Genomic DNA, 244,731 nt, shown 5'->3' with positions numbered 1-244,731 from the left:
CCTCTTAGCCAAAAAAATCCCAACTCTCAGTCTAGTTTAGGGAGGAGTGGGTGTGGTGCAGCTGTCACACTGCTTGACAATTTGGGTTTTTATTTTGTGGGGAGGGTATGTTTCAGTTTAGCAATCTACTTTTCCCTCTAGGCCTTTCCAGATGTTTATTTCCGATAATTCTTGCTTTAGGCAGAAATAACTGCTGAATCCTAAGCCTTGTAGCCTTAGGATGAAGCCATGAGTTCACCACAGTGGTGTCTGGAGTGGTTTTGGGATTTCAGTGCCCCTGGTCATTTGTTGCAGTCCCTGACCCTTTCCCAAGCCCTGCTGTGGAAGCCTGTGCAAGGTGAACTCTACTGGTACCTGTCTGACACTGGTATTATTGTGCCTGGTGGTGGTTAAATGCCTTAAATTCCCTGTTTGCTGTTTGTGCTGCTGGAAAGGTTCTTAGGGTCGGTGTATGTGGGATCAGTTTATTTTAATGGAGGAATTGGATTCCTCTTCAGCTGGCTGCCCTAACATCACCACCATCAATCCAGTCTTGCCCAAAGAGTGAACCTGATTGGGATGTAAGTGGCTTCACTTCTCAGGGGGAAGAGAGTGCTCTGACCCCTGGACCCAGGGGATGAGAACAACATGGTGTGGTGAAGAATGACCTGCAGCACTACTGGAGTCACTCAAGAAATCTGAGCCAAGGTCCCAGAGTTCAGGGGTGTCTGCAAACCTTCACTGTGGCTGCTTGGTCCATCCCAGACCCTCCTGGGGATTTTCTGCAGGCAGTGGTTCCCCACTTGGCAGTGCTGGGTCACAGGGGCTGCCTGGCTCTGGGCTGGCTCTGCCCTGTGGGATGTGGGGGGGATTGGGTGGATGATGCAGGCAGGAGGGGCTGGGAAGGGAAGAGGCTCCCTGGACAGTGGGAATAAATGGAAGGAGCAGGAAGCAATGGCTCTGGGAAGTGTGGGAGGCCCCATGTGAGACTCTGTGACTGGTGGAAGCGGCCTGTGGTTTTGGAGGGTGCTGGGTGGCCAAAGGGGTCACTGCAGCACACAGAGGGGACAACAGTGATGTTAAGTGATGTCCCTAACCCTGTGTGGGGGTCACTGCTGCCCTACTGAGCTAGAGCAGTCTCTTGGAGTGGGTTCCCTGGGGCAGTCACCAAGCATGGAGAATGTGCTGGTGCTGAAGCCCTTGTCCCACTGCTGAAACAGCCTTGCAGGAACTTGGCATCTAATCCATGTAAGTGAGCGTTAATTTTAGTTATTTCAAGTTTTGTGCTGAAGTAAATATTATTTGTGACTTTGCTTTCCACAGTGGTGGGACATCAGTGACACTCAGAGCCCGTGGGACCAGTGCTTGGGAGAACATGGCATGGAGTGAGCACAGATCTGCTGGTGCTGAAGGGATCTCTAAAGGAAGGGCTTTTTGGGGGAATGCCAGTGTTTCCTGCAATCAGGCCCCAGGGCAGCCAAGGGGCAGGTCCCTTATGGATACCCTGGCCAGCTGTGCACACATCTGGGCCTAGCATCTCTAGCAGGGATAAGGATTGCCTGGGCTCTGCCTTCCCAAAGAGACCATGGCAAGGTTTAATTTTGAAAATGCTTTAATAAGGAAGTGTTGACAACACTGTTTTGCAAAATGTAAAGGTAACTATACAAATTCTTAATACAAAAAGAATAAATTAAAAGCAGATCTTTTTTAATTCTGCAACTTTTTCTACAACATACATTTTTTTTTTTCCTTGATTACAGTTGAACAGAATCCAGTAAAATCATTTTCCATGCTCTAAAGTCAATTTCAGGAGAGACCTAATTTTTTTCTTCTTTTTTTTTTTCCATTTTTTTTAAACTAGAGAGTCCATTTTACACAACTTGTAATAAAACTATTGACATTAATATATATGTAAAACTTTACATCTAGTTAACTAAGCAGTAACTGGTCATCTGATAGCACCTGAATGGGGATCGGCTATGCCTGAAACTAAAACTAATACAGAGTGAAAACAAACTGGACTGTTTCAACATTTTCAACACTCGACTGCATTTAATATCATTTAAAAATAAACCCTGCCTCCCAGCACAGCCCCGTGCAGGGACCGTCCCCTGGCTCCTGCCCACACAGAGGGAGTGTCAGACACACAGACTGAACGTGGTTGTGGCTTCATGGCAGATGGAGCCTTGAAAAATAAAAAAGTAAAGGAGGGGTTAAGTTGGTAGTCAAGTGCTTGTCTATAATAGCTATGTATATACCCCTCCGTGTTATACTTAAATATGTTAATCTCATATGATTAACATTTTATGTACATTTGTGTTTAATTGAATTGAGCTAAACAGTAAAACCTGTTTTACTTAATCTGTCTTTACTACCAGACTGGCTGCTCACATGTGCCTTGATTGCAAACCAGAAAAGCAGAACAAAGCAAAACTCAATCCGTTTCTAGAAGCTTTTTCCCCACTCCAGCCTGTTTGCAATTCAGGCTAAATATTTCCCCCCCCACTCCTAATTTCAGGGCTGCCACCTTTTAACCTTTGCTGCAAAACTGCAGAGCTGGTCTTGGAGGAATTAATGTTTCTTCCTGTAGTGCCCAGAGGCCTCATAGTGCCGCTGTTGTTGAATTCTTTTTAATTAAAAGAAGGTACACAGAAAAAGAAAACCAAACCCAAACCACTTACTAGGGAAATTAAAAAGAAAACAGACAGTTGCTCAGAGCCCCTAAAAATCCTTGGGCTAAATTATTTGCTGTAGCTTAATTTGGTCCTTATTTAATCCTTTCACTTTAGCTACCAAATCTTATCAGTAAAATGTCATTAATCAGTGCTATCTCTTATCCAGCTAAAAATCCAATTAGGAGCTTGAAATAATTCCTATGTTAAAGACCCCAAAGCACAAAGAGATGGTGAAAACAGCATTTTGTGTGTCCAGATAAAGGCTGCAATCTCACTACTAGCTGTTCTTCCAGAATTGAAAGTAAGGTTTCAGTTACTGTCACAATGTGTTGTACTCCGGGGTGATGCTTCAGGGAGGCCCAGAAGCACAAGGTTTGTGTGCTCACCTTTGTCAACCCTTTGACAGTGTTTTTGTGGTTTTCTTCAGAGAGATAATTCATTTATACTTCAGGTGTGAACATGAAAGGGTTTCCTTATCATAGAATTACCAAAGGGTTTGTGTTGGAAGTGACATCATCTGGTTCCAACCCCTGCCATGGGGGCAGGGATACCTTCCACTAGACCAGGCTGCTCAGAGCCCCATCCAGCCTGGCTTCTTGCCCCCTCCAATCCTGGCTCTGCCACAGGTTTCCCTGGACAAATAACAGCCTTTCTGCCTCATCTCTGCAAGGCCTCCTCCCCACCTCACCAGTGATGCGCGGCAGCAGTGCACGGAACCAAAGCAAACACTTCTGGTGTGAGTTGCAGAAAGGAATTGGAAGGAGCTGCTTGATTAATGTTTAGAAACCCCATTGTTTTTCAAAGCCTAATTACACAGAACCCATTCTCTTTTAAAGCCTGGAATGCAGTTTTCCAGCAATCTTAATACCAAAAGGTGTGGCAGCCCCCCAAGTCGTGGTGTTTAATTTGAAACGTTTCGCTCTACTTTGTCTGGTAGATGCTGTTGTTATTCTTGGAACACACGCACACACACACTCACACTTTTTTTTTTCTCCTTTTTCCTTAAACTAAAGCTGACTTCAGTTTCTGCTTTTCACAAAGTAACCCCCTCCAGCCGTTTCTTTTAATGCCTTTCCCATAGGAAATCATCGTTTGCACGCACCGACGGGGGAAGGCCGGGCGCCCCCCCATCGAGTGGCAATAAAAACAGCATAGCACCGCAGTGAAGACTAAGACGTGCCAGCTTCAACATCCACCTAGATTGTGCACTTGTTCGTTACAAAAGTGTCTTTGAGGCCTTTGAAAGTTCCATGGCTTGACATGTATAAAGCATTGCTCTAAAGAATGTGTAAACTTGCAGCTCTTCCAGTGCTGCTCCGGTTGGTGTCCGCAGGCAGCTCCCGCTCGTGCCCGACACCTCGCTCGGTCGCTTCTCTCTCTCTCTCTCTGGCAAGGGGAGGATTTGCTGGTTGTCCAACCCTGTTCCAGGAGCCTTCCTGCTTCCCCACAGACTGGTTCTCCCACGGCAGCACACGGGTGACGAGCCCTTTGCTACACTGGTGCTAAGGAAGGGAAGAGGAGTGGAACCGATATGTGAACGCAGCTTGGCCGTGTCAGGTCAGGTCGATCACAATGTGCTTTCCCTTGGATTTCATGTTAATGCTTTGTGCAGAAATAGATTCCAATTTATTGGCTGTATCTGTTAGTGGAAAGGTTTTTTGGCAATTTTTATCTGTATCAAAACAACCAATACAATCCCAACCTCTCCATGTATTGGTGGCACTCTGTGCCAGCCACAGAGATGCTGTGAGTGCAGTACTTGCCTCTGTTTTAGGTAATGCCTTTGTAAACCTTGTCTGTCCAGTTCAATGGTGGCTTACAGACAGCGATGCTGTGATACCAGCCCAGACCTCGGGTGTGTCTGCAGCACAGGGGGTTGTTTTCTTGCGTGCAGGTGGACTCCAAATGAAGAAGGAAATGCCATTTTGCAGGGGGTGGTCATGTCTGCCATCAAGTTAAAGAAGGGAGATGTTCTTGTAGCTAGAACGTGCTGAGCAACTCATCCTGCCAACAGTGGTGTGGAGATCTTTGGCAGTGCTGACCTGGTTGTGAGACTGACACATCTCTGAAGTGATGGGATTTACTGTTTCAGAACAGATGCACTTTCAGGAATATGGTCTGCATTTCTCAGCCTCTGTCCTATTCCCACCACCTTAAAACTAGTGCTGTTGGCTTCAGCCCGCAGGTCATGGAACTCTTACTGCTGTTAGTGCTGTGGAATGCTAATCTTTGATACGAGCCTTGAAAGGCTTCCATTGTTTCACAGGAAAACCAATTTTGGAACTGACTCTTGAGATGGCTGCTCCTCTCCCCCTGCCCGTGGAGGGCCGGGCGATCCCAGCGATGGGATGTGCTGCGCTGCCGTGCTGGGGGTCTCAGGGCCAGAGTTCCATTAGTGTGGTCTTGAATTGCATCGTGGAAAAAGTGCTTAGAGTTGAAGCTGGTGCTGGGTGACAGTGCATCTGGGTAAGGCAAATGAGAGGCAGTGAGGTGATCTCAGAATGGCATTGATGTGATTAACTTGAGGTCAGGGGTTCACACTAGAGTTCCAGGCTTGGCTTTTTCCTGCCCATACCACTGGACATCTGCTAATTCTGGATAGAGGGGAGAATCCAGGAAACAGCTATCATTGTAGTTCCTGTAGGAGAAAAGAAACTTTGTTAGGACAGTGAGTGCTCCTGGGAAATTCAAACCATGAGCATAAAACGTTGTGTTATGGGTGGAGAGGAATGCAGGGTATTCACAGACCACACTGCACTCTGCCTTCTTCCCCCCAGCCCTGGGTACAGCAGCAGTGCTGTGCCTCTGCCCTGCCTGAGGGCTCTGCCTGCTGTCCTGCTCAGCAGTGAGTTGGGATAGAGATTTTTCTATAGGATGCTCTCCAAGAAGCAAGTCCTCAGAGCAGCTCACTCAGACATGGGCTGTATGACCCAGTGGGAATGGTGAAGGAGGAGGGTGGTGGCACTTTCTGTAGCACTTCTGCTCTGGGCAGAGGCATCATTGAGCAGTCCCAGAGTTATGTGGCTTTCCAGGGATGAACCAGGAAGGGACTAGTGAGAGCATGCCAGGTCTGATGTGGAAAGGACCATGTTCTGTTGCAGTAACCTAGTCCTCATTTCGGGCTATGTTTCCTGACAAGCTAGTGCTTCTTTTGCTGCCTGGCTTTTTCTTTGCCTGTACTGAGCAGATGAGACAATTCATAAGAGTTTTCTTTGCTATTAATGTTAAGAGCTCTAACCAGCATCAGCTCCTGGCTTAGGCTGTGGAGCTCTTTCCCAGAGGAAAACAGGTGAACATCTGGACCTTTTGAAAAGTGACTGCTATATCTGTGCAGTCATATCCAGAACTGATGTCCCTCCCTCACACTTTGATCTGAACCGACTTCCAAACTAGAGATTGTTTTGAGGCCAAAAGCAGCAGGTGCATATTTTTGCTATTTAGTGAGGGATTCTCACTCCTTTCCTGCATTCCCTCCCCACCTCACAGGACCAATCTCACATCTGGTGCAGGTTCTGCTTCCTCTGCCCTGTTTTCCACCTGGTTTCCCCGGGATTGGTGTCTGAGAGGAACCTGAGCAAGGGCATCGACATTTGCATGTTAAAGAGCCTTTTGTTTCCCAGCTCTGTGTGGATTACAGAGCTTTATGGGATAACTCTAGAAAGCTGGGCTTGAAATACTTGACAGATGCCAGCTGTGAATGGTTGTAGATTCAAATGAGAGTGTTGGACAGCAATGGCAGTTTAATTAAAATAGAAATACTCTGAGGGTTTTTTGTTCCCTCCACCCTTCCCCCTCTGTCTTCCCACAGGAATGGGGCCAGGGTTGCTCCTTGTTCCATAAAACCTCTCTGCTGGTGCTGCTGCTGCAAACAGGCTCAGCTCTGCAGCAGGGAGGGAGGAAGAAGGGGTGATGGAGCTGTGGCTGGAGCCATGCTGGGAGCTCTGGCCAGGTCGTCTGAGCTTATCCCAGCTCGTGTCCCCACCATGCTGCTCCCAGACTGTTCCCACAGCACTCTGCCCACGCTGCTCTCAATTGTCTGGAGCCACAGATTCGTTTCCCCCACTCCCCGTTTCTGTGCCCGTTCAGCCTCTGCAGGGACACGGAGGGAGCTGGCCCCAAGTCCCTTTCACAGGGGGAAGTGCCACAGGCACAGATCCGTGCTGGAAAGGCACAGAGGGGGCTGAGAACGCTCCCAGGCACTGCAGGAAGCCTTGCTGCAGACAGACACAGCTGAAGGGCAGCTCTGGTGGCACAGCAGGAGCTGGGCACTCACATTGCGTTCACCGACTGAGGGGCGGGAGGAGCAAAGAACAAAACGTTCCCTTACTATACCTCTATTCATCAGTACTTTGGTGGGTTGGAGACTGAGACTCATCCATAGTGGGTGAGTGGTCTGTTGCTTCTCTGAACAAAGGAGAGCAAAAAGGAGGAAAGAGGAGAGAGGAAATGTTAAAGAAAAGAAGTGACACAGACATTGTTACGAGCTTATTAATCCAGTGGAGAAACAAGTTGATGAATCATCTTTGGAAAAGGTTAGTGACACAAAAACATGTTGGAGAGAACTGTCAATCTGTTCAGTCACGCTGGGTGGGCACAGCCCCTCCTGCACTGGAGGAATCTGTGTTGTGCATCTAATGGCAGATTCTATCCACTCCTGTATTTATACATACATATACATTATACATACACCTTGGGTGCTATGCTCTGCAAAACAAGTGCTGATTTGTCTCCAGTTCTTTTTGCAATGGTTGTTGGTGCAGGGCCTAAACTATAAATCCAGGTAACTTCACTTTTACCAGCTGAGAATTTGGCTTGATGTATTTTTGCTGTGAGAGGCAAGGTGCAGGACTTAGCTTGAATGGAAAAATAAGAAAAGCTGGGATTATCCAAATAGATGTCTCAGCTGGCTGCTCACCAGCTGATCATCATCAAGATATTTAGAAGAATTAGGACTGGGATGGAGACTAAGATTTGATTTTAGACTCAAACCCTTAATAGTGAAAATTGCAGTGTATGGTAAAGGTAGGTTTGCCTGTCTTGCTATCCCTTGACTTTTTGTGAAATGGGACCAAGAACATTCTCCTGTTCTAAAGCTGGAAGCAAATGCAAAGACCATATGAGGCTGGATGTCAAATATGTGAATTTAAAATCCAGGTAAGCCTAAGGGGTTGTGGTTATGGTTCTCTTCATCTCCAATTTAAAGTGCAGTCACAAGCAGTGCTGGACTAAAACCAGAGGTCAAACCTGGTCATAGGTGACAAAGGTAATTAAAGAACAGGAGATTTTCTAGTGGCTGCACAGTGAAATGTTTTCAAAGTTAGTCCAAATTCCTGACTCAGGGTATCAGATCTGTTTTCCTGTTCAAAGGACTAGGGTATTTTGAGGACTGTGGTGTCAGATCTAGCTGATCTCACCAAAATCTCATCCCACAATCTGGGATGTGCTGAGTTAGATGGGATCTGGAAATGACCTTTATTTCACATGGCAGGACAGAATTGCTGGACAGAGAATGCTAGAGAACACCCATGGGAGCTTGCAAAAGGCTGTTTATTTACTCTTGGAACTCCCTGCCTTGTAAAGAGGTGCCAAAGAACCCAATTACTGTATTTACATTAGTAATGGCTATGGGTGTGTAATGCTTCCCTCACACTCTGGTGAAGCACCTTCATGTTAGTGGTAGCTGAAAAAAGATGCCCTTAAAAGTCATGCAGACACATTGCTGGGGAAAACTGAGCAGAAAAGTGAGGTTGCTGTACACACAGGTATGGCAGGCACTGAACCCTGCCTTTTCAACAAGGTCTTGGTGTGGACAAACACAGCAGATATTTCAACACACGAAGAAGACTGGAGGAAGGAGACTGTCCAAGCAGGAGGAACCTGCAAGGCTCCTTTCCTTGTGGATTTGACACTGCTTGGAGCAGTGCTGGGTGTGGATGACTCAGCCATGTCTTGGTCAACCTAAACCAGAGCTCCACCACCACAGGAGCACAGGTGGGAGACTGGAAATGCTCCACGTAGATGCAGGCTATGGAGCACATGGGAAACATTCCCCATAGCTGTGCTTGTGTGTGGGGAGCTTTTTCTCATTAGCACTGAGTGAGGTGGATTCTCTAACCTGAGCCCACAGGCACTCACCCAGTTTGCCAGGTGAGAATGTGGTGGGGACTGCCCGGCGGCGTGGCTGCGAGCTCGCTCGACGGCGTGGAACTCCTCTGGCTGTGAGGTAAGGCAGCTGGAAAACAACCAAGGGTGGAGAAAAACCACTGGTGAGGTGAGAACACAAAGGTCAGGGTGGTTCAGAAGCATCAGCTGCTCAGACCAGCAGAAACATGTCTGGCTGTGAGTAAACACAGCCTGGGACAGACCTCGCCCTGCTCCAGGGTGACTGTGCCCGAACATGGCACAAGAGCACAGCCTCTGCTGACACTGCTGCACATCACAGGCTGGATCTGGCCTCAGCTCTGCAGGAACACTCAGTCTCCAGCTGAATACAGCCATCCAGACTCTCCTGATCCTGCCTGGGACACACCACACTTCTCCCAGCACAGAAATTTGGTTGCTGCTCCTGGACTATGGGTCCTGAACTGGAGGAGCACAGACTGCCAGGCTCAGCCTCCTGCTTCCAGAGGTGGTGGGAGATGCTCTGTGTCCTTAGGAGCCAGGGCTGGCAGTGGTGAGAGCCTGGACAAGTACACTGTTCATGTGCTAAGGAGGAAGACAGCTCTGAAGATTTCCAAAGCTACAACTTCCCCTTTCTCAGTGGATTTGTAAAAAATGCCTGGCTTTGTTGACAGTCCTATTAGGGACCTATGAAAGGCTTAGCTTACTTGAACGAAGACAGAAGCAAGCTGGACTATAAATGGGCAGTGGTTCTTGGGGGAATTCCCCTGGTGAGGGTCCAGCAAATAAATCCACATGACTAATCTTTCTTCCTCCTCAAGTCTCTACAGTGTTGACCCTCTGAATTTAATACAAACCTAGAATTTAATGCATGCCTAGAAGCCTGATCCTCTTTGAAGGACAGTGTGCAGCGCAGCTGACCTATCAGCAAGGACTGAGCAGCTGAAATTATGAAGGCTTTTACCTGGCATCCCTCTCTCTGCTGTTAAAATTCTTTAGCTGCTGCCAAATTATACTTAAAGGGAAAAACAAATTTTAATCTTCTTCTCAGAGCTGACAGCTCCTGAGGTCAGTATCCTCCCATGGCTGTGATTTGGAACACTCTGAACACAAAACCAATCTATGCTGCCAACTGGTCAGGCCATGCTGTGATTACTGAACACACTTGAGCTACACAGATATCACATTTAGGTTTAAAGACCCATCTGAGTGGGGGAATGGATGGATCAACAGAGATTTTTATCTTCTCACCTCAACTCCACCATTTTCCTGAACTGGTACCACCATGGGGTACCATTTCCAAGGCTAACCAAAAGCTTTCCAGTGTTCAAGCATTTTATCTTGCTGCATGGAACAGAAATGCCCACCAACCAAAGCGAGGAAGACAGATTTTCATAGGGAGACACAGGATTGTTCTAGCAGCCACTCAGTTGTGTCCTGGTCCACCCCTGGTACTCCCATGAGTGTTGGCATCACACATCAATCAGCCTCTTCTTGGGCAGCTGTTGGTGGCCCACGAGGAGCCTCTGACTCCACACTGGAGTTGACAGTGAGTGCAGGGCCCCACTGGTGCCAGCATGGTGGCCACCATGGACTGGACACCATGCTGGGATGGCAGAAGGCCAGCAGCCAGCATAGGTGGACAATGCACTGCCCTGCCTGGGAGGCAGTGCAAGTGCAGCCGAGCAATGGTGTCTCCCATGCTGAGGCTGAGGCATGTGGCTCAGGTTTTTAGCAAGTCCTTGATCTGTCCACACTGGCTGGACAAGGAGTGACTGATGGCCAGTAAATATTTAACCTTGGACTGTTTCACAGCACATTGGAGCCTCCTCAGTGTAATGAATCTGACTGTTTTCTTACCATTTAATATTAACAGCACAGAGGTGTGCAACGCTCCGTACATAACACAGAGGCAAAATACTGCACAAACTTCAGCACTCTGAATTTCAGAGTATTATAAGCAGAGTTATTTGAGTTGCATGGGAAAACCAAGTCTCAGCAGTGCACAAAGATGTCATTGGTCAAATATTTTCATGGGGAGCGGTGGGGCTGGGGTGCTTTAACCTTTCTCATGCTTTTGGTGTTTCACTGAGGACATACATTCTCCTAGTCTGTGCTGAACCCCTGCTTGCTTCATTGTTCCCCTCGCTGTGATTATGAATAATGATTATCCCTGTAGCTTTGTCACCTTCAGCCTCTAGTGCCATCATCCAAAATCCAACTGCACTAAGGAAAGACCTGGCCGTAACCAGGCTTTGATCCCTCTCTGTCTTTTGAGCCGATCATTGAGAAGTGATGATTTCCATGGAAAAACATTCCCATTGATGAATGTCTTGGACAAGGCTTGCCCCACAGTGCTACACCTCCAGGCCTGGTGAGCAGTGTGTGCAGGGCAGATAACGTGCTGTGCTCTGGCACTGCTCTCCAGCTGCTGTGTAACACTTGGCACGGATCTCTGGGCTGAATGAGGCTCCCATCCCTCCCGCCCCCCCGCCGGGCCTGGCTCTCACCTGATGTTGCTTTACACATCTGAGGCATTCTCGTGACCCGGCTGTGCGCCACAAAGGTGCTTTGAGAAGATGTGCTGTACTGGGAGCTGCTGTCCGAGGAGGTGGAGCTGGTGTGCGAGAGGCGGCTGTGCTCCTTGTGCGAGGCCGTGGAGCGCTGGTACCAGAGCCGCAGCTCGTCCGACACCGCCGTCCTCCCCGAGCCCTTCTCGTGGCCCTCCCTGCCCAGAGATGGAGTCCTTATGATCTGGGAGCGGGACGGGGTCAGCCTGACCGAGTCCACTTCATCCCCGTGCCAGTTCTCCTTGAACATTCCCCCCGCCGTGTAGGAGTTGGAGGTTTTGAATTGTGCTTTCACGCTGTAGTGTCCCTCCTGGTCGTTCTCCAGGCTCCTCACCACCACGGGCGTGGAGCTGCCCTCGATGTACAGGGGATATTCTTTGATCCTGTACTGGGAGGAGGGCTGGCTCTGGCTGTGCAGGTAGACACGGTGGTGTCCCGTCCCGTTCCTCGCGGCCAGGTTGGGCATGCTCCCTGAACTGGAAGAGACCAGGTTGCCTGCTGATTTGTGCCTCTGCCTCTGCCGTTCTCTGGCTTTCGACGGGGAATCCTCTGCCAGGGTGGAGTAGTTTGGGTTCATCTGAGCAGGGTAGTAGTGCTCTGAGCTGGAATGGCTGGTGCAGGAAGAGCAGTCGTCCATGGGGTCAGAGCCGTTACTGCTACGAGTCCTTGGGGTGTAGAAATCAGGGCTCCCTGTCTCATTTTCTGAGCCGAGGAGCTTTCCTTGTGACTCCAAACTGGAGCTCCGGTGTCTAAAGTGCTGAGCTAAGCTGTGCAGTCTGGTTGGGCTGATATCTACTGACCTGCAGGTACCAGGAACAAAACCAGGCTGTAAGTCAACAGGTTGAATCACTCCCCATCCCTGTTTGTACACACAGCCACCAAAGGAATCTGAGGGCACTGAAAACCTGAACCCTTCCAGCACTGCTTGGGGCTGCTGCCTGCAATGCAATCTGTTTCCCTGCTGCTGGGCTTGAGGTGATTAGGCCCTGTTCCTGTTCCTCTCCAGTTCCTTGGTGGTGACCTTCACTCTGCAGCACCATGAGGGACATAAACGCCTGCCCAAGCCAGTTCTTCTGTGTTATGCCACCTTGGGAAAAGCCCAGTCTGAAGGGTAAAGCTTGGGAACCTCAAGCCTTGGTTTTGCTGGTTAATCTCTCTCATAGCAGAGCTGTTTGGATCAGCACCATCCCTTTGCTACCAGGTTCACCACCCTGCAAATCCCAAAACCACACAGGCCAAAAAGGTGGGTAAGATTCCCTTGCAAGTGGCCCATGAAAGTCCTGCACAAGCACAATCCACCTGATGAGAGAAAGACAGACAGATAGACTGCCCATACTTAGCCCTGAACATTGTGATTTCTGCACTGGTCATTGAAAAAGCCCCCCCTTGTCAAGCAGCTTGGTGCTACTGGGGCCCAGCCATGGGTAGCACGTGCAGACTCTCACTGGTGACAGCCTTCAGGCAACCACCCCAAATCACAGCTTACAGGGCTTGATTCATGGCCAAGTCTGGGAGGTCTCTATTCACCCCAACTGTTTGAAGAGCTCCACCCATCCATTCAAGGAGCAGAAACACATCTACATGATGGATGGCTAAGGTCAGGGCATGCAGCTCATGAATGAGATCCAGACTGAGCAATGGATGTTTCAAACACCCAAATGGCCCCTACCCTGTCAAGGACACTTTTCAAGCCCTGTGCCAGGCTCATTTCTCATACAGCTTGGCTCCAGTGTTAACAGACATGGCACCACTGAAAGGTACCCCCAGCCAAAAGTTTGTAAAAACGTAACACAGGGCTTTAATGCCTTGTATCATCTCTGCCTAAGGCTGATGTGTTAGCATGACTCTTGATTTATTCTGAGCTAAATGATGATAGCACTTCCCCTTAGGGCAGGACATCGACCAGCACACAGCTCTGTCTCAGCTCTGCTCCCTGCAGTGTCCATGGAGTTTGCCACAAAAGCAAAAGAGCAATGAAGCTGAACAGTTTGTAAAAATTCTGCTGAAAATCGCAGTCAAGTTTGGCCTCACACATCAAATCATCTCCCTTACTTCAGCTCTTTCTTCTGTCAACCCTGGGCTAAATTTCACTGCCACCTGGGTCCCCAGCTGGATTGCTTTATACAGGCTCTTGATCTCCACGTAACATCACACACGTGCAAACATTTTATCCATGAAGGAAATTAACATTATTCAACATTTTGTATCAGACAGGAAGCAACATGTTCTCTCCAGCTGGATCCATGGAGGAATTTACTGCAGAACTTAGCAGTAGCACCACAAGCATTTTAAAAGTGGCTTGTAGAACCTATAAACAGTCTGAAATGAAAGGTCCCAGCAGAAAAAAAAGCTTGATCATTTCAGGCAGAATCATGTTTATCTGAAGGGATTTAAGGATGTCAGTAAAGGAGAGGTTCTCTACTGGCATGAGCACATGAGCCTCTTATGTGAACAGGACTGGTTTGTGTCCTTCCCTGAACTGGGAATGAATTCATACCCCGAGGGAAGGATAAAGGAAGGTAAACTGGAGTCAGGGTAGGCAGGTGAGGCTGGAGCAGGCAGACTTACCGCGTGGAGTGCACGTAGTGCGGGCTGCGCACGCGCAGGTCCGGCGTGGACGGCATGCTGCACTGGGAGTTCCAGTGGGGAAGGCTCCGGATGGGGCTGTTCTGCAGAGAGCTGCTCCCTCCCGCCTCCGCACAGCTCCCGCTGCTGGGGAACCGCTTGTGACTGCTGCAGAGGAAACACCCTGCTCCAGTCTCCCTCAGGAATCTGGGGAACTGGCTCCCACGCATCCTTCCAGAGCTCAGGCACATGCCTGGGATCCAGCAGGGGTGAGTGGGAGCTGGGTCAGCTGCTGCTCTGAGCTTGTGTCCCAGTGCTTCTACACTGCCAGAGGTAAAGGCCAAGTTCTGTCAAAGCCCTCAGATGACCCACCATCCTACCCTTCTAAATGTTTTGTAGCATAACACTGAGGCACCAAACAGCAATCACGTCGCTGTAGCCTGTTTGACCTGCCTATTGGCCAAAACACTTAAAAGTCTCCTTTTTGTAAATTTTGAAAGGGCTCCCACCTGTTCCCCCGAAAGCAGGGAATATCTCTGTGATGGAGCTTGGAGAGAGCTGGCTCACCTGGAATGGCTGTGCGAGGAGCGCTTCTTGACCTTCTCGTAGGGCTCATCCAGGGATGACTCGCTCCACATCTTGGGTTTGATGGGGGACTTGTCGTAGTCGCTGCGGTGGAAATGCATCTGGCGCAGCCCCTCCAGCGACTGCGGCGGCGGCGGCCGGCTGTGCAGCGGCGGCCGGGGCGGGAGGCCTTTGTGGGGGGACTGCAGGGGGGAGATTGTGCTGGTCACCTGAGAGTCCTCTGTGAAGAGAAGGGAGAGAGGCCATGGCTGTGTGACACCTCTGATGGCAGCACAGCCCCGAGAGATGCCACCACACCTCCAGAGCCTTCTTCCTTACCCTGCCTCCCCTGGTTGTGTTCAGGGCCCTCCTCAAGACCTGACTTTCAGAAGGGTACTGGCTGACACTCCCATTTTGGGAGAGAAAGGCCAGCAAGAGTGTGTGATGCATTAAAACAACTGAAACTTAAGGTAAAATAAGAGGGCATTCTAGGACTGTCTTTTGAAATAACTCAGAGCAGTAACCACTGTTCCAGGCCTGATGTCTGACTACAAGATAGAATCAGGGGAAACCAAGCTTTTTTGCCCCTGGAATCTATCAGTGGACTATAACACAGAACAGTAATTCCATTTTGAGTGTCAATCAGGAGTTCACACATCCCTTTGTGCTCTCCAGAACATACAGCAGCCAACATACCATCCTCGAGAACAAGAGCATCTGAGAGGGAGCTGTCTTCACTGGCAATGTTTCCTTCTGAAGAGAAGAAAATACAAAGATGGTCAGATGGTCCAAAGAATTGCAGTGATTGAGTGCTGAACTGCATCATGATCTTTGTCCACTGAGTCTTAGCCTTAAGCAGTCACCCACGCCTTCCTCCTCCCAGAGCAAGAAGCAAAATTCCTATGAATGGATGACTCAGCCCACTCTCAGCCTGGGAGGGCAGAGCTGCAGGTCAGGTCTCTCAATAGCAGGCTGCCTTTCAAGGAGCTGCTAACTCTTTTCAATAACTGGGGATTAAGACTGAGTCACAACAGAGTGCTGAGATCCCCAGAGGATGCAAACTGGCACAGTGTCATTAGCAAGATTTACATCTTGGCCCTTAAGGACTCTGGGTTTGATCCATCTTTTTTAAAATTATCATCCTGCTGCTAACTAAGGGCTCACACTAAGTACCAGTTCTGTGGAACTCAAGGAAATGTTTTCAGAGCATCCTCTGCAGCAGCAGAAAAAGTTCTCAGGTCCTTGGCGTACAGATATTTGAGCTGTCTCCCCCAGCCTGTGTCCTCTTGGCTGTCTGTTATCTCTGACTGAGGTGCAATTTGGTACCCAGGTCACAAATACAGCAGCTCTAATCTCAGTTCCTGCCACAAAGGCACAGAGAAAAGCTCTGCAAGTCAAAGAGAAAGGGGAAAATCCACAAGGGAGAAAGAACCAGGCAGAAAGTTAATGGATTTCATGAAAAACCAATCAACAACCCAGTAAACCATAAAGTGCCCTGAGAATTACATTGTTAAAAAAAAAAAAAAAAAAGAAAAAGAAAAGAAATATTTGAACATGGCAATGACACTGCTCCCACTTTGATTTTACAGATGCCTTTGAGCTAGAGAGCTCACCCCAATCTGCTAACATTAATTACATTCGTACTGCACTGCTCTGGAGGAGACATCACAAGAGTGATTTCACAGGTGAACAAAGGAGTCACAGCCTGCTCTGCTGACACCTCAATCATCCACGACACAGCACAGCTTTGCTGCTGTGACCCAGCACATCCCTAATGCACAGCACCCTCTGACAGCACCCCTGGGGTCTTACAGGCAGCACAGAGAAGAGGAGGGAGGGGAATTAGGTAAAAATTTTGCTCCCTGCCTCCAGAGAGGCACAGTGACACTGTGGGCACCAAGCCCCACTTACCATCTATGATCAGGGAGGCTCTCTGGGTTGGCTTCTTCCCAGATTTGATGCGATACTCGTTGATGGCGTTCTCAATCTCCTGCAGTTTCTTCAGGGCATTCAGGTAGGATGTCTTCCTCTGCTTCTTCAGCTTCTTGCTGACGTTGGGGTCGCTCGCCAGGCGCCGCGCAGCCTCTGTGATCTGGGACTGAATGGCAAATTCCCTCTCCAGGCGCTCCAGCTCTGCCTCCTGGCCAAAGGCAAGTGCATTCTGGTTACCACCAAACTCTCACACCTATGTGGAAGCTCTCCAGTGGCCTCCAACAAAGGCTCTCCATCAGCAAAGAATCCACAATCATGCTGCTGCTCTCAGGGCCTCCCTGAGCACACCCATCTTGCCTTCACCTGCTCTCAAAAGTGCCTGGAAGCCCAGCTGGTGGAAGGGATGACCCATACAAGGAGGACATGTGTGCTCCAGCCCTCACTCTGATGTGCTGTTTGACTTTTCATGCAGTTCAATATGGCCAAGTGCAGTGGTGCTCCACTGCTCTACTACACATTCATCCTTTTACACCCATCTGTGGGTCACTCCTGCCTCCCACCTGCTCCTTCTCCCTATTCTCCATCTCCTTATTTATGCCCCATTTGATTTCACTGCTATGTATTGATGCAAAGCCACAGCTTTAATCTCCTTGACAGGTTTGCTTAGCACCCACTAAACACTTTGGGGTAAAATAGTGCAAAGATGGGTCAAGTCCTCCCCAGTGTATGGCTGTCAAAATCCAGGGGCAAGTACGAGCTGAAGTAATTATGAGCTGCTGCAACTGATGGCACCAGAAAATTGTCTCCTTGAGTTACGAGCCAGGAGGGTGATCTCAGAGCCAGCAGTGTAACAGCAAGCTCTCTGTATGCCAAAAAGAACCAGTGCCCCCAGCATTAGCCCTTGCAGGGCCTCAGCTGAGCTTTTAAATTCAATCAGGTGTACCCTGGAAGCTACCTATCCCTTTTTGGTTATCCTCCAAAGTCAAGGGACTTAGAACAATTTATGCCAAAGCATAAGCTGATATAGAGCTTCCCAGTCTGCAGCAGGACCCCAAGCTGTGAGCTTCAAAGGGCCTTGCTAATCTGCAATGGATCTGGCTACCTCCCCCAGCTCAATGGAATTAGTCTGCTAGAAAGAGGAGCCCAGTACATTGCTAATTTAAAAAAAAAAAAAAGACAAGTTTTTCTACTTTTAGTGAATGGTGAGACAGTCATATATTAATGGAGATCCCCATTACGCAAGTTCAAATCCTCTCTTTGTTCAGCATGGTGTAAAAGCTGATGCTGTAGGATTTAATCAGACTGAAGGCGTTCTCTGACGTTTTTATTCTGGGCTTCTGGCTTAAAAAATATACCTTTGCTATCAGTGGTGAGTCAGCATTGCCTTAAAACTATAATTATCATTTCCCTCACTTCACTGAAGACTGAAGCCATCTTCTGTCTTTTTAGCAGATCCCTTTTTGCTTTGAAAACTTTACAAACTCTATTAGTGCCAGACTTATTAAAAGTGAACTTGACACAATGAGGTTTTAAAGCCTGGAACCTGATTCATCATCTTCTGGTAAAAGCCTTCCCAGAGTCAGGAATTACAGACCAGGTAAAGGTGATTACCAAGAAAAAAACCAAGACCCTTCCCTGGAAGTCTTGCTCTGACAGAAGTCTTGCTAAAGGTATGGTGAATTTGATGTGAGAGCTGTCATTTCAGACCTTCAGAGATTCAGCTCTAATCATTCAGTAGGAAAAACATATAATTTTCCTCCTGTCCATAACTGTCCATCTTCCTCCAGTGAGGCCCCTATAAATAAAGCCCTAGGAAATGAGAGCTATCATCTGCCTTCAGATAGAAGTGCCTTGCTTCAGGTCCTTGTCACAGCTAGCAACTTCAGTCCTGGATTTATGTGATTGAGGGAATATTTTACCTTTTGTTTTAAATTGATTTTCCAGTGCTTGCACTTGCTGAAAAGTGCAGGAAAACCATTGCTAGCCTCCCCATATGCTTTCAAGCTGGCAGGCAAACACAGCTCAACATCATTCTTCGAGAACAGAAATTTATGGTTTTCAACACAGCCTTAACATTTGACAAAGAGAGAGGTAGAGAGAAGCTGAGTCAGCAGGTTTGGATTGCTGGTACTAAAAGGCAGAGTGCCTGAACTGGGGAGGAGCTGCTTTAGGTAAAGCTCTCCCCACCTAACCTTGCCACTGGAGTAAGGAGATTCCTCACCCTCTGGCCCCAAAAGCTGCCCTGTAGCAATAGGAGCTGGGGAAGCTGGAGATCAGGTTATAACTGAGCAGCCAATAGACTGCAGGGGTTTTAGTAATTCAGCTAAGACATGCTTCCCTTTGAAAAGCTTAATTAAATGTGCTAGTTCATGAATATTTGACTGTGGTGGAATTCCTCTCCCAGGCTCCATTGAGAACAAAACTAAAGAGATCCAGCTGTTTATTTTTTCAGCAGAAGGAAAATGCCAACAAAACGACAAACAGTTAATTCCCTGGCTGAACTGAGCCTCAAACCACACAGTCGCACCAGCTTCAGTCTCTCCTCCTACAAAAATAAAAAGGAAACCCAAGACTGGAATATACACAAGTGTCTTGAGACAAATGTGCCTCCACAGACAATAGTTGTTCTGTGAATCTGGTCCTGCCTTACAGCTGCTGCAGGCCTGTTTTCACAGCCACGGTTCAGGGCACTGACCCAGCACATTGTGGGAGCAAGGAAGGGAACAAACACTCCCTGGCAAACTTAGAAAAATGTAACTCCAGCTCCCCATAGGTAGGGATGAAGGCTCTTTTGTTTAAGGATTGGGATGCAAAATGCTTTTATCTTGCTGAGGCAGGGCTGAGATGGATAATGGTGATGCTTTTCTCCTGATTAGAGGGGGCCTGAATTTGGATTGCTACTGGAGTGGAAAGCAAGCAGCTGTTTGCAAAAACAACACCAGCAGAAGCAGGGCTCAGATGGCTTAGGGGGCTCCTGGTATGCTCCCTGCTCACACAAATCACTGCACCTTGTCACCAGAGCACTTGCACTACCATAGCCCAGTTGGTCACCCAGGCTATTTCTGCTACCTCAAGCAAAGCAGGGCTGAACCTCAAACATTTCACCTTCACTCCTGAAGGTGAGTCTGAAGTAAAGTCCCCAGCTCTCAACCTGTTCCCCATTCTGATGGGTATAAAAAAACCCAAACGGGTACTGTGACCAATTACAGCAATTTAAAATAAAAATGAGCATGGGATTGATGGCTCCTGTGTGATGCTCAGGGGACATCATAGAGACCTGAGGTGGGGACATGGGTCTGGAAGGGAAGGGCACAGCCTCACCTCTCCCTTAGGCAGGATTTTCTGCTCATCCAGTTTAAAGGCAGTTCCTATTCTTCTCCTTACAATAGGTGGCTCCTCCCCAGGATCCAGGGGGTATTCTCGTGGCAGCTTTCCTGTGAGCTCCTGTAAGCAGAAAATGCTGTTAGTGTTCTGGGAAATCCTGCAGCAGAGCAAAGCACACCATTACTTTTTTGTGACCCTAAAATGACAGGCATTCATTAACACATATCCAGTTCAGCCAGCTGATAAACACACAGGAGAGAGCACCCAACCCTGCAAAGTCAAAACCTGAAGCTGAGGGTGGAGACCTCTTCTCTAACCTGTGCATGAACACAGATGTTTGTGGCCTGCCCTGGGCAGGTCTGTAAGTGGTGCTCATCCCTAGGGCGTCGGGGCCTGAGGCTGAGCAGGCTTGCAGCACACAAGTTTTCATCTCTGCTGCAGGGTGAGCAGGAACCAAGAGCTCCTATCTGCTGAGCTGCATGTGAGAGGGGAGAGCAGACCCAAGAGCCTTCCTGCAGGATGCAGGTCTGCTGAGTCAGAAAGCTGCAGTGGTAACAGCCGTGCAGGTTATGACCTGCACAGAAAAACATTCCCACCTGATTCATGATGTGTCTGAGAGGAATGCAGTGGAAATGGTCACTAAAAGCAGTGCCTGGTACCTCATTACCTGTCTGATAACACTTCATGTATTAGAGTGCCTTCCAAACCCCAATGATGTAATGAGCAGCTTTGGAGCAATTATTAGCTGATATTCTGTCAGACTGATAGGGTTATTTGCAAAGATATGTTCAAAATTTGAAGCAAACCTCTCAGAATTTCAGAATATGTGGAGCACAGGACGCAGCACCACTATTGATGTTAATGCTGTGGGGTTGCTCCCCCAGACTGCACAATACAGGCACACATATTTGAACTGAAGGCATTGACTGCCTACAGAAAAAGGCAGGAGCCTGACTACCAGCACAGCCCCCATTCCTTGTACTCAAAAGCCTCCCCATGAAGGACAAAAGGCTTTTGTGCTCCTCAGCATCACTCTTGAGAGGATCCAGCTGGCAGAGTAACCTAAATCATCTGAATCCCAAAGAACAGCAGCTGACCTTAATGCAAGTGTGGGTGTACAGACCAGTCCCTGCCTATCCTGGTCTCTCCCCGACTCCCTAATGGGGTTTTTCTTTCTCCTCTTTTCAGATCACTAGAAAACAAGGACCTGGCCTTTTCAAATCTTCCCTTTAAGCAATTCCCAGCAAAATGGGTTTGCAGCAGAGCTCTGTACAAGAGGCATGGCTGCAATGTCTCAAGAGTCTCACTCTGCACTGCCTCTCCAGCCCTCTGGGGTTACTTCAGTTTTTCTTTCAAAATGTGTTCCTTGTACTGAGATGTGGCTCTAAGCACTGCACCGAGACACAGGTTCCTGTATCCTGAGGGCAACAGGGATATTTTCTTTCTAGCTCCTAATGTGATACAAAGCAGGGCAGAGGGTAAAGAGTTAATCTTCTGTAAAATCTGTAAAGATCAGAGCAGAGCAAAATGAATGTGGGCTACCATGCTGTCTCCACAAGCTGAAAAGTATTCAAAGGCACGATCATGAAATGTAACCTGAATTAATAAGTAACTGGAGTAGAGATGGCCCAAAGTAACCTGATGCCAGCGTTATGAACAGTTCTGGCCATGCTTTCTTACTTGTGCCCCCACTTTTAACTCTTTTTTTATCTCCTGGTCTGCCACCTTCTTCTTCTGCTTTGGGCATCCCCATGCCAAAGCAGAAAGGACAAAGGGCAGCCTGAGAGGAAGCTTTCAACTACCAGCTGCTGATGGATTAGCTGTAGGGTAGCAAGATGGGGTCAGATTCCAAGTGTCCATTAACTGCCTCTCTCAAATCACCTATGGAAAGCAGGAACACTTTCTAGCAGCTCTTAATGTGCTGACAGATGGGCTCTGGCCAGCCTTGCCACAGCACATTAAGGAGTTATTGCTCCTCATCCCCAGCTCCCTGCCCCAGTGGGAGCTTTTGCCTGCATCCTGGTTGCTCTTGAAGTGCCTGAGGCTGCACCAAAACCAGGGCTGGGGTTAAAGGGAAGGCACTGGGCTGTGAGCTCCTGCAGCTGTGGCACAGACACATCTTCCTCTGCATCCGGTGCTGCTGCAAGGATTAGTCATCAGCAGTCAGGCAGGGTTAGCTCAGGGTAGTAAATTCCTCTGAGCCAAGTAGAGCCTCCAGACCTTGACTGTCAGCCCCTGAAGAGCTGTGATTTTTTTCCTGTGGATGATCTCAGCTCAATGGATTTAGAGATTGGATCTGGTCCTGTGACGTTTCTCACAGCACAAGTTGTTTGCTGAAATCAACCAGGACTTTTGAGGCGAGAAGGGATTGCTCCCATGGAGTAAAGAGTGGGAACAGGGGCAGCAGAGATTTCTGCTGATGTTCTTTGTTGAGAGGTATTTTCCCCAACTTGCTCTTTTTGGCATTAAAACTATACATTAATTGAAACAAAGTGCAATGAGACCTGAATCAGTGACCCATTTCTCCCATTTTTTGTCAAAAGACAGATACACATCAAATATTAAGCAAGAACTGGGATATCTCTGTGCCACTGTCTGCAGCCAGCTTCCTATTGTGTTACACATCACAATTTGTTTTTAAAATCAGATACACAGGCCCTGTAAACATGGGAGGATTGCTGAATGACCTGAGTACACTGCTGCTAATCTCCACACACACTTGCAGCAGAGTTGTGATTTCCCCAAACATTAAACTGATCACTAAATGGCCTCCTATGTACTCCAAAATGAGCTGGCAGGTGAGTGGGAAGGTTATGAGTTCCTGAGCTGTCCTGCATGACCTGGGATGACCACAGTGCTTCCTCTTTGCAAGGTCTGCACCACTGGCATTCCTTTCCAGCAGTGCCAGAGCTGACTGGATGAAGGCAATCTACATGGAGCAGATGAAACCTTGTGTGCTGTATGGCAGAGCATGCTCAGAGAAGAAAACATGTAAAGCTGGGTCTGCTCCAAGAAGAAAGTGTTCCAGGCTCGGGTTTTCGTGGCTAATGGAGTCAAAAGTCTCTGAGAAGTGATGACCAGCACATACAACAGCCTGCTAGCAGAATATTCTTATCAAAGTTAATAAGAAGCCTGGCTGAATGCAATTTATTCACAATTTCAAAGCACAGATGTGGATGCTGAGCACCCTCCTTGCCCCAAGCCAGCTGGGTACCCAGCTGATGTGTCCCCTTCTCTGGGGGAAAGACTTTGCAATCTGGAGTTGAAACAGCTGGATCTCCCTGAGGTCGTTGTACAATGGGTTTGTAAGAGGTGACTGTGGAAGGAATCTCATCTCCTGACCCTACCCCACCTGCAAGCAAGGAGCATGCTGTAACAAAGTGAGAAAGGAAGTGTTCCAGGTTATAAAATATCCACTGCCTACCGCCTCCCGCAGGCACAGCTTCTTCAGCTCTTCCAAGCGCTGGCGCAGTGTCTCTTCCAAAGCTTCTTGCCTGGACTTCAGAGCAGCCAGCATGTCCTTCTTGGCAGACTGAGAACTGTCTGACTCCTGGGAACCTGTCAATAAACAATGATTTCACTAGGCCAGCTGACAGCAGCATACACATCTGGAGTGCTTGTAATTTTACCAAAGCCTGGATGCAATCCTTCCAAAAAGAAATTGGACTATGACATGAAACAGGTGTTACCCAGTCACGTTTGTTTACAGCAAATCCTTAATGTTTAAGCTAGCAGTCAGAGAGTCGACAGTGGAACACATAAAGACATTTGTAATCATTATCTGGAAAAATAAATTATTCATCTAAAGATCTTAGAGGAAACCCACATACAATTCCCATGAAAACTCCCAATGGCAAAGCACAGTTTACAAAACCCTGGAGATGTATTTTTTTGGAAATTAAGTCTAGGAGAAACCATTTGACAATGCAGCCAACTTCTTAAGAACTGCAATTATCCTAGTAGCACACATGTAATTCAATCCACTTACAGGGCCTGTTCTATGAAAAACTGTAATGGAACAAAATTACCTAGCAAGAGTCCTGTAAAATACACCAAAAAACCCCAACCATAGCTCCTTCTGGGGTAGCAGCTGTTTCTTGTGAAGATGTAGGTCGAGATACTTAACTGCATGTCCAAGTGGTAATTACCAGCAACTCCACTGAAATAGGTCTGTGAATTAAGTCAGACTCTGTGGCTTAGATGTCATGACAACATTTGTAATTTCAACTCTTCAGGGGAACTTCTTGACGAAGTAACCTCATCCTTTGTCACCATGTTTCACCCACATACAATAAAGGATGGATATTCTCCTTATCTCTCCCTTTGCTGCTGGTGTATCAATAGAAACATTTTTTTTACAGCAGTGCCCTGCTCCCTGCCTCTCTCAAGCAAGGGCACAGAGAAAGCAGACCTTTAGGATCTGCAGCAGTCAGATACAACAGGATGCTACCTGGAATTTTCTGTGCACCTGTCATCAGATGGGGGTTAGAGGGGGCTCCTAGATACGTTTGGCCTCCAATCATTCAATGAAAACACAACTAAGGAGGTTGAAAAGATGTTATTTCACAGAGCTTTGGAAGGAATCTGGGAACAATTCTTTATTTTGGCAGCAAAACAGTGAAATTTGTGCTTTCAGCTTCATCTTTCATTGCTACTATTCCAGCAGACCATTAAAGCTAAACTGAAAGGGGATTGAGGCAAAAACTGCCACAAAAGAGGTCTGCATTAGCTCAGGGGGAGGAGAGAATCACACAGATCTTTTCCACCACTATTTTCTGCAGTTCTCATGAAGGAAGATAGCTGGCACTTATTCAATGAAACACCACTCTGCTTCCTTAAACCTTTTACTAGGCTGTCCTGAAGTGGGGGTGGTGGAAGAGATGTCTCTAAAGGTCAACCAGGCTGAGCATTATCAGATAAAGAAGGAGAGTCTCACAGTGAGATGCTTGTGTAATTGCTGTAGTCATCCTCATTTTATTTGTGTTTGCCCTCGTAAAGCAACAAAATTCAACTCTGCAGGCACGTCTGTGCTGGAAGAACTTGATGGGACCTTCTAGAGGAGCCCTGCATTTGCACTGGCAGGGAAACTCCTCTCCAGCACTTAATAATTCTTAATAGCAACCTGGTGAGCAGTTACTAGCAAAACTGAGCTGCTGAATTTCTTCACAGACTTGTCAACAAACTGCTGAGTCCCAGTAAAAAGCTGCTCATGAATCCAGCAGATGTTTTGAACCTTTTTTATGACAACTTTAATGACCTATGTTTTCCTTTCAACTGCTCTTCCCCTTTCCTTCCTCTGTCTGCTCCATATCTCCACGCCAGCCTTGGATTTATTTTTAACAGCTATTTTTCTTTGCTGTGTGGGTTGCCACAGCAGCTACACAGAAACATTTACAAGCACATGAACAGCCTGCCCAGACCCCTCTGCTGATCTGGGGTATGCCCACAAGAAGGAAACAAGAGGCTTCTGGCTTAGCTGGTAGGGACCCAAATCAAGCCTAGGCAGCATCTGCTCCAGCTGTGCTTTCCCTGTGTGAGAACCATACTGGTCTCAACTCTGATGCAGCTGGTTCATATTTTGTCCATTGAGTGCCTATTTTGTCATCTTTTTCACTGTTCCCAAAAAGCAAAGGAGCTGGAGAGGATCTGGAAGTGCACTGGCTGTCACATTCTGAGTGAAGCAATGGGATTACTGCTGAAACCAAAGTCATGCACTCACTGGTGCTAATGTTTGGTCTTGAATTTTTATTTAAAAGCTGAATTAGTTTGCAGTGTATTATTAGATTTTTATCAGCTGGATGCTTTGCTTGTTTTCATGGGTAAAAAGCAAATGGAAAGTTGATCAGTTAAGAGAGCCATACCTGTATGAGATGACTGTAAATGAGCAGAGAACAATGCTTTGTGTTGCCGGGTGCCTATGACTTCTACTAGAGGCTCTTTATTTATGAATATGTATCAATCCTACCTTGAATAAGGCTGTACTCAGAGATCCACTTCTAAACCCAGTGGCAATTGACCCAAAAATGTCAGGATAAATCAAAATACCATAAAAACAACCGAGAAATAATCAAAGACCAGCACAAACCAAACCAATCAAGCACATACTACCTTAAATCAGCCTTATTAGACATGGTCACTGAGTCATGGCTGCCCAGTGCCTTCCAAAGGGGATCACCAACCAAGAAAAATCAGTCCTGAGAGATCAGTCCTAACACAAGAGGCTCCTGCTGTAACAGAAATGGCTGACTGGGAGGCTTTCTCGGGTGTTTTATCTCCCACAATTAGGGTTAATTCCTAATGCAGTAAATGGAAGAAATGTTCCTGAAAGATATAATTTTCCTATACAGCATTTGAACCCTTTTGTGGGTTCAATAATTTGTGAAAATTGTTTTTCAGCCTCCTTCCCATTTGCAGTGCAAGGATTTACCAAACTCTATTTTAACACACACTTCTGCAGAACCATTTGATGTCCCCAAAACAAAAAGGGTTGTGAAAATACACCAGGGAGCAGGCACAGGGCCTTCTCTCTGGTGAGCACAAGGAAGCTGAACTAGGGGCTGTATTTATGTGTATGTGCCCTTTCTTTCTTAGCAGACAGGATGGGAGACAGGTCTTGGTGACCTACACGTCCACTTAATGCCCTGCTAATTTGTGGAGACAGTACTCATCTTCTGATACCCACACAGCCTCTCTGGGTGATTTCTTCATCCACTGAAACTCAGGAGGACATGAGCTGAGAAATGGAGGTGGAACATGGTCCTCCCTGTCCAACTCCTTCACCAGCAGAACTCATGGCTGAACTTCACCAGTGCTAACAGGCTGGGTTCTGCTCACCTCTGTACTGGTGAGATCAGGACAGTCTTGGTGATGTTGAAGGGGACATGCAGCACACAGGTAACAACACTGAAGGATCTGGTCAAGTGTTATGCAGGTAGAGGTCTGCTGGGGTCCAAGACAAGCTTTGCTTTAAAGCCTGCTAAAGGGGTGAGACCAGACACCACTTTGGAGAGAAAAGTCCTACCAGTGACTCACTGTCCCTATTTCCTCCACCTATTGTAGCAGAATGGAGTCAGCTTGGAAAAGGCATAAATTAGAAGGATGAAAACAAGCAGGGAGGACAGAAGGGATGCTGAAGAGCAGAGAGAGCCTAGTCTTGGTAACACAAACTGTGAGGGGAGAGGAGATGCAACAAGGTGGCTGAGCAGAAGCAGCAAGGCAAAATAACTCAGGCATCTCTTCCCTTTCTCATTCTCCAAGTCTCCAGCTCTAGGAAAAACACATCTAAATATGGCAAACCCTTCACTCTACATCCGGCTGCTGGCTGCAGCTCACTGGCATTTGGCTGAGGTCCCTGTGGAAGCCTGGCTGTCCCCTGAGCAGGGAGGGAAGTTTCCCCCACGCTCGCCCCGTGCCAGAGCCTGGTTGACTCTGCACCAGGATGTCAGCACACAGCAGCCAGCAGCCCCAGACAGCCCCTATCTCTGCTCTCTGCCCAGCACAGAGGATTTCCTCAGAGCTGCTCCACACAGGATGTGCTCAGAGCTCAGATATCCTGTGGGTGACTCTGCAGCAGCCCCAGCTCGTGGCCACGCTGATGCTCTCCAACACCCACCGGGGCACTGCAGCTGGGACACAGCCCTGCAGCAGGGCCTGGGCACTGCCTGCCTGCACTCTGCTGGGCTCTTTTCAAATGTAAACAGGCCCCTGCACAGGAAACCTCCACTGCTGCAGAAGGAATGGGGTTTGGGGGCTGGAGGCTCCTTGAATGCACCCTCAGAGATAAAGCTGGGATGCTCCTCTGGGGTGTTTCCTCTGCCCAGAGATGAAGAAGGAAGTCTGGGGCTCAGTGCAACCCTAACCCAGAGATTACAGGGCTCCTCCTAGCCTGGAGACCTGCAGAGTTCTTATGGCACAGACTCCAAAGGAAAAATCTACCTTAGAACTAACTCAGTTTTGTTCTGCTGGCTTTGATTTGGCTCCTGCCTGTGTGAAAGCAGAGCTTTAATTCACAGGCAAATCTTTCCCCAGATGTCCAGGGATGGCCCACAGATCCTGAGCAGAAGATCCCTGAGCCAAATCACAGCAGCACACTGTCCTAGGAAGGCCCCTTCAGATCCAAAATGAGGACAAAATTAGACTCAGCTTGTCAGAAATGGACTTGGGCAGAAAAAATCTGCAGTGAACAGCCTGAGACCAAGAGCGTGGGAAAAATGGAGGAGCTGAGGCTTTGGTCTTGAATTGCTGTGATCATGAGGAAGCCACTTCCCAGTGCAAGACTCCATCTTTCCTCTGCTGTCTCTAGAGACTGCAAGTGGTGTGGGGCAGTGTCTGTCTTGTACTGCACAGCAGGATCTTCTCCAGACAGTGTGACAGCTGCAAGCAACAACAAACTTTTCCTTGCAGACTTGCTGCAAGCCCAGGGGAGACATGCCAGTTTTGGCATGCTCCTCATGGAGCTGACAGCCCCTCCAGTGAGGAGGAGAGAGATGGAGGGAGGAAATGACCACAAGTAATATTCAAGAAAAAAAATGACTGAGAATAGTAGGGAAGTGGGGGTAAACACAGATTCAGTCCTGACCTTGTGATTTCGAGTCACTTGAGGTATTTATAGCCTGGAAGTCTACTGTGGCCACTTAATCATTAGCACTTATTCTCTCCAGCGTGCAGGCTGTACTGCGATAACCCATCATTGTTGTGGCTGTGGGCCGATAATCTTTGGCACAATGGGAGGAAACACAAAGCCTGGGACAGAGCCAGTGGCTGTGCCCAGTGGGACAGACAATGAATGCCCCCTCCCATCCACTGGGACAGGGATGGGCCACCTCCACCAGCCAGGCTTGAGGGAAGGGGGTCTTGGAGCAGAGGGCTCTGAGTGTGGAAGCAATCCAGGGTTTCCAGTTCCCTGGTACCTGACCTCTGCCAAACATCTTCTCTCAATACTTTTTTGTAGCTACTCATAGCTGCTAGAAGGCACACAGCAGCAGCAAACTCTGCAGCTCTCCTCAACACTTTGGATGTAAGAGGCAGCTCTGAAGAAAGGAACAGGGAGGGAGCTGTGCTCTCCTGGCCCACCAGCAGCACCTTGACAGAAACAGAGGTTCACAAAGTCCTATGAAGGAACACAGGTAGGAAATCCACCTGCCCAGGACTGAAGAAATGACTCACCTGGTCAATGAACTCTGGGTGGCTCTAGCCACTAGTGAAATTCTGATGAGTCTATGCTGTGCTCAGCCAGAAAGGTGCAGGGAGCACAAAAGTACAGAAATAAGAGCATGGGCAGCTCTCTGTTTGGAATTTCCATACACTTAACTCTGATAGATGCTGGGCCTACACCAGCTTTTCTGGCCCTGATTTTTTGCCAGCTTTCACATGCTACTGCTCTTTCCAGGTGTAAGAGTAGAAGCAAACCCCAGTGTTTTTTTTTCCAGGAACACAAAAAGTCCATGTATTAATGTGTAAACAGAATTACTACCAAGTACCTCTCACAAACTTAGGAATGGTGCCCAGGAGGCTGAGATCTTGGAAAGACCTTAAGAACTTACTTGGGGTACTTAATGTTATTTACCTTTCAGCTGGAGAGCTGGAAAAAATGCCAAACAAAGACTTCCAACAACCTGACACCAATCTGGGATCTGCTGAGCTACTGCAATTCCCCAAGCAATGGGAGGCACAGACAGTGGATTGTATACTTTGTCAGGAAGACCTCAGGAGCAGAAAGGCAACTCTGTTCACAGGCAAGGCAAGGACTTGCACAGCAAGCAGCTCTGGAAACTCTGCCCATTTTAACCCCTTGCTGAAAATTTTATAAGCAGGGTTTTAAGACATGAAGGATACAGTGATGAAAAACTAATCAACTACATCAATGTGGGTTCAGTTTTAAAGCATTTGCATTCTTAGATGGGTTCTTCCTTTGTCCAAACCTGAGAAGGTTATTCTCTGCTGTTACCCATCTCAACACATTTGGTTTTGGAAACTTGATGTGATACTTAACAGAAGGTATTTAATTGTCTGAAACTATTAATTACAGTGATACCAGAAACCTTGCCCTCCTGAAGAGCTCACCCAGCAGCTTCAAGCTCTTTGCTAAATATCACCCCCTGCTTGAAGCCTGTAGTGACATTTATCATTGTTTTACACACAGCTTACCTGGTTCAGACTGACAGAAGAGTATCAAAAACTTACAACCTCCTGACCCCCTTCTCCAGTCCTTCTCTCCTCCTGCTCTAGCTCTCCTCTGCATCACCTTCCCTTGGGTTTCTCTCACACATGACATGTTCCTCACACAGGAAAGTGCTCTGAGCCACAACAAGAAACCTTCAGGACCCTGGCATTAGTTTGGTAGAGTGCTAGGGAATAGTTCTGTTGAGCCTGGGATAGCAGACAAATCCCAGCAATAGAGAGCCAAAGCATATGTACACTTGGGGAAGAAGACACCCTGTCTCAACAATCTGAGGGACATCACCAGTTCCCAGCCTCAGTTCCAGTTCCCAGCCTGTTTCCCTTGTGAGCTGCACTGGGTGACTGCTTCCCTACTGCTGGCTGGGCACTCCTCCACAAACCCATCTGCCTCAGGATAAGCTGGATACCAAGGGATGGTTAGGGTAGAAATTGTGAAGAGAGACAAGGTTTCAGCTGGAAATTGAGAGGTTGGAGATGAATCCTGGAGTCAAGGAGGAAATGAGTGGTGGTAAAGAGAGAGGGGGAGGCTGCTGCCTCTGCTGTTTGTGGAGCAACGTGCTGAGCGATGGACTGTCACCTGGACAGACAGAAAGGCTAAAGGGAAGTGACTTTCATTTCTGCAATCCAGCTTCTGGCTGCTTCCCATTATACCATGGCATGGCCCTTCCCACCATACTCCCTCCAGTTACAGGACAAAGGACCTACCTGATGACAGAAGACTCCCGCTGCTTCCACTGATAATTTTGCCTTTACTCCCCATGTTGGCCAGCTTTGAGGTCTTGAGGGTTCCAGTTTCAGTCAGGTCAATGGCAATCTCACTCAAGCTTCTTGCAGCATGAATCTTGGACTGGAGGTGGACACAGGAGTTAGTAATGCCTCTTGACAGCTCACAGAAGAAAAAAGACCTTTTGCTGTGGCAGGAAACAGGCCTCCACAGCAAACTTGGATTATTTTACAAGAATAGAAGCAATCTGGCACAGTATTCACACAGTATTCACTGCTGCACTTTTTACATTCTTAAATGGGTACAATTCTGGCATCGCTTCCTGTTGTTTGGGTTTTTCTCTGCTTTGCCATGCACATTTTTCTCTCTTAAACAAAGGATGTATGGAGTCACTGTTTTACCACATACAATAAGAAACCTTCAGAAATGCCATCATAATAGCCTGCTGAAAAGCTCAAATGCTAAAGACCATCTCTGACATCTAAAGGAAGCCAGAAGGGGCCTTCACAAATCAGCAGAAAGCTTTGGAACAAGACATGGTGAGGACATGCATTAAATGGGCTGTCATGAGAAGCTGGAAGAATACACTGACAGCAAAACACATTCAGGTTATTGTCCAGATTAACAAGCTGCATGCAATGCCCCTACTGTGAAGGACCTCTTCAAAGCATCAACATTACTCTAGTAGGAAACAACAGCCAGCCCAGCTCAGTAACTGGCCACATTAGGGCATGGCCATTGTTCCACACCAAACGTCAACAAGATTGTTGCAATTTGTAATTACAAGAAAGTAAATAATGCATAGTACATAAACCTAGAGAATAGAATAGAATAGAATAGAATAGAATAGAATAGAATAGAATAGAATAGAATAGAATAGAATAGAATAGAATAGAATAGAATAGAATAGAATAGAATAGAATAGAAAAGAAATTTCAGCTGGAATGGACATCCAACAGTCATCTCAGCCCATTGCTCAAATCTTACAAGCCCTGTGCTTCTGAGATTCAATTAATCTGTCCTTGCAGGGCCACTGACCTGCAATTTTAATTTCTCAGAACACATAATGCTGTTGGCACATTTTGCCAACACTCTCCAACTCCAACAGTTTTATCCAAAAGGGTGTGAAGCCCTAGTTCAAGATCACTTGAGCATTCACCTCTGCACCTTCTCAAGGCCAGAAGAGACTCAGCCCTGGCCATACAGCCCAGGGGATGGACACATCATTACTGTGCTGACAAGTCAAAGCTGATTGATGTCCATATACCAGACATGATGGGGTGGGATATTATACCAGGGATGACTTCATGATGGGATAGTCAGTGTTATTTCACATCCTCAGAAAGAAGAAACCATTCCAACAAGAACTAAGCCTGAATTGATGACTGAATGCTCACCACTGAGCTTCTTAGTTCTATTACTGATGTGCTATGGGGCTTTGGGTAAGACACTTAAGGTTAAGTTCTTAGTGATCTCTGCCTCTGTTTGCATATCAGTGAAATAATAAGGGAAGGAAAATGTCTCCCTATAGCACACTCTATATTTAAGATTAATTTAAGACTGCAAATGAAGACAGCACTGGGAGAGCCTTACACTGAAAACACCCTCAGAAGTATTATCATAATTTAATATTCCTGGGTATTTATGGGCTCTGTCATTACCATTCTGAGGTATCCAAATGCCTCACAAGCTTATTTACACAACAACCCCAATAACAGGGCGTGTGTTCTCCCTTGTTTGCAAGAGTGAACAGTGCAGTCCTTTAGAGTGCAGAGGCTGAACTACCTGACAAGATATCAGATCAGTCAACCACTACTGGGCCTCTGCAACTAATGTTGCAACCAGTTAGACACTGCTCATTTCCAGCAGCTCCTCCCTAAAATCAGCCCCAGGGGAAGGACAGCACTCTTCAGCCTCTTGGATCAGACATTTCTGGTCAGAAACAAGGCCTGTGAAACATCTTCTTCAAATAGTTCTGGAAGGTCAGTTCCAGGTGAAGAGGAAAATCACTGCTTTTATCTAATGAGATTTCCTTCTACTGAAGTCTTGATAAGGAGCCTAAGCATGAACAGTTGTCTTGCTGCAATGCCACATCTTTGGAGGCAACAAGCCTTTCAACTGCCTTTGTCCTGTATAAATAAAGGGATAAATCCCCTGCAGGTGTGTATGTTGTATAACCCTGTGTATATGTAGGGTTATGTGTACTTTGTATAACCCCAGGAACAGCTACATTGATCAAAGCCAGTGTCTGCCTGACCCAACACACTGAGTCCTGGCAGTGGATGCCTCAGAAAAGCACAAACCCCAAGTCTGCATGGACAGATCCATCCCTACTGCTCCATGAAGCAGTGGTTTTCCTTTTTTGTAGGATAGTTACAGCAAGCAGCCCTGTAGTTTATTTCCACTCACTTTCAGAATGCAAATTAGGACACACTCTGGCCCTACCTGTCTGACTAGACACCAACCAAAGTGCTGAGTGAAGGCAATGTGACTGCTGGGTGCTGTTGTGGTCCTGGCCAAGCCAGCCGTGGCTGGAAGTGTACCCTATACAGGGCAAAAGAAAAGGTGATATAAGACCAAAGCCTGGCATCCCTGGAGGCAGGAGAGAGGAAAAACAAAGGAGCAGATAGGATTAGCAGGGCAGGGTGAGCTTGCTCTGCAAAGGGTACAATTCAAACCCGCTGAAACCATAGGAGAAGATTTTAGATTCAATAACAGTTGTGCTAATGCTGCCCTGCACTGAACAGTGCAGATGAAACATCTCCTGAAATGAATGGGGTTAATTTTCCTGCTCAGTCCCTGCTGCCTCTGTGCCTACAGCAATGCCAGTCAGTCGGGTGGTCTCGTGCATTGGACAGGCTCTCAGCAGCAGTAGCAATCAGAGCAGCAGCTCATTTCACACAGGCCACTGAGCAGCAGCAGCAGGAGGCCCGTGCAGGCTGTGGGCTGCAGCACAGCACTGCAAAGCTGGGCTACACCCCATTAGTGCTCCCCTGAGCCCCGCGCTCCCTCCAGGCTCAGAAATTGTAAAGCACTTAGAGCAGACCTGCCAAGTCTCATTTACATGGAGGAAGACTGGCTCATTCATGAGTCATTGCAAAGCATGGGGCCAAACTGATCCCCAGTGCTGTTCTGAAAGGGTCAGAGGGTGAGGAAAAATCCATCAGTGAAATGAGGAAGAAGATGGACACCAGGGATGAATTTATCCCTCCTGCTACAGTGATGGGGCTTTGCTGGAGGTGATTTTTTGAAACCCTTGGCCTTCTTCCTACCAGTTCATTCAGCCAAAAAGCCTTGCACTTGGAGGAACGTGGTGTTGAAAATTCCCACGAAATGGGACTTCTCAAGGTTTCTAGGCCAAATGTTTGATTGACTCAGTGCAGTCAACAGAGAAAGACATGCCTTCAAGTCCTGCTGCATCTGTCTCTCGAAAAAAAAGGGAAGCTGACAGGAGTTCTGCATGCTGACAAGCTGACTTGGGAAGCTGGGGATCTTTTCAGTGTCCCCGTTACGCTTCGATTGCAGGGAGAGAGAGATCAGCAGGGAGCGAGAGGCTGGCAGGAGTTCAGCACGGAGAGAGGCTGCAGCAAGGCTGGGATCTCACTTGCAAAACGGTCAGAATCCAGCCAAAGCGGATTTTATTTCTTTTTAAAATCAAGTGAAGGCTTTTCTTTCCAGTGGAGCTGTTGGTCCAGATCCAACTGGTGCCCAGTTATGTGAGGAGCACAGAGTTCAAGCTTTCTTTATCACTATGTCACATCTCCCGCCATCTAATCTACATCACTGGAGCAAAGGCTCAGCTGTGCTGTGAGCTCCAGCAGGCTTTTTCCTCTAAGTTTGTTTTTATTTTTCTTTCTTTTGTCAAAATGATATGAAATGCCAAGTTTGGACATGAAAGGAAGGAATATCTAAGTGTTGCTTTGAAGTCGAAGATTCAATTGAAGTGGGGCCTGAGATTTAAGGAGCTGCAAACCCATGCGACCTGAAACTCAATAAATGTTTGTCTAGGCCCCTGAGAGCTGAACTAAAGACATTTCACATCACCCTACTCTGGGATATGATTTACTAGTTTTCCAAAGCGAACCTCATATGAGCACTGTGTCCTTGAAGTGACCAGCAGGATGAACTGATAAATTAAAATTGATGGATCTATCAGTATTGACAGTGCCATGTCAAAGATGAGAACAACAGATGAAAATATCAGTTTCCATAAGACAAAGGGACAAAAATATTTGTATGCTTTAACTTCAAAGCCTCAGCATGACCACTGGGATTATTGTGACAAAGCAAGCTGACATGGTCACAGACGTGACAGGTTGACAAATGAGGGCTGGTGGGTGGTGCTGCCTGTAGGAGTGTGAGAGAGGGGAGATAAAACTGAAACACAATCTGCCAACAACAAAAGGAGTCACCGAAGGGAAGACCTGGGTGTTTCAGAGACCCAGTTTCTTACCAAAGAAATGGGAGGAGAAGGGAATCTCCTTTTGTTTGTTCATTGCTTGTGACCTAAATACCTTGCAGGAAGATCAGCAAATCCATCTGGCTGAAGCTAAGTAAAAATCAACTTCTATTTGTTTGAAATTTATCTCTGAGTTGACAGAGAGGACTATACACTGCCCTGATGGTCCTGAGCAGAGAAGGGGGACAGAAAACCTTCCCTTGGTATCAGTGAGTATGCAACTTTGTCCATATTTACAGCTGGCACTTAGGCAGGGTTGGGAAGTTGGCCACAATCCTAAATTCAATACAGCTTATGGCAACTAAGGTGAAACATGTATTTTTGCATTAGATGAGACGTGGCCAGAAGTCCAACTCACTTTACAATAAAGTCACAGAGCTTATGATGGGGAAAGTAATGTCAGAAGGGCTTAGAATAAGTGGGACTACCAGCACACTCATAATTCCCTCCACATAATTCCAGAAAGCAAACTAAATTCATTTAACTGGCAGAAAAAAATAATGCAATAAAGAAAAGCAGAAAAAAAAATAATTTCTCCAGTTTAGTGGGCTGAACTGGCTCCTGAAAAGACCTGATAGGGCCAGGGCCTGAGCAAGGAAGGGAGCAGTCCCAGCCTGAAAATGCATGCAGTGCTTTCAACAATAACAAGATACGAAGATAGTTTCAGGCATTTGGAGCATCATCACCTGCACATTCTGCCATTTCACCAGAGATGAGGACCAATGCAGGTACCCACTCAATACAGGCTCTGTCTTCTCTTGTGGAGCTTTACACCAGTATGCTCATTTGGAGAGGGAAGTCTGCCTGAGCATCTTTTCTCTGTATCAAAGTAATCTCAAAGTGATCAAAGCCATCTCCTATTTCTCTGGGTATGCCTAAAATTGCTGATGAAAGGATTTAAGAGGGAGAACACACACTCCTCTGGTTTCAAGGTGGGTTCTTTTGTGTATTGCATGGCCCTTTGTGCAGCACCAGTTTGCAATAGCTCCTTGTACAGCCAGGCTGTCAAGCCTACTTCCCCCTGCTAAAATAATAGCCCTACCCCTCATTTATCAGGAAATACATCAGTAAAAAGCAAGGGACAGCAAGAAGAATCCAGAAACAGTTGTAGGTTGTGAAGGTACTTTGAACTCAGTTATTGGAAGCTGCCCTAACTTTACGAGAGCTCAAGACGCGGAAACCATCCAGACAGGGACGTGCCCCTAACTGCTTGCTAACTTTGGCTCCTTCCATTTGGCCACAGTTCAATACAACCTTTTCCTCAATCCTTACTCCCATAGGCATGAATTCAATACAAATTTTCTCAGTTTGGTCAAGACTAGAAAATATCTTGAGTCAGTTGCCTTTTTTTTTGATCTTGAGTAGAAAGGAAAGAAGCCACCATCTGGACTTGACGTGGCCAGGACTGTGGTGAGTGAGGACTCACCCACCACAATGTGCACTTCCCATGCTTACCTTGCTTTGCTTCCTGTCCAGGTAGAACTGATGTTGACTAATGGCCATAGCCCAGATAGACTTTATCAGTGCTGGACAGGCGTACCACGTATGCACAGCAATGCCACTATGCCCAAAAGTTCTCCTGGTCACAGATGCCCTGGAGAGGAGAAAAGAATGAACTGGGATTACACAAAGGTTTCACCAGATTGCTTTCTGTGGCAGAGCAGATCTCATAGTAAAAGCTGCTGTCTTTAGCATGTACACCCTTGTGTTAATGGGAAAAAATGCTTAGAAACCAGCAATAAATATCTAATCCAGCCAGGAGAGCATTTACTTTAAATATGTCCTCAAGACAGCAAGCTCCAGAGGACTAACAGTAAGAGATCATCCAGTCTGTCCAGCTCAGCTGTACCCCTGGATTTGGCTGATGCTGACCTGCTGCATAACCCAGGGCAGCCACCAAGGCCAAAGCCTGTGTGAATCCTCTGTGTCTCATCACCATGCAGAGACATCTGAGGCCAAGGCCTCACACCCTCCACTGCCTCTGGCTTTGGACAGTGGATCCCAAATATTAGGACCCAGGTAACAAGTAAAGATCCACAGGATCAATGGCTGCTTTAGGGAGTGTGACAAAAACTCTTCAGGAACCTTGGTTTCCCCACTTGTAAACAGATGTAAAAGGATTTGGCACACAGCATGGGGGCGGGGAGCTGTGGGGCTCAGAGGGGGCTGCCTAGTGCCCTGGAGAGAAGAATGGGACTCAGTGATTAGCTGAGTGAATTTAAAAACAGGAAAAATAAGGGCTAAATATTTCCTCTCTGGGACTCCCAATTGTTCTCAAACATCAGCAAAAAAACAGAGGTTAGGTTTCCCCATGCTTTCACAGCTGTACAAACCTGCTTGATTATTCCTCCTTATCCCTCAAAAGCAACCCCGCCAGCAGAGCCCCTGACACCAGCACAGCACACATTTAGGCTCTCAGCATCCTGGTCTGTGGAACTCCTCCCACTGCAGGGATGGAGCTCTGGCTGGAATAAACCACACCACTGCCTACAGAGCCCCAAATAAATAAGGGCCTCCTGTCCAGTCTGTTAAGATGGGTCTTGTGGTAGAGCAGGATTATGAAATGATGTGACATGGGTACAGAGGCTTGCTCAGTAATGTGACATTTTTAGGGACATGGGTGGTGAAGAGGTGCAAGAGACAGCCTGGGGAGCAGGTGTGTTACAGAGAGGCTGCCAGAGTCCACACTCAGCAGGGACTCTGAGCCATGCAGGTATGGAAGTGACACTGTAGGACAGCCTAGGGGCTCTACTCTGCCATGCAATGGGGAGTCAACATTTTTACCAGCACTCACAAATCCTCAAGCCTGCTAAGGTTCCCCTCCTGCAGCTGTATTTGCACTGGACACCTCTCTTCAGGTGCTTTTGGGCCACTGCCTTGTCCAAAGTTGGAGGTGAACAAGGAGGGGTGAACAGTTGAAGAAAGTTGTGATAGAGCCAAAAATGAAAGAAAACCAAAACTCTGCAGCAAAATGAGAACTGCTGGCAATGTTCAGTCTGGGAGAGGGCTGACAGCCATTGCATCAGGGCTTTTTCAGTGCTTCAAAATGTGTTAAAGTCAAATTATGGAGCTACAAATCAGAGTGAAATTTCTGAGAAAACAGCCTTGGCCAATGCAAACAAGGTCTGAGACAACTGGGTTCTCATGTTTCAGTGTTTCCCTGTGCTGAGTCCTTTCCTTGTGAATGCTGCTAGAGACCTTGTGCTATGACAAGTATTGTTCTTGTGAGAAAAGTCTCTGTGGATGCAACACAACAGCAGCTGATGGTGCTGGGCTGCCTCATTCCTGTCACTGGACAGGGAATGAAGGCTGTGCTGGGAGGAGTTCTTTAAGTTGAGACTGGAGAGCGGATCCAGCTCTGGATGCTTTATATTGGTCTAAGGAGACAAACTACTGCAGCACATTGGCACATAAAGCTATAAGGAAATTAAGGTACTCAAACATGGACTGAAGCCTTAATTCTAGTGTCATCCTATTCAATTCAAACACAGTTACTCCTGAATTCTTAGAAACACACTCTGCAAATCATTCGTCTTCTCACTGTAAAAGCAGTGATTTCTAATTTTTTTTTTCCTTTTTGGAATCTGTACGTGTTTCCCATCAAAACAGCAGACTCCATTAGAAAGTCTGCAGACTGCTGGTCAGAGCTGTGGACTTGCTTTTCACAGCTGTGTCTGAAGATCTGAGAGATACAGCCCACAGGTGTTTTTTCCATGACTTCCCTCCATGCATGCTACCTGCACTATGGAATTAACACTGTTGATAGCCCCTAAAATGTATAATTTTCCTTCTTTATGGGATAAATAACTGCAATGAAAGGAGGTTAAATGGCTTGTCAGGGACAGGAAGCCATGGGCAGAGGCAGGGCTTAAAAACATACATTGTGCTGCCCCAGCTCTGGCCACAAGTACAGAGCTGCGCTCGCTCTCCTGACTGTGGCTTCGCTGACTCAGGCTCTGGTTTGGCTACGAGCAGAGGAATGTGGAGAGAGCACTGTGTTGGCTACTCCTCCCCTCCACACGCTGAACAACCACTCACAGGAGTCCATCCCACTTGGCTGGGAGACTACAACCCCAGCTAAAGCGTCTTTCCACCACGCCACTGCAACGTGCTGCGCTGCATTACAGCCTGAGGACCAGTTCCACCTGGATGGTGCCATTCTGGATACAAAAAAACAATCAAAATGGTACAAAATCCAACCAAACTAATTCCTTTGTAGCAAGAAAGTACCAGGCTGACAACCCGGGACAGGGCTTTGTCCTCCTGGTGTTGAGTCAGAGAAACAAAGCAATGGAATAAAGAACGGAAGCTCTTCTGTGTCACTAATTCCTATAATCTAAATACAAATGAGAGAGAAGAGGCTGCTCTGTGTGGTCACATTTCATGCACGACATCGAGTTGCATATGTTACCATGATTTTTAGGTCCCAGAGCTATTTCCTTTCTTTTTTTTTGCAACTGCTCCTTCCAGGAAACAGCCAGAACTTAGGGCATTTAGGGGCTCCTGGCTGCTGGTTGCTCACAGCAAGTGTTTCTGATGCCTCTGATTGCTGGAGCCTCGGTGGGGGAAATAGTACCCTACCCCAGCTCCTGCTGCTGGAATATCTCCCAGCGTATTTTTGACTATGGGAATTTGCTCTGCTAGATTTCATGGGACTGTTTACATGCTTAATATTAAGCAGATGCTTTGAGGTTCTGCACAATGACATGAGCTGCTTTACTTGGTGTTTAACAAATGCACCTATGCAGACAGGCACCGTTGTACTGGTAAGACTGTGCTAATCAGGGTAAGTAAGGATAGAAACTGCATGCAAAATTCCTCTAATAAAAGTACTTATATTAATACACAGGCACGGGAAACAGGTGAAACTGGATCACAGCTGAGTGATCAGTGCAACACACTACTACCAGCAACACATCAAATCAGTCTGGGCAGAGAGATGGTTTCCATCAGTGGTATCATACTTACAGTGCAAACGAGACAATTCTTTTAGTCAGAACCACACACTCACTGTGTGCAGTAACCATCCAGTAACGCGCACACACCGGGAGTGCTGAACGCACTGATGGGATACAGCACAGTCCCTTGAACTCTCACATTAGGATTCCAAAGTAAGAAAAAAAGGCTCCTGTGCCAAAAAGACTGATGGGCTTTCATCCAGGCTGCCGGTGGTAAACCTCTGGTTCTGTGCCATTCCTTTCAGTTGCACTATTGAATATTTATTTACAAAGAAGCATGTGAGTACAAAATCTGGCGCTCATTTCTGGACTCTGAGTGAAACACGGGGACAAGGCAAACCCCCCTTTAACACACGAGGGCTGCCAGCACTGCAGCTGAGGCACCGCAGCCGCACAATCCGGGGGGTCACAAGGTGCCAGAACAGAGGGAAGGGGAAAAAAAAACCTCTAGGAGCCGAGGGGAAACACATCCTCAAAACCCCGAAATGTCCCGCTGAAAGGAAGCAGCAGCCCCGGCTTGGTACTCGCTACCTCTCTCTTACGTGTTCCCCAGCTGCCAAGAGCAGCGAGCCCCGCACAGCAGCGGGGGCAGCGCGGCCTCGGCAGGACCCGGCTCAGCCCGGTACAGGCGGCTCGGGTCAGCCCGGCTCGGCACTGCACAGCCCAGCTCAGCCCGGTACAGCCCGGCTCGACTCAGCACAGCCCAGCTCAGCCCGGTACAGCCCGGCTCGACTCAGCACAGCCCGGCTCAGCCCGGCCCGTCTCGTAGCTCACCTGCGCGGATCGTGCACCTCTACCGAGAACTTCTTCTCGCGGAAATAGAGGTTCTCCAGCTGCCTCCATTGGAAGATCTGCAAGGAAAGAAGGGGATGAGGCTCTCGGCGCCCGCCCGCCCAGCGCTGCCCGGCGCTCCGCCCGGCGCTGCGGCGGGAATGACCCGCTGCGCCGCGCCCCGCCCCGGGTCCGCCCGCGCCCCCCGCCGCACCCGCGGGCAGCCCCGGGGCGGGGGCGGCCTCTGTCCGTCCCTCCCTCCGTCCGTCCGTCCGTCCCGCCGGGCGCCCCCCGCTGCCCGCGGCGGGTTCGGTCCTGGGGGCAGGCGGGGAAGGGCGCCGGCTTCACTCCGCGGGGCCAAATGTGTTGAAAACACTTATAAACTCCGAGCAAACCGGGATTCGACTACATTTTACTTGGAGGGCTGGCACCTGGGGTGGTGCATCGGTGTCTGGCACAGCAGACTTTTCCCGGGGTGAAGGAGATGAGACCCCCGCTCCACCCAAGTGCTGATACCCAGCACTGCTTTTATCCCGCAATCCGCGTAAAACTGGCAGGAGCAGGATCCGAGCGGAGTCAGTTTATCTGCCCCAGGTGCTGTCAGACCCGTGGTGGCGATGCCCAAGGCTCCGGGGCACTCCCGGCGGCACAAAGCACGGCAATCAGCAGGTCATATCTCAGCCCCTGTTTTATAGGCTGCCCTGCCGGGACATCTCAGAGCAGCACTGGACAAAGACAACACTACCACCAAGGGGGAAACTGAGGCATGAAGCTTTTCATGGGAGAGAAATGCGGCGTGTCCTCGGCCCTGAGTCAGCCTGGGCCAGCCCTGGAGGGCTCCGCGTGCTCCTGGGCAGTGGGATGCGCTTACACGGCCCCTGTGCCCGCACTTCTGTGAAATAAAGCCCATCTCCCAGGCAGGAGGGCGGACCGACCTCAGCAGCAGCGCGAAGGACGCGGTGACAGCGAAATAGTGCCAGCTCCGCAAGCTAGCACACCGTCACCACTGCGGGCAGGTCCACCACTGCCTCTTCCTTACAAATGAGTAAGAGGAAGTCCAAACCCTGGCTTCCAGGCTGCTAATCCACAGGGAGGACGCAGCCTCCACGCCCCTGGGCATCTCGGACTTCGTAACCCCTCTGCTGGGGAGCACAGGCAGCAGAGCATTCCCTGATTTACACTCCTTCTCCCACTCCAAGCAGCTTCTGTTGAGTTCCTGTCCTACCCACGAGGAAGGCGCTGGCTCCTGAGATAAGTCTCGGCTGCCAGTGTCAGAGCTCTGGAGATAAGTAAACAGGAGGCGTAATTTGATTTGCACTGATATAGCTGCTGGTGGAGCTGAAATCTAGAGAATAAAACAAACCACAGAGAGGACCCAACATTTTCTCCTTGCTGGTATTTCAGGGGCAGCAAAACTGAAAATATTTGTTAAAGTTTCCAAGCAAAATTGGAGGGTTTTTTTCTCTATTTTTTTTTCCTTCCTGTAACAGGGTGCTTCTTGGAAGGAAGGGTAGGGGTTAAGAAGGGCACTGAACTGCCCCATATTCTAGGGCTGTTCACACTGATGAGGGGGTAGGGGAAGAAGGGAGCCAGGAGGGATAAGTCAGAAAGGCTGAGTTATGTTGTCCTTGGGGCATTATTTTATTCCTCCACTGGAAATATTAAATGCTGCATAAAACTTGTAAACACCTAACGAAGCACAGAAACATACACCCACTATTTTACCCACCAAGGGAGGACAGACACAGGGTGAAAGGGTTAAGCCAGGAGCTGAAGCCTGATTCCTCTTTAAGTTCCTGGCTTCAAAGGCATGAAAAGGAAGTTTGAGGCCTAAACTCCCACAGACAACAACTGGGGTCAAGCTGAAAACATCTCTCCGCGCTTCCAGATGCCCGAATGCAAGGCGGGGAGGACAGCGCGGCTGTGCTATACGGCATGTGCAGAGGACGTGTTTGGGAGGCGCTCAGACATGTGGAACACATAAGAGTCTAAAAAGCCAGCAGATCACACCCTTCAGAAAATATCCCTCTGTCCCCAGGTCCCCCGTTGTCATTTATGACTAAATTTCGGCGTGGCACAGAAGGAATTTGAAACTTTCCTGAGCTGCTGGCAGCTGCTCTGTTTGGATGCTCTCCTGCCCACCCTCCCCCTCTGACTGCTGGACTGTCCCCTGTGCTCGGATCCTTTCCTATGTTACCCTCTCTGCTACCAAATCTCATAGTGCTGTTTGCTAAGGGAAGCTCTGTTTCTCGTTTCTCTTCGATGATTAGCTCCAACTGTCCAAACACACAGGGCTCTGGGGAAGCTGTTCAGATGCCCAAATGTAGGCATGGAGTGCCCTTTTCCATGCCCCAGGGTTCCCTGCCTGACCCCTGCGTGGGAGGGAGCCTGACATAGGTCTGGTGCTGTATCTGCCAGCCCCACACAGATTTCTTGGATCACCAGCAGTGCCTAAAACAGCATTAGACACCTACGTTTTGGGCACTGGAGCAGCTCCCCAGATTGCTGCGTTTTTATATTTAGTTTTGTTGTTTTCTTTGGCAGAAGGAGGCAAATCCAGACTCTTGGGAGGGAGGGGGTGAAAGTTACCCCACAACCTAAGTTTGTCTTTTTTTCCATATCTCTGCTCTCCCAAACGTACACGTGCATTTTACCGTTGCTGTAATTGTGCTCCATTTGCTTCCCAAGTATTCTACAATGTCCCACTCCTTTTCCCCACATTGATCTGAGAGGCCTCCCCCTTCCTATACAAAAGGAATCCAATCTGCAAAAATGTAAATACCCACAAGAAAGTATCCACTTTCCTGTTAGCTGATCACAATCCCCCCAGAGAAACAAAGCCAAAGGTGCCCCTTCAGCCAGACCTCCTAATGTAAGCAAGCTGTTCCCTTCACCAGTTGTCTGCCTTATGTACAGTCTCAAATTGATGTTGTTAATGCAGTGACAGATGCAGAAGGTGCCATTAGTAGGTCTTCCTAAATGGAAGCATAATTTTTACCCATCAAGATTCTTTTACCACGCTGGTGCTTGCAGCTTCACTGGGGAATAGAGCCCCAGCAGGGAGCTGGTCATAATTTCAACAGGATCTTGTGGAAGTGCAGTGACAACAGATGCATGCTGGTTTTGGGGCTGGTTTGAGTCAAAGCATCCATGCAGGTTTGCCTCCCCCTGCACTGAGGTTGGGTCTGGTTTTGGGTTATGATTGTCTTTGGTTAATTTTCAGGGTCAAATACAATGTCTGCACATGTCGGTGGGACAATTTGTATTGGTTTTACTGGGATTGTATCAGAGGTGCAGTGACTCATACAAAGAGTACCTCAGCAGGGACTGAGACAGCATCTCAAACACACTGGAAATGGGGCTTAGGAGAAAGTCAATCTTAACACAAGCTTACAGCACAGTTCCCCTGCCCTTGAGTATCTGCCTTCAGTGAGTGCCCACAGACAAGGGGACAATTAGTGGTGCTGCAGAGGGCCAAGCCTGTGATGTGGTGGTTTGCCTGCTGAGTTCTCTTCTGAGGTCAGCAGCTCGTTTTGGATCATGCAGTGCTGGGCAGCTTTCAGATGGGAGCAATTTTTGGTAGTGGCCATCATTGCAGGCTGCACATGAGATGATTTAATCTTCAGCAGATACTTAAGGAAGTGTCCATGAGACTGGGTTTTGAGCACAGCTGCACACTCACACGTGCATTTGAAAGGGGCTAGTGGAAGAGGAGAAAAGAATTACCCTTATTCCCTCCTCCTCCAAGGGGCCTGTCCCCACTGTGATCTCTGTTTCATCATGCCAATAAAACTGGAACTGACATTATCACTTGAATTTGAAAAACTGCTTATCAACTTGTGAGCATTCAAGGGACTAACTGTTCCCCATCAGACCACATGCACTGTTAAAAATGTGTTGGGGTGGGTGAGGAGGCATGATGGGGAAAACAGTGCCAGAAATGGCTTGTATGAAGCTGGCAGCTTAGAAGAGGAGCCAGGAGAGAGATCTGAGTGCTGCATGGTGTGCTGCAGAGAATTCAGGTGCAAGCTCCATGAATTTTCTCACTGGAAACCCCTTCCAAGAGGCTGGCAAGCTTGCCAGGCACCAGATGTTTGTGACTAGTTACAAAGAGCAGCAGTCAAAACCCTTCAGATGTAAGTTTCTTTTGTGAGCACACTTGTGGTTTGCTGGCTGCTCCTTAATTAAGCTGAGCCTGGAGGAGAGGAGGCCCAGGGATCTGCATCCATTTCAGCCATGTGAGTCTGAAGGATTTTTTACCATTTTTATTGACCATGAGGCTGTTACTGTGGAGTTTGCACATGCCAGGAGGTAGGGTAAGCATCAGAATATTTGAAAAAATGCTAGAGGTTCCTCATAAAGAAGAGAATGTCTTTTGTGAATGAAATATCAGGGATTGCTTCTGGCCTGGTCACTCATGGCCTGGGTGATCTGGACTTTTGGAGAGGTGTGGGGACCTGAGTTAGGCACTGGGCTGTGTTCTGTCCCTTTGTGGTCAGGGAGCCTTGCTTGAGTATTCAGTGGAAGTACTGTGCCATTTATTTGGGAACCCCTGGCAGTAATGAGGTTTGCTCCTGTGCTGCCCTTTAGCTCAGGTACAGGACAGAGGGTTTGCTGAAGGCAAGCCTGGAGGTTGTAGCACAGTGCTGTCTGGACTATGGTACCTAGAGAAACATGTCCAAATGGTACTTTTTGGAATAATTCCAAATTCTGAGGTTGGAGTATGGGGTCCCTGATACTGTTTTCTGCCTGCTGTGCCCAGAAGAGCCAGACTCAGCACTGAACTGGGGCATGTGAGCTACGGCTGGTCACGCTGTGGGAATACAGTGTGAACCATTTTGCATTTGGTCTCTTAAGAACCAAGTACAAATGTCCAGAGTCTCATTTTCTTTCTCTTTTCTGTGTGCTGAATCACCTGAGATGAGGCACAGGCTGAATGCACACACTCTCAAGGGTTCCAGATAGCATGCTTGGTGGCTGTTCAGAATCAAACCACCTGCAGAAATCTACAGAGGATCTACCTGCTGTTTACTCTGTTTTATGACCCAAAGGAAATTTACAAAGAAGATGGAGACAGACTTTGCTCAGAGGTCGCAGTGAAAGTATAAGAGGCAACAGACACAGGCTGCAGGGTTGCAACAAGGGAAGTTATTAGAAGATACATAAATTAAAACCCCAAGTCCCAAAACAATCAGTGCAGGTGGTCAAAAACTGGGCCATGAGTAACCAGATCAAACTGTGAAGGTGGCCCAACTTTTAGCAGGAGTTTGGACTACAGACCTCCAGAGGCCTTTATGACCCATATTTTTCTTTGGTTCTTAAGATCTAATAAATGACCAACTGTAATTGCTGTTGGACTTGCTGACCTATATGGCATCTCCCAGTCCTTCAAGTCTTGCTGCTTCCTAGATGATTAATGCCTTGTTAAATCACACTATGCAGAAGGAACAATCATCCTTCCAAATGCATGGACTGTCACCAGGACTAAATGCTCTGAATGGCTTCTAGGAAAGGCAGAGAAATAATGTGGAACATTTCTAACAGCCCCAATGCAACCCCTTCCCTTGCCTATGCTGTGGGCAAGAGCCAGCACTGGATGACATCCCAATACTAAAACTAGTACTAAAGAATGAACTAAAACAATGACAGTATTTTCACACAGCTTGCATGACTGAAGCTACAAACTCCCAAGTCTTTTGTCCTGCAGTTTAAAGACAAAACAAACATAACAAAAAAAAATTCCTCCTTGGAAATGTAATTTCCTCCACTGAACAAACCAGCAAGCAAAATTCTAAAAGCTGAGTTATGCAGGAGGTCAGGGTGGAGGTTGTGAGCGGTCCCTTTTTGGCCTTAAACACTATGGAAATCACAGCTCCAGAGCAGTCAATGGCAGTTTTGTCCCAGTGATTTCAGTGGGACCATGGTTTCCGGGCATGGATTTGTGTTCTGCCTCAAGCCAACCCTGTTCCCATCAATCATACCTCTGTCAAACTAGTTAGAGTGAAGGAGGAAGGACTTGGTTCAGGCAGAACAGCACCATGTTAACTCAAACAAATGGGCTCTTGTTTCAGGGGCAGATTTACCAAGAGATTTCTGTGGGCTGTCACCTGTGAATTAGTGTGACCCACTGCTGAGGGTGCCCCTGGGTCATGAAATGGGGATGCTGCTGTGCCGTAACTTAGTCCTCCATCCTGCCACACTTCCATTCATTCCCTCATTTGTATTAGTTTGGGGTATTTCATTTTCTTTCTCTTCTCAAAACAAGAAAAAAAAAAAAAAAAAAAAAAAAAAAAAAAAAAAAAAAAAGTCTCTAGTGTGATATGATGTGGGTAAAGCCCTACCAATGATTTTCCCAGAGGCTTGCCGTCCTCCCTTCCCTCGTGGAATGAGAAAATGGCTTGGCTAAGTAGAACTTTCAGTGGTCTGTCAGCAATCCCAGCTCACTATCTAATTACTTCTTCGCCTCAGGCTTCAGGCCTCTTTTTTTTTGCCAAACAGACAAACAATTTCTGGTCCAATTTGAGATCCCTTTTGCTGTGTGCTGTTCTTGTGGGACCACACCACCCCAGCAAACATTTCTGGCTAGAGCAAACACAAATTGTCTCTAGATCTATGTAATAACCACTCTGCATTCATTCATTTCCATTATGGAAACACAATTCTCTATTAAATTTCAAAGTGGTTTATTGGCTCAGAGATACAGCAGAGCATCAGATCACAGAGGGAAGAGCTGCTATTTGGACAAAGCATTATTTGTCTAAATAATGCCACTTGATATTTGTGTCTGTAACTATACACAGACTGGGAGATCAGACTTGACTTTCAATACAACCAAATCCACTTTCACTGCACATATATATCTGGTAGCTGCTGTTAGATTGTGCATTGCTGTCATTATGCTGTGTGTGTCTAAATCAATAGGTCTACAAAGAACCTTTTTTCCTGAATGGTTTAAGTTAAACTTTCTCCCTTTTATTCTCTGAAAAGATATCAAAGTGACTGGATCTTTCTGCATGGAAGAGCTCTCCTTTCTGGCACAAGATACCATGTATTAGATAAAGGATGCCCATTCTGAGACAGCATCTGAGCAGGGTGGGGTGTGAAGGAGCCTGAGCCTGCTACTACTTCAGAGCCAAGCCTAAGTGCTCAAGGAGGTTTCAATCTCTCTCCAGATCTCCACCCTAACTCCAGGGCTCTGAGGTCCAATTTGTTTCACTTTGTGCTGGCAGAGTGATTTGTCTTTGCATCTTGTTGAAGTTCCTGCTGTGTGCTGCAGAATCATTTAAGACTTGGCTGCTGCTTTTACACAGAATTACTCTTTAAGACCTGAATACGACAAAGGACTTAGAGAAGGGAGTTTTATTTTGATGGGACTACTCCCATATTTAATGGTAGCCATGGGCTTGACTTGGCAAGATGGGATGGGACATCATGCTCTAGCCTTTCTGAATTCTCACAGAAAATTCTCACAGAAAACCCTGGGAACTGTATGTCTAATGGTATCACCACAGCACACTAAACACCAGAATAGTGCTGGCTTCTTTATAGAGCAGCAGTGCCTTAGACTGTGTATTAATGTTTGCAAGCATTGTAGTTGATAAAACGACTTATTTACCTACATAATGGAAACTCAGCATGACTAATTGTATGATTCTAAAAAGTTCATTTACCTAGATAATCTACTCACCTGTCTGAAATCTGCCCTCTTTGGGAGATTGAAGCAAATTATTACCAGCTTTTATGTGGAGGAAAAAGTGGTGATGATGACCTTATACCTAACTGTTAATTCATCCTGGTTCAACCATGACAAATTCCATGCAGTTGAACTCCTTCCAACTTGTTCTGAGCTGTGAAGCTCTTGTCTCGCTCCACGAAGTTACTGTATAGGTTAATGACTGTTTCTTTCTCTGGCTGCAGTGATTTATGTAGACTGTATCCATATCTAGCTCCTACAGCTTTGCTGTAGGATTCTGATTGTGGGTCAGATGGTGAATGGGATTGGGAACTGATCGAGGTTAAGAGTGACCACTTTTTATGGCTGGGTGGTGCTGAGCCAGTCTGATCCCTTCCCTGGAGCAGTTTCCTTCCCAACTGGACAACTATACCAGGATGGCTGAGGAAGGGGCCCAGGGGAGGAAGTGAGCAGTGGGGGCAGGATTGTGATGGGGGAGGAGAGCGCTAAGGCCACTTCAGCTGATACTGCTGCCAAAAGAAATGTTCACTGAATCACAGCCCATTGGCATGTCCAGCCAAATCCTGTGGAAGTTCTCGGTGTCAGGGGCATAATCCTGCTTTCCATCCCAGTGTGCTTTGATGTAATTTATTCAGCTCCCAGTGTATTTGGCAGCTCTTTGGCACAGTGGCAAGGCAGGGAGTAGTGCGTGCTGAAAGGAGAAGTGCCTGGTGCTGGATGGTAGCAACCCCAAACCAAGGGCAAATGGCAGAAAAAAAGGTGCTGGTGAGAACATGGTCTCCTGTCTAACAGGGATGGAATAGGGCATTTCAGCAGGGGAAGGTTTTAAACTGTGTCTGCTCTTCAGTGGTTGCAGGTCAGGGTTTTATGTTTTAAGGACAGAAACTGGGTGAGTAACATCTCTCTATGAGAAGAAACAGTGTGGTAAGGAACCTCACTTTGTATGTCTTCCTCCTTCCATGCTCCTCATTTCCAAATACTAAACCAAGACTGAATTTCTGCACTATAAATTGAGTTGAACCCACTGTGACCTGAAGACTGGTTCAGTTTACAGCCAAGTCCATAACCCAAGAAGCACGAAGGATCAGCAACGGGAAGAGAAATGAAAACGCAGAGCAGAAGGAGTCAGCAGGTAGTCCTTAACAGCCTGCTAATCACAGTGAATAATTTATTACAGCAATGCCACAGAGACTCCCTGAGCTTTTAACCACTATTTCCTGGAAATGGTTTCTGCTCGTTTTTTATCATTTGTAAGTTTGAAATCTTCTATCCCTGTCTGCAATGCAAAGGTGTTTGCAAAGATCCTAGGAAATGATGAGAAGCCCAATGAAGCATGAGTCCAATACATTTTCTGACCTCACTTGATTCTGGATGCCCTAAAGAAAGTCCAGCCCTGAATACACCCTGTGGCTTAGCAGCATGCCAGTGAGAGGAGTGAGACATGCTTCATACCTCTGACAACAGAAACCAGCCTGGTGTCAAATCAAACACCCTCCCTGAACATGAGGATTTATAACCCCTCCCAAAATCCTCTGAAAATAGCCAACTCAATGTTAAAACCCTGGATGGAAGGTCACACTTTCAGAGCTATCTTCAATCCTTCTGAACTCTCGGCCTCTATTGTATCATGTGGCAAGCTTTGCGAGTGAATTGGGTTCCCTGTAACTAATTTGAATTTCATGTTTCTTTTGCCTTTTTGACTCTCCTGGTGTTAGGACAGAGAGCAATTTGTCAGCTTCCTTCTCCCCATCATTCACTACTTTCTGTACATTTCACATCAATCCTTACCTTATGTTTTTTTAAGTTACTGGTCTGTCATTCCTTCACCACAGGAAGCACAAGTTTAACCACTCCATCAATGCAATTACTGACTTGACAACGCTTCATTATGCCCTAAAGCAGAGAGGATCTATTTGTTCTGCAATAAAGCAGCTCTTAATTAGGCTATTGCTCCTCCTGTGTAAATATCTCATTTTGCCTCTGGAATTGGGAAAGTTCACTCTATCTCTTGTTGTTTGGGAAAGACCAAGTGGAACTGGACAGCAATCTTTCACTTTCTGGACACAATTAACGTGCTGATTACTTTGCTCATGCTTTTGACAAGCAGGTGATTTTTCTCTGATCAGACACTTAAAGCTACTGAATTTACTTGTGCTCTGCATTGCTTGGTAGGATGGATCCAACTCGCCTCTTATTTTTGTATGTTTAAACAGGAAGGCAATCTGTTACTTTTGCTTTGGATTCATGACGACACTGCAAACCAAAAATTAAATTCTTTGTCATGAGAACCCAAAGACTGCTGTGGAGACTTTATGACAACTGACAGAACATTCTCAGAGCATGCTTCATTTACTCTCAGAGAAAGGATAATGCTGAGAAAAATTGGCTGAAACTGGTGGCTGTCACAAGGAAATTTTTAGTCAAGTTACATTTATGGCTGAATTTTGTGATGCCTGGCATTTTATCTTATTTCTAAAAACCTTTATTCCCTTTGGGTTCTCTTCAGTAACCAGATAATGTAAGCAGAGATAATGTTTATGAGTCTGAGAAAAAAGGCACACTTTAGGTCTCATTACCACTAGCTTTCTATTGAAGAAAATGAGATAACACTATATAGATGTATCTCTTACAAAGCAACTAAACATTATTAGACTCTCCTTTAAGGTAATTTTATTTTTGGTGATAAGTTAGGCATTTTCTCTGTCTTTTTTATCTGCCATATGGAAGTCCTTTGGCTGACTTTGTTAATCATTCACTCTTCAGCTCGGAGTTAATTGTTTACTAACTATTAAACTGTGTGCACTAAAAAAATGCCTTTGGGCTCTTAGATCAGTGGGAATATCTCACTAGAACAACAAAGATATGCCTAGTGCTACTACTTGGGTGTGCAGATCACACAGCTCCAGGCTACACCGTGGCTCTGTGTGTACAGGTCTCTGGGGATGGAGTGGAGTCACATCCCTGTGTGCTGGTCAAAATGGACACACGCAACTCACAGACAAATGCTCACATGGGGCTGCTGCAGTGCTTTGGCTTTCTTTCCAGTTGCTCTGAAATTCAAGCAGAAAACCCTCTAATGACCCTTCCCTGAAAATTATGGGTTTGGTCTTTTCACAAGAAAGCGTTTGCAAAAGCTAAGTTTAACATAGAGGAAATGGATTCTGTCCACCCTGGAAGCTGTGAGCTGCCTCTACACAAATGACACTGGTTCTGAAAACTTCCAGAATGCCTCAATATATGGTTGGCAGGACAGCAGCCATCTTTCCACACTTGATACTCCCTCTTCTTGTTCAGCTGGAGTGTTGGATTTTGTGTAGTATACCAAAACTTTTTGCAATTATTTCATACCCAAAAATGAACAGCTAGCTCATAGGGACCAAATTTGCACTAGAACAGGCAACATTCAAGAGGAAGCCTTTGACAGGGCTCGCTGAGTCTGAGAGCTATCCCTCAACAGACAAAAGAAAAAGGATGACCCTCAAAATGATGGCTTTGGGTAGATTCAGGGCTTCCACAAAATTCAGGCACAGGCAGGAAGGAACATAAAAATAGAAATACAGAGACACATTAGTCTCTGCTGTCTAGGTACAACTGCATTCCAGTTTAATAGCCCTGCATTCCCACCTGAACCACCCAGGACTAGGTGCCAGATACCCATCCCAGCTGCATCCCCAGTAATGCTGGAGAACTTGATGCCTGAGTGAGAGAACAGTGCAAGCAGGATGAGGTTCTGGCCCTGCGTCAGCCTCAATTCTTCTCTCCAGTCTCAGCTAACTTGCTGACAAACCTGGTTAGTTTTCTAGAGCCACATGGCTGATTTACTCCAGCAATTTAATGAAATCATGGTTTTGAGTGACTGCTAATGGGATCACCCGAGATAGGTTCAGCTGCTCAGTGTGTGTTACAGTTTTACTCACAAGCACAAGAAACATGGAAATCTAACTAGGATGACATATAGGAAAACATTGCAATCTCCCTCACACGACAAGCAAGGTTTTTATATGTGCTTAATATTAATGTCTTGATTTCAACTGCTTGTGTTTTTTTCCAGGAAGATTTATTTTACCATTGTAAGTTTTCAATTTGTTTTTGGCATCGGCAGAGTGCAGGAACAAAATATTAAAGATCAGAAACACCACAATCTCTTTCCCCCTCCCCCACTAATTTTACCTTGCAGAAAGTTCAGTAAGGTTTACCTACCCCTCCCATTTGCACAGCTAGGACTTGAAACAGTGCATGCTGGAGCAGTGAAATGAATCAGATACTGTGGCAGGCTGCTTCCAGATACCAAGGTTATTGAGTGCAATTTTACAATCTAATTAGCAAGAGGATTAAACACTACGCCTTGCTGAGGCAGTTGATCTGCTTTTGCCAGAGGGGTTTTACCACCTGTGTAGGGTAAGAAGTCTTTTTACTTGCTCCACAGAAGGTAAAATCACTCCATGGAGAAATAATGAAGACTCAGCCACTCTGTCCATGTCCCATCCCTGATTCAGGCTGCTCATTTTGGAACAGTTCTGCCAACAGATGGGGTTTGCAAGCATCATGTAGCAGAGAAATGCTCATCTAGGCTGGCTTTTTACTGTTGTGGTCTCTGGATTGTGGCAATGGACAGATCCAAGCCCGGAAATTCCTGCTGTCCCTTCCCACCCAACCTTCTCTCACAGATAAATGACCACTTCTGCCACAGCTCTTAGTGGTTTATACATAAAGCAGCACCATTGTTTTGGGTCTGCTGGATTTCACACATGATTTGCTGAGACCAAAAAAACTAATTCCCAATAAAGAGAAAATCAGCACCTTATTTTTTTAGGGTTACACTTGCAGAAAAAGGATCAGAGGTGCCTAAAGCCCCTGATTTGAGGTGCAGTGTGAGTGCTAGAGGTAGACTAGTGGGGACACAGAGAGGCTGGCAAAGATTTTATCAAGCTCCAGAAACAAAGCTACAGAATAGATCACCCTGAACAGCTGAGAGGAGAAAGTAGAGAAGCTGAGAAAAGAGGCTTGACCCTTCTGGTGGAAATGTGTCTCCTTTAATGCAGTCAGAGCACCTCATCTCTCCTCTCCTTCCTTCTGATGCTCTCTACCGACCCTCTCATCCCAAGAGGGCTGACAGTAACTGCTATAATGTGTGAAAGGCTGAGTCCTGTCATGGCAGGGCACTAATTTCTTCCAAAGAAATGTCTGTGTTCCTAAGACTGACTTCTGAAGGCATCTTTTAAGTACATGTCTTCCCTGGGGGGTTGGCACTACTGGAGATATGTGGGTGCAAACACCTAGCCTAGGCATGTTTTAAACTACCATGTGTGGGGATGGCTTGCCCTGCAGGCAATGATTGATCCCAAATAGATGTGTCTTTTAGTCTTTTTGAAGACCTCCTTACTCTCCTCGTCCTTTCTTTTAATGAATAAAAGTGCCATTAATAGCCTTCAGTGAATAAAAGGCTAATTGATGAACCTATTGTCTCTTGCTGCCTTCTTAGCAGTTCAGTTTTCCACCAAAACCTTAATTCTAGTCCATTTTAATAGAAGATGCTCTCTGTGAGTACCAAGCAGTGTCCAACTTGAATGTGACCAGAGAAGGTGAAAGAAGAATTGGTATAGAGACAATGCAAAGAGAAATACAGTACATTAATTCACTGTGGAAGCTTTTGCATCCACAGAAGAGCTGCCCAATTGATCCAAATCATGCAGTTCTGCAGCCTGAAGCCAGCCTGAGCCTTGCCTCCCGATGTTTCCACAGGTTTGCAGTGCAACACTGTTGCTAACCGGCTGTACATTCCCACCTGCAGGGCATCTGCTCAGGGATGAGGTTTTTTATATTAGATGGCTCCCTAGGTGGGAAAATCCAAACACACCGGTCCCCCTCATAGGCTGAGCTCAAGAATCAAAACTTACCATGCCTCTTTTTTAGGCATGTGTTGAAAGTCAATTTTCCCTGCTACCTTGACATTAACTCTTCAGTTAGGAAAATTGTTACTTATCAAATGTAATGCTGGTCCTTAGAAAATAATGCAATTTTCTTTTTGTAATAAATGGAAGCAGTTTTCCTGTCTCTTCAACCCTTTTTCTCTCAGATAATTTATGGCTTGACAATACAGTATCAAGGGTTGGCTGAGCACCCCCAATCCACCACTGCCAGTGAATGGAAGGTCTCCAACACCTAAGAGGATCAGTCCTTGAGTTCCCATCTACATCTTATGAATCACACAAAAAAGAAATGTAAAGTGCAAGATTAAGTGACGCTTATTTCCTCCAAACCCCACAACTTTTAATAAATTATGAGCTACTTTAGTCCATTAATTCTTTGCAGACATTGAGACAAGTTTGGGAGAAAATGAACATCCTTCAAAAATCACATGAATCAATGCCAGCATTTGGTGTATATCACACCCTTGACTCAAGCTATGACAAGCTTGTGTGGCAAGCCCAGACCTTGGTAGAAAGGTATACACTTACCTTTCTTGGTTTCACTTTGTCATGGTAGTCATATTGAAAAATCCCCTTGTAGCTAAGTCCTAACCACCATGGAATTCCCTGCTTGTCCTGAAAGAGAAAACAGAGGGAGTCATACTGAATATGATCGGGAAATGCTGGAGATTTCCTGTGTTGTTGCTCAAGATGAAGATTTGTTTCTAAGTAGTATCTTTGAATGGGTGTTGTTAAATTTCCCCCTGCCAAGTTCCCACAAGTCACAAAGCTCCATAATGTTTAGAAGAGATCTGTTTCACTTTTGGCTATGACATATAGAACAATTTAAAATACATCACATGTGATCAAGTTACTCAAAATGCTCTTGGGGACGTGAGGAGGTTTGACATGGGTCCCTTGTTCAGTGGTGCACCCTCTTTCTCTTCCCTGTAAATTATTCAGTCTGAACACTCAGATACTGGAGAGGAAGGAAAGTGAATCACCCAGCTGACTTGAATTATGTGGAGGGATTTTAGCATTAGTCTTGAAAATGCAGCAGTAATGGGATCTGAGAGCTACCAAGTGATAAGGTCTGACAGGCTTGGACCCAACTGCTTTGTGTCTGAGTGTGCCATAAAATGTCCTTATGGAGTAATGGCTGATATCTGATCCCAGTCTCTGCAATTTACTGAGCTGAAGTCCTCAATGAAATTACATCTGTTCTGTTAATGTGATAGAGAATGGCAAGGTAAAACACAGCAAAACCAAAACCCCCATATCAGGCAGAAGCAAACCCTATTATGTGCAATATTTGCTGCCTCATTGCTGCTCACTGCTGCTTATTGACCATGGGGAGCTCACTGGAATAGCTCTCAAGTCTTTGCAGGACTGAATCCACTAGATTTTTCTTGCTCCAGAGTAGTCCAAGAGATCTGGATGCAAAGGGTGCTGGAGAGATCCTGCCCTCTGAGAAAAGATGAGGCTAATGCTCTTTGCAAAATAATAATAACAACTTTATTATTACATCCTCTTAGCAGGAATAGACTAGAAATGCATCTCCTGAGACAGGTACAGTCAGATACTTGAGTTTTTATAGTACCCCATGTGTGCAAGACATTACAGATGTATGAAAAACCATATGATCTGTGCAGAGAGATAATGATGACACATCAAAACTTCAGGGGTGATAAATGAGGAAATATGCTCTGGGGAATGTGGTTCTAGCTTTCTTTCTATGTTTATTGATTTCTCTACTTAAAAAAAGTAACAAATCTATGCAGCTGGTCAGGCAGGGAAGTAATAATAATAATAATAATAATAATAATAATAATAATCTGGAAATTTTGGTGATAAATCTTTAGACAAAAGAAATGAGGGACTTCATGAATAGCTGCATGAAGTCCATATAGAAGTGGAGAGATGTTTGGGGATGAAAATGTGTTACCTATCTCTAGAGTACAAGATATTTCTGGCATTGAAAAGATGTACAATCTCTATCCATCTACATATCTCATGTCAGGGGAGCTGCAGTGTGCAGGTCATGGCTGGCCCTAGATGCACGTTCATGGATCTGCCATCTGGGAAAGATCTGACCTCCTGGAGCTACAAAAAGGATTGTCTGCCAGAGATGTGTCTGGCTTGTCCCTTTGGTGGTGGTTCACTGGCATTGCCATGCTGCTGACTGAGCTGAACACTCCAGCACAATAGGACTGCAAGAGTTTTATCTCCAAGAACAGGATTTTCCTCTTTGGAACTGTATTTACTAAACATGCACACACAGCTGAAATAAGTTTATCCTACCTCAGGAAGTGAAATGAGACTTTAGCAGCAGTGTATTGTATTCTGAGAGCAGGATGGCTGTTTGTGCCTCTCTCCCTCCCTCTCCAACAAGAGTTTAATTCAGTGAAGGACCCTTCTTGTAGCACGTACCTTTACTGCGTAATAATGCACTCCATATGTTGGGAGGGATTCTACAATGCTCATGTAACTGCAAAACAACACAGAAGAGAATAACACGCCTGAGAAGCTGAGAGGATGATCTGAAAAAAACTCTGATAAATAAATTATTGTGCCAAGAAATACTTAAAATGAAGCATTGCATGAGATGGGAAGCATAGTTACATATTATATTTACAGTGCTGTAGAAATACTTCCTAATAAAACAAAGGTCACAAAGAAATCATTCTGATTTTACTTACTTCACAATCGCTTGACCTCTTGTCTGACCATTTAATTTCTTGTAATGTTCAATGACTCGATCCTCACTGGAAAGAAAAAAAAATTGAATATTTTATATAATGGCATTGTCATGACTAAAAATCTTGTCAAAAGCTGAAGAGATACTTCTGTTAACACAGCTACTGACTGACGGAATCAAAAGGTGCCAAACAAAACCATTAGATGAGGGGATTTGGTGCAGACCAGGGCAAACTAAGGAGGAGTCACAGACTGAGAATAAAAATGGTTTTCTATGAGTTGGGTCAGTGGAAGAACCCTTTTCCCTCACAAACATAGTATCTACTTGTACAGACTTTTCCCTTTCTGCATTCCTTTCCTTATCTACAAATGATGCCCACAATACTACACTGAGGGCAAACACATTTCTGTTGGAGCTGCTCAAGATCTGCTTTGTCCTAACTGCTGTAACTTCTTTTTAAGCCCATCATGTCCTCTGAAAGATGGGCAGAACTGTCAGAAATTAGTGGCCAGTCATAGCCCTGAGACTGACAGATTCCTCCTCACTGCCACTGCATAAGTGCAGGTGCACTATTGGAAGTACTCTGGAGCAATCTCTCTCAGCAGAGAGCTGAATTCTTTAGTGTACACAGAAGCAACAATAACAACAGTGACAGGGGTTATTTCCAGGGCACTCAAATTTGAGTTTCTTTACTCTTAAAGTACTCATGTGTGTTTGCTTACTTTTGAGTTATACTAACTTGCATTCCCCCAGGCAACTCCTGGCTATGCACTGGGAGCTGGCATGAGCTGGGGCCCATTTCCAACAGCTCTTTGGAGACTAAGATAATTTTATGTTTTAGGAAGACAAGAACTATGTAATCATGGGTTCCAAGGTGAACCATGGAGGCTGTTCCACACTAGTGGGCTTCTGTGTCAGGCAACAATTCTGAGTGTGTACCAATGAGCAGTAGAGATGGAGCATCCAAGAGAGATTAGCATGACCCAAATGACAGATTGAGAGACACATGTAAGTTCACTTTTAAAGCATTTCACTCATTCTTCTCCAGTGAATGGGCAGCAGATCTATTTGATGCATACAATCAGCAGTGCTAGCAAGGTCACAGCATGGCAAGGGGTAAGCCAAGGATCCAGGGCAATGCACACAGGACATGCTCTGCTACACTAGCATGACAGAACATCAAAGTCCTCAGGTTTCAAACCAGTTTCTTGCTCCTTATTTTGTATTTTATTTTTGATTCCCAATGACAGGGAATCTGTTGAGTCCCCTGGAGATATTGTACAGAATTTGTTAGACAAAGAGGAAGGAAACCTAAACTACCTTCATGCCCCCTTAGGGTCCTCCGCACCTGGCTTTGCATGAGCTTCCATCTGTGTCGCATTTCTATCCCATGCTATCATGCTGCATGTGGTTTAGGGCATTGTGAACTGGCATTCCTCCCTCTCTGCATTTTCTGGATCCAGCAGGATCTCCTAATGGGGCTTTCAGTTGTCCACCATGTGGTAATCCTTCCCCAGGCAGAACTGAAGCCAGTTGTATTGCTACAATACCCAGCAGTGTGGGATGATGTGGTAGATGACCTCACCACAACAGCTCAGAGATGCCCACGGAGGCTTTTGTGGAGGACTGCAAAGTGTTTCACCAGCTTGGCTTAACATAACTGCATCTTCTCATTGCTGCCTTCCCCACTGCACCCCTGTGCCAGAGAGGACAGAACCTCTTTTAGAAAGACAGCCAGAATCTTTGGAGCTGAAACATCTTTTAGAAAGAAGAGGCACAAGGAAGCTGACGATTGTGCAGCCCTAATAATGAAGAGAGAAAGGAGAACCAGAAACATCAGTGAAGGCAGCAAAGAGCAATTCAGAGACAGACTGTCGGACTGTCAGCAGGGCCAGCTTTTCCCTCACAAGCCTGTTGTTTATCTGAGAGTAACTGCTTTCCTTACTTACTCACCAAGTGGCTTCCCCCATTCATCCTACAAAAATAAAAGAGCCCTTTTCAGGGCTGTCCCATCAGCAGGAAAAGGGTGCTGACTGAGCCAGTGACACATTTATTACATGGGTAAAAGGATGGTCCAGCTCTCCCGTCAAATCCCTCCAAATCATTTTAATGCTTAGAAAATGATCTGTAAGCTCTAAATTCTACAGCTATGAAACCATATTCAGCACACTGATCCAAGCAAGTACCACAGATGTTATGGGTGTGCACATGAAGGCAGAGCCCGGGTCTCCTGCTATGATTATCATAAACAGGATTACTTTTGGAGCAATAACTGAATTACATGAGTGTTCAGTATTGGAAGATCTCCAAAAAACATCATTCTTAATAAAAAAGATAGACAGAGAGGGCTTACAGCCCTTTGAAATTACCTCTTAAAACCATGATTACATGTGGATGCAATTCCTGTCTCAGACAGGAACAAACCAGGAGTGACTTCTCAGAAAATGATGGAGTTTCTTCAGTGGAAAACACTCCTAGCTTTATTTTCCACTCTGTGCAGTTTATTGCACAGATCAAGTGCTCATATTGCTGCCATTCAAGGAAAGGGTAGATGTACTTGGACATGCTGATTATTTAATGTGATTCCGGGTGTGCTTTGTTTTCTTACAAATTATTTTCATAAAATAATTGATATGTTCCTAGACCATACTCCTTGGGTAGGGAAGCCAACTGATGGCCCATTTCCTTCAAAAGGACAGATCAGATGTCAGGGAGTCTTCTTGAACAGCAGGACAAAGAGTTGTGCTTTTAATCCACACTAGAAATGTGGGATAGTCCAGACTTTACCCAGTTCTTCTAAACAAATGCAGGCAATGCTATACCTCTATTGCTCTGTTAGGGTACTGATGATTTTTCTCAGTAAAATATTTTGTGGTCTACAGATGTTAAGAGCCAGGTAAGTATAATCTTTGTTTCTTCTTTCCTTTGGACAAAAAATAAAAAGCCTGCATTATAAATGAAGCCATATTTAAGAGTGGGATCTGAGGCCTTTCACCTTCCTGCAGCAATGGCCTTGTCACTGGGGAAAGAAACATGTACTCCAGAGCATAATTCATCCAATCTATTTTGGATAGATTCCTTGGGAGAAGGTTACTGCTGCTTCTGTTGCTGACAGCAAAGGGAGCTGAGGGCACCTAGCTCAGATAGCAATGTCCACACTGGAGAAACATTCATGGTCAGAACAATCTGTTTGACAGTCCCTCCTCTAACAATTCTCTGAACTTCCTTTTCCTCCCCACTGCCCTGTGCCAGCAGGATCATCCGGCACAGAGGTTGCTTTCTGCCTCCAGCTCTGGGTTGGAGGGTTAAGCTCAGCACATGCCAGGGAAAACAAGCAAAATCATTCACAGGTCAGAAGGAGCATTAGCAGAGCCTATAAAAATGCTGCCCTATCATTTCAGCTGTTCATCTCAAGGCAGCTGCCATGCTGCTATTGACAGCTGGGAGAGTGCTGGGACACTGCTGGGACCACCAGCTGACGTCTCCTCTCCCCCCTGCTCTGCCTTATTGCTGTGTTGGTGACACAGAAACTCATTCACAGTGCAGGGCTGGCAGAGGATGCTTAACTAATGTGGAGACAGAGACACAGAGGCTGCCGAAGTGCTGCCGTCTGTTTGCCAGCTCATAAAACATTCCCCCCAAACTGCAGAAATTAATACATGGATGATATCCTGCAGCAGAAAACCCTGATAAAGATCTTTAGAAGTAACAAGAAATCCCTCATGTCCCAGCAGCTTATAGAACTGGACAGCAGACAACTTGCAAGCAAATGCAGGCCTTGAGTTTCTCATCATCAGATCCAGATTTTCGAAGTTACTTGCTCCCTCCCTCTCTTCCCAGCACACTGAGCTGTTTCAAATAGCTGTCCAGTCATCGCTGTTCCTTAGTGTTATTCTGTTTCTAACCTGACTTTTCAATTTTGATTATATTATTGAACAAATAATGTCTTTATTTGCAGTCATATGCTGTCCTTCTGAAGCCACCAGCACCTCTTAGGCCAAGGGACCAAGAGCTGGACCAGGGCCACAGTTCTGTGTTGAACCAAAGAATATCACTAAATAGTGGTTTTCAGCTGACATTTTCAGAGGTGGGTTTTTTGGCAACACTGATGCTTTGGGCTGCTAGAAACAAGCATTCAAAGTTTGTGGAAAGATGGGAGAAGTCTATCGTCCCCCAGTCTGTTGAAAATCCCATTCTAGCATCCACTTTTGTGTTGCTGCACCTCATATTGGCCTTATTAATGACAACTGAATACTGTTAGGCTTGTCAGGGAGGATCTGAAATGAGATAAAATGCAATGATAAGTGTCTGCAAAGGAGCACTGTGAGTTAACATATTTCTAAAGGTTCTCTCCAGTCTCTGTGATTGGTTTCATGCCTGTTTCCATGCATGGCCAAGAGAAATCAAAACTCAGGGCCTCAACTCTCTCCTGGACTGTGTGGGAGGACCAGTTCAACTTTCATTTAAAAGAAAAAGAAATACAAACAAACCCACCAAAAAGCCCCTTCTTTCTTCACCAGTAATCAGAGATGCCAAAAGATGCTTGAGAATAAGATGTGCAAGTGATTATTCTGAACCTGGAGAAAGCTGCAAGGGATTACAGTGCAGGAAAAGGCCTACACCAAAGGTGTGGAACCAGGAGACTCCATGAAGGTGAAATCAGAGGCACAAACTGTGCTGATTTAAGAATCCAGGACTCTTCCCACAGGTCTTACTACATTTGGCAGGTTTAACAGCTGATGCTTTTTAATGGTCTATGATGGAGATGTTTTTTTTTTACAGCATCTTGCCCAAGGTACCACAGTATTTACTTGATTATCCATTTTATTATCTCTGAATCCATTTCTGGATTAAGATTGGAGCTGATAAAAATAAAGTTCTTTTGTTTGTCTGTTTTAAACTAACTAGAGCCATTACCCTTCCCACCTTTAATGTTTTAAACATTTCTTTCCAGGGATGGATATTCACTTGTGACTGCTCGTGCTAATGCTGAAGAACTGCAGAATAAAACTGATTGCTCACAGTAAGGTTTGGATGAAATCTGCATCCAGTACATAATCTGCATGTGATGTGAAGAACTGTCAGAGAACACAGTTTTAAAAATCTGCTCTCTTAGATCACTGAAGTTTGATCTGCACTTTTGAGGCTTTTTGTCTGATTCACCAACAGACGCTTCCTGAGAGCATTAAGTGTTTCAGAGGGAAAAAGGAAAACAAGCCATCATTAAAAAATAATGAACTACTAATGTTAAAGAGGTCTCTGAGACCTGGTTACTGACATGAAATCACAAGGGAGTCACAGGACTGTAGCCTCTGATTTTATTACTCCATTGGCAACACCACCTTCCCAACCTGTGACCTGTTCTCAGTCACATGAGACCCCCCCACTAAATTAAGTACAGCTGCAGTGCTGTACCTTGTTTATAAATGCAAATACTCATATTCTGAGCACGAGGATTTTACATGGCTCTTCTCACTATGTGGCACTTTATTAAGACCTTAGGCCATGTTGTTGCTGAAGGGTTGGATTTGCCTTCCCTGTCAATGCCTACTTGTTCCCAGCACTGCTCCTCAGATGGCTTTCAGCTTGAGCTCCCAGTCTGTCAGTCAGCCAGGCCACCTGGAAATGTACTGCTTTTGAGCTTGAGGAGTAGTTTTTGGAAAAAGAGATGCTCCTAAGAGGAAGACTATTCTTCTTCAATGAAATGGCAGCCTACATTTATCATTTTTCATGAAGATTTGATTTGGCTCTTAGAGAGAAACATCAGGAGATTGTGATGATCCACAGTTATTGTGTTAGTGATCCTATTTCAGCTGGGGGCTCTGAATCTCTCCCTATATTCTCAGGAAGACCTCACAATGAGCTTGCCTATGACTTGACATTAGGTACAGTTCATTCTACTGTTGTAGCCATGCTAGGAGAAGATGATAACCTTTTTGGCAAAGAGAAGAACCGAGATCATAGCCTACAAGCTGATTTGCTTCCTCCTGCTACCCTCAGAGGACCAAAATGCAAAAGTTAAAAGAGTAGCAGATAAAGAAGTTCAATCCAACCCCCAGGCTTACAGCCTAATGCTTTAAAGGCAAACATGAAAGAGCAACAAGCAGAAAATGGAGTGAAAGTATCTCTCCTATAATGAACAGCCTTTCCTCAAATTCTTTCCTATCTGCACAGATAAAAAGCATATGCAGGGTGGCACAAAGAATCTATGTGTGTGGCATATAAAATCTAAATGTGACCCTACTCTATCCTGGGCTTACTTTTCAGTGCAATAAAGACAGAGAAAACAAGCATCCAAACACTGAGTTCATGTAAAAGAAGATAAGTTCAGCTGTGCCATCAGAGAGGACTGGCAAGATGGAACTGAATCACTCAACACAGGGCAGTGCAAAACATTGACATTTCCAACTGGGAAAACTCTTTCACAAATGCAGAGTGATGTGAAAGTAAATGGCACATTAGGCCTCTTGACTTCATCAGGACACCTGCACACTTACAGTGGATTTTTGGCCAGGCATTTGGCAGATGGGGGAACTGAGGCCCAGGATGGTAGCTCTACTTGTGTTAAGTCATGCAATGAGTCAGTGACAGACCCAGAGCCAGAAGGCAGGAGTCTCTGCATCCCAGTTCCACTCTGAGACCACACTGCCAGAGCCAGGTCCTGCACGAGACACTGCAGAGACTGATACATTACCAGTAAGCGAGGGAAGGATGCTCCTTCAGCGCTGGTGTTGGAAGGGCTGGCAGCTTCTTTAATTCATTCCTTACAACTTCATTGCTGAAAGAGAGTTCAAAAGGAGGATCAGGCTACAAGAAAACAACCACAATATTTGATATGACTTGACCTAGCTGGCAGGCTGCTACAGCTCTACATCTGTTCCTTCTTAACAAAAGGCACTGGGGTTTCCTTTTTCTCCTCTCTTTATTTGTTTTATGGCAGCCCAGTTAACTTTTCCCTCTATTATCAAAATTGGAGAGGAGCTCTCCCAGATGGTTATGTTGAAGCACTTCCTACCAGTGACTGGACACAAAAGCCACCATGTCACATGTCACTGAGCAGGGTGTCACGGACATGTTCATATAGTGAAAAAAAAAACAAAGAGCAAGAAAAAGTGATGCTTTCAGCTGCAATTTTACACATTTATTTAATGCCTTACAAACTGCTACAAAAAGTAATAATTTGCTTTCTTAGCATCACAGGTTGTTCTTAACCTCTTGCCCAGTGACCTGTCCTTTGCATAACATCTTCACTGATAAGACTCCACTCTGAATTTGGGTCCTGCCACACAAAACCTTCCTACACAACCACCTCACTAACATTCTTCTCCCTCCAACCTCCAGTGGTCACAATGGCCAGCTGGAGGAGCATCACTGTGCAGCAGAGAGCAGGGAGAGCTCAAGAAATGAGAGGCAGATTCTCACAGATGAAATGAAACCATGGGATTTTCTCCTACAAAACCCAAATGCCTCCCTTCCCACTTTTAAACACACATGGAATTGTGTGCACATAGAAAAAAAAAAAAAAAAAAAGCCTCAAAGGCTTGGGGAGGAAGGCAGTGCTGCTATTAATTTTTAAAATTGTAGAAATACACAGCCAAGAGGGCCAGACAGGACACGGAGGAGTGCCAAAGAATTCATGTTTATTGGCTTACTTCTTACCAGCAAGTTTTTCTCTCTTCTTGTACCCTTCCCTTTATCCTACCCAAAAGTATGGCTGTCCTGGAGCTGCAGAGAGAGAGATACCTCTTCCAGAGCTCCAGATTTCCCAGTCCACCAGCTTCTCCCATGGGGCTGGCAAACAAGCAGACAGGTAGTCTTGACCTCTCTGGCTGTAGACCAGAGATCCTGACATCTGCTAAAGACTCAAGGAGCCCTTGGACATCCCAGATCACCCTGGTTTCATCCTTGTCTCTGGGACAGTCTGTATGTTGACTTGTAGAGAGGTGATACTGCTTCAGTTATAAAAATCTTCCCACAGCATTTCTCCATTTGCAGCAGGCTCTGCCTGAGACCTAGGTGGGTTTGTCTGTATTGGAGTCTGCAGGTTAATTGCTAGGTTGGGCCATAGGGTAAACTAACATAAATCCTGGAGCAGGCATTTTGGGCATGTCTACAGACATTTATTATTTATTATTATAGTAGTTCCTTGACAATCAATTAAGTAGTTTTAAAACAGGACCAAACTTCTAGTCAGGACAAATCTGTGAGAGATGCCCAAGTCTCAATTAGGCTCAAATTTTGCAGAGTGAAGATGTGCTGAATAGCACACAAGAACTGAGGGGACCACTGCCATGGAAAACCACTCTGTAACACCTCCTATGCCAAGCCAAAAGGCTCTAGACAAACAGTGTTTAAACACCCACTCCTGCCCAAATCCCCTGGCCATTTGGCCATCAGAGAGCTCTTCTCTTCTAAGTGCAAATGCTCAAAAACTATTCACAATTATTCTTCCATGGAAGGTAAATATCTGCACAAGTCTGAACATGAAGCTACTCTGCTCTGTGTTATCTCCTGATCTGAGTGCTCTGTTCTGTGACTGACAGCCTAAAAAACAAGTTGTTGCTTTTTAGAATCTCCTCCACAGCATGTGCATACTCAGCTCTTACTGAGGTTTTTGACATTTTGAAAGAAACTGGGAAAAAAGGATAGAACCTGGGACAATGAGAGCACAAGCAGCAGTCACTGCCTTCAAATGAAGGTTTTTTGAGGCTGGCTGCTCAGAGAAGGAAGTTGAGAGATTTCCAAAACTTTTCTGGGAAAGCACAGACTGAGTTCCAAACAGGGACTTTCTGAGCCCAGAAAGCTATCAAAGAGGGCAAGATTAGTGGTGACTAACGATCCCTGAGAATCTGGGAAAACTCTGAGTCAGTAATGGCTCCTATAAAAGAAGGGGATAACATCAGTCAGCTTTGTTTTATCTCACAGTGAATTACAAAGTTTGCTTGTGCTGTGATAAGGTCTTTTAAGAATCAGAGAGAAAGACACTCTCAGTGATGTTGGGCAGGATTAAAATTTCTGCTCAGCACCCTAGAAAATATCATAAGGATAGTGCCTCACAGCCTCAAAGCACCAAATATATGTCAGGTAATCACTTCCAGGAACAAAAAGGTATTTCATTCTGTGGTCCATGCATTCACTAAGCCTTCTGGCAAGACTTATCTCAAGACAAATTAATTTAAACTTCCAAAGAGGTGTCAAATTAAAAAAAAAAAAAATAAAAAAATATCAGGTTGAATTTGAACTAGTGGCCATGAAGTCACTTTCCTCTTGGCTCCTTTTAAAACACTGAACCCCTCAATTTTTAAAATGTTTCCAGCAGGATTACAAGTGGTTTTGTACTTACTACCTTTCATGCTCTTTCTAGTGAAATATCTCAGTGTGTTTATTTTATTACTGTATTTTGAAAGTGTTGGTTTAATCCGGTCACTTGTGCTGCATTTATTTTATATTTAGAAGTGTCCAGCCTCCAGGGCTGATATATACAAAAGGGTGTTTAGGATACAGATTTATTAATATGCAGGGGAAAGTCTCCAAAACCACTTTCTATGTGCCCCCTAGACAACTTTATTCCTTTTTTTTCCTATGGTGGAAATGGTAATATTTAAAGGACTGAATAACAATATGAAAATGGAACTGGAAAAGCCATCTGCATGGGGTCCTGAAAGCTGGTTAGAAAGCCAGAAGTAAGGTTGACTAACAATGGACCTAGAAAACAGAACTTCTTTTTCTTGGGTTTGTTCTGGTACTACCTGTTTAATAAGTCTTGTCCAAATAAATTAATCACCACCTCTTAGTATCTTTATCTACACATGGGGGCAAAAGGCCTGCCTAGAACTTCATAAACATTTTGTGAAAAGCAAGTTTTTTGTGTAAGGTCTGCAATAATTTTGAGCATGATTACATATGCAGTTGTCACAGGAAAGCCATGCATTTTCCAGCATGTGTAATAACAATGATCAGTAACAAAACAAAACTACAGGTTAAAGTTACCAACTCTTCTCAGCACAGTAATTCATTCTGTAGAATGCAAGAGGAAATGCAAAGTCTGAGATTCTCAGATTAGATGGTACTATTCAAAATACAGTGTTTAGTATCTTTACCATTAGGCTGCAAGAATGCAGCCCAGGTTTTCTAACCCTTTAATACATTCTAATTGGTTAAATGTCACTTGGTTACACAGAAAGAAAAGTAAGCCTGAAACTATGTTAGATTACCATCTGCCCAAAAGTTGAAATTATTGTGAAATTCTGCCTAGCAGGAAACTGGCTGTTAGCTTTCCTCCCTTGTTATTCTTTCATATATTGCTGGGAGATACTTGGAGTTCACTTGAAATATCTCATATTATTTAACTGGAAGAAATCTAGCAATGAGGAACTAGCTCCAGTGGCTCAGGATTTTGTTATACTCAGAAGTTTTTCTTTCCCGTCCCCAAACTGAGGGACAAATGATCAGTATATGAATTTCTTGCTGCTTTGACATACAAGCTGTTTAAGGTTGAAGGACTGGATTATGAACATTTAAAAACAAAGCTGGTATGGGTTTGCCAGAGACTTTGGGAGTGGACTCTCAATCTGACAGGATTAAATTAGGGGGAAAAAAATCTCAATTATTTTAACAATATGCTGTATTCCCCCACAAATTAGCTAGGGCAGCCTTGGTAATTCCTGTGTAGACCTAAAGAGAGTCACACCAGTAGGATTTGTGTCTACCTAAGGAACTGAAATTTGTTCTGCCCATGCTCTGCCAACCAAGCGTGACTCAGCTCCCAACTAGAAACAGGATTAGTTGGAGCTAATAAACTTTAGATCCATCTGTAGGGTACTAGTTTAGGAGCTTCATACATGCAATTCTGTGCCATTGAAGTTAAAATGTTTGCAGCTAATATTGAAAGATTCAATCTCAAGTGTTTGGTTCCACCTAAAAATCAGCTCAACAGGGATACTTGATAGTCTGAAATTCAATGGTATGTTCCAGACTAAAAGCAAACATATTTATGTCTTGTCAGCTGAAGTATGTGGGCATTTGTTTTCAGTAATGTGAAAATGCTCTTCTTTAGTGCAGAGGACTAGGAACTTCTTAAGAAGAAAAGCTTTTTATTTTAAACCTGATTCTGCCTACATCTTTTTCAACTAAGAGATGGAGGAGGCCACTCAGAGCAAACATTAAGAAATACTTCATTGATCTAAACAGATTCAGGAGCTCAGGGTTTCTGATGATCTTTTTTTTTAAATGAAACACACATTAGAAATTGAAAAAGACTTAAAATAATTGCTCACTATAGCTGCTAAACTCATCTGTCAGGGCTGTTGTGGCATTTTAATTCAAGACAGGTGAGGGTGAGCTGGACTGTATTCCCCAGGCTTAGCAAAGCCTGAGAATCACTGTGATGCCCAAGGTGACAAGAAGCAGTGATAACAGACTCATGCATGATAATGCCCTACCAAAAGATTGTGTTTGAAATGACACATGAGCTGCTTGGAAAAGGAAAAAGGAGTACTCTGAGCACAGTGATTATTCTGAGGTATGGGATGATTTCCTCAAAAGCAGCAGTGGGAGCTGCTGTCACTGAAGATATATCAGTTCACAGAGATAGAAAGCTGACTGTTAGTTTGTAAGATTGATTCTGTTTTTTGAGTTCCCACGAGGCCCAAAGAGCAGACTTGCAATTGCTTCCAGGAGTCCTGAAGCAGCTGCAGATGCTCCTCCTGGCTGCAGTGGGGTTTGGAGGTAATCCTGCTCCAGCCACCACGGGCAGGTGCCAACACGCAGCTGGAGCTGTGACAGCTCGGCTCTGACTGTCCCAGCACCTGAGGTGATGGCAGTGACTCACAGGAAGGCTCCCATAGGCAACAGCAATTCTCCCATCACTGCAAATGAGCCAGTGCTTATGCACTTTTCTGGATGGGGGCCAGAGAGAAACTTGTACTCTCACAGGCTGTAAATCTGATGTGGCAGTAGACAGGACAGGTGTGGGAAAGCTGCAGTCTACATTCCAAGCATGCAGCCCTTTAGAATTAAACTATTTCTTCAAAAACAAAGGAGTTCAAGAGTTCAGCCTTCATCTAACATATAATCTTTAAATTCTCAGCAGCAAGACAATCACAACTGCAAAGCTTCTCTGTTTCAAAGAGTAGCCACTTCTACTTTAAACAATACTTCAACATCAACCAATTTCAGACACTGAAGCTAACTAGATCCTTAAGAGAAGTCAGAACACTTACCTTCATCTGCAGTTCCTCTGGCTGGCCTAAGGCTTGATTTGCCTATCAGATTTTACCCTGCTGATACGATAACCACAAATCTCAGCAGGCAAAAATCTTGACCACAACAACCTCATGTTGACTTCAGTAGCACCTGGATCTCAACCAGCACATAAACCTGTGTCAGTGTACATTAGATAGGAGCTGCTGGACAGACATACCTGGGAGATACCAAGTCTTCTAGACCATAGAGGATCAGGGCAGCATTCTTCTCCAAGAACAGGCTTCAAACTGCAGATTGATTTGTCCCCAAAGTCCATTTATAAATTAAGATCCCTGACAGTGGCCTCAAATTGTTATTATGACACCCCTTCTCTGCCTGATTTGGATGTAAGGAATCCCCCTTCCACTTCAAACCACTGTGATCCACAAGTGAAAGAACTCTGAACTGTTTTAATGGACCTGGTGATTGACAGCCACAGTTAACATCATGGCTTGAGGTATCTTCTGTGCCCCCAGAGAAGATTCCTCATTTCTCTGTGGCCTAGAGAAACACATTGTGATAAACTCAATAATTCCTTTTACAAGGGATATCACACAACTTTAAGCAAGTGAACTTTCCACCAGCTGTTTCCATTTCTGGTCTGGAAACAGGTACTTGAAGATAAAATGCTTTCAGTTCTATCACTCTCTGATTCCTTTCTGTTCTGTGTTTCATAGTCTGAACATACACTTTCTGAGTGTGTTTTCACCATAACCAAGACATACTGGGAAACAAATACCACTCTTCTTAGCAAAAACAGTGGTTTATCACAGGTTGGAATGGCAAAATTTTGCTTGGCACAACTGTTCTGAACTGAGTACTTGGTAGTGCATTGAAAACCAGACTGAAAAGTCAGAGCCACATGCACTCCAGTACCACTTGCTGATAGCCAAGTTATTCCAAATCAGGCAGAACTGAAAAATGAAATAAGACTAGGTTTGTGTTTCTGTGGTCAGATGCATGTCAGGATTTTGCAAGTTCATTAAGGTCTTGAGAAATGGTAAGGCAGAGCTTAAACTTCCTTTTAGCAAGGGCTACCTTATGTCATCCCAGATTCCATAATGGGCAGGAGATATCTACAGTGCAGTTCCTTTCACTCATTTGTCACCAATTTAGCTGTCTAGAAGTTCCAATCCACCAGAAAGTGGAACCTGCCTGTTCTTCACAGACTCCTATCATTACAGTCATGTTTCAGTGTATGGCAATGCTGACAAAATTAAGATAAATCTTTAGTCTCACCTGACAATTCAACCCCACTGTCCATTTTTTTTCTTCTCTGAAATTAACTTTAATGGATATTGTGGTCCTTAAGCTGAACTCACATTCAGGTCAGCAAAAGTAAAATATGGACTATATGAAATATTTAGCATTGTCAGCTCTCCTGAGCATCACACTAAGAACTTTCATGTCTCTCAGGAGACACCAAACAACCACCTGACCTTTGGTTGCTACCAACACGTAAATCACAGACACAGTCGACTTAGAGGAAAATTCTTGGGCATTTCATTAACAGTGAAACTGAAATATCAATTAATGATGGAATTTTAATGTTGCCTCTGGCAGGATCTGTGATATAACAGTGATTTTAAAGTCATTTCCTTAGCAATTTCCTTCCGAAGACTAGTCTATTTCCTGAACTTCATGATCACATAATGAGATTTGTCAACAAAATCACAAGAAATGTTTGCAAGAATGCTCTGGTCAAAGGTTGTGTTTGGTGAAGAAATTATGTCAGGAAACATGATGTCTATGTTAGCCATGCACACATAGATTGCACAGGCAATCCTGTTAGCAGCTACAATTGAGTTACACATCTCACACAGGAATTTTACCAGATTTACTCCCACATCACACACTAGCAAAAATTTCTTAAGTTCACCTACCTTGAAAAATCTCCCTTTGCCTCCTGTAAAACAAGGAAGATAAATTTAAAAAATATAATTAAAAACAGCGGGGAAAAAAAAGAAGAAAAGGCTGTTCAAGATTTTCCATTTGAAAAATTCATTTAGCAGCAATTTCCTGTTGTAATTGATTCCTCATGCATTTTTTGGAACTGGTATCTAATATCAAGTGATACAGTGAGTTGGGCAGATTAACAAATGAAAGAGCTAATACAGGGCCAGATGATTCCTCATTCTGCTGTGGATACCTAAGATGCTATAGGAGATGCTACAGGAGATAATGCCAATAAATAAGAAATTTTGGATACTACATTACTAGAAAATCTCTGAAGTCTCAGTGGCTTTGTGGCCATTTTCTAGCACCTAGACTTTCAAAAAGCTTGCTCACTGTCAGATTTCAAGGAGATGCAAGACACAGGTTTCTCTAACTCATTGCTGGGTGTTTGGGGGAATATTTAGCTCCCTTACTTGTACATCCAGATACTTGTATTTATTACCATCCCAGCCTGATGCTAAAGGATTGGATAATGCTCCATTACAGTAGTTAGATTAGTCTTACTGCACACCTGGAGAATCCGCAAAATCTGGTGAGTGCCCTCTGCAATAGATTTAGCACACATTTTGCATTTTCCATTTACCACAGACAATATGCCTTTCATATGATTCATGCTAAAGCACCTCATTTGCCACCAGCTACACAGAAAGCACAGTGCAAGAATGTAATTTGTGCAGTGAGGGAGTTTCCAGTGCCAAAAGAACTGGGCTTTGTATTCAGGTCTTTTGTCTTTACACCCATTCATCAACCTGCAAAACCTGCCAGCCCACGTCCAGTGGTGTTTCAATCCTGAGGCTGGGGTAAAGTTCAGAGCTCTGGTGGTACTTTAATTTGTTCTGGTAATAAAACAATTTGAAATTGGGCTGAAGACTAAATCACCTGAGTTCTGACAGACCTTTACTTTCCATTTCCCTCTGAGTGAAATGAAGGGCAGGCAAGCACTTCTCTGGTTCATAGGAAGGAGTCTTTGAGCATGTCATGATTACAGTTTAACACAGAACAAAGCCCAAAGGGTCTGCTCTGGCCTGCATGGGTGTGAGCATACTGAATTTAAAAAACAATTTTGTAGGGTATATTCTTCACAATTCAGTGCTTTGACCTAAATGCTACAGGAAGAAGTAGAGCAAAATGCAGTATGATTCCTTTTGTTTTGCTTGGATCCTGTGATAAACACGGGTTGTAGTAGTTTCTGGTTACAGGCAGCAAAGGTGTGGCTTGTTTTGACTGTTTTCATTAAGTTACACATCGAACTACTACAGGAATAAGCGTAACATCCTGTGTTTGTGGCAAGAAACAATCCCAGCAACAAGGGTTAGTTACAGTGGCAGCTCTGGGTCTGGCTGTACAATTACTAAGCACTAAGTTATTCACTAGGATGAGCAGACAATAGATTCATAACCCCACTGCTGCTCCTCACAATGAGCCCTTTGTTTGATGTGTATTCCCCCAACAGCCAATATGTGATTTCTATAATGTGCTGCTAATTGAGTCCTCCATCCTGACTCTCTCACTCCATTCTTGTTACATAAAATGATTTTAATGAAGGTTCAAATCCCTACACATTAATTGCTTCTTTAACATGGCAAGTGCTCTAAAAGTGCAGAGCATCATTATTTATTAGTGCAGTCTGAGGAGCTGGTTTGTCTGCTCACATGGCTCCTCATAGCTTCATGGCTGCTGGGAAAAAAAATTAAAACTACAGACTGCAAGAGAGGGGAAACAAGGATCATCTGACAATTATGACTGATCTGCTCCCACAGTCATGCTTTTAAAAATAGAACTTTCACAAAACCCACCTCCACCACCCTGAAAAAGTTCCCTTCTGGGAACCAGACATTTACCAAATGCTGCTTGGTCATTTACTCTCTGACCGTTTTCCCTCTTCTTCCAGAGCAGAACTTTGAAAGACAGTATTTTGAAAGGTTTTGAAACCATTCTGCCCACGTTGGAGAATACAGACATTGCATATTTAGAAGCTTATGTAGCTCATCAGAGGACCAAGCCCCATTGGGAAAACAAATGCAAGTAAAGTCACTAGAGGAAAAACCCATTGCATATGGATTTCACCTAGGAATTTGCATTAATCACTGAGATTTTCTCTGGCTGTACATCAGACCCCAGAATCTTGGATGTCTGTGCTGGTGCAAACATAACACATTTCTGTATGCAAAACGTTGAGCAGCAGTACCTGCTCCCTGAGTGAGGAGGTCTAGTTTGAGAGCCTTCTGTACCCATTTTGGCAGAAATAATGAAAACTGTGCAAAGACATCTTTTTCCTGCAACTGGGGGGAACCCCTACACTTCCACAAGCCATTGTGGATTTGGTAAATCAAAAGATTTAATGCAGCATGAGGAAGCACCAAATGAGAGAAGGAGGGTGCTTACCTGCAAGATGTATGCAGCCAGTTCAAACACCACTTCACTGTCAACCTCAATGAGTTCCTTGAAAGAAAACAAGAAAGAAAAAGAGAGTTGAGCTACTGTAAGAAAGACATACATCTCCCTCTGACTACTGCATGGTGAAGCATGCAGTGCCAGTTTTCTCCCTTGGCTAGGCTTCAAAGTATTCCCTATGCTCCTGGAGACAAAAGGGAGGGAGAACCTGCCCACTCAGATATGGAAAAAGCCAAATATTCAGTGTAATGCGTTGGTTAATGAAGCATAACTGGATGTGGCATGAAGGGATTCCTGGGGGAGGAGTGAGGAAAAGACAGGTGGAAGGGGTAAGATCAGGGTACATTTTATTTTCTTGTGTGATTTAGTGAAAAGCAGTCTAGGATATAGATTTTTTTGCCCCCATATGTGACCATGCTTCAGATGTGACACAGCTTTGTCCCTGGCTCAGAGAAGTAAGGAATGAGAATTTGTGGCACACTGAGATGGTATCAAATCCCCCACTGGACTTCTCTGGCCCTTACAAAGGGTAAACTCACAGGACAATGAACCATATTTGCTCTTGCAGGATTTGAGCCCTGGTTTTGGTCTTTTCACCCTCAAAACCACTGAGGCTGGGGGTGATTTGAGAATGAGCTGTGACAGAAAGTCTTTTGGTAGATCTTCCTTGCTCCATTTTATAGGATCCTGCCATCGATGAAAGTGATCTTGGAGGGTTTTACTTGGACACCATGGTCACATGAAGAACACCGATGGTCCCAACAGATCTTCTCAGGATTCCTCTGCTGTGCCTGAGACAGCAGCTACAGAACCAAGGGCTCTAGGCACTGCTCTGGAATGTGCATAATGCAGTCCAAGCATCAAAGATGCTTGAGATGGGAGGCACAAGTATTACTCTGGAGGCCAAGCATGCTATTGCTGAATCTCTGACCCCTGCCTTTGGGAAGCTAGTGGGCTTTTACTGAGATAATGTTTAGGTCTCTATTCTGCAACTACATTGTCTCCAATGGATATGGCCCAGTAAACTGGGTCACTGTTCAGCTCATTCCTGTAGTGGTTTTACTGTTGTATTTATTTAAGCTGCTGTTTTTAATATTTTACTTCATCTGGCAAGAAATGAGTGATCTAAATATAGATCACTGCTGTGATCCATGCTCCAGCCAAGTCATGGCCACACCTCATTTACAAGCCACAATTGCTGCATTGGCTTGTCTCTGGCAAAATCAAAAACAAAGGGAACAAAACACAGGATCAGATCCAGGTGTCCTTGGCTTTCACCAGTGCCAGCTTTTTAAAATAAGTTCACCTCTTTCATAACAACTCCTTGGGGAGTGAAGAGCAGCTCTGCTACGGGCGATAAACACGTCTTTGCCCTCTCAGCTGAGCTGCCTGAGTCACGCAGGCACCTGCACCAGGGATGAGCCTGTGCCAAGGGAAGTGGCTGGAGCAAGAGGTTGATTCAGCTGCAGGCAGGGCTGGGCTGGGGCTATCAGGCACATCCCATAGCAAGGGGCAATGCACAGTAGAACCAGAGCACCTGACTGGAAGCATCAGGCATGGCATGGGCAAACCAGCCCGTGCAACCATGTGTCCATGCTATGGCAAGTCTGTACTGGCAGGTGAAACAGGCCAGAGCCCAGTCCAGCCCCAAGGGCACAAGGGGTGCAGTACAGCTCATGGTTAAACACTCACTCTCTCTCCCCCAGTCCCAGACGGGGTTTCCACCACTGTGTTGCCTATTTGGAACAGGTGTGCATCCTTGATCAGCGCTGAAGCAACGCCTGGGGCAGAGCTGGTTGGCACAGGCCAAAACCCACGCCAGAGCGTGCGAGTAATTAAACAGCCCGTCTGATCAAGGGACGGTGCCTGATGCCAAGCCCTGTCTGCTTTGGTAGTACAAATGTGGCTTGGCCTTTCTGGGCAAAAGCAGCTTGCTGGTCCTGTGCAAGGGTTTGGGTGTGTGGGTTCACAAATGTCTCACTACTCAACAGGGTTGGTGAGTGGGGGTGATGAGCACAGCCAGAGGAGCACTGCACTCAACACAGGGTCAGCTGGCAGCCCAGTGACCAGCAGCCCCAAACTAGGCCTCAGTTTTATTCTTTCCCACCCTGAGCAAGCAGATGTTTGAGGATGTGTGTCTGGAGAATCAACAAGGGAAGGTCTGAGGCACTAGCACAGTGTTAGGAACCACATTTATTTCATACACATTGGTCTTTCTGGGCTGCAGGGGAGCCAGGGGTAGAGGCATCCGTGGGAAATCCAACAAGGAAACTTTTGGTGCAACAAGGAAGCTCTCAAGATTTGGCAGCATGCGACATCATCTGCTAGCTGCAGGAATGACAAGCACTGGCTGTGCTTAGACACCAAGTTCCCCACAACACAACATTCATTATAAGGAATCTGCCAGGCTGGGGTGCTTGCCCTGAATCTTAGCAGACACTTTGCACCCAACTTTCAAATTCAGTGACTTTTTCAATAGCACAGCTTGGCTTACTGTGACTAGAAGTCAAATGGAGAAGGATCTGGATAGAAGGTTGGGACTTCAGCAGGGCTATTTTTAGATAGAGGCACTCAGATCTAATATGCAAAGTAATGGTTTCAGGAGAGGTCAGACTAAAATAGATCAACCTAGATCTGTAAGCACTTTGTTTTCTTTATTTTGTTCTTCTTCTTATTAAGCTTTCTCCAAAAAAAGAACAACAGTGTAAGCTCTTCCTGGCAACACTTCAAAAAGGAACTTTCCCCAGAAACCAAAACGTGATGCTCACTGAGCTTGTTGCTGGAGAGGGCTGACTCAGCACATCTAATTGCAGCCTTGCCGGAGAGCAAAGCACTGCACAGCTCAGCTCAGCAGCCCTGCCTAGCTCCTGGGCACTGAAAAAAAGGAATTGTCTGGCTTCTGCCCTGAGTTTTAGAAAATACAAAGTTACTCCCTGCATTTTAAAACATATAAATGTCAAGTGAGGCTTCAGGTTTGGTGTAACTACTCTGCTTAGCAGGTCACAAACGTGCTGAGGGTTGTGGGATGGTGGAATAATCTCTCCCTGACTACATCTGTCTTTTCCTACCACTTCCTCTCTGGCAGATGGAGGTGAGTCACAGGCATGACTCTGCCAGCACAGAGGGAGGTAGGAGGGATCCTCCCAGGGAATCCCAGCTGCTGACAAACCTCTCCCAGTCTCAGACATCCAGCCCACCTGGCTGAGCCTGCACACTGCCAATCTCCACCTCAGCGTGGTCTGGGGCTGCTTGGTTTTCCAAACCTTGCCATGTCCAGCTGGCTTGTCAGCTCCATGGCTCTGCTGTGGGCAGCCCTACAAGCTGAGGATGTGCCAGGATGCCTATTGCTATCTCTGCACAGAAAGTACCTTGCAAGGGGCTGCTCTGAGCTGCAGGGCCAGGGACAGCAGCCTGGCCTTTCAGGAGGGCAATTACTCACATAAAAACATTTCTCAGTGCATGGCTTGATCCTCTACAAGGTGATCTTTGGTGCATAGCCACAGACACCCTTACCCCACTCCCACAGAAACCCACAAACTCCTCCTGTCCCTCAAATCTGAGGTCACTTGGCTTGGAAGGGAAACCTCATGGCGATCTGCAACATCCTCATGAGGGAAGTGGATGGGCAGGCACTGAACTCGTGTGTGGTGAACACTGACAGGCCGAGGGAATGACATGAAACTAACACATGGTTGGATATGAGAAAAACTGCTTCACCCAGAGGGTGGCTGGGCACTGGACCAGGCTCCCCAGGGCAGTGGTCACAGAACAGAGTTCAAGATGCATCTCTCAGGAACACGGTGAGATTCCTGGGGTTTACGTGTGCAGAGCCAAGATCAGGACTCGACGATCCTTGCGGTTCCCTTCCCACTGAGGCCATTCCACCCTTCCCGCTCCCGCTGTCCCCTCACGCCCCGCGGCCCGGCCCGAAGATGGCGCCCGCGCCGCACTGCCGCCCTCTGCGGGCCGAAACCCTCACGGCACGTTTTTAACATAAAACCAGACATTCCCTTCTAAACACAAGCCAGTTTATAGTTTCAGCAGTGCAGATTTCCTCCTGCCAGCCACAAGAGTTACTTCCAGCGCTGTTTTACCCCAGAACCGCTCTCTGAGAGGAAAGCTGCTGCCAAGGGCGGTGGCAGCTGAAGACAGAGGAGTGAGGGAATGTGCGAGGAGAAAGAGGAGGAGAAGGTTGTATCTGGAAGTCCAGGTGTGACCAGTGTAAATTTTGGGGCAGGGAATGCAGGTCCAGGTGTCTCAGTCCACTCTGGTGCCACCCTGAGCTCCCCAAATCCTCACCTTGTAGATGCAGGACTTGGCGTTCAAGAAAAACAGTTCGATGGTGGCATTGTCCTTCAGGTAGGAGATGCTTTCAATGTAGAACCTGAAAAGGAAAAGTGAGAGGGGTGAGACACGAGGGAACTAGGGCAAAACACCGAAATGCATTTATTAAACGAAAGATGTGGTCAAAGGAGTCATGATGAATGTACTAAAAATGAACTTTCTTCCCTTACAGCAGACTGAAGTGGTGGAGACTCATGCACTCTCCAGGATGTGATCAGTCACCACCAACCCAGCCATACCAAAGGAACTGGATCATCAAATGAATGATTTAGGTTCTAAATAATCCTTTGTTTTGTTTTTACACTTAAAAGAAACCTTTATTCTGTGGTTTTTTTTTGTAAGTTTCACCTTTTTTTGCATCACATTTTCACATTTTCGTCATCACTTCTTTACCCATCGCAACAATTCTGTGCTGTTAAACCTGCATTTTGTAAAATATTCATCTACAGAAATGCACTTCTGGGTTCCTTCCCTGTCCCCTTCATCTCTGCATAAAGCGAATTTTATAAAGGATTCTTTACATACTGTATCTATGGTCTCACAGTAAGCAGTAAGGCAGTAGTTACTAACCTTTCACAGTTTACCAGTAACATGAATAACAATGTGAGGGATGACAGAGAATTATCATAATCTAATTTTTTTGTGCTGGAGTGACTTCTCAGGTATCAGTGTCAGAAAAACCCACTTGTTTGCATTGGCTGATTGCCCCAAATATTTTCAATTATGTTGAAAGCTCATGATATGTATGAATTTATTCAGTACTCCATGCCCTGCCTGCTTTGAAGGTCTGATAAACTTTGAGAGAGCTTTGTGAGAAGGGACTCCTGCCCTTAATTCTGCCTTGAGATCTCTTATTTTGGGAAAAAAGTGCTCTGGATACCATCAATGTTAATGACTGATGATCCCATCGAGGTATGTTGTGTATTCCTGTAGTACCAGAGAAAGCTTTGATATGTTCAGTGAAGTTAAGGTGAATTTTGCATTTTCTTAGTGCTTTAGGTAAGGTAAAATAAATAGATCTGTCTGCTGATGTTATTTGGTAGTGATCTTCAAGTTGAAGTGCAGTGACAGCAATGTTCCTTACTGCTATCATGCCTTGTCAGAGGTAATTAGAATAGGGAAGGTGCCAGGGAAATGGTGTCTGCACCATTTTAAAAACCCAAATTCCTTAGAAATCTGGGTTGACATGCAGGATCCAGTTACAAACCCCACTCCCTGACCTCTGTCTGGGAGCAGACAGACCTGTGGACACTCCTGAGGCTTCACACAAGTGCTGAAGGGATTGTCCACATCCAGCTATTTGCAAAGTCCAGGGCCTTAAATGTAACCTTCTTAGGGCAAAGGTCAAAGCTTTGTAGTGCTCCTAAGTGTCTTCTGAAGGCTCTTCAAAACACTTTATTTCCTGACAGGCAGAACCAATTCCTTGCTTATTAGAGAGAGAGAAACATTGTGTTAATCTGCTGAAGGGCTCCTGTCTGTATTACCTTTCCTTCCCCCTTCAGAAGAGAAACAAAAACAAAACCTGAGTAAAATAAAATAAACCCCAAGAAAACACTAACAACTGATCAAACCTACAAAACACCAAAACCATTTGAATGTAGTGATGATGAAGCACAAAGATTAAATGTTTTTTTTTTTTTTTTTTTCTGGTTTTCACCCCCTGTCCTTAAAATACCCTTTTTTTTTTTTTTTTTTTTTTTTTTTTTTTTTTTTTTTTTTTTTTTTTTTTTTTTTTTTTTTTTAAATAAAAAATATATTTGGCTTTAGAAATGCAAAAAATTTATGCATTAAAAAAGAAACCTTACTAGATCTGTTCTCTGAGTGCAGCTGGCTTCCCATCTGCTGAATTCATGGAGAATAATGGTAATTTTGCATATTCTGTGGTTCTTGAACAACTTTCTCTTCTTATCACTGCTATCAGTGCTCTCTGAGTTTTGATGGTTGGTTTTCTTATTCCAGGGTTAGAAGAAAACAGGAACATTTTTTCCATTTTGAATTCCAATGAAGGTTAGCCTAAAACCTTTTTCTTTCACCAGCTTAAATGCGACCGTTCTCATCATCGCTAGAGGGCAATATTGCATTTGTTAAGGCTGCAGGGAGCTTTCCCAAGGCTTTTCACACGGACATAGATCGTTTTCTGCACAAAATTAAGTCTCTGGGAGCACAGAGCCTGCACATGATACTTCATGTCACAAAGAAAACCCAATTCTCAAGTGATCTCCAGAGTGAAGGTAAGCTGGGGAGCTACTGGCTCTCACACATGCACCCAGACAAATGTGGAACGTGCACCAGGAAACTGGGGCTGCTTAAAAGAAAACACATTTGCAAAGGGAACTCTTGTGGGATTTTCTGTGTGGTAAACTCAGAAAACCTGAACTGGAGTATATTACCCTGAATTCACAGTTGGTGTGGTTGAATTGAATTCACAAAAAGGGCAGGGAAATACACTTCTTTTTTTGCACTTATGGCTAGTTTATGTTACATCTCCTCCTGTTTCCATCTTTTAGGAACACAGTGAAGGAACCCACACTTTACAGTGATCAATGTCAATGACTAAGGACGCAGGCAGGAGCATCCAGCTGCTAAGGCAATGAACCAAGCAAACAAAAATCTGGGTTGAATTCCCAACTCGGACACTGGTTTCCTTTGTGACCTTCAGAAAATCATTTAGCTGCTTGGGCTGTTGAGCTGGGCTTAGAAAACACCCCTCCCTTCTCAACACCCCTCCCTTCTCTGCCCCCCTCTGCCTGTTTTGCCTGTTAAGCTTAGGAACCTTTCGAGGTGTGTTTCATGATCATCAGTTTTGAGAGACAGCTCTCAGATTTCTGTTGAGGACTCCCCAGAGAGCAGCATTCCTTCATGTGATGTGAAGCTGATGTGTATGGGACATAATGGATAGGCTGGACAGGGAAACAGGCAGTAGAATGTGTCCAAGACCTCTGCTCCATTACCTGCATCTCTTGCAATACACTCACAAATAGTTTTGCCTCCAGCAGCTCCTATAAGAGGTTCCATGATAGCCAGCAACTGTGCCTGTGAGAAATTAGCTGCCTGCAGGAAGGGGGAGCACCCCATGAGACTTGGTAAGTTTAAAAACCAAAGGAATAATTTTTGAGGAAATTTAAAAGATCAGCCAATGTTAATCTATTTCTGCATTCCTCCTCCCTCCCCACCCCCAGTAACTTGTAATTCATCAAGTACATTTTCTAAGCATTAATTAAATAGACCAGTGAATATTATGCTGGATAATGAACACAAAGTGCCTATCTTGGCTGCTTCCTCTCAGCAGCAGGGAAATAATAATGAGTACTGCAGAAGGTGTCTTGGAAGACTTCAGAAGCTGCTGCATCTGAAACGTTTAAGGCTTTTTAGCTGCGAGGACGTGTCTCGTTCTGATCAGATTGCTCTCTATTAGTTGTTGGTTAACTGACAGCTTTCACTGAGACAGCTCCAGCCCCCTCACACCATGGCAGTTCCCATCGTAAGCAGCCAAGCAGACTCACAGTGGTGCTTGTGGAAACTCCTGCTCGTTGGGTGAGGGGAAACTGGTACTACCACAATTTCTCCCTTGCATCACACACAGCCCACCCACCTCTGACTCATGGCTCAGAGAAATGCCTGACTGGGTCCTGGACTCCCCAGTTTGATAAGTGGTTTGTCAGGAGATGGAGAATCCCTTACTGCTGCTGCTGGTCTCCTCTGTGAACCCAGGTGTGTGTTCATGCAGATGGGCAAATTTAGCAGCGTTGGGAAGGTGTTTGAACACCTTTGCTCTGTCCTTGCAGTGGGAATAGAAGAATTCAGGACTGTCAAGCACCTGAGCTGATGGGATGCTTGAGTGTACAGTAGGGGAATAATTGAGCAGCACTCCTGATCTCCATACACCAAAAGAAACTGTCAAATACAAAATATTTAGCATTGCCTCTAACATTCAGCCCTAGACATATCCTGTCAGCTTGAACTTGACCATCTATCACCTAGCAGGGACCAGGCTCTCTGCTGTTGAGTTGCTGACTGGCCAGATAGACTGTCATAGCATTTGAGAGCACAAGCCCATGTGTTTTCTTCCAAGCAGAACCTGCCAAACAGTAAAAATATTTCACTGTGATCTTCAACACAATGGTATTTCAAAACATGACCATGGCAAATGGATGTCTTGTCTACTTCAGGTGTCTGTCTTTCCTGGGGCAGTGATACCATCCTCATTCCTCACTATCTCCTGGTGGGAGCTAGCTAATCCAAAAGACTTCTATCCATGTCTTTTCCAACTGGCTGACTCTGATCTGGTTGGGATGCAGGACAGAGCTGTTGGCAGAGCTCAGTGACCCTGTCAATGGACTACCCCTTATTTCATTATTACAAAAGAATGGGTAAAGGAGAACACCCCTTTTCTGCCTCATCCATCCTGGGGTCTGGCTCATTATCCCTCACCATGTCATTCAGAACCTTGAAGGATAATTTGAAAAATATGAGGCCATTTGCTAACCAGGAAAAGAAAAATTGTATGTGTCAGTATAATGGACTTAAATGCTGATGCCATTATGTCCAATGTCTCATGCTAAATGAGTATTCTGAGCAGCACAGGCTGCACAGCTCCTTTTATGTTCCAGCCTTGTTTGCTAATAGTCATGGGTGCACACTTTTATGTGCTGGCACTTAAAAGCAGACAATGCTTATGCTAAATAGTTGGCCTGTTAAGTAATCAGTCAGGAATGAAAATCAGTTAAAAAGCAGTTTACCTCCCTTTCTGCATTCACTTTGCTTTGGATTCCATGTCCTGTCTCCAGTGCCTGTGCCATGCTCAGGCCCACCTCATCTAGCACCTGGGATTGGTATGCAGGGGACAGGAGACAGCAAGAGAGACCTGTGTCAACTTTTACCTCACTGCAGGGGAAGCCAAAACACTGGAGGTGAGTTTGATTCCAGAAATACAGGGAGTTGCAGCTAACAAAATAAAAAGCTGTGGATATTGTTTAACTTGAGCCTGTTGTCTCTCTTTCTCACCAGCTGCACTATACTATGAAGTTGTCTGCATCTTTACCTACTGTCAATCCATTTTTCTTGGTATTTCTAACATGTTGGCCCATTGAATCCCTGGAAAACCATGTGCTTTTGGGATGTTTCCTCATTCCTATGCCTCATCTTCTCCATGTACAAAATACATAGAAATCTACTTTGGAATATATAGGCACCAACTCTCTTTATCTCTTTCAGACTGTATATCCTGGGAGTCCTTGCAAAATACCAAGTGCTCCAGTATGAACATAGAGAAGGGAAGGATTCAAGGTAGTAGTGTAGGTATTCCTCCCTCATATTTGGTTACAGCATCAAGAAAAGGCACTGACCTGAGTATAGTAAGTCCTCTGCCCCCTACCCACGTGGGAAACCCAGCCTGCACAAGCTATAAAAGCAGCAACCCAGCTCAACATAGTCTGTAAAGTGCTCCACTACTGCAATGTCCCCTGGAGCTTAGCTTGGCTTGCAAGAGAAGTGCATCTCCGTACAAAAAGATGTGATTTTGTACAGAGCTATTGCAGCTTGTCTTGGCTTTGAGTGATGTATTTATGTGTCCCAAATGTGAGATGAGGGCAGTGACTGGATCACAGCAGCACACTGCCTTTCTCCTGTTCCCCCTTAGTCACTAGGGGAATTGCCACTCAATCTCCTGGGCAGCAGCACAGACCTTTCCTGTTCTTTGGTCACTTCCAAGAGTCACATCTTGGCAATTAGAGGTAACTCGCTGGATGCATTGTCTTGCATAACACCACCTGTCAGCATCTAGAGAACATCTTTTACATGAGGATTTTGGACCATTTTAAGGATAGAAAATCTCTCCAGCTGTCCCATGTGTTGTCAGCAGCACATGAAGGTATGATTTATCTGTCAAAGCTGGCATGAGGGTCACTTATTTACTAACTCAGCCCTTGGTTAATGCCATCATGACGGGACCCCACAGAGATGACAGCCCATCACACCCACTGGTGTAAGGTATGAATACACAAATCACAGTGAAAACAGAAACAATGTGTGCATGACTTTGACCCAGTCAGAGAATCTGTGTAGGCACTGACACAGCTACTGCTACAAATTAGCTACAAATCCTACACTGACAGAATCCATCATTTCTACATGGTACCTATCATGCAGTCTTAAGTGCTTCTCAAAATTAGACAAGACAATGCTGCCAGCATCAATACATTCAAAATGTGTCTCAAAACAACAAATTTTCAGAATGCTGCTTTTTTCTGCCCCCTTGGGTGGCTGAATGGAAAGAAAAAATAATTTATCCCCTTCTCTCAATACAGCTCACTTACACAAATATATTCCTAGTTAAGCAGAAAACAGAAATATGTTATGGGACTCAAGAGCCAGACTGCTATTAAGATGTGTGTGTAATGGATGGCTTAGCTCAGAGCTGTGTGCTAAGTAGCAGAGCCCCATTAGTTCCCTTCCTCAAGCAAAGGTCGCTTTTCACACAAGTAAATCTTCTGACTGGACAGAAGTTTCTCGTATCTCTAAAGAGACTCTGAGGAGCACAGCCTCCCCACAGGCAATTTATTACACCTTCCCGCGGGTGAACAGAGCAGGGGGCCACCCTGGGAAGGCTGCAATAAATTGTCTGCAGGGAGCCTTGTCTTCCAGCACAAACAAGGTCTGAGTGGCTGTATTTATACACTGCGGCTGGTTGGGAGGAGGGGGTTTGTAGGGCTGCTGGCTTTGAGATCTTCCTGCTCAGCATACACACAGCTGGTGCACACCAGCCAGCAAAACACATGCTGTGCAAAGAGATTTGGGCTATGGCACAGACTTTATAGACAGAGCAGCTCACAGGAGCCCCTGAAAGCAGCTTGGTGGAACTGGCTTGATTATGGGGGTTCAGTATTCTGTTTTTTTGTTATTATTTCTACAGCATCCCACAGCAGTGCACAGAGATGTACAGCTATAATGTCAGCAGGAGATGGCTCTTTGTCTCCCGTTATATGTAGCACAAATTCAGGGAGTTTCTGGCTCAGAAATGGTACTGACAGTGGGTGAGGGAGGCAGCACAGCTGCAAGGAGCTCTGGGAAGAGCCAGCTAGCCAGGAGAATGTGGATGGAGCATCATAATGTGCTGGAACATCTCAGGGCAGTTCCCTGAGGTCTTCTGGGATGATCAAGCTCCAAGGCAAATTGGAGTCTGGCACTGCCCTCCTTGCAGTGCAGAGGGGTCTGTACAGGATGAAGGAGGAGCAGAGGAGTAGAGCAATTTGTGGGTATGTAATTTTGCCCCAGCAACTTCTCCTGGGTGGTAACAGGTGTAATGAAGCTTGGGTGAGAGCAAATTCTGCCACTTTCCTTCCTCCCCCCTGGCTGAAAATTTAATGTGTCTGATAATCTGTTCATGCATTTCCCCCAGTCTCTATAAACCCAAATTTCACACCATGGGGCAGAAAGAGGGCTGTCTGCTTCTTCTCCCTCCTCAGAGGGGAGACAAGGTTCCCTCATTCCCTGCTTGGAGCAAAGTGTTGGAGCACCACATACTGCTCTCTGATGAAGAAAACTGTGGATGGAGAAACACAGCAAGAGAAATAAATTGCTGAGGTTAATTTAGTATGGTTCTATTCATCTCTTCCTGCCAAGGCAGTCTGCTGTCATCATAACCCCAATCTGATATTTTGGAGAGAAGCAAAGCTGAATGAGTATGTGAGTGGCATACACAGCCATGGTGGGCTGGGATCCCATGTTAGTCAGCTGGGGAAGTTGGGAGCAGGATGCTCTGAATCTGCACCTCATAAGTGTCTCTCGCCCATGAGTGAGGCACAAATGCATTTCAGTGACAAGTTCAAAGGTCCAACTAGCCCTATGAAGAACAGCTCTCTTCCTTCCCAGGTCAACTGTTTTCAAATGGCCACTGGGTTCTTTCACTGTTAGTACTAGTCCTTTTCTAATGGAATACAGGTTTAAAGATGTCTATAAAGAAGGGTTGAAAAACTAAAATAGCCTAAGACCTCATTAACAGCTGAAATCTGGTCCAATTCCATTTAGATAGCTGGGCAAAGCCATGTAGATAGGAAACATTTCCTCAACCCTGGCTGTGCCAACCTGCTTGAAATAATAATTTTAAATGTATAGACTTGATGGACAGAGGGATTCATCAGGTGAATATGCCTACATCTGAGCAGGGGTCTGAGGTCAGAGAAGAGACACAGGTTTTTTAAGCCTGCAACTTGTTGAATTCCAAAGCAGTCATCTTTGGATGAGTCAGATGAAATAAGTCAGTTGAATTGTTCCTGAAAGGTGCCTATTTCTTTCCAGTGGCTATACAGGGAGGCTGCACTAATTAGCCATGACATAGAGTCTGCCAGGTAAAGATCTCAGCTCTGGTGTGGTGAATCTCATCTCAGACTGCCCACCTGCCCCACCTGCCTCAGACCTGGACCATTGCCAGTGCACACAGAGCTGTGTTCCTTCAGATTAACAGGGGAGCACAGACACCCATGAGCTTTGCATGAGCTCTGCACTCTGTGTTTCAGTCCCAGTCTCTGTTTAGGGCCACTTTGTTCTGTAGTAACTGTGGTAACCTGGCAAAATGTCTGGCCCCAATATTGAGGGTCCTGAGCCCCCACAGCTCCCATGCTGACTTCAGCCTAGCCAGTACATATGAACACATGCCAGATGTTGCTGAACACAGGCATTCCTTTGTAGGAATACTGCCAGCCCATAGATACAAACTCTGCCCCACAGTGTGCATTTGAGCATTGAGGATTTATTTCACATTTTGTTCCATGCCTTTCTGAAAGAAAAGCCTTTCCATGTGAGATATATTCTGATTTAGTGTGACGACTTCTGCAGTGAGTTGTCACTGTTTAGCTGGTGGAGTTGCCCTGAGAACAAATATATTAGTTCCTGGGAAAAGATCCACCAGTGGAGTGAATTTTATTTGCTAAGCTTGTTCATAAAAATTAACAGCATGACAAACATACAGAAGATAAAGAGATCAGACCCATGCTGGTGGTTCCTTTGCTAAGGATTGCTAATCTCACATGGCTATTGTTTGAGGATGCAAACCCACTGCAGAGCCTGGCCAACTTTGCTTTCCATGAACAAACAGCGTGTCTGTGCTCTGGTTCTCTCTCACAACAAAGCTTTACACAAAAGGAGTAACTTTGCCTTCTTTCTGTGTGTATGAATCTGAGCAAAATGCTTTCTTCCCAGCCAAAAGGATGCATCTGTATCTGAACCTCTGCAATCTCTATTTACCTCTGCTTCTAAGGTCTCCATGCTGTACTTAGGTTCCTGCACTTTACCCCAAAGCTCACAGTGTGAGGTATGTTTTCTCTGTTCCCTTCTTGCCTCAAAACACCTCTGTAAAATCAACTAATCAGGCAATCCCACCTTTCTTCACTCCTACCCTTTGCTTCACGACTTCAGTGGTGACTCTTATCTAACTTGCAAACCCTCTAAGGCAGGGAATTAGTCTCACCAACAACCAAGCAACCAGGGCTATAGAAAGCTATCCAGAGAAGCTAAATCTAAGGTGAGAACTAATATCACTCCCAATCTGTTGCCCAACATCCCTCCTCCCTCAAGACACATGGCACTCCCTCTTCCTTTCATGTGTGTCTTTAGAGCTGTGTAAACAGATATTAGCAGAGTCTTATAAAATAATATTGCACAATGGCCCTGGGGTAGTTCACAGGTGCCCAGGAATTCTGATTGCTTCCTAGATTCCTATGTTGTTCTCAGTGGAAAGCTTTCATTGAAGCACTGGATGACAACCTGAAGACAGGGAGGCTTTGGTAGCTGTGTAAATGTACAATGGAAGGAGCAATTTCTTACAAACCAATGCTAAAAACATCCTCCTAAAATCCCCCTCCTTTGACACAGTGCTGTGAAATTTCTGGTCTTTGATAATGGAAGAGAGGAAAGACACTGGAGATCAGTGTTCAACTATGTCAAACCCCAAGGAAATGTGTGTCAAAAGACAAAGCCTCAACAGTGCTGCAGAGATTTTTAAAAAGGGAGGAGAATTTCACACTGCAAAGCTTGTGAAACTTCCTATTTTTGGCACAGTTCTTTCAAGAAGCCTTTTCTTAAGAAGGCAGGCTTTGCTTTAAATATACTTTTAGAGCAGGCTAAAAAATCTGTGGCATCTTTGGTGAGCATGCTGCCCTTCAACATTGCTGCAGGAATGTTGAGGGTAAAAACCATTTGATGGTCACATTAAAGGTGAAAATGTTTTCACTGTAGCTTATCCCCTTCACAAACTATCCCTTACTTTTCTTGCCTGAGGCTTCATCTCTTTAGTAGTTATGTAGTGTGATTGAACCATACATTTACTTCAACTAGAGGGAAAAATCCACACAATTACAATTAAATCCTGATGCAATAAATAGAATTCTGTGTCATGAGCATCTGGCATATCCAGTTACTTGTATTACTTGTATCTCCCCATTTAGGGCTCCCATCATCAACCCAAGCTTTGTCAGCTGCAATGCTTGGGAGAGGTAATGCAAAAGGGTATCTGCAACCACAGGCAAGCTTTCACCTGTGACACAGTAGGTGTCATGGGCATGTAGTTCCTTAAAAATTAACACATTTGTGATTAGGTATAGTACAGCACTAATTATCTCTGCTTTCTGCCTGATGGCAGCAGGGGAGAGGGAGCATTCTGTTTATGGTATGTTTATGAATGGCTCTGCAAGGTGCTGCACACCCCCAGATTGTGAAAATAAACCCCTGTCTGTGGGTGGGTCTCTTTAGAACTTTTCTTTCAGCCCTTGCTTTAGTTCCCAAGCCAGAACTGAAACCACTGGGTAACAGATATGTGGGGCCTTTCCAACTTCAGTCATCTGGCTGGAGTTGGTGTCTTCAATTGCCTTCTGCTCAGATCAGATTTAGGGATGGACACAAGGAACTCCTTATGTGCTGGGAAACTTTTTAACTTCTGCCAGCATCTGACATCCACAAGGGAAATAAGCAGTAGAAAAGGCACAGTAAGTTAATGTCTGTTCCTAACTCTTGAGGCAGCTGGCTCCCAGTCCAACCCAAATTGTAACTCAGTGTGACAATCCACTCATTACTGCCATCAATAAGAGTATAAGCCCAGAGTCAGTATGGTTTTTACATGTGCAGACATTGAATGCTGTTTTTCCCTATGGATTGCTATTCCAGAACAGGAGGGGTCACTCATTCACTGTTACATGGATCTGTATCCTAGGATGTCTCTTGGCTGGGATTCCACTAGAGTGACTGGTCTCCACTGCGCTGCCAACTTTCATAAAACAATACAGATGGCAATATTTATGCTTGTTGAGTGGTCTTTGAAATGAATATGAGAGTGGCTCAGTAGCACCGGCTTTCACACATTTTACAGTTCCACTCCGAAGCCCAGCACTTAGCTCTTGCTCACTCAGGGCTTTTCCTGCTTTCCATGGGATCCCTGTCTCAGCACAGACTCCTCCAGTTTGGTGCCTGGACAAGATGTCTGGTAACTGACTGGCCACGTTCTTAATGAGCCTCAACAGTTTTGTGTAGGTCTAAGCATAGGTGGATCTGGATCTCACAGGCTGAAGATGCTCAGCTCTAGGTCTACCCTTACAGTTTGAAGCATCCAAAATATTGACTAAATTCTTCTCCTGGGAGATATCAGACTAATTCTGGACTCACAGGGCTTTGTGCAGGCTTGATTTGTCCTAAGATACATCTACCACTAAATATGGGGACATAACAGAACAAGGAGTCTCTTCTCCTAAAAAGCCTGCCTTGTAATGGAAGTTAAATGAATGACAATCACTATGTGGAGAAAAAAAAAAAAGTTTCACTCATTGGAAGAAACCCAAAAGTAGGTCTTCAATTTTTGTGGGTACTATGGAATGAATGAGAGTGATGTCAGATGTAATATAACACAAGAGTGGAATGCCTAACAGAAAAAGACACAGTTACACTGCACTGGCTTGCTCTAGACATGAGCTATCCATTAGAAGTAAGTCAAAACCCTCAACTTAATTTTGTACATATGCCATCCCAGCCTCCAGGCTCTCTCTGGGCATTTCAAAGCTGCAGGAGCAAATTTGTCTTCTCAGAAAATATCTCTCTTGGAGGCAAAGGCACTGTGTGCATAAGAGCACTGGCAGCTTCCAGCAGCTTCGAAACACTGACAGTTCCTTGTAAAAATCCCAGATGAAGTTTTAAGCTCCCAAAGTTCCATAATCTTCATTAAAACTTTTACAGTCTTGTCCAGCCATGTAGAAACCAACTGGCTGCCATAAAATGCCATCATTTGCTATTTGTGGGTAATTCACTGTAGCACTGAGTTCAGAAGGTGAATATAACAGAACTGTACAGGGATTAATTTGGTCTCTGATAGAATGCACATTATGGGCACAATCCAGAGGAAACTGATGGCTCACCCTGCAGGTTGCTGGCTCCAATGGGTGTTCTGCCACCCTACTCAGCCTGGATTTTCTGTCTCAAAGCCCACAATTAGAAGTGTAAATACATAACATCTGATCTTGCCCTCGTACAGCATTTCCCTGTGGACAGCTGTGGGGGTTGGTGTGGCTACTACTTGTTTACACTTGAGTGAGAAGAGTTGCAAAGCAAAGAGCTCAAAAGAAACCTCTGTGGAAGTGTTTGTTTGCTCACAGGTGTTTCTGAGGAACTGACAGCCTCACTTCCTGGCCTCCAGGAAACAGGCTGTCTGTAGCCGTATCCCATGGGAAGGGCTTGCCATCGGGCACTTACCTGACACAAAAGTACAAAACAACTGGTCCTGACTTTTTGGGGAAGTCATGTTCCAGCACCCGGCGGTCCAGCTGAAGCCAGTTCAAGTGTCCCCTGGCAAGAGAAGAGACAGTTTTGAGCCTGGCACCAAAGAGCTTTTCACTCCTCACAGCAATGAGGTCTGAGGTGCTACAAAATACGAACCAAAATGTGAACTAAAATGTGTGCTATTTGCCCTGGGCTATTGCATGATATTTGAAAAACACATAGTAAATGTTTGAGGAGCAGAGGCAGTATCATCCTGGCAGTGTTTCAGTCTGGGAATCAAACTGCTAAAGTTCAATCTGTCAGGGTGAAAGCTGGCAGCACTGAGCAATCAGGACAGCCCAAAATGTTATAAGCTTCACCTTTTTATTACAGGCCCCTGGAGCAGTTGTATCATTAAAAGTCTGTCAAGATTTTCATTAGAAATCCTTATGGTTAAGAGTTTCCATGACGCCTGCAGTATTTCACTCAAGGCTAAACCTGACTCTGCAGCCTCAGACAGTTTATTTACCACCCACATGCCTGCAATAGCCTCTCTAGGTTTGCCCAGACCTCCTTTTTCCTCCTTCAGAGAGCTCTTGAAAAACAGCTGCTCCATGAAGCGTTCCAGCTACAATTACCACATGCTGCTTTTCTTGCCTAGATGGTACCTGTCGTTATTACTTTCTCCTATAATTTATCCATTCCTGCCCTGCTGCTGGAAGCTTTGCTGGGCAGGAGTTCTGTTCTTTGTCACATTCCCCACATTGTAGAGTGCTGTGTGTGCGTGAGAGGTGCTTTATAAATACCATTATTTGGATTACAGGGGCATCTCACTCCCCAGCTGAGATAAAGGCACTGTTAAATTAGACACTGTGGAAATACTTAGGGTGACATTCAGGCCCCACTGAAGCTGGACAGAATTTTGCCATTGCCTTCAGTGATGCTAGAGTTGCACCCTGCAAGCTTTTGGCTGTTGATTTCAGTCAGAGCAGATTTCACCCAGAGGGAGAGGCAGCCCTTGCCTTCAGTACTCTGCTATCTAGACAAGCAAGGGGAGAGAGAATTGAAATTATGTGGGGGAGAATCATGCAGCAAATAAAGCAGGAAATAGAACTCAGATGCCCTGAGCTTTGTTCTAGTGCCTATTCGCCAGCTCATGATAATCCTCAAGAATAATTCTTCATTCTACTGAAAATGAATAAAAGGAAAGAAGTCTGCTTTTTAAAAACCAATAAATTACCTTCTAGAATGGCCACAAGCCTTAGCCATGTACCATATGTACAGCAAATACACTCAGCTTTCACAAGGGATTTCATGTGCTTTGGGCACCTGAGAAGCCCCTTTAGAAAGTAAGCAATGACATCCCTGGATTTACAGCCCCCCCCCTCCATTTTTCCCAGAAAAATAAACAAAGGGGAAAGTATCACTTTCAGGAGTCTTTGAATCAGGTGGGTTCAGTGGGAATTTCTGTATTCTGCCCTGGTTCATGGAGGTGCAGAAGAGGACGGGCAGCACAGCACGCTGCTTCTAACCAAAGGGCTCTAAATTACTAGTGAGCTCCACTCTTCACTCTTGTGGTCAATATGTCAAGAAAGAAGCTCTTCTCAAATTTTGCCATGTAGAAGCCAGGCATTCAGTTTAAGCAGCCTTTGCATCTGTTTTGCAAAGTACCAAGTCTCAACCAGGTGCAATTATTCATGTGGAGTCAGGGACTTTTTACACTCATCCTGGACATCTTTTGGTGCATAAAAGGAACAAAGCTTGTTTTATCCCCTTCTCTAGACACTCATGTGTTTCTCTCCAAGATATTTTAACTTTCAGACAGTTTTTTCTCTAGGTAAATTTTTAAAATCTTTTTTTCTCTATTTTTTTCACTTTAGGTAAAGGGCAGCCTATACTTTGTGTTAGGGGCACAGACTTGCTGGCAGCATGGCTACTGGAAAGGGGTGATATAATGCAGATTTTCAAGCCAAACTGCTCACCCCATATATCTCCATTGCAGTACAGGGACTGAGGATAAGTCTGCCCAGCCTGGGTTCAGGGTGAGGATGGCCATATTAACTCATCTGGATGTAGGAACTAACTGGTCTTCCTCTGGGCAGGGTGCACAGCTGGGCATGCAGCAAGATACAGGGGGTTTCCTTACATCATTTCTGCTGCTGGCATGCTAGTGTGGGATCCATGCATCATTCCCTGTTGTTCAGCACAGGTGTGTACTTTAACAAGGTTTGGCTTTTGGAAGGCAGATGCTCCTGGCTGTCAAAAATAATCCCCATAGAAAGATTCTCAGCCTGGGTACCCAAAAAAACTAGAGACTTCTAGCTTTCTTGCTGCATCCCATTTCTTGAAATCTGTAATTTTGCCTATTTTTTTGGTCATGAAGTGCTGTTATATTGCTTTTAACAGGCCTCAGGAAGGCTGAAATTAGCTGTGAAGGCCACAGTTACACATGGGATTGAAGCTAGCCATGCTCAGCCATTCCTAGGTACAACCTGAGCTTTTACCATGTAGGCCATGGTACAAAATGCTGTCAGAGCAAGGAAAAACCACACTAAACCTGACATCCTATGCTGAACCTGTCCAGTTGCATTTGTATCACCAACACAGCAGCCACCAGCCAGCTGATAGTGTTACACACCAGTTTCCCACTGAGGGTGAGCTGTTGACAATGGACTTACTGTCTACCTCTATGTTTATCCAACAGCAATGTCTGGGTTTGCCTCCTGTGCACGAGGAAGGGTTGAGAAGCCATGGTGCACAGCACAAAGAAATCACTTCAAGGTATTTCTTATTTTGGAAAGACTTTCTCTCTTCATTCTCTTTGCATTTTAACAGGAGAAACTGGTTGGTATAATCATATATATGCATATGCATACCAGTTCCACATTTATGTACACAGTTCTGAGCACTGGATAACACACTTAATTGCCACCAAGTTTTTAGGTTGAAGAGTTTCATTAGTCTCATCTGCATGGAGCTTAAATCCAAAGCTCCTTCAGAGGAGAAAGGTCACTTAAATCCCTGCCAGGAGCTAACTGCTCACTGTACTCAATTACTACTTACAATCTTTCATTGCTGAGGGCTCTGCACTGCAGATTGTCACCTAGCTCCTTGTTTTCAAGCGTGCATGTGTGGCATGTAGAGAGCAGCAGCAGTGAGCAGTACTGGTATCTGCCTGTGAATGTGGGCTATCAGGGAGCCAAACACTGATGCCATTGCACCACAAAATGCTTTGCTCTGGAATCTGTCCTTCTGTTGTCAGCAGAACTATTCATGGAGCACAATCCCGTGTAAGACAGGCAAAAGTATGGCCATATAGCCCTAGGCATGTAGTAATCCTGACAGTTTTCATGGACCAATTTACACAGCTTGCACTGGGACCCCGTTCATACATGTCCATGTCTAGCTGGATTTCCTTCACAGTTCAATTAGGGACACAAAGTAGCTTTTGTTTCATTATCACCATCGATTTGTTCATTCAGATATTTCTATCAGTGTATTCAGAAATAATGGTGCAAACAGTTTTGGGGGACCTATAGGGAGGTCAAATACTGGAAGTCAGATAATTTTCCTCTGTTGGTTGTACTCCTGTTGGCAGTTAAACTGGTGTGTCAATAATAACCACATAATCACTTTTAGGAAAAAAACCTGGGTCCATTTAGGATATAGACTGAGTATGGATTTTGGTGCCCAGGGTCCATTTTGTTGATTGTGTGCAGTAGTTCTGTTTTCTTTTATAAGTAAAGAGTGGCACATCAATGAGTTCTTTGCCTCCAGGTGGTTCTGTTTATACAGTTTTACTGCTTAGTGTCCAGTTTTCTGAAAAGTGGATCCACATTGATTTGTGTTATAAAGGTATTTGGACCAATAAACCAACTCACACCCTTTCAGTTTCAGACTTATTCTGAATTTGACGGACATTGAGAAAGACCAATTCATGTAATAGAAACCATATAAACTATTTCTATTTCCATTTCCATCAATTGCAACAGAAACAAAAAACCCTTTAAGCTCACAGATTTTCTCAATTACTTGTGAAGGAGCTGAGAAGCTCATGGGGCCGTAAGAGTTTAACTGTACAAATTTTGCAACACAGTGGACTTGGTGATAAAGAAACTGGTCTAGTGCCAGAGCAGGACGTTATTCTGAGAGCTGCACACTCCATTGGACCAGCTGTTCAACCAGGATGTGGCTCTGCCACATGGCTGGAGGGTGGAGTAGGCTTCCCCTAGCTCCCAGGGATGAGAGGGTGTTCCAGGGAAGGGTGCTACCCTGCTCTGTGGGGAGCTGTGGGATGCAAAGGTTGGTAGCTCTCAGAGGAGCAGGTGACTCAGATCTAAGGATAAGTAAGGGATGTGGAAACCCTGCCCTTGGCCCAGATGAGGAGTCTGCAGTGAGCAGAAGGTTAATCCTGGCCACTTGCTCTCAGTGAATGCTGGAGGAGGTGACACGAAGGGAAAGGGTGGTTAATGGAGATTCATAACCAGCTGAGCTAAAACCCAAGCTCTCTTCCCATCCCTTTTCACTTCTAATCAAGCAGGATATTGTTCTTCTGACTTCCTGAGAAGCTCAGCCCCTCGTGCTGTACGGGGACACCCTTTTGACCTCTGCTCTCCCGCAGTTAATGGCTCACACTGTAAAGTGTCCCTATGATCATTAAAATAGGAGGTGTTATTCTCCCCTCCATAATAGTCAGACAATCTAATTTTAGTCACGCTGAATGCAGTAATGGCCCTATATTATCACAAGAAACTATTAAGCTGCCAACGCAAAGGTTGTTCCTATTGATTTTCTTCTAAGGTTGTCATGATAGAGCACAACTAATGAATGGAAATCCCCAGTCCAAATAATTTCTAAATGAATTACTCTCATAGAGCTTTTACTCTTAAATAGAAGAATTGATTTAATACTTTAGTGGCTTTTCTTCTTTCTAAACTTGCAATTTAGCCAACCTCAGACTACATTTATGAACCAGGCTTGTTCTGTTTTAGCTGGTTATGAGTCCCCTTCAAGTAAAGCACATGGAAACTCAGTGGAGATTGAAGAGAAAGAAGTCCCTGAGGGTCTGTGTCACAGAATAAAAGGGTTTCTTTTTACATTCCTGGTCTGTATTAGGTAAAGCTCTGGGTTATGTGCCCTGCAAATACATATTAAGAGATTGTTTTTACTACTTTTTGAAGAAAGAGAATTTTTCAAACTTCCATTTCACATTGCTGGTTAAGATCTGTGTTATAGACAACCTAGTTTATTTTCTGAAGCTGTCTTGGGACATCTATTTCCAAGACTCTGCCCAAGGCTCCAAGTATATTTTTTGGCTGTGTTCACTAAAATAAAACAATTGCTGTTTGTGTCAACTCTCTTCAAACTATTTTACGAGGAGGAAATACTTTTGTCAGGGTTATTTTCACAGCACTGAAGAAACCTCAGTGCAAATGTCAGAGTCACTATGGGACAGCAGAAGGGCTTCAGACCAGCTAGGACTTACTGCTTGTTTCTGGGCTGCACTTCTTTGATTTAGTGGGGGTGTCCCTACATCTTTCATCTGGGCTGGCCGAGCATCTCCTAAAAAGCACCCTGCTCCATCTACAGGTCTGAAGGGTGTCCAAGTGAGTGGATGCCATCCCCTAACCCTTTGAATCCTGCCTGGACAGTGCACATCCATCTGCATCTGCTATGTGACTTCAAGCTCTGCCTTGACAACCTCTGTCAGATCTCACACTTCCCCCCTGCTAACCCAGACCTTTGCTCTAGTTAAATCTGGAAGTTCCAGGGGAGGCTGGGCTCTCTCTAATTGCTGACACCTCCTCATTAGCTTCCCTTGCACTCTCAGGGGAGCCCTGTGCCCACCCAGCTGAACTGAGAGCTGGATCTTGCTCAGCTGCTCTCTGGTTACAGTTTGAGATCTGCCTTATTTTCTCACCTGTGCTCTTGGGACTGTTAAGGGAACATTTTCATCTCCTAGTGTGCTTCGGCTTCCCTGCATGGCTTTCCTGTGCCTCTCAGGCAGCACCCACTGAGTAACTTGCTCTCTCCAAGAATAAACACTGTGGTAGGAGCAATTTCCTGCTTTATAAAAGGCAAGTGCCTCCTACTGCTTCTCGTTGGAGGATTAGTCTCATTCATTTTTGTTGGGTTGGAGATCTACAGGGTTGAGCTACTCATGTCAGTGAACTGGGATGGATTCTGGGATCTCATCTGATTTGGGTCTTGCTTCTGCACATGCCTGTTGCTGAGCATTCCTGCATCCTTAGAACTGTGTCCTGAGATGGCCCCAGGCTGGCCAAGTCAGGTGCTTGCCAAAGGAATTGACTTTGGAGGGGTGATTGCTGCCGAGATGAATGCGGATATGTTTGTGCAATTATCCAGCAGCTTCTGATTGCCCAATCCTGAATCGTTATTCCAGCAGATAATTTACATTTCCCTGCCACTTCAGCAGGAGAGAGGAACTGGCTCATGACAGCAATACTGCTGACTCAGCTGTTCTGGGGACGCAGCGTTGGCTTGAAAATCTTGTTTTTTAAAAAAAGGATTTAGGTGTGGGAAGCCTCTTCCTGATTAACATACAAAGAAAAAAACCTACTGCAAACCATGGTGGGTAGATGTCCATACAAGACACAGTCCATGTGCCAAGGATGGTGTTACTTCTGAGAGAAAACAGCTGGAAAAATGTAGCAGGGTGGTGCAGTAGCACTGAGGGGTCACAGTCTGGGACTAATCATTGCCTTTGGCAGACCTTTAATGTTTCTCCAGTGCAAATTTTATTCTTGTAATTTAATCTGGGGGTAGATATGGCCTGTCCTGAAATAAAACCTCAAACTTTGTGGTAATTTGGTCCATGCCTCCCTAGACCTTGGTCTAGGACCTTGGTGTTCACAGTGTTTTTACCAAGATTTTCTGTTACCTAGAGTTGCCTCTTAGGTCTCTGATTTCTCATACTTACGTTTCATCTGTGAATGCAATTCCAAAGTACTCCTTCTCCTTCAGGTTGAAATGAGATGCCACCAAGTCAAGCAGCTCCTTGGCCAAAAGCTTTGGCTGAAAAACAAAAATGAAAGAAAGTGATTAATGAGGAGAATTGGATAGAACTGCACTGTGCTTTAGGAGGAAAACACTATCCTTGAAACTACTCCACAGCTGTTGCTTTTATGTTCCCTCTGGTGTTCATGCTAAATCTGCAAGGAACATTAGCTCCTTGAAATGAGCAGTAGTTTCCCTCCTAGGTAAATACTAAAAACTTGGCAATTCTGACCTATTCAGCACTTAATGTCTCTGCAGACAGATGATCTGCTGCCTGCCAGTGCTCGGATCTACCAGGACCAGCCCACTCCTGCCTCTCTGATAATTTTAGTTGTTAAAGCTTTTTATCAAGGGCCTTTGCAAACACCATTCAGACACCCACTCTCTCACACACAGCATAGATATATGCTCATAACACTAAGAAAATACATAGTGCCAAAAGATAGGATGTGATGGGACCAAATGAGAAGTAAATGACAGAACAAAATAGTTTCCCATTCACTATTGCTTGTCATATAGAGATAAGCATGTATAGATATACATCCTCAAATTTAGGCACTTGGAAGGAAAGACAGGAAAGTAGCACACACTTTCAAAATATTCTTTGTAAGACAATAAAAGCCAAGCTCAGAGAAACAGAGGATGGTTCATTACATTTTCTGCAAAACCTTATTTGTCTTTTAGCTCTAATGTGTTCTCCTGCCTCCTGCCTGAATTTTCATCTGCTCTGCTGGGCAGTGGTTTTTCCAACCAAATTTCTGAAACCTTGGCAATAGCACAGCTCTCATCCTGACTGTCACTTGTAGGAAACAGGGGTACAAAGGATCCAGGTAATGGCAGCCTTGTAATAGCCCCAGCTCCCAGAGCTGCAATTGTTACAGCAGCACTGGCACAGCTGGGCTCAGAGATCCCAACAATGCTCCCTGGTGACTGCTTATAAGGATTTGGTCTACAAATCTCTGTGCTGCAAGCCTCAGTAAAAATAAAACTGTCTGCAGGCTTGACTGCCCCAATACATCTGCCAAGCAGCTGAGTCAGTTACCCCAGACGTGAACCTGTTGTTAAATGGAGGTGAAATTATGACACTGTGCAGAAATGGGTGGCAGGGATATGAGAACCCTGCTGTCATAATCAACTGCTCCATCCTATAAACACAAACATAGCTATAGTAGAAAAAACCCTGCTTTGTACCTAACTTCCAAACAGATTCATAAGACTTATACTCTCTGAAAAATGTCCCTAAACCCAGCACTATCACACTATCTGACACAGCTGGGACAAACTTACTTCTCAATATGTTTTCCAGGCATTTATATGAGCATTACAGTGTCTTCTGTCCTCCCTAGTGGGGGCATCCAATGCATGGGGGGTTTCTAGGTCATGACAACAAAAAAAGAAGCAATAGCTGTGCCTAAATGCAGCTCTGGCTTAAGGCAGCCTCAGAATGAATATGAGAGAAGTTGCTGTGTAGGAGGAACAGCCTGACAGATAACAAATAGGTAGGATTCCACCAGCTTCATTTTAATTCCCAAGTCAGACTTCTCAGGCACAACCATTGGAGGCTCTGTTATGACAACACTGGTGACTGCATTGACCTTCACCTGCATTGACCTTGACCCCAAACAAGCTCCCAAATGGTGCTCAGAGATGAATGGATCAGGCATGGGACCGTGGTCAGGTCCCCTGTCCCCTTGAGTCCCATCAAAGACCCAAGCAAAGAGCACACCAGCTACACCAGTCTCACTGGAGGCTCCTCAGATACTTCCCTCCTGGCATTGTGCTGGGTGGGACAGACATTTGCAGCATCCCTGTCCCTTGTAAGATGAACCTCTCTTTGTCAGAGCATTTTAAGAACAAGCTACAGTTTGACTTATGATGTACACAAATATTGTGACAAAGAGAATGGCAAGACTGCCAGCTGAATTCAGAGAAACACAGGCTCAATGCAGGTAGTTAGTGGGGGCATTGGGTGAGTTTTCAGCTTAACAACAGACAAATAAGCACAAGTTTTAAAGGAGAGAGAGGAAGAGAGGTTTGTTTCCCCTGTCCTTGACCAAGGGTTTCTGCTCCTTTCTCTTCTGATTGGGCCAAATTCTCTCTGCACCAGAAAGGGATTTCTTCTCAGCTCACAGTTACCACAAGAGGAGGGGTGGGAATGCATGGCAGGACTGCCACCTCCATGGCCAAGGCCGTGGTGAGGACAGCTGATGGAGGTGAATCCAAGCATCCCCATGACTGATGTATTGCAGGCTGGGAGCTGTGTGGCTGTCACTGCCTGGTGCCCAGTGCTCTGCATGACTCAGTAATTTGATAAATGAGTAATTGTGCTGCCAAGCAAGGGAGTGAGCCCTCAGTCAGCCTGGCTGGGTGTCCCACCTGACAGGGCAGGGGTGGGAAAGAGTGGTCAAACATCATGTCTCAAACCCTGCAGAGTTTTCCCAAGGCTGGGTTAAACACATGGAAGTTAAAGGTTGAGTTTTGCAAGAAAGCAGGACAGAGTAATAAACAGTTGATGTATAAGAGGCTGCCTGTGGACATGGGGAAGTTATGGATCCTTCATACAACACTGTCATAGGGGATGTTGGACAAGGGAGAAAGTCCCTTCTGCTGTTCACATCATGGAGAAGTGATGCTCAACTTCCCTTGCCACTGCTGCATCCACCCCCAGCTATCCAGTGATGAGAGCACCCAAAACCTGCCTTAAGCCACCCTTCCCAGGATGGGTAAATGCCACATGCTGCTTCCTTATTTCTGCTGGCTGAGACCAGGCTGAAAAAGCCAAGGAGAGGTGGTCAGCATGGTGTGACAGCTTTCCCATGTCTCCTGCCCAGAAGCAGATGCTCCTCTCCCAGTACAGCCCCCTGAGCCTCAGCAGGGGCACGATTTCCAGTAGGGCCTCCTCCAAAGCCTGTGGTAGCAGATAAGGCAGGATAACCCTTTGCCTCTCGAGATAAGGGAAAAGAACAATAGATGCAGACCCAGCACTGGAGCGGTGCCAGGTTGGTTTCTGGGCCAGAGTCCCTGAAGAGGCTTATAGCAGTGAAGTTAAGCCCTGCTAGTCCCCTCCAAGATTACCTTCCACTCGCCCCTTAAGCTCTGCAAGGTTATTGTTCTTTCCAGTGGAATGGCTCAGGTGTCCTCCCAACACAGACAGCCAACCTGAGTGTTTGGAGGGGAGGAAAGTGTCTTCTCCAGGTAGTAAAGACAGACCTGCCCAGCAGGGATAAGGCAGGAAAAGCCAGCCAGGCAGAAGCTGAGCTGCAGCCTGTCCCCCTGTCCCAGGAGAGTCCCGCACGCTCGATGTTAGCGGTTAATCTTCTTGCCATTCGCGATGGGAACGGCTGAGCAGTGACCTCCTTTCATGAGAGCACTGCAGACAAAGAGCTCATTAGCAATGCCTGTGGCAAGTTGCTTTAATTCATTATTAATTTCTGGACTTCATTTTCCAGAGGGAAAATTTTGCATTAATAAAACTTCCATCACAGACACATTGAAGGAGATGAGCACTGGTCTCTGAGACCAGAGCAATCAATAGAAGGTGAGCCTGGGACCTTCTGGATTCAAAGCAATTGAATGGTCAGCAAGATGCACCTTGTGCATCCCACAGAAATAAATCAGGGTAACAGGTGGCATTCTGAATGGAAACTGAACCTTGTCCTCAATGATGCAGAGCTACAGAGCTGGACTGTGTTGCCCTGTGAGCTGCCCAAGCAGGTGTGGAGACCCCTCTGCATCTGCTGCTCCTCATCCCCTTGCTACCTACACCTTCCTGGCATCCTCCATGTGTTGTGGATCACAAAAAGCAGCCTGTGGGGCTGTCATAGCTGCAGCTGGCTGGCCTGAGCTTGGGATGGGGAACAACAGGACAAATCCTTTGTCTGGACAGCGAGGGGTGAACATGCTTTGCTGGTTCAGCCAGGGAATCTCCTGCTGCTCCCTCCTGCTATGGGACCCTCTTTGCAGAAAGGCATGTAAAGAGCAGTGTTCTATATATCAATTGGTATTGTTACTAGAGAAATCAGCAGAGAGCAGGTTGTGGTCCCAGCACACTGGAGCTGTGGCCCTGGGGAAGAAGAGTCTGCTTCTGGTAAGTGCTTACTCCTGCCAGGAGGAAAGGCTGAGGAACCCACACTCCTGTGTGAGTCTCTGGCACAGACACTGGCCACTTATTAGCCAAACCCTGTCCCTGAGGCTTCTCTTCATGGCAGTAACCTGAGTGCTCTCCCGGCTCTGGATCCCTACTTGTACTCCCCAAATCCTATTCCAGCCTGGAAAAAGTTATGTTTTGCAGCCTGGACTTCCTGGACTTGCAAACTTGACATTTTCTACAAAACTTGATATGTCAGGATCCACCTGCCATATGATGGCACTTAGCCTTGTCCAGGAGGTTCCTGATACTGCAGAGCAGACAACTGCTGTGAAGTCAAACCTGACTTCAGGGCACTCTGAGGTTTCTTCCTCCCCTCTTGAAGATGTAGGGAAGCAGAGATGGACTCATTAGGGGCTGCCTCCTTATTAGCAGAATGGCCCAGACATCCTTCCCTGCTCCCTGGGCCGTGCCAGAGAGGTTTGTTTGAAATTGGAATGCCAGGCATCAACAAAGCCTCAGCAGTGAGGAGCACAGCAAGGACATGGCTGGGGCTCTTTGCAATCCTGCAGGCTTGAAGCAGTGAACTTATTCCCTCCTTGCCCTCCAAAACAGCTAAAGTTTGTTCAAATAATGACTTAGAAGAAAGGGAGAGCTTTATTAGTGGTGTCAGGAGGTGGCAGGGAAAGGGCTGAGCCTTAGTAGTAGCTCTGTGACTTGAACTTGCCATGAAGAAAGATGATGAAAAAGCATCAGAGGCAATGCAAGAAGGTCCATATGGGATCACACTTGGCTGACACTCCAAGGGATGTCTCCCTGCAATTCCCATTGCTTAAAGAGCCCACTCCACACCCTAGATTACAGAAGCAGTTTGTGCTGCAAAAACTACAAAACTACACCAAGAAAACTTCAGTGCACACTGTGTCCAAGCTCTGTCTGAATCTACTTGCCTCTGTTTAAAGGAGCACTCAGCACTGGCAAATTAACCACAAGGGATGAGTGTCTCTTCCAGGCACTCCAGTTATCTCTGCACAGAGGCACTCTAGGTGTCTCTTCCCAATTAGACACGATGGCAACTTCCCTGAGCAACAGCAGAGCACAGAGAGCACTGAAGGCAAGTAGTGAGAGGAAGGACAAGCCTGAGAGCTCCTTGGAAAAGGGAAGCTGCATGAGGAATGATGATTCAAACTGATTCAATGTCTAAATCCCAGAGTTTTATGTATTTGATGTATTTATTGGATGAGTTCATATTAGGATGAGTTCATTAATATGGGCTACTGTACCCACTGGGGGAGCAGGCTGGGGTCTGCTCATGGGACCTTTCAGCAGTGCTGAAAAGAGGAAAAGAAGGATGTGAGATACAGGTCATGCAGAGCAAGACTTTGCTGCTCGAGGTAGCATGAAGACCCCATTTTGGTGCCTCTTAACACCAGTCACTGTCACACAGGTTTAGTGGTAATACTGACATGTTTCGGGCATGTGTTAGCCACAGGATGGGAGGAGGAGGAAGAGGCCTTCTGGGGGGAAGGATCTCTTATAGACTGGAGAACCTTGACACCAAGCTGTAGGGAAGGGATGCCATCCAAAGAGACCTGTACAAACTTGAGAAGTGGGTCCATGGGAAACTCATAAGGTTCAACAGGGTCAAGTGCAACACTCAGATACATCTGGTATCTGGTATTCCCCAGAGACAGGCTGGGGAATGCAGAGGTTGAAAGCAGCTCAGTGGAGAAGGACATGGAGATACTGGTGGAGGAAAAGCTGGGCACGATGCAGCACTCGAGGCTCAGAAAGCCAAACGTGTCCTGTGCTGCAGCACAAGAAGCATGGCCAGCAGGTCGAGGGAGGTCATCCTTCCCCTCTGCTCTGGTGAGATCCCACCTGGAGTGCTGCAGCCAGCTTTGAAGCCCTGAGTGCAGCAAAGACATGGACCTGTTGGAGTGGGTCCAGAGGAGGGTCACAAAGACAACCAGAGGAATGGAGCACCTCTCTGACAGAGACAGAATGAGCTGTTTCATCAGTCATCGTGGAAAATACAGCAGAAACACAAGCATCCCAGTATTCAATATTCAGTATAATTAAAAGACAATGTTACTGGGATTTGAGCAGAGCAAGGAACTCTGAAATCATGTGTTCCCCCAGTGGAAAGACAGACTGCCCACTTTTGGCAGAGAAACATGTTTCTCTATGACAGCTTCCCATTAAGCTTAGAAATGAGTGAGTTATAGAGAGAGATTATCTATCCACAGTCCAGCAGTGCCATGAATAAAAAACAGATGACATGGTATTAGCAGCTGCTGGTGTGTCCCTAGAAACTTAGGCACACACAAAGTATATTTCATTGTTTTATTAACTGTCAAACAAGCCTATCTGTTCCCCCTCCCCCATGTCATAGCTTCTCCCTTATTCTCTGCAGCAGAAGGTTTCTGGGTAATGTATAGTTTCAACATATGGACAGGCACGTGCCACCCAAATCCATCCAGCACAGACACATGTGGAGTGTGGGAACAAGGTATCCAACTCACACCAGGCAATGCCTCACTCATTGGGGTTAAAAACACTGCTACCATCCACTGTCTCCTTGCTGGAGGGATTTACAGTGCAATACAGCACAAGAATGCAGAGATGAGACACTGCTAAGCCAAGTGCTGCAATGCTGAAGGTTGAAGGACTGGTGCTCAGCACTGATTTTGTGCCATAACCCAGCTGTGGCCAGGCACAGGCTCCAGGGCTCAAACCACTGGTGTTTAGCTGTGAGCAGCTTTGGTTTCTGCAGGATGGATTGTAAAGTGTGTTTAGTTCAAAGCAGCCTCTCAAGTCATGTTGATTTAGTCAAGTTTTGCTCAACATTCAAAGGTTGAATGTTTGAAAAACATATTTTTGGTGGCTTGAGTCACAATGTAGGCTGGGGAATGTGTGCAGTGTTGCCAGTCCATCAGCATCCTTTTCCTTCAGGTGGAAAAGGAACAGTTTGCATGAATGCAGAGCAATTCCTCCCCTGGCTGTGCCCAGCACAGTCCTACCAGGCAGGGAACAGCTCTTCTCCTTGGTCTGCTCCAGCCTTGGGCAGGGTAATCAGGAGGAAATGGAAGTGCCAAACAGTGCTTCATGCACAGTTCTTCCCCTCCACTGACTATTAGCATTTGCTAATGAAATAAACTATAGGTCCTCCCCATGAATTAGATAATCTTCTAAAACCACAACCCTATCATCCAACACCAGAGATAAGGACAGTAAAGGAGCCCATATAGCCCTGTGTGTTCTGAGTGCTCTTCAGGGCACTGATGCCCACTGGCCAGCAGCCTTATCTGCTGAAAGCCAGCAAATGCTCCACACTCACCCGTGTGCATTGGGCAGCACATTGCCCCATAGCTGTGGATTGCAATTCCTTCCCTCCCCTGCTTCCTCCTACACAGAACATGGAATTCTTTCATCCAGGGGCCACTGAACTGTCCCTCACTTGCAATTCTCCTCTTGTCCAACCAGTCTGCCAACAGCTCTATCATCCTCTAGTTTAACCCATTTCACACATTTTCAAGAAAAGAAAAATCCAAAGTCACTCCATACAATGTTGTGTAAATACCCAGTAATGGCCCTTTTGGTCAGAAGACAGAAGACAGAGTAATAATATTGTACAAAACTGCTCAGGCTAAAGGCTTGGGGCTTTATGGGCTGCAATTCCCCTTATGGGAGAGATCCTCTATTCCTCAACTCCACGTTATTATGTCAATATATGGAGTGCACATAATCAAAGCAGGCTGAGATGTAGTTGGGTGAAAAATTATTCATTGAAATGCAAAATGCCTGGAGAGGGAGAGCCTTATTTTTTATCAGGGAAGAACTGAACTCTGTGTTGGGGACTGGTGGCAGGAGAATTGCTCGTGCTGGCACGGGCAGCACCTCCTTCCTAGAGTCAGTCTAAAAATCTCTTTTCTTCATTTACATAAGCAAATGAGATAACTTGCCTCCAGCAGCTGCCTCGGGAATGTGGAGGGTTGTGACAGAGTGCCACTGACGTTTTTTCTTGGAAAATCAACACCCTCAAGTTGTGGGAATTAAGTTTTATTAGGGTCAGAGAGAAATAGACAAAAAAATCCCCAAGTTTTCTAAAAAAAAAATCTGTTTGGCAAAAGGATTAGAAACAACCTACTGACAAGTTGCCTCAGAAATATTCACAGCTAGCTGTATTTCTGGGTTCAGCTGATACCTGAAACTCCATATCTTAAGTCAGAAGGCATTGCTGATGCTCTCTAATTCCCCTACATATTAGCAATGGGAATCTGCTTAAATAATTTTGCAGTCACAGAAAGCAAAAAACATGAGCTGGCCAAGTCTGCATGGCAAATTCATGTCAAAACCAAAATGAGAAGTGGTTGTTGGGATGAAAAAGAACTTTTGGGTCTCTAGCATCCCTCCTCCCTTTCTTGTCTGATGCAGAGGCAGCTGCTCTCTTCCCCCATTCAGAAGGGGTCTGTGTCAATGCCCAGTGACCCCATTCCTCTCTCTTGCCATCTGTATCATCCTGCCACTCCAGCAGAGTTTTCAGGTGACTGCATCCAAAGAGACCAGCCAGCTGCAGCTGGTACTGGGACAGGAAATCTGCTCCAAGCACAGATCTTTCTCTCCTCCACAACAAAAGCCTCAGCATCTCCCTCTTCCCTCCCTCAGCCCTCTGCCCACTCCATCCCTTCTCTGTCTCCACTGGCAACAGCTAATGTCCCCACACACATTAAAGAAGAGCCTGGATGATGTGCTGAGGGTGGCAGAAGGAAAACCCCAGGTTTGGGGCTGGCCCTGGTTCTGGTCATATATTTTTTGTGCACAGAACTGAAGTACAAGGAGATTTGGTGCCTTAGTGCAGTACATCCCACATGAGGATCTGCCCTGTCTCCTGTAGGGCTGGGGAGAGGGAGAGGATGCTGTGCCTGGCATGCCTGATATTCAAACTGATGTTCCAGTCCGCCCTGACTGCCTGGGGTGCCAGCAGGAGCAGCACATTGTGAAGTATTTCTTCCTGGGATCCCCCAAGAGTCTGCATCTCTGAGCTGTGCAGTCTGGGTGTGAAGGCTTGATGCACACCCCTGCCATGGAGCATCAGTGCCAGCTCCTGTGTCCCCAGTGCACCTCCTGTGTGCCAGAGCACTGATCTGTGCATGCACAAGCACTCCTTTCTGCACAGGGTTTCTAGAGCAAGTGGTCAAAATCCTCACATATCCCCCTGGGATATCTTTCTGAGCATAGGAAGGACCATGCAGGGTAACCTTGTGTGAGGACTCAAGCCACGCTTGAGTCCTTTCCAGCTGAACTGTGGCCAGGAGCATGAACTGAGTGAGAAGATCTGGCCAACCACAGAAGCAAAACTGGATTGGAAGGGAAAGCAGAACTCTTTTTTGGAGGGATTTGATGGAAAGTGTGGGATTCCTTATGCTGACTGATGTAAAAATGGCTTTTGTAGCACTGCCAAAGTCACTGCCAGCTCATCTAATCAGCCATGAAAACATCACTGAAGCAAGTTTAAAAGTTGCCCCAAGTCAATTTGCACATGCAACTTTTATTATTCTTTATTTAAACTTTCTAGATTTGTTTCTGGATTATTGGAAGAAACAGATCCTTCCTCTATTATCTTTCTTTGGGTTTCTCCCTAGTCCTAACACAACATCAAATCTGGTTTGACCTTTACAAGACAGTCCTGAAGACAAGCTTGGCTGGCTGCTTGCTCTGCTATGTGCTTACTTCAGCAAATACTGTGTTTTCAGGAGGCTATTCTTAACTCCATGAAAAATTTTATAGTATCATCAGGAGCTGCATGCTGTGGGTTAACACAGTTTTAAAGAAAATACATCCCAAATTTGACAGTTCTGATTTGTTTAAACTTTCAGGGAATTCAGAGAAAACATATGAGGCACTAACTCAGAAGGACTGGTGCAAGAAAAAGGTACTCACTTATGTGGACCCAAACAAGCAACTTTCAAGCAAATTCAGTTCCTTTGGAGCAGAAGAAAAGCCATTGCCATCTATGATGATCAGATTCACGAGCCCTTAAAATCATCCTCAATGTCTTGAACCTATTAGTGATCTATTTGGTAGCTTCCCATCTCCTCATGCATGAAGCATCTCCAAGATTTGTATGCATAAATGAGAAAAATATGGATGGTAGATCAGCAGAGCAGAAGAAAAACACCCCACACAGGAGGGCTTGGCACTGGCTTAGGGCCATCAGTTTCATACAAGCAGTGGAATGAAGCATCTGTGCTTTAAAGAAAACCACAACTTTCAAGGTCACAGTGGTTTCAGTTTCTCCCAGTCCAGCTGATCTCAGGTCACTGGTTCAGCAGCACTGGCTATATCAGTACTAGTTACCTAAGAAGGCCATAGCAAATCAGCTCCCACAGCCTCAAAGAAGCCTGGGTAACCATTAAACTCTTCTTTCCCGCATCCTTGCAAAGAGTCAGAAAAGTCTCATTTTTCAACACAAAGGCATTTAACCTGTGGAAGATGCCCCTCAACAGAATGGATTTCATTGTCAATATCTGTAATCACCTTAAGCAAGCAATGACATTACTGAGGCTAAACATATCTCATGGTTTTATCACAGAACTGGGGGCTCAGATTTTTCACCTCCCTTTGCATGTAACATGCAGCAGTGATGGATACAGAGGCCAGATTAGATGGAGCTTTCCAGGTGGAGGTTGGTGCTAAATTAATACAAACTGAAGCAGCTCAAGATATGAATTGCATATGCTGGGAGCTAAGAGGGTTTGTGTGCAGGGCTTTGGTTCAAAGTCTTAATGCAAAGGAAACAAGACACAGATATGGCAGTCTGTGCAGCACTCTGGGTTGGAAGTAAGGTGGCCTACTTTAAGAAAGTATGTGACAAATTTATTCAGATAATCAGTATTGTAAATGTTTGGCTTAAAGTATTTTGGGTCTTCATGAGTACTTGCCTTTCAGTTTCTGGAGATGTGTATAACTTTGAATCAGGGTAGTCAACTGCTGCAAGAAAGTCAATTGTGTTTCAAATCATCTGGCTGTATCACGTGGCAAATGAAACTTTGAACATGAAGCCAGCTTCAGAGCCAGCTTTCTGGGCAGGAATCCATTTCACACTCAGCTGACAATGGGGCTTGATAAGCACTCAGCCAGTGTGAATAACCAGCTGCCTTCTATATATATTTCGATTTGGTAGTGTCTGTTAAAGTTTTATATCACTGAGAGATTGTTGGTATTCTTTTAAAGCATTAAACCTACCTTGACAAGGTCAACAACAATTTCTACAGAGGTCAGCATTTTTATTTTGAAATATTTGATCATAATTCTATCAAACATTAAAGAAAGAGTTTGGCTAGGGCACATAATGAAATTGGACAGCTCACACAATCCATTTATCTTTTCGACTGTAAACCTCTGAAGCGCTCTAGTTCATCCAGTTTCAAATCAACTGTAGAAATGTCCATCTCCCTTCATGCAGCCTACAAAAATTGGTGCTTGGAAATGCTCTTGATCTGTTATTGCTGATGTGGAAAAGGAAAAATAATTTCCCAAGATGTACTAGCTTAGCTGCATTCTTATGTTCTGTTTGCTTTTTAAAAATCTCTCCTGAATAAAGATGTTTGTTTCCTTCCTCCCTCAAAGTCATTTCTTCATGGCTGAAAATATTTAATAAGCTAAGTGAATGCTTATTTTTGTAGCACATTTTCTAAACACATTAAAATCATTTATTTAAAAAACCCTCTGTTAGCAAACCTAATGTTAATAAAATAAAGTAAATAATAGTGCTAGGTCAGATGCATAGGATTAAGTCATCCTGTTTTATTTTATACACCAATTGTGAGTGCAGGGAAATGAATTAAACTTAACAAGAGCTACATCCTCATTTGCTGAGACTGGGGAAGGTGAATGCCTGCAGAAGCATAGTGGGCTTTTGTGCATTCATCTTCTCTATCTGTACTCATACTTAGGGATGCAGTCAAAAGAGCTGACTCCACCAACAGATTCTCCATACATACAATGTTGGATTTTCCTCCCCTAAGGAGCTTGGGAGATGAAGCACATTGGTCTTCCTGGATGTTCTCATCAGTTTAATTATCTGTGCATATTGCATAGTTGCTATTTTAAGAACACACCACAATGTTTTGAAGCTTCTTAACACAGATGTAAATCATGCTATGAAAATACTACACATCAGAATGACAGTTCCTCCCTGGGAAGGTCAGGAGAGAGAGGCTGAACTTCACTTGCCAGATGTTGGTTACATTGCTCATTGCCTGATGGCAAAGCTCAGATGTTATGGGTAGTCAAAAGGTCAGGGAAGGAGAGAAATGGGATAGCTAAGGAAGCTGCTTTAACCTTGGAGTCAAGTAAAAGTGTGATGCATTGGGTAGGTCCAGCTCCCAAGGCACAGAAAATCAGTGCTACCCCACTGGTAGTCTGGCTTCCTGTGCCTGAGTGGTCCCCAAGTGCAGCAGAGTGGTGTCTGGGACTGGCCCCTGACTCTGCTGGGCCATGGGGCAGGGTCTCATACACCTTGTCCTGTAAGACAGAGGCTCCCTCCACTCTGGGTGAGCACCCAAGAGGAGACTTTCCTTCTTGAGTGAGCAGGAGATGCAAGATACAACCAAGGATTAGGTTTGTAATAGAACCATCATTATTTCAGAGGGAATGGAAAAAATCAACAGCTTTTCATCTACAGAAGCACAGAAACTTCAGAAACTTCACCTGTGCAGAAGCACAGATGCCTTCAGCACCTCTGCAGTCTTCTCTACTGAGTCTGTATATTCAGAGCCTGTGCATGAAATCAGCTTCAGTGTGTGTCCCTAAGAAGCAAAAGTTTCCATGTCCAGCATGCCTTGGAAGCTGCCTGGATCCCCTGGTCTGGTCCCCTGTCAGTCACAGCAGCCACCACATCCAGCACTTGCCCATGTCAATAGCAGAAGGGCGGGGAGAGGACACTGCAAAGAGCAGATCAAGGTTCAATGGGGGAGCCTTGGGCACAAATAAGCTCTGTCTCCTCTTCTAGATAGATCATCCTTGTGCACATCAGGACAGTCATGAGCCTAAATGGGTCCTGCCAGTCCTCCCTCCTCCCAACTCTCTCCTAATGCCTTGAAGGCACCCCTGAAGGTGAATGGAAAGGGAACAAGGTTGCTGGGCTTCATTTCCTGACTCCAGGCTCACCAATGTCACAGTTAACCCCCATAAGTAAAGGAGGAGGCAATGGAGAAAAAATATAATTGGCCACAACTCAAAAGAAAAGAAAGCAAAATAATTCTTGCTCACCATAGGAATTACTGGGAGAATAAGAAAGGCTTATTTCCCCTGATATTTGTAAAAAGAAGTGCTGGTAATAAACCAGTTCCATTATAAAGAAGGAGGATGAAATGAATGACCAGATAAGATAGCAAGTGTCTTATATTAAAACAAAACAAGACAAAACAATAATCTTTCTTTCTGCAAAGAAAGAAGAAATGAGACAGGGTGGTTAGGAGAGAATTCAGGCAGGGTAGTAACTATTAGTGATAAACAGCTACTAAGAAAATAATTGGAAATTGGACATGCATACAAATGTGGGTGATGACCCATGTACTTGGGTGATAGCAGAATTAGCCAATGAATGTAATGAACCATGAAAGGAGAAGCTTGGAGACTATGGAGAATTGAGGAAATTTTTCTAAGCAGGAGTGGTAGAAAGCAAATAAAGGCAGCCTGGCTTCTGGAAAGGAGTGATCCTTGTCCTCTGGATGGGGAGATGTCCAAGCATGCCATGCACTGGCATGGCACAGACTGAGCTTCCTTGACAATGTCCAGAAAATGTCTTTCTGGTTCTTACCCAGACACGTCCTCACTGCAAAGTGAGATGGAAGTGATTAGGCTACTGTTTCTGTTCCTGCTTTCATTAACCCCGAAGTGGAGGAAGGGCAGGACAGATCCCACAGTAGCAGTGTGGGCAAGGATATCAGAGAGGCTGTTCCCAGCGTATTTCACTGGGTGACAAAGTCTCATAAGCTGGGCCAGCCTGGAGATCTGCCTGCTGCTGGCAGATGCTGGAAGCACAAACACTTCCAGAAAATGATGCTGGAGGTCTTGATGGCCTCTGGCAACTGAAGGCATCTCTGCTGACTGGCCAGCAGTCACACTGCCTGTGTGACAAGTCTCTCTCATCTCCCTCTCCCTCCTCATATCCTACCAGGTGGCTGTGGACCGACCCCAGAACTTGCTCTATGGCAAGGAGTAAATGGCTTTATGATTTCTAATGTTGAAAGGCTGCACTTTTGGAAAGATTTGCATTTCATACATGAGGGTGGTGAGAATAATCTCATTTAATGTGATTTCTAAAACTCTGAGGATGGTGAATTTGGGAAAAGGTTTTGTCATTCTCTGTGATAAAACAAGAGAGATGTTTCACTTGTAGTAGGGTATTAGCTTTGACTTTTCAGGGGCTCAAATGCCCCAGTGTCAAAATTCTCTTTTCCTTCACAGACCCTTCCACAGCTGTGTGGTAGTTTTTACCCCTTGCATTGGGAGCATGCCATGGACTCAGTGGATGTCTGCCTCTGATCAACATTCAGAGCTTCATTATTTAAACAGTGGGAGATGCATTTCTATTGGGTTTCCTTTCCATATACCTTAAAGAGTTGACTAAGTGAAAGCTTTGGAAACTGGGTACTGTCATCTGAATATATCCCCACAATTTATTTGAACTTTGGTATTAACCAGGATCATTCAGCCAAACTCTGATTTGGCATCTGGAGAAAAAGAAGGTCTCACCCCATCCTTTTTTCCTCATGTGTCTGGGCAGCCCTGCTGCAAGCACAGGATGGGCTGAGTGCAGCTTAGGAGATCCTTGCAGCACAGGAAACACCTGTATGGGCTGCTGGTCCCTGTGCCATCACTGCTAAGTGGGAATAATACCCTGCACCATTAAATCACCACATTAGGTGTCTTTTTTCACCAAGGATGTAGCCTCCTATTGAATTCAGTAAGAAAACCTTTATTTCTACATATTCCCTTACCAAAATTATTCTTCTCTAAACAGAGCTTCAAGAGCAGCTCCTTGGTCAATTCAATGTTTGGACTTGAGCTGGATCATTGAGGACTATGGGAAAGACCCTATAAAGACAATGTTCCATTCCACTTGCCATAGGGATTAGGAAAGCATTTGCCTGCCTGTCTACTTTCCCAGGAAGCTCTGAAGATGTGATTGCACTTTGTCCAAGGAGAAGGATGCCAGAGTCTCTTTGAAGAGAAAAGAAATGGCAAATATATTTCACCCTGCAGTATCTGAATCCACAGAGGAACTTTCTGGTAGGAAAAGTTATAAAAAATAGAGGAGAAATCCCAGAAAAGGCAAAATTCTCAAACACAGACTTAATCTCACACAGAAAATGGTTACATGAGAGCTAAGAGATATGTTATATCCTTATAGTGTAAACCACTGCTGCTCAGTGGAGATTCATCCATCAATACCAGAAGAGAAGCTGGCCTGTGGCTCTTTGCTGGTTTGCCAGAATTTTATTAAATGCACAAGAATGCCAAGTCTGTAATGTCTAAAAGTGAATTTATTTAACAATGAACTCTTTGAAAAGGGAGTCCCAGATGTGTAATTAATAATGAATCAGTGATGTGAAATCTGATCCAAAGCTTACTGAAGCTGATAGACAGACTCTGACTTCAAGGAGTTCTGGATAACACTCCCATTAGGCAAAAGGAAAAAAAAAAATGAAAAGCTGAGCCAGCTAGTTGGTTAAAAAAATATTATAGCTTGGATTCTGTGCTAAACAGAGACATACAATAATCTGCACTGCACATAAATCCCTTCTCTGCTGACAGGGGACTCACACATTTCTGTGTCTGAAGCCGAACTTGAAATCTAGGAGATAATATAAAATAAAAAAAAGCTGTGAGAGAGAGTCCCAAAAGGAAAACCTCCAGTGGTTTGAAGCACAGCTCATTTCCTCTTGGCATGGACAGGAGATAAGTGTCAGATATGTGTCATCTGGAGGCAGCAGCTGCTGCTCCCTGCGTGCGAGGCTGTGCTGTCCCCCTGCTCCAGCCCCAGCACCCACCTCTGCTCCACAGCACAGGATTAGCAGCCCGGAATTCCTGCCAAGCCCAGCAGAGCATGGTGGCCAAAGGAGGATGCAGCTTGTCTTCCATCAGTGCAACTTAATTCAATTTGTCAGGGGTGCAGAGGGTTTGGTGAGCCTGATGTGATCAGCAGCATCCCAGCACTGGCCAAGCTGAGCACTGTGACATGGGGCACTGGCCAAGCTGAGCACTGTGACACGGGGCTCTGGCAGCCTCTGCTCTTCATTTGCCTTTCAGGATGACTGTAATGGGGAGGTGGAGATGTTTGCTGATGAACAATTTCATCGTTCCATATATTTTAAGGGACACATAAAGTGCACATATTAAGTCATCCCCTTGAGTCAAATATTTTTAAGTACAGTAACACAGCTCATTTTTAAGTAATCAAATAATAATTAAAAATAATTGTCTCCCATTTCTGCTGAAGAGCAAATGCATCTACATTGAATTTGCTTCTTTAATAGCAAAGTGTAACTCAATCTAAATGTAAATTCCTGGAGAATCTGCTATCTAATTCTCATTATTTCCACTTGCTTAATGCAATTAGAAGCATCTGTCACTGATCAACTGTCCACACAGTGAAAACAAATAATAATTCATGCTCTCTGCCTCCATAGTGTTTTTCAGGGAGTGGACTGCTGTAGAACCAGCCGTTAGAGCCCAAGAGCTAGAGCTGTGCAGAATGTTTGTGACAGGCTCTGAATCACAGCAACGTGCCTGACCATCAGTATCTCTGTAGCTCAGTGACATTGCTGAATAATTTGACAAATCCCTAGAAACATATAAAAGTCACCATCCTGCTTTCTAGAAATATTTGGCTCTGGGGTACCCATTCTCAGGAATTTATGATGTGCTGCCAGGGACAGATCTCACCCCCTGATCCCAATGCCTGGGCTCAAAGTCATGGTGAGCACACAGATGCTGAAGGAGCATCAAAAGGCCTGTGTGAGGCACATGAGTGCAGGGAGAAAAGACAATGGGGTTACTGGGGCTTATCCCAGCTGCTGTCTGTGTTCTCAATTTATCTGAGACAAGAGTCTGGGAAGCAGCAGAGTGAGAGGCTGTCAGAAATGGGCATCCAGTCCCCATGAGATGAACCAGGTCAGGGGCATCGATGGTGCTTCCTCCTCTTTAAAACACATCAGTACAGATAAACTCTCTGACTGCTCAAAAGACAATAAAAATGAAAAGAGAAGATAAAGTTTAGAAGAACTGAACATCATGAAATAGGCTTATTCATCCCCTGCCCACTGGAGATAGGGATGAAGGAGGAGTAAAGGTAGAGTCCAAGTGGAAAGATATTCTAATCAGGCATCTACTGCTGAAATGTCCCAAAAAGACAGAACAGAATTAACCCAAACTAGTCTTGCTGGTAATCAAGAAACTCCACAAGCCAATGCCACAGCCAGGCAGCCTTTTTGCCTTCGAGCTGCTGGGCAGCTGCAGGATCATCCCATGCAATGGTCAGGCTGCCACGTGGGGCTGATGCATGGATGCTGGGATAAAAACAACAATAACCAATCAAACAACAACCAATAAACACCAGAGGGACTGGGGAAACACGAGCCTGGCTCACATCACCAGCTCTACACATTAAGTGGTGATCCTGGCTTCAAAGTGAGGGGGGAAATGAAGTGAGAATGGCTTGGCTGCTTTGGTTTATTTTATTCTTTAAAAGGGCAGATGCAAATCTCTTTAGTTCATTCCTTTTCCAGGAGACAAGCATAACTGAGAGATATTACAAGATCCACTCTGACAAGCTGAAGTCTAAGACTGTCTGGGCTGCCAAACCAGGAGGGCTGGGATGAGCTGGAAGCTGTTGGCCTGTTCATGATCTCGTCAGGTCACATTTAGTCACCACTGCACCTCCTGCTCCAACCCCCCTGATTCCTCCATCCTGCACTGTAACCACGGGGTTATACACCCAGCAATGAGCCAGTGGTACCTCTGCAGCTTGGCAGATTGATCCCAAAATGTACCTGTGCCCGTGTGAGGATGAGGGGATGCTTGTACTACTCAGTCTGTGTTATTCCAGGGGATGAAGAGGATGGTGGCTCCTGAAGGCAGATGTGACAGGGACCAGCTGCAGTGTGACTCTGCTCCCTGCTTGCACAGGGGAGCACAGGAGGCACCTGTTCTGCTAATGGGGATGCTGAAGACTGGCAGCACAGAGGAGGGGAGACTCCTCACCAAAATAGAGATGAGTCACTAAACCAAAATCTGTACTGTAAATCAATTTTCCCAAAGATAAAAACCTTCCAGAGCTGGCATGTTTTGCTGGCTTTACCTCCAAGCATCTGGTTTGACCTGCTACCAAGATAGCTTCAAAGTCAGAAGAGACTCCAGCTTCCTCCCAAGGCAGATTTAGAGTTGTGCTTCTTCCTCCCCAAAGATGGGCAGTTTCCCAGCAAAAGTAATAACAGGAGAGTTTTCATTCAAACATAATTGCAATGAGCCATGTCTGATTGCAGAGAGATGGGAAAGTAAAAGATACCCTATCTGTATTAACAACCTCTCATCCAAAAGATTGCTTCTTTGGGAGAGGTCAGGGCAGGAATGTAAGGGAAGAGTGGGTGCATCTTGTTGCTTACGATGAGCTAACGCAGGATTTTTTAAAGCATGACCCAATTATAAGCCAAGAACCATCTCCTCTGTCCTGAAAATTAGAAGAGCTGATGGTTTTTCTGATGATATCCAGTATTATGGCTGACACAAGTGCCACAGGCAGGCTTTCTGTGCTGGCAGTGCCTGCCTTACCCCTCCAGGCACCCAGCTCATGGCTGTGCTGCTGTCAGCAAGCTACTGCAGCCCTGGGGGAGGAGGAGAACTCGGGGGAATAATCACCAAAGAGACAGACAAATCCATTTCGACTTCACAGAGCCCAAAGCTTCCCCAAAAGCAGGCACTTCTCCAAAATAAAGATAGAAAGGACCAACGAGCCACACACTGGGAATTCAGCAGGGGTTGAGGGTTGGAGGTTTGCTCTATCACTTGAGGATGGCATTTGCATAATTTCCAGAGAGAATGGTCCTAAAACACTCCTGGACAAAAGCAGAGGGAATGGATTGGGTCTGTAGAGGGAGGGGTGGGGTAAGCAGGGTGGGAGCACTCAGGTGTCCCTCAGGAGGGGCAGCATGGTCTCCTTGCATGCCTGTGCTCCCATTCCAGGCCTCCTGCCCCTCTGTGTGCTTGCAGGTGTCTCCTTCCCCTCCTGTGCCACAGGCACTGGGCTGAACCAGCCCCAGCAGCCCTTGCTGGTTGCACCATGGTGCCAGACCCAGCTCCTCTTTGCTTTGCCTGGTGTCATTGCCAGGTGTGATGCTCAAACACGTGTCTGTGCAAGCACACCTGAGCTGCTCTAACCCACCTGGCCTGAATCCATTGCTGCAGCAAGCTGCTCCCACCTGACACCAGGCAGCCAGCTGCTGCTTTGGGTTACCTGCAGTAAGGGAAGAGAAGAGGAAATAATTTCCCAGTGAGACAGTTAAGACCCTTTTTGCTCATTATGTGCAATGCCCCTGAGCCTAGGAGCCTCACTCATGGCCAAGGCTCTCACTGTGTCATGCTGAAGGAATTGCCTTTTGGTAGAAACTTGAGATCTTTTGTCTAAGTTGTGTCCACTGAGGCAGAAAAGGAAAGAGAATAGAAAATATTTTCTATAAGCTGAGTAATGCAGCTTAGACAATCAAGCTGCTCTCCCATTCACTAGCAACCTAGTATTTGTACTGCAGAGCCTGATGGCAGCAATGAGGGGAAGTGTTCCATCCTGAAGTGCTAGCTCCAATTGGAAATGCACCTTTGTTACCTTTGCACGAAAGCAAATCTGCTGTGCTGCCTCCTTCATCATTTCTCCTGAGCTACACTCCTCCAGATTGTTCAATATCTCCTGGAATCATCTCTGGTATGTCTGTTATTATTTTTCAAAATTGCTTGCTCAGACCATGCTATATATATATATATATATATATATATATCCTATTTCCACTGTCTTCCAGGAGGCAGCTTCTATCCTGTGCCACATTTAGCACTTTCTCACCTGAATTTGCTACTTGAGTTTCTTGTCCAGCCAGGAGGACACAAAAGGAGGAGCTGGAGCCAGAACAGAACTGATCTAACCACACACAACCACCCACAGTGTGGACACCTATGAGAGAGCTGATTACAGAAAGTTTTGGCATGAGAGGAGAGCAAGGGGCACAACTTGTTTCAGATGATCCCTTTCAGGATGAGCTCAGCTGTGCCCTACAAGTGCCCTCTTTCCTCTACCACCTCTAAAATGATGGCTCAGGAACAGACACCCACAGTTTGTGACTGAAGTTAAAAGAATCTCACCACTGCCTGCTGTGGAACACATCAGACAAGCCAGGAAGGAGAAGCAGTAGAGCAAGAGGAACTATGTGACTTTCAGCCTCATCATCCTGCTGTTAAACCTAATTTATTTCCACTGTTGAGCTTGTTGGTGCCTCCCAGCTGAGCAGGTCCTGCATTGCTCCTGGGTGGGGGAAGCAAGGCTGAGGGACCCTGGCTTGTCCGTGGCTGGAGCAGCATCTCACTGATACAATGATGTGTTTCACAGCCACTGCTGGACATTGGCAGGTTGGTCCTGGCTGAACAAAAGCTCCACTGAAGCCATGGAGCAGCTGAGCCTGGCAGGAACAATAGTGAATTTTTGAATTTCTCCCAAGTAACTGTGAGTGAGATGTTTTCTCTGTAACAGACCCATTAGGTGCTGGATGTGCCATTCCTGTATGTGGTGGGAGGTCAGCAGGACAATTTAAATTGCTGATGCTCTGCAAAACTTCAGGAGTTACCTCACAGGAAAGGAAATAGCTTTCTTCCTTCATCAGATGTTTTAGTCGGATTTTCATCAGCCCTCCCTCCCCATAATTTTGAAAAGTTCCAGGTGTGCTCAAAATTAAGGGTTTTAAACAAATTTTAGCAGAAGAACTGCAAAAAATACTGAATATCTTCGCCCCCATTTAGCCAGCTGTAAAGAACATCCAGCTCTCAGCAAATGCAGTATGAATAAACATGTGTCTTCAGCTTATCTCTCTCCTGACAGCTCATGATAGCTCCCCAGCCTGTATTAGTATAAATGCAATTTATTCTGGAAGACTGATAATAGGGGTATTGATTACGCAGGCCTTTGGAAATCACACCCTCATTTCAGTCTGTGGAGGGCAATGATTGCCATTCCCAGCTCATTTCCTTATCAGGCTGGGAGTGCTTTGCTGTGGGAGTCTCTCTCCTGAGGCTCCTGGCAGACTGCAGGGTTTGGTTACAGGGTCCCAGGGCAGGGGGAATCCAGCTCTCAGCTGGTTCAGGAGCCACCAGGCAGCTCAGAATGAGGGGAATGTGCAGCACTGCTGCACCAGGGAAGGATCCCCCCTCCAGTTAAACTTCCTCAGCTACAGAAGCTCCTCTGCTCTCAGCCAGGTCAGTCCTGACCCAGGCATTCCCAGGGATGCTTTGCTCCCAGCAGCTATTGCCCCCTGCCTCCACCTGTCCCAGCTCCTGTTGCTGCTCCTCCCATTCCTGTGCTGAGGAACAAATCTGGACATCCCTGCTGGGTTTCATTAATTTTCAGGCTTGCCTTTCCCAGACACAGCTTTGCTTTCTCTAGAGCTGCCTGGCCAGGCTGACCTTGGGTGCAGGGCAGATCCCCTTGAGGCTCTGTGTGTTCCTGTTTGTTTGGGCTGGCTGCTGATCCCTGCCTGCAGCTCTGCACCCTACCTGACCTCCTCAAATCCTGCTCCTGTGACCCTCACTGGCCTGCACGAGCTGCCAGCTTGCTCTGCACAGCCTGCCTTGCTGGAATGTTCTCCCCTGGCAGCTCCATCCCTTGAGTGCAGTCTGTAGCTGTGTTCATTCTCACCCATGTGAGCTCTGGGGAGCCTGGAGCACCCAGCACCACTCTTGTTCTCAATGGAGCCAAGCCAGGGTGCACAGCAGAGGCTCTTCACCCCTGGTTTCTGAGCCTGGCTCAGGATTTCCCTCTGAGATGCTAATTCTGCCTCCTGTCCTAAATCTTTTCAGTTCTGCCCTCATAGTCAAGGGCAACCTTGAGATTATCTGCTTTGCCACTTCACCCTGCCTGAGATCCCTCTGGCTCTTAAACTGAACTCCCCAGCTTTGCACATCAAATTTCTTTATTTTCTGCCCCTGTTCTCTCCTATTTCCATTTCCCAGCAAACACTCTCCCCTCCAGGCTTAACTTCTGTGGACTTTTGAGTTTGCTGGAGCCTAAGCTGAGAACTGAACCCCTGAGATACATAACTTCTGGTGTCAGACTGGAGGGTAAGCCATGAATGGCAGTGGTGGATGCTTTTTAAATTAGAGAGGCTCTGCAGAGCAGTTCAACAGAGCCACACCTTGGAGGCTGGAAGGATGGATATGGGAGCACTCCTGGCTCTCCTGGTCCATTTTTCATTTATCCTTTTACATCTAAAACAACATCTAAGTACTGTACAGCAACTGTGTCTGCAGGAGGTGTGCTGGCTGGGAATGCTCCCAGCTCCACAGTCACCTTGGATCAATGCTAGATGTATCTTTTATTGGTGAACAGACAGCTTTCCAGCAGCAGAGCTCTTAGCTTAGCTCTCTGGTTGCTCAGTGAGAGCACAGATATGAATTGCCCCTCTGGGGTCCTACCTCCCCTTTGGCACAGCAATCTCTCCTCCATCTCTCCCCATCCCATGGTGACCAAGCCCAGCCATATATTTGCAGTTTGCTGCTGTGCTCAAAATTATCAGAAGTGTACCTGGAAGGCACACAAAGGCCAGGATAAATCTTTTCTATCAGGAGAGTGCCTTCACACTCCTCATCTGCCCTGAGCCACAGGCTGTGAAGGGGCAGTTGTGTGCTTTGTCCCAGTGATATAAATCCCACTTCAGACATTGCTTGGCAATATCCTTCTGAGTTGATCCAAAGCTTTGGACATAATTTTTGATGTCAAAGATGTTAAAACATCCCATTTGCAATTGTGCAAATACTTGCTGAGCTGAATACAGTCTCACTCTTACTGTAGTAAATCAGGATTTGTTTCTGAAAGAAACCAGAGTCCTAACACTGCAATTTGGGAAAATAAAGCCTCCTTTCTAGAAGGCATATTTGACCCCCCTCCAGCTCAAACTCATTTTAAATTATGATCCAAATTCAATGTTTTCACATTTTCTCACTTTGAGGGATTCCTGCCAGAGTCCTGGTAGAAAACTCCACTCACGTTCAGCCTGGTCTCAGCAGTTATTTGCTGCCCTACAGAAAACATGCTGTTTAATTTTGGAAAGGAGCAATACACCACCCCACAACCTTCAGAGCCACTCAGAGGACAGTTATCAAGCCACCTCTGAGTCCCTGTATGCAGTTGAAGGAACATTTTTCGGCTGGGCAGCTCCTGCAAGAGTGTAGGGAGGGCAGTGGGGCTGGCAGGGCAGTACTCACCCGGTGCTCACTCCCAGCCCAGCACTGGCTGCCACTGCCTTCCACAGGGATGGTTAAAAACGCCTTTGGAGCAGAGCCTGGTGCTCTGCAGGGACCAGAGCTGCCTCTCCCACATGGCACAGGCAGCTGCTGGCACCCAAACATCTCCATGTACGGTCAGGGCTGCACAGCTCCATCTCTGGTGTTTCCTAAAGGATCCCCAGGTTTGGCAGTGCAGCAGGGCTGGACCCCATTCTTCTGCAATTATTGTGGCTTCCCTGGGGAGACCAAGGCAATCCTGGGGCTTGTTTATCCCACACTGAGGATGGGATATATTGCTGGTCCTCATGCAAAACCTGTATCCAAAGTTAGGGAGCTCCTCCTGATGCAGGCAGTGCCAGCCTTAGCACCAGCTAAAGGGGACCCTTGGCAGCCCAGGTAACCACCCTGCTCGTTGGCATACAGAAGTGAGGAAGTAAGAAAATATAGGTAAAAAAAACTCCATGGATTGCAGTTTTCTGATCATGAGCAGTACTGAAAATACTGCAAAAACTACAACAGATCCTTGGGAGGAGAGTGGACTGTTTTATTTCTGCCTCCAGCCATAATTAGTGGAGCTATTGCTCTCCAGAGGTGCCATTGCTTCCCCAGGACAGTGAGCTCAGGCTGGTGCCAGCCAGGCTGATCCCAGAGGAGTGAGGTGTGCTCCAAACTGAGCACCTCCACTGGGAGAGCCACACTGGTGACAGCCCTGCATGTCACCAGCACCCACAGGGCACTTTGCCAGCCTGGCCCACAGCTCCAGTGCCATGGCTGGGAGGTGGTTCCTGGGGATGAGATGCTGCACATTGCACACTGCAAACACATCCTGGGCTCCTGAAGGACTCCTCACTCACTCAAAGCAGAGCTGGTTTTGAGCAAGGTAAAAAGGGATGTTCAGTGCATTCCTGTTAATTTTGGCTGTGCAGGTACATGTATCACTGCTAATGTGCTTCTGGATGCACCTGCATGGCAGCTGGGAGATAGAAATGCTGCAAGAAGAGTTACTCAAGAAGTGTCAACATGGGTTGTACTGACCTCCCCATCTCTCCCTGGCTCTTCCAAGTCAGGCTCAGTGCTTCCTGGGAAGAAGGTTAGAAACAAATTGCCCACTTATTTCCTACAATCAAATTGCTTTCAGACCCCACAGACAGCTCTGCTACGAGCCTCAGATGAGCTCCATTTCTGCAATAGCTCCTCCAGAGAGAAAGAATTAGGAGGCTTAACACTTTGGGATGACAGTTGTTGAGCTGCTGTCAGATAACAGACACCACCAGCCAGTGCAGGAGCTGGGATCAAGCCAGGCTGCCTGATTCAGCCATCCCAGAAAAAAAAGCCATGTTTATAAAACCCACATGAAAAGGAACGAATTGCCAATTACGCAAAAGTCTTTAAATAAAGCAACAGAAACCTTTCATGTGCAGCAGACAAATGATACACGGTCACTGGGAAATAATGTAACAGAGAGGGAGGCTGTGAGTGGGGAATGGAGGAAATCCATTTTCCAGAAGTATGAAAATGGGCTTGCTTGCTGAAAAAGATTAGATGGATAAAGCCAAACACTTTAAAAAAAGAACTGTGCTCGAAACTAAACATGCATCAAACAGAAACAGGAAAAAAACCCCCAGACTGTAAGATCCAGGGAGCCACACTCTGCTCCTGCTCAGAAAGAAAAAACTGTCAAAAAAACATGCTGTGTAAACTTGCCACACACCCCAGATCTTCAACAGGCATTTATCAAATGAAACACACACCAAATGCAACTCTTCTGCTTAATCCCAAGTCAAACAGCCTTTGAGTCTCAGACCCTCAGGAAGAGATTTCCATATGATCCTTCTCTGTCTCTGTTTATGATTAGCCCTTCTAAATTTCAGCATTTATCTGACAAAACACATTGGGGAGGGTTTTCTTTTATCCACAAAGCCTGTGTTTTCAGCTTTTAGCTGCTGCTGCACCACTCTGCAGCTGCTTGACTTGGGAGGACGAGACTTCAGCCAAGGCCCTTTGTTTGAGTAAAGCCAGGATCTGTGTCCTGATGATGGCAACCCCAAGCCCTTGCATTATGTGCCAACATGAAGCAAGCCAACATTCACAGGAGGGGTTATAAATGCTGCCTCTGAGCCAAAATCTCACTTTTTGGGGTACAGTAATGCAAATAAAATCTAGATGCCTGGTGGGTCCACTGGCAATAGCTGTGTGGCCTGTCAGAGGGTTTTTGCAGTTTTGGGAGGGAATTGTGGTGGCAAAACATCTCAATCTGGCCTGGCAGAGCTGTCACACTGAGCCACTGCTGACTCTTGCAAGCAGAAGCACCAATTCCACTCCCTGTCCTCCTGCAGCCTGGGGTATGGTCCTCATTACCCACCAACTGATATGTTTGAAATGACATATTCATAAACCACCTAGTCTGATCACAGCTAACTCACAGACAAAAAGGGGGTACATTTGCTTAATACACTGCTTTTTGCAAACACCCTGATTGTTCCCAGATGCATCTGGTTTTGCCCAGCAGCACTTCAGGCAGAATAGGAAATAATTTCAGCTCCCCAGAGTCTCTGGCCAAAGTTGTTTCAAGATGCTCCAGAGCCTTCCTGCATCCCTTTGAGTGATGCTCCTCAACTCTCTCCTTCAATCAGACCCAGCTTCTTCTGCTTTTTTTTTTTTTTTTTTTCTACACCAAAAAGAAGTGCCCCAAAGATGATCAGAGGGCTGGAGCATCTCTCCCATGAAGAAAAGAGGAGAGAGCTGGGGCTGTTCAGCCTGGAAAAGAGAAGGTTCCAGGAAGACCCCACTGCAGCCTTCCAGTACTTAAAGGAGTCTTATTAGAAAGAGGGAGAATTAATTTTTCTGTGGGCAGAAAGGGATGGGAAAAGTGGGTACTCCTTTAAACTTTAAACTTTAAAGATTAGGTGTTAGGAAAAAATTCTAGTGAATGGTGGCCCTGCCCATGGCAGGGGGAGTGAAACCAGATGGTCTTTAAGATCCCTTCCAACTGAAACCTTTCTGTGATTCTGTGAAAATACAGCAGCAGCATCCCTGAACCCTGCTCCAGGCAGAGCACCTGATATCACACACACAAGCACTGAAAGGCAATGTAAAGCCAGACCCAGATTAGGCTGTTATTCTGATCTTACCTGTGGAGAGAAATCAAGTTTATTGATTACCAGTGCTCTTTCCTAAATTCTCATAGGAGTGGAAAAGCCTCCAGCAAAGGTTGAGTTTGGAGAAAAGGAAGAAATTTTGGATGAGAATTTAAGAGACTGATTCCTGAGCAATTCAAGCCAATGCAGGTCTAGATCTTGAAGCCCAACAAAGCTATAGAGAAACCTCTGTCATGGTAAAACCCAGCAAAACCAAAAATACAGCTTTGAAGTGACAGCCAAAAGCTTGGGCTTGGATGAACATTTTATTTACAGCTCCTAGTTCAATTCAGCTACAAGATAAGGTAACACTAATAAAAACAACAGCACTCAGAGCTTACAAAACAACTTTTATCTGAAATCTCATGATAAGATACAAACAATATGGGTCAGCTGGTGAGATTTCCCTTAGCAAAGTGCATGTTGCTCCCAGAGGGAGCCCAGTCCCCTGGGACAGAGCTGCTCATCGTGGTAAGCTCAGCCCATCCTGCTGAGTGCAGCAGCCCCAGGACCACCCCAATGCTGGGGGCTTTGCCTGTGCTTTACAGGCAGACAAACCAAAGTGCTGTGCCCATGTCTGCAAGGAGTGTCAGAACTGGAGACATCCTCAAGCCCAAAACATCCATTTCCTCTTCATCTGCTCCACCTAAAAGTGATTTCACCCTGACTGGAAGCTACTTAACAGCGTTGTGATTAAGCCAGAAAAGCATCTGAGATGCCTCAGTGGAGATTCCTGCATGTATGGGGGCACTGGGGGAACTCAGAGATCTGAGTACTGCTTGTTAAGTTAAAAGAGGTTACTGCTTTTTCTGAACATGAATTTTTCATCATCACCCTCCTGGCTTCCCCCATTCACACATCACTTGAAAACAGCAAAACGATTTGTTGTACTAATAAAATTCAACCATGGGTCACTTGCAAACTAGTTAGTGTGATTTACAGAGTAATTTGCTTCCTATATTGATTACAAGGAATTCCAGTGGAGGTGTGATCAAACACTCAATACCACGTGGCACCATTTCTGCTCCCTTGGAAGTGGACACATCTTCCCACACCACCCTCCTTGGCTGTCATCTTCCTGTGGTTTTTTAGTGTCATTGATCAAACCCCAAATAAGTAGGTTGGCCAGGGCAGTTCACATAGATTTCCTGCAGTATATTTTAAGCTGTGATTATTAATATACTGAGCAGTACTTTAGCAGAGCTTTCTCCAATAGTCCATTTTAATTTTTAATTGAACTAAGAAAAATTAGAAAAGGCATTTAGATGGAATAGGAAGCCAAGTGCTGTGTCCTTGTGATGAAGGTGACTAAACTTCCCCCCCAGCCAGCTGCAAAGCATCAGAGAACCTGGTGCAGCCCATGCAGAGACCATTGGTATGGTGTTTTGTTTTAATTAGTCATCCTGATTTAGCTGCTCTCATTCCACCACTGGCCTGACTCATGGTTATCCAGGCACTCTCTGAACACACTGTGTGTCAGGGGCACTGAGGGATTTCACCTCCTAGATGACTGTGTGCTTAAAAGACATTACCCATTAACAGTTTTGTTGTGGTATTTTTAAGCACCTTTCCAGAACGTGAGGCTGAATGTGCTTCCGACAATTCAAGTCTCCTTCAGCCATCCCCATTCAGGTTTGCTGGTGCTGGGAAGGATCCTGCCCCCCTCCCATCTTATCAGCTGTAGCCAGGGCATTTGGGTGCTATGGGAAGTTTCATTTCCTGCTGCTTTGGCTGCCTGTGGCTGCCTGTGGAAGCCTTTATAAGAGGAAAGACATTCTTCTAATTCTTGTTATTAACTCATTTGGGATCTCTGAGACAGGAGCCAAAATTGTCAGGAAAGTGTAGGATGCTACAGCTTCCACCAGCCCATCCTTAAAAGGCCAGCACCAGACTCTCATTGTTTCCAAAGTAAAAAATAAAGCAGATGGAGCATGGACTTATTTTAATACATATTTGTGTTTGACACATGAGTCTATAAGAAATGCCTGCCTGTGGCATGGCCACCACAGCATCTTCTGTTACCAGCCACATTCCCAGTGCAGGTGGGAGCATGGGCACAATCCCCTCTGGTCTGGAGCCCAGCACTGAAGCCCAGCAATTTAGGGTGGCAAGCAGAGAAGCTGCAGTGCATTTCTCATAGCTAAGCAGTGCCTCAAAAAACATAGTTAAGATATATAATAACAGTGTCAAAAATGACCAGAGGTGCTTTTTTATCTGTCAGGGACTGGGACAGTTTTGGCACAGAATAAAGCAAAAATATGTCTTGAATTAGTCCATCCCACAGATCCTTCCCAGGCAGCACTAGTGCAGCTTCCCTGAGCTCTGCAGGCAATCACAGGGTGAAGCTGCTGAGAAAACCAGCTGAAAACCCTTTTCTCTCCCCACCCTAGAGAAAACCCATGGCTGTAGCAAGCTATCAAATGATGAAACATGCAGTTCCTACCTGAACAAGGAGCTCCAGCTTCCTGTCATCAAGGAGGTGCACTTGGCATCTGCGACCCTCTGTCATCTGCAGGAGAGAAGAGGAATGTGTGTCAGGGTGTTCCAGCTCAGCACGTGCCTGCTGGCCTCCCCAGCACAAGCTGGAGGCTGGCACTCCATGCAGTCCTTTTGGTCTGTGTTTACTTGTTTCTTTCTGAATTAATTCCCCTTCTTTTGGGTAAAGAAAAGGCTGGAAGGAGAAAGAGAAAAGCCCCCCTGGTGGCTGTCCTGGAGTGGTGTGTGATGCCTGCTTGGATGAGCTGCCAGGAGGGTGTTCCAGCGTGTACAATGGGGGCAGGGGGTGGTTTGCAGCACTGATGTTTCATGTTGAAGCCTCCAGCTCTGCAGCTGGCTTGGCTGGCAGAGGCATCCAGGCAAGTTTCCCCAAGCCCCTGAACAGCAGTGATGCAGCCATGCCACAGGTGCTGTGGAGCCAGGCTCCTCCCTGGGCTGTGCTGATGCTGCTCCCTGGAGTGGCACCAGCTGCTTGTTTGGCCCTGGATCCCAAAATGGGCTTGTCCTACTTGGAGTATCTAGTTAAGATGTACCACAGGAGCCACTTTTGGCATCACTGTACTGATGTCACAATGTTCTTCCACACCAGCAGTTTGTTACAGCAGTTAACAAATAATATCAATAAAACTATTATGTGCACAAGATTTATATGAGATTTCCAAGGTCCATAGTTTGGGTCTTAAGAAATGAATGAGCTGAGGTCTGAGGGAGCTCCTCCACAGTGCATCAAGCCCTCTCTTACACTATGAGTGAGGAGCAGCTTCACTCTGCAGAGTTACAGATCCCAGCTCAGTCCCACAAAGCCCTTCAGAGACAGGCACAATCCCACTATCTGTTAATGGGATATGGGCAGCCTTAAGCCTCTTTGGCTCTTGGAAATCCCTTTCTCAGCACGACTTAGGCAGCACACAGGCACCCCCAGTGTGGGCTCGCCCTACGACGCTCACGCACACCTGGACACACGAAGGCACAGACCCAGCACAGCCCCACAGCTCAGCCCCCAGGGACCCTCCACCCAGCCAAGGCACCTTACTGTGCTTTGCATGGATCCCTAGCTCAATTTAATAATATTGCTTGCCGTGGTGAGTCCTAAAGAATCCACAGGATCCCCTGGATGGGGGTCACAGACTGCTGGAAACATGAGTGCTGCAGCATCCTGGGCATTCCTACCCTCATCCGTCACCTCTTCCCACCACTGCCAGCTGAGCTGAGCCCCTGACACAAAGCTGCCTTGCAGAGAGTGGGAAGAGTGCTTGGGGGGTTAACTGAGGACAGCTCAGCTTTCTGCTTCAGCTTTTTGGGTTAAAAATCAGCTGCTGGGGCTGGATGTGCTGGCATCCAGGAGGCAGTGGTGGATGCTCCACCATCAACTTCGTCCATTCAAGAATCCCTTGCCACAGGATCTGCAATTCAGCCATCTCCAGCAGCATCACCCTCATCCTGCTGTCCCTGCACAAGAGCCCATCAGCCTTTTCTGGGTGCTTCTGTCCTCCCTCTTGACAGCTCTGTCCAACATCCATCTCTCCTTTCCTTTACCACATTGAAGCGAGTCCTACCCAACCCCTTCCACAAAACAAAGATTCAAATATTCCAACAACTCTATTGAACCTCAAGCTGGCAATTGAAGTTGCATATTTTTTTATGAGAGAACTTCAGTCAAAATGAGTTTTTCCCTTCAACTCACCCACAATTTACAATTCTGGAAGGCACAATCCCATGCTATTCATGCAGAATTTACCTCTTTTTGTTATTCACATCAACATGCCTCTGAGTATCCTGCATGCCAAATAACATCACTTTCCTTCTCTTCCATCAGCACAACTGGAGCCCTGGCATTGCAGCCAAAGGAAAGCCTTGTAAAACAAGGCTGCTCATAAATGTCAGCCAGTTACCGCCATGGCAATAAATTGTCTTACAAGAATTTCCTCCAGAAAGAAATGTTATGCAAAATATGGCTTCTCCTAAGGTGCATTACTCGGTGAGAGAGATTTTTCACTATTAAACAGCTTTCAGCTCAGTTGTAAAACCATGCCAGAGGCTCACAGAAGGGCTTTGCAATGGTTACTCCTGCTTGGAAGAGTTGTGTGGGTCATGTTCTCACAGGCACGGGGAACTGCAAGCTTCCTTCAGTGGGCTTCCCCAGCAGATAAAACTCTGAGTGCCTGAGCTGTGCTTTGACATCTCCCTCTTCCTCATACTGTCACATATCGACTGTGTCTCCAAGATGGGGAATATGCACCAAATTCCAGCTTTAATATGAGTTTACCCAAGGCAAGGGATAAAGCAGTGAGTCTATCACGGTGATGGCAGGGATGGGAACACAGTCCAGCTTTCGTGTGTTATGCTCCAGTGGCTATAACAAAGTTGAAACATGAATAAAAGGAGGTGAAAGGAAGAAGAGGGAACATTTTCTGAGATGTCTGGCTTTGTGCTGTAGTGTTTCAGCAAAGCTCTTGCTTCCCATGCAGAGCTTCTTTAGCTCTCTGTGCTTTTCCAGCCCAGAGTTTCATAACCCCTTAGTGCTTTGACTGCTAAAAGAAATCCTAAATGCAAGCAGCTGGGAACATGAATAAATATCTGAATAAAGCAAAGCTCTGAAATGCAGCACATGATGGTTGACTAATTGAAAGGTGTTTCATGAACATCCCTTGAAGCTCAGCGGGTCCACAGGTTGGAGATGTGCTACAGCCTTTCCTTCCTCCAGCCAAGGCTTTTCATTTGCCTTAGAAATGAACAGTGCTTTCCAAGAGAATAGAAAAGAAGGCAGAGACAGGCTTTCTACTTGATATCAGCTAAAATATGATGGTCCTGCCCTCCCTCCTTTCTGCTTTATTATTCCACCAGGTGTCTGAAGCCCACATTATGTGCTTTTTTGCATTGTTGGGTCAATAAAAACTCTGCTAGTTTGTCAGAGCAAGAAACAGGAACACTTCAAAGCACAGCAAGAAGGCCCTGATTTAGCACAGTCTGTCTGGGTAGAAGATGCTGCCTCTGACACTGTGCAAATTGGCTGCTCTGCACTCTCTGCTGTGCTGCCGTGTGTGGGGCTGTTGCTGGCTCCTGCAAAACCAATCAGGGAATGATTTCTGCTTCCCTGTGCAATCAGAGAAAGGGAAATCAACACCAAAGCCCTATGGATGAGAGCAGGAGGTCACCAAAATGAGCTGAGAGTGACAGAGTTTAGGTGGAGGGAGACCACAGGGCTGAGTTGAGGTTCTCCTTTCCCAAGGCTCTTACCCAGAGAAGAATGGGGAGAACTAAGCTAAGAGGAGCTTGAATTAAGAGGCACAAAGGAATAGCTTTTCCTTCACCTTGAAAAAGCAAAACCCCAGCAAAGGGAGGAGAAACAATGGTTGAGCAGACTTCCTGACAGAAGGGGAGGACACTTGATGTGGAAGGGAAACAGGAGTTCAGTCCTGATCAAGTCCTGGTTTTCACACTGAGCTCAGTGAGATTTCCTGTACCAACACAATCCCCCACTTTCCTTCTGAAGGGCAAGATCCCTCTTCCCTAACTCCAGAAATCAAAAAGCCAAGTTCAGCCTAACAGTTGAGATGCCCTTGATGCTCAAAGCAGAGAGAACACTCAAATGAGGTGAGACACTTCCTAGTGGAGTTCCACGGCTATTCCTGCTGCTCACTCAGCTGCAGCTCTGCCAGGATGCTGCATCCTCACCAATCCCTCAGATTTCCAAAGCTTCTCAAGACATGTGAAGAGTGGGACTGTGTTGCACACTCCTGAGTGCTAGCAGTTCACCCATATGGCAGTGAGCTGCAGGCACTGGGTGTGAATATGGGCCACGAGCATCTCATGGGCCAGACTTAACACGAGCTCAGAAGGAAATTATGTGCCAAAATGCAGAACACATTTCTTTCCCCCAAAACAGCTCAGCAAGTCACTTTCTCTTTCTGAAAATCTGCCACTTCTTTTAGTGCCTGCACATGCAGCATGACCTCCCAAATGCTTGAAGAACTGAGCATGAGTGATTAAAAAAGCTCTGTCATTTATATACATGAGTTTGTAAAGACTAGGGATAATATATATTCAATATCCAAACACAAATACTGCTTGTAAGGCACATGAAGACCTGAAGCAGTGTGTCTGTGTGCCTGAGGAGCTGGAGTAGTCTGCAGGAGGGCTGACTGTACACAGGGAATGCATTCTTTTTCTGCTCCTTGACTTCTGCACCTTGAGGATGAGAAAACTGATCCTGAGCTCTGCAAAATGTTTTGAGGTCCATCAGTGACAGCAAGTCCTGACATAAATGTTTGTTTACTCTAATACAGAGACACTACAGAAAGGAAATCTGTCTTGAGGTTGGTTACTCATGGGATCTTCTGAATCACAGCTGTTTTTCTCAAGGAAAGGACGTTTCAGTTACCTTTATCACAAGACTTTAAATCTCCTTTGGAGGCTTCTACCCAAATATTTACACAACGGGTTTCCTAGGGAAGGCAGGCTGGCGGCTGTTTTGCTTTGTGCCATGAAGTGCTCTGATGACTGCCCTCCTCTCTATTCATCTTCACTCTAACTCAAACATTGTCTCGGAGAATCCTGTAAACTGTCTGTGACACAGCCCCAAAACCTCCACAACGCTCAGCTAATCCCTGTACACCCAACACTTTGTCACAAAATTATCACAACTGCCCACAGAGCTGCTCCATCAACACAAACAGCCAAGGTGATGGGAGGAAGCGGCTCCAAAGAGAACCTTTCCCTTTCAAAATGAAAAAAACCTCCTGGTGAAAGTGCTGTCACACTAAATAACTCAAAGGCACTAAATGCAAATGCTATTTACAATGTCAGTTCTATAAATATCCGGTGGCACGTTTCATTAGATGACTGCAGGAATGAAGAAGAATACAGTATTTTCTTCCTTGAATCACATCAGAAATTATAATTGGAGGCAGAATCTTTCCTAAATACTCACTGCCTGTACGGCAGTGCTGAATCCACAAAAATCTGTGTCGCTCTGTCCAGTGTTTGGACAGAGCTGCTGAAAGGAGATAGGGAGAGATGACAGCCCACTGATTACAGTAAACTCTTAGATTAAACATCCTGCTCCCACTTGACCACTTCTTACTGCCTTCTCATCCTGGCAACTCCTGAGCTTGTTGAGAGGGAAGGAGGAAAAGCAGTGTGTTTTTGACATCTGCACAGCTTTGTGCATGTGGCAGCACTTCACTTTGCTGAGCTGGGGCCAGTCTGGCAAGCAGCTGCCTGTCTCACTGACCAGCACTGCCTCCTCATGTGCCTGCATCCATCTGCTGTCTCCTGCCCTGCACTCACACTTCAAGACCCTGGAGGAGTGCACTTTTATTCTGTGTATTTGCAGAGCATCCTCCCCACTGCTGGTCTGCACCTAATAAATGTTACTGATGGGATGGGGATGGCTGTGAGACAGTGTGCAAAGAGCTGAGCCACGGGGCTGACCCTTGATGGGGATCTGGGAGAGGGGACATGAGGAGGAGGAGGAGGAGCACTGGCTGGGCTCTGCCCTTGGGGCTTGCTTGTTTTTGCAGGCACAGAATCACAGAATCATTAAGGTTGGAAAGACTTCCAAGAACACCAAGCCCAGCATTCAACCAAACACCATCATGCCCACTAAACCATATTATGAACACACCTACTCGTTTCTCAGACACTTCCAGGGATGGTGACTCCACTTCCCTGGAAAGCCTGTTCCAATGCTTAAATCTCTTCCTTCAGGTGTGACTCAATGGGAAAAGCAACTAATGAAGAGGAGGAAGACAACTGTTGGTGCAGATCTGTCCCAGCCATGGGGCTTGTCCATGCCCTGCAGTGCTGAGCACATCACCATGGTCTGCAGCACTGCTCATGCCATCCTCTGGTCCAAGCCCAAAGCCCTCACACATACTCACTTCCCTGCTCTTCCTTTTCACTGAAATGGGCAATGTCTGAGGCACTTGTGCCTCAGTGGCTTGAAGCTCTGAGGATGTGAGACAGTCAGAAGAAACTGTTGCTTCTCTATACAGTCCTCAATTCTACTATTTATTTCCACAAGTCTTTCCTAGATAAGTGGTGAATAGTTTGTGTTATTGTTTTATTCAAGAGGCAGAAAAATGATTTTCACAGAATTCACAGAATGACTAGGTTGGAAGAGACTTTCAAGATCATCATGCCCAATTTTAATTTGGTCCATTACTCCTGGCTTGTGACAGAGGTCCATCTAGCCTGTCCTGTCTGCCAAGGTCAGCAACACAGTTCAGAACATGAGCTGGGCTTCCTGAAACAAGCAGTACAGAAGCATGAATGGTTTGTGTTGGAAGGGACCTTAAAGACCATCTAGTTCTAACTCTTGTGCCACAGGGAGGGATGCCACCCCCTAGATCAAGTTGCTTAAATCCCCATCCAACCTGGCCTTGAACACTTCCAGGACTTGGGTAGGAGCCCATTAGACAACACTTTGTCATTCAAATTTGTTCATACTATTATTTCTTAAGGGAAAGGCTATTTGGTACTCTGGAGCAGGAGAGGTTAGCTGCAAGCCAGTTGTTTTTTCCCCTGGGAAGGGTATGCCAACTGTATTCTCAGGCATTTGTCACCTTCTAGTAGTGCTTTGGTAAGAAAACCAAGATGTTGCATATTCAAATAAACAGGAACAACCTTTTAAGTATTCCATTTCAAGGGAACTTGGTGGCAAATGGAGCTTTGAAGCTGAGAAGAAAGGCCACAGAAATATGGTGTAGATAAGGACAATGGTGATATTAAGAGAAGCAGCCAATGGCTGATCCATAACCAGACTTCACCTTCTAAAGCAGTGTGGGTTTCCCTGTAATGGAAGTGCTTTGAGGCTCTATGAAATACATGCACAGTCCACAGCTGGATTGACTGGTCAGAAGAGAGAAGCTGAAAATGATGCAGCACTTCCCACAGGTTTGATGGCACCAGAGGAATGTATCATGTGTGAGGCCTTTGGCTTTCCCTGTGAGCTTCTTTATCCCTAGTCCTTGAAAAATTGATGTTCTTTCCAATGGATTAGTGAATGGAGGAAAAATTGTCAAAACCATGGTTACAGGTACAGCTCTTAAAATCCTCACCTATCCCATGTGGAGGATCTGCACAGGGATGTGTTTAAGAGGGATTGCATCGAGCATTTCTGCAAAGGCTCACTTGTCAGGAGAGAGGAGAACAGCTTCAGTAGTTAAAAAGCAAGAGTCCTGCTCAAGAGGGGAGGTGGGGTGGTGTGAGCTGTGGTGTGACCCTGTCAGAACTCCATTCAGAAGGGATGGTGTGACCCAGCCATTGTATGGATGCTGACAGGGAGCAGTGGGATAAAAATTAAGGCAAGCTACAGGCTGAGTGACCTGGTGACTTCCCTGTTTTGTCTTAGGAGCTGACAAAAGAATTCCTGGCCTGCCCAGGGGCTCCTCACTTCCTCCACACTGTGCTTTCCAGCCTTGCTCAGGCTCAGCATTGCCCAGAGACATTGCACAGGTTATTTTTCATGCTTCCCCTAAACAGCACTCAGCAAAAATGCTCTGATTCAGCAAAGCCCATAGCTGTGTCCATAAATCCCCTTTATTTCAGTGTGACATAAGCAAGTGTTTAAGTGGCTTACTGTATCAGGGCTGAAATGAAAAACCGTCTCCTACGGTCCTTAAGTCCATTTCCAACATCCAGCAATAACTCTCAGGCGAACTTTAAAGCTGGGAATGCCACGTCTTAACCTCAAAACACTTGGTGCTTGAGCTGTGTAGTCAGAATGAAATCTAATTCCAGCTCAGTTTTAAACTGAGCAGGGCATTACCCAGCAGATGCCTAAATTGCTGCTCTGAGCACGGCCAGCCTGATTTCAGTTGTATCCTGAGATAAGAAACTCCTTTCCTGGACAGACCAGCTTCCTCACTAGAATGGAGGCTGTGCTGGTTTAGGTCACGTATTGTTTTCTTTCTTGAAAATAATACTGATCTAAATCTCTTCAAATACAAAGGGAAGCAGAAATTCTTGCACCCTCCCTGCCTTCTGATGTTGAGGCAGGAGGAGAGGGCATTCCCAATGCAGACTTTTTACTATGTTTGACTCCTGCACCCTTGTAACTCTTCTTCCCTTTCTTGGCAAGGAAATAGACCATTTTCCAGTTTAAAAATACACCAGCTTCCAAGAATTATCCCCACTATTTACAAGGCATTAGTGGAGAGTGTAGGAGTTTTGACATGGCTAGTTAGAGCATCCTCTGAGCTCTGGAGCTGAGGCTGACCACAGGGACGTTACACAGCCTTCAGTGTTATTTATTATCTTTAGTCTAGAGTATTCACTTAAACCTTACAGACTTGAAACCCCTTCTGCACACAGCAGTGTGTTTTGATAATCCTTGACTCAGCTAGTCAGTTGTGCAGGTGGTTCAGCAGTCACCTGCTTTGGGCCAGCATTCTTGTATCATTTTAACATGCCAGGGCTGTTAAGACTTTGCCTCAAATTTGGATCTTGTAGCTGTCTCCTCCACTTTTACTTGGGAAGCCCATGTTGCTCCTACAGCCTTTCTGCATGTGCAGCAAGCTGGCTGCACCCAGCAATGGGTAAGAGAATAAATAATAAATAAATAATAGTGCAAAAGAGGCAGCCCAGCTGCTCCTCCTCCTGTCAGCTTGGGGCTCTTCCCTGCTGGCAGCAGTGTCAGGCAGAGGAGTTTTGAGTGAGTCAGGGGATGGGGCTTCCATCCTCTCCCAAACTTCCCTGCACAGCCTCACAGACCTGGTAGATCAGCTCCTGCCTGGAGCCAACACCAAGCCCTGGTGAGAGAGGAAGAGCTGCAGTCCTGCTCGGAATTCCATCACTTCTTACAGAGCAGATGATGAGCTGCTGACATTCAGGGCATCTCTAGGTCTGGTGAAACCACTTGAACCATATGAAATCACTGCAGCCAAAGGTTTGCATCCTATGGGAAGGGGAATTGCAAGGGCAGCCCACAGTCTCATCCCACCTTACAGACCTTGGGACTATTTATCCAGACTATGCTATTCCTCTGCATGCCAAAGTAATGCCCAAAGACTGAAAAACTGCCATTATCACATGAAAAAAACATTGCAAAAAATAGCCCCCCTCATACCTCTGTTAATAAGACAACAGGTAGACAATCTTCCTTGCTGCCAACTTCCCAGTTAACACCCAAAATATCTTGCCCTGTACATAAACTTCTCCTGATCCAACTCAGCTCAGCCAAACTCTGTGAGCATCTTTATTTGGTGAGCTTTTCTTTTTTATTTTCCCCAGGGTGAACTATTTTTTGGATAATAATCCCTCTAAGGCAAGTTCTGCAGTTTCATCCCATGTTTGCACATTGCATAGGAGAGCTGTGATTTGTCATTTGGCTTGCCAGTCCCTAGTGCAGCCCAAAGAAGTAAATATCAATAGCTGAACTAAAATGGGAGGCCCAGAGGGAAAGAGGAAAAGGATCTCTGGTGTCTTTGCACAAGGACAAGCAGAGTGGTCCTGGGACAGGTACTTCATCAACCTGTGAGCATAGCTGTGCTTCAAGAAAACCAAAATAAGCTTTGGAAGGGTCTTGCTTCCCCTGGAAGAACTCTGTATTCACTCAGTTTGCTATGCACAAAGGACACAGCAGAATCTAAGGGAAAATGATCTAAATTATTTATGAGGGAAATCCTTTACCAATTAAGGACTTTGAAGTCTTTTATAAGTCACATCAACTTCTTTGTGGGGGACTCCTGGTCACCTTCTGGCTCATTCTCTACTGTATTCTGCAGCAAGCACTGTGAGTCATCATAGGATAATGACCATGTGGCAATAAAGTACATGGCAATATTATTATTACTATTTTTCCCAAAGATGTTATCATGTCTGTTAATCTCTCCTACACCTGACTTTCTAAATTCCTTGTAAACACTCATAAAATTTTAATTTTTTGTACAGTTTCACACTTGAAATGTGGCATACTTTCAGCAAAATGTTCCAGATATCACTTGTTTGTGCATGCAGACAGGGTGTAATTACAAGAGAGCATCCAAGTCTTCTGGGAACACATTCACAGGAGGTTTTGTTTAGTTATAGAAGAAAACAGGATAATTTATTTGCTATTGAAGCTAATGTGATTTGCTGGAGAAAAAAAAATCAATGTGGGTTCATAGGAAGATGACCAAAGTGACCCAAGGCAGTGGGAGTGATAGTACGTGTGAAATATTTTTAAAGGACAAATTAAGATTTATGGCTTGAAGTGTCCTTTAGTGCTCATTGAGTGTTTTGTACCTCCTAAGCCTTGGGAGGTGTGAGTGGTGCTGGCTGATCAATGGAGCCAAGGCACTGGGCAGTGCATCACTCAGGTACTGTACCAGAGTGGGTCAATAGAGAGCACTGAGCAGGGTTATATATAATACATAATAGGGAACACTTACCAAAGCCATTCCAGATGTGAAAGAAAAAAATTAAAAAAGCAAAATGTTAATCTGTGTACAGAACTGTTAGTTTTTGGGGCTTTTTTTCCCCTTCTTGTTTTGAATTACACTCCAAGGACTGATATGCTTCCAGTGGGAAATATGTCAGCAGGTTGTTTGCAGCCACTGCTAATCAGCAGGTTTGACACACATGTGATGTCCAGAGCCAGGGCTGTGGCTGTGCCCAGGCTGGGCAGCTGCCAGTGGTTCTGCCTGAGCAGCAGCAGCTGCCAGGTCAGTGCAGGGTGGGCATCACCCATCACCCCCCAGCTGGGTTTCACAGGCAGGATGGGGTGAGATGCAGAGCACATTCAGGTGACAAGCAGCTGACTCATCCTCAGAGATGCAGGTGTTTTCAGAAGCCAGTGCATCCTGCAGAAGTCTGCTTTGGCCCTTTCTGCTCCCACTTTGCTGCCAAGCCCATCCAATGTTGAGCAGAGCTGGGGCTGCAGGGCTGGGACATCTCCCATGGCTCTGCCTGCACACCCTGGATGAGAAGAAGGAAGGAGTCCAACCTGCCTTCTCTGGTCCTGACAGCTCCTGAAGCTGAGCACTTGTGTGTCTGGAGAGGACCAGAGCTCAGACTAGCTCCACTCAAGGCTCAAGCAGGGAAAGCTGCTTTCAGGACACAGCCTGTGCTTTTATACCCCCATTCACTGCCAGACTAATACCAGGATATTGCATCACCTGTATTGGGAATTCTTTGGTTATTGGTGCAGCAAGACCAGGCTGTCTCTGCATCAGGGCATCTTATGACATACTAAATATGGACAGTCTGTAACCTCTGCATAGGAGAGACTTGGAATAAACACCTCAACACAAACCTGTTTTTTTTACCATATGCCTCTGCCAGGGAAGGGTCTTCCTTTCTGGAACTAAACTCAGCAGCTCTTTAGTGCTATGATGAATCAATGCACAAGAGTCAAGGATGGGAAGAGAAGAGGGAAAGCCTGATACAATGTCTGCAAACTCAGCAGCTGGATCTGATACCTCTGAGCCCTAAGCTCCCAGGATTCAATAGATTCAATACCCATTTTGGAGCAGACTTCTGCCATGTACACAATCAGCTGTGCCTGTGAGAGGGGACTGAGAAAGGGAGGACACAGAACAGTTGGATTTGCAGATTTCCCTCAGAACTGCCATCAGCTCTTCCAGAGCCTTTCAGAAGGCACATTCCCTGGTGCAACACAGAGGCAAAGCAGACTTGGTGCTTCCTGCCAGTTCTCCCTGGTCTTGGTGAGGAACAAGTCTCTTTTTCCAGTTCCCACCACCTCCTGCAGCACAAGCCCAGGTGACACCTTCATTGACTGCATAACCACCTCAGCAGGGATGCAAAGCATCCCAGGGAGCCCATGCCACTTCAGATAGAAATTTTTTCTCTTTTGGATTTCTCAGTTCAGAATTGCAGAAGATGGTGAAAGTCACTTTCCAGATTTATTTTCCAGCATGCTTCCACGCTGGGGGAGGATGTGTGTGTGCACAAAGGAAGCACTGTGTTTGATTACACATCCCCTAAATCATCCCTGTCCCCTTGTGTGCCCCATTTCAGCAGGAAATGAGTGTGTGAGCACACACGTGGCAGCCACGTGTTGGGATGATGGGTGTCTTCACAAAACCCTGGGTGGGAGTAGCCAGGAGAGACATTGCCATGCACAGCAAGGACAAAAACATGTTTAAATGTGGAAAAAGCTCAATCCACACTCTCTTCTCTAGGGCAGGTGCCACGTTTCAGCTTCAGATTTTGTGCTGCCTTTCCAAGCTGCTCAGTTGATGCAGCAGTTTTCCATCCCCTGCCTGTCCTGCATAAACCCAGGGTCAGCCTGTGGCTGCTCCACTATCTGCAAAGCACTTCCCTGCATGAAGCATTTCAGCTGGGCAGGACGGGGTGCCAGCAGCACTCACAGCGTGTGTGGTACAGCTGCAGCCACGTTCAATCCCACACGGCCAGGAAACCCAAACAGGGGTGGGTTTGTTTTGATTGGGAGATCTGGAGACTTCTAAGAAGAAAAATAAATAAATAATCTAAACACTAGAGCCTGAGCCTAGTGGGCTGGCAAGCCCAACAGCCATTGTCAAAATGTTAGGTGTTAAGTGTGGAAGTGTACATACAAAAGGATTTCTCTAGCCAAAATGGGAATATCGACCTCTTTTTGGTTTGCAGCTTTCCAGGAGATTTTCTTTGGAACTTTTTACAATGGATTTAAGCAACAAAATGTCAACTTGCCTACCTTTTTTTCTGCCTCAATGACTTTTCCCAAAGATCACTACACCAAATCACACCTCATCCCGCTAGTGCAGGCAGAGGGTGAAAAGATCATTTATCAACCCACTAGTGATCTTGTCTTGAGGGTGGGGATGCAGGAACTGTTCTACACCATTCTGTGAAAATGTCACAGAGAAGCTCTCTGTGAAGTATTGTCTCTCTGTTAGGAAAGGAGCAAAGTGGGCTGTAAGCAAGAACATTGTTGGTGGCATTGGAAATCAGATGGTCCCAGCTCCTCTGGACTCCTCTGCACTGCAAGGCTGGGCAAGGGCTGAAGTCCCACCTCACCCCACAGAGATGCACCCAGGGTATCTGGCACCAGACTTGGCCTCAGAGGAGTCTCACACAGCCATGGAGCAGAGATGCTGGTAAGGGGAGGTACATCAGGGTCTTTTACTTTTTTTTGGCAGGCAGCCGAAAATTGCTGGAGCCAAACACAGGCAAGGAGCAAACCTTCAGGCTGACATCAACTTGTGAGTAGGTGGAGTGCAAAGGTGACTTGGAGCAGAGGAGACAGGATCAAAACTTGTGTGCTCGCGATTCATCAACATGAAAGTGCTCCCAGGAGCTCAGAACTGATCAAATATCTGTCTGGGGTCCCCTCTCAGTGTCAGATCAGAGAGAAAAGCAATCAAAGCTATTTTAGGTCCTTGACAAGGTTCATGCCCAGAAGAGAAGGCAGGGGCTCCAACTCATTGTGCAGCCTCACAAAATTGTAGCTTTCTGGGACATGGCACATACTGAGATTTACAGGAGGACTAGGGATTAAGTTTTTTTAAGTTTTAATATATTTCTTCTGGGAGCAGAAGAAATATCAGTGGATGTTGTCACTTGCAGTGGTCACTGAGGTCATGCTAGGCAATGCACTGCTGGCTTAGGGAACCTGAGGGAGCCTGGGACAACCTGGGATTTGGAGCTGGAGGAGGCTTGTAAGCAATTCCATCACAGCTTAACCTTGTCAGACCTTGCTGCCTGCTGGGCTGCTGTGCTCTGCTTGCACTGGGGCTGCAGGGCAATTCTGTCCTCCAGCTGCTGGAAGGAGCAAGCCAGCAGGGATGACTGGAGATTGGCATTGCTGAGTGACCTTGGGAGCCAGCTGTGCACCCCATCCTGTGATGAAGCCTGGGGATCCCAGGGAGCTTCTGTTACCTGCTCTTATGGCTGACCCCACAGCATGTCCCCCCAGATTCCCAAGAGATGGGCATTTGTGGGATGGCTCCCACCTAGATGGAGATTCTGGGTGCAGCTCAGAGAACCAGGAACCTTGATTTCCTCAAACACAGAGCATTTTGAGTAAAAGACACCCAAGTTTCCAAGAGCTGAGTGTAAATGTGGCCCTGTGTGTGACAGCAGCCTTTGCTTGTCCCAGCAATCCAGCTCACAAGAAATGGGTTATGCAGTGACTTTCTGCATCTTCAGGGGACACCACTAAGCTGTGACCCTAAATTTGGTTAATGCTGGATCAACACACTCCTTAATACCTTCTCCACGTGTTATCCCTTTTGCAATGCATGACCCTTCCTTTACAGTCCTAAGAGATTGCAGCTTGAGATTTCAGTGACTCCCCAGCCCCTTTCTGATTCCTCCTAATACAGCATTTTCTCCTTCATCCATACCTGCAGTTTTACTTTGACTTTGCAGCTAAGCTGCACTCAAAACTGATTCAAGCCTTCTGCTATTACTCACATGGTAACAGTAGCAACAGAGGGGATATGTACCACTGTAATTACCTGTGATGTGTGGGACTACATTCCATGACTTGGGAATTCTTCCCCAGTCTTATGTCCCTCTTAACAACACCCAGTGCACTAGCTGAAGCTCTTGACCTGGCTAGACATTTTTACAGGATCTCTCTCTGCACCAAGTGATGCTGCATTGCTGTAGGGCCCTGAGGAATCCATTGCTGTGACCACAGGTATCACCAAATTTTAAATGCAATAACCAGCTCAGACATGTAACAACAGGACACCAGTCTACAAGGAGACAAGAGTAGCTTGCCCAAAAGGGTTGTGAGTGGCTCACTGGTGCATCTATAGCATCTATGCTCAAATGACAGCAGAGATCCCATATTTTTAACCTGGTCATTTAAAACAAAAATTCACCTAAGAGCAAAATGTTTATTTTCCATGTGCATAAATCCACATGCTGTGCTCCACTGATGCACTTCTCCCTTCTGTGTGAACTGATCCCACAGCATGATGGATGAGAAATGCCAACTCCTTCAGCCTGTTTGGTCCTCTGAGGGACACAGCTGACCTTAGCAGCAGCACAAGGTGGTACTGAGCTGAAGACCCTTCAAAATATCCCCTCTTGTACCAAGAAGCATCAAATCCCTACCTCCTCATGCTTCTGCCACAGCCCCCTTGCTCAGCAGCACAGCTGGGCTGCAGAAACCACCCCAGGAGCAGCTCACCCTCCTGCAGAGCATGGCACACACCAACGCTTAAAACCTTCCAAATATTAATATTTGGAATAGAACAGGCTTCTGTAACTTGTGCCAGGAAGCCAAGCAGCTCTGAGCCACCGAGCCGAGCTGGGGCAGCATCGCCCGGCCGGGGTCAGCAGCATGGTCCGAGTGGGTGTGCAGGCAGCACCCTGTGCCATCACCCCCGGGAGAAGGGGGTCAGCCCGCTGGGTTCGGCTCCATCGGGAATTCTCTGTGCCCGGCAGGCAGCCCCGGGCAGGGAAGATGGCACAGACACCCACGCCCGTAACACTCCCCTCCCTGCTTGGGTGGGGATGCGCATCACACCCCGGGCACCAGCCCAGAGGGAACGGGTCCGAGACACCCCGATATCCAGTGGGATACCGGGATCCGAGCTCTCCCGACACCGAGCACGGGAAAGCCGGCTCACCCAGCCCTGAGCGCAGCCGGCACAGGCACCACACCCCCTTGGCGGCGGAAAGGCGAGCGGTGCCGCCGGTTTTGTTCAGGACGGTGTTTTAAAATCCCAAACCAGCGAGCTGAGCTGGGAGTTCAGCTTTCCCTGCGACCTGACTCGCCCGGGAGAGATTTGCTAGATCGCTCCGCATCTGTGTGCGCTGTATCGCTAAACCGCTGCCAGGGCTATTATTAGAAACAATTGTCTCTCCTGGAAATTGTAAAGAGAGGTTCGAAACAACTTTTCTCCTGCCCTCCCTGCAGCCAGCGGGTAACAATGCGGCCGATAAAGAGCCCTCCTTACGCGGAGCCGGTCTGCAAGGCGTGCAGATGTACTCCCATACGGGCACAGCTTGGAAGCAGAGCTATTCATTTGTCTTCTCTAGCCCTGAATCTGCAGCAACTTTTCTATTCCCCATTCAGGAAAAGGTGCACACGGGGAAGGAAAAACAAGCCGGGGGCTTTCCCGTTAGCGAAGCCCCCGGCTCCGCATCAAACTTGCTGCAGCCATTTGGGAAGGGAAGGAGCAGTCCATCTTGGCAGTCAGTGGGGACAGGCAGCCAGATTGCTGGGGAAGGAAGGGGGGAAGGAACCACAGCACCGGCTTCTCTCCCCCCACACCCCGAATCCTTCATCAGCCCCGCCGCGCTCGGCTCCGTTACTCGCCCACCGAATTCAAGGGTTCGGGGCTGGGGATTTTGTTTTTTTGTTTTTTGGAAAGGACAAGGAAAGCAGCTGCTGCCCACATTTCTCTCCGTTTGAGGTAAATGGAGGGAGGGGGCGTGGAGCAGCCCGCACACTGCGGCTGGGCTTTCCCCGGGGGCCGGGGCTGGAAGGGGAGCCCTGGCCCGCCTCGCCTCCCCTCGGCAGACAAAGACCCCGTTACCTTCTCCCGCTGCCTCGGCGGCCCCGGCGGCCCCTCAGCTCCGAGCCCGGGGCGAGCGCATCCCCGCCGCACCGTCTCCAGGCCGCGGCTCCAGCGCCCCGCATCCACCGCCCGCCTCGCCGCGGGATGCGCGGCCCTTCCCTCGCTCCGGCCGCTCCTAGCGCCGGCCCATCCTCCCTGCCGGCATGCCGGAACGCTCCTTTCCCCCTTCTCCTTCCCTTTCCCCGCCTGCCGGCCCCCGGCCCCGGCTCTGCGCGGCCGCTGCCGCGCTGCGAGGCTGCGAGGCTGGAGCCGGGAGGGAGGAGGAGGAGGAGGAGGAGGAGGAGGAGGAGGAGGAGGAAGGAGGAGGAAGGAGGGAGGAGGGCAGCGAGCGGCAGTTGGCGCTGGGTCATGTGAAGCAGATGAACCTGGCTCGGGCCTGCCAACATCTGGGCTCCCCCTCGCCTCTGGGAGGAAGGATGAAGGGATGAAGGGATGGAAGGATGCGGGGAGAAAGGGTTGCCGGCATTCAGCACCCCCCGCCACGCGTGCACACCTTGAGATGATAACGGAGAGGGCGAGAGCAGCGGGGATGCTCCGAGCAGAGCCCCGGCTGGAGGAGGAAAGGACCCCGAGCACCCGTGGGGCTGGAGACAGAGCAGCTCCTGCCAGGCTGAAGCCCTGGGAAATAGGGCAGCCTTCCTTCTGCTGATTTTCCCCCTGATCCTGGCTGGGTGAAGGGTGCAGCTTGTGGTGGTGTAAAAGAGTGGGGATGCTGCCCAGCAATAGAACATCTCTACTGATTGCACTGGAGCCACCCTCATTCAAGGATGTCACTATTAAATAATTAGATCAGTCTAGAAAGACAGTACATGTGGGCCTCCAAAAAGTGCTGATTTATTGATTTAAATATGCACAGCATGAAGCACCCACACCATGATGACTGTTGCTAAAACTCTGACTTGTTACACTGTTTTGTCCCCCATCAGTATTTTCTCTCTGGGACTGGGGTTATTCTCACTGGGTAAAAACCAGAGGCAGCTGCTGTGCCATGCTCTGAACAGACAGGCTGGGAAGAGGTTTGCTTTGGGGGGGAAGGTGTGGAGATGAGCACTTCCCTTCATTTGTTTTCAGCTGGCATTCACGCCACCACGAGGATGCTCGTGGTGAGAGTGGCTCTGGCACTTACACGGGATACAGGAAATTTCCCTCTTTGCCCCACAGGAAGATAAGAAAGTCACTCTCCTGACATGGTGGTGGTGAAGGAGCAGAATGTCTCATTTAACTGGGGGTTTGCTGGGTTTGATTTGCTATCAGACTCAAAGTGAAGACCATGAGTCTTTGTGTACTCTCTGGACATAAAGCAGCCAGTGGGCTGCAAAGTCCTTCTGGATACAATAACCAAACACCAGGGCACAAGCACAGTTCTCTCCCCTGTTTTAAAGGGCACAGGCATAAACACAGAGCTATGTTTATGTGCAGCCCCGGGTGGACTCACCCACCCAGCTTGCTCCACCCAAGGGGATACCTTTGGGGATAAATATTGAGGCAGTCCTGACTTCTGGCTGCTGAGGGTTAAGACCAAGTAGCTAAGGTGGCCCAGCTCTGCTCTGGAGGGGATCCCAAGGACAGGATAGAGGGGCAAGAGGAAGCAAAGGTATCCATCCCTGCTCCAGGAAATGCAGGGTGACCATGGCTCCATTGAAAGGGTAAAGATTGTGGTTTAATGGGTTCATGTAATCCATATCCACATCCAACTGCTGAAGTAGCCCTGAGGAGCAAACCACCAGAACACAAGCTGCAAAACCTCCTGAAATTTTAAACCTACTAATTTCAGAACAAGGTAAAACTTCTGCTCTTTCCTTCAAGAGGTCACAATGTATCTCAAGCAGGTTTTGTCTGCAGTGCTGAAGAAGAGCACGAACCCCAGCAGCGATTCAGTTCTGGCTCTGATTAGAGCTAGCAAGGAAAGATCACCTTCCCACGTGGATTTTCACAGAAATAGGAGGTGAAGCTGCTTCAAAGGTGCACTCATCACACAGGTGCCTGCTTGTGCTCGCTGCTGTCGAGGAGTGTGCCAAAGCCATGGACTTTGCCCTCGGGGTAGGATGATCCTTCAACTAGCAAAGCCTCAAGGCATTTTCCCCACCCTTTGCTCTGTGGCACGTTGCCTTTCCAGGTAACTCTCCTGGCAGGATCTGCCTCCAAACCCAGAGCAGACCCAGGATGTGGGGCAGCTTTATTCACCTGGTGAAAAAAGACCTCTCTTGGAGTGTAAAGTAAGCAGCAGCAGAGATTGGAAGCCCCCTAATTGGAAAGTGATTTGATTCATGCTTAGCAGCAAATACTGGAAAACAAAGTTCCCTCTGCCCAAATTGTACTGTTCAGCTTTCAGAGCAGGTGTAGGGAGTTTCATTACACTTAGCTTGAAATTAACAGCTCTCTCCAAGAGTCCAGCCTCTTCCCTTGGCACAAAACAGGCATGGGTTTTGGAACACTTTGGAACAGTCGGAGAGCATTTTACTCATGCCACTTCTTCAGTGGGATGTGCCCAAAGAGCAGTTGGACCCTCACACCTGTGAAACCTAAAGCTGCATCTTCCTCATGTCCTTTTTAAGGAGATGACCTCTTCTATCCATCCAAGGCCCCATGAACAGCACTTACCAAAAAGGAAGTGTTTAACATTTCCTGCAATGAAGGGAGATATTCCTGCTACATTTCCTTTATCCTCATTCATGAAGCAACATTTGTAATAAATAGAAGTTGCTTGTCTAAGTGAAGATAACATCCTCTAGGTACCTGATGGAGTTAACAAAGAACTTAGAAATGGGAACTGTTTCTTATAATGTGGAAAGACAGTGGAGTATTGTCCTTGCCAAGAGCTGATTATGATTACTCAACCAGAAAGAGTGGTTTCTCCCCAGAAATGGACAGGGATTTTGCCCCAGCTCTTCTCATTGATTCATTGCACCCTTCTTTCCTAGAAAAACTGGCCAGATCTAGGTTTCTTCCCTGAATGTCATTCATCTCATGCACATTACTCTCTGAATTTCCCAGTTATAATTCAGCATCACCAAAAGTCCTTTTCTTCATGGAAATTCCATAATCTCACAAGGTCTCTGGAGCTGGCACTACCCAAACAATACATCCTGGTAGCAAACATCCAGTCTGGAGGAAGAAAAGCTCCAAAACATTGCAATGATTAGAAGCAGGGAATGGCTGTGCTGGTTTCTATCATGGCAAGTCCCAAATACAGAACAGCAACCCATATATGTATTTTTGACATACACAAAATCCAGCTACCAGCAACCAGATGCCTCTGTGCCAAAATAAAAACTTGCTGATCCCTTTGTCTTGGTTTCTGATAATAAAGCTAGGAGTAAACACCATGGTCTTGTGGTGGAGAATTACTGTTGACAATTCATTCCCACTCTTGTTAGCAAAGATTAAAGAGCCAAAATACTTTACAGGGAATGTGGTGATAGGACTGTGGGTGCCATCAGAATGTGTGAGCTGTTACATGAACATTTCTAGTAGTTTCAGAAAAGCTTAATGAATACTATCTATGCCCAGAACTGCATTAATTAGCACTAAGGGGCTGGAGGAGATGTCGTGTCACAAAGTAATATTCACACTTACTCCATGATTTGCATCTGTAAGAGGTGCAGTGCTTTACAGAAGTCAATGTCATTTCCCCCATATGGTACATCTGAAACCCATGGCAGGTGAGGAAAATGCTTTCAAAGAACATTCAGGATTTGCTGAAGGTGTCTAACTGTCTGCCTCCCTGTAGGAGGTGTTCAGGGGCCCAACTCTCATTGATTGCACAACTCTTAACTCATAATATTTGAGTGGCAGTAAAAGATTAAAAAGCCTCCAAACTTAAAAAGCAACATGGGCCTAAGTAACTTGGGAGCTGAAATCCATTTCCAGAGATGATATAAGTTGTTAGGCACATGAATTTCACTGTAAATCAATGCAGCTGACTTATTGTAGCCATGACAAGGGTCAGCCAGACCTAGAAAATGAAATGTCAGGTTAGCCTATGGGTTAATTCATGTGGTCCCTCTGAAATTTGTGTTATGAAATGGTCTTACTGCTCATGAGCTCTGATGTAGTTTGGCTGGAGAAGAAGCAATGGCATCACTTCCTTTCATCTGAAACAATCTCAATCCTCCAGACACTGAATGGGCCTCAGTGTGGGGAGGTAGAAAAGAGACTGACATGACCCAGTTGCTCACCCAAGTCACCAGGCTGCCCTCACCCCCTTCCATGGACCAGGGCCAGCAAAAAAGAGATGGAGGGCTGTGTGTGCCACCACCAAGCCTGTCCCCATCCCTCTGTCTTCCTCTGTAACAGGTTTTGATGAGCTGTGACCTTGTGACAATTCACGCTGAGGACTTTGGAAACCAGGTGGAAACCACAGGGATCTCATTCAAAAAGGTAAAATGCAATTACTCAGAGCAGGACCTGACTCATACCTGGGTCTGGACCTGTAAACCATGGGAGACAGGGCACATGCAACACCAACTGCCACAGCACAGCACACTTCCAGCTGGGAAGATCTCCAGCTTTACTGGGTGATCCCAGAGCCACGAGATGCTTCTAGTTAAGCCTTTCAGAGAAACACCTCCCCTCTGAGATGAACTGTGGGTGTTATTCCCATGTCATGCTTTCATTAATTTCCAGGACAATCCCTTAAGTAATTGGGGCACAAAAGGCGGGGGGAAAGGGAGAAGCAGGACTTGAGCTTTGGACAAAATAAGCCTCCAGGGCGTCTGATTAATTTTCACACAGGCTCTACTTAAAGGATCTCAGAGAGCTGAAGAGGGAAGGAAGCAGACCTCAACGTTCCCAGAGAGTGGTGCAATAAATCCTCCCTTCATTAGGCAAGGGAAGTGCATGCTGGCAGGATTATTATGCAGGGCAGCAAAGCAGCTGAAACGGGAGGTGGGCACCAGCCAACTCCAGCTGGTTGGTGCCATGACCCTGGGCTGGCAAATCCTGCCTCCAGCTCCAGCTCCAGCCTGGGCTGCCCTGCAGAGGGACAGGAGCCACGTGTGAGTCGCCTGTGCCCCAGTTAGCTCTGAATAATCCCGGCATCCAAGGGGCCAAACAAAGCAAACAGCTCCAGGGTGTGGGGGACCAACGAGGAGCTGGGTGTGCCACCAGCCCTGCCAGGGTCACCACAACTCACTGGAGTGCTGCTGGAGCAAGGGGCATTCCTGCAGCTCCTTCCTCTTTGCACTGAGGAGATGAAAGAAGGAAATCTTCCTGGTGGAACATGCTGTGAGCCATGCCTGTCCTTGCAGGAGGAATAGAAGGGATGAGGGATTCCTGTCCTTGATGGAGGTCAAGTCCTCACAAATCCTTTCTGCCATCACATGCTTCCCTTTTCTTCAGAGCTGAGCAAAGCTCTGCCTCAGAAACTTCTTCCTATTCACAGAATATTGCCGTTTTCACCTGAAATGGTTTGAAAGCAAACCAATGCAGGAAGGAGCAGACATGGCAGGGGCCCTCCCATCCATAAAAATGGATTGGTGGTGGTGGGAGATGGAGAGACCTTTCCCCAGGGGAGGAACAGGAGCTCCAGAAGATGCTCATGGTGCTGGCAGAGAGCCCTTTTTGGCTGGGGGAGACCTGGAGAGATGCTCTCAGACCACCAGCATGGCTCCAGCACAGGCAGAAGTAAAACACAACTAAGAGAAAACCTCTTTGATCCAAAGGCAAGTGAACAACCTCATCCATGCCAGGGAACTGCTGAGCAAACGGTGAGTGAATGGCAAGAACCTGAGAACAAGGCTGGAAAAAGGCAAAATTATTCTCCCTCTCACTTTCCTCAGATGCTGCAGTTGACTGGTGAAAGTCAGCCAGAAACCTTCTTTGATGCCAAAAGGCAGCACAGGTAATTGTGAAGAACATCAAATGAATCTGCTGCGAGAGCCAAGCCCAAAAACCTGCCTCCTGTTAGGCAAAAACTATATGTACTTCTTGCACTGAGCTACATAATGAAGGATTTTGTTTTGCACAGAGGAATAAATCAAGCTCATTCTCATTTGTTTGGCTTTTTGTAGTAAAATAGCCTTTGTACTTTGCATGTTTTCAGATTGGAAGAATATTTTTGTAGTTTTACACTGCCTTCTACTGAGGATTGCAAAACTTACACCAGTTGGAAAAGCTTTCTATTTCACATTTTGCAGAAAATCCTGATAACATTTGAAAATAGCATCAAAATAATTATTAAAAGATTTTTCTAAACAAATGTAGCAAGGGTAAAAAGCCATTCAGACAATGTTGCAATACGTAACTGAAACCTTAAAAAAGGGCTCAGGAAATATTGAGGTGACACAGTAAAATGACAATTTTAGCAATTAAAATAAAAATAACTGTAAGCCTGTTTTCCAATTTCTGTTACTTTTTGGTTATAGTATTTTATTTCTTTAAGTGTTTTTCTCTACTCCATTGCTTGCCCATGAAATAAAATCAGGGAAATCTGCTGTAGGTGTTAGTGGGGGGTAGCCTAATTTCAGATGCAGGTATGGCTTTTCAGGTAACCTTTTCTTACTGAAAGTTTTCACTATCTCTGTGAGGCAAGATCATTACCTCAGTTGAACAGATGGGAAAATGGAGTCATAGAGAGATCAATTTACCTGGGTAGGATCCTGTACCAAATTGGGCACAGAGAGAGAGGGAGAAGCAGATGTAGGAATAAATCACAGGCCTTGTGACACCAAACCCTTTGTGCTGCCTCAAGACCCCTCTTCTTCCCCCAGCTAATGAATTGGTGATTAACAAAGGCTGCTCCATTTCTGACAGTTTTATCGGTGATTTCTACTTTACACTTTCTTTAATCTTTATGAGGCAATCCCCACAAAGAGAGGAAGGGAACAGAAAATAAATCTCAGAGCAAGCAAGTCCTCATGTCATAAAAGTGCAGTGAACAGATCTTATATGCCCGAAAATATTTATCTGACCAATAATGTTTGTATTTAGACCCAGTCAATAACAAACATCCAAATTACATTTAGTATGAAAACATTTAAACTGGGCTCATCTCTTCTAAATAAACACAGAACCAGTCATAATGGTGCTCTGCTAGAGCAAGGGCTCAGTGTTACTTGATTTATTGTTTAACTTGAGTCTGATTGCTGCCTATCTGATGTCTTTGGGAGCATGGGCTTCTATTGCTTATCTGAAAACTATTTCCTTTCATTACTGAGGCACACAGGATAAACCCCAGCTCTCCTGACACCCTGCCCAGGGTGGTCACCACAAAGACCATTAACCCTCAGCTAAGGAGACTGAAGGGTTTGATTAGCTCAGGTTATAAAGGCTTCTCATTTCCTCTCCACACACAGTGATGATCTGGTTTCTGAGCATCCCAGGGTCTGCACCAACCTGTGATGTCCCTGTGATGTCTAACTCTGCTTGCATGGACCACACACACCCAGAGCAGCTGCAGACCAGCCCTGAGAAGGGCAGGAGAGCCTGGAAGTGTCCCAGTGAGGGGACTCAGCAGTCCTTGCTTGCTGCTGTTTGGGACACAAGAGTCTTGAGCACTGATGCCTCTTTGAGGGCTCCTCATGTCTTTCATCTAATGACTGTGACAGGCCTTGAAGACATATTTTGCATAGATATTTTCCCACAAAAATAAGAGATGAGTAACTGAAATTCATATGTCCTGTGGAGGTCTTAAAGCCTCTGCATTAAAAGACTGAACATCTCACCCTAGTTGCTGTGGCTTCAAAAATGCTCAGCCTGTCATCCTCTGCTCCATCATTGCAGAAAAGGATGGTTTCACAAAAAATCATCATCATACATCCAATCCCTGCTTTGAAACATCTGTAACCTGTCTGACACTACCTCAGAGGTGAGATGTGGGACTTGCACTGTAGTAGCACCTTTTCCCCATGACCACATTGTCTGCTGGGAGTGAGAAACAGGATTTATTTTGTTTCTGAAAACTGATGAGCTCCACAGAATTTCTCAGCTACCCAAATCCCAGTGCTTGATGGCTACTATAATGATAGTTTCTGTAGTGCTGTTGAAGTCTTTGGGCTAAGAAAACTAGGTTTCTCTTTTTCAGATGGAAAAGGTTGTGCTAATGGTTGAATCTGTTCCCTCCCACCTATTTCTCAGTGACATTTCAGCTTGAATTATCCCTCTATCTTCACCAATAACCTGACTTTGAGAATAACACACTTCTCCCTACCCTAAGAAAAGTGTGAAGTGCAACTCATTAAACCATGAGAGGTGAATAGAGATTGCAGACATAACACAAAAATCAACTATTGTTAAAGTGATACTTTTTGCAATGACTCTTTGGGCTTGTCTCATTCAAAATATGGCAAGAATTTCTATTCAGATTAACTACAGCAGCATATTCTATTGGTCAGAAAGGATGCCTGGGAATTAAGATATACAACAAACTCACTAATGTTTGTGATTTGGTTTTGCAGAACACAGTGATGGTGACTGCACTCTTTGTTGATAATATTTTGAATATGTTGAAAACATTTTCATATTAAGTATGTTGGAAGGGCTGTTATTAAAGAAATTGAACAGGCTTAAACACAGTTATGATTAGTGAAATACATATTTTCAGGCAAAACAAGAATTTCTGCAGCAATTCTCATGGAAAGCTGCACGGGAGTAGGAGAGGAAATAAAACCCAAATGCCTGATATTTGCAATCATTGCTTAACTGCAACTACATACAAATAAACTGCACCTCCAAAATTGGGACAAACACCTGTACTGGGAGCTGACAGCATTCACACATTATCCTTTGCAAATTCAGGCTGTGACAGGGAAAACCAATGCTAAAAGGCTCTGCTGTGCCTTGTCTGTGCAGGATTGCTGAGGTTCCACCACCCTGGACGGTGGCAGGGATGTGCTGCCCTTTGGGGACCATGGCTTGGGTGCCCCCACCTGATGGGCAGGTGGCTGGAGCAGGGTCACACATCCCCAGTGGGTTTGGATCATCCCAGAGGGGCAGTGATGCTATTTCCCCACCGTAGCTCAGGCTCCTCGTTTAGAGCAATGCTAATTTTCTTGTCCCCTGGCTGCAGTCAGACACCCCTGCCCCTCCTCCTCCTCATCCCAGAGACAGCTGCCTTGCTGCAGTGACAGTGACCTTATGCTCTGAGAGTGCAAGGTTGCCAAATCTCATGGTAGATGCCATTTTTCTGAATACCTGCTTTTCTGGGCTGAATCCAGAAGGTGAAGGAGAATTGAGCCCAACTCTATGTATTTTATTAATTCTATTATTTTAAAGCAGTCTTAATATTTTTGAACCTTTGTAATTTTGAAAACAGAGTGTGCTCTGCTGGTTAGAGTCAAGGGAATTGTCTAATATATTAGTATACACTTTTTACTCTTTGGTGATGAATATTTGCTTATGGAAGACCCTGTCCTAGTTCATTTTATAATGAGAGTAACCAGTTTTCAGATAATTTCTCTGGTTGGTGCTTCATGAGGGGACTACTGTACTTGGATGCTTCCAAAATCTGCCAGCTTCATGTGAAGGGAGGACTGAAATAAATGGGAAATAAATGAGAGAAAGATGAACAAAGCTAATAGTTAAAGAGTCACAGCAACAACTTCGTTGCAGGAGGAAAAACGTTAATTAAATGTTCTTTCTCCATAAGTTGCTTGGAAACACAGACTGAAAAGCTGACCTGGGTGGTCTTGTTTCAAAGGAGTTAAAGGAAAGATGTTTTCTTTGTGCAGAGGGGCCTGCAGAAATAGGCACAAGCTTTTCCTGCCCCAAATGGGATAAAAGAGTCAAGTGTGGGAACAAGTGCTGGGAGGCAGAGAGGTGGGCAGAAAATGGGCAAAATGCTGCCTGTAAAGTGACCCTGGAACTCAGCAGTGCTGGCACCAATCAAGGGGGCAGGTTGTCAGTGAGGGCTGGCAGGGGATTTGTGCTGCTGATGTCACAACACAGTGCCTGTGTCCCAGTGCCTGCCTGGGACAAAGCTTCTCCTGGGCAGGGCTGTGCAGCATCAACCCAAGTGAATTGAACTGGGAAAACACAGTCATTAACTAAATGCTAGCACCATTATCACTCTGAAAAATAATTGAGAATGGCAAAGTTCCCAGCACCTCCCAGTGCTCTCTGCACAGGTCTCCCCCTATTTTGTAGTCACTCTTTTTCCCCTTTTCCCTTTTTATGGCTGTTATTACTGGAATCATTCTGTGCAAACAGAGTGCCTGTCTACATAAACACTGAAGTTACAGTTTCCCTCCTAGATGGCAGTGTAAATTATTACATGGGCTACCCTATAATCTTTGGTCATGTTCTACAGCAAGGTAATTGATTCCCAAGTCACTAAAGCTAACTAACACGACTGTAAATCTAATGCTTGAGCAGTGTTTGCTATTAAAAAGTCAACATCTACAATAGTTACTACACTGCAATTACTGGAAAAATGCTGATTTGCTCTAGACTTGGGGCAGGGAATAATTGTAGCCTCTCTTGAGACACAGAGTGTGATAATTGGTGGTGAATGGTGGGTTTTTCCAGTGGTGATCACATAGGTTGTGTCTGTGGTTATTCCCACAGCCCTTACAGCACTGTTCCTGCAGCTGCCAGTGCTGGGCTGGGTACTTCCACCCAGGCCCAAATAAATAAACCCTCTAAGAAGAGCACATATACTCAGATTTTGAGCTGGTGCAGATCTACAGTCGAGTCTGAGGATGGTGCCAGCACACAGAAACCTGCTGCCTTCTGCTGCCACTTCCTCAGTCAAGTGAGAAAACTCATGACCTCTGAATTCAGGCTTCTGGGCTACAGCCTACCTGGAAATAAGAAGGTCATTCAAGTCATGTCACTAGATTTTTAACTTTTAAGGATGATGCACTGGATCTGTGTGCAGTGTGCTCTAGCCTTTGATTCCCTAGAGCAACTGGACAGTGTGCAGGAGCCACTGCTCTGCTTTCCAACCCCATGGGAAAAGCTCTGGAGATCAGGATGTGGCTGGTCCTTGTGGCTTTCCATGCCCCTATATCCATGGGAGTGAGAACAGTGTGACAAGGCTCCCCCAAAGAACGAGGATGTCAGTTCCCAATGTTTCAGATGGTTATTTCAGCTAAATACAGCCAACACTCAGACTTGGGGAGTGGAGACCCATAACAGGCCATTCTATTGCTGTCAGGGGAGGAAAAAACAACCCTGGAGAGGAGCTGATTTCAGTAGCAGATTACTAAATACTTTGAGTAGGGCTGTGCACAATATCTGGAGGGAAATCTGGAGAAGTCTTCCCTTTTCATGGCTTTCACTAGAAATTCTTTTTCCTGCTGATTTCCCTCGCAGAGAAACAAGCAAGCCCAAGCAAATAAACAAGGCAATCCATAGGAAATACCCCATTTCCCTCTCATCCTTTTATTCCCTCAAAACAAAATCCTTCAGCTGCTGGATGGCTGAGGACAGCTTGCTGCTTCTGACAAACAGAATCAAGAAGCTGCCACCTGCTTTGATGCTTCACTAGTTTTTTTTTTTTTTTTTTTAAACTAGTGAAGAAAACTGATTTCTGCACTACCAAGCAACCAGGAACAAAACCACATAAAGGATGGTGCAGAATTGCAAATTTCATGTCATTTTTATACACTCCCTGGCACAAACAGCAAATAATAATAATAATAATAATAATAATAATAATAATAATAATAATAACAATGGCATTTATAATAGTAATAATAGTAGTAATAGCAATAGCATAGAAAAAATAATTTATTTGACCCTACAGTTGATTATAAATGAGTGCACAAGTTAAACACCAGCATCCTCCTCACCCCTATCACAGCATGGGCAGAGTTCTGTGCTGCTTTGACTGGGGATGGAGAGGGACACAGACATGGGCACAGGCTCTGTGTGGCAGGTCCCTGCATGGGGACACCTTCCCTCCTTGCAGTGCTTGTGACAGCCTGCACAAACTGGGACAGCTGAAGGTAGAAGTAGGAAAGAATTCTGGGAGAAAGGAAGAGAAGAAGAGAGGGGGAGAAAAACCCCCAAAGCCAGATGTAAGGAATACTTTTTTAAATGAGTCAGTTTAGCAGTAACTGTGTTTATATTGCAGCTGAGCATCGTTGTACTTGTGTGGCTGTTCATACATCACTGTGCTAATGAGGTAATGAGTAACTAGTATACTGCAGGATGCTTTATTTCCACTGAACAACCCAAAGCCTCTCAAAATAAGGTTTGAAACCCAAAACCAAACATCTGGGATGCTTTGGGAATGGTGGTAGGAGAAGGAAAATGAGCCCTGCATTCAGCCCTGTCCCCTTGGGAGCTGTTTGGGAAAGCACAAAGCACCTTTTCTTGGGACTGACACATGGGTTCACTCTGTTCCCACTGGGTGAGCAGGAGAGGAGCAGGAACAGGCCCCTGATGACCTTCATGCTGGGAAACAAAATAAATAAATACCTGCATTTACTCCTCATCATCCTGCAATTGTCTGGGCCCTCATGGACCACCACAACCTTCCTTCTGACAGTGCTACTCTGCCATGCCTACCAAAAATCCTCCCTAAACCAAGCCATTCACTCAGAGCCAACAAGGATCTGGGTGCTTATGGTGGGACAGAAACATTAAATACTGTGCTCATTTATTTATGACTCCTTCAGCCTACAGTAACTACCAGCATTAATTGGATTTTGCTCAGTGTAGCTGGATTGATTTGCTACTTAATAATAAAACCAGGTCCTCTGTTTCTAATGGCATCCCTAGAAACGAGGAGCTGGGGTGAAAAATGCATTGAAGGCTCAATGCAAATGCTGAAAGCTCACGTGGCTCGGGGTGCAGAGCAGGATCTCTGCCAGATGCAAATGTTGTACTGGTGACTGATAAAACAAGCACTTTGTGGCCCCCTGTGCCTTCCATGGAATATTTACCAACTTTGGCAGGCTGTTATTTAGCATTTTGACAAAGGACAGCAGACACAGTGTATTTTTCCATGGTTTTCTGAAGGTTGTGGCTAACCCCCAGTGCAGTCTGCAGTGGCCTCTGGCTGCCTCCAAGGGAAGAGTGGCATTTGGACTGAATTACAGAGCAGCACCAGGGAGCTGGCCTGCCCAAACCCCTGTCTCTTTCTGAAACAGAGGCTAAAGTTACACAAATATGACAAACCCAGCACCTGCTGTGCAGCCCATGGATGGGTATCCATGCAGACAGGGCTGTTTCTCCAGTGCTGCTCCTTGTGCCCCACTGGCAGCTCCAGCAGTGGAATGGGAGCAGGTGGCTTGTGTCTCACTGCTCCCTTCTTCAACCAAGTGCCCTGGCACTACTGGCAGCAGCTTAAGGACCATATTTATGGCTACAGGGCATTGCTAAGGGGTGTTTGAGGATGCCAGCCCACTCTGGAGGCATAAACATAACCCAGCTTTCCATGGGCTTTGCCTTTTTTGAGCAACCATGATGCTCTGACTCTTTTCTGAGCTTGTAGCTGTGTAAAGCACTGGGTACCCAAACCCACCCGAGGCTTCCTGGGGACTGATACCCCTGAGGATGGCTGCAAAAATAAATCACTGCAAAAGGTGTTTTTGCTTCTGCTTTGCATCATTGTCCAGGCAGGAGGAGCTGGCCCTGCATTTTGGGTGCTATGTGGGCACAGAAGATGCTTGTGGAAGGATGCACAGACCTTTTGCTGGACCCTACTGTAATCACAGACTCAATGAGGTTGGAAAAGGCCTCTGAGATCATCAAATCCAACCTATGACCAAGCTCCACCCTGTCACCCAGACCATGGCACTGAGTGCCACGTCCAGGCTTTCCTCAAACACCTTCAGGATGGTGACTCCACCACCTCCCTGGGCAGGCCATTCCAATGCCCAGTCACCTCTTCTGTGAAGAAATTCCTCCCCCTGTCCAACCTGAATCTCTCCTAGACACTTTAAAACCATTTCTTCTCCTGGGAGAAGAGTCCAACCCCCACCTGGCTTCAGTCTCCTTTCAGGTAGTTATAGAGAGTGATAAGATCACCCCTGAGCCTCCTTTTCTACAGGATTAAAGATCTGCAATGTGCTAAAATAAAAATACAATCCCTATTTAGGCAGTGACCTGTACCAAGCCTGCTGTTGTGCTCAGGATGGCAGATGCAAGGTGCTGTCAGCAGAGTCTGTCAAAATCATTTTGCAGCAGCATGAATTCAGAGAATGTTTTCATTTCTCTTTCTGTAGTGTCTAGTAATTGATGACTTACTATTATAATATAATTATAATTTATAATTATCAACAGCTTGATGACCTAGAAGGGATTAAAGCAAGATTTTGTTGAACATGGTAGATTTTGGTTGGAAATCAGGCCTGAATATCCACACATCTAAACACCTCTCATGTAAAGTGTTTGGTGCCTAACGGTGCCCTGGTGCAGTGCCAAGAAATCTTGTGCCAAATGTCACATTTAAGCACACAGAGGTTTTGATTCAGCTCAAATGGGGACTCAGGGTTGCATTAACTTGAGGCAACTCATTTGGGGTGATGTGCAAGTAAATGCTGAATTGCAGGTGCTGAAAAACCAACCCAACTTTTCTGAAGTGTTTGAGTTGGCTTTTTGGACTGGTATCTCCATTCCTGGCACAACAAGGAACATCCTAACTCATAACCCACCTTTCCCTCTTTGAACACGCTCAGAATAAAACAAAAGGTTGCTGCAAGAAGGTTTGCAGTTTCCTTGTTTTAAGGACTCTTTCCCATGCACATGCATATATTTATGTGCAAAATTGATGTATTTTTGTTGTTCTAGTGACAGATGTATTTCAGTGAGAACTAGGGCTGAAGAAATTTTGAAGGAAATCCTGAAGGTGCTGTGCATTGTGTACCATCACCATTTAGTAAGACTTTCTGCATCCAGGATGAGTAGAGTTACCCAGCTGCAGCAGACTGTGTTTGGGGTATTTGAAGCTGTGTGACTGCTGTCCCACATCCCCACCTTGCTTATCTTCAGTTCTGAAGGAACAAGGGAGAAATCCCCGAGAGAAAAACTCCAGATTATTCACAGAATGACAGCATGTCAGCAAATGAAAAGAGAAAGCATGAAAAGCAGGTCATGCCTGTCATCCCCAGTGTGGATCTCCTCTGATGCTGACAGCCTCATTCCAGGGTTTTTGCAGCCAGTTCCTTGCAGGATGATTAACAGCCAGGCTGGGCGACGTCTGACCCGGATCTCTGCCCCAGGGTCACCCACACTGGGTCACACATGTCCTGCTGTGCTGCAGGAGGAGGGCCCTGCCCTGGGGAAGGGTCTCCAGATGATGCAAGGGTCTCCTGCCATGCACCAATTTCCCCTGCTGTATTGGCCAGGGTGGAAGGAGATGGGACATCAGGCAAAACACACTATCCCAGTGTTAATAACACAGGCAAGGCCTTATGTCTTGATGTCTACAGCTATAAGTCATGTGCATTTAAACCAGCCCTACCACTCAACCTCTGATTTGGAGGGATTTAAAGCCAGGCCTAACTCATGACATGACTGCACATCCTAGAGAAGAAAGGTCTTTTGAAGCAACCTTGAGCTCAGTGGGACCCTCTTCAGAAGCTGTTACCTCACATTTTATCTTCTTGGAAACACATCACCCTTGCTCTGAAAATTAGACTCTTGTGTTCTGCACAAAGCAGGTTCTTCCATGGGGAGCTGAACTGAATAAGTCTAATCTGCTTTTGTCACTGGTACCATTGGTGTGAGAATGGGCACAGCTCTTTCCTGGTCAGCAGGCACGTTTAATGCTGTCTGCATGACCAGCCCTGAGCAAAGGGACTACTTTGGTCAACTGGAAAGGTGTTGATGAAAGTAGTATTTTGGCAGAGAAAGTACCCATGACAAAATGCCCTGGAAATGTATGTTTTGCTGAAAGTCCTATTTGGTTATGAAAAAGCAGGAAAATTCACAATGATTTATTTTGACTTTCCTTACTTAAAAAAAAAAAAAAAAAAAAAAAAAAAAAAAGGCTTTAAATCTCAATTTTTTTCAAAGCTTAAGAAAAACATGTAATATAGCTATTGCCACAGTCAATGTATTTCAATTTTTCCACACATTGGGTTGTGAATTTTAAAATCTGAAATGCCTTTAATCAGGCAGAGCCCAGGACTAAAACAAGGCAAGAAACCCTCAAAGAATGAGAATTTATTTTCGTCCATATCCTCTTTCCACAGCCTAATCTCATGAGGGTCAGATGTATTTTGGAAAGACAGCACTGCTGTAGCTGTGTCTTTCCATTCTTGATTACAAACCATCTTGGCCTCAGGGTGATGCACAGCTTCCCCACACTCCTCCACCACTGACTGCCCAGCATGAGGCAGCTGGGTGATAGAAACTCACATAGGCTGAGCCAAGATCAGTTTTGTTCTACAGATTTGAGCATTTGGAAATATCTATTATTTTACACATGCTCTCCTAGTCTGGGCACATTATACATTCTTATTGTTGGATAGGAATGTATAAGAATAATAATTCTTATTATTTATATAGGAGACAAACTTGAACTCTCAGCTTCAGGGCTTGATTTTTCAGCTCAGGTAGCAAAGGCTGAGGATGATGGATCCAAGGCCAGGCACTGGCTGTGCTGATGACTGTCACACAGGGGTGCCAGCTGCATCATTAAGGTACCCTCTGGCAGCACATCAGCAGCTGCAGGAGTGTACAGGATTAGTAATAAATCAAACTCATCCTGTGCACATTGTTGCAGGATATGATTAATTTCCCTGTGTGCCAATAGCACAGTGAGCCAGCTCCTCAGTTACTACAAAGTTCCTAATTCTGGACTTCAGGATTTGGCTTGGTGTTTGCTCACTTGAGACTCACAGCCAGTTTGCCCATATCAGCATGTATTATATTGGCTTCTCTGTTCAAGGTCAGATCCTGGTAAAATCTGCAATTTCCATCGAAGGAAGTTTGCCTTGAAGCAATGGACAGAGATTAATGAGAGTTGCTTTGCATGCAATTGCATTCCAGAAAAACATATAGGATTAGTACATCCTGGGGAAAGGGAGCTGCATGGGACCACGCAGTGAATCCAAGAGCCAGGAGAGACCACAGGGGACAAAGCCACTGTACAAGACAGAAGTAAATGACACTGGATTTCCAGCAGCTGTTCCCACATGCCAGGGAAAAACATTAAATAGAGACTCCTCCACTTCTGCTCCTCACCCTGCTGCCTAAAAGTCCATATAACCCTTTACCTGTGGAAGCAGCCAGCCTGCCCCAGCTCTCTATCCGCCTGGTTGATATAAATCAGCAGTATTTCACTCTCATAATTCACATTTACCCCTGCATAAACAAGGACAGAATCCAACCTGTTAATATTCCTGCATTTATCATCCCTCCATCCTGTCTCCACACAGACTGCAGGCCTGTAAGGGGATGGGGCTGGTGCAGCCTGTTGTGGCTGAAACATCCTGGGTGTGAAGGGAAGATCCCCATATCCATCTGCAGATGGCTGAACAAAGTCAAGAGGGAAAGAACCACTCCTGGAGAGCTGTGGGGTGGGAAACCTATTGTTTGGGGTGCAACTCAATCCAGGCTGTGTTTTCCTGGTGCTTGGGTTGTAATGACATGATTATGTCCCTGCTGAATTGTTGGCCTTTACAGTATTTGGATTTCCTGGTGACTCCATTGTGAAGGGCCCCATTCACTCAGGAGTGTTTACCCAGCTGCAGGAGCTCCTCCAGAGCTGCCCTGCTCAGGATCTGGACAAAGCACCATGGATTGTGGGAAAGAAAAAAGCAATGAGCTCAAGAAGAATAAGAGAGCTAAGAAGAAATCATGCTGGAGATGCTGTACTTGCTGTGGGATGGGTGTGTGCCTGAGAGCCTCATTCCATGGGTGGCAGTGGGCAGGTGCTCTTGCTGGGATCAGTTCACTCAGGGGCTCTACATCACCTTTTTCAGGACAAAATCATGTTGGTGGCCCCAAAAACTGTGCTATTTTTTTGCACTCCAGTGATTCAGTAGATTTTAGCAACTGGAAGAAAGGCAGCTTATGATTTCCATATTCTCAAAATCTTTTGCTAGGCAATCATATTTATAAAGTTTTCCTGATTCATCCTTCCCAACAAGGCTGCATTGGTGACTGGGTTCCCATCCAGTCTTTAGTGAAACTCAGGGAAGGGATGTCAGTTTAAGAAAATCATCTCAGCTTGTTTGGTTGCAAGCAAGATACTGCCCATCAACTAGAGAAGCTTCTAGCTGAGGACCAGGAAAGAGCTTGAATATCCAGGGGAGCCTTTCCCTGGGACCTTAATGAGGAGAAGGAATCAAATTCTTTTAAGCACATCTTCTTGGATCATGGGTAAACCTGTGGGCTGGAATATGGGGAAATTCCACAGAACTGGATTTCTTCTAGTTCACTTTGCTGTATGCAATCCCACCTCTACCAAAAGGTGACAAAATTCCCATCTCTGTGCTGAGCTTGTCTCAGCTACAGAGACAGAAACCACTGCACAGTAACTGCTTTCTCTAAAAAGAGAGCAAGGGAGAGGAGCAGCAATAATAATAAAAAAGGGCAAAGGCACATTCAGCCTCTAAGGCTTATAAAAAGCAGCTTAGCCTTCAATAAGCAATTCTTTGAAAAGAAATTAATGGAAAAGGTTACAAGCCTGCTCTTGAGCAGAGCCTGTCACACTGCTCTTTCACATCGTTTCTACAAATGGAACAAGTTAGTGGCATTTCTTTTATTTTCAGATGCCCTGAAAGGCTGCATTACTCACTGGACCCTGCATTTTCCCCTTTCCCATTTGCACAATGCTCTGAGGAATTCCTCGTGGGTGATTCAGTGGGAGATGTGAGCTGAGCCCTACCTGCACACCCCACACAGCAACTGCACCCACTGCTGCCTCTGATGGGACACAGGAACCCTGTCCATCCAACCCCTGCCTTGCAAAGAAGAAACAATAAAAAAGAGGAAAGAATCAGCAGCTGCTGGAATGGTGCTGTCCCTCCACCTGCACGGATGTGGTTGTGGATGTGGTGCAGTTGGGAAATCAGATTAAGGGTGGGATGGGGAAATGGACCCTGAACTTTGCAAACAGGGGGTTGCCCTTCTCATGCAGCCAGGCTCTGTCACTAGGTGGTACTGTGCATTCTCCTAACTCCTCACTGCTCTGCCCATTCCCTGGGTTAGATGCTTTACTGGTAAATACTGTGTTTTGAGAAAGGGAACTCTTGTTCAAGTCCTCTCACTGCTCCTCAGTTCACAGATTTTATTGCTGAATACAATTAAAGACTCTGATTCAGCAAACACTCGGGGTTGACTGGAGTTCCTGCTGTCACACAGCACCTGCTCAAAGCTGCCTCGTGGAGCCATTTGGTGGTGGGTTATGGCACCTTTCAGGTACAGATGCTCAGGCTCATGAAAGGCAAGGAAAACCCAAGGAAACCAGGAATGGTTCTATGAAAACAGGGAAAGAAATAAGATCTTTAATTTTTTTTGGTAACAAACCCTCTAATCAGTTCTATCACTGCCAGAAAAAGGGGAACTGAGAGATTTTTTTTGGATTTTCATTGCATTACTTCAGCTTGCTGGCAAAAATCCAAGTTCAAGGGATTTGAAAGAACTTGGGAAATGGGATATTTCTTGCTTGTGCATGAAAATCTGAGCAGCCCAGGTGCAGCAGGACCACGTAACACACCTACCCTTGCTTCCATACCATGTCCTGGTGTACATGCTAGTTAATCCAGCTCTGCCTCCTGATTTATGGTCTCAACCCTGCACAGTGGCTTTGCTCTTATCAGCCCATGGTGTGCAAGCTGTCCCTTGCATTTGCAAGATGAAAGCCCATGACTGGACTGACTGCATGAATTTGGTGCTGAATGATGGTGCTCTCTCTCTCATTAAGAGAACTGTTCATTATGCACAGTGCAGCCTTCATAGCTTGGCAGAAGTCTCCTGTCAAGAGCACTTTTATAAACTCAGATTGTCCCAAAGCAATTCCAACAAGGGAGGAGGAAGCACAGGCACACAGGCATCAAAGGTCTTGCAAGATCCCAAGATGCTGCAGTGCCCTTGGCAAAGCTGGGTGCAGAGCCCAGTGTCCTTGTCTCAGGCTGGCACAATGCAAGGCAAATTTCTTCTTTCAAATTAAATTGCTATTCATGTCTTTCCTTCAAAAATGAAACAGCTTATTCAGGACTTCCCAGCATTTAGCTACCCCCCAAAAACCTCCCCAGTCCAGAATAGCATCAGAACAACTGATTTGAGATCCAGCTTTGTCCCAGTCTGATTCCAGATTCCTCATGGCTCTTACACTACTAATTTAAAACTCCATTTATTTTTATAGCTATGGAAACTGTTAAATGTTAGTGATTCTGCAGATTTCTCAATCTGCCAAATGGCCCAGCAAAATCCTTTTGGAGCGTGTTTCATTTTGCATGAAGACTTTCTGGGTATTTAGAAATAAAAGGATGAGCATATTGATGGGTGATCAAAATGAGGCCAGTGATGACTAACAGAGGAGTCTTCTTCAAATAGCTGGCCCCATGCTCCACAGCTGCAGCACTGTAATGCTCAGATCACCAGCTGCTCTCACTCCTGGGGTGCACCATGGACTTGTGAAGCAGCACTTGGCATCCTGAGCGGCATTTGGGTTTTGTCTCAGAGGAGGTTAGGAGCAGTGTCACCTGCAAGCACTTTAATTTGCCTATGAACAGGAGATAGGGTGCAACTCCCAGCAAGAGCAGGCAGAACAAAAAGTACTGGAAAGCAAGAGGAGAAAGAGCAGATGGGAGGGAAGCAGGTCTGAGTGAATCTGTAAGAGGGCAGATACGTGGTGTTTCAAGGGCACTGCAGCTCTCCAAGACCACAGGCTTGTCATCCCCTTGGCTTTGTCACCCTGCTCCAGTCCCATACCTGCTGCTCAGACAGCAGCCTGCCTGCACCTAAGCAAATAGTGGCTGAGAATGAAAGAGCAAAGCACATCCCCCAAAAAGATGCACGTGAGCAGAAAGATTTGGAGAAGACCTTTCCTTTGAAAAAGCCTTTGGAGAAAATCCCAAGAGGCCCTCCAAATATACTCATCCCTAAAGCACAACAAACTTGTGAGACATGAGAGCAAATGCCCCACTGAGAAAACTTACGACTTCTCTGTATTAATACCAATTAATCTCTGGAGACTTGCAAGGTGTCTGGAGCCCTGTTAGAGGAGATGGGGACTCTTGAATGAATTCCAGGATAATGAGATCCACTGAGAGTTGGTTAGTGAAATGAAAAGGGATGCGGTAAACCAGCGTTATCAGCTTTGACAGAAATTAGCTCTGCCCACCCTGGAGCATTCACAAACCATTTCAACACCATGCTCACTCTATTCCCTGCTGCACTTCCCTTGGCCAGGTTTCATTTAATTCCAACCCTCCCAAGTCTGATGCAAGAGGGAGGGGAAGCTCTAATGGCTCTCATGTCTTTCCCAACCACGCTAATGGTTAAGACATTATCCATGTGCATTAATGAATGAGAGATACTGGCCTAGGCTGAAGGTGAAGTGGGTGGTAAATGGTCCTGGGCCATCCTAGATCTCTGCAGGGCAAATAGATTTATCTTTCCTGGTCACTCCCAGCTATTGGTAGGAAAGACTGTATGCATGAACTTTTTACTTTATGTATGAACTGTAAGATGAGATGAATCAGAGGAAAGAGTTTGTGCTTGTTAAACCATCCATGGGAAAGTATGTGACTAGTTTTGCTGTTATACATTCCCCTACTTGGGATGGTAATGGATTATTCCTTGGAGCCAGCACTGATCACCAGCACCCAACAGAGGGCCAAGGCTTTATTCCTTCTGGCTGGCTTTGTGTTCACAGGGGGATCATCCTCATGGCTTATCCTTGCAATGCAACTCCTTTGCACTTCAACCTGGGGCTGTCACATCAAGATCCCCCAAAAAATCCCTTATGACCTGTGGGTGTAAGCCAGTGCAAGGACAGCATCTCTGGGCTGGGGTGACTCTGGAGCCTTTTGCTGAGGCTGGATAATGAAGGCCACAGATGGGAAGGACTTTGGTCAGGATGTCCCTGCACAGAGGGCTCCTCACCCATGCCAGGACATCCAGCCCCGTGGTGTGCAATAACATAAGGAAAAAGCCCCTTGCAGCTCCCTCCCAGGTTGCACAGACTATGGCTGTTTACACTGGCTCTTTCACAGGAATTTGGGATCTCAGTTCTGTGCTATATTTAGGCTGAAAAACTACTGATATTTTTTTGGTTGTTGGCCTTTGACACACAAGTGTATTTTCTGAGAGGAAAAAATTCAGCTCTTGACTAAGTGGTGGGAAAATACAACCCCCAGAAATGTTAAATTTTCTAAAGCTGGAGCCAGGAGTTAGGAGCTGACAAGGGGAGTTTACATTATAAATACAGTCTGTTGGCTGAGCCAAATGTTTAAGGCAGCCTGGTGTTGGAGACCCAGGGTCTGGGCTAGCAGGACTCAGCTGGCTCCTGACACTTAGGACATCCTGATTATTTACATTTCAACTTTTACCATAAGAGGAAGGAGAACTGTTAAGAGCTGATTATTGTGAGATGAAGAGGAAAGAAGTTGAAACTGGGACACAGTCCATTACTGAAACATGCTGTCTGCAAAGCAACAACTTGTGTTTAGGAAAAAAAGTTCCACTTCCAGATTCCTGGTGTGAGTGTGTTGCAGGACTGGGATCCAAGGGGAAAAGATTTCCATGAAAATGGCTTGAATGAAAGGATCCCTTTGTAGGAGGTTATGACTGATAAATTACAAGAATGTTTGTGATATGATATAATAGTGGCAATTAAAAGACATTTCAGATGATGAATGCCTGAGAATATGCGATGCAGTGAACTTCCCAGAACCTCTTTTTTGAGATGAACACTGGCTCTATTCTCACTTTAATTAGAAATTACCCAACTCCTGTGCTGCTTATTCCCCTTCCTCCTTCACTACCTCCTCATCCCAGTGGCTGCTCTGATATAATTTGTCTGGCACAAACAGTTCCTCATTTGCAGTCTGGTTTTGAAAAACCCCTGATTGATCACCTGAGGTTTTGCAAAGCCCAGCTCAGCCTGCAGCCCTGATGCCACTCAGAGTTGTTGTCTCAGCTGTGGCTGGGCACATGAGGACCTGCATGACTGTAGACTCCTGTGGCTGTGGGGCTCTAAAGAGTATTTAAAAAAAACATTGAAAAAAGAAGAAAAAGCAGAGGTCAACCCAAGTTCAGCAAGTTACAGTAACATAAAGATTCCCAGCCCTCAGTCAGGTCTCTCTTCATCATGAGCTGCCTCTTTATGGGCATGGCAGTGACTGTACAAATGTGTTAAGCCCCTGAACACAGAGGGGTTAAATCAGGCCTCATGGAAGTGGAGCAAAGCAGGTTTGCAATGACTGTAACCTCACATTTCTGCCCTCCTGGAGCTTTGAGAACCCCTCAAGTCCCAGTGTTCAGCAGCAGAGTGATCAGTGAAATTGGTGAGTAACTGCACACAGTTATGCAACGCTGCAGACATGGGGTGACTCCTGCCAGGTGCTGGACAGACATTAATCCCCATTGGGGGGTAGATGGAAGTTCAGAGCATGGAGGAATTTGACCTTGGATAACTTTCTGTAGTTGGGACTTAGCACTGGCTGCCATGCAGAGCTCTTCTCCAGGAGCAGGGGATAGGACTGGCCTGAAGCTAGGCTTTGTCAGCTGCTTTGGAGTCTCAGTGGACTCACATGGTTGAAAAAAAGGTGCCTCCTGAGCTGAAAGGAGAGGAAGGAAAAAAGGCAGGGTTTGAAATCCCATAACAATTTCCCTCCAGCTTGAGCTCATAAGATTCATATTTAAGAAAACAACCCTCAACTGCTGTGAGCTCACTTGAACACGTGCAGTGCATAGGAGATTTAAATGAAGAGTCTTACAGATGAATCAAAAGGAGTGGACACCAGAAATTTAAGCTTTATATTTAAGCTTAAGAAGTAATTAATGTGCAAATGTTGCCTGTAGCCACTTGCAGGTGTCAAAGGTGCACCTTTGAGGGTTTATCCTCCTCAGTCCAGCCTGGGAGGGACAGAGGGAACAAAGGACAGGCAAGCTATCCCTCAACTTCAGTGCCTGTTGGTACTTACACTTGGATGGCATTCAGAGCCTTTGTTCTGTTCTTTTTTTGCTATCACAAAAGAGTCATCTTTGGAGTGCCTAATTTGTCCTGTTTTTTCCCCAAAGCTCCCAAGAGCTCCTGTTTGTCTCTAAACAACAGGATGCTGTTGGCTGGGTGTGAAGAGTTCCTGTAAGAGCACAGCTGATTCGTGGCAGCATCTTGGGTGCAGCTGCAAACACAGACAGGGCAGGATTGGCTCAGTGGCCCCAGTCAGCTCCACCTTAGCTCCAGGAGAACATCTGGAGGAAATGGCATCCATTGCACAGGGACTTTGGTGGGGCCTCCAAGGCATGTTGCAAAGGGTGAAGGAAGAAGCCTTGGTTTGCATGATCATCTTCTCTTCTGCAAGAGAAGAGACACGTGGAATCCTGGTGGGACTGGACCTGTTCTGGGTCTGCTCTGAGCTGTGCATTCAAGATGGATTTCTCTTTGAGGGAGAAGGGGTTGAGCCAAACAAAAATGCTGCAGGCAAAACTCCCTGCTGTTTTCAATTACTTTAGAGGATTGAAGTGTTCACAAATGTGTCTCTGGGGAAGCCAAGCTCTTCACCCCAAGCAGGTTCCTGGGGGCCTGTCTCAGTACAGAGCAGGTTAACTCCAGCAGGACTGCTGGGCACTGTCCTGACAATTGCTGACCTTCCTGTAGGCTTCCAGAATATTCCACCCAGGCCTTGGATGACATATATTTAATCAGAACAACATGACTGAGCTCTAGGTAACAGGATGTTTAATACTTAAGCATGCAGCTGGGTTTAGCAGATTCAGCTCTTTCTGTCTCTGCTTGGCACCTCTAGAGAATGACTTGCACAAGGCACCTGTCTTGGAAGGAATCAGCATGGATGAATTGCCTAATTTTTGGTAACTAAAGGAGCACAAGATGCATTCCATCTCATGATCCTAGACACTGAGCAGAAAATAGCTAAGCCTAGGAAGAAGCAGTTCAGACCTGGCTTCTGCAAAACCAGGGGATCAAAAAATATTCCCCTTGCCTTGCTGCAAGATGCATTTCTGTTATAAGCAAGATAAACTGCTGGAGATTGTCTCAGCTGAGACAGTTTGTGCTCCTGTGGAGAGCACAGTTTTTTATCCCTTGCAGACTAAAGCAAAGATAGTGCAGGAACACCCAAGTCCTTGGTGAACTTCAGGAGAGCTCAGCTTTGGGACAGACTCAAATCCACCTGTCTAGCAACAATTCATCATTGCTTGTGTCTGCTCAAGCTGGTGGCCTCTATAGGCTGCACTGGCAATCCTAACCCATTTATTAATGGGGTGGATTTAACACCATTAAGGCTTTGCCCCTGTTCCAAATGGGGGCAGCCACACTCCTCTCTCATGAACAGACTGGAACTGGAGGTTGAGTGTTTCTCACAGGAAGGCAGGCTGGAAGAATTCACAGGGGAAAAAAAACACCACCAAATACACCTCTTCTTTTAAGAGGCTGATGCATTTATTGAACCAAAAAACTCAGTCATGAGACTCAACCACTCTTCTACCAGCCCTAAAGTTCATGTAAAGACAAATAGGAGGGTCAATGTTGGTTTAAGGTCCCCCTCATTTTCTAGCAGCCCATGAAGAACACCAGAGTGTTGTGTTTGCTATAGTGAGCAAAGCCCCAGCCTGGAGCAGCTCCCTGTTGGAAGGCAGCACAGCAATCTGATGTGATTTAATGGCTCAGGTTCAGCCCCTGCCCAGCCCACTTCTGGAGCTTTTCTCTGCCCTCAGGAAAGCCCTGTGCCTCCTGTCCTGCCCACAAAAGATGAGTCCCCACCAGCTGTCGAGGGCAGTAGTGTTTGTTCAGAGGCAAAGGGTTATTGCCCCTGCACTGACATCAGTGCTCTGAGGGGCTCTGTGGGGCACAGATCCTTCCACACTGTCCCAGCCCTTCCCAGCCCCACAAAGGCAGGGGAAGTCTGTATCAAATGCTGAAGGCAGCTTTACAATGTGCTATAAAAATACCTGGGGGTGGGAGCTTAGTGAACACTTCTTGTATTTTCTCCATGGTCAACTTGAATGGAAATGGCTTGAGGTTTCCCCACAAGCTCTTTTTTCTCCCTGTCTGTTGGATATAATTTCTGGCAAAAATGAATTTTTAGCATTTGCATTTTCTCTCCCTTCCATTTGCTGTCTAACCCTCTTTGCTTCTGCCTGTAATAAAGATGGGGTGAGAAATTCTGCAAGCCAAAAGTTCCCTAGCTGCCTTTGGAAACATGTGAGGCTCATTAGCCTTTTCTGCAGCTCTGGGTGGATGGTTATTTTTCCCTCTCTTTTTTTTTTTTGGTGTGATTTTTGTTAGTTGTTGTTGGTTTGGGTGTTTTCGTTGTTATTTTTTTTTTTTTTCAAATGAAACAGTTCAAATCTCATAAATGCTTAAATATGCAGTCATAAATGCTTAAATATGTACCAATAAAGTCTGAGAAGTCTCCAGGGCAGCTCCAGAGACTGTGGACTGGATCAGCAAAGTGTGCTGGGGAAAAGAAATCATAGTTGCCTGCTCACAAAAGTGGGAATTAGGCAGAGTACAAGCCTAGGGTCTGAAGCCTCCTGAGCCCCAGCTGCACCAGGGCATCACAAAGCTCTGAGAAGAGGGCAGAGACCAGCAAAGAGCCCTTCAAACTCAGCTGAACAAGGTCCCATGCCCTCTACTTTAGTTAGTTAGTTAACTGCAGTGAATTTTGCTGGCTCTTTTCCCTGCCCACCCAACACTCCTACATGCCTAATCCCCCATTTCCTCAGCCTTCATCGTGCTGGAGTGACTAGATTAATGGGAAATGTTAATATGTCAGACCTGGAAGGAAAGAAAAGAGCTGGTTGTGTTTGAATTCCACATTAATCTACTTGGTGATGAAGCTATAAATCAAAACCTGGAAATTTTGCCAATCTGAAATGATGTGTTTAACATTTCAGCCTTTTCCTTCCTCTCTCCTGCCCAAAATTGCTTTGCACAGCCTTTTACAACAGCAGGGCAGGCGTGCAAAATGCTGCTTTTGCTCCTGAATCTTTAATTGTGCTTAAACATGATATGTCTTCAAGGCAAGCTGGGTGAAGAATGATGCTGAAACAAGAATGGAATTTCCAAACTGTTTCCTTTCTGAGGAGGAAGACCATGTTTCCTCCCAGGGTACATGGGGTTTGGGGATGTCTCAGATCCCACCATGGAATGGAAACTGTCCCTTTTGTGATGAGCTACCCAGCAGGGAGCCAGAAAAACACCAGGTGAATGGAGGAGGAACCCCAAAACCCTCCAGGTCAACTCCCCAGTGCCCAGCTGGGGAAAAACTGTTATAGCACCCCATGGCTAGCAGTGTGAATTCTGTGGGAAAAAGAAGTGCCTTCTCCTCAGGGAAAATTATAGATCTGGAAAGTAGAATCACAGAATGGTTTGGGTTTGAAGGAAGCTCAAAGATCCTCTAGTTCCAAGCCCCCTCCCACTGGACCAGGTTGCTCTGAGCCCCATCCAGCCTGGCCTCAAACTCTTCCAGGGATGGGGCATCCACAACTTCTCTGGGCAACCTGTGCCAGTGCCTCACTGCCCTGGTGAAGAGTTAATCCCTAATATGCAACAATTTCTTCCTAATAGCCAAAATTAAACTTTCTGCTAAAATATAGAATATTCCATGAATTTGCATATCTGCCAGCACAGCAAAAGCCCTTTCCTCTTCCTCATTTTACATTAGCACCCAGCCCCAAAATTCTACATCCCACCTCCCTCCTTAATTCCATTGCCTGTGACTGGACATCTGGGGGTCAGTGAGGTTCTGGAGACAATTCTGCACTTGTGCCCCTAACCTGAAGTAATTTAATCTGATTTGCTTCGGATTCTGTAACCATAAAATTACTTATCTGTCTTTCCAAGCACTTGGTGGATAAGAAGCAGTGTGTAAAAAGTACACAGCACTACTGTCTACAGAGAGTGAGGAAATAATAAATGTTTGTCAGTGGTATCCTTGAGAGATGGCTCTGCATCCAGTTGTCTGACTCAGAATTTGTAGGAGCAGTTGGTGGGATTTTAAACAGTTAAGACACATAAACACATTTTTACTGTAGATGTAGGTCCTGCACTGCCTAATGTTCTTTGACATTTCACAGGCATAGCCAGGAAACTAAAACATTTGTTGATGGATTTGGAGATTAAATAAATAGTGAATTATCTTCAGGATGTTAAAATGCAGAACTGACTGCCTATCCCATAATAAGAAGCCAGCCCTCCCCCAGTACTTCTTGAAATGTGAGTATTTCTGCAAAAGCAGGCACTGTGTTAGTTCACAGGACCATTTGTTTAGTAGGTCAGAGCAGTCAGACATCTGGGCATTGGTAAAAATACATCCGACAGCTCGGTGACATCTTGCACAACTGACTGTCTGAGAGCCTCAGCTGCAAGTTTATTATTTGTTCATCTCCTTTTTCAAATAAATTCCAATCATGCAGTCAGAAAACCACATGGTGGATCACAAAACACAATTAAAATGTAGCAAGCACTCACTACAATTAAAATATGGCAACTGGTGAATATTAACCCCACTGAAAACAGACCAAGGCAAGAGGTTTGTTCCACACTGGGCAGACAAATGTGTCCCTGAGAATCACAGCAGACTTGGGGGAGGATTTATTTGCTGGGAAAGAAATGCAGTCTGAGACAGATGATGGTTCCCTTCAGGGTACCAAAAGCCTCTGTCTGTCAGTACTGCTCGATGGCCTGGGTACCAAAGCATTGCTTACAGACAGTGAAAAACGGAGTCACTCAGCATCCCTGAGACAAATCCAGCCTGGACACCAAGAATGAAGGAATTTTTTGATTGTTTTAACCTATTTTATAACAACTGCTGCTCAGAGTGCAGCTTGAGCAAGTCCAGACTTCCAATTGCTGTGTCAGATTGGATTTGAAGACTGAAGTGTTTCACATCCCACTCTAACCACCACAGCCAGCATCCCCCCAAAACTGCTATTTCACCTATCTCTGCTAAAGCACTGGTGCTGATTTTCTGAGAACAAAGAAAGTAAAGTATCTCATCATAAATCATAAATAAAATTACACTGATTGTGCTGATGCCTGGAGCTTGTTTTGCTTCCAAGAACCCATTGCCTCTTGTATTGGAAGTAAATCTGTACAGTGTTGTCTTAGCTTTTATATATTTTGTAGATAGGAGAGTAGAAGGCAATTGGCAAGTTTTGGAATGTTTGTATGGTGGAGACAACAGACTAAGGCAAGGATAGAAAAAAAATTATCTAAGTCAGAGCCACACCTGAGCACTCACAATCCTGGCTGGGGGAGGAGCTGGGTATTCCCCAGTGCTGTGGGTCCTGCTCAGCCAGAACCTGGCTGTGTGCTACACTGCTCTGCTGGCCCCAACTCTGTTTTAGCAAAAGGCACCAGAGGCAGAGATACATTGAGATGTGATTAACTCAAAGAAAAACAAAACATAGTTTTCAGATATGAAAAAGCATGGCTTAATTCTACAAAGTTGACTAATGTTTCTCTTTAAAGTTTCTTTTTAGGGTTTTTCTGGTTCTGGTACCAGGCAGAATTCCTACACTGGTCTGCTTTGCTCTTAAGGTGCAGTAGCAACAGGAATTAATATATAGCAACAACAAAAACTAGCATAGTCAAGAGCTTATTTGCTCATCTAAATAATCAGCAGTGGAAGAAATTTCTGTCTCTGGGAAGTGATTAAACTGTCAGGCTTTCTGTCCAAGCAATACTCTATTAAAATACCCTGCCAGCATTTAAATTGGACGATGCTGGCTACTGGAGGAAATGCTTTTAGGATTAATATACATAAGTGTGGAGTTAGGTATCAGCTCATGCTGGCTGTTAATAACACTGCTGCTGCTGGAACTCCACAGTGATGAGCTCTGAGATGCCTTTTCTGACAAACCTCCACCCAGCAGCAATTCTCCTGGTACCTGACCCAGCATTTCAGATCCTCTCCAAAGAATTGCAAGCTCATGGGCATTGACAAATAAAGTGACGTGTTTTACTGAGCTTTTGCAGATGTTCACAGATTCTGTCTGAGAAACAAACAACTCCTCAAGTCCATCCTGACCTGACCTGTGAGTGTCTTTCAGGCTGCATTAATGCTTGTCTGGGTGGGAAGAGAGGCACCTTGCTGGTGCCATTCCATTGGTGACTCTGGCAAAGGGGAACAACATGCCAGAATCACGATAAAATGCTAGGGGGAATGGCCCAAGGCATGTGCATTTTGCAATGGAAAACGTGCACTTGTGGATGTGCTCAATGCTCACAGCAATGTAAATCTGCTGAGAGAACACCAGTCCTGGGAGTGTTCACAGGCAGTGGCATTCCCTGGTGCATAGCCTGGGACACATTATCAGCAATCAGAATCTGGACACACCTCAAAACCAACTCTTTGGTTTTTGAGGATGATTTTACATAGCTGGAGGGTAAAAATGAGGCTTAGCATTGAACCCTCTTGCTTTCCCCTCCCCTTTCCCAGGCCCATGTGAGCTGATTGGTTTCAGGTTCAGGTTCCTGAGAGAAGCTGCAAGGAGAGGGTGGGTCAGCCCCACACCACAGGCAGCCTGTGCACAGACTGACCTCTGGGCTCACCCCAGCCAGAGCCACAGAGCCCAGGGAGGGCAGCGTGGTTCACTTGGAGCCATCCCAGGGCTGCATCTCAGGGGGGCTTCAAAGCCAAGCCCTGGGTAATGAGTTTATGTGACTGGCTGTGGGTGTCTTCTGGAACAAACACTTATAATAAAAATGCTGCCCATGCTTGCTGAACTCCAAATACCATAAAATCTATTCCTGAAGTCTGCTGAAACCAGAGCATGATTTGAAGCTGGTTCAAAGTTTGCTGAAATTACTGAGAGCCCTGCCCTGGTCTCCCTCTAACCATCACACAAAATTTCTACAGACTTTTAATCTGTTGCCTTCTGTATGACTTGGCTTCACACATGGAGACTTCCAAAGCACAGGAAAAGCAAAATACCAAGTAAATGGGAGTAGCAGAAAATCCATTTGCCAAATGCACATACCAATCAGTCACTCCAGCGTCCGGCATTAGACAAATCTGTGGAGATGATAAATATTGTAATGGGCTTGTCCCCACAGCAGAATAAATGTCTAGACTCTGTTGTCTAAAGCTGATTTAAAAATCAGACGAGCTGTTGGGTTTACATTGCAACCTGGACTCACCTATGGACTGGAACGAGTTGCTTTTCAAAGTGACATTCAGCACTAGTTCCTTCTGTGATGTTCAGTTTGTTTAACCCAGTTTAATCAGTCTCAGAAACACACACAGTTTATTAGAGCTGTGTCACTATACCCCAAGCTGCAAGCAGTTAATGTAACTCTACAGAGAAGCCACTCATCCAAGCCCCTAAGCTCTCTATACCACATAAACCATACATCAAGCAAACCAGAAACTTTAAGCAATCAGATGCCTGGGACTTTGCAAGATGAAGCAATCAGAAGGCATTGCACAAGTCACTCAGGGATAATTAGTGCTGCTATAGTTTAAAACCCTCTGCAAATGCCCATTTTCCACAGATTAGGTGCCTTTAGGCATCCTTTCGTCTGGGTAGATTATAAATTATTCCTATGCAGCTGTAGGGACAGCCTTAGGAAGCAGAAAAGCTAAGGTGGTACTTATGAGTATAAAGCTCAAGGAAAGGGGATATAGCAAATTGAACCTTAATTTGCTCTCACTTATTCCCCCCCTGCTCTGTGGGAAGTAGGGTTTGGACCATGGGAGACCCCATCAGCATCCTCCAAACCAAAATATTTCTCCTGCCACTCCTCCCCTGCCCACAGCATCTCCTCTGTCCCAGCGCTTGTGTGGGACCCAGAGTGGTTGGTGGGAACAGGACAGGACCCTGTGGGGCTCCCAGGGGGTCTCCCCCCTGCAGCCTTGGGGTTTGGGGGTCTGGCCTGGTGTTGTGTTACCCTACCTGATAAAGGTCTCTGGAAATGCACCATGGCTTCAGCATGAGCTGCAGGAGCCGCAGGTTTCCAAAGCGGCAAGTCCTCAGAGCCCGGGACGTCAGGCTCCACACCAGGCTGTCCCAGCTGTAGAGCAGATCCTCAAAGCCAAAGAGCACAGCAGCCATGCCAGCTCCCTGTGTGAATCACCCCAGATCCTCTGCTCAGAGGCAGCCAGCTAATCCCAGGGCGCCTTATGAACTGCAAGGTTAAAGAGGCACTGAAATTTCCATCAAAGAAGGAGAACGAAAAGCAAGGAGAAAAAAAAAAAAAACCAACAAACCACCAAACCACCAAACCAGAACAGACAACAAAAACCAGCAGCCAAAATAAACTGTTTGGGGATGTGCCTTTCTCCCTTTGCATACGCCCTTCAGGATGTGGTTTCTCCCTCTGTGGATCTTCTCAGAGCGAGTCCTGCTGCACCCAAAGATGAGCAAGGAGGAGGTAAAAATACCTCTCCTGACTTAGGAAGGCATTTGCACATCCCTTGCAAAGGACTTCTTGGTAACACTGCATCACTTCCCAGCTCTCTGCTGCAGATCCAAGGAGCAAACTCGGATCCAAAGTCATCACTTTGCATGCTCAGTGCTGGGACTCCATCCAGAGGGAAGAAAAAAGCTGCTCACTCTCCGTCTGCCAGCATTCCCAAGGCATTCCACTATTGGGTTTAACTCTTTCAAACACTCCAGAACAACATCTGAGAAGGCAGCTCTGCCACATGCAACATTTCATCCTTTTGTTTCGTGTGTTAACTCACCATTGCACACTCACTCTTTTTCCCACCCAGCTATCTTTTCTGGAGCCTTTTTATGTTTTGAACTCGTAAGGGAACTTAATCTTTCCATGAGAATTATGTAACAGTCTGCAAAGCACTTTTTTTTTACCCAAGGGGTGATATTTCTGGAAATTGACAGCCTTTTAATATCAGTCTTACTCAGCTGATGTGGAGATATTTTTAACCCTTGGTGAGGCCACATTCATGAGGGTGGGTCTCATCTGAACAAGCCCAGGAGGAAATTCCAGAAGAATTGGACCATTTTTGGTCTATGGGTACAAAGATTCACTCCTGGCATCCCTTCTTAAAATAAGTGCTGAGAAGAGATCAGTTCCCTGCTGTTTCCCCATGGGATCAGCTTGTCTGGGTGGAGACTTCAATACTGTTGACATCTATGATGAGTTGAGCTGGTCCAGTAAGGGCAAAAATACATTATCAAGATGAGGATTTTGCAGTTAAACCACCACAAAATCATGGAGCTAAGTTACATGATATTTTCCAACTAAATTCAATGAGTGCTTCTTCTTCTTATTTAATCACCAGGTGGGGCAACTGAGGTTGGAAGTATTTTTATCAAAGGCACAGTGCAAGCCAGTGCCCTTGGAGACAGCTGCCTGTCAGGGCTATTTTTCACTCATTTTACTCTCCCTTCAGAGGAATGTGTGCAAAAAGGCCACAGGATTAGGAGTCAGCTGAAGAAGGCATCCATGGAGGCACTTCCTAGGAGGCACTTTTTAGAGGGGTAGGCAGGACAGCTTGAGCTGAAATAATGAGAGACCTGCACGCACCGAACTCCTAAAACTGCGGGTTTAGCAGAGGTGAGAAGACATCATTTCCAAAAATGTCCTCCCTGATTCAACTCCCTGGATAGGGAAGAAGCAGGAATATTAATATCTGTTTGATTTTCTGAAGGTCTGTCCCCCATGACCCCATCCATAATCTGTTCTTTGAGGGCTGAAGGACACAGCGAGCTGTGAGTCATGACAGCAGCACAAGGATGCTCGTCAGCTCCCTGACAGGGCAGGTGGAGGGCCAGGAAAATACAGCTGCAAAATTCATGTTCTCAGCCTAATTGCTTCTTCAGGACTTCGTTTTCAGAGCAACTTCATAAAATATGGTAATAAAATTGTAATAATGTTTCCTTTAAACTTGTTAGGAGCTATTCATTCTGCTAAGTGCAGTTTTCCTTTCTCATATCCTGGTCCCTGCCTGTTTTCTTGGTGTCCAGCCTTTCTGTAAACTCCCTTTGCTCATCTTTTGGTTATTTTCCTGCCTTTAAACTCAGTAACACACTGCTTCTGTTAGCAGCAGTATAGACAAAGGACCAGGAACATCTCCATTATAAAGCCTCATTTGGATAAAAAGAATTATATATACATATATATATGTGTGTGTGTGTATATATATGTGTGTGTGTGTATATATGTGTGTGTGTGTATATATATATATATATATATACACACACATATACACACACATATATATACATATATATATGTGTGTGTGTGAATATATATATATGTATCTGTGTGTAACTTGACTAGACAATATTTGCTTCAGGCTACATGTAGCCTGATATTCAAGATCTCTGCCTGGGAGCACAAGAGAGGAAAAGAAAGAAATGTGTTTGATAAAAGAAAACAGAGAGGGAGAAAAGAAACCATAGCAAGTGATTGCTCTGGGATGTGACCTAACCCCTTTGGTATTCTGGAAAGAGGAGAGGAGGGGAAATGGAGGATATACCACAGTTTTAAAATTAGCTGCTCCATATGTGCATCAAGTCTTTCCTTATGGCTGAAAGGAGATTTTCAGCCCCTGTCCCAGCTCGGTAATTACTCAACAGATGAGGGCAGCTCTGAAGGAGACTTTTCACTTGGCTGATGATATAATCAGACTTTCTGAAAACAGTTCTCCAATGTATTTATTTAACTGATAGACTGGAGCAGTCTCCTTAGGAGTCACTTGGGTCTAGAGAAGGCCCAGTGAACATTTTGGTGGATAGATTTACCTTCATGATTAGAGCAGATTGTCTGGTTTCCTGTGGAGGTTTTCCTGCTGACCTGACACACAGCATTTTTTGGGAGGCTAAAATCTGAGTGCAGATTGCTCAACCCACCTTGCAGGACACAAGGGAATTACAACTGTGGAGGCAAAGATAACCCATCCCCTCTAGAGTCAAGGGATACTCTACCAAAAGAGCTCTTCTCAAGCAAGACATCACAGAACGTGCTTTTTCTTATATAAAATAGTCAGAAGAGTTTATTGCTACAGGGAATGGCAGAAAAAAATTACTGTTAATTAGCAACTTGGCTCTTCCACTGGCGTACAGAAGAATTTCTGTCAAATCATCTTATCATTCTATAAAACATGCTCAGCTTCACCTTCACTAAGGTCAATTATGAAAAAAAAGAAGCCCTTTGAGCTCAACATAGATCTATAGACATTTGCAGGTCTTTTCCTCTCTAATTATGCACTGATTATTTCCTGCTGTTTCTGAGAAAATGTCAGCCAAAACATTTACTATGAAACCTCCCACATTTTACTGACAGTCCAAAGGCTGTTACTAGGGTATTAAAATAGCTTCTTATTTCCCTTGAAAAAAAGCAAAAACCTCCTTGAGCTGCTGTGTTGTTTCATTGGGACTGGCACTGGGGCTTGAGGGCTGGGGTGGATTTCCCATCCCAAACTCTTCAGGCAGCTCCTCCTCTCTGCAGACCCCACAAATCCCTGTCATGCCCTGGTGTAGGTGGGTGCTGCCAGCACCAGGAGCTTGAGAGATGGGTCCATGTTCACCTTTCTCTGTTCTGGCCTTGGGAAGAGCATCTCCACCATGGTCTAGAGTAAACCTCTACCCACAACTTTCCTATGGGTGTGGATGTGTTTGGGAGCATTGAAAGAAGGACATTCTGGGTGGGAGACAATTTCTTTTGAGTTTGCTGTAGACATACCAGAAACATCCTGTTTCTGCTCTGCACATGGCCCCACTGGTCCCTGCAGCTCCAGCCCAATATGGTGTTTTAGGTTCTATTTCAAATTCATGGCCCTGTTTGATCTTTATTTCTCTATAATGTAAAGAGGATTAATGTTGTCAGAGCTCCCTTTCATATCACAGCTTCATGCTTTCTTGTGTTGGAGATGCTTTTTTGAGACATTTAACTGGTTACAGTTTTCTCCTCATGCCTTAATGGCACATCATTTTCATATCTGATACAGTGGGAGCAGGTAAGGGGAGCCCTGCTGCCAAATTATCAAACATTTGGATAAGGAGCCACCCTTCTCCCTCCACATGTGCCCAGACCTCCTCCTGCACCAGCACTGAACCACACAGTCCCCAAGATTTTCAAATGGTTTTTGTGCACCAGATCCACTGGGAACCTGAGTCTCTGAGTGCCCTATTTCCACCCAAATCAAGGTGCTGTCATCCCTCCTGCTGGCTCATCTGGGCTCCTCTGTCTTTCCCCTGACACATGAACTTGCTGTCACCCAAGGAGGGATCATGGAGGGTTTCTGTGTGTCCAGTTGGGAGCTTCCTGGAGTGCAAGGACTGCAAATTATTAGTTTTATTTCTTGTACTTTTGAACATTGTTTGCATAAGGAAAGCTTTGAGAGAAGAGTCTTAAAAGGATCTGGGAATGGCATTTAATTTGAAGAAGCAAATCCTGAGATCCTGAGGGCTGTTATACAATTTATATGCTCTAGGCAGAGGAAACTCTTGCAAATTAAGAGGAGTGAAAATAAAGTATAGATGTCCATACTGGGTCTGCTGAGAGCTTTGATCAGCTAAAAGTTGGCCCTGCATCAATTTTGGATTGCTAAAAAACTGTGACCTCAATCTGGCTGGGCCACAACATCTGGGCAATGATCATGCCTGAACCTTCACAGACACTTAGAAGAGGCACAAACACCCCTAGCTCACCTCTCTAGAACTGTTAGACAAGAAATTGTTCTTGGAAGTATTGGCCCAGACATCTGCTGCCCCATGCAAATATGATGCCTGTGCCTGCACTGCTTCTGTTGCCTCTTAAGCCTCACCTTCCACATGCTTCCAAAAGCACAGATATGAACAGCCTCCCCCTGGCCCCCCTGGTCTGCCACCACTGACAGCCCTGAAACTTTCCTGCAGAGAAAATGGAAGAAACTGAAGACTTCCCTGCTGGTTGCGTTTTAGGACGAACACTGTGAGTCAGAAATCCTGGCCAATTTCCTCAAGATGTTCTCACGAGTCCATATGGCCTAAAATGTTCCATAATGAAATGAGCTGCTGCTTCACAGTAATAACAGAATGAAAATTTACCATTCCAGTCATCCACCTTGATCATAAAGCTCTTTGAAAATGTAAAGTGCTCTGGTGGTGCTGAGCATTATCGTCATGCCAACAGCAGCTCTGTCTGTGTAAGGCTGTTCCTGTCCTCACTCTAGAGAGATTTTTATTGACTGACAGAGGAGAGTATGTCATCTCCTCAAATCATACACATTTCATTTCCTAAAGTAAGTTGTGTTAGTGATTTAACAAGGTTTAAAAGTATGTGAATCCTATAAAGCTGGGCTTGTACTTGTCCCTAATATTCCACCAGCTAAAGTGATTTTCACTTCTACTATGCAGAAATGTGAAAGAGATTGTGCAGAGATTTGCTATTCAATCCTCTTTCTCCGTGGGTGCTGTGCTGAATGAGTCTGCAGGAGGGGATGTAGGTCAGGACAATGTATTAAGGAAATAGTGCAGAACAGCCACAGAAAGTGAATGGTGAGATCTTAAATACGATTATTCTCTTTGGAAACCCAGGCTTATGATTAACTCTGATCCCTCTGGGCACTGTAATGTCCTGTGACTGGGCTCTCCACTCAAAGCAGCACGGGCTTGCACATGCCCATCACAAGGTTCATCTTCACCCTGCTCTCTGCTATCACGTGCAGAAATGCTCAGGAGAATTATGTTGGCCAGAAGAAAACAGAAAAAAAAAATCACACCCTGCTTGTGAGGCATGTATGAACAGGGAACAGCTCATCCAGCAGCTGAGTTATTTTCCTTCCATGTTATTCACCCAGGTCTAAAATAGCCTCTAACCAGGTTTAGGGGGGAAACAATACAAATCTGAGACAAACCTGTGTCTGAGCCCATCAGGTGGGCACTGAATCTCAGACTGAGCACTGCACATGCCTGACTGCCACAGAACAAGTCACACACTTGTGCATGACATCCTTCTTCTTTCAAGCTTTTGCTTATTCCTTTGGTGACTGGAGCAAGTGTTTGCCTTTGTGGGCTGGAATTACATGATCACAAAGGTCCTTTCCAACCCAAACCTTTCTATGATTCTTTATGGGAGGTTCCCCTGCTACGTTCATATAATTTTGAATTATATATTTATCTTGTGCTTCCCACTCTTTATGAGGTGCTGATCAAGCTGTCCCCATGGCCTTGGCTGAGGGCTGTGGTTTGGAAGACACACTTTTCACGTTGCAGGTGTCCCCTAGCTGGCACAATTTGCCTGTGAGAAAGGACAAATCTGGTGGCTCACAAACAGCCAGACTGCAGTTCTGCCCTATGGCATAGAAGATAATTTAATGAAGGGCAGCCTTGCTGCCCATGCAAAACAAGCCTAAACACAGCACAACTGGCTCATTGCAGCAGAACATTTTCTTGCAACTTATCCTGACGATATATTTAAGTATCTGCCTGATTCAGACCCAGTGGTAACACTCACTGCTTTCAATCACTGATACAAAGTCCTTTCTGTTCACAGACAAGGATGAGAAAGGAGAGCAAAGGGAACATATTTTAGAAAATCAGTGGTCCAGATTTCTCATGTTTGATCTTGCTTATGGGTTGGAAAGCCTGTTCCTGTCTAAAATAAAGAATGCATATTTAATTTATTCCAAAGCTCCTTATAAAAAATCATTACTAGTAAATACTGATATTGCTGGTTAGAATGTGATTGTCATTGGACAGAGAGGAAGGTAAGCAGGTCAAATATAACCTTCAGAGTGAAGATGAGGAGGAATCTGGTCCTCTTCCAGAAAAGTTATCAGTTTCTTGAGCAATATTAGAAGAGTCACACAGCTTTATGGGTCTCCATTTCCTCAATAGATTAATTCACTCTAATTTGTCAGGTGATATGAAATCTCAGGGGAACTTTTTCACATTAAAAAGTAAATAAGTGTTCTAGAAAGCAAACTGGTCATGTTTCATGGGAGTTATGCAGCAAAAAGCTGAAATATTTAAGATATCTTGGGTTGATAATATACCCTCTGTGTTGAAAGCTCCTACACTGATTATCAAAATCAGCATAACTGTGGGTAAATAAATGTTCCCTGTGCTTGTGTGTGTGCTGCCTGTGGGAGCAGTGCTGTACACACCCAGGTGATGCTAAGTGTGTGTAGGGAGGCTCCCATGGAGGAAGGGATGTCCCAGACTGAGCCCCACTGGTGCTAAAAGCACAACAGCCTGTGTGTGCACACACTTGCACACTCACTCGTGGCATCTGCCCTGGGCTGATCACTTGGGCTGTTTCTATTGCCACAGCACAATTAATCTGCAGATGGGAAATGCAGGAGTCAACAGAGGGGGATTTCTGTTCTGGGGCAGATCTTCCTGCTGAGAACATCTCCCCAGCTGGGACCAGTTAAACCTTCTCAGTAGAGCAGAAGAGTTGACCTCTACCCTGTTTGCTCCTGAAACACAGACCCCTGTGGCTCCTGCTAATGGAAAATCCCCATTTGTTGGAGGACAGCACTGGATCCATGCCATCTGCAGTGATAATGCATGCACAGTTTACAGAAGAGGATAACTTGCACTTCTGTTGCTGGTTGGTTTAAAACCCTGAGCAAACATCAGCTTCAATTGCCTCATGATGCAGGGGGAGATTTGTACTGTTGAGCAGCTCCCAGGGCTGTGACAAACAGGGACAAGAGGCTGATGTGGCTGTGTGGGACAGCCAGTCTCAGGGGCTGGCAGTCCTGGCCTTCCTTTTCTCTGGTTGCTTTCTGCAGCATTTCCAGATGGGGTACTGACTTTCAGCAGGTATAAATAGTAGCCCACACTCCTGCAGAGGTGGAGAGAAGTTAATCAAACTCTCCCACGCTCTGTCTTCCAACCTGCTGTTTGCCATGGGGGATCCTAACTCACTGTCTGCTTTGTTTGCTCATCCTTCCCAAAAAGAGGATAAAATGGATCGAACGCTGCCGGATCGAAGCAGCAAGTCAGTCACTTCATTGTCTCCATGGACAGAGCAGACTGAAGCTGTTCAGAACTTAAAACAAAGAGGATTTACACTCTTGATTTAGAAATTTATGACTCATTCCCATTTTGGCTGTTAGAAGCCACTGTCATTTCCCCTGCCCCCAAAACATCCATGCCATAAAAAATAAAACCCATAAGCTCTATGCTGTTCTTATCTTCATGCACAAAGAATTCAAATGTTCACTGTTGCTATCTGGAGATTGACTTCCTGTTATTAAGAAGGACATCCTAGTATTTAACAACATAAGATTTTTATTTTTTTCCCCTTCTTCAAGCCAGCACAAAGTCTAATGATTCTGGGGTTTGTTTCCTGCTTGTAATTAAGTAGGTCACAGCTGCAAAGCAAGAGAACAAGAAAATATTCAGATCACACAAAGCCAAGAGCTATTAAATCATTTGCAGCTGAAGGATATGGCAGATTTTCTTTTTAAAAAGAAGTCTCAAGTCTAAGGAAAACAAATATAGGAACTTTTAGGGGAATGATGAACTTGGAAGTTCTGCCCAAGCACCACAGTAGCTCAGAAAAAAAGGAGTGATCAAACCCCAGCTAATGTTGTTCACAAGTTGAATAGCTCTATGTGGTTGAAATAAATTCACTACTTCATTGCTTAGAGCCATATATTCTATCCATGCAATCCACTTTGAACCACATGCAAGACTGCCCTCATTTCCTCTGGGCAGTTTCCACCAGGCCCTCCATGTCAGCCTGGAATCCACACCATGTCCTCTCCTGTAGGTCCCACACGCCCTCCCTGGCTCCAGATGCAGCTCAGACACAGCAGGATCTCTACCCAGCCATGAGGCTCCCATGCCACAAAGGCCTTTTGATCTGCACTCATGATTTCTGGTGTTGTGTTGCCCCTGATTTGGCTCCCACCCCACCTCTGTCTGGGACAGCAAGCTGCCCTTGGTCCCTGCACCCACAGACAGCACCAGCAGGGCATGGTCCATTGCCCATGGTCCATTTGCCACTGGCAAAGCCATGTCACAACTTTGCAAAGCCAGGGAAAACTTCTATCATAGCCAAGGTGTTGGCCTGTGAGAACCTGCATCATTGCTGTAACAATGTAAGAAAAATGGTCTTTGGGAAGATTTATGTCTGAAGCCCACCAAAATCAACACTGAACACAGCAGTGGTTCAGTCAAACAAGAATCACTGCCTGGGCAGGGAACACCCACTGTGAATCTGTTTGATTTCAAAATGATGTGTTTGGTTTTGTCAGAGGGTGATTAGATATGGGTAGAATAGTAAGGATGAAAGCTTATTTCTTCTTCTATGAAAATGTGATCAAGAGAGACATAAATTTCTGCCCTTACAAATTGGTGATGACCTAATGTTTACTCAAGCTCTGATTGGGAAACTTGTCATGGGAAAGAAAAGCCCACGTAGATGGTATTCTGGGCTCTGTCCCTGTGTGACCAGACATGGTCAGTTCATTCCAGGATAACAGAATGTGGACCTTTTCATGTTGGTATTTCTTGGCTTTGCAAGCTAGGAGCTGGGAGGGAGAGTTGGTCATTGCCTCCTCAGTGGGCAGTTGTTATGAAACAGAAACAACAGAAGGTTTCTCAGAGGCTGGAGCCCGGGGAAATTGAGGTCAGGGCTGCAGTCTCTACTTGCAAAGCCCTGACCTCACAGAGAGAGGCTGAGTGCAAGACTGAGGTGGTGATACCCTGGGCTGCATGATCCATCTTCACATGATTCAGGGTGTCTGGATTTGTGGGTTTCCATCTGTAATGTCTCTAAAAGGCAGTGATTTCAGAAATGTGTTGTTCTCTTCCCTCTAAAATGGTGTTCTTTCACCTTGAACCCCTAACATAGAGGACTCCTGGGGAAAAAGGTGCTGATTTCAGAGAAAACACTAGTGCTGAGTGCTATAAGGGATGTTCAGAGACCCCATGGTATCTCTTGGCCTTTGCAGGAAAACATTTATGCTGCCTACACCCTGGATCTGCTCTAGATCTTTCAGCAATTTCCTTTCCAGTCTAGGATGCATAACAGCATCCATGAATTTGTATGAAACAAAGTTCAGGAATGAAAAGTTTTCAAAATACTTCTGTGACCCAGAGCCTGGCCAGCACCACAAAGTCTGCTGTGACTGATTGTCAGGAAAAGGGGCTAGGTCATCCACTGGCATTAGCCTGATTATCTTCCCCTGACACCATTCTCCAGAAGCCAGAGGTTGGCTCCAAGACACTTTAACTGCTCTCCTGGTGACTGATTGGATACATTGGAATGCACTAACATAACTGTGCTTTCAAAAACCAACGTACTCTGGTTTTATGGCTCTTCTTGGCCAGGTTCCCACTTGCTTTAACTGAAGCAAAGCCTTTTTCTCCAGCAGGAAACTGCCACTATTGGTGCATTTGAAAGTTTATGGGAGGATACACAATGCCTGCATTACAACAAAGTCCAGGATGGAAAAAGGAAGCTTTCCAACATTTCAGAGTGGAAATTATGAAAATTAGAAAGCCTCCTCCCAGTCTCTGGTGTGGTTTGCAGGCATGAGTTGGGTGGAGAGATGCTGGAGAGGGAGGAAGGGGATGTGGATCTGCACTTCCAGCAGTGGGAGCCCAGAGGTTGATCCTGCATCAAACTCTCCCAGATTTGCAGGGTGCTGGCAGTTCAGCTTGGCTTTTACCCTAAAAGCATCTTGGCTGCCAAGCAGGAGCAACAGCACTGCTGGGTCTTGCAGAGGTCTGCAGAGGATCAATGTCTGCAGAGCCTTGTAATACATAAAGACCAATGTATTATAAGGAATAATTTCAAGTTGTTGTGATTGCCAAACTCCCCTCTTGCAATAGCCTGTTTATCATATTGGCCTTGACAGATTTTCTTGGATGGTGTTTTCAAATATTGGGAACTCCAGGCTCTGCCCTCAGGCAACAGTAACAGCTTTGAAGTCAGCTCTGAGGAAAGGAGAGCCTGTGAAATATTGGCAATTCACTTTTTTTTTTTTTTTTTTTTTTGTGAAAATCTGGACCTTTAATGAGGGTAAAATACCCTGTAGGGTTGTAACTTTGATCATCCTCCTCCCCCTCTGTGCAGGTGCATTAAGAGAAGACTGAAAGACAGAAAGTTACTTGATGCCAAGCCCATTCAGCTTCCTGAGATGCTCCAAAGCATCATGATAATATTACAACCCCTGCAGGACAAGGCTTAGGTGTAGTGTGCCTATGGAATCTATAGCAAATGGGTTAATAAAAGCAAGATGTTGGAGAGCTTTTTTGGATTAATTTGGAGGACAGAAAGGACATTGATATTCTCCCCTCTGAATGGCTGCAGTTTCTCCTGGACCACATTGACAGGGGAGCTCACTGATCTGTGCTCTTCCCCTGAGCATCCCACAGTGCTCTTACCCAGGCACACCTCACATCTTTCTCAGATACATTAAATACAGGCATTTATTCAGAAAAACTGGCATGAGACACATTTCTCTTTGAATGCCAGATTAAATCTATCCTGCAAAGAAGGAGGGGCATTTGGAGAGGATGCAAGGACAGGATCCAGTCCCTTCCATACCTCCACAGCTGCCCTGTTCTCAGGTGAGGTATCTGACTCTTTATCAAGGCACTGGTGCAAACTCAGTGATCTACTTCTGGTGCCCACAGCTGAAAACACACAAACATTGAACACTATTCCAGAATATGGTCATGGATTTGTCCTTCAGGGCTGGTTCAGACTTTCCCTCAGGGTCTCTGGAGACAGATATCTGCAAAAGAAACAGGGAGCACCACGAGCCTCCCCCTGCCCTGCAACTGGAATGGCCAACTCATCCCATGCAAAATTTTCTCTGGAATACTGGGATGAGTTGTCATCAGAAGACACACATTACTCTCTTTGCTTTGACTACTGAAGTGTCCTAAAACAGTAATAAAAATTACTGCAGTTTCATGATGAACTTGTAGATGTAAGCTGATCAAGGTACAGTTGGAAGGAAGCTGTGAGGAACACACATTAGTAAAAACACCAATCCCTACCTTTAATCTCTCTTAGCTGAGTTTCTCTAAAACTCATTCTCCCAACTCATCTGTTGGGAGCTGGCAGGGTGGAAACTCCCTGTGGCAGGAACTTTTGAGTTAAGGCTGATTTGATTTTCACTTGCAAGGATTTATATTCTGAACGAAAATGGTAAAACTATAAAATGGTAAAACTGTAAAATGGTACTTGTGCAGCACATAGATCCCCAAAGGGTGGATGCTTAGTGCACCAATATTAATTGCAGGTTATCAATCCTTAGCTATTTCACACAGAGTTAACTTAATCTATATTGATGAAAAACTTGGAGAGAAAACAGATATCCATGGTCCCATCCCATCAAGATTAGTGGCTTTTATAGCAGGAATACTGGAAACTAAAATGATTTTCAACCTCAGCTACGAAACTTGCTCACTTATTTCAAAGCATGCACAACTCTAATTGCACCTTCTAAATATATTCCAGAAATACAGCTGGATTGTAGAGTGCATTTGGGTGACTAAATGGCATAATTTGAAGTCCATTATCTTTCCAGAAGCTTTTCATGTGGTATCTTTGGGAAGTGGAGACAAATATGCACTCCATGTCTATACAATTTGGAGAGTGTGAAACTTTGGTGCAGACAAAAAAATATAATTAGAGTGTAAGAATCACACATACCCATTTTCTTGTGGAATGAAAAATCCCCATTTCTTTGAAGCCATTAGAAACTATTGAGACAATGAGGTTAATATATACTTCACCAGAAATAAGCTAAGCTCAGACTGAAAGTTTGGCCACGAGTTTGGAAATGTGTTTGAAGTCTCAATCCAAATTTCTGAACTTGAGTCAGCAAAATAGGAGCTGTGTGACTACGTGACTACCTACACAACACATTCCCTCTTGGTCAGAACAGCCTTTTCCATGATTTCCATCAGGCTGGCTGGAGGGGCCCTGGTGCTTGTGAGCTTCATTGAATTCACTTCTGGTGTTTAAGAGGCTTGTGCTGGTGTCTGGTCTGCACCAAAGAAGTCTTTGGAGTGAAAATGGAAAAGATTTACAAAGAGTAAATGTGCTGCTGCTTGTCCACTGTTTTGTTGTGATTTTTTTCCCCAAACACTCTACATTGTCCTGACTTAAATAGATGAAAAGACTGAAGAAGTTAAGAACTGGAAAAAGGCATGTGTTGTACTTTCTACTCGATGCCTGAATTGAAAATGCTGTTCCTGAAACTGTTGAAGCAAAATTCAAGAAATCCCTTGTACAGATCAGGAATTGTTAAATTCTGAAGATTTTCTATGTCTGGATTTTAAAACCTAGCTGAAGGCATGTCTAAGCTCTTCAAGGGATAAGTCTTGGCTAGAAGATGAGTTAGGACTAGGACTTTAGGCTGGGACAGGTTGGAAGGTATTTCAAACACCCAAACTGACACTTTGCATTATCCATCATTGACCTTGCAAGAAACAGTCTGAACTGAAAAGCTCTTCCAGGAACCTTCAGTTTAGGGTGGTAAATTCTTGTCTTCTGGGCTGTGGATCACCACCTGGAGGGAAACTAGACCTGGTCCTGAACCATCACAACTCTTTTGTAGGGCTTGGGGCTGCTGCTGGGAGTGTGATCATGGTATCAGCTGCCTGAAAAAGCCCTTTGAGCAGGCTTGTTAGCCAAAAGGATCCATGAACCAGAGGAGCCTTTTCATCCCCTCCAAAGTTTTATAACTGGATTCACACGATTACCCCCCTTCCCTTCACCCAAATCCAAAATATTTGGCTCATTTCTGGCTCCCAACCTGCGTCCCTGGGCTTGCCCTTGCTCTGTCCCCTGGCCTTTCTGTCCCAGTGTTTGGCCAGTGTGAAGGCAGCAAACGCCAATTTGTAATGAAAAAAGCTTTTCATTTTCTCATCAAAACAAGAATCTGAAGCACTGGAAATTTCAAAGCAGAACCTCTGCTCGTGAGGTCTCCAGGCCTTGAGAGCGTTCGATAATTCAATTAAGCTCCAACCATTTGAAAGCCAATTTGAGCAGTATCCTGGTTCCAAATTCTTCAGAGTTCACCAGTCACTATCCATTAGCCTCTGCCATGCTCTTACCTCTTGCACTGTTAACCTGCATGCATTTTGGGGGGATGAAGTCTGGCACAGCTCCTGATCCGTTTCACAGAGAAGTCTGTTTTGATTTGTTACACCTTTTAGAAGTGTCACAAAATATTATAACTCCTAGACACCTGAGAGGTGCACTAAGCATTTATCTGTCTAGGTAGAGCTCAAATTAAGCCAATTCCTCCAAAATACTTGTGAACAGGTCAGAAGAGATAAAGCTCTGATGAAGCAGATAAAATTGATGTTTCAGCAGTCACAAGTGATTATATCAGAACATTACATAGGTGACAGCTTTGCTACATAAGATTAGCCTTTTATTCCTTTTTTTTTTTTTTTTTTTTTTTTGGATACAATTATATTTCCATAGAGATGGTGAATAATTTTTTGTCACCTTGAGACTTGACTTCTAGAAAACAGCTAAGACAACAGGAGCTCCTTGTTTCACAGCTTTTTTTGTCTTTGGCAACTTCTGCACTCAAATATCTACTGTTTGTTATCTGTGATATCTGACTAACTCTGCACTCAAATATCTACTGTTTGTTATCTGTGATATCTGAGTAACTCTGCTGTCACCTCAGCAGTCTATCAGATCAGTAGTGAGGCTGTCAAGGTAAGACACCTGTCCAAAAAATGTCAGTGGAGGTGCTAAGCACAGGTCTGCAGGACCTGCACACCAGTGTGAGAGATTTCAGGTAAATAGGATAAGCTGGAAAGATCAGCTTCCCTGGGAGCACTGGCTCAGTGGAGGTGTCAGAGTGAGTGCTCACAGCATCACTCACAGAGTTTGCACCAAGGGCTCCAGGGGCCAGCATCACTCCCCCTGTAATGGGTGGTGTTTGCACCACTTAATTAGTGGCTTGTCTGAAGTTTCTTCTGCTTTTACTTAGAGCCAGGATTAAAATACAGAGACGATTTTTTTTGTGTTCAGGCTTGATTGTTCATTAAATCTTATTTGAAGTACAGAAAATTCAGCAGCACTTCTAGCCACTAGCTAGAAGTGAGCAAAGTGGAGATGAATTCAGCTAGCTACAAGGTCTCTTAAAGCTAAACAGTCCAACAGGGAATTAACACCTATATTATTTATACTTTTGACCCAATAACCAAATTCCTGTGACCCTCAGTGCAGCACTGACTGACCAACCAGAAACAACTGCCTGAAATCATGAAGAAGAACACCAAAAAGAGACACCTCCCAAAATCTTACATCTTGTCCCATACCTATTACTATATTTTAAAGACCTCAAATATAAAACTCTTCACCATGTAAAACCACACACTTCTCTATAACTACACACCCATAACTTTAACTCCATCACTCAAATTTGGAAGCCTTCTCGAAGGCCTCAGGTCAAAAGCAATATTCTCCAAGAAGCCAGTGCCAAAAAGCACAAAAAACTCAAAAAACTCAAGTTTCTGGGATCCAACACCCCGTGAATGCTACAAGGTCTGCCTGTTCCACCCTGCTGGACCCTGCCCTCCAGCCCTCACTGTGAGAGGTTTCTCACCACTCTGCTCCTGAATCCATGCTGGAGAAATGGTCAACAGCAAGCTGAATGCTGAATTATGCTTTGTCTACTAGGAAAAGAAAAATCAGTAGCTCAGAATAATAAAAGTGCTGGTAGGTTTGTACAGCAGCAAGACATACTGGAAGTGTTTTGCTGGGTTTGCTTGGAGGCAATCCCCTCTCTTGCCAAAAGCAAAGGTCGCCATAGACTGCAGAGTAGCGTGGGAAAACCTGCCTTGGAGCTGGCCTGCAGAGCAGAAAGACTGACTTTTTTTCAGCCCTGGGTTCTCTCTTCTCAAGAGAAATTTATTTATAGGAGGAATGACGTTTCCTGCTGCATTCTTAACGTGCTTGTAGCTTGGGATAAGAACATGGGAGCTTTGTCTTCTGCCATCTGTTTTCTATGGCAATAAATATCCATTTACAGATTTATCTCTGCCTGGTGTGTTTTAAAGTCATGATACGGGTGAGTGTTCATGGATATCCATTCAGAGAGGAAGTGTCATAGGTAAATAGCAGTCCCAGCTCCATGCTGTATAGATTTACATTTGTCTAATGGACAGTGGAGCTGTGGCTTGGGGCTTTGGCAGCATTTTTAATCTTAACTTATCTTCTTTGGAAGCACAAGAAATAAAAAAGCAATCTGGACTAAATTCCTGCTGAGCTGCAAGCATCCACTGACACAACTGGGCACGAGGCCTTTAATTTACCATAGCTGAGAACTGGGACCTAAAGCTGGGGCACAAACTGCAAAACCCAATTTAAAATGGCTTTTCCAGCCAGACCTCTGCCAGTGTGATTAGTTTCTTACAGCACTTCATTTCTCCTGGAGATGGCCTTCCTTTTTCCACAGCCTCTGTAGTGCCAGGCTTTGAGCCTCAAAGGCAGAAGAGAGGGCAGACTTATTCCTTTTTAATACAAGAAAGCTGCATGTTTTCTCTGGGCTTTCTAACTCAAAAAAACAATGCCTTGTGTTTGTGGGGAGAAACATTCCTGTGGCTGGAAAATAGCCAGTGAGGTCTTGAGAGGAGTAAATTGTGCTCTTCCTTAGCAGTGCCTGGAAGCAGCAGAAAGGTCTCTGGATGGTGCTAGGCATTTGTTAGACATTAGCAGGACTCTATTCATCTTCCTCTTGCACACATCTGCAGCACATGGATATAATAAACATGGCTGGGAGGCATAAACTGTCTCACATCAATAATGCAAAGGGAGAAGGGACTGCATATTTAACATGCTGGGGTAAGAAGAACCAGAGAAGGAAGATCTGGTGGGGAGAGCTCTGCATTGAGAAATGCTGTGTTAAGGATGGGATACACATTTCCTGGGTTTTTTTTTTTTGGAGATGTCCTCTTCTGACCAAGGTGTATGTGCTGGTTAAAGTAGAGCTGGCTGCAGTTTAAGGAGTTATTACATCAGTCAAACGTGTTCAGGGGACCTGCTTTGCAAACTCTCCTTTGCAATCCCTCCTTTGCAAACCCTCCTTTGCAACCACAAAGGAAGTATTGTGACTGCCTTTGCAGTGACCCCAAAGGCAATCCCAAGTGCTGGTCAGGATGAAAACATCTCATAGACATCAGCATTGAATTAGATGAGCCCAACTCATACCTCAGTCCTGACACCAGCTGCTGGTGTGCCCTGTGGCACAAAGCACAGAACTTAATTCTGCCTCAGCTGACATGTCTGGTGGTCTCTGTGTCATACCTACTGATATTTAGCAATGCCCTGTTTCACTTGGGCTTGCAAAAGCCTTTGTAAAGCCCTATCTTCTGGTGGGTGTGTGCCAGGCATTGCACAGGTCTCTCACATCTCAGGCTTTGCATGTGAAAACTGCTCACTCAGCACTGTATTTTGGGCTCTTTCACTGCTGCAGTGGGATTTTATGGACTCTGTGCTTTGAAACAGATTTTGGGTGGCTTCAAGAGCCCAAGTGCAGAGAACCTGCCCTGCCAGCTCTAGCTGGTGGGGGGCTCCAGGGAGGGGGAACATGATGCATCCCTCAGCCAGGCTGACCACAACCTCATGGGCCAGATGCCTGATGAGGCAGTTCTGTGATGAGGCAGAGAGAAAAGAAGCAAGGACAGAGATTCAGGACAAAAAAGAAGTGATTGCAAAAATCAACTCATCAAATTCTCTGGCAACCCTTGAAGCAAGGCTCCAGCATTTGCCTGAGAAGTCTAAACCAACCCAACCTTAGGTCAAGAAGTGGGAAGGAGAGAAATAAACTGTGGATGTCAGTGAAAATAAAACAACACAACCTCCCTGACAGCATCACTTGGGCTGTGTGTGGAGCTGTTAAGTCTGTACACACTGCTAAGTCTCCTGCAGTGCTGGCCACCCTTCTGCAGCTGTTCTTGCCTCCTATATAAACACCAACATTCTCCAACACCTTCTTCTGAAGGTATTTCCATGCTCTGCCTTGCTCCCTGCCAAGGGGTTATGTCCTGGAAACACCCTGTGAGAGTGCTGCTGGTTTTTGCACCTCTCCATCACGTGGATTAATGCACAGAGCAGAACAAAGGCTCAGGCAGCTGCTGTCAGGCAGGTCAGTGTGGGTAAGATGTTTCCAGAGGAGATGTATGCAAGGAGGAGAGCAGTCTCACATTGCCTGCACTGTGATATGTCTCTCAAACAGTGACAGAAAAAGGGGGAATGATTTTAAATTAAAAGAGAAGGGATTTAAATTAGATTATTATCAGGAAATTAGGTTAGGGACAAGTTCTTTACTGCGAGGGTGGTGAGGCACTAGCACAGGTTGCCCAGAGAAGTTGTGGATGCTCCATCCCTGGAAGTGTTGAGGGCCAGGCTGCATACAGCCCTGAGAAACCTGATGTAGAGTGTGGCATCCTGCCCAGTGGGGGTCAGAACGAGATCATCTTTAAGGTCCCTCCAACCCAAACATTCTATAATTTTATGATTTGTCTCTAGACTACTCAGCCTCAGGCACAGCCTGCATAAAGTCATGAGACACTCCAGACAGGGAGGGACCCCCTGTGGCCATCAGCAGCAGAGGATGGTGGCCCTGCAGCAGCTGAGAGCTCACTCTGGATTAAAAGTCATTTTCCACTTTGTGGGAAGCCACCTTGGAAGGGACACGACACTCACACAATCTCCAAACCACCAGATGCCAGCCCCAATTCAGTGACAACAGTGCCAGGCAGGGAACAGGAACAAAATAAAACCTGACCCAAGGCAGGTTAAGGCAGCAGGGCTGTCTGCCCCTGAGAACCAGCATCTTGAACCACAAAGCCCAAATTTACCAGGAGGGACATTTCTGAATGCTCTCCAAAGCAACAAGCCACAATCAAACAATGGCAGACCAAAGCTGTGTGAATAATTGATTATCTTTGGTTTGCTTGACAGACTGGAAAGGCAAAGGAATATTTTTCAGGTTGACACAAAGTTATTCTGCTTTCTCTTCTGCCAAATGGAGGGGAAAAAAAAACAAACAACAGAAAGGCTTTGTATTTAACCAAAACATTTTGCAAACAGCTTTTAATTTTTGTGATTTTTCTCATATTTCTATAAAAAAGGAAGGAATTTGTCTAAATAAAATTACACTCTTTTTGACAGAAAAAATGCAGAAAAAAATGGTTTGAAATGTACAAAGGCAGATTTTTTTTTTTTTTTTTTTTTTTTTTTTTTTTTTTTTTTTTTTTTTTTTTTTTTTGAGTGCAACAGACTTGAAGTAAAGTCACAGGTGGCTGCAGCTGCAGCCAGACTGCTTTTCAGCAAAAGAGATGCCTCAAGCAAAGGCTTTCCTCTGTCCTGGGTGAAAGGACCAACTCTGAGCCTCTCTGGGCTTGCAGAGCTACACTTGCCAGCAGGGAGGGCAGCACCCCTTGCCCACCCATGGGACACCCCACCCAAACCCTGTGGCAGGAATGAGCAGAGGCTCCCTTCAGCTGACCACTGCCACCAGCAGTGACAGGGTGGGCTGTGAGTGTGTGCAAGGTGTCCCTGTCCCCGGGGGCTGTGCCAGCTCTGTCAGAGCAGCACAGCAGGCAAAGGCAGCACCTGCTGTGTGCCAGGTGTGCTCTGTGTGCTCTGTGGGTGTCCAGCACGCTCTGAGCCCATCCCCTGTCCCAGCACTGCTTCTCTGCCAGCCCATCAGAGTGCCAGGACCCCCTGATTCCCTGGGCACTGCTGCTGGCAGATGTGCTTCCAACAATTAATGACACTGCTGAGTTTTCCCGGGACTCCCTGCTATTCCTGCTGCAGCATGACAGCAGCAGCACTGCCTTGGCTACCAGGGACAGCCCTGAGGTGTCACCAGCTGGCACTGACCACAGACACTGTGCACTGCAGAGCCCTCACTGCCACCAGAGCTCGCTGAGTATCTCAGCTGGGACAGGCACTGGTGGTTATCTGCATCTCTGCTCACTTACACAGAGCCCTTCCACACCACCCTGAGCTTTCCTCTGGCATTTATTTGACATTTATTATCATCATCATCATCATCATTATTATTACTATTATTATTATTTACTCCCCACTGCTACAGGTCGGTGCTGCCACATACCATCATGCTCTCTCAGTGAGTACTGAATATTTGAAACTAATTTTTTTCCAAAATTATTATCCCAAACTATTGCCACAGAGTCTTTAACTAGTTACATTTGTTGTATGTTATCTTACAGCTCCTTCTGGCAGCAATTTCCACTCTAAGTTACCACACAGCCTCTGACAAGTATTAATTCCCATTCATCAGCACACAGGTCCCACCAAGAGTAATTCCTACCATGGCATACACCAGCAGTAATTTCTTCACACCATGACATAACCCCTATTACTTCTGACTACTAACAGGGCATAAAACTGCTCTGAAATGGTACCCTCCTCATGCTCTGGGCATGCATTCAGGACAAAGAAATCATGGCTTACCCTTTCCACACTGCGTCTCCTCAGTGATCCATATGGTATTTTGAATAAAAGTCTTCGGGTCCTACCCGGAGTCACAGCTGTCTGTACTACCATAGTGCAGAGCTAACTCGTGTGTGAGAGAGAGAGAGAGCTCACAGCACACACAGGCTCCCCTTGAAATAACTTACAGCCTCATCTAGATTTCCCAACTATCAAATAGCTGAGTGGGTTTTCACATCAGACCATGTGAGTCAAGATGTGGCTTGTTTGAAAGGAGGAGGGGGGAAATGGGAAAAAAAAATTAAAAAAAGGAAACCCCAAGCCTTGTAACCTTAACAACATGCTTCAAGCAGTGTATCTTTAGCTTCCTTCTGTTTCTCAGTGTAGTTTGCTCAGCAGGATTGCTGTGCCATGGAGGTGGAAGAATTAAGCTTCTGGGGAAAATGATCCAAAAACGTCAAGCCCGCTTCTCGTTGCTACAGATGGTAACCAGGTCAGTTGTCTAATCAAAGCTCTATCTGAGTTATTATACGTTTTGCCATGTGACTGCAGACCCCTCTGGTTTGCTGTACAGTAGATCACATGTTCACCTTAAAAAGAATATCTGGTGTATCACCATCTGGTGCAGAGATTAATGCTAATTCCTGGGTTCAGATACTCCTCTCTCCTAGATGTTGGAAAGCACAGAGCCTGAGCAGAGGGCTTGGGCAGCTCCTCTGGGCTGCTCAGCTGAACTGAGTGCTCAGGGATCCAGGGTCTGTGTGGCACAGAGCAGCACAGGCACAGGGTCAGAGAACAGGCAGCACCACTCACACACATGTCCATACACATCCACATCACTGGGAGCCTGATGGGTGATGCCTGCAGCCTCTGTGTGCACTTACTCACTTACAAAATGATTATGTTACAGTCTGTGGTTGTGAAGTGCTGCTTCACAAAGTCACTCTCAATGTCCACCTTTTTTTTTTTTTTTTTTTTTTTTTTTTTTTTTTTTTTTTTTTTTTTTCTCTCCTATAAAACCTCTTTAGAGGCTAGTAGATGATAGTATTTTCTTACTCTGGAGGAAAAAATTAAAACTTTATTTACACTCTGAATTGTACACACATGCTTTGGAAAGGGGAAAAATACTTCCCCTTCCCACAGCCCTTCTATAAGACCAGGAGTTGTCCTAAAGCAGCCAGGTATAACCCTGTGTTTTATAGGAAAGTGTTTTGGATGCTGTGTTCATTTCCATACTCTGCTAGAGGTATTGGTCCATGTGCAGTTTAGGGTTAATGTGTGCAAAGTGAGAGCTTCTCAACCCAGCAATTCCTTAGTGGTACTCTGAATTTGCCCAGTAAAATGGAAAAGATGTTGGCCCATGTCCTTTTCCTTGAAGCAGTCTTGCTGGGAGAGCAAAAATCTGCTGAGTTGGAGAGCCAGTCCCTTCCTCCATGTATTGTTCTTTTAATGCAAACTAAAAATACTTTGTTTTGATCCAAGTCCAAAAGCTGGGATGAAGGTGTTAGGGACATGACATTAAAGCAACCATTTCAAATAAAAAAAGAGAAGCTATATCTGGTCAGCATATGCACATGCATTAAAACCAGTCAAAGGAAAAAAAAACTGCAGCTTGATGTGGGAAACTCTAAATATTAAAACAATTGGCCTTTGTTCATAACGAGTTCCATATGTCTCTTGCCAAAGAGAGTGAAAGAGACAGGAAAAGATGGAAATATCTTAAGCATGACTGACTTATATAGGTTCTTTATGTGGAAGAGGTGTACAGCTAGGGTCTTTGCTTCTTGCAGGTTTTTTATGATTGTTAGCCCCCCCTGCTCTCTCACAGCCTGCCTACCTCCTTCTGCCTCCTTCTCCCACAGGGAATCTTTGCCTGCATCAGCAGAGCCCCTGGGGACCAGCTGCTGAGGAGAGGGCAAAGGTGGTAGCAATTAACCTTGCTGGGAGCTTTTCCTCAATAAAAACTGAGTCATGCCTGAGTCAGGACCTCGGGGTGAGCGTTTCATACAAGAGCAGAGTAGCCAAGGTGTCCCTGTTCACCCCATCCAAAGCCCTGGGAGAGGCTCCTGCCCACACCAGCCCCCTTCCCCAGGAGCTCTCACATTCCTGCAAGCGTGTTCTCCTTCCTGCAGGTCCAGCCCATGGAAAAAACAGCTCTGTGGATAGAAATCTATCCACTAGAGGGGACAAAGAGCCACAACACACATGGAGATGTGTCTGTAAGCCATCAGGCTCTGGGACCAGCACAGACAGTCCAGTGGTACCAGCAGGAAACACCCCACACTGACGTTCTCCACGGGGCAAAGGGGAGCATTCAGTCATTTCCACAAACCTCAGGTGGTTTTGCCTAGATTTGTAGGTCTTGCCAATGAAATGCAAATCTGTGCATTGCTGAAGGCAGCTGAATGATAATAAAAATACTCTTCTTTATAGGAAACATCTTGCACATGTGAAAAGTAGAAGAAATCCACCCATTTTTACGTTACTGGAACCAATTCCAGTAAGATCCCCATGTATCCCACTGACTCCTTGTTCCCTCACTGTGCTGCACCCCAGGCACAGTTCCACAGGTACCCTCCATGAAAAACTGGAGACCTGGACCCACTGAGAACTTTCTTGTGCTCCATTCCTCATTTCCCAGGTGGAATGAACCTGGAGACAGGAAACCAAACCTTAATCATCAGGACTGTGGAAACCATCCAGGAGGATGAGATGTTTGCTTTATATTTTTTGTTCAAAGCATATTGGTAGGCAATTGTATAGGGCAGTCTACTAGAATTCATTTGATAGGTTGCCTAAGGGTAGTAAAATGTAAAACATGCTCCCATAGGGGTCTTTCTGGTTGTTCCCAGAGGATGAGTTTGGGTGTTTGGGGCAGGCATAAGCACATCCAAGGGCACTTCAGCCCATGAAATTCTGAATTTGCCTCTGGAGATCCCTCTTTTCCATTTAGGTGCCTGCAGATGCAGATTGAGATGACCAAGCTCATCACTGAGTCTTCATTGTCTGTAGAGACCATCTCCAATTGAATAGCACAGTAGGAAATAAACCCCCAAATATTCTAAGGGAACATCCTGGCCTTGCCCCACAGACCCTCAGGAGGGACACACTGTATTTACTAACTGCTGAAAGACAAGGCTCTTTAAAGCAGTGGATGCTTTTCAGTACTAATTGCAGGCTGCCAGGAACAGTGGTTTGTGGTAACAATGCATCAGAGGAAAGTATATCCAATGGATTGCTAATTGGACTAGGTTTCTTTTTTGGTCTTTAATGAAAAGGAGAGAGGAGCCATTTACTGCTGCAGAGTGTGTCTTATATTTGCACACAGGAGTCAAGTTTCAAGTCAGGGTACTCCCAGTGGAGATCAGTGAATGGAAACCAGTGACAGCAGTGGCACAGAAATGCAGTGAGTGGTATCCATCAGATCTATCAATAAGACATTGTATTGTAAAATTGAAAAGCTGCTCAGTACAGAAAAATCCACTTAAGTTTGGTATTCCATGAAGACACAAGTATGGCAAGAGATTGAGGGGGAAATAAGGATAATTTGCAGCTCCTGGCAGTATTTTCCACCCTGGATGATATCTATGGTTTGTCAGTAGCAAAGCCAAATTCTTCCCTGGAGTCCTGATAGGGAAACCACTTCTATTTGAGCTCTTTAGCAGCTCCTATTAATCTTTGTGGGATTTCTTACTTCCACTGTAAGCAATCCTCCATAGCTATTTTGTTGGAAAGACAAGGAGAACAGAGCTTCCCCAGAGCTTTGGGGCTGCAAACCCTACAGTGACTTAGCTTACATTTTATTGCACTCAGAATCAGACTGCAAAGGAAATTGCCTTGTTGGGAGTGAAAGATGTGCAGAGGTTGTCATTGCAAATCCAGCTTGCCTTTGATTTAAAAAAAGCTAAACAGTTTTCCAGTCTTACATGGTGTTTTACAGAGAAATGTTATGATCACTCTAGCCTGGGGAGGGATGTGGGAGAACACAGCTCCAGTCCCATGTGAGTCCTTCCATCAGAGCTGGCAATAACCCAGCAGCTTGCAGGGGTGAGACAGGGAGGCTGTTTGTGGTCCCCAGCCACAGAAAACCTGGGGGCTTCCCCTTGTGTGGCAGGGCTGTGTCACATCAGGGGCCACCAGCACCATCCTGTGCCTGTCTCCCTGGGCAAGCAGAGCATGGGGGTGCCTTTGCTGTATGCAATTCAGGCTGAATAGGAAGGTCAGCCCCACACTGAACAGAGATTTGTGCATTGTTTCACTCTGATCTAGAGCTGTGGGTCATGCAGTGATCAAGGTGCTGTTGGACTGCACGTGCAGCAGCTCCATCACTTGTACCAACAAAGGCCATGGGAAATCTGGGCTCCTGTCACAAATTCACATCATGCTGCAGCACGGTTGTTTAACCATCTGCAGTTCACAGATATGTTAGTGGGTCTGACTGGCACAAGCTCAATCAGAAACCCAGAACCAAGCCCTTCTGGACCCAGAGAAGTTCATATCTGATGCACATTGCTGCAGGTTGACACAGAGTGTCATGTCAGATGGTCCTGAAAGTCCTCATCCACTGGTATTCCAGCATAAATACCTGCATGGCTGCTCATCTGATTAGTGCACCTCAGCCTTGGTGTCCATGGGGAAGGGCAGAGCAGAGCATGAAGCCCAGGATGTCACCTGCTGAGCCTGCAGCTAGCCAAGCACTTACACCCATCAGCTGCTGTGTCCACCAAGCCAGCAGGTTCTTGGCACAACCCCTGCTGAAAATCATGGCACAGATGTAGACACCCCAGGAAATGTCTTCAGGAAAGAGACAGAGCAACATGCACCCTTCCTCTTCCCCTCCTGCCACCAGGCAGGCTCTCCCAGAGCAGCCTCCATCCCTCGTCCTCTGCATCCTCTGGGCTCCCTGTGGTCCTGGCTGGGGAAAGCTGTGCCAGGCAGACGGGCTCCTGGAAAACCCTGTCCAGAAGAGCAGCAGCAGAGAGCAAGCAGGGCCTCTGCTAGATGGAAGGACATTTCCCTTGGGATTTAGCGTGCTGGCAGGTCAGCTCTTTTCCCACATAACTCAGAGAGACAGTAATTAATTCGGGAGGGAACTCGCCTGACCCCCTTGCCCTGGAGACACGCCCCTGTAAACATCAGGGAGGGATTGAAGGGGCCACCTCTGACTTCCAGGCTAATATAAACAAAGCAGGAGATATTTGGCAACAGGAGCACATTCCCACATGGAGGCTGTGCAGCAGAGGCGGGTGTGATGCTCACAAGAGCAGGAGTGCTCTGAGCTGGGGGTGACTACACACTATTCCTACAGGGGTCTGGTCTAAAGCCTTTGCACACCCTGGTGACTGAGAAGAATGTGTGAATACTTGGTGCATCTCAGTATCAAATCTTAAAATGTGAGCAGGCTATTCCTGTGGAGTGCTTAGCACTGCTGATTTGCTTCAATTCCTGAAGAAATATGGGTTTGCTCAGCACAGCATGGAAGGTACTCAGCCTTGAGCTCAATTTAAGCCTTAAACAGGATATGTGACATATGGACTATGTCAAACACTGTGAAGACAAATGCTTCTTTGTTCTGTGCAATTTTCTCTCTTTTAAAACTTCATCCTTGTTACTCTGCTTCGATTAATGTTAATATATTGTGGGAAAGCATATGTGTCTGTGTAAGGGAAGAAGAGAGAGTTTTGTTGCCCCAAGAGAAAGCCACATGAATAGTAGAGACACCAACATGTCCCTAAAGAAAGGAGGGAAGTAGAAAACCCCTGAGAGATGTTACATGGGTTTTTTTAAGCTTTGCCAGACTTGGTAAACAGTCTCAGGCAAATTATGTTTTGTAGCTGAGGTCTGGCAGGCATGATGGAATAATGACTTTCCTCCAAGTGAGGAAAAAACTCTGCTTCAAGTTGAAAGAGGAACTTCTAACACTGGCAAAATACAAACCCAACACTGGTTGTGTTTTGTGTGTATTTTCTGGACAGATGAAGAAATTTGAAATGTTTGACTCTATAGATCTTCAGTCTTGGAATCCTGGAATTTCTCTCTATTCCTATCTATTCATCCAACACCCCACCCCAGCTGTAGGACACACCTGAAGTGGCATTTATTTCTCCTAACTTTGGTCCCTTTATGTGAGTTTGTTACTTGGACTCCTTTTGTCATAGCTGGAAGGAAATGGACATTTTCAAGATTTGAGACACCAGACCTGCTTTAGCTGCTGATTTTACTGGGGGTTGAATGGAACCTGAAAGAGTCAATGTCTCCCCACCAATTATAAAACAAGCATGACAACTGGTCACTCCTTATCTGCCTTGCCAGCTCCAGAGGCTCTCCTCCATCCCTTGGTAGCTGTAGTTAATTACCTTGTGTTTGCTAACATGCCTTTTGGCATTCACACTCCCAGCTCTTCATTCTCACTGCCTCCTGTCTGTGTGTTCAGCATGGCTGACCAAGCCCAGGCTGCTCCACAGAGCTCTTCTGTCCCACAGAGGCTCTCTGAGGGTCAGCAGCACTACCTGGCTCTCCTGGGAGTGAGAAGGGAGATCTCTGCAGCTGATGGCACCATGTGCAGGGCAGTACACAGCATTATGGCTTTGCTTCTGCTCCAGGACTCCATGGCAGATGGATTCCTGGGTTGGGCTCAAAAAAATGGCTCAACAAACTCATAAAAGGACATCTACTGTGAGCTGCTAAGTTTGAAGGTGCTACTTCTGGGTCGTGGGTCCTTGTACCTTTGAGTACAAGGAATTGGAGGTTGAAAGGTAACTGTGGGGATTGTGGTCATGCATTTACCCTCTTTTAGAGCTGTTTGTAGGGACCTGATGTTATCTGCTGCTCAAGACATGGTGCTGGACTACTTCATTCACAGGGAAGACCTGGTATGATTATTTTTCATTTCTCAGTTTCAGAAGTGTCTAAACAAAACCTGAGGCAAGCTACCTAATTAGATCTCTTTAATGGCACAATCCTGCTAAGTAACCTCAGCTTTTACTGCAGGTCAGGGGCCTGATTCTGCTTCTCTTCTCTGCACTGCCATAATTCATGCTGACTCCAGTGGTGGAGAGTGAAACTTTAAATCTCCTGCATGCTGGATACTGAGGAAAAACTGGTGATGCTGTTGTTGCCAGAGAGAAAGTCATTAGGAGCTGCTTCAAAGAACCAATTTCTCAGATAAATAAACACATGGAAATACCCATTATATTGCAGGGGGTGAGGCTAGCACCCACACTTCTGCATTATGTGATTTGTGACTGCTCTGGGTACGAACTTGCTTCTTGCTCTTCGATTAGCAAGCCCTGGCAGCCTGGCAAAGCCACACAATTTATTGCTGCTATAGAGGTTAATGGATCACTTTACATGTTGATATTGTCTTATTATTGCAATGGTTATTAAGAAAAATGTAACACAGACACCAGGAGTCGATAGCAACTGCAAGAATGCTTGTTTGATTACTGCAGGGAGGGGGACTGCTGCGTGCAGGGCTCGTGGTGCAAATGGTGCTCGAGGCAAGTTCATCACAACCTGCATCTTCCTGCACCCCTCCTCTCTCCAGACTCAGTCCCAGCTATGAGGATGGCTACTGTTCGCTAGTGTTGATGGCATGACAAATGGGAAGGTTGGTGGTGTAATTGCCCAGAGAATGGACAAATTTCACAGCTTTCTATGCCAGAGCATGCTAGGACTAGATCCAACTTCATCCTTGGCATCAGAGATCTGTGAGATGTTGATAGTTGGATTATTCTGTGATTGTGTGGAGTCTTATACTCTGGAGGGAACAAATCACCAGCCCAGGTTTCTGGAAGTTGAATTTCTGCTCCTTTCTAAGTGGGAAGATGGAGGAGGGTGCTGCCTAAATGGCTCCATGTCCCTCTGTCTCACCTTCTCTATCTGCAACACGAAAAATTATCACTGCTGATTTTATTGTTGTTTCACTATTATTAATAAAGAGCCAGGTCAACTGAATGCCCCTCTCTTCACAGCTTAGTGTTATGAGCTGGAATATGTGGATATTGGCAGCCACCACTCCAAGGTCTTACTGGGACATGATGGCCTTGTCCACCTCATAGTGCCATCCCCATTGCCACAGCCCACCAGGGAGCTCTGTCTGCCTCCTGTGATCCACTGGCCAAGAGACCTGACCCTCATTTCAGACTCTTCAGACTCAGCATTTGAGTTCATGTCTTTCAAGTATCCAGCTTTAAATGTGTCTGGATACAGGACTTTGACTGTCACCTTAATTCCAGTTCATCCCAGGTATTTTTCTCTGACTGAGTTTCATACTTCTGCTGTTTTAGTGTGTACTCTGCCAGAACATGACAACATGGGGAGGGACAATAGCAGCTGTTTCTCTGGAGGAGGCTGGAGCATGGCAAATCTGGATTGCTACATCTACCCAGGGCAAAGCATCACAGATCCTCTCCATGCCAGAAAGTCCTCACAAATATAATTTCATCAGGTACTCTCATTCATATACACATATATGCTGTATATGTAGGTATAGATATTAAAAATATATTTTAAATATTTTTATATAGACATATATAGACATATATAGATATTCATATACACAAAGGTTTATATTTTTTCTGTGGAGTATGGTGGGAGGGAGCCTGAGAGCCAGCTGTGAAATAGATATTTGCAGGAATGTAGAAGGAGCTATGGAGTGTGCTGTGGATTTGACAGGATTGTTTGGATGGGCTTTAAGACTTTGGGAATCATTGGAGATAAACTGTCTGTTTCTTCCAGGTGATATCTGGAGTGGGCTGGCACACAGGGTTAAAGACTTCATCTGAAGGATTTTTTTCTTTCCTGGGATATCCACTACAGCTCCATCATGTCTATCCTCAGAATTCAGGATCCTTTTTGACACCAGCTGATGTTTGACTACTTCAGGCTCACTTTCCTAACAGAAGTATTATCCCTTAACCTATTTGCTTGAAAGTCTGTTTTTTTTTTTTGCAGGTCTAAAGCCACATCCATAATGCAAGGAGAAGCACCCCTCAGTGGAGCAGGCTCCACAACAATTCTGTCAACCCCTTCCAGACATCCCATGCAAAGTGCCCCATGCATGCTGGGCATGGTATATCCTGGAGGTTTGCTCTACCTGTGCCTAAGGCAAGGCCTGAAAGGCAGCAAGGTTGATCCTGAGGTTTCCCTCAAAGGTCTCATTCACAGTCTGCTCAAGAATAATTAGTGTGTCCAGAGGCAAGGAGGATTTAGCCTTTTGCAAGCTATGAAATGGGGATTCAGAGTGTGCATTTCATACCCAGACTCCCTTTTCCCTGTAGCACACCCAAGGGACCTGCAGAGCTTGTCCCTGCAGCTCCCCTGCCTTGGTCCCCGTGTCCCTGTCCAGCCTCCTCCATCAGCCACGTCCAGCTGATCCAGCGCCTGGGCAGCAGCCTGCCAGTGATGACAGCTAATTATGGAATGTCATGTCAGAGGCTTCCCTTCTATCTCACCTGGTGCAGCCCAGCAGAGCTCTGCAGTGCCCTTTGCAAGCAGGCAGAGGAGGTGTCAGTGCAGCACCAGCTGCTGCTCTGATAGCGGTGACAGCACGGCCAGAACATTGTGTCCTGCAAGGAAGTGGCAGCTCCTGCCATGTAGATGCAAATCTCTGCTCTCCACAAAAAGAGAGGAAAAAATGTTTTCAAAAATGTTCTCATGTAATACTAGCTTTCCAGAGGAAGTGTTTAACACATCTGCTGGCGAGGCTTGCCATCATCCCTGCAAAACGGCTGAATTCACTCCAGGTGAGTTCCTGCAGGAGAATTCAGCTAAAAAACTTGTCCAGAGAAAAACTGGCCCAATCCTATAGTTTATCTTGTCTGCATTACTGCATTTTTTTTTACATTTACATCGAGGTGTGTTAGTCTCAGCTGAGCTATGTCTCAGTTTTCGTTAGAAACTGGTGGTTGCTTCTCATTTGTTGTCTGCTATAACCTTTTACACTGTGACAAAATGGGCTTGATAGTTTAGTACAAGCTATTAAAGTGAGCGTTGTCAGGGTCCACTGATCTGGGAATGGGTTACTGCCCCTACGGTCCAAGAAACTAAGTTTCTTCAAAAGAAAAAAAAAAGATAACTCAAGGCTCTGTAGACCACAATTTCCCAATTTTGTAAGTAATCACCTGGTTTGGAGCAGTGGAGGGCACCGAAGAATTGGAAGAGGAGCATTACAGTGACAGATGGCTTCTCTCTTTCAGCAATAAACCTGACACAGATGAAGATGCATGGCATGGAGCAGACTTCAAGATCATTCCCAGGAGGGTCCTGTTATCTTGCAGTCTGCTCACAGCCCATCCAGCCTGGCCCCTTGCTCCTCACCAAAATACCCATCTTGCTGCAGCAAAGCACTTGGTAGTGGATCAGTGACCTTGGACAAATCTGGCTGCTGGAATGCTCTGTAACAGCCAGAGCTTGACGTTTTGCCCTTCCTTCATACTGACTTTTATGTTTACTTTTCTGTATCCAGTATATCCAGAGGTTATTTTTAGCATTGCAAAATGAATAGGTGGTTTAAGATCAAACACAGTGGCAAGGCAAGGGGATGTGTAAGTAAAGCCTGAAAATTGTGCCTGATAGTGATGATTCTGCATGTGGCATTTAATCTAGATTATCTGAAATTCTTCCTGCCTTAATTTCTAGGTAGGTTTTAGAAGAGTCCAGCCAGCTGCAAACATGATTGGTCATAAGGGAAAACCTTTTTCCTCAATTTGCAGAGAGGCTAAATTGGATTGCCAGCCCTGAGGTGAGACGTGGAGCCTGAACACCTGCCCCTGGGTCGTGCAGCCCCAGGCTCTGCAGAGCACACAGCTGTGACACTGCTGCAGTGTCACAATGTGCTCACACACCAGCCCTCCAGAGCCAGCTGTGCTCAGGAGTGGCACAGCATGGCACTGCACACACATGTCCCTGCATCACAATGTCAGCTGTGACAGCACTGTCCCAGCTGGGGATGCTTCACTGGGTTTCTAGAATTACAAATTTGAGAGACCAGTTCAAAACACAACCTGAGAAGAGCTCCACTGGTTTCACAAACTGGGGTTGCTCGCACCTCAGGAGAATCTGGTTCATGTTTTATTTGGCCAACAGTCACCCTCATTGCAAAAACAAGCAAACACCAAACCCAAAAACTCATGAGGAGAGACATTTGGGTGAAATCAGGGCATGGACATTAAAATAGACAATGGGACATGAAGAGCCAAGAAGATATGATTCCCTACTTCTCTCTCTTACTGGGAAGAAGTGGAACTGTGTGGTCTCCAGCAAGACAGGAGGCTTTTCATGCCCTTCAAACACAATCAGACACATGTAGGATTGTTCAACCTCAGTCAATCCCAGCTTTCTAAATGTTGCCAGTCTCTGAGATTCTGCTTGGAGCTACCCTGTGACAAATGCTTTAAGCACCACTGTTCAATGACAACTGTCCCAGGAGGGCTCAGTCCTCCAGGTGTCAAACACCCAAGTCAATGAAGCAACCCTGAGCTATAAATAGACCAAGAGGAATTGCAGTGCCAAGTTTATCCTACAACATTTGCAAATACTCCAAAGAAAGCACTGGCCCCTTCCCATACAGAATAACTTTCACAGCGTGCTGTGGTCATGAGAGGCAGATGTTACATCTTTGCTTGTCATGAGGATTTAAATCCTTAGGGATTTTCTCTGGGATTCACAGTACTGAGAGCTGAGAAAAGGAGTTGAACCCAGAGCTGCAAATAATCATTAGGTTGATTCAGATATTAGAGCCCAAAGAGTATTTCAGTGTTTCATGCCCTATGTAGAGGCTTTCACAGGGCAGTCTCCAATAATGTTCATCTACCCAATCTCAGCAGCCTGGGAAAGGGGTACAGGCACTTTCCAAAGTACTGAGGGGAGATGCCAGCACAGGGAAACTTGAATCCATTTCACAGCACAGATGGACACTGCAATAACTGGACCACAGGCTAGAAATCTGGCAAGATCTCCTGTTTTTCACTTTTGTGGTTGATGCCTAAGATTCCTCATCACTAGACTCTGAAATTTGAAATATTCCATTTAAGAGATGCCACAAAACTCTCCTGAAAATCCAGAAGGTCACTTGCCATCTTATTTCTTACAGCCTGAATTCAGAGACTACAGATCATTGGCATGACTTTTTTCCACAAATGGACTGGCAATCCCTCACTATTATTTTCCACCCTCTCCCACCAAAAAACCTTCCAAAACATGACCATCTCTGATTTTTAGGTGAAATCCATCAAGCTGTGTTGGAAAAGGAATATGTTTGGAAATGCTTTGATATTTTTGAGAAACTTTCACATGAGATGATAAAGACAGATTCTTATCTCAGATGTGTAGAAGCAAGTCATACATTGCTTCACTGAGCTTTGATGATCCCAAGGAAGCAATCCCAGATTAACAGGGGTTTAAAGTATTTGATACATCCAGGAGTAATAAACTGCATTCTCTTGAAAACACAACTGTTTTGCTTGTTCCTCCATCTCATACAAAATAACCCAAGAGTGAAAATTGTAATCTAATAGCTGTCAAAATCCTAAAGTCAAGGACACTTGATGTCAAGCAATGCACAATTTAAATCTGTCAATGCAATAGTTTTACAGAGACATTCCTCAAACTGACCAAATCTCTCCTCCTTTTCACAACAAATTTGTAGATGATACAAAAACCAGTGCAAAATCTACCCTGTCTTGGATCTCACACTGTTCCAGTTTTGCAGGAGGTGCCTAAACCACAACATATTGGCAGAGTTGGATTACACACAGTTTATCAGGAAACGTAAAGAAATTAAGTCATGTAACACTTTGGATATGCCATAAAATATGTGCACTGCCTTCTGGATTATTGGCATCTCAATTTAAAAAGGAAATTGTGGCTTACTTACAAACACATCCATTAGTAGGTGCTCCAGTGTCACTTCAATATCCTCTAATTTAGCTGCTAAAGTCATTGTGAAGTCAAAAGCTGTCAGAAGTCGCAATCCAAAGCGTCTGTGGCCAGACCTAGTTCTCAGACTGTCACAAATGAGTTTCTCACAGATAAGGAAAATCCAAGAAATCAAAGCTGAACATCAGAGTGCAGCTGATGCCTGGACTCGGTGGACTGAGGTTATTCCATGTGTGCAGGATGGGAGCAGGAGCTGCAGCGTGTGCTGCCTTCCTCTCACAGCTCCCCAGCCAGAAGCATGGACTTATATCTGGGAAACCACAACAGAGGGAGGGAGAGACACACACAGAAGGAGAGAGAGGGGAGGAATGGAATAAACTGCCTTTGACTATGACTGATATTTATAGGACTGCTTGTTTTTGACTCCAGTCCATTTCTCTGTTCATTTCTGACCTTTCACAAATGGCCCAGCACACTGGAGCGTATTGTACAGCAGGGGCAGCGGGTCCCACAGAAGTTGGCTGTGACCAGTGCTGGGCCAATTCACACAAGCACTCCATCAATAGCTCTTTGTCACAGCATACCAGGCTCTGCACTGCAGTGAGTGACAGAGGACGGCACAGACGTGTAAAAAACAAGGAAACAAAAGTTGTTTGGATACTAATTCTTTCCTAAGAGTATTAATAGATCCCATTACCCACTCCCCAAGGTACTGGTGTGCAGTGGTGACTGCTGAGGTTATGTAGGGAGGGGAATAACCCCAAAAATGCTGCAGGGTTTGGCCCTGCAAGCACCACTCCTGACTCATACTCCCACCACTCAGCTCTGCAGCACCCCTGTCCCCTAAGCACTTCTCAGGACTGGACCCTTCCAGTTACTGCATTTATGGAAAGTTTAAAGCCTGAGCCCAAGTGCTTGCTGTCCTCCACACATCTGCTCCCACTTAACTCAATGGAGAAAAGGTTTCTGCTTGCTTAGCACTTTGTAGCTCTCATAGCTCCAAATGGAGTGGGAAGGTATTGATGGACATGACCCAACCAAAGCAAAACCCAGTGGAGGTTCTCTTCAAGGATTTTGCATAATGTTAACTGGAACCAACTAGAAAGGAAACTGAGGCACAAAAAGGAGAAATACTGGAAGTCTTTACATGGCCAGGACTGGTGTCAAAGTCTTCTGTATCCTAAACAGTGCCAGGTTCATCAAACTGCCTTTCTTGATGTTCACATTGCTCAACCAAATTATTTTTTATTTGCTTGACATGCACCCACACAGTTTGAAACCTGAGAGTGAAATCTTGCATGTGATATATTCCAAACACTGGACATGAAAAATCCACAAGGCTGCTCTAAAGGCTTCAGAAATTGAAGACCAGTATTATTTATAAAGGTGTGAGATGGATAGAGCTTAGAAGGACCTCTAGTCATAAATTGCAACTAAATATTCTCAGAGTTATAGCTGAAACCACATTTTCAGACATGCACCCATTAGCATCTGAACAGGAGCTGCCTCTGATGGCCGAGTTTTACTAGACAACAACATGATGGACCATTTGGGGCATGTTATGATGGATGGTTTCAGCAGCAAAGAAGGACATGCCATTCGATTTCCAGCTGGACCAACTCTCATTCACACATGGCTCTACATCAGATAATAGGTTGACTGCTCCAGAAATAAACCCAGCACGGGAAGCTTGTCTACTGCAAAAAAGCCTGTTAATCATTCACATGCTGCCCTTTCATTAAAGCTTTGACAAAGTGTCTGCCTTCACCAGTGTGAGTGGAAGGGTGTTTTAATGAGCCTGGATCAAAACAAAGAGGAATACATTTGGAGGGAAGGCAGTGGAAACCCAGAGAATGCAGTAAGGCAATGAGTGAGCTGGTGCATGGCCACAGGGCTCACCACAGACAGGATTTCACATGTTCTGCTCTCTAGGAAGTATTTGCAGAACACCACCTGGCTGCTGGTAAGTCTTCATCCTCTCCAGCATGTGTGGAAATTCAGAGATTCCAGGAATCTATGGTTTCTACACAACCAGGCTGGGTACAATGACACATGATTTCCCTTCTGCAGGTCCCTGGGCCACAGAGATCAGTGTTTGGGCAGTGTCAGAGGAGCCAGCAGTGGTCCAGCCAGACTGAATCATGCATTTGTCCACCTCTAACTGACCCAAGCAGTCTGACCACAACAAGAACTTCACTGGAATCCAACATGTGATCACTTCTGTCCTCCCCACCCCACTTATTGCACAAAGGCTAAGTGTTAAATGCTGAAACACGAAATTAAAGATCCTTTTCTGTAGGCTCCCTCTGAGCAATAGCACAGGGCAATCATGTCACTTGTGCCCCTTGACTGTCCCTGTAGCTGCATTGTGTTGGTTACAGAGATAAACAACAGGAGACATCTTCCAGGGTCAGAACACAGTGTCCATGTGACAGACTCTTTGACTCCAACACAGGCTCATTTTTGTCTTCACAAAGATGAATTTCAAGATTATTTCAAAACTGATGGAGAAAATAGTGTCAGGCACAAGAAAATGGCTTAGGGGAGCACATAAGGCCTTCCCTGATGCCCATTCAAGAAACACCTGGCACTGAAAACACCACGTGCTCTACTGGCAATGGCAAGGAGAATGAATGAATTCCTGGGTTCTCACCCAGGCTCAGCTCTACATGGCCTGGGATTCCCATATTACAACAATATATATTGATATGGCAGCTCTTTGGCTCTTGAAGTTGCAATATTCTGCTGAGCAATTCTCCTGCTGATCAATATTAATTATCTGTAGAGATGGTCAGAAGTTTGGGTAGAAATGTTGTTGCTGGGAAAAGTTGCTTTGCTGAAAATCCTGTGGAATTTTCCTGACTCCCAAACTGCAGGGCATTTTGTACTTAAGTGTGTATCTCTTTCCTTTTTTCCTTCAAATTGCAATAAAATTTCAGATTCAAAGCAAAGCACAATGGGGAAAAATGTGAAATATAGAAAACGTGCAGAAGAGAAAAAAGAATCATGATGTTCCAGTGATAACCAAAGCAGTTGGTGTGGCTCTGGTAAAATTATATTGATGGTGAAAAAGAGGTCACCAAAGTGTAGAAAGCTGCTTCACTCAACCCCTTGAAAAAGCAGATAGCAGAAATCAGAGTCACAAAATTGGATCAAAGCAGAACTTCTCCAAACACATAAAAGCTCTGAATCTATCCCATTGGATCTCTTCTAGCTCTTGCTTCAGTGTTGCTTACCCCAAGTGACCTTTTTTATGAAGATAGCCACTCAAATAATGTAAACAAGAAAGAATTTCTCAGTTCCCCAGGGATTTTTCCCAAAACCTCTGTGCATGTGCATTACAGGTGCACACAGAAATGAGATCACGTGACAATGAGAAGCTCTTACCTGGTTAATTCTTTAATGCAGTAGGTCCAGACAGTTGCTTTTTTAAAATATTATTTCCATCTTTTCTAATTTTTGAGAATGTATTACTTTGGCCTTTGCAAGCATGAGACCTCTTCTATTTAAAGCAGAGCATCTATCTGACAACACACCAGGGTATTTGTGCAGAACAGGATGTTCTTCTACACCCACATTTTCTCCTCACTTCCTTCCTAGTTCTCTTTGACCATTTGGGAATAAGATACCAAAAAAGAGCTCAAAAAGGAAGATTATTGTAGCATTTTTGCCAAAATGAGATTTCAGCAAAACACACTGCTTTTCCAAAGCTGAAGTGTTATCTGGGGACACACTGGGTCCCAGAATTGTTTTCTTAGGAGAGTTCCAGGGGTGAAGGTGGTTGGTGATGGTAGGAAAGAGCTGCCCTGCAAGCACTAGCTTACAAAGACAGGGGTGTGAAAACAGAACAAAAAGTTTACTAAGTAAGGCTAAAAATTTAAAGAAAGGGTTAATGAGCTGATCTGAGCTTAATTAGTCCCAGGATGTCATGTTTGGGCTAGTCCAGCTTGCAAAGACTGGAGCTGAGGAGTCCAGGGAGGATGGGGAGGTTATTTGTGCATGAGGCAAAAAGCATTCCTGGGTCATGGAGCCCACTAGGAAAGATATCCTGGCTGTCCTCCACTGCTCTAGCCAAAGGACCAAGGCTTCAGTCCTGAGCCTGTGTGACAAATACAGGTAAAAGTCCCCTTGGGGCAGTGCTTCTGTCATCCCACAGGAGTGGGATGGGCTCCAGTTCAGTTTAATTCAGCTGTGCAAGTCGTGCTGTCTTTCTACACAACTAATACAGAACTTTTATAGACTTTTTTGCTTGAAATAATCAAAGTGAGGATTTGAAGGTGAGTCTTTTTTATCTGCTCCACAGGTTTTTCTATGTTGTCTCCTCTCAACAAAGAGTTGTTCTCTTTGGGGAAGGTGAAGAGGGACATCCCATACTCTTGGTAAACTTGGATGACAGGGAACCATCAGCTTCCAGAACCTTCCTTCCTTCTCCAGTTTCCCTTTCCCCACAAAAACCTGGGCACAGGAACTGATCAACCTGACACCTCCAGGTTGGATTGTGGTAATTCACTGAATCTGGAGCTGGGTGTGAAGCCTGTCAGGTTCCAGCTGGCCCAGGGCACAGCCATCTGCCCCCACCTCAGTTCATGGTGCTGCAAGGCAGCCCCATCCTGCAGGAGATCTCAATGTCAGCTGAAGGCCTTGGTGATCATTTTTCAATGAATTAATTAAACTAGTGCTGCAGCAAAGGCTGGACACCAACCTATGGCTCCACCTCAAATCTCTGATCCAGGATTAAATGCAACAGCCTCATCTGATGAAGGCACCCAGCTGTGATTTATCTCCAGAGAAGGGATCTTGCAAACCTTGAGTTCATGCAGTCAAGGCAACGAGCAGGGAGATGAATTTGAGTTTTCTCCAGGGATCTGAGTAAGGACACACATTGCTCTAACCATTAACAGGCAGTCTGTGAAAGAGGGAGAGCAGGGAGGGAGCAGTTTCCAGGTGACACTGTGGTACTCAGGCTAGTGAGAACAAGGGCCTGCTGAAAGATATGATGAGACTAAGTAAATGAGCAATAAAACAGCTAATTAAATTTAATGTAGCCAAATGTGAAGTAATGTTCACAGCAGGAAAAATGTTCTGAACTTCACATATAAGATTATGGGCTCTGGGCTCACTCAGGAGTAAGATATTTGGATTATAATAATTCTGTAAAACATCAGTTCATTGCTTGGTAGTGGTAGAATAAGCAAATAAAATATTAACATTTACCAAGGGACAAGTAAAAGAGAATATTAATATACCACTGAATCAAACCAGGGTTCACTTACATCTTGTCTTTTGATCCTTTTATCTCCAGAAAAGACATAAAGATGAGGGGCAGGATTCAAGGAAAGGCAATAAAGATGAGTAAATGTAAGAAAAATAGCTTTTATAAAGAAATGACTGAGTAAGCAAAGTGAACTCCTTGGTCCAGGGGGAAAAATATGGAGAAAGAGACCTACAGAATGATGAGTAACTTGGAAAGGGAATAACATTCCTTTCCTTCAAGAGCATCTCCCCATCCTAAACTTGTGGGACAAGCCTGCAGGTACACAGTGCAGTGCCAGGCAAGGCTACAACACACGTGGGGCTGCCCAGAGGGCAGCTGAGATCCCACGTGTCCGTCAGTCTGTCTGAGGGGCTTGCCAGGCTGGGCTGGCCCTGCTGCAGATGAAGAATGAGCGTGGGAGTCCCATTCCTGACCTCCTGCCCACTGTGGGACTGACACAGCTCCACCAGGCAGGAAAAAGGCTGCTTCCACACGACAACAAGATAAACGTTTTTGTAAGGAAGTCTCTGTCTGGGAAACACCAGCAGCTCTGAGGTATTGCAGGGAACCAAAGCAATGACCAGAGTCCTGCTGCCCTGGCAGGTTTAGCACCAAGGCTTGTCCCAACACTTTTACAGCCCTTAACATTCCTGTTTGCTTTATGAAATGAGCTTAGAGTCAGCAAAATGGAGTCCCAGATCATCTCCTGCCTCTGAGGAGTGCCAGGTGCTGCAGAGACTCAGCTTTCAAGTTAAAAAAATGTGGCTATAATTTCTATTTTATTGTCACTATATTCAACCAGCATCTCATCTTCTTCCTGGGCATAGCAGCTGCTGGCTGACTTTTTTCACTGTTCCCACTGCATTGCTTTTCATGGGTGGTCCCTGTCTTCTTGATGGCCTCTCACCACTCTCTGTAGCTAAGACATTGTCTTATTTTCATGATTTAACTGAGTGTCCTAAAAGCCACCCTTTGGCTAAAGGCATTTGTCTACCATCCCTCTCACATGAGCTTTCATTTAAAGGCCACTCTGGGCAAGGGAAGGGAAACCTCAAGTTTCCTTTCTTCCAGACTTCCCCCAAGGCCAAGCAAGCCACCCAAGGATGAAGGAGCAGTTTTGGCACAAATAAGCTGAGTGGGTGTTGCTTAGATGGGTCTTGTCTCTTTCAAGTGGAGAGAGGGGCCTGTGCTCATGGAGAGTGTGGAGAACAAGGAGGAATCAACCTCCAGGTCTGGCTGTGCATGCCCAAATCTGCCTTGCATGGCAGCAACCTGCACCACAACCCATCTGCACAAATCACAGCAATAGAAATGCACCTTTCCAGTGCTGTTGACAAACCCTCCCCTTTTCTAATCCCACTTCCCACAATTCAGTGTCCCACTGACTTCTTCCTTTGCTTTCCCAAAGCATCCTGCATTTGTCTCTGGGGTCTCCCATGTCTCCAGGTGACCTGCTGGGCAGGGCTGCTCAGTGACACCGTTTCCCTGGGAGAAAACTGAGCCATGCACACTCTTGGAGATGTCCAGATGCCACTGAGCCACACCAGCCTATTATTTAGCTTGCTGTGAGGGATCCCACTTCAGCTTCCCTCCTTGATGTAGCAAATCAGCTGCATTATTAAAGTGATTAAAAATAGACTGAGCCTGCCTGAGACTGCATCTATAATGGATCAATTGCTTTTTATACATTTTTTGGCTCCTTACAGTGCTGCTTTGTCATGCTGCTTTCACTTGGTGGGTGAGATCTTGAAATAATAGGCACATTCAGCAGATATAAATATAGCTGTTTATTGCCTTAAACTGGGTCTGCAAACAAATCACAGTCCCAGCTTCAGGTATTTGGAAATTAAATCTTCCTCTCTGTCCCTTCTCTTTTGGACCAGAGTCAAACACTGGACTTAGCATCTTGGCAGCTGCTTTGTCTTACTTTATCTTAAGCTATAGGCACTAGTTCTGCTGCACAAAATTCAGGCCCTCATAGGCTGTTGATTTAAGAAGCCCTTGATGCTAGTCTGGACTTGATTCCAGTAAGAAATAATGTGGAGTTACCATTGAAAGGCTGCAGCACAGTGAAATAAAAATAAATGCACTGCATTGTGTAGCTTAACGGGGTGCTAATTTCTTGGGAGCGCATAAATAGGAGGCACAGAGCACATCTGTTTGCTGGCGTTGGGTTGGGAAAGTGCAGGGGAAATTTGGAGCTCTGTCACAGGGACAGGCTGAACTTTGTTCCCATGTCTCACAGAACTGCACAAAGTCTCCTCTGTAGAATTGCCAGTTAATTAAAAATGATATTTACGGTACCCTGGAGATGCATGCTCTTAATTCTGCTTTTAGCATTTCTACAAAGTCTGGCACAGCAAGAGAGTTGAGTTGGGGCCCTGGCAGTGCAAACAGCCACTCCCATGGTCCTGCTACCCCTGGAGTCCCCACAGAGGGGCTTTGGGCTGCAAGGCCACTTTTGGGATGCCGTTTCCATCACACTGTGTTTGCTGATGGGTTTTATCAGCCCTGTGTGCTGCAGTGGACGTGGGACACCCCTGACATTCCCAGGAATGCTGCAAGCACCAGGGAATGAAGCTGCCTGTGGCAGGTACGATGCTCTCAGCTCACAAGTGCCACTCACAGTGAGACACACAAAGGCACAGAGGAACCCCAAGCATCCAGAAGTACCAAAATAACAACAGTGCTCAAAACATGAACTCCCATCCCCTTGCCTCCTTCCTCCTCTAGCTCACATCCACACTGCTCACAGAAATTATTCTCAGTCACTTCAGGGCATTTCCCTGGCACTCTTTGTAGAGCCAAGCATTTAGAAACACTTGCAGTGTTTCCTGTGGTGTGACATGTGGGCTCTTGGACAGCAGAGTTTGATGACTCAAGCAGCAGCAATGTCCTGAAGCTCCAGACATGCACAGGATAAAATAATGCTGTAGAGGTGATGGAGGACAGGGGGATCAGGGAGCTCTTCAGAGATTTTTACCCCTGAAAAGGCAGCTGCTCTGCACAGAGTCAGCAAGAGAGGTTTCTCTAGAGGCAGATTGGAGCAGACACCTGTGCCTCTGCTGACCACAGATGGGGATTAGGGAGGATGTTTTGTCAACCTGCTCCCAGCTGACCACTCTCAGCAGCCCCTGGGGCCTCTTCTTGCTCTTCTAGCCTGAACTTGAAAAAGTTTAATGTAGTGAAGCACCCTCTCATTTCACCTGGGCAGAGGATGTCCCAGGCGGACTTCATCCCACAGGGAAGTCCCAACCTCCCCATCTTATGCTATCCCCCTCCCACCTGTCTTTAAAATTTTCAGCTTTGGAAAACCCCTGCAGAAGTCCATAATTCAGCTTTACCCCACCACCCCAGCCCTGCACAGCCCTGGCACAGCTCTCCCCTGGTGCAGCTCACCTTTGGCAGGGGGGTGCAGACCCTGAGCTCGGCCGGGACCCGTGGCGGGGCTCGGCACAGCCGCGGCAGCTTGTGCCTCATCCTCGCGTATTTCTTCATCTCCTTTCTTTGGCAAAGATAAAGCTCCTCTCACAGGGTGTATCCAGCTGCTGGCAGCATGTACTGATAGCTGTTAATTTGTCCTAAAGGCTGGACACTGCGAGGGTGCTGCAGCGGGTTGTTACAAGCTGGCTAAAACCGAGTTTCTGTAGTTGAATATGTAGCTGTTATTATATGCATAAAGGTTCTCTCCTGATACCACTGAAAACAATAATAAAAATCTCATTAACATCTTATTACCAAGCCCTTCCCTCTATTCCTTTTTACACACTGCCAGCCAGTTCAAAAGGATGGTGTCTGCTGATGGAAAGAAAAAGATGATGAAAGCTAGAGAAACTCCTTGACACACTCCTTTTGGCTTTATGTATTTCACTTTGAATTAGGATGCCAAACCAAGAGAATGACACTGCAGACTTCTGAGGAATTAAAAAAACATGAATCAAACCTCAGCATGATTTCATTTGTTAAAAAAAACCCAAATAAACAAAAACCAAAAAAATCCTCCAACTATGGAACCCAGAAAATAAAATGCTGATTTGGCTGTTTCTCATGGCCTCCTATTTTTTTTTTATACTTCATTGTACTTTAATGCTCCTTCCAGGACAATGAAATGTAAAAAATCTTTTTAATCACTAAGTCTGTTGAGGCCAGATAATCTCTTGGTTGAGGGAGTCAAGGCTTTAGGAAGGATCCAGAGAGTGTGAGAATCTCAGAGGGATACCATTCTCCATGACCTGACATCCACTTCCCCCCCAAGTTCATTTCACCCTCAGTGACCTCCCTGCAGAGGGGATATTTGGTTTACATGGGCATCAGCTGGCTAAAAGCCAGAGGACATCCTCTTCCCATCACCACAAACCCCACCAACACTGAGCTGCAGGTAAGGCTGGAAGTCATGGCAGAAAGTACCAATGCATTGACAATGCTCCCAACACTACCAAAAGATTTCCCAGCTGGTTCCAGGGAGAAGACTGGAAGACACCAGGAAAGGGTGAAACACCTGACAATATGACTGGGGGAAATGACTTTCTAATCCCAAATCTGGAGTGTGGCTCACCTCTGAAGGTGCAATCAGCTCACACAAATTGGCACTGGGGAGACTGCAGCACCTCAATCAGTGTCATTGCTGCCTTACATCCTCTCCCTATCCCAGCACAACCTCAGAGTGGGCTGATCCCCAGGGTCAAGGGACTGACCAAAGAGAAATGGAGTTCTGCCTTGCTGTCCCAGGAATCAAAGCCTGGCTAAGCCTGACAGAAAATAGCTTGAAGAGCCCATGGTCTCATCTATCACAGTGCTTTGCCCAGCCATGGAACAGAGATGACAAATCTGTCACTGATTACACCCCAGTACATTCTTGCAAGATTTCCTGTGCTGCCTGCAGAGTAGATGTCTTTGCTCTGGTTTTTAAAGGATTTTAGGTAAAACAGCCAACAGCTCTGACAGCAGCAGCCTGGTGCTCTGGGGTCTGATCCATTCCTAGCTCTGCCCTTTGGATGTGCAGAGGTGTAGGAGATGGAGAAATCACTACTTTTCTGCATCATAAGGGCATTTATCAGGAACATACCTGTTAAAAGTAAATGGTACCTGCTCTCTGCACTCCTTAGCAGGAACCTTACTGCCAAAACAAGTTCTGGTACAGTGGGACCACTGTCTTAGGCTGCAATACAGGATGTGACCAAGAGTATGAATTCTATCATCATCTGTTGGAACCAGGATGGGGCAGTGATCCTTATCTCCATGGGAGATATTCTCTGCTAATGGGCCATTTGTTAAAAACCAGGTGGGGCAGTGTTCTTTATCTTTTTCACAACCCATCCTTCCTCCAGGGAGGTATCTTCTATTAATGGCCCATCAAGTCCCACTGCATGACTGATAAAATTACATCATCCCACTCTGGGAAATGCTCCAGCCAGGGGGAGAAGCCAAGCCTTTCCTACCTAGATAAAAACTGATATTTGGAAAAACAGGGCAGCCTTTTTCCACTGGCTTCCAGAGGAAAGCTGGACCTTTCCACATCATCCCTGGACCTTCAGAGGAAAACTGCACCTTCTACAGGAGCACTGCTCCAGCTGAACCACATCTGCCACTGCAGGAGGATGCAGCCACCATGTCATGGGACTGCTACCAACACTCTGACTGGTGGGGTGTCAGGTTGTATTCTGGCTCCGTCAGTGTTTTGGGATTGTTCTTTGTAATACTGTATTTCTATTTTGATTTTCCTAGTAAAGAATTGATATTCCTATTCCCATATCTTTGCCTGAGAGCCCCTTAATTTCAAAATTATAGTAATTTGGATGGAGGGGGTTTACATTCCCCATTTTCAAAGAGAGGCTCCTGCCTTTCTCAGCAGACATCTGTCCTTCAAAACCAAGATATCCAGACACTGTGGACTGGGGGGCCTGGCTGGGGATGTGGTGTTGGGAGAGAGCAAAGCTGAACCCAGAGACATCAAAACAGTCCCAGGAAACCATGGGAATGGCTGCATGTATGGATGAACTTGCAGTAGTAACACAAGACAACTCCCACCTCTGAAGAGCATCTGTGAAGCAGGACTGTCTGAAAACACCCCACAGGCAGTGCTGGAAAGGAGAACAGTTGCAGAGAATTCATTGCTTATGGTATGGGAGCTCAATCCTTAATAAACTTGCTTCCCATGAAGGAAAAACACAAAAACCTCCTGTCTGCCACTTCTTCCTCCTATTTCAAGCAGTCTTTTGGAGCTCAGCAGGTTGCATGTCACATGTTTCTCAGCAGCTTTCTGCCTGCCTTTCCCCCATTTCCCATGTGAAACAGCACTCAGCCATCCCCAAAGGCTCCTGCTGAGGCTTTCTGCCCCACATCCCTGTGCCTAGAGCCTGGCTGCTCACTTTGCTTCTTTCTCTCTCCAAGTCAGCCAGCACCTGAGAAAAGCCTGTGCTCTCCTCAGTGAGTTCAAGAGGGGACAAACAGAAAATGCTCCCAGGGATGCTGGAAATAAAGCTAATGGTCGCTGCAGGGAGTGACAGGTTTGCTCTTGTGGGATGCTCTGACAGATCCATCAGGAGGCACTCAGCCATAAAACCCTGAGATCTCTGCAAGGGGACCCCTGTCCTTCCTCTGTGTTTATGCTGCTCTGAATTGCCTAGTTAATGCAAGAGCAGAGAAAAGGGGAAGGTAATGGGCCTCTTTAGAGGGGTTTTAGGCACTTAGTGGGAAGCAGGAAGCCAGGGCCTGTATAATTAAATTGCTAATCTCTCACCAGATCTGGCAGGCTACATACTCTTGTTAAAAACAGGTTTAAGCCCCACAGCAATTTTTGTTTCAACTCTGGGTACAAGCCAGCTTCTTAATTCCTTCAGCCCTGAAATGCTTCTAACCCTGCCCTTCATTAGGCACTGTGCTCTAGCAAAGCCCAGACACCAGACAGCTTCAAGATGACCCTTTTCCTCTTTAACAAACAATATTATTACTAAGGGGAATGGGGTTATGTTCTCTGCTGAGGAACAGGCTTCTCTCTCAGCAATGTTCATTCCCATTATTTTTTTCTTTCCTATTTCCATGTCTAAGAGGTCACATTAGGGACCCCATGGCCCCAGCAGTGCATTCCCTGGGTGTGAGGTGTCAAACACCCACAGAAGGTTTTTCTGGCTGTCTCTGTACCTTTGCACACTTTATATACCATAAAATAAGTACTGAGCCCCAAATGTCATTCTGGCCTAGACCAAATAAATGGAGAAGGTTTTGGGGGGCACTGGGACAATGTTGGAGCTGTAATATCTTCCTCACTGATACACCCCTTCTCCTCCAGTAGTCATGTCTAACAAACAGACAGACAGCTCTGGCAGACTGCCCTTGTATTGCTGAGGGAAACAGGCAGGTGCAGGGGCATCAGATGGGATGCATGGTTCATTCACCACCTTAAGGAAAGCCACATAAACAAAAAATATCCCCATTCTTTTCACCATCTTGGCCATGTATAATTCCCTGAGTCATTGTCTCAGCTGCCTGGAGGTCAGGGGGACAGGGTGTCTGAGGATCCCTGTGTCACCCCCAGCCACTCCCCAGCTCAGCCCCCTTGGCCCTGATGAGCCTGGGCTTCATCAGCTGAAAGCAAGGGGCAGTGGCATGAGGGGAAGGGGGGCACAGATCCAGGGGGGAAGAGCAGCCTGGAAATCACTGTCCAGGGGGGATGTCCCCAAAAGCTACAGAGGGCCATGTGCCCACTGACACTGATGGGTATGGCAGGGGAAAGTTCTCTGATCAAAGGGTTTGGAGAGGAGAAGAATGGCAGCATGGGGTGGTGAAACACCTCTAAAGATTAAAAAGCACACAGCACAGAAGCAATGCACTAAAAAGCAAGAGGAAAACACTCAAAGAAACACTCAAAGAAACTCAAAAAAACACTCAAAGAAGCAGCCTAATGGCTGGGACCATCCCTGGGGATCCCTGCTGCTCTGGGATTGTATGGCAAAAGCCTGCCACAGCACCTGAGCAATCAGCTGAAGTCTGTGAAAATACCACTTAAAATCTGTGGGGGATGGTTGTGGTCGTGGTAAAACTACTTCCCCTTTCTGTAAGGTGCATGAGATCCTTCAAGGACAGGATTTGGGCAGGATTTCACCAGCACATCTACTGAACTAATCCTGGACCTGGATTGTGGAAAGCTCAAGGAACATTTAACCCCAAGGGAAGAAGGTCTGTTTGTTCTTTGAAACATGTTTCTGATGTTTGCAGGCATTAAAATATATGTTCCACTTAATTTCAAAATGATGTCTTGGTGTGCTCTAACTCAAGCACCAAGGACATGCAAATTTTATTTATGCCACTGCAGCAGTCACCTGTCATTTGTTAAACCATCAAATGTTTCAGCTTTTCCCTCAAGAAAGGAGATGCACTGGAAGAGCACAAGTTATCATGGCTTAACAGATTACTAGTCATCAGCGTGAAGTTGTTTTCATGCTTCCAGCACATTATAATATAAAGCATATTAATTTAAACTAACAGGAATAAGTAGCTAATCTATGATAATTCAGTCACTTGCAAGCATCTGCATACCCTTGGTTTGTGTCATCACTCTCACTGGGTTGAGGGAATGGATGTTCCTTCACACACAAGGAACATTTCCCTTTGTAAATCACCTAGAAAAATATTTGGATGATGTTCTTAAATACCTCTATTGAAGAAGGTGCATAGTTTTAGGATGAATGGCCAATTTTGACAAACTTGTGGTGGATGGTTTCTATGACCAGCACAGAATTTTTTTTCCTAAAACAAGAGGGAAATCAGTGCTCAGCAAATGGAGGAGGACAGCAGCAGAAATCTTGAGTATGGCTCTCCCACTTCCCTAGGACAGTCTGCCACTTGCTTCTCACCTAATTTCAATTCATCACTTTTTCTTGGTCTGCCTCCCTTTTCCATGTGTTTTGTCCCCAGTCTGGAAAAGGTTTTGGTTTTCCTTCTAGTGTGAAAAATGAGAAGGGATGGAGAAAGGCAGCATGCAGGATTGCTGAAGAAAGCCTTTCTCAACCATTTGTAAAAATCCACCTTCTGAGAAGAACACCTGAGCACAGCTGAAGGAGAAGCACACCCAGACTCTTGATGTGGTTGCCAACCCTTAGTTATTTTGACTCTTTCATTTACATTTGGACTGATCATGATAAATGTGGAGAATCTACATTTCTTTAGGACATCTCTGGGAGCTGGGACTAAGCACATCATGGACTGAGGTCTGGATGCATTGCAGTAGCTGCTGCACAACTTTCAAGAAAAAACCCCAAGATCTGGGGCTTCTCCTGAAAGATTTGCAGACGTTTTTTGTGGTCTGTGAATCCCAGAGAAGCAGCATTGTGTGTCCAGAAATGTGGGTCCTAAAGAGAGTACATTAGAACAGGTCAGTTATTACTCTTGCCTCATACATTTCCTCTACAGAGGCAGCTGAGTGCAGTGCCCATCCCATTCCCTGCTGTGTGCCTTATCAAAGGCATCTGCACTTCAGTTTTGGGCAAGGGGAATGCATCCTCATTGGCTGATGCAGTAACCCACACTAAGTTTAATCACAGGCTCTCTGTACAGGAAGGAAGCAATTTCTTATGCAGTGGGATTTGATGGATAAGGAGTGTTCAGGCTGGGAAAGATGACAGAGGGCAGATATGATCAAAGTGTATAAAATCATGAAGGGAAAAGAGATGATGAATAGAGAAGGATTTTTTTTTATTAAGTTATTTTATACTATTACACCAGGCCTAAGAACTATGAACTAATACGATGAGGCTGCAGTTTCAGAACAAGAAAAATCTCTTATTTGAATAGCTTGTGGTAAAAGTAGGGAAAGTATCACACAGAAAATTCCATACAGGGTTGTTAAACTGCCAGTCAGGCTGCCTGGTGGCTAAACTGGTGACTCCTGGGCAGTGGGAGGATGTCCTGTGGAAGCATCTCTCCAGCCTTGCCTTGTTTGACACTTCTCCCAAGTGTTTGTGGCTGGCTGCTGTTATTCTGGGGGCAGATGGACCTTGCTTTGACCTAGCAAAGCTGTGGTGTTATGTCACAGTCTTTTTATCTAAGAGGGAGAGTCCTCCCAGGAGTGATTCAGTGCAGGGTTGTGCTGCAGCTTTGCCCTCCCTGGACTGCAGAGCAGCACAGGGACATCACATTGTTAAACACTTGAAGCTGCTGAGTTTAAATGTTCCCTTTTCTGGGTATGATCTCCAAAAAGCAATAGCAAGTGAGGTGTCTAAATCCCATGGCTTTTAAGAGGGTTTAGGTGTGCCTAATCTGCTTAGATGTTTTTAATAATCTCTGCAGGCATCACCATGAAAATCAGGTCTAGATTGATTTCTTCCCTTTTATCTTCTGACGTTCAGGTAATGCTTGAAAAATGCCTTGTAACCCGTGGGTAGAAGCTATAGTTTCTCCACAATTTGCAATCATTATTAATGAGGCTTTTCAAGTGTTAGATTGCCTGGAAAAGACATATTTTATCTCTTTGCAAGAAGTATTTCAGCAGGTTTCCTTCCCACAGGTTATGGACAGTGAACACATTTGGTGCAGCCAGAGCCACTGGTGCTGCCTCCATCCATCTCTGACCTCTCAGGCTGTTCCTTGTCCCTCTTACCTGCCCTACCTTGCACAAGCAAGTTGAGAAAAGGGAAGTTTTCAAGCTTGGCTGGGCAGATTGCATGTAGCCATGCCAGGCTCCAAAGAGAACCAAAGTGCTGGAGACATAAATCAGGTCTGTAACACGAGGCCACTGGAGGAGAACTTTATTTTATGTACTCGACCTGTATGCAGGGTTCATTTCAGCATGACCCTGGTGGAACTCACTTTATCAGCTCTACAGACAAGCTCACCAGCTGCACATTATGTTCACACTCCAAAGCCATTGGAAAAAGCAAGTAAAGCCCCAGAGCAGGCCTGTGGGAACAGACTAAAAAAATTCCCCTTTAAATAATTTGCTTTCCCTGCTATAAAGCAGAAAGGATTTATCTGGGATGGATATAAAATAAAACAATTAATTTCAAAGTAAAGAAATAAAATGGCTTTCAAAGTAAAGAGATAAAATCAAGCTGAAGTCTAAGACAGAGTTTTTTTTCATGTTTTAAATTTTTCACCTTGAAATGCTAAAATGGACCTTCTCTGGTTTGTCAAGAAAAATGGGGTTCCCCTTTTTCTGGAAGAAAATATTAGCTGAATTCAGCCTAAGTCTGTGAATAGTTTCAGTCAGCCTGAACAGCATTTATTAGCAAATAAACTATCCACCTGAAAAATGTTATCTTGTTCTACCCCAAGTGTTCTTCCCATTGCTTAAAAATACTCTATTTATAGACATAGCTATTGTTGAGTGTAGATTTAAGATGTTGTGTTCATTGTCTGGCACAGCATCTCCTTGGGAAAGCAAACCAATTAAGCCATTCCATTCTGCAGCCTCAGTGCCTGTTTGTGCAGTTATTATGTCATATAAGGGACCACAGTCTTACAGTATTTGACAGATATGACTGCAATTCTTGTAAGCAAATACCCTGTTCTCAGTAGCTTTGAGGTATAAAATGGTCACAAAACAGCTTAGGAAGGCAGGAACAGCCAAGATAATGGAGCATCCTCTATGCAGGTCTCTGTACCAAAGCTCCCCCCCAAAACCCTGCCAGGCAGGAAAATAAAAGCATTGTTCCTAACCCCTCTTAGTAAGAGGTAGCTGAAGCATGGGGAACTATGCCCTTTTCAAAACTGTCATTATACAGCCAAAAAAAAAAAAAAAAAAAAAAAAAAAGAAAAAAGGGGAAAAAGACAAATGGAGATAAGGAAAAAAAGTATTCAGAAGTGTAGGACACTTTTCATTATTTTGAGGATCTTCTAGAAGTCCAATTGCTTGCTTTGGCATTTGTCATTTTCTGTCTTTTTGTGAAATAGTCAGAGCACATAAAATGAGTCACACCTTCCTGCCGAGGTGTCTCAGCCTTCTGTTGCAATGTGTGGGTTGCACTGAGGCTGGTGGAAGCAGGGCTGGGGGGGCACACCGGCTGCCCAGGGAGGTTGTGGAGTCTCCATCCTTGGAGATACTGAAAATTACATTGAAAACCCACCTGGACATGGCAGCCTGCTGTATGTAGATGATCCTGCTTGGTCAGGTGGTTGGATGGGATGATCTCCCAAGGTCTTTTCCAACCTCAAATGATCTGGGGATGTGAGCAAGTGTCCTGGCTCATTCTGGTGGTGTGCTCTGTGACCAGGACAGTTCCCAGGCAGTGTGTGCAGGTCCTGTAACAAATCCCTGCTCACAGAGCTGCTCTTACCCTCACAGGGCTGACACCTTCCCTTTCCAACAGACTCAATATATCTATTTATTTTATACTTATTATGTCAAGCAGGCAAAAATTCACTGGCCAGTTTCACTGAGTCACTGCTTTTCCTCTTCCCATCTAGGCAGATGGACCAGGTTCACTCAGGTTCTCAGCTGCCTTATGCCCCTGGGTGACCAAAATTTGCCTTCTTACTTGCATCTGTTGGCTGCTTCTAACTCAGACAGGATAAAGCCTGGTGACTGCATCCAGCTCTGGGGCTCACAACACAAAAAGGATGTGGATGTGCTAGAGTAGGTCCAGAAGAGAGCAACAAAGAGGGTTGGGGCACCTCTCCTATGTGGAAAGGCTGAGAGAGTTGGGGCTGTTCAGCTTGGAGAAGAAAAGCCTCCAGGGAGGCTTATTGAGGGATGATTTAGATTAGACATAAAAAAGCTTTTTACATTGAGGAGGGTTAAAACTGGCATAGGTTTCCCAGAGTGGTGATGGATGGCTCATCCCTGGAAACATTCACAGTCTGGTTGGATAGGGCTCTGAACAATCTGACCCAATGGAAAATGCCCCTGCTCATTGCAAGGGGGTTAAACTGGGTGAGGTTTACAGGTCCCTTCCAACTCAAACCACTCTATGATTCTAGGAGTTAAACAAGGAAAACTTCTCATTTTTTTACCAGTCTTCTACATGTCATGGCCATTTTGTAGCCATCAGCTCAGGGATCAGGTTAAAATTCCAGGTACAAGAGCATAGGTTTGTAAATATTAGATTTGCACATAAATTATTTGGTTAGCTGTGGTGGGGAAAGAGCTGCTGGACACCCTGAATCCCTGGTCATAAGAGCTGGTCCAGCCCTGCCTGTACTGTGTCTTGGGGGAGATACCACTGTTTATAACCTGCAAATCATTTATGGAGCTCACCTTTTCTCATCTGTTTGAGATGCACAATGTGCCTCCTGTGTCTCTGAAGTCACTGAGGTTTGCAGTGATGGAGAAGCACACACAGACATGGTGGGGCTACAGCCAGACCCAAGAGTGTGAGTGGCACTGGCTGCTACTTGCAAAAGCCATTTCTCCCCAAACTGGCAATTTAACAACACCATGGCCTTGTGTTTGTCAGGTGCAGGAGCGATACACAGAATGGTCTTTGAAGTGCCTCAGCAGCTGCAGCAGCTCCCTGCTAAATTAAGGGAAAATGCTTAAAGCTCCTGTGTGCTGCTCAAATGCACACACAGCAATGAATATCACAGAGCTGAAACTGCCCCCACTGATTCCATGTGTTCATTGAAAAGCCTTGGGAGGCACAAGCCACACTTTACAGTGGCAGCACAAAGAAACTCTTCTCTGGGAGCAGTTTTCTTTACTGTGTGAAAGAAACAAAACTGATAAATCACTCATTTGAAGGTCTTTTCCTACTGAGACATGGGATAGCTCTGCAGCAGTTTGCTAAATGCTCAGCCCTCAGGTAGAGTGAATTAGTGTTCCACAGACTTAGAGCAGTACAAGAGTCAGAGAGCCACCTCCTCCCCATGCCCAGGTGCCATTAATTCATGAACATGATTGAGTTTGTATCCTTAGAGAACTCCAACTTTATTTTTCCTGTCTTGATAGGAAAAGCAGGAAGGCTAATTAAACTCTGAACTATGGCTGATACTCATAATTCCTTCCCTATAATGTGAGGCATTTTCTCACATTTTGGAACAGGAACTTTGGTCCCCTGTAAAAACTGCCCTGCTCCTCTGCCTGTGTGCTCAAGGGATTTCATGCAGAAAATGCAATTAATTTCCTTGCAAGAACACCCAAACAGTGTAATAAAAGCTAACCCACAACACAAAAAGATCCCTTGGTCCCTGTGAGAAATGTGCAATCCAGCTCAGCACTGCTGCACAAGAATTTAGGGAAACAGCACGACCTAGTGTTCCCTCTGCTTCTCACTGCTGCTCAGACTGATGGCTCCTGTGATAGCCTTGCAAGTACTGCCCCTGCCAAGCTCCCACGAGCACAGGGCTTCCTTCTGTAACTCCTGTTTCTTTTCTATTCCCCAGTGAGGTTTCTCCTCCCTCCAGAGGTTTATGTCCCTGCCTTTGGCTCGAGCTGTTCAAAAGCAGCATGAGCTTGGGAAGGAGTTTGCTTCACAGCCACACTGCAAAGGATTTGGATAGATTTCCCTTTCCCTCTCTGAGTATTTATCAGGCTTCCATGAATGCAGGAGGTGTAGGGAATGTTGGCACTCTTGCACCTTGTTTGTGCAGGCCATGCAAATTGATATTATTAGTTCTGACCTGAAACACAACACTGGGCATTAGCTGCACTACATATAAAGCATATCCATAAAATGCCTTCTCAAACAAGCCAGTTTGCTTGACCTCCCCTCTACTAAAGCTCATCAGCTGCTACACTGCTGGTGGTTGTACATGTCTGTCTTGTATAACCATACAGAAAGCCTCCACCACAGGTGCCCTGATGTGAGCCCTCAGGAGTCTGGATCTGCTCTGGATCAGCCAGAAAAATTTTGGGTAGCTCATTCAGCAGCTTCTGATTACCATGTTTCAGACAGACCTTTTGACAGACATCTACTTTTGACCAGCCCTGTTATTCATCCACTCTCAAAGATCTGTCCTTCTAAGACACATCTCCACACTGTAGAAACCTGCCACTGTCTGTTGGAGGCTTAGGACTGTGCTTGGAATGAAAGGCACTGGAATGGCAAAGCAGCCCTGGCCTGTGCAATGCTGCCCTGAGGAACAATGTGTTTTCCTGACCTCAGGGTTGATTGCCTTGTCTCCTGCAGGCTGAGGATGCCTAAGAGATTTTTGTTGCAGCCAGTGTGATTGCAAATGCTAGTGCTGCTCTGGTAAATGCAACAAGAGAGGATTCTCCTTCCACATGCTCCTCAATAAAGATCTTGATCAGGTGCACCATTAACCAAAGTCAAACCTGCACAAAATCACATACACAGGGAACTGTGAAAGACCATTGTGACTTTCTCTGTGGGCAAAAAACTCTGTGTGTGGACACTGGCAGACCTGGAAAGGAAAAGCAGATTGGTTTGCAGCCAGTCATGGCTGTGGTCAGACGACCCCCGTGTTTGATATTTGCTGAATGGACAAGCAATGATGGAGCTGATCTTTGGGCAGGGCTTCCACATGTACCATGCACAACCACGGGGTTTGGCAAAGGTAATCCCTGCTCATCCAGTGTCACACAGCATGGAGGAGCCATGAGTGGGGCAGCCAGGTTATCCAGCCTGGGGCTGCCAGCTGTGATCCTCCAGAGAGGGTGTCAGCCCATCTTTGCCTTGGCAAGAGCTTCTCCTCTGTTGTATAAACACAAAAGCAAATAGCCAAACCTCAGAACAAGACCCAGCTTGCCTGGCCTGGGATGCAGGCTGGAGGCAGCAGTGCCCTGACAGCTCCAGTGGCACCGAGCCCTGCGTGCTGACAGAGATCTGAGTCAGCCACAAAACTGGATGAGCGGATGGCCTGGCAGCAGATAAAAAGGATGACTCCTTATCTATCACCCACACCATCTGGGAACCTCACTCCTTGCCTTCCCAGCCCTAATTATTGTTACTGCTTGATCTCAAGAGGTGTTTCTGGCACAGCCCATGAGTGAGTGAGCCTGCTGTTCCTCGCTCTCTCACTAGCAGTTTGCTTTTCAGCCACTTTATTGCATCTTCACCTGTGAATCAGATAATGGCTCATGTGATCCCAGAGCATTAGTCCCGCTTGTGTTGTCACAAGCTTTTGGACATTCCAATTTTCAGGGGATTATATGCAAAGCAGAAAAACATCAGCCATGCCTTTCATGCTTTTCCCAAGTCTTTCTTTTCCCTGGGGACAACTCTTTTATCTCTGTAAGGGAGCCTTACAGAGAAATCAGCAATTCAATTGTGCTATGTTTTTGGCCTTTAATTCCAAATACTTATTCCTATTTGATCATGTCATGCAGCAGCTCACAGGAAAAGAATGAAATTGCTCCTGGTTGCAGATGCTAGCTGCTTGCTAAAGCAGACTGCACTCTTTTGTATATTCTGACCTTATTTTGTGCAGTCTTTCAACCTGTCAGTCTTGAGGTCTGTTTCTGTGAAACACAGACTTTAATTTGTCTTAGGTGTGAGTTCATCAGGTCTGAGCTGGCTTAGCTTTAAGCTCATTCTGAGATCCTGCTGATGAGCTCCAGTGAAAGGAAAGGGAAAATCCAGGATGCAACTCAAGCGTGGCTCCAAGCACCTGTCCTGCAGGAGAGGGTTTTGGGAACAGACCTCTCCTCATTCTGCCAATGCAGGAGAGGTTTTTGGGAACAGACCTTTCTTCACTCTGCAATGCAGGAGAGGGTTTTGGCAACAGACCTTTCCTCACTCTGCCAATGCAGGAGAGGTTTTTGGGAACAGACCTTTCCTCACTCTGCAATGCAGGAGTGAGGCTGCAGGACTCTGTCCTGTTGCAGGGCAGGTTAGCTGATTGTAATGATCCCCCCTGAACAGATAATCTGTAGTTAATGAACACAGTGTGTCAGACACTTACAAACCTGCCTGCAGCCCAAACTGCTAACGAGCATGGATCTCAGCCATCTATCCTGTAGCCACGTCCTTCTGGGATGGACACCTGCAAACATTGTCACCCTGTGTCCACTGCATGCCAGACACTGCTGAGGTGAGGAAGCGGCTTCCAGCACTCCCCTGTGGGTCCTGCTGTGCAGAGTAAAGGCTGAGGTGTGGCTGGATGAGCTCACAAGGCACTGCCTGCAGAGCAGAGGCAGAGGGGAGCAGCCCCTGGGCTGCTCCTGCCCTGTGACCTGCCCCCAGCCACCTGAGGGGAGCCAGACCTCAACAAAACCCTGTGCTGAATCAGGGTCTTGATGGCAAAAAGCAGAACAAGTTTCTTAATTACTGCACTTGTAAATCTTTGACTGAGCTGAAAATTGTAAGGCAAGTAATTTATTTTATGCACAGATTGTATCTATTTTAATAAGATCCAAAAATAGAGCTTTAACATGGTGGCTTCAAGCTCTGACATTGCACAGGGTTTTTTTAATGTGAAATTTTCCAGGGTGTTTAATGAAGCTGTTTTTCCCTAGAGTGAAAGCACTGTGTTTTGTGTCACAGTGCACTGAAGGGACCCATGGGCTCTGAGTCCCACCTGACTGGACAGTCAGGGGCTTGGGCTGCTCTCTGTGCCTCCTCTAATTCAGGGTCTGATCCTGCCTTGCTAGGGAAAGGGACTGTCTCAGGGTGCAGAGGTACCTGCAGGGTCTGAGGCAATTCCAGCTCCACCATGAGTTTTTATTCTGTGCGAGATACCCCTTTGTCAATTCCCTGTCCAAACTATGAGGTGGTAAAACACAGGACTGCCAGGAGCCCTGGAGATCTCCTCTGAGACTGTGATGTGCCACTTGGCTGAACCAGTGATGCTCTGTCAGCTTGCAGGAGTTTTCCCAGTACTTACTGGTGTAGGGGACTTAATGTTACCAACCTGCACTTCATACAAGGGACAACAGTGGTGTATTCAATGTCAGGGACAAAAACTGCCTAGAGTTACTGGACAAGATGAAGATGAGCATTTGGGAGATGGGTTCAGCTTCTCCTGGAGGAGGATCCCCCAGGTTTGATCTGCAAGAGCTGAAGTGGCCCTTCTGTTATGAAACCCATGGTCACTGGCAAGGGGACCATGCCAGGTCAGGGATGCTGTGAGCACACAGGCTCTGTCTGTGCATCTCCCAGTGGGCATTCCCCACACAGCTTCATTAATATAATCAACACCAGGACTTATTTAGTGCTCATCCAGTCACAGCCATTGCAAGGGGACTGATTATAGGCTACTCTCCTGGGCACTATTTCAGTCTGGGGCTGGCTGGAGAGTATAAATAGCATGGCAGCTGCACTGAGGTATTCCTATGTGACAGGGAAACTAAGGCCCATGTCAAGGCCTTGCTAATTGCTCAAATTATTGCTGCTGTTAACAGGGCAGCAAATTATGTCAGGGAGCCTTTTAGTAGTCATACTACTCCACCTACAAATGATACACACTCCTGAATTAAGGCTGACAAACAGTAATAAATAGGAGTTGAATTAATAAAATCTGAATGCTGAGAATAAACATCAAATTTAAAGCAAACAACAGCTGAAATATTGACTTTGGCAAAATAAAGTGATACTGAGGGAAAGAGGAAAATGTTATGGAGAGAAGATTAAGAGCACAATTATGGCTCAGGGCAAGTTTTACCAAGCACTTTGGAAACACTGCTCAGACATGTCTGTGTGCAGCCAAGCTTTGGTCTGCACTGATGCAGCTGCAAATACTCTCTCCTGTCAGAGGCTATTGCAACTAGAATATTGATCCCAAGAGCCAAGACCCCAAGGCTTCAGTGCTGAAAGTATCCTTTCTTCTGATGCTACTGGAATATGAAATATCACCACTCCATCTGCTTCTCATTGGGTGGAATTCTTCCACACTGTGATGTCAATGGGTACAGCACAGCAGGGATGTGCACTCTGAGCAATACAGACATTCTCCTTTGGAAAAACAGAATGGTGTCCCCCTCTTATTATCTGGTACCTGAAACTGAGAGGTAGGGACAACTTTGCCTGTGGAGATCAAAGGTGTTACTAGGAAGTGGATCTGTAAAACCTTAGCAGTTCTTTCTCAGGGGAAAGCTCCCTTTTCCTTTGAGCCCAAACAATGATGTGTTTAGACCAGTGTACCCACCACACACACAAAGGAGCTGGCTAACCTCTCATTTACAGCAGTAAAAAGTAGAACTAAGTTACCCAAATCACTGACTTCACTGTTTTAGGTCCAGTCCATGTGGAGACCCAGCTCCACATTTGCAGCTGCCTATTCCTTAAAGCTGGAAGGTCTAAGTCTTCATGTCTCATGCCAGGAAGCCTGACCTGAGAGATGAGCCTTCTCCTCAGATTTCCCATCATTATAGCTGCCTTAAGGAATTCTATTCACCAGAGGCTGCTTTTTATTTATTTATTTTTTTTAATAACACTGTGTGCTGTTTTCTTGCTTACACCATCAGAGACTTTCACTATACAAGATACCAACACCATCTTCCTTCCCCTTGTGTAGATGTCACACCACTTTAAACAAATTGATAAAACACCTTGGATTCTAGGGGCTGGGGAACCTCTGCTCTTTTTGTCATAAACTTAATTCTTTTAAGTCTTTTTAAGAGAGCTTTTCTTGGTGGATTTGATAGTTTGTGGCTTGTTTGGCTTTTTTTTTTTGGTTTTTTTTTTTTTTTTGTTTGTTTGTTTTTGAGAGGGATTGATTGCAGGGACCTGTGAGTTTGATTTACTCAAAATTTAGACTTGCCCTACCTAAAACACAGCTTAGTGCCATGGCCTGTGTGCTCTCCTCCTCCACTGAATGATGTCATCCCATGAAACAAGAGGTATTTAATACATTCTCAAGAGTATTTATGAGTAAATAGCTGTGGTTGACCGCAGTGGGATGAGGGGTTTGGAGTGTGTGCATCCTTGGTGTGTGCAGTAGGTTTTCCTGCTGGGGGATGGACACTGCTACAACAGTGCTGTGTAAGAGCTCACCTTTAATCACCCCTCCCCTGTTTTCTAAGTCCCCTGCTCAATGGGGATTTTTGGTCTCTCTGGGGGGCATTAGAGCCTGTAATCTCATTAGCAGTAGCAAGCTGTGTTTCCATCTTCCTACGTGACAACATAAAAGCTTTTAGAAAACAGCTCCTTGTAAGGACAGCACCTATGAAGGCAAGGAAAATGATGGTGATATCCATTTCTTGGCTGTATTCTCAGCTCTCTGCTAGTTTTCCAAGGACTCCTTTTTAACAGGAATGCTAAAAGGCAGCCCATGTCTCTTTGCTTCCTAAACTGAAGGCTGACACAATCCTTGCAGCAGAGGCTGCTGGCTTTGCAATAATTAAGCAGAGTCTTACCAAGCATGCAACAGTGCTTGCAGCAACCTCCCCTTAATGTATTTAATCTTCTTAGTGAGGTGTAGGTTACATCACCCCAAACCAACCTTGAGAGCTCCTGCTCAGCCACATCAGTGCCACGAGCATTGCTGGTGGTTTGGTGTCCCAGCCTGGCTGAGCTCTGCAGCAGCAAATTAACACAGCACAGCTGGTGCTTGCAAAAGCTTCACATCCAGAGTAACTGATACAGATTTGGAATCCCTGATGGGTTATGAGCAGATGACTGTTCATGCCCAGGGTAGGAGAGACTGATATTATCAACATCAGTGTTATTAGTGAAAGTTCATTCTTGCCTCTGACTTTAAACAAATCCAAGCACAGGTGTTGCTTGCTTGTAGTAATTTTAAGAGGCTTAATAGCAATGAGATTGAAGGATTGCTGAGACTTCCTGGGACAACAGCTTGTGGGGTCATGACAAGTTTGCATAAGAAATAGCTGTGTTTAATATCTTTATTTTATTATAGCAACTTCATTCTAAGTTCTATGAGGAAAAACAGGGACTAAAGTCCAGGAAAGTCATGGCAGTGTCATCCTTGATGCCAGTGAGGCTGCATGGACATGGATCTTGCACAGCCAACCCTCAGGGATAGCCAAGATGCATTTGGGAGCTCTTTTCACCTATTAAAATAAGGTTGATTTTATGTGTTTGAAAATGGCATTGCATTGTTCATCTGTACAACACCTCAATGTCCTGCAGAAAAGGAAGGCTACAAAAAGGTGAGAAAATCTCTGCAGAGTGTTTCCCAACATGTAAATCTGTCCAAGCAGCAAATACTTCCTTTAAAAGCATGCTTTAGAAAGGATTTCCAATTCAAAATAATTATTTAGGGCTATGACAAAACTGGGGAGAGTTGGATCCTGGAAAGCTACTTGTGTTTGTAAAAGAGATTGATGTGAGACATACAGCCTTGGGCTTTGGGGCCCTTCTGTCTCACTCTGGCATTGCATTACTGAAATGTGAAATGATTAGCCATAAGCAGGTCATCCAGATCTCTTAAAATAAGAGTCTAAATTCCCCTAAAAGCCAACAGAAAGAAGGAGAGCCTTCCAGAGACCACTACAGGTAGCATTCTTTATCTAAACTAACCCATCTCCTGATTTAACCATCTCCCACCTATCAGAGACACAGGTTGGGAGGTTGGGAAACTGGGATTCTAGGGCTTCTTGGGGGGATGCTGCAGCTGATTTAATTCCATGAGGAATGTCCCTCATGGTAGCTTCTTGTCCTCTGTTTAGTGAGCTTTGTGTTGATATAGTCCTGACTCATTGCAAATATTTCTCCAGTTTTTCATCTCAATGCTAAAATGTGAAATGGTGTTCAGGCTTTGTGTTTGCAGCAGGGGCACCCTGTGATTCTGCCTGGGTCTGACAGGGAGTTGGGTCCTTTTGCTCTTCATGCACAGGGAGGTTGGTTCATGTGCTCCATTGTGCAGACTGAGATAAGAGCTTGAGAGAAAAAAATCCTCAAATTCCCTTCAGAGAAGAGCATCATGGAATGGTTTGGATTGAAAAGGATCTTAAAAATAATTAGGTTCCAACTCCCCTGTCATGGACAGAGACCTTCCACTAGAAGGTTTTCAGGGTAGAAATGTGTGAATTTAAATTTGGGGGTTGTTGCATTTTTTCAGGAAACAAAACTCGAGAGACTTCTGGATCTTCTCACAGGAGCCTGGAGAAGGAGGAGTCCCTGTGCCAGCACTAAGAGTCCTGCCTGGGCCAGGGGCTTGAGGACAGTGTCTTACCCAGTGACTAGTCACCCTGACACACTCCTTCCCACTGCTGGCCTGGAAGTCTCCTGTGCAGACTTTTGTTAAAACAAACTAATTTTGACAATTTTTTTGACAGTCTCTTATTTCTGACAGCACTGGTGGCTCTTCCCTGGCTAGCCTCAGCCTGCTTTGACAATATCCCCAGGAAACCTGCAGGGAAAAGCCTCCTGGCAGCAATTATCACCTTCCGGTCCCACCCATGGCTCTGATATCCCTGCACAGTCTGACAGCACTGCAGCCCCCAGGCTGGGTGTGGGGCAGGACACTGCCACCAGCCATCCTGCCACCAAGGAACAGGAAGAAAGGGGCAGAGCCAGGTGCCCAGCATCAAATCAAAGGGTTACCTACACCAAGAACAGAGCTGAAAAATTCCCACCTGAACCAAAGGGCAGGTTCTGAGCATCTCAGTTCAGCAGGAAACCCAAACTACTCTGCTGGCTCTGAGTGTCCTGCTGAGTGTCCTAAGGGGGGGCACAGAAGTCTTCCAGGCTACTGGGCAGGAACTGACCCTTTGAGGTTGTTTTGGGGTTACAGAAGAGCTGGATCCCTGAAGGAAATGATGTGATGAGCTGACCTGGCAGAGAGAGAAGCTGGAAGGCAAGAGGCAAATTTCTGTCTCCCTGCAGGGCAGCCAGTGAAGGAAGGAGTTCTCCTGTTCAATCTCCTGACTGTGGAAGCCTCCACAGGGGCTGGAGATGTTAATTGTAAATAAGTAATGATGACTTTTAGAGGTGCTACTTCCGAGGAGTTTTTGGGGTGAAATGCCGAGTAAGCAGCTGGCCATTGAGGTTTTACCAAGTCCTTTGGAAATGGGTTTCTCCCTCATTTCCCTCAGCTTACTGCCATCTAGTGAAACTTGCTGGGAAGGCGATTAAGTCTCTTCCCCCACCCCCCTTGCCCCCCAAAACCCATTAAAAACAAAACCCATGGAAAGGAGGAGGATATCCTCTCAGGCAGCTGCTGTTCCAGGCAAGTCAGTGTGCAGCAGGTGAGGGACAGACAGGTAGGAAGATGCTTTGTGCTTGATGATCCCAATGCTGAAAGGTTTCCTGACTCTGCAAAGAAGAATTTAGATCAAAGAGAGGTTTACCCAGCTGCCCTGCGTGACTTTTGCTCATGTGATAATCCCTGTGGCTTCCTCTGAAATAGGCAAAACTGTGGATCCTTTACCTTGGCTGGAGAGGACAGAGCCTCATGTGGGGCTGCAGTGGTGTTGCCAAAGTAGTTTGTTTACTTAAAACAGGTTAGTAAGAAGGGGCTGGGCTCCCTTTTCCTGTTTCATATCTCTAGAATACAATTATGGGTGCCAGTGTGATCAGAAGGTGGGGATCTGGGTGAGGGCTGTGGGCAGGCAGAGTCATGAGATGAGCTGAGCTAACAGCCAGACCTGAGACAGGGAATGCAGTCTGGGAACAGGAGCAGGGAAAAGTCTCCTGGCTTTACCAGGAGAACCTCAGCTTCTCAAACACAGAATGAGATGGATTTTATGCAGAGCTCCTATTCAGAAAGCTTTTGTTATAAAGAAGAACTTAGTGAGCTGCACTAAAGCATAGCCAGCATGTTTCTTTCTGATATATAAAAAGCTGCTTATTTCCCATGTCAAATAAGAAATAGACAGGTATGGACTTTCTAACCAGCACTTGCACTGAATTTAATGCATCCTGAAAATTAAGGTACAAGTGGCCAATTCTCCTCATTCTGTGTGCTCCATGAAGAGCACTGGGGCACCTCAGAACCCACCCTGCCTTCAAGCAAGGAAACAACCAGGGATTCATCTGTTTGAAAATTGTACAGACATTAACACTGTTCCACAAATATTAATCAGTTTTGTGTCCTGCACGTTGTGCAGCTGTTATGTGATACATTATCCCAAAGCAGTGGGACAGATGAACTTCACAATGATGGAGAAGCCAAACAGGAACAGCCTAGCCCTTAAATATCAAGATAGAGTTGAAGGTACTAAGGACCTATGAGGAGATGCTTACATGGCCAGATCATGTCAGACCTGATGAAGAATCAGGTAAGAACTGCACAGGAGGGGTCAGGGAGGGGATGCAGCCTTCACTCAGCTCTCACATTAGAAGAAATGCCCACATCTGAATATCTCCATATTGAAGGTGTGGAGGACAAACTTTTCACTCAGGTCAAAAGAAGGAGTGACTGTTGAGGTGCAGGAGTTGAAATACTTGCTGTGGATGTCTTACCAATTGAGGAATCTTGGACTGGAGGTCTCTCAAGATATATTTGCTAATTTTGGTTTGGTTTTTTTTAAGCAAAGCCAGTGATGCTAGGAAGTGGGCTGTCTTCATGCATGAATACAGAGATAAATGTGATCAGTGTGTGACAATCAAGTACTTTCAATGCCAAGTTTTTATGAAGCAAGGAAGGATAATATTTTTCTACATCTAACACCTATCAGATGGTGGGAGGGTTTTGCAAGCTTACTCTACAGTAACACACAAAGTTGAGCCAGAGCCCAATGTCTGCACCATGACTGAGACACAGCTCAGATTTTGAGTGACCTGACCATGGAAGGGGGTTTGGAATTAGAGGAGGTTTAAAGTCACTTCCAACCCAAACCAATCCCATTCTAGGATGACTGGGATGTATCTGCACATTGCAGAATCTCTCAGGATTGAGCATTTACCATAGTGTGGGCACCACCAGAGACTCTGGGAAAAGCAAATTGATTCTTCAGCCTTGGAGCTTTGTTTTAGTAGCAGCCCAAACATTTGCAGTCCCGTTTTGTGTGAAGACTAACTCAGTGTGTGCATATCAAACACTGTTCATGTACTTGTAGTGAAGTCTCCAGCACCAGGTCTTTAATTACACCAGACTTTATTCCAGTTGAAGATATTCCACCTAAAAGCACCAAAGGGAGCTGCTGGAGCCAGTGCCTCATCAAGATCATATACAGGGCAGGTATAATATGATCATTGGTGGATTAAATTGGAGGCAGTAGGAATATCATGATGTATTTGAGATGTGGGACCTTTTGTCATGAGGAAGACAGAAGAAAAAAACCCAGTGTGGTAAAATTGCTTTTGAGACAGGGAGGATGTCTGCATTACTGGGATACCTTGAGGATATTTTTCATAGATTATTAAGGATACAGTTTGGCAATTTTCATTATTTAGCCTGACCTGAAAACACCAGGTCACAGAATTTCACCTCATCATTCTTGCTTTCAAATCTTTTTCTGTTTTTACATTAATTCAGTGGCAGAACCACAGATTTTCCTATTCCCACAAAACCATTTTGAAGTCTTCTTTAAGGAAATATTTTCTAGAAGCTTTCCAAGACATTTTGTATTTCAGAAGCACTCAGTATATGACCTTTTTGTAAAACTCTATCCTGGAAGTAAAATAACAAACAGTTATTGATTAAACATCTCTGAAAAAACCCAAACTATTTGAAGTCTTGGATACAGTTGAATTAGTAGATTTATCTCCAGAAAACAGAAGAAAATGATAAAAAGTTTTTCCATTTCATTTTGAATTGTGGTAAATAATTAGAAAATGTTTCCAATCAAATTAACCCTTTTTGAACTAGAAGCTGATATCTGACTGTGATTTACCACAACACATATGTGTGCCTGACATGGCCTTTGAAGCCAAATATTACTTCAAGTTTTCTTTACAAGCAATATTTATTTTCTGTCTCGTTACTTCCTCTGCCAGATATTTTAATAACTTCATGGTGTTCTATGAAGTTATTAAAATAATGTTCCATGATATTATAATATTTGGAAACACCATCTTTATATAAGTGGAAGGCTGCTGTGTTTTCCAATCTGCCAAAAGTTTTCTAAAACATTCCCTTTTAAGTCCAGGCCAGAATGTTTCCTTTGACCCAACCAGGCTTTTATGTGACGTATTTGAGAGCTGATGTCACCAGTGGACTGAATGGTGCCTAAGAACAAAACATTTTTCTGAAATACATTTATTAACAAACAGTGCCTGACTTCACTTTTTTTCCTCTTGCATTTTCACCTCTGGATTTCTTGTGTTGGTGGTATTTTTGTGTTGGTGTTAAGCTCTAAAAGCAGCATACATAATGGATTCCCAGGTTTTTGTATTATTTAGAGCTATTCTGGAAGGCTTTTTATCTTTCTAATTCTCTGAAGAAATTTCTCTGCCTTGTCTCAACCTCTTTTTGGCAAGCTACAGCATTTTTGACAGAAGGAGCTGACCCCACTGACCCTTGCAGGTCTGCTGGGGGCTCGGGGTAGGAAAGAAAGCCAGTGTTTCATAGATCATGATGAGCCAAATGGCTTCATCAGTGCTGTAGTCATCTTCCATCATTTGCTTTTGGAAACACTGCTGTGGGGTGCAAAACATGACATCTTGTATTGCAGCTCATCTCCATCACTGCCTGCTCCTCACCCTCCCCTGGGAACGGGGCTGTGTCTCCACTCACCTTGAAAAAGCAAACTCAGCACAAGTTGTCCACGTTCATTTCACTGAGAATCAGCCAACACCAAACACAGATAATAGCCCATTTATGTTGACTCGTGTTTTCCCACCTTGTAAACACCCTCTGAATTTATATTCCCATCATTCCTGCTATAATACTATTCCCTAAGCTATAAAAAGAATAATTCTAAGCTTCTTGACAGCTAATATTTCTGCTGAATGATATTAATGCATTGTAAGTCTGACCTCGGTACTGATGCATCACAGCCTGATCCTACTCAGTGCTGAGTTCCTTCTGTGCCTTCTGATGTGTCCTGATCTTGGTGGAGGGCGAAGGTGCTCAGGAATCTGTACAATTGTACTCCAAAGCAGCAGCAAAGGCACAAAACAGAACTAAGATTCTCACTGTCACTCTAAACTAAAGGTGAAACACATGTTTGCAGAAGCTAAACTCTGCTGGGAAGGATTCCTGTAAGAAATAGCATCCCCTTGGGATAGGTATCAGCAAGAAAATAAAAAGCTTTACATCTTCCTACTGCTGTGGGCAAAAACAGCTCTTTGTGAGTTCTGTGTAGTGTGTCTTTCTAACTTGACTCCAACGGTTCATATGCACAGCACGTTTGTTTGAGCAAAGTTTAGCTTTGGGTTTCTTTAGCTGTCCAATTAATTTTTATGTTAATCATTGTATCTGGAAGAGCAATATTTTCAATAGCTTTGTGTCATTCAAACTACATGGAAGCCATCAAGACACTTGGAATCAGAGTCTGCTTAAAGAGCAAGAGACATCTATTTAAACCCCAACAATCATGAGCTATAAGCACACATGCACCTCCACACAGACTGCATCACATTAGTTCTTCCAGACAGGCAAGAGCCATCATGTACCTGAAAATATAATTTATACAAAAGACCCCACCACAGTCTGGGTTCACCTCAGTACTCCTTGGATCAGAAAGGTCAAATGCCCTTCAGCAATAAAACCAGAGAACTCTCTTGGCTGAGCTGATGTACATAATAGGCCCTGATTCTTGCTTTATTCACTTCCATGTAAAGATGTTTCTAAGGGCTTCTTGTGTTGTGTATTGGTGTGCAGTCTCTGATTCTGGAGGAGCCAAAATGGAAACATCCTAGAATTATCTCCCCTTCCTCCTAAAGGACCTTAACACAATCAGAGCTGTTTGAAGTCACTTTTTTTTTTTCTGGTTACTGCAGCTCTGACTGACAAAATCCTTGAGATAATGAGAATCTCAGCCAAATGAGAGTTCCAGCTGTGTTGTGCTCTGGGAAGGGCTGGCTCTGCTCTGCACACTGCAAAGCTTACCCACAAGGCTGGGGAGGCAGAGATCAGCCTTCCCCATCAGCTGCTGGGTGCACCCCAAATTCTGCAGGGGGAGGCTGATAATGAAGATTAAACCCTCCATGTTCTGCAATAAACTCCTGGGTTGTTTTCCTTGTCATCTCACATTTGAAGTAACACCCAAATTGGGTCCCTGGGCAATTATTTGGAGCTGAAAGCTGGAGCCAAAGATTGACATATTTGGGTACTTCGGTGGAATTAATGGATTAACTCCCAGTCAGAACCACTTTAGCATTCTCCCTTCATAGTCTGCAAACTTAAATTACTCTGGGCACTGAGATAGAGCTACCAGCTTTAAAAAACCAGAAACTCAGCTGTAATTTTCTCAAGCAGCCAACATGGAACGATAACATTTTTGCTCCCATAGCATTTCACGGTGGCATCTCTGTAAACCATGCAGGAGCTGCAAGGAGCTGAGGAGCACAATGTGTGTGTCAGGAGCTGCCACCAGCACAGCCCAGCCCTGGAAAGGGAGGACAGGGTCAGAGGGGAGGGGGGCTGGGAGAACAGATCCAACAGCTGGAATGGCAGTCAGACAGCACTGGACTGGAACATGGCACTCGTTTCTGACTGGGAGGGATGCTGGGAGGGAATGGATCCTCCATGGTCATACCATGGGTTTGCCAGCACTTCAGGCTGAAGTATTTTATTTTTACTTTTAACAGAGATCTCTGCAGCTTCTCCTAGAGAAAAAAGCATGATTTTAGGATGGGGATGCTTGTTCTTGAGCTACACAGGGACTTAGACCAAAGTCTTCACTGGCTTAATCTGACTTTGGTGAGCAAGAAACACATTGGGGAAACACACTCTCCTTTTCCCCATTAACCCCAAGCACAGCAATGCCTACTGCCTGCTGCTGGCAAACTGAAGGGTCACAGCTTGATATTCAAAACAGACCTTTCAGCCTTAAAGATCTGTGACTCATGGTGGGAAGGAGAAGCAAAGGGAAAGCCTGGCTGAAAGATCTGTTCTTGCACCTGTGACAGCTTCATGTGGCTTCACATCAACAGTGGCACTCAGGCATGGTGTCCTGGGCATTACCACATGCAGGTGACCAAAAGCAAGTCAAAGCAAGAAGGGAGTGAGCTGTAGTCTCTCTCATTTTGTCACAGACACCCCCTCACATGCAGAAATTAAGGTTCATATTTGCATCCTATGGGTATCGTAGGCAGAAACTTATCATCAGCATCAGAAACCATTTGGCTGGCAAATGCTTTCACAGGTGGAAAAAATGATACCCACTATCAGAATGAATTTCTGAGCATCTGACTTATGCAAAAGACTTCCTTTTAACATCTATCAAGCCCTTTGAAATACATTTGTGCCAATGCCTGCCCTTGTTCTGCTGAGTCTGGAGACTTATGCTTGGACTTTTTTTCCTTTTCCCTTGAATGCCCTGGATCACAGTAGCTACATTTGTCTGCAGCACTATTTGCTGTCACTGCTCATTCACTGGCACCTTCAGCTGGGATGTAGAGTTGAGGTCATTGTTATGGTAGGTAAAACTCTTAGTGCTGCAATGCCAGCTGCTGTAAATCACTGTAAGTTAAGTGCTTGGTTAAACACGTCCAGGGCTCTGAGTTTTGCTCCTCTAGGAATTGTGCAAGGCTTTGCTGTCCTGAAACAACACAGAGCAGTTGGGTATCTGCCTTGTACCTTGAGCCATATGTGTCCTGTGCTAGACAATGTGATCCTCAGGCCTCTCCCTCTCCCAGGGCCAGGAAGAGGTGTCCCATTTATTCCTCACATTATAGGAACAAGGATGTCAGTGCTGACTAGTCTTGTACATCCTGGATATGAAAACTAGGTGGGTTTTTTTAACACAAAGATAACTCCATTACAGCACCTTATTTGCCTGTGTTCTGAAACACTTTTGCATCATTCTCCCAGCTAGAAACAGTCATATGTGCAATGCTGACACCCAGAATTCAGGTCTTGAAGGGTTTTTGTAAAAGAAGGATATACCCTGTCCACACTTTGCCATGGTAAAGCCAGCAGAAAAACACAGGCTTCTGGTTTGGTAGTTATATCTGGAAATGCATCTCATGGAAGGAAAGAGACAGGATGAGGAAGGTGAGGAACAGGGAGAGGAAATATGGCTGAAAGTCTTCATTGAACACACTGTGCCCTGCACTTAACTGAAAAGCTCATTTCAAGTCTTCCTGGCACCATGTTAGAAAATTAAGCTGTCAGATCTGCTTACAGGCAACATGCTAACCTATGAAACACATTTGCTCTGCTCACTGGCACAGTGCATTTTAGCAAATCTTCCTGCTATTATTCCCTCAACATAACTGTCATTCCTAGAATAAAAACCCTCTTCCCTGGTGGAGGTGTGGAGATCTGAGTCTCAAGGGGTTCTTGGTTGATAGTTGATAGTGTTGTAGGTTTGAAAGCTACCAAGGACCTACATCAGAGTTTCACGCCAGATCTCTGTCACAAATTGAGCAAAAATACATTTAAAAAAGAGCACTTGTGGGATTCAGCCTAACTTCTCTCCTGCCTGGTGTGCCTATCTCTCCATGGAGTGTACAAGAAGCCTGGGGCAGACTGCACTTCTCAGGTTGGTGTTTCAGATAGTAACAGCTGTGATCAATCCAGAATGCAGCTTTCTGATGCTCTTTGTGAGCTGAGCACAGAAATTTATCCACCTCTCCACTCCCTGGGGCATGGCACACACACAGCAGGGCAGAAACCACTGTCATGGATTGTCTCTCCCTAAGCTATAGCAGAGCCAGTTTTACATTTGTATGAGGCAGGAAAAGGTCTAACTTTTGTCACTGTACCTCACCAAAATACATTTAGCTCAATCCTGCAGGTATGATTTTCTTTCATTTCAACAGCTTGCACTGGAAATCTATCTATTTTATCATTCCAAA

The 244,731-nt window shown here is 45.6% G+C and overlaps 1 protein-coding gene across 1 annotated transcript; it reads right to left on the bottom strand.

Annotated features, from left to right (window-relative positions):
• Positions 1–1,579: 1,579 nt before the first annotated feature.
• Positions 1,580–175,993, bottom strand: FRMD4A (FERM domain containing 4A). Its single transcript, XM_056516370.1, has 23 exons — positions 175,488–175,993; positions 127,019–127,084; positions 97,730–97,824; positions 90,784–90,876; positions 78,013–78,097; positions 73,705–73,761; positions 71,247–71,269; positions 63,815–63,898; positions 57,122–57,187; positions 56,853–56,910; positions 54,972–55,058; positions 40,824–40,900; positions 36,547–36,685; positions 30,614–30,755; positions 23,154–23,287; positions 19,727–19,849; positions 16,385–16,613; positions 15,170–15,226; positions 14,477–14,714; positions 13,913–14,077; positions 11,285–12,144; positions 8,790–8,886; positions 1,580–5,292 (listed from the first exon to the last, which is right to left on the bottom strand). Exons 1-23 carry the CDS (start codon positions 175,644–175,646, stop codon positions 5,190–5,192), a joined length of 3,237 nt encoding a protein of 1,078 aa, XP_056372345.1. The 5' UTR covers positions 175,647–175,993; the 3' UTR covers positions 1,580–5,189.
• Between the last annotated feature and the right edge of the window lie 68,738 nt (positions 175,994–244,731).

This window comes from Oenanthe melanoleuca, chromosome 1A (assembly GCF_029582105.1).
Source record: "Oenanthe melanoleuca isolate GR-GAL-2019-014 chromosome 1A, OMel1.0, whole genome shotgun sequence".
In the NCBI taxonomy this organism is placed as follows: Eukaryota; Metazoa; Chordata; class Aves; order Passeriformes; family Muscicapidae; genus Oenanthe; species Oenanthe melanoleuca.
Note: the sequence above shows the minus strand (reverse complement) of the source record. Positions and strands in the feature narration are given on the sequence as shown.

Excerpts from the sequence above, each read along its gene's own strand:
- FRMD4A (XM_056516370.1), bottom strand. The coding sequence starts at position 175,646 with ATGGCTGCTGTGCTCTTTGGCTTTGAGGATCTGCTCTACAGCTGGGAC. Across the intron at positions 73,762-78,012 it reads CCAAGTCCTGCATCTACAAG|GAACTCATTGAGGTTGACAG; the intron begins GTGAGGATTTGG and ends TTTTCTTTCAAG. Across the intron at positions 57,188-63,814 it reads CATCCTTCCCTCGCTTACTG|TGAGGATCGAGTCATTGAAC; the intron begins GTAATGTATCAG and ends TTTTCTTTCCAG.